The sequence below is a fragment of the Accipiter gentilis genome, chromosome 26 (assembly GCF_929443795.1).
Source record: "Accipiter gentilis chromosome 26, bAccGen1.1, whole genome shotgun sequence".
Lineage (NCBI taxonomy): Eukaryota > Metazoa > Chordata > Aves > Accipitriformes > Accipitridae > Astur > Astur gentilis.
Genome location: NC_064905.1, coordinates 2,319,460 through 2,601,377, shown reverse-complemented (window position 1 = coordinate 2,601,377; position 281,918 = coordinate 2,319,460). Strand labels below are relative to the sequence as shown.

Sequence of the window (281,918 nt, the reverse complement as noted above, 5' to 3'; positions counted from 1 at the left end):
TTTGTTAAAGGTTTAAAAACAGTAAGACTGTGATGAGGTTTTAGAGTTGCAATAAGGGCACTGCTCAGAAAACTCTACCAGATGGAATGATGTTTGATTTGGTCACAGACTCAGTGATTAAAACCCAAATGCCTAAAATGAAGGACATATAAGAGAAACAAGAGCTGAAATCTTGATTTCTTCCATATCGGGTCACCCTCTTCTATGGCAGAGGCTCACAGATAGGGGCAGACGGATGCCGGGAGGACAGCATCCATGCAGGCAGCACCCTGGCAGCTAGACCCTGGGACCCTTTGTCTTGAGGACCAAACTCTGCTGTGCTAAGGCTGCTTCTCAAGTCCAGTTTAACCCAAATAAACAGGAGCGGTACCAGAAGGGAGAAATCCTGAGCTGCCCCTGCTGTGCCTTCTCCACCTCCTCTTTCTCCTCCTACTGCCTTTGCTGATCCAATGTCTTGGCCAGCCACCTGGCCCATTGGCTCAAGATGTAGATCCACTTGAAAACTCTTTTATCCCAAACCAGATTTCAGCATAGCCAGACCTCTGAGATGGGTCCCAGCTGGACTGTGTGCAGGCAAGACCTGGGTGATGCAGCTGGTTGCTCCATCCCTTACCTGCTTCACTACCTGATCAGTGTTAAGAACAACAAAAATCTGGAGGAGACCTGGGTATTTTTAAGAGTTGAAAAAGTTCTGGATGTGACCCAAGCACGTCTGAGACCGCTCTGTGTCCAGTGGTTTTCTCCTGCATAAAACAACTTGCCTACAGACAACGCCAAACTCCCTCTTCCAGATTCAGCTGTGCCAGGAGTTAACGACCTCCCAGTCTGGGCCAAGGAACTGCTATGATCATGCCCCGATTTTCCTCTGGGAAGGTTTGCCTGGCTTGAAACCGCTGGCCTAAGCCAACCTGGCTGAAGAGACCTGGGAGGTGGCCACAGACCCATTTGGTGAGCAGCGGACCATCGCCTCTTGCCCAGGCACGGCTCAGCATCCAGCGTACGATCCGATACCAGCCCCAGGCACACGAGTACACATCAGATTGTGCCCCTACAGCACAGTGAGCTGTGACACCTCTGGGCATTTACCGGAAAGTCCTACCACCTAACTGAGGCCCCTAGGAACGACATGAGTGAAGGAAATAAAAAACAACCCCTCAGAAAAACACAGACATCAGAAAACGCTTGGTGTGAAGTACTTGAAATGCCCGCGGCAGTTTAAATGGAGCACGGAGTAAGCTGAGAAAATGTACGAACAAACAAATTAAGCAGATAGCACAAAGCAGACGAGTTGGCATGTAGATGTCTATTGAGAAAGCTTAAGCATAGCAAGGGGAAAAAAAAGCAAACCCAACATCCAGGCATAATACTCCTCGCATTTTGGAACTGAGCTCTCAGACAATACATCATCCAAACCACTCAAAATTACCATCTGTCAGAACGTTGTTTAAACAAAAAAAGGTCTAAAAGTTTCCAAAGCAGTGTTTTAACATTGTCATGTTAGAAAAGAGATTGTTTCTGTCCAAAGAAAGGCATTTGCAATTAATTGAGGAATATTATATAAAACCACCAGTTTCGTGGCCATTGCTACACACTCATGAGACAATTAATTTCTTGAGTCTTGATCATGTCACATTAGCTAAATCAGGAAAGAAGCGATTTAATAGCCCTGGTCATTTTGCAGGTTACCTGCAAATGTTCCCAAAGCCTCTACACGATTTTCTCTTTATGAAACGTATCATTAAGAGTCTACATGCTATTAAAGAACCTCAGGAAACAATTGCAATATTGCTTCAAACATTAAGATGCACCAGAATATGAAGAGTGGGTCTGTGTCTCTGATGTGAAAGAGCACATCTTGTGATCAATAAGTCCAACTCTGTTTCAAAATATAAGCTGGATCCTTTCCTGGTGTAAATCTGGGAACCTGCTGCTGTCCACGAGGCCGCATTACTTCACACATACTGAGGTCCAGCTGCATCGCATACAAGATTGCAAAAGAAATGCAGATTTGTAGACAATATATTAGACTAAGTGATAAATAGTTTATAATGGTGAGGAAGATGACTGTATTTTTAGGCATAGAAATATGCAGATATAACACTCCTGACTTTCATTCTCCACTCTGCACTTCTGACCTTGATGTTTGGGTCCATCCAATGCATTTCTAAAGTCTCTGCACATGTGAACATGCAACACACACACCCTAAAGCCCCAAAACCCGTAAACCAAAAAGGGCACCGATAAAACCCATTGAGCCCACACAGTACCACCTGTAGCACTACATGTTATGCCCTAGCATGAGGCCAGCTGGGCTCCTTTGGGCAACAGCCACCTTCCCATGAACCACAAACATCCTTCAGACCAGTCTCTTCTTGATTCTGCCTGCTGACCCCATTCCTAACCCCATGTCTAACTGACAGCCCTTTGATTATGCCTGTGGGTCAGAGGCACATGCCCATGGGGCTAAAAACCCCCTCCAAAGACCACGCTTGTATTTCTGAAATCAGCATCTCATTATCCTAAAGCAGCCTGGGAGCAAGGAGAAGGAGGAAGAAAGGTTCTCCCTGGGGTGCTCACAACCGCACCATCCTTGAGATCTCCCCCCTGAGAGGGCTGCCAAGGGGAGAGGAGGGGAGGCAGAATTATTCCCCTTGGACTTTGTAAAAACAAGGAGCCCAGGAAAATCAAGAAACAATCAGAGCTTCCACACCAAATTAGCTCTAGCTAAGCCTAACAAGCAGGATGAGGACGCACCGAGGAGAAGACCAGGGTAGGTGGTGTTGCAAGGAAAAGGCTAGGCAGCGGAGAAGGCAATTTGGTGTGTTGCAGGACGAGAGAAGCTTTCAGCTCCTGCTATTAGGAATAAATCAAGAGAGATGAAGAGAAGCACGGAGCCTGCCTGGTCTCCCGAGGTTTTCACCCTCCCACTCAAGGTGGCACAGAGCTCACCTGGACAGCGCAGCTCCCAGGACGAAGGCAGCATGCTCCTTCAGTGTGGCCTCGGTGCTGTTCAGCCCATCAATCACAAGCTGGAGTCCACCCATGGAGAGGAAGTCCTTAGCGTTGTCCACCTGGGAGAAAGCAGCTCCCCATCAGTACAAAACCCCCAGCCAGATTCCACTCAACAACTCTTCAAGAACACCTTGCTTCAGAAAGCACAGCATCTCCTCCCTCCCAGTCTAACCAGCACTGAATTTTAAAAGCAATTAAAAATTAAGAGGGAATGACTGTGGCTCAAATTTTGTACAATACTGCTTGCGAGCAGTGGATGTCCTGGTTGCAGAAGCACAGTCTACTGACAGATGGCTATTACTACATGCAGAAGGCATCACTGAAAACTCAAATACTTTGATTAGCTATCAAAACTATTCTTCACGCGTATTTCAGTAATTCAGGTGATGTTAAAAATTCGGTAAATCCAATGATGTCAAAAAACCCAGTTCTTTGCTCTCTCACCTAAGCAGGCCTTTACTGGAAACCCAGGGAATTGTATGTTCTGCAAATGCAATTAATTAATTGATGCTCTAATTGTAGCACCAGGAGTTAGGAACGTTTAAGAACCTGTCAGCAGCAGGTACATGGGCAGCATCACCTCTACTCGCAGCGAGGCGCATGGGGAGGTCTGGGTATTCTTCATGAGTACCATCAACAATTTCATGCAGACATGAAAAAAAAAAGCCAGTCCCTGCTTGGAAGGGTCAGACAGGACCTTCCCCTTGGGACAGCCTGAGCAGTGATTTTTCTAAAGCGGACAATATTGGATACTGCCGGTAGGGAAAAGTTTAAACGTTAGTAGGGATTCATCCATCTTTGACTTTAACCAGACTTGGGGCTAACCAGGCACAAATCACAGTGGGCATCTGTTCTTGGAGAGGAGATTAGAAAAGGGCTCCGAGTGGCTCGCAAGCAAAATTTAAAGAAACAGTGCAAAGTGCTTCAAGTACAAAATTCAGTCCAAAGTCAAATTAATGCACTTTGGTTTTCAAGGATTTTTTTTTTGCAGTTTAAAAGGGAATCTGATGAATGCTCAGAACTGCATGTGCAAAAAAATTCAGTTTTAGAATTTCAATATTTCTCCTCCCTGAAAGACAGGGAGACAACAGTATCTGTTGGCAGATGGAAATAGAACATAAAAACAAGTTATCAGCCAGGCAAACTGACTTCCCCAGCTTTAGCAAGCAGACCCCACCAATGGGGTGGGACAGGACAAACACCGCAAGGTGTGCAGGGTATGTCAGGCTCAGGCACCGTGCTCCAGCCTGAATGCTCTTTTAGTCGACAGTGACTTCATGCTCAGTGTTATTTTTATCTCAACTGTGCACCTCCACCAAAATTGGCCAATAAGTCAGATATTTTAGGTACCCATGAGAATGAAGAAGCTGCTTAGCTTTATGTCCTATGGGTATGTCTTTACCAAAGTAGGATCTGGGGAGCTACAGCTTGTCTCTTCTCCCCAACGGGACAATAGCCACCGCTTGCTGTCCCTCTGCAAAGCCGGTGACAGAAAGCTGATCTCTGCAGGTCTGCTGGGGCTGATTCAGGATTTGCAGCAGCTTTTGTATCCTTTCAGATCCTATTCTTTTCACTGTCCCCATAAACTGGACCTGCCAGACCTCTTACTTTTCTGCAGGACCATCTTTGTCTACAAAGAAATCTATGCAGCAACCCAATTTCAGCTACCAGTGGGTCCTTTTATTGCTCAGCCTCTGTAAAAACTCTGAGGCTGTTTTAACACTGGAATTGGACATTGACTCCTGCTCAAGAGGGAATGCATAGACAGGCAGGAGTTTGCATCCAGCGTCAGTCATGGTAAAACCAACCGTCGTTGTAACCTCATCAGCACCGGAGTCCTTCAGGCCAGCACTAGCGAGACACCTCAACCGCAGAATACAGATTGTGCTGTAAAGCTTATTGTGAACAAGTATTTATTTTTTTTAACTGGAGTCTGTTGTGAGAGCTGCTTCTCTCACTCAGTGTTTTAAAACCAACAAAACCCCCAAACTTAACAACTTGAAGGTATTAACCTCTCTGGGGAGTGGAGGATGCTGTGAGGCAGCAGCTCGCGCCTTGTTTCAGTCCACTGAAATCGGCACAGAAGAAAGCCAAAGATCAAAAGAGCTCTTGAGTAAAGTACACAGGCAAGGTGGGCGAGGAGAGGGATGGGAGAAGAGCAAATATGACAGCAGTTATTCAGGGAGCGGCTTTGAATCGAAGGAGAAAGAAAACAGGGAGGGAAGGCGAGAAGAGAAAATGTTAGAAAATGAGAGCAAGGAAAAGCAGCATGTCAACCGTACGCAACGGAGTGGAAATTAGCGGTGAGAAATGGTGTAGCATGTCAGAGGAGGGGAGAGGGAAAGATAAGGAGAGTAAATAATTGAGAGAAAGAGCCTGCAACGCATGAGAACGGGTCTTGGCTCCGCACACTGCTGTGCAAGCACCGTGAATTCTGTTTATAAATGAGTTATGCTCTGGCCTCTTCACATTTGCATTTGGTTTCTATGCATTACAGATAACCTAGCAAGCCAAACCTTCCTGCTCTTTCTCCAAGATGGGCTCCCAAACATGCCAAGTTGAATCCTGACTGATGAGAAGCAAACCAGAGCTGGCAACAAAAAGCTGAGCAAACACAGAGCCCTTGGGCTGACTCTTCAAGAGCAGGAGAGAGCATCTCTCCCCCGGCTCAGCACCGGCCATGGCTTCCCTTCCGCTCCCTCGCAGCAAGTTCAGAGGCACGTGCTGCTTCACATCCCAGTGCTCCAGGATGCTCATGACCACGCCACAGAGCAGAGAGAATCCTTTGCTTGCAAACCCTACAGGGCATGGCATTTTCCATTCGACAGAGCATTTGGTGCCCCGGAGGCAGCAGCAGCAGGACGCCTGGAAGCTGAACGATTATCAAAAGCCATGGCACATTACCATTCAGATGGATTCTGGGGAAAGAGGGAGTAGCAGAGCCGTCACTGGTCCCACACGTGGGTGCATGCTGCCCTGGGCCACCCACACCTGCAAGGATCCCTGTCCTCCAGTGGCACGGCTGTGGCTCACCACGGAGGACTCCTGACAAGTTCAGCCCTTCCAGGGTTATGCGGCACAAGCGTATTTGGCTGCTATTCAGTAATTACATTAAGCCAGTGCTGCTAAAGTCAGTACCAAGCAGAGATAATGCTCTGGACGCGTTCAACTGGCTGGAAGAAGAAAGAGGAGGAAAAGCCATGCTGGCTTAGAGACAAGTCATATTTCTTATCAGCTTCCTGCCTGATGAGAAGGTGCTGCCCAGCCATCTGCCCCGACAGCCCGGGCACAGAGCAACGTTGTGATCGATGCACAAAGGAGTCCTCTGTGCTCCCTGCCAGCCTCCCTGCCATTTCCCTCCTTCTGACCCCTTTGATGCTGGATGTGGTTCCCTTTGATGCTCCAGTCCCCGCACAGGGAGTGGGGATTGCTTCCCTGCTCCTCTCGCCTTTTTGAAATTGTTTGCCCTATCCCGTGATGCAAGCAGGTGGGATTTTATGCTGGAATAGTCCAGACTGTTATGCTGGAATCCAAAGCATCCCAGGGTGTTTGGGGGTTGCTTTTTAGCATGCTGGCCTGATACTCCGGCACCCGTAACCAGACAGAATTAGCCCTGAGTATAAATATGAAGCTCTTTGGGCACCCATTGTTCACACTTATTCTCTGAGTCAGACAAATGCCGTCAGTGAAACAAAAGCATTGAGAACAAACAGCAAGGAAGCCTCTGCATGCGTATGACAGAGATTTAGTGTGGAAATTCAAAACAAAGAGCCCTGGAAATAACACTTCTATTAGATGGTACATGGACTCCCTCTCTCAGCAGCACATTCCTTCAGCTACCTCCCTCCAAAACACCATGTTTGGTTTTAAGTGCCATTCCAGTGAAAGGTCTTGCACTGGTATGTCCCAAGAGTTGTCCCATTCACCCTCTGAAATGATAGTCACTGAGAGTGACACTGGAAACTCTCCCAGTCCACTCCAGACTCTCCCAGTCGCTGGGGAGGAAGAAGCCCAGTCCTTTCCCATGAGGCAGAACACAGCCTCGATGCCCAGACACCCACCGAAGCGGCTGCAGCATGGGAAGGCACTAAGCACAAAGGAGGAGAGCAGCATCCCTGCAGCCTGCAACCAACAGGAGGTAAAAATGTGCAAGCTGAAAGCAGAGCAAGAGAGATCAGAGGGAGTGGGGAAAAAAGTGTGAGCATAAACCTGAGGAAGTGAGATTTCAGGAAATATATTCAACCTCACACAGAGCTGATGAGCACGGCTCAGCTGATGCTCAGCAACTTGCCATTCACCTGAGCCTTCAGTCATTGTCACCACCAGCACAGCTGTGAGAGAGGCTCTACATGCCATTTCTTACTCACACCAAGACAAAATACAGGGGTTTGGGTGGCTGCTGTCCTCCCCAGTACAAAGACATTCTCTGCAAATTGATGTAAGGGCACCTACCTGCAACCACAGAGGCTCTCCATGGAAGGAACGAGAAAATAATTATTTTCTTAACAACCACCACTCTACTTACCAAAAAATGGCAGATAAAACCCCTTTTTGTAACATTAAGCATATAAAAGAAGAAAAAGAGAGGGCAAGAAAAAAAGCCTGAGAACAGACAACAAACCAGGCAATGCTAACCCCCAGGAAACTGCTTGCTACTGGCACAAGCAATGATTTATTCAAACTTGGATATAAAATAAGCCTGCAGTAGCCCTCTGCTGTCTGTTATTGTCCCAGGATTATGATAATTAAGCAATTTGTATTACCTGATACCGATAAGAAAAATAAAACCACGTTTATGACACCGTATCCCCTGGATTTTACACGGTAGTTACTAATGCATTTTTGTTACCTGGTGAACATAATATTCAAGATCATAAAGCGCCGCTACTTTTTCATCCAGCGTGGAGGCAGAGCTGTTGAATTTGCTGATTAATTTAACCATAATTTCATAGTCTGTTTCCATCTTCATGTTCAGCTTTTCAAACTCCTCCTTCAGCTGCTCTATGGGCCGAAACTTCTTCCTCACCTCTTCCTCATGGGCCTTGAAAGCAGAAGGAGGAGATCAGATACAAAGGCAGGTGATAAAGAGAGCCAAGAAAGACATAGAAAGAAACCCCAGCCCCAGATTTACAAGGGGAACCCTGGCTGTCTATGCAAACGGATTTACAACTGTGCATCAGAGATGCAGGGGCAGCATTGGAGGGTCCTTCTGAGAAGCCCAGGAACCCGTTATCTGTAAGATACCCACCTTGGGTACCACTAAGCACTCCCCAAGGAGCTGAGCTTGTACCTAGGGCTTTGTACACCATTTCTACATCCTATGTGCCTTCCAAAACACCATCAGGCCCAGAGGCAGGTAGCACTGCTATCCTCCGTTTGCCTGCAAGTGGAAGTTCTCAAGGCCTGACTGCAAAAAGACCCGAGCAACCTCTCCAAATCTCACAGCTGACCCTGCTTGGAGCTGGAGATGGGGCTGAAGACCTCGCGAGGTCCTGTCCAGCCTGAACTGCCCAGTGACTCCAGGCCAGTGACATCAAGGAGATCTCCTTGGACATGTAAGGAAGATGCTTTCATCATCCCAATCACTTAACATGTTTCAGGATGGCTTTATCTCTCGGGGAAATGTATGCACTCACTGTTGGGGACAGAAGCTGTCAGAAAGCAAAGCGGGAGGACCAGCTATAAGATTGGGGGTAGCTGAAGTGCTGTGCCACGGGGCTTGGCCAGGAGATGGCTCGTCCCACAGCACGGACGGTCTTCCTCATACAAACAGCACCCCAAGGGCTGCAATGAACCAAGAGCTGTGGAAAAGCATGTGGTGAGAAGAAAAAGGTTCTGCCAGAGATCTGAGAAAGCCCCAGATCCAGCAGGGACCCATTCTCCAGCATCAGCACTGGTGGCACTGGGACAGGCAGGGACAGAGCCTACTGCTGCAGGGGATGGCGGCTGTGCTGAAGATGGGCTGCCCCAAAAGCAGGAGAAAGCAAGAAAGCCCCTTTTGAAAGGGATTCTGTCATGAACACAAATACCAAAACACATTTTTATACAGGAGTGACCCCCAACTAGAGGGTTTAGACGTGCAGTGCTCCCCCCAGCAAGCACTGCCCCACTCCCCTGCGTGTGAACAGAAGCCGAGGTCTCGAGCTGTTGGAGGAAAAAAAAAAAAAAAAAAAAGATCGAAGTGAAAGCACTGTCAAGCTAACAGCAGTCGTAGTCGTACAACCAGTGCTAATGACTGCCTAACTACTATAGATACCATGCAGTAACGCAGAACGCCATCCTCATCGCAACCACACAGAACTGCTTTTGCAAGAGCGTAGATGGGAACACGCTTGGCGTAACTCAGTTTACTTTGACACAGTTACTTCGAGGATGTATTTGCTCCCTGCAGGAGTGATTTTAAATGGAGTACTTTAGGTCCATTAGATGTAGCTGGTTTTAGCCCAGTTGCTGGGACAATAGCTATTCTAACAGGGTTTTTTAAAATATGGTTTATTTTCACACAATAGAGTGCCACTAATTTTTGCATTTAAATGACACTCATTTCAAGAAGTCCTGCTATTAGTAATGCTGGCTGTTACACAAATAATCTTACAGAAAACAAAATAATGCCCTGGTGCCAGATAAGGGAAAAAAAAAAAGACTTTATGCGTCTCCAAGACTTTAGAGACTTGACTCCTACCTCAGTTTTCCTTTGACTGAGACAACGTCAAGGCAGCAGGAGGAGCTAGGGCCTAAGGAAATACTGATGAGTGGAAGAAGGAAAAAAAAGGCTGTGGTCCACCTGATGAGTCACATATCATCGCACCAGTGTCATGCCAGTGACTGGGGACCAGCTCCAAGCCTGGAGAGGGCTGAAAGCAGCACTTATATTCAATTTTACTTTGGTTGTGGACTATTTATAACTAAATGGGAAACTTACAGCTTATATAAGGAAATTTCAGCCTATGCTTCAGCACAGCCACTTGGTTTTTACTACCCAAGGCATGAGATTGGAAACTTAAACCACAAGATCACCTCTGGATCCAGCTGTGCCAGTGGCAGGGGATGTTATGTCCAGTGACTTGTCACCATCACTGAATCCAGAAAAGAAGTGCCTCGGCTACACAACACTTCTTGTACTTACACTTAGGAGGACAGTGAACAGCAAAATAACTTCCTTTACAAACACCATCATGCTGCAATCCAGTCCACTTTGGGTGTCTGGAGACATTTTTGTGAACCAAGCAGCAGTTGAACAAATAAATCAAAACAATGGATAAAAATAACAATGGAAAGGAAATCGGCCCGTGGGTGCACACAAGTGTTTGCAAGTTACTTTTTTGCATTACTACTTCAGGTCTAATCACATTGGTATCAGAAAACTTAGGGGAGCAGCATCACATCGGAGAGCTTACTGATCATACCTGCTTTGGGTTCAGGAAAGATCCCATAGCCTCACTTTAGCTTTAGTACACCAAGAATAGCAGTAAGAAATTCGGTGTCTGAATGGCTCATGAGGATGGTTATGTGGACATTGTGTGTCTGGTTTGCTAGTTGAGATCCCACTCACTTGAGTAAAGACCAGAAAGCAGCAGCATCTGATGGCTGATCTGTCATTAAACTGCTGATCCCAGCCCACTCCACCGCTGCAGCCCCTCTCCCCCGGCAGCCCACGGGATAATTATTACCAAGAAACACCCTGAACTGTGCAGATATACTTTAGTACTTATAAGCAGCTTGCAACACAAGGCCTCTAAGTTTGAAATGAATAAGACAGACCTGAACAAGAGTTCTCAATTTTTACAGCAAACCCAGGATCTGTACAAGAAGAGGTGAGTTTCCCAGGGAACTATATTACTAACAGGCTAGCAAAGGTATTTTAGGTCCATATTCACCAGAAGATTAGTCTGCACAGTATTTTCCCAAGCAATTACTTTAATGATCATATTTCTGAGACATGCAACGCAGGGTGTTCGCACCTGTATAGCGTGCATTGTTTTAGAAACAAGGAACTCCCCTTACCTTTCTTTCTGCCTTTTCATTCTCCTTCATTTTAGCCAACGCTTTTTTCAGCTCCTGGGCCGTGAATGAATTTGAGTCAACATCCACCTTGCCGAGCCTTGCAGAGGAAACAAAACAAAACATTTTATGAGCGAACAATTGTACCTGTAATGTTTTCATTGTGATATACTAGCAATGGATAACGTTAGGAGAAAAGGAGTTAAGAGTGCTGGATTTCCATGCATCTCACTTAAAACACGCAGAAAAACTCCACACTCAAGAAAAGATTAGTCCGAGTGCTACCTTTTGTATGTGGTTTGCAGACACTTTACCCTGACAAAAAAGGCTCTGTAATCTGCATGCCAACTCAAAATCTCAAATCCTAACACAACAGAAAGAGCTGCTTAATTTATGCTGCTTAATTTATGCCTCTGAATTTCACATATCAATATAGAAAAGCAGGAAATGTTTCAGAGGAAAACCAAAAAAGCACCATTGTGCCACTAGATCATTGGTAAGGACTTGCAAGCTTTAACAGGGAGATCTACAGCTGAAATGCTGATGATCATCACACACACAGTTAGGGCAAGGGTAAATCCAAGCAGAAATTACACAGAAATGCTTAAAACCTTGTTGTGTTGCTCTTTACATTGATCTCATTGGTTCAGGGAACTTGTCTGGGCCTTAAACACTCTTGCACAGAAAAAAAGAAAGCCAGCCTTTGAGACATCATGAAACTAAAGAGCTTCTCCGTGCTCTGAACAGGAGTAACTAGGGAAGCAGTGGTAAATCCCATGCACTTTAGGAAAGAAAGTTCCCCGTAGTAACTAAACCTGTCTTTGTTAGGAGGGTGCCAAGGGGAAAGTCAGCGCCAGTGAAACTTTTAAAACAAATTTAAAAATGTAGGCACAGGGAAGGCTGTGATCTAATGAGAACAACTGATGTGTAAATGAATGCTGCAATCCTACTGACTGCACCCAGCTGAAAACAATGTTATCTGGCTCAGGTCAACACAAAGCAAGCCCCTCACAACTGCTCTGATGGTTCAAGCTCAGAAAGTAGTTTCAGACCCATTGCTGCAGACATTACAAAGGAATAAATGTCATTCGAAGAAGCCACACTGCAAACTTAGTTTCAGCGTCGTGGCATGAGAAGCCATGAAGGTGTCTCTGAATATACACTCAGGGCACTTCTACTGGCACCCCGAAGGGATCACAAAGGACAGGGCTTAGTTCTCAGCACTGCTGAACTCTTAAACCAGCAATTAAGTCTCAGGAAGAGACAGCAATTGAGTGCATCAGGGAACCTGGCCCCTAATAAAAGACATGAAACCAGCAGCCCACCCACTCCTGATGCTTTGCATCACTGTACCTTTTTCTTCTTCTCTCTTCTCTCGTGTCACTCCTTCCATTTTCGCTATCTGGGAGCTTGGCTTCCCTGTCTCCCGTCTGCAGATTTAATCGTACGTGTGACCCTGCAGGAACAGCTTGACCTACAAACAAAGGTCAGATTATTTTAGGGCATGTGCATTACTTCACCTTTGCGCATGAAGGATGAGCTGAAGGCACACACTCCTACCCAAGAGAGCCTGGCCCCGCACAGTGAACAGGAGCGGGCTATCCACCGCCAACCACTCTCCCCTCCAGCAGTGCCCCTTTGACCCAAGTGCCCATTCAACCTCACACAGCTGCCATCCTGACCCACTGATCATGTCCCCGTGGAGCTGGGCTGGCTCCATGCCTCAGGGAAGGAGCGACCCCGAGCCCAGCAGACCACCGGCTCTCTCCTCCCTCCTGGGCCAGTTCTTAAGAGAGCACTAAAACTCTACATCAGGAGCGGATTTGGAGACTATTTGGAGAAAGGGGAATTGGTTGCTGATTGGGGTAGAGTATAAAATACAGCTGCCAAAGTGAAATCAAAGCATACTGCAGAGTACAGCCAGGTACGCGGAATATCAAGTGTACCGAGGCGAGGCTGTGTTGGTTTGGAAATATTGTATTAAAAGGAATACATGATCACTACTATCCACCAACAAAAACACAAGGAATACATTAAGCTTTGGTTTTAAATGCAGAAAAGAGGAGAAATTCAGACTGTTTTTTCTTGGTCACGATTCACCACGAACACGTCCCAACAGCCAGCCGTCACACTGGGATGGAGGGATGGCAATATTCGGGTGCTTCTTGATGTTGCTTCATCTTCTTTTAATGCAAGAAATCTGTCTGCTTAGGAGAGCGGGGTCACAGCTGAATGAATACAGAGGTCTTAGCTGCACACAGACGGACAAACAGACACACAGCTACTCATGCTCCTCTCTCTCTCTTTATCTGTTTCCTTTTACCTAAGAAGATACCTAGGATAAAATAACACAGCATGCAGGAGACAGGTAGCATCTTCTACAAAAGGGAAGCTTAGACAAGGATAATTAATTTGTACAATAAATACGTGTTCTCAAAGACAAAAATCCTCTAGTCTCAGGAACAACCGGATTGATCCCTCCCTGTTCAAGACCAAAGAGACATTTCACTGATCAAAGGACCTGGTACTTCCTACATAAGACTGGGATGTTTGTCACAATTCAGACAAAAACATTTCAAAGCCTAAAGCCATCCAGTAGGTATAAATGCATTTAGAAAAAACAAAAATCCATTTTGGAGGATTTTCTATTAGAACAGGGTGCATTTCTGATAGGTCTTCTTTCTCTCTACCATATCCTGTCCCTAAGAAGTTGCATTGGTTGGATAAGCAAGGGGACAGACACGATTATCTTCCCATCTTAAACTATGCAAGGACAGGCTAGAGGTACCTCCTCCACACTTGGCACACTTCCCACCAACGGACAAAAACCTCCTCCTGCTCCTTTACTTGTGATACGTGGGAGCTTTAATCTATACGTCTAGATAGAGGAGCATCTTCCCACTGGCACCGTGTGCCGAACATACAGATACGTGAGGATGTCTCCCTCCTCCACGGGCACGAACACCACTTAGGGGAGAAAGCGAGGGGCGAGCCGGGTCCTTCCCTTCCCAAAGCCAGCGGCTTTCCTCGCCGGGTCACAAGCACTGGGACAGCCCAGTTTACAACCACAGCACTCGCTGAAGCAACTCCCGAATTGTCAGACACAGGCAGAAAAAAATGTCCCCATTAGAAGAGTACAGTATATTCTGGCTGTTGTGATCCCGGTGCATCTGGCCACATCAGTTCACTCGGTTGCCAGGGGAGAGGAACGAGGCTGATGGGCTTTGCTTAAAAGAAACATCAAAAGGGAAAGCAACGGACCAGCCTCCAGAAGGGCTGAGCGACTCCTGTGTGACCGGTCCTCCCAGTTTCTATTTTCAGCAAGCAGTAAATAAAACGCGAACCCCGGCGTGCATGAGCTCACAAACCCAGCACAACTGAATTAAGGAGATTGCCATCAGAGAAGACACAAACCTTTCCTGCTTCTACTTCTTCACACTTTCCTAAACGAGATTTGACTGAGACCATCCAAACCCCAGAGCAGAAATCTCAGCCTTGATGTATTTAAGCAGTTTTTGTTGCTACGGGGATTTCTTCTCGCCACTGTACACAGCAGCACAGGTTCATGCCACAGAAGGACAAACATACTGCTTTATTAAATAAACCAAGAAAGATGTCTCCGTTTTCAGCAAAAAGACTGGCGTAGTCACTTTAAAATATTCCAGACGTTTGAGACAGGATGAGGTCTTCAGTCTTGTTTAGTTTGGGGTATTTTTAAGTATTATTCATAAAGTGTGTTTGAGGGTGGGTTGGCTTGAATAATGTGATTAAAATTGCTGATTTAAATGAGCAAGCTGGAAATCCTGAATTTTAATGATGTTTCAATATGTAGTTTCTAGACACTTCCCTTAAAAATAGTTGATTCTCTTTGATTCCTGTAATTTGATACTATTCAACAACTGGGAGCACGCACCGGAGCAATACATATGTAAGCAATTATGCAGCTTCACATGCTGTTAATACAGAATCATATTCTTAATAGCTTTTTTCCTAGAGCAATTATTTTTTTACTTATTGTTTGTATTAAGTTGAATTTGGGAAATGGAACTCAATTAAAAAATATAAAAACAAGTCTGTATTTAAGCAATTTTCTGACCTTTTTTCTCCCTGACACCTTAGAAAAATAAAAGACGTCTATCCAAACAGGTATGCATTGCATATATGTGTTACTGAATGAAGCCTAATGGCATCACTTTCCAGAGATCTCCAAATCCTACAGCTGCTAGATATCATCCTGTCCTACTCTCTCTCTCCTTATAAACAGAGAAAAGAGTTTCTATTCTAATTGATTTCCCACCTTCAAATCAACTACCCAGTGAGTAGAAATAGCTGCGAAAACCCCTCCGCAAATCTGCAGAAAAGGCTATAGCTGCTGGAGGAGGAAGCTGGCAAGCTCCTTCCCCCACAACTGGTTTGTATTCTTTACTACTTAAAAAAGATCCCATACTTGGAATTTTTTAAACCACAACTAAACTGATTTGAATATACGTTACTGCATCAACTTGGGTTGGATCTAAGAGAAAGCCACGGGGTTTAGGCATACCACCCAGTGTCCCCGATGGGGACGTGCCACCCGCCTGCCCCTCAATCACTCAGCTCTTCGCCTCGCAGCCAAAAAGATAGTGTCCAACAGCTAAAATACTTCCAGAGGATAAAAAAACCCTTGCTACTGCACGAATGACAAGGTATTTATTGGGAATAAATGCCAAAGCAAAGTGACAGCATTTGTTTTCCAAGCAGAAGACGCTGATCCTGTGGCAATGCACTGCTAGGACGGTGCTATTCCCGTTCTCAATTTAATCCCTTTATCTGCTGCAGAGACATCAGGACAGGCTTTGCTCTCCCACACGAGCTGGAGCACAACTGCTTTGACTTACACTGCTCTCCGGACAAACCGTCCCGATGCCTGGGTGCTGCTATGGGTCTGAGCATCCACAGCCTAAAAACACCTGGTCTTTTGGAGGTCCTTCTAGTGCATTAGCATTCATCTTACTCGGACATGTTCTGTCTGTCCTGAAAGTTGCTTAAAGTGATGCCAAGGAAGAATTTAATTTATAGCCCTATTCCTTTAATCTTGGTCAGCCAGATTTTTTCAGACATACTTTTATTTCTTCTTATAATATATTAGACGGAGTAACAGCACAGGAGTCGGCTTCAAGGCAGCAACTCACTCGCAGGGGTTCTGCTGACATTTATAAACTGATGCTATTTCTCTCTTGTGTTTTATGTTATCAGCTAAACCTGTCGACTTAAATTATTGCCTTGTAACCAAATCACAGTTATCTGTTATTCTGTTATGTGTACGTTTCTGAAGCTCTATACCTATATCAAGCTTTGCAGAGGTTGAAAACAAGATGATAAATAAATAAACAAATGGAAAACAGAACACGCTTCCACCACGCTCACAACTAAGGCAAGAATCAGGCACATTATATACAGGATAACTAAAAGCAGAGGGCTGCTGTGCTGAATATGCATCACGTAGTAATACCCAAGTAAGCCCGTCTCTCTTTTTCTAGACCAAGCAAATGATCAACTGTGTTTCCTCACTAAATGAGAAGGGTCTCATCCTGCCCGGCTCCTTTCCAGCACATTATTCCATTTAGTGCTGACCACAAGTGGTTTTGCTTTTCTGGATGGGGAGAGGGCTGAGCCCCAACTCACTACACAAAAACAGGCAGGCATTAAAAATAACCAGGTAAGTTTTATATCATACATAGACATGCAAACCTCATACCGAGATCACGCAATAACTCACTACGCTCCTGGCAGGGGCAGCCCCATCCCCTATACACCCCTTGGGCCCACGAGCTGCCACCCATCGACCTGCTCAGCAAGAGAAGCCCAAGAGGGACATGAGACTCTCCCCCTCCAGAAACACCTTCTGGCATCACTTTGTCCCCTGCAGCAGAGAAATGTCCCCCTGGGAAGGCTTCCGCAAGCAGAAAAAAGGGAGATCCAGCTCACAAAGACAGACCCCCTGCTTTCTTCCCAACTGAGTGTCCTTGGTTGCCATTGCAAAAAAAAAAAATAAAATAAAAAAAAAAAATCTATTAACAGTGTGAAAACAAACCACAGTTATGAGTCAGTAACTAGCTCTGCAAGTTCTCAGAATCACCTTGGTATCTGAGCAAGCGTCAGATAATATCTACCTTTCTTTTTGTTTCTCTCGGTGCAGGGAAGTGAGGGGAAAGGGACCTTCTAATACAGGCAACAAAAGAATCCATGAATCAATACGTGAATGTTCCCAGCAAAACAAACCAGCAGTGCTGCGATATTAAAAACAATAAAGCTGCACAAGATTGACAGAGCATCCGCAAAAAGTTATCTGATGGCACTGTACCTCCACAAAAAGTTATCTGATTGCACCGTACCTACTCCTTTAATAAAGTAATGATTAAAAAAAATACACAAGGAGACAAATCCCAGGAAACAGCAGAGCTCCCCTCTGCCGTATTGCTGGCATTGCTTGCTCATGCTGCCTGCTCCTGCTGCGGGCTCTGTCTGGGGAGAGGACGGGATTTCACATGAGCACGGTGCTCTGGCTGCATGAAGATGCTGCCTGTTTCTCACGCTGAATGCTGGGCTCAGAGGAAACAGAGGAACCAGCCCTAGTCTGACCGGGCTCGGTGCGTGCTCTGACTCCGGACTCTCCCGTTAGTGCTGTCGAGCAAGAAAGCAGCAAAGCTTGGCTTTTTTTTTTTTTTTTTTTCTTTCTTTTTCTATAAGGGTGAGTCATACCACTCCTTGGATTGCCTGTTATTTCAAAACAGAACATTTTTACATACAAAAGGAAGGGAAGATGTGTAGAAGACACAGGTCAAGAAGAGATGGATTACTGATGGGAAGAGGAAGCCCAGAGCCTGAATCTCATTTTGCTACTTCCTGCCCCTTTTTCACTCATCTACAGCCTTTTGTATTAGTTTGTTTTCTGGCACTCACTGCTCCTCCCAATTAAGTGCCACCGGAAAAGATCATTAATATGCTATATATCACCTCTTCCAGATAGCTGGCAGAGAGGTTTAACAGCATCAGGCCTGGAAGCTCCCCCCAGAAGCCGCCCCAGCATCCCCCGGCTTTTCCCACTGTACCTCGCCTGCAGTGCAGACAGTGAGGAAGCTCAGATATCTGCATCCACATTTCAAGTAGAAACTCCTACGACGCTGGATGAAATGCTTTACAAAGCCACTTCATGTGCATCTTTTGCTTCCATTAGTTCTGTACTTCTGCTGGGAAACCACAGCTGCCTGTTGAGCACAGCATTGTCCTGGTCACTGCCCAGCACTCCTGGATTTCTCAGGTCCACACCATCAGTGAGAGCAGGGGCTCTAATTACCTACTGTAATTAATTATTGAGAAAACTCTTTTATAATCACCACGTTTGCCATGCTCACGAACTGTTCCTTAGGCACGTGCTTGCAGCATCCGTAGGGGATGGGATGCTGGACGAACCCTGGCCGTGACCCACCATGGCCATTCCCATTGTGCCACTTCTCCCAGGGGTTGCCTGCCTCGAGGCTGAAGGCAGCCACGCTGCATCTGCCTGCAAATGAAAAGTCCTGCTGCTGTCAGGCTGGTTTTATCACCGTTATTTTGTCTTATCATTGCCCCTCGATATGGACAAAGATTCTGCTGCTGTGCAGAGGGCCGACAAGGATAAGGAGATGTCCTTCCCTTCCTGGGATTACGGAGGAAATCATGAGAGAGGAGTTTTGTCCTTACAGCACAAGCAAACAACTCAAACTGCTGTCTTCTTCTGCCTCCCAGAGCATGCAGACAAATACTAAGCAGGAAAGGCCTGATCCCCAAGTCACAGGTATTTAGCTCTCAGCAGCAACTTGTACCACTGTCTTCCAGAAATGCCTGAATATGATGAATTGTGGAGAGACTGAATGAACAGTTAAAAAAACCTCAACAAAATCAAGGATGTTTCACGTAAGACATTTTAGTTGGTTAGTTTATCTGACAAATCTTTTATCATAGAATCATAGAATGGTTTGGGTTGGAAGGGACCTTAAAGATCATCTAGTTCCAACCCCCCTGCCACAGGCAGGAACACCTTCCACTAGACCAGGTTGCTCAAAGCCCCGTCCAACCTGGCCTTGAACACTTCCAGGGATGGGGCATCCACAGCTCCTCTGGGCAACCTGTTCCAGTGCCTCACCACCCTCACAGTAAAGAATTTTTTCCTAATCTCTAATCTTAATTATATAGTACTCCAAGCTATGCTAACAAATACCTTGCAATTCAACCTGTCAAAATGGTGATGTCTAAATACACCATCTTTTCCAATACCGATTTTGATCCACGCTGCAGCAGAGCCAAGACATCTGAAACATTTTCAAGCTCACTGAGGGTGAATCCATTCCCACTACAATGCCCAGTGCTGCTGCTGGCAGCAGAGCCACCCCTGGGAAAAACCCAAACTGATACATCCCAACACAAAGTGCTACTGTCTCTGCTCTTGCCTGGGGTCCTTATGTGTCTCACAGAAGCAGCACTACTTTCCGCAGGACTTGAACCCTGCTCAAATAAGGTGCAAAGAAAGGGCTGTTCCCATTCCAGTTTCTTATTTAGCAAGAGAGAAGCTACTTACTGGTGCTTGCTGGGCTACTGTTTTCCCATGGCTAATGCCACATCACCATGTGGACTCAGGGTGCTAAGGGCTCCTCACAACCAAGATTACAGGGAAACACATGCCCACAGTAACCTTGGGAGAACTTATCTTCTTGCATCCTATGATTTTTAATGCCAACCGCTTGCTTGCTGCAGTAATAATCATGTCTTTAAGCACCATCCATCAGGCCTACAGCTCAAACATTTGTTTATCTGAAAAGGGTTTTAGAGCCACTCTTTTGTCCTAGTGCTGAGAGGTCTTCTCTGTAATTTGTTTCCCTCGGCAGATATAATGAAAACATTTTTAAAATGATGCCAGAATCAAATCCCTCCTGCGATTTGATCCGCAGCTAGCAGAGAACAAAGCATCGCAAGGAAGGGGCTTTCCAGTAATACTTGGTTAGACACGCAAAAGCATCAGTTAGATTTGGACACTCGGCTGGACAACTACTTACAACTGCCAATTTAAACCGATCCAGTGCTCTCCCACAGCACCGGTATTTATGTTCTCTCAATCGATCAGCAAGTGCCAGGGGCCACGAGCCCAGTCATTCAAACCGGCGGTACCCCGTGAGCACCGGGCTCTGGCTCCCAATGCCTCTTGCCAAATCCACCCGCTGCCTGCACTTGGCTTTGCCTCCAGCTCCGGCGGCGGGAGAGCAGAAGAGGAGGGAGAAGCAGGCGAACCTGGCGGTGACAGGCGAGGGATCCTGGTTGACGCTGTCAGAGCAGGTCCGTTCAACTCACGCCTACCATCGCCGGCAGCCAAAAAGATTATTCTGCATGTAGCCCGGCCTCATGCAGGGGCATATACAGAGCCGAGCTAGCTGCCTGCCTAAAAACCCATCAAACCTCCACCCTCTCGTGGCAAGGTAACCACTGAGGACGAGAGTGCTGGCTGTCACGTGCAGGGCAGAGCATGTACCTCCCGTGAGCTGTCTGCCGCTTTCCGGGATGCTCTGAGATAGTAAGCAATGGAAATGAAGACGGATGCTAGCCAGGTGCCTGGGGAGGAAGACTCTTACGGAACAAGCGATGGGGAGGCTTGGGAGAGGACATATGGTGCCTCTCTGATGGGAGTTGCTGCTGTGGCATCTGTTGATGCATCTTATGCTGCTGCCAATACAGCAAAGCTTCATACAGCAAAGAGCTCTAGCTCCTCGCAACAAGTGCTTCTGTCCTTCCACCTCCCTCTCTGCAAAGGCTTCTCTCTCATTTGCACTGCAACAGCAGAAAATACACCAGGAAAAAAATAATAACACGGAAGGAAGAGGAAGGGTTGCCCTTTTGTAAAATTGGCAAAACCCACATGTTTTCACTTCATAAGCAAATGCTTATCTCCAGCTTCGAGCCAGTCATTTCTTATGCATTACCACACACCCTTGGTTACAGCATGATGCATGTGCTTAGCGATTCAATACAAAGCACTTAATTTATTTTCTCTTCTGATATTGGGCTCGATTCTGTGAACTATAGCAGTTTAGAGTTTAATCCCACAAAGGTCTGGGCAGCAGAAGAAAGTGGAGATAGAAGCTGTCCAGCAACACTCTGATTATTACAGCTATCAAATGGCATGCTGGGCTGCACGGACACTGCAGTGACCTTTGTCTCACCATGTCGCCAACTCAACATCCAAGAGAAACATTATTTACAAAAGCCAGTTTTAATCCCTCTCCAACTCACTAAGTTATTTATCCCCAAGCCTACACTACTTCATAATGTCACTTGCAACCTATTCAATAATTGTCATCCCACAGGTGTATTTGTTATACTAGAAAGCCCATCTGGGATGCTGAAGGCTTATCTACGTTCAGAGAAGATCAATGCAGAATATAGGCAGAGAAGGACGAGGGGGATGACGAGGAAAATTGAGAACCTGACAAAAGGCGCTAAGGATGATATTTGTCCTGCCAAATTTTAGGCATCTAATACTTTTTTGAGCCAGGCACCACTGGCTTCTTTACTATGACAGAGATTAGCACCAACAGAACATCATCAACTACAGCTGTCTTCCACATCTGTCACTCGCAGAGAGTCTCTCTTCCTCTCTCCAGTGGTTGTTGAGATGGCCACCACAGATGAACATAAGGGCAGGGAAAACCATCCCCAAAGAACCTGGCAACACGGAGGCATGGAAAGGACACAACTGCTCTCTAGGGAGGGACAAACCATCAGGACCAAAACCAGTATGAGAACCAAGAGGTCGAAGCTGGCCATGGTTAATCCATGATAGGAAACAAGTTGCTGAAGCCTCAGATTGTGCAACAGGAGGAAAAAAGGGGCAAAAAGGGAAACTATTTTCAAGGGGAACGCTGGGAAGCCCAAGACGACGTCTTCATGGCCAGGTCTCAGCGATCCCTGTTCCTGTCCTCAGCTTCTCTGTTTATAACTCAATCAAGGCTGAAACTGAAAAGATAAGACACATACAACAGAGGAAAACCAAACTCCCTGCTCCCAGCTCCAGCTATCACTGGGAGCGTTTCAGGACACACTGTACTGCTGGCAAGCCATGCAGCTTATTGACTCAAATGCATCTCTACTCAATGCGTGTCAGCTGGCTCATCTCATGTTTTCACACCAGCGGCCGCAGTAACATCTCGGCACCAACATTCCCCTGAGCCTACAGCATCCCTCCAGAGCCAAGAGACCCCAGGTCCGCAGACAGCTGGACAACATTTTCCCTGGTCAACACTGAAAGGTGCCCGATCCAAACCACCTGGCTGTGAGACTAGCAGAATGTATTGGAGAAACCCATCTGCCAGCTATGCTGCCATGCTATAGCAAGAATAAATTTGAATAATAAAAACTGGAATAAGAAGATGCCTTGGAGAGAGCGTTGGTATAGTGCTTTCCAAAGCTTCAGTTTAAAGCCTTGTTTCTATAGCTAATGCAGTCGGTAAGGGACATTAGCCTAATTTTTGTCAAGAGAACTTGTCAATACTGCAGTATTTAAGATAGACACTAAGGACCTATTTTATCTCGCAGATAGATCACTAGGAAAGAAAGCAGTTGTGTCACACTTGGTTCACAGGAAAATAAATTGACATTCTCCCTGGGCCTAATCAGGGGATGCTGTTTTATAACACTGTGTGTGTGAGCAGCCTCACATTTTATCAGTGTGCATGCTGCAGCTGAAATCAGATCCAAATCCACCGTGGAGTTAGATCCAGGAACCCACACGGAGGTGCTTTAGACGGGCCATTGCTGGAGATGGGCAGCCAGAGACACAGAGCCTGTCATTTTGCTTCCACATATAGTAGGTAAAACATTTTGCCCAACATTGAAGGGTCAGGTCCTCCTACTGATGGAGCCTACCAGCTGAGCCACAACCAGTGGACTGTGATTTCAGGGCTAAGGGGAGAAAAATGGTGGTAGAAGTAGAGAATTGGCTTTGCCTCCTCAGGATTACAAGCAGGAGACTGAAATTGAACTTGCCTGGCCTGATTTTTAGAGATGATCCACAGGCGAGTCAGCAGAAAGCAAAGAAAAGAGAGGCTGTACCCTGCATCTTTAGAAAAAAAAATGTTTGCATGATCCTGATCCCATCATACCCTGCTTTAAGGAATTAAAACATTCCCAGGAGCCCAAATGCATTAATGCCAGCACAGCTTCATGGTTCCCATGTGCCAGCCTCAGAGTTGCATTTGCAACAAGTCCAAGATAACAATGCTGGTGCCGTGGCATAAAGGCTAGTCCGAGACTTGCAGCTTCCTCAGTAAAAAGTTGAAAATGCCCTTTTATTTGCAGTTTTCACTTGGAAGGACAGCAGTATAACCTTGTCCCAGCTTTGGAATAGAAATCAGCTTGTGGAGGAAGCCTGCAAGAGCACGACCCTGGGCTGCAGGCTTGAGGGCAGGAGGGTGGCTCTGCTCTGGATTCTGCACTCGCAGAACTAAATCATTACAACGGCCAGAAATGTCCCTCGGGAAGGAAATCCTCTCAAAGATAAATCAATAACTCAGTGTAATTTTAGCGTGCAGCCAGGAGAATTTACATTGCCAGGAAGTCTGAGAGCTCTGCCATGGAGACAGAGCCACAGCATCATCAAACGGCCCTGCAGCGATCCCCTGCACAAGAGCTCGCACTCTGGGTATTTACTGCAAAGCCAGAAGCGTGGGCTCTGCCATGTCAGGACCTCTATGGACCCAAAACAAAACAGCAGCTGCAGGGATGTGGTACGGCAAAATTCCCTCGCGACAAACCTACCTTTCCCCGGCTGCGTCCCAGCTGCCCTCCTCCGCAGCGGCGTGGCTGCTCTCTGCAGTCATGGCAGCACTGGCAAATACTCCTGGATCTTACAAAGTAAGAGGCATCCAAATACGAAGCGTGAGCTAAAATGAGCACAGGGGGAGTGCTACAGCCACAGCCTTCACTCCCTGGCCAGGGTTACAGGGGTTCCCACCAGCCAAACCATCCACAAAATAAGGCGAGACAGTGATATGCTGCAGCACACTGTGATTAATGAGACTGCAATTTACGCAATTATATTAATGCAAAGTACACTTGGACCAATAAGTTCAAGGAAACTAATGACACTTTACAGCACAGTTCAACACTGAGCAGTAACTCTAGCAAAAAGAAAAAAAAAGGCCCCTAATTATTCAGTAGTTGTTCTCCTCCCAGATTTTCAGGGTCAGCTTGGAGGAGGAAGGTGGCCTGAATTATATTTTCGTTTCCAGAACATCAACAGAATCACTAACTAAAGTTCCAGCGGCAAGGTCGAAGCCTGCCCATAGTTATGCCTGCCAACCCCCTCCCGACTGCCGGCTCCAGCAAACAGCGGCACCGCTGGACCCAAGGAGATCTCAGGCTGCCTGTCCCCTCTGTGAGCGTGTTTAAAACACCCGCACTCTGTGCTGCTCCTCCAGAGACATAGTGCCAGCGCCTCTGCCATCTTTTTGCTCTGGTCCCCAGCATGGATGGACAAACTACAACAATTCCTTAAAAGCTAAAAGCGAACACCCCAATCCACCTGGCAGCAATTTACTGTATATCCAGACCACCTATATATTGCGCATTGTTGCAACCAAAGCAGCCAATAGACGTGGAGCTTGTGCTGCCAACGCACAGAGGGCTTGGAAGCAGCCTGCCCGCAGGCAGGTCAAGCAACAAACACGTCCATACCTGCCTGGAGAGCCCTGGAGCAGGACTGCTCACCACCCTGCTTCACATGAGCTTGAGGCACATGCAAACCCTCCCTACACAGAAAAGTTCTGTGGCTGCTCTTTCTCCTTTGTGCTTTTAGGACTTGCCATGTGCATACACACGCACGGTCCTCTGTCCTCTTCAGTATGCACTTTCCCCCCACTACAGCCCGCCTGGAGTAATGGATGCATTTTGGAGCACCTGTGCTGGCCACAGTCATGTCAGCCCTCACACCCTCCTCTAGTCCCAACAAGCTCTCAAACAGATGTGCCCATGCTCCACCAATGCTGATGTGCTCTGAGAGCCTAGATCTGCAAATCCAACTTTACAGCAGCTATACATGTGGTCTGTGTTTCCATATTATTTCGAGACTTGGACTTTGCACCTCTGAAATGCCAAGATCTGCTAGCAGAGCTGATCCAAGGGGCAATTTCAAAGCTCGTGCCAGCACTGATCCAAAGAGCTGAAGATGCATTACGACCTCCCCAAACAAAACCAGGACAACCTGTTATTCTCCTACGATGCAGAACACGTTCTGCCCTGGTTTGGGCAGCTTCAGCTCAGTGAAGACAACACAAAAAAGGAGACCTCACAAGCACACCTCCGTGTCCGATATAAAAGCAAATTCAAAACCAAAATTAAATGAGTGGTCACAAGTTCAGTGTCTCAAGATTGCACTCACAGGCTACAAGCTAGCAAAGCTCTCCTGGTATCTTCCAGGCTCAGCAGCAGCAACCTGCAGAGGGAACATGCAAAAAGCCAACCCAGTGATGATTGGGAAGACACATATAAAGTAATCCATCACATGGCAATCTGTGTGCACCCAAACGTCCTGCAACACAATTTGAAATCAATAGCAAGACTTCGAAACCTTAAACCACGCAGTGAAATATAAAGAACACTTGTAATATTGATTTTAAAAGAGCCTCAGAGAAGACAGTTGCAAAGGAGCCTGAGAAAGCAAAGCAAAATGCCTGAATTGAAGCCTTTTTTTCCTCAAAAAGACATTAATAATGGATTTTCAATGCAAGAAGAAAAACTGAAACCCACACCAGATTCTCCTGGTAATAACAGCTTTCTGCAAAGCCCAACTATTAATGTAACAGGGACGTCCATCAATCAAGTGCGCAGAAAGTACTCTGAGAGCTAAAAAAGGAGCAAGCAAACATCTGCTTTTGGCAACTTAAATTTTGTCCTTAAGCACAAAGAACATAATAAACTATCAGAAGGTTGGACTTGAACTCATTTTCTTCCATCCTGGAGAGCTAAATGCTGAGGACGGGGGTAAAGGTACACAAACACGCTGCCGCTGTGATTTGTGCTTGACAAAAAATGGGAGAAACAGGCATAATTTCATTTGTAGACTGAGGAACTCTTGAAAAAAGCCAGTGCTGTTCTCAGCTCCAACAAGGCAGCCAGCTCCCAACAGCGAACAAGTAGCAACACCCGCAGCAAGGTGACAGTGAACTATTCTTTGAGCTCACGGCTTTAGCAACCACCTTTCTGTAGTGAAGGAAGTTCTCATGAACCCTTCTCCATCCTCAGCCTGTCCAAGACTGTCCACACGCTGGAGCGGTACCAGGGTGGGCTGACAAGACATGCAAACTTGCTCCAAGATGACAGTCGCATCCCTCCTTCCTGCGGCTCTTCTCTTCCCATTGCCGCACACTGCCTGCAGGAGGCTGCCGTGATCAAGGCAGGTCACCAGTGCCTGCGTTTCTCAGTGCTCTCATCAAGCAATGCTTCACATTTTGGCTCTGTCCATCCACCCAGAGAAGAACTGACTGGGGAGTCAGCAGCAAACCTGAGAAAATCTGGATTTACACCAAAACACCCAGCTGCCAAAGAAAGTAATTGGGGTGCCCCTATGCCTCCAGTATTTCCTCTTTTCTAAAACACAGTAGGTCAAAACAAGTGCTGGAGATAATGAACAGAATTTACCGATTCAACCAGAAGAAGCTGCAGGCATCACTGTAACCAAGTCTTAATAAATTCTGAAGAGTGACACTATAAAATGACATTACTGAAGTCTGTATTTATTGTCTCCCCCTGCTTTCTGTATCCAAGGTGCTGTGTTACACTTAGTAACAGTTTTTCTCCCCAGCTACCAGTGTTGCAAATCCTGCCTGACACCTGACAAGCTACCCATTGGGGTTAACCCGCACCAAATACACGCATCTCCACCCAATGTAAAGCTTTGGTGGTGTGAACAGGGATAAAAGGTACTGCCCAAGCAATGCACAGGAGGAGTACAGACCATCTCCTTGTCTCTCAGGTGTGCTGGTTCGACAGGGCTCACTGCGATGCAGCAGGAGGGTATTTTTGTCCCTGCTCCGCCAACAGAAGCAATGCAGACAAGAAGCAGCCGTTGTAGGAAGGCACCTTCATGCACAGCGATGTTTCAGAGCAGAAGCACGCCAAGAGCGCCGAAGCATCACTGCCGTGCAGTCCCCAGGAACGCTGCCGGGCTGCACCACAGTCTGTGCCGGCAGAGCAGCCCCATCAGCAAGCTCCTGCCCAGCATCACGGCAAGCCCTGTGCAAGGCATTGGGAGGTCCTCTCGTTCCTCGTGCCAGAACTGTGGGAAACCTCCCCATTCAGGGTTCCCAGCTCTGCTACCACTGCGACATGCACTTCAGTGACCCTGTATCTGGCTTTTAGACAGCAGATATAGTCTTTCTCCAGCGTGATCTTCATCAAGTGTCTTGCTTTACCTGTTTGTGTAGTATTCCTAAGCCTGCAAGATCACCTTTGCACTCAGGCTGTACATCAGCAGTGCCTTGGGTTGTGGATGGATACCTGACAAGTATAAAGATGCTATCGCCCCAGCCCTGTCTGCATCATCTGTACTGCAGAGGACACAAAAGAAATCATGTGAACCATCTATAGTCCTCTTCAGAAAAAAAAAAAAAGTCAACAAAAAAACCCACGCACAAATCAGTTCATCAAGTATAGCAGAGAGCAAACAGTAAAAATAGTCAGTGTAGGTGGTTTGATCTAACCTGAGGACGTTTGTTGGAGTGGATGAAGGAAAGCGCATACATTTCCTCCTCATAAAGCGGTCACATTAACACCTTTGACTGACACAGCTTGATTTGGAAGACCCTTGGCTCTTCCTCCTCTCCTGTTTGCCAGCAGACTGGGCTTTCCCCGCAGGCAGCAGGGTGAGGTACGAGCTCTCCTCTGTCTGCAGCCTCACTCTGCTCCTCCTTCAGGACATGTCCTTTCCACTTCAGGATGTAATCCAAAGGTTTTGAGAGCATCTGGAGAGAGCAAAGTGGGTAGAAAGATGATTAAAACAGGGGTCAACTGAAAAGCTCCCTGGCTTATCTTCCAGCAAAGGCTCTGGCCCCTGGGGTGCCTTCACTCCAGCCTCTGGCTCCTGGCTCCAGCTGGTCTCAGACATCACTTTCTGCTGCCTCTCTCCAGAGAACTCTTCAGCAACTCTTCCCACGGTTGCTCTGTTCAGATTTCAGCTGATGTTAGCGAGGGGGAACAGTCAGCATTACCACCAGGATTCGCAGTTCCCTCACCAAGACATCTTCTGTCTTTAAAAAGGCACTGCCATACAGAGTCACAGATCAGCTGAGGTTGCAAGACACCTCTGGAGATCATCCCATCCAACCCCTGCTCAAGCAGGGTCACCTCAAGCAGGATGCCCAGGACTGTGTCCACTTGGGTTTTGAACATCCCCTAGGATGGAGACTCCACAACCTCTCTGGTGGAGTTGACCTGCTCCAGTGTTCAATCGCCCTACAGTAAAACAGATTTTTCTATGTTTAAACAGGATTTCTTCTATTTCAGTTTTTGCTGTTGAGGCTGCTCTGAAGGGCAGCACACTCAACAGGTGCAGTAGCCACTCCTCCCAGCTTTATATCACGTAGTCTGTAAACACCTTCACAATACCTGTAAAAGCCTTCACAATTTGCTACCTCGTTACAGCTCTAGCTAATCGAGATACAGAGAGGTCTAACCATTTTTGCATATTATCAGCTGCAAAACAGTGAGATAACTGTAATTAGTAGCAACCTGGTTAGCAGGTTAAATGACAGTATAATTAATGAAGAACAGGTGGGCTTTGTTTCAAAAAGGAAAAGCAGCAGATTATATCAAAATGGAAATGCATCTTAAAATACACAGTCTCGGTGATAACTTAAAGGTGCTTTTAGAAACACCACCAGACAGAAACAGAAAGGTTTCACTTGGGCTGAACGACAAATCCTAAAAATAAAACCTGGTCTGAGGTTAAAATGTAAATTGTTGATTAGATCTATTTATTCACACCCTGCAGTGATGGGAGAGACATGCAGCTTAGTGTTTCTTCTTTTACTTTGCAGGATCATAGGCACATTCCTGTTACTGCCATTGCCGCTTGCAAGGTCTTTGCAACCCTGGGAGATCTCCAGCAGAAGAACAGAAGAAATACCAAGTGACAGACTGCATACATTAATTCAGTATTCAGATAACATCCTGTTGCAAGTGAATGACCCAAGCAAAACTTCCTGCGGTCTTAAGGAGCAGGCAGAAAATCAGGAAAGAGGAAAAAGAATCTCCGGACTGAAGAAAGATCCTTTGAATCAGAAATGTTATCCTTAATTAGAATTTCCAACACCACTACACTTACCCCTTCCAAAATGTAAACACATAATAAAAATTTAAACTTTAATATAGTGTTGTAAGACTTCTTGCAATAAATGGGAATTGGTTCTACAAAACATCAAGACAGACCCAAGGAGATTACATTTCATTCCCAAGCTTATGCTGGTAAAGCAGAGCTGGAAAAACAGAGATATATTTATTTTTTAACTCAGAAGCTTCCTTGAGATGCTAAGGAAGCTGTTTCAGTAAAGCAGAGACATTTGTTTCAGTGTGCATTCAAGTAAGAACAAATGCAAAACAAGCTTCTAGACCTCGAGAAACATCAAATAGCTTTTTTAATTTACCTCCCAAATTCATTGTAGATTCTAAAATGAACGGAGGGCACAGATCAGAGAAAATGTCTCACTAAATCAGGACAGCATGATGGATATTCAGAGTTTTCCTCAGAAGAGCAAGGTGCTTTTAAGACAGAATGGAGGAGGCAGAGCACATGGCTCTGAAAAGCGATTGTGGAAAAAGAAGATCTGTTGCTAGTGTGACCCTATACATAAACATATGGAAATTTTTTTTTTTTTAAAAAAGAAGCATGTGCAGCCCCATCTGAGTAAGAGCACTAATTTGCAGGCATGAACTGTGAAGGACCAGGACGAAATATTCCTCGCAAGAGCCATTTGACTGTGTGCTGACTGCCTGAAAAAAGTAATCTTTGCGCTCACCCACCTTGAATCAGTTTTGTAGAAATTTTAGTAAGCAGGGTCTTAGCCCATGGGGGAGACTGAAGGAAGGAACAGCCAGAGCAAGACCATGGGGGGAAATAATTTCTTCCTAATTATGAAAAAGATAATGCTGTGAAACTGTGTTTTAGTGATGTACATGATCTACACTGAACACCAAAGAAAAGGAGGGTTTAGCTCCCAGAGCCAGGTGTTTTTGTAACAACAGTCAAACACACACCAGGGACCAAACCCACAAGCTCCCAGAGCATATGGCCACATATGTGTCTTGGGAAAAGGGTTCAGAAATGGTCATTCTGGCCACAGGCTGTATGGTACTATAGTTCTGCGTGGGCTAAACGGCACTTCTGCTCCAAGAAACGTTGAGTCAAGGCAGGCAGTCTGGATGCAGAACCAGTGACATTAAAGGGATGGATGTGGAAGGAACTGGAAAGATGGTGCATCCTTTCAGCGATGGGGCAGACCACCTGCCTCCATCACGGCCAACCTCAGCCAGCAAATGAGATAAAACACAGGAGAGCAGTCTGAAAACACAATGTCTGCATTATATCAATAGGTCAAGGATTAATTTATGAGATTGCATAATAAAATTGCAAATTTAAGGAAAAAAAATTAAAATCAACTCTACAGGAAGGCCTGATCTCCAGAGCTGCCAACCTCTCCAAGATTGTGTGGTCAAAATATGTACGAGTGCAAACCCAGCTCCATGCTCCAGGAGCAGTGCTGCTCTGCTGTCATGCCACAGGCCAGGAAATAATTTCCAAACCAGAAAAAGAATTGCTCTTGGAGCCCTCTGTCACCAAAGAAGAGAGAAAGACGGCTTCAGGTAATCGGGAGGTGCTGAGCTCTGCTGGCACAAGGAGCCTTACCCTGCAGCTCAGAGCTCACAGCGTGCAGCAGCAGCTGGATGGCTCACCTGGTCTCCAGCATCTGTGATAGTGCTTTGGTGGGAATTCAACGCTTTCCTGGCCACAGGAGCACCCTCCAGGGTATCATGGGGGTGGAGGTCCAACCCGTGGCTAAGCAAGCACACATTGCAATGCCTGGAATGCTTGTCCCACAAAACAAGATCATGCATTTGAAGTGTGAGAGGGTTGCTCTGATTAGATTTGGTCAAACCTTCAGAACCATTTAAGTGACTCTGGAACACAAGCTACACTTTTTGAAAAACACTTTCCCATAATACCCAATAAAAACGTTGGAGCCAAGGTCCTGGTATGGGGCTTGCTTGCTCTGGAAGGAGGAGGGAAGATACTCAAATTGGAAATTCAAAATAACTAAGGCTGGATCCTCTCCCAAAACATCTTCCAGGAGGAAAAACATTTTTCTTCCAAAGCACTGTTACAAGCTTGAAATAAATGTGCAGACTCTTAGATAAAGACAGAGATAAAAATAGGCCTGTTATTAAATACCTCTTCTTTAATGAGGTTCATCCTTCTAAACAGTCACATGAAGGTTATTAAAGTTATTGCAGAAAATATAGCATGCTTGCAACATAAAAATCATAGCAAGATATTCCTCATCACCCAGCAAACATTTAAGCATCTCTCAGCAGCTCACATGCTCACAGCATCCCTGGCTTGGCAGAAAGAAGATAAAAGAGATGAATAAGAGATGTCTTCTCTGGGAAACAGTCTCTCTTCTTTCAAAGCACTTTTTCCCCTCCAAACAATGTAAATTTAACCATGTAAATGATTCCCACTGCTTATGTCTACTGCTACACAGCTGATACACTTATTCCCTTTGCTAATGCTACAATTATAGTAACACCAGTCTGAGCATCATTAAAGCTAAGTTCAAAAATATTTTGAAAAATGCAGCTTAACTTCCTCCTGTTGCACGAAAAAAACCCACTTGACTCTCAAACACCTCCATCACCTGGTTTATAACCACTTTAAATTAACCCATAACACACTGTGGAGCATGGAGTCATACATGCAGCTAGCAGGAGTCATGGTTTGTCTCGTGAAAATACATCATTACACCCTTGTTTCAGTTATGCCCAACATCCAAGCCCATGTCTATGTGTTAAAGAAGCTGCAAACTTTTATCTCAGCTGCTCAGAAGCGTAATTAATTTTTGGCAGTACGTGCATCACTGCAGAAGACTTTTATAACCAGCTTGTTTAATGAAACCAGTAACACCATGGCCAGTAAGGGAAAGTATTCACCCTGACACACTGAAAACCCATCTCGGCCCCACTCTGCTCCTAAACCTGAGCAATCTGGGTAGTAAATTTAGAGTTTTTTCTCATGAACACTGGTGCTGCCAGGATACCGACAGTTCTTGAAATGACAGAAGACAACAGAAGTTTTCTCTGCATTTGGGGGAAAAAAAAAATTGGCTTCCAGTTCATTTTACAAATACTGAACTCCATACCCTCATGGATGTGCTGGGAAAACAATGGCTGCAAAACCTCCCAGGTCACGAAGAAGCAGATAGAAAACACAGGGAGCAACCCTGAGTCAGACCAGTACCCGGCCACACTGAACACGTCCCACCGAGTGGCACCTTGCCGCCTATCCCACTGCTCCGAGAAGCGCTGCGCTGGGGCTGGGCACAGCCACCAACCCCTGCAGTTCTGCGTAATTTAAACCTCAAACTTAAGTGTAGTTACATGCAACAGTCCATTTCTGCCCAGTTCCCAGGAATGATTTAGTACCAGGAGCTATACAGTTCTGAGGTCTTACATCATCAAAATTTAAATATCTATATACTGCATATACAACATGCTACAAAATATATAATCAAAATTGCATTACTACACTCAAATTAGAGGTGCAGAGTGTTTTTTATAAAGTGGGAGGGTTTTTTTTTATTATTTTAATGTGCATGTTCAGTTACTGGCCTATAAATTTCTGTTATTTGCTACCGTTTCCCATTTCTTAGTGTGAACGACAAAGGCTCTGCAGGTCTGACCTCTCCTGGAAAAAGTCAGCTTTCTGCCCAAGGACCCAGCCCACTAACATTCATGATTTGTTTCATGAGTGTTTCAACTACACAGGTCTGAGGCTACAACACTCCCAGCATCACCTACACCAGCATCTCATCAGGATGCTGGCAGCAGCTCCTGGCAGCTCACCGTGCGGGGGACAGCCAGCCCACACCTGCCTCACAGCCAGGACGCCGGACTGCTCACTGTGCAGCGCTGCAAGCCGTTGTCTGCACATTGAAGAGACGGCTTGACAAGGACCAGGTGTGCATCCCCGGTGGGTGCCCTCCAACTCCCCAGCTCAGGGAACCTGCCAGTAAAGAAAATCCAAGTGGATAACGCAGAGCAGGGCTGGAGACAGGTAACTGCACTGCCCTCATCCGCGCAGCTGAGCCAGAGGGAAAGATGCTCGTACAGGCAATATCTCCATGTCCAAGAGTTGGCATCCTTCAAACGCACCCTACCCAAATAGCTGTTTGAGATGCCGCCTGTCTGCACGCTGTCCACGTGTCTCTTGAGCAGTCCCAATCCTGCCCTCTTACCAACAACAAGCAGGGACACTGTTATCCCTCTTACACAGATGAGGACTAAGGCACAGAGACTCTGCTTTACTTGACATGCCTGCCCTCCAGCGCCCCACACCAGAGCCAGAAGTGGCACATGCAGCTTCAGCCCTGGCACTTTTGCCAGAGAAGGCTTTCAGTGTAAGGAGGAATTAACCACAAGCCAGCGTTAGGGAGACGATGCATCCTGTGATGTGAAGGTGAGAAGTCAAGGAAACCCCACAAGGATGGGGAAGCTGAGAGAGGAGAGCATGAAGGCATGGGGTAATAAAAAGAAGGACAGGCACAAGATATATTTAAGATATCGAAAGCCTCGTATGCAAGAGGTCAGATGGAAAACAAGCAGAGGAAGAGCTACTACTGGCCATAATTCTACCTCCAAGCACTGAACATTTGCAATTGCTCTTGAGACTGCCTGGGCTTTCCTACCTGCTGTAATCACCCTGCAGCTCTCCCTGTTGCTGGCCAGAGAAAATTATAACAATTCCACAGTCGAGATTTTCCCCCTCTGCACATCAGTAACAAGTTATTTTATAAAAAGACCTGGAAAAGAAGCATTTCATCTAGTATAAATGAGGTTTTTAAATCCCATTTGCCTTCCCTCTTCATGCAAAGCTGTGCTGATCTTATGAGGCTCCTATTTCCTGGATTACACATGTCAAGCTTTGCAAAAACGAGCATACCCTGGTGGTTTAACGGCGTATTTCACAGCCCTCTCTCAACCATGCTGACATAAATATTTCAGAGACCTGCACGCAACTGTTTGAGTTAGGTCTAGGTCACCAAGAAGCCAATGGTTCAGACAGATTCATTAATTCAGCAAAACAATTAGCAGGAGCCAGTGTAGCTCAGGAGATCCCAGTGAACAGCAGGAGCAAGATACCCACCAACAAGGTCTAAGGAAATCCTCGCCAGTCACCACGTCACCCACACAGGCTGTGGACAGGCCCTGGCATGGGACTCTTGAGCCAAAGGGATCCCTCCTGCCACTACCTTCTCCTCCCCGCCTTAAAAACCTTTTCTTAGCTTATCACAGTGCTGGCTCATTCAGCCACTGATATCTCCTGAAAGACAAAGACTGGCAATGAAACTGAACTGAATTATTCCCCATTCCAAGTCCTGTTCTTTCCAAAACCACAGCAAGTCCTTCAAAGTAGCTTCTGAAATTACCTCCCCAGCGTGAACACTTTCTTTGAGAAGAAAAAACACGTGTTTTCATATGTGTAAAACCTTGTTTTTGCAGTAAATGAGACGGGGAAGACCTGAGACAAGTATGAACAGCAAAGACAGCTACTGACAGAGAAAGCAGCCTGAGGATCCTTGGAAGCTGCAGCCATGGATATTTAAATGCTAAGCAATGTATCATCAGCTCCCCGCTGAATGTAAGATGGTTTCATCTTTGCAGAAGCAGCAACAAGAGTACGCTCACATCAACTTTGCTCTGGCAGTTTGATCAACAGCAGCAGTCATGTCTTCTTATTTTTTAACTGCAATATAATTAGGCACTTAGGAAAATTACTCTGAACAGTACAAATGCTATAGAGTAACTGCAGGTATCAGCACAGAGCTCTGCAAGCAAGAAGTTTAACCACAGCTAAAGGTACAGGCCAGCCAAGCTCCTGTAACACATGCTCTGCCTCACTAGGTACTGAGACATGCTATCCAAACCTGAGAGGAGATCCAATGGTGCAACATTTCAATCGCCAATGCAAGATTTTGCTCCATTTCTCCAGTCTGCAGGGAACTGCTCTGGACCAAAGGAAACCTTTCTGTGCCCCACTGTTGCCTCCTCTCAAGTGGAAAGCATGCAGAGTAGACTGTAAATATTTTGGTATTTTGGGCAGATGAGGTTCTCGCTTGGGCCATCTGGATTTGGAAACTGGACACGTTAATTGCCATCTTCAAACTGTCAGCTGAGAAACCTGCCAGCAAGTTTCTGCCACATCAGGGAGTAGGTAAATGCTGCTGCCACAGAGGTGGACAGAGTCCATGTGCAGCGCAGCACAGGCTCCCCACAGTGCTGGTCACTGCTGAGGAGATAATTAACACCCTTTTTGTTTCCCAGATCCTTTTTCTTAATCTTCACAGCAATGTCTTCCCAGAGGAGCTACTTCTTACCCTAATGTTATGTGGAAAATCTGCTGGCCAGTGATACTACTAGCTGGTCAGAGCAATCGAACTTTCAATCATCATCGGGAATGCTAAACAAAACAGAGGAAAATAACAAAATAGTAACAAAAGTTACAACAAATAACAAAAGTAGGTAATTCCCAGGAAATGAAGCATTCATGTGCTCTAGGATGTTGTGTGGCAGATTTGAGGTCACCTGAAAACATAGAAGAAATGCTTTTATATAAAGAACCCCCAAGAAAACTGTCAAACTGGTGGAGAAGACCATCAGCACCATTCAATCTTTCCATTCATCTCTGCCATCCCAAAGACTAAGGATCAGCCTTCGGTTGCCATAACCATCTGGCGAGATCACCTTGAAAAGTGGTAGGGTGTTTCTGTGTGCTGACAGACTCACCTCCATGCACTTGACAGAGCAGCAACAAAAGCAAGTCACCACCTTTGCTACGTTTCTCTGAGACCTTCCAACTCACGAGAGTACTATCACCTGGTAAAATGCATTCAGAAAGGAAAAAGACATCAGAGGAAGCACAACTTCAGAAAAATTCTGTGTCTGTGGTGGAACAGTTACCTGACCACAATAAGTGATCTGACCACGGGTGTGAACATCCATTCTGAGGACATTGCAATCCTACTCATTAAAACCCACACAGCCTGCAAGTTCCTATGGATGCTAACCAAGAACAGAACAAAAAGCCCTAGAGATGTCTTCACCGTTTCCTCAGACGATACCAAAAGTAGTAAAATAATAGAGGAGCTGGACAGCTTTCCAAGACACACGTGTCCTTTCTGTCTAACCCAGCTGCGCCTGGTGCATTATTTAGTGCCAAGTGAGAAAGAAGCAATGCCTAACAGTGTTAAAGGACTTTGTGAAGTTTCACCAACCTTTCCACAGCCCATCAGCTTCCCAGCTAGCTGGCAGAAGAGACAACTGATCTCCTTGCTTCCAGATTACAGGCGGCAGAGCTCTTAGGGTAACTGTCTCTCTGTGTTTGCATCCAGCTACCTCCAGCAGCTTGAAGCGTGCTCAAAGTGCAAGAAAGCACTTGATCAAAATCCAGCTCACATTGTAGGCAGCAAGGGAACAACCGCACAAAGCAGTGTTACATATACAATAGCAATTGAATTTGGTGGAGGGATTTGACAGGTTACAGGTTGATGACACTGCTGCAGTCTCGACGGAAACATGGTTTGATGCAATTAGCAACAGAGAATAGAAAAACAGCAGAGCAAAACTGGAAATACATGTATAAAAGATGAGCAACTGCAGAACTGGACAGAAGCATAAAAATCCTGTGTTGAGCTCAGAACAGGAACAAGATGAAACAGGAGCACGACGGGGAGAAACGCAACTCTGAGCTCCCTTCCACTACTCAAAATTGAAGATCCAGACTTTAAATCAAAACATTTGCTTCCCCCAGAGAGACTGGCCCCTTTCCTGCAGGGATGCAACAGAAGTCAGCGTGGGGGCATCCTGGAGAGGCAGGCAGCAGAAAGTAAACTTCTGAGCACTGTGCTGCGGTTCACTTTGGCCTGTGCTGAGCACACACCAGCCAGGACTCTGCTTGGCTACGAGCGAGTGAAATCACATCAGAGAACATTGGAAGATGCAGAACCACCAGATTAGACACGCTGCCAATGTGTGTGCCTCTGCTAAAGGACTGAAAGGCACATCCCTCACGCAGCCGTGCTGGCTGCTTCCTTTGTCCTGTGGGTCAATTCCCTTCCCAGCACAGGCCTGTGCTAGCAAGGGGGAAACCCTCAAGCTCAGAGGACACAGGAATGGGCTCGTGGTGGTAGCAGGTTCCCCAGCCTTGCTTCGGGTAATACACATGCTAAAAGTGCGAGTCACAGTCTACACACAAGATTTCACTACAGAGAAACCCACAGGGGATGAAAACCCAGGCTGTCAGGGGGAGACCAAAGATGACTCCTCTTTCTGACATGTCTCTACCCAAATCTGCACGTACACCTGAAATGAGAATCCGTAGTGGCTAGACGATGAGGCAGGCCACCACTTAAGCCTTTTACAAGAGTAATTGAAATTCTTCTCCTCTGCGAATGCTAACAAGCTCCCTACTTCCACAAGCCCTTCACTGCACAGGCCCAGCCTGAAACTGCTACAGAAATAAAGCAGAACAAAACACCTGAGCAATAGAGAAGGTGCTTCTGAACAAAACTGGCAACGACGTTTATAGTGACTGCAAGTATATACATATTCTGCTTCGACAAGGGTGGTGGGGATGCGCCAATCTGAATACTGAACAGGGACAGCACACGCCTTCCATACATAATGGTACCAAAATGGAATACAAGTATATACTGGGGCTTTTGCTAGACATTCATGTTATACGAAGATTTACATTTGGAACAGTTGTTCTGCTATATCTGGCAGAAATTTCAAGACAAATGGATCCCATATTTATTCATTCAATGATAACTGAGCACAGGATAAAGCTCTTTTAAATTCAGAGCACTTTATAAAAATTAATTACTACTTAGTTCACCCTTCTGAGGTGGGAAGGTATTACACCTGCATATACATGAGGACACCAAAGCACAAGTGGATTAAATACCTTGTTCAAGACCTCAGAGGCAGGCTTACTGATCATCCTAATTGCTGAAATAAGTGTGCACACATGCATCTGTGTGTGTGTTTAAATGGGCTTATCCTCTCCAGAGCCATTCCCAGCGCATGGGGTTTTGCAGTGAAGCCAGCCTACTCAGTTGGTGTCTTCTCACCGTACGTGTCCCATACATGTCTAATAAAAGATACCAGCCCAAAAAAAGGGAAGCGGGTTTTTTTGTGGCATGTATGGATAGGGATAAGAGCTGGATTTCAAACACCCAAGGAACAGAAAACCCATTGTTAAAAAGCTGTGTAGTGTTACATTGATGGTTCTTAATCAGATTGCCACTGACCAGCATTTCACCAGCCCACACTGGAGCACAGCAGACCTGGGATACCGCATGCCAACAAACGTTATAAAATCTGTCCCTTGACAAGCGTACAAAGAGAGAAAGGGCTTCTGAGCTAGTGAGAGAGACACATCACCACCTACAATGTGAATGGCAGCCCACTCGACCTGCTCCGGTGAACTGAAAACACTTTAGCAACTGCTCCCATTGCCAGCCAGTTCTGTGATGGTCTCTTGTCCCTGTATTGGGTCATTGGGTCCATACCTCTTTGTCTGAACACCAGCAAAAGAATACATCGTCATGGGAACAAACAGGTATTTTGAGTTTCTGCAAGGCTTCTGTCAGTGCTGTCAGGTGGGGTTTCAGAGGGATGCTATAATTAGTCATCAGCATGTTACCTGGACGGATGGTTTGCCACTGATGTGTGGGGTAAAACACTTCCAGGTCTTCAGGATCAGCATCATCTTCTGTTATCGGCTCTTTCCCACTGTCATCTTTTATGTCGCTCTCTTCTATTTTTGTAAGGGCAAACTCCTTTCGGATAGAAAAGATTCAGCTCATTAGCAATTGCATCTGAGTAATTTAGTGCCGGCTGAGAATACAAAATTTTTTCCCTCGCCAGCAGATTTTTTTTTTTTTTGACATCCAAGATTCTTTCCACATGGTTAAATTTAGATTTAAAGTATATTAAAGGTTAAACATGCATAAGTAGCATGACATTTGTGCTGAACAAAGCAACACAGCTTATTTCCTATTCCAATGCAGGCTGCAGGTTTAAAACAAGCTTTCACAGAGCCTCACCTATATTACAGTCAGAACCAGAAGCCCTGACTATTACTAGGGTTGTGTAACATTGTAAGACCCCGTTTTCCCTTTTCTAAAAATATGTCAAACTTTTAACTTTTTCAGCTGAAATTTTCCACGCAAGTGGAACGCCTCAAGCGTTGGTTTTTTTTTTTTCTTAAATGCACTTATTTCAGGCTTGGAGAAGATTTCAGCTAAAATAGTTCAGCTATTTCCAAAATAGGACACGGGGAAAACACACCGAATTGCCCACACGATAAAAAAGCGAGCATCCTTTTCTCCACCCGTTCCCAGTGTCCTCCAAGTCTTTTAAAACAATGAGGCAGCAATTTAATCACCATCTACGTTGCAAGTGCAGCACGCAAATGGCAGAGGTGTGGTAGATCAGCTAGCACAAGTGGTACGACATTACGCAAAGGAAAAAACAAGGATGAAAAGCAGGACAAAAACCCCTTGCTGTGAGGGAAACTTCGCTGTTCAGTGGAAAGTCTCCCTAGGGAGCTGGTGGGAGTCATGTAAAACTGCAACAGATAAAATTATTGAGAGCGCATAGTAAGTAATGACCTCGTACTATCTTACACCCGGCTATTAACTGCTCCGGAAGCAGGTCTTTGCTACTCTGGTTTTCACAGGAACAGATAAGCTAGTCCAGGCTAATCATCCAGACAGCTCAGTTTCTGTTGCAGGGAGTATTATCAGCTTCTGATATCGCCAAGAACGCCACCACTGAATCATTTCAAATAACCAGCCTATAGGGAAAGATTGTTCCTCATTGTTGGCAATTAGAGTAAGAGTTACAGCTCACTTCACGAAGTGTGTTGATATTAATCCTTAGAATGTTTTCATAGGGAAAAAGAAGTCATCAATTAAGAGGTTAACAGGAAATTTTAAGCCATGTTCTGCCTTCACTTCTTCCACTTCTTGGAAAAAATGCATGCATATTTCCTGGCAGAATCTGGGTGCTTTCCATATAAATATCCGTTACCCAGCCTAGGAGAGTGTTTTCTGAGCAAGAGAAATGTCAGCCTGAGCAAAACACGTACAATTAGCAACGACAGTGGCAACACGTGAAGATAGTTGACAAACCTATAGAATGTTTTTATTTTATCTGTCAAAAGGGACTGAAATTTCGGAAATACACTGGAAAGCAGAGCTTAACTCCTGCTTTCGTGTAGTGCATCAGAGGCTTGAAATTGTTAAAATTATGACAAATGGTTAAAGCCCAGTAACAATCATAAACATAAAAAGCCAGGTTCTGCAGATGAAAATCAATGTTAACATTTTCTGAGCCAAGACTCAACAGGACTAAAATAAATGAGTCAGAGCAGTTATTACTTAGCTTATTTACGCTGCTATATTATTATCCAAGAGGGACTTAACGATACAGGCCATTGTAAATTTACCAACAGGCCTCGAAGTGTTGTATCTGTTGAAACACATAATGGAGACAGCTGATGTTTACTGGCTCTGCTTAAGAGAAGTGTCTAAATGTTCAGTAAGGGTAAAAGGATGTGACTTGGTTCACTTAAATGTTAATGCCACTGCTTGGCCCGCAGTTGCTTTGCAATACCCCATTTTCATTAGTATTTCTGGCAAAACCAGGCAACAACACACAAGCAATTCTTCATTTATGCAGAAATTAGGTAGAAACCTTTTCAGTTTGTTTTCATAATTAAGACAGTAGAAAGAACGAACAATGGAAATTTCCTTAAAGGCAAAAAGCCTCCTTGCTTTATCAGTCTGAAATCAACTGCAATAAGCTGAAAAGCCTCAGCAGGGAGGCTTTGAGACAATCTGCAGTCTGTTTGCAATAAAGGAGGGGCATGGCCACCATGGAGCCATTGTAGCGGGAGTGCAGGAAAAGGTGATGGGAGAGTTAACCACACATTGCATTAATCTTGTCTGAACCTTGGTGTCAGGCTGCCTGCCAATTCAGGCAGGTATCACTGGGTGGCTGTCCCAGTGCTTGTTCTTCAGCTGGGATGACTGTGCTCTATCTCCAGCCTCCTCCCCTCCCTCCCTGAAATAAAGACAAATTATCTCATCGTTACATGACTCCAGGTGGGCCCAAGGCACTGGTCTACAGTGCTTATATTGTCACCTGTCCCTTGTATTTGCTCTGGGTAATAGCACAGTCCCCAGACAGTTGCATCACACAACCAACAGAGCAGCAAGCTGCAATGCAAAGGCAGGAGCGAGTGCCCAGGGACGTGGCATCCAGTGATCCCCTACTCCAGTTTTGCTGGGGGACACCCTGTTTTAAGCCACAGCATTCATTAAACTAAAAAACCACCACTCTTTACCGCTCAAGCTTTCTCAAGGAAGCTTTCCAGATCTGCTAATTTAGGGGGGCCTAGCACCTGGGGCTTAGCAGCAGAATCCAATCCCAGGGGAGTTTTGCACACCCGTACAGTGCAAAGAGACAGACAGTGACCACTCACCTCAACTGCAGCTTCAGAACAACACTGCAAGTACCAAAATCCATGCACATGCAAGGACCTGAGAGGGTGCTCTTCCAAGCCTGACTCACTTGCGGTGACTCAACAGAGGCACAGCTAGGAACATAACTGAGGCCACCTCTTCCCATCCTTTTGCCACTAGACCGCATAATTAGCTTTGCCTCTTGCCACAGTGGGAACGTGTGACAACTCCAAATAGAAAAAGTGACATCTGGCGAACAAGAGAGCTGCCCAAATTGCACTGTGCCTGTTGCAAACCCTCTGGATTGAGCATATACTGGATTTCCTGGGGTGAGGCAAGCGGTCTCAAGAAAGAAGCCCTTCTGAAATGTTGTTATTGAAGGCCCACTGTCAAGGAGAGGTGATTCACCATCTGCTGCTACTTTCTACTTGGTCCTACAGAGGGATCAGGTAAGGCTGGCGCCCCACCAGAGACTCCGGTGGCTGGACAGCCCTTTGCGAGAGAAGCTTTCAGCCAGAGCAGCCAACACTTACAGGAGCTCTGTTGCTTAGGCTTGACTGGGAAAACACCACAGAAACCACCAAGACCAGCAGGTTGACTTTGGCAGCAGTGGAGAGGAGACTGGCCCAGTGAGACATTGCCATCAGCCTGAAATGCAAAGGAAAACAAAATGAACAATATTTTAGTCCACGTTTTCACAGGTTTCAGTGTTCTTTACAGGACATTTTGCAACGCAGCACGGGTTCAGGGGTGCAACACCACAGGAAACAGAACACCTTGAGGTGTTAGTGCATGGGTCTCATCGGGGGCAGCCAATAGCAAGAGGTACCGATTTTACTGCTAATGGAGTTTATGACAAGGAATGACAAAAGTAGCTTATATTGACCCCACAGGGGCTTATATGTCTCCTGGAAAATACAGAGAGACCAGCAAGTCTTGTTTAAAATCACTGTGTTAGTGCCATGGATGACAACTACAGGGAAAAATAAAAATCCGTGCAATCCTGCGAAGGCTTTTTATGCCTTTGCCTCATTTTAAGCACAGAAGTAGCTGCATTAATTCAAATTAAACAAAACTACCAGCCATCAAAGGATCAGGAGTTTATCTAAACCCATAGGTAGGTTTTTCTTGAGGAAAACAACATTTTGCAGAGGTCAGTAAGGTGTACTTGGTGGTTCCTACAGCACAAGGCTTTCCCTGCTGCTCAAAGTGCCAGCTCACCCAAACTGTGAACCCAGGAGCTGGCTCTGCCTGCGCTTGCAGTGGACCATGAAGCAGTCCCGTGGCATACAACTGCCCTGACTGACTACAGACCACGTATTGAACTTGGGGGGGAAAAAGAAGGGTCCTCCTCTTGTGGCTGCCAGTCACCCTGGTACAGAGCTCATGTCCTCACCGCTAGACGTGTAACCGTGCTCACGCACACGCGTGGCCCCACTGCCTCGCAACACGAGGCTTTAAATCCACCTACAGCGTTCGGCTCACTACTACTTCTCATACTGGGGTAGGGAACAGAGCAGCCTGCCAGCACACAGGCTGGAGAAGTATTTCCTTTGATTGGCTCTAAATTTACACGCTGCTAAATTAAACTAAATGAGGTCTTTTGAAAGAAGATGGGACTGATTAGTTCCGTTCAAACACTCCTTCATTACTCATCCCTCCATCAAGTCTGTTCCTACTCCTATCCAGGTTTTAAAGAATTTCCTCCCATACATGCAGTCCTAAATATCTTTCTGTCTCTGTCGTCCATCAGGATGGTACATCGAATGCAGACTTCCTTCCTTCCTTGAAGCAACCATCTCCTATTCCACAAAGCAGAAAATATGCTCACAGGCGCACCCACCACCAACTCCTGCCACCAAAGGACCTCTCCCCACAAAAAATTTCAGGGACATGGAGGGAGTGGAGTCCTCTCCTTCCCCTCCTTTACTGCTGTCTTGTCTCCCCACTCCATTACATTACTTCTTCCTCTTCCTGCTTGGTTTTTGCTTTAGCCAAAAAAAGAAAAGAAAAGGCAAAACACCACATCATGCTGGTCAGTGGTGGACAGCTAGGAAAAAGCAGCAGAGCAGGGAGCACAAATAGTAATACATCTGATGCACTTCTGCATCTTCCAGAAACTCCTGACCCAGGGTATTCCTGAACAGCAGCCTCTATCTTTGAACTCAAATCCAGATCAACCGGATTTTTGTTTTTCCCATTTATTGCTTTTGGAGCAGATCTGGACTTCTGACACCCACAGCAACTCAGCAATGAGTTCCACCATTTAATTCACACCATGCATGAAAGTACCACCTTGTGTTTCTGACCTGATGCTTGATATCCTCCTTCAATGTACTCCTCTTTTCTAAAGGGTCAAAGGACCACCTCAAGGTCCCACAAGCCCTTACTAAACTACAAACAGAGTAGAAGCAAAGCTCTCCATTTTCAGAAGACAGGCAAAGACAGCCTGTGACCAGAGCTTCCATCTCTGTCTTGGGTCACTGCCAAGTGCAACCAGGCTACAACTAACACCCACGTTCCTGAGCTGGAAAACCCAGAGCAGAGTTCATGGGCTCAAACTCCACCTGCTCCCAGAAAATCAGCGTATCCTTCTGGCCAGTGCCACAGTCAGGACCTCAATCTCAGACCGACCAAGACATACAGACCTCCCCTCAACTCACCTTGGAATAAACTGCTGCTTTTTACATCGGAAACAGTTTTTTGGTTTGTTGTTTGGGGTTTTTTTAGTTATAAAGCAAGCGGCAAAACTGGGATAATGAAAAATAGATGTATCCCTAAAACTTTACCTGCAAGCCTGGAAATAAAAAGAGAAAAGAAGAAAAAGAAATTCAACAAAGCAGTGGCTGAAAGAAAATGCACACTCCCGTAAAAATAGAGCTCACGTGTACCAAGAAGGCTGGTAGCAAATGACAGTACAGCCTCTTTAAAGCCTACAAACTCATGCCTGCCTGGAAGATGACATCTGCACAACAATTAGCAGTTTGCTTAGGTCCCAGGTAGGCAGGAGGAACTAACATGTGAAACATGGGGGTTTGAAGCTCCTGGAGAGAAGTCTGCACAGGCTGACATCTCATTACAAGACAGAAGCACGCAGAGGGCGTGAGAGGATTTCCAAACCAAATGTTATGTGGATACAATGCATTTTTAAAACTGACCCTTGCAGCTCACGAAGCAGAAAGGGTGGTAGCTGTGACCCCACCTGTATGGGGAGCATTTGCTCTTATTTAGGAACGTTATTTTGGATCCAGCAGCACCCATGTACAGCTGCAGCCAGTCAGCACCAGAACCACTACAGGAGGACCACAAACTCCCCTTGTGTGGAGCAGGGTGTTGGGTTGTTTTCCCAATAATCCTCTTATGTTAAAGAAAATCAGGTACTAGGGAATGAGCAAAGGGTCACACTCAAAGCCTCTGTTCCTGGGGCAGTCCTCCTGTCAGAGGAGGCAATGTTCTGGGCTTCACAGTGCAGGGAGGTTCTGCTCCGCAGCTCCAGGAAATCCTGTCTGCACCAGCAGCCACAGAAACAATAGCATTGCCATTACACTCTCTATTAGCAGGGACATTTTTACTGATTTTACTAGCTGCTCATCAATAAATGCTGCACAGCCCTGTGAATAAGTTTGCTGTAGTGATAGGTGACAGTTCAAAGCAAGTCAGTATGAGGAACATATTTCATTAATGCCTTCCACTGCTGGGAACACACCACTCTTTCATGTCCTAACTCAAAGCCCACGCTGCGTATACTATGCCACTCCAATAAATCCATCTGAAGCCTCATCTGAATTCTGATCTGCTGCTTGAGGAGAGCACATGGACATCCCAGAGAGCTCCCCAGCCCCCTTGCCAGGCTCTGTTTTTACAGCCAACTGGGAGCAATAACAATAAGCTAATCCTTGTTCTCATCTAGGGATTGAGGGAGCAGTATGGGAATTATAAGTCTTGCAAAATTGTCTGCAAATTTATTAGTTCAGGCCAGGTATCTGTCCAGCCACCCTTTGTTGAGATGGCTGGTAGTAACAAAAGCATCAACAGCACACTATGTGTCTACGAGCACAAATAATTCACAGACCTCCCCTCCCTGAGCACAGGTCAGCACTGGAGAACAATCAAACAGGGAAAGACATCAAGGAACGCAGCCCAAGCATCCTTCAGCTGAACAGGTGGCACGAAGACCTCCATGCACTCACAGCTTCTTAGGCTGAAGCCAAAGTTTGATGGGCAATAACAGTTAAGGAAACTATTTTAAAGACAGACGTGTAAACTAGGATGTCTGATTGAAGAGGTGCACTCAGGACGCATCCTGCAATCAGTGTCGAGATCCCTGTTCAAACACAATGTTATTTTAATGACGCTGGCATCTATGGCTGAGACCAGCATGACATGCTAAGTGATATACCATACAATGGAGAAAGAGAAGGAAATTTAGCTGACTGACCTGAAATTTTCTTCCTCTGAGCAATGGATCCCCAGGTCTGTAATGAGCACCTGTTTTTGCTGACTTGCTACTGAAGAGCAGAGCAGTGTCAGTCAGACACCTTGGAAATGTCCCATAGCCAGCAGTCCCTCCTTCTCCCATGACTGTGCAGCTACACCAACAGGAGAAAGAAGAGGTTTTAATCTGAAATTCATCCTGTGTGTAAGAGAGGAAACAGCTGGTGGACAAACAGAGGATTACTAGGAGGCCACAGGACACTCTGCCCTTCCCAGTCTGGTGGACAAACAGAGGATTACTAGGAGGCCACAGGACACTCTGCCCTTCCCAGTTTCATTACAGTTGGGTCTTCACAACCCTCTGCTTTCAAACAGATGAGCAAGACCAAACTGCAAATAAAATTATCCTCTCTTCTTCCCAGAGGCACAGGGATGCAAAGGCTCCTGTTAAGTACAAACCAAGCTAAGAGAAGCCAGCCTGGAAATACTCATGTTTTGGTGGACACAGGCCCAGATGACCACGTGTCTGCTTAGCAGGTCTCAATCCTGAAGACTTGCCTCAGCTCTCCCTGCCCTGACAGTATGTGGACATTACACTGTGGCTTCTGGCGTGAAGCACAGGATTTCTTGGATTTCCCCTGGAAATGGGAACCATAAGAAGACTTGCCCATATTAAAAACCCAATGGCTCTCATAAGAGAGAACACAGGTCCTGTCCTTCCAAACATGTTTACCTGGAAATGGTTACCTGCAGGACGTTTTAATGTGCAGGATCCAGCAGAAAGATGTGAGCTGATGGGCAAGATGCTGCAAGAACCACAATGAGCTACCAAACCTTGTACAATGTGAGCATTCCCTACTGCCTTCACTAAGAGCAGGACTTGTGAGACTCTGATACCACTTTTCCCCCTTAAAAGACATCTTCATCTTCTTTTCATGCTTTTTTTCCCCCAAGACAAGGCCCAGCAATTAATTGCACTTGCCCTAGGTGCAGTGCCCAGGTGAACTGCCATGGCACTGCACAGCTGGTACAGCTGGCAGCAGCTTTGCTCGACAGGCACCTGGGAGACCTCCTGCTTTATACATCTGTCTGAGCTCACTCCTGCCATGGACAGGTCCTGATCAGCAACATTTCCAAAAGGAGGCAGAAGAGAATTTTCCCCTTCATTAAAGCCAACGTTAAAACTACAAAGATCCTGGAAGAGATCTGAATGCACTTGACTGATCAAAGAACTGGATCTGAATAAAAATTAATAATAAAAACAGAATAAAATAATAATAACAAACCTATCTATCACCTTATGCAAAGCAGGAGAAGAGCCCTGAATGCCAAAACCAAACATAACAAGGAGCTTCCTTCAGGGACCCACGCAGTGTTCCTGATGGAGCCCCAATTTGTTTGTCCTCAATTCTCCCAGGACAAACCAGGCAGGAACAGACTTCTCTGGGTACGGACCCACCACATTCAGCTGGCACAGGCTCTGCACAGCTTCAAGGTGTGACATTGCATCTGCTTCTGCTGTGCTCAGGATGCTCTCATCAGCTCTGCTCCTCCTGGTGTCCTGCCATTGGGAAAGCATGCTCATGCCTCCAGCGAGTATCCCCAGCTCCACGGAGGAGCTCACTGCACCAAGAGCCCCCAATCCCTGCCGGAAGGTCCCACCTGGGCATGAAGCCCTACATGTACGGGTGAAAGACAGGACAGTAAGCACCACTTGTTTGCAAACACCCTCAACCCTACCAAGATTTCAGCAGAGAAGGCACAGCTGCAATACAGACCATCTCATTGATCCCGCTTATGAAATTGCTTAAAAATCGTTTATTCTTCTTGCTTGCTCCACATCATTTACTCCTACCATGACTCTTCTCTGGTGTGTTAAAAACACTCCTACACAAGGGAAAAGTTGTGGGAACACCTTCCCGTATTTGGCTGCCTACAGAGAACCCACGCAGCAGGAAGCCACGCTTTCAGGTTTACAGGAATAAATCATGGCTCGAGCTCTGCTGGTGAGGCACAGCCTGCCCCCAAGCAACAGGCCCTGCTCTGACCTGCAGCAGAAGCACCGCTCTGAATTGGGACCAGCACACAGGAAGAAATTTTGACATGAGATGGTAGGGATGGGGAGGGAGGAAGATAACCATGGCAGAAACGAGTGCTTACAGAGCCTGGCATCTACCATGCAATGATGCAACTTTTATAACCTCCACTAACAAATAATAAAAATAAATATTAATAACCCCTACAGGCTACCTGCTTAGCTAACACCAATCCCTCTAACAGCAGCTCAGCTACAATACCACCTAATGCTGGTCTTTCCTACAAGCACTGCCAGGTGCCGATGCAAGTGAGAGCAGAGCACGGATGTCTCCAGCGACAGGAGACAGCACAGCAGCACCCGGGCACGGTGAGGGCAGCTCTCAGCACCCGGCGGCTTCACCGGCCACAGCTCCGCACAGGGACAGAGGATTGGGTTGTTGCAGGTCATTTACAGACAAACCTGGCATCACTCCTTCTACCCGACCACAGCAACTCCAACTGTGTTCTTTATACAACCTCACACAGTTTAACATTAAGCATCACTTAGTCTATTAATTAAATTTACTTAATTAATTCCTTCAGAAACCAGTGTTCACAGAAAACACTGCTCTCCAGAGGGCCAGAGCACAGCTTTATACTTTGGTGGTTTGAAGTCTGAGCAAGGCTGCTGTCATCCTCTCCACCCACTCATTAGCGGCGATGGCAGAAGGGGCCACTCTCTGCCGTGGCTTAGCAAGATCCCCGATCCCAGGCGCCGCACCCAGTGTGTCTCCAACAGTCCTCAGACCCTCCACGCCAGAGACCCCTGGGTCCAGCATGGGGGGGATCTTCTGCTCCACTCAGGATGGAGCGTACAAAAGCAGAGCATGCCTCAGAGGTCAGAGGACCAAATTTATCATTTATTATTTATAAAAAATGCACCTATCTGAATTTCTGGCAGCTGCTCTCGCAGCGCTCTGCGACAGCCTGCACACGCACGCAACATCCTCACTCTGCAGAGCTTTGGGGCTAGCAAGCACGTTCAAGTCCGTACCAGAGCGTGGGCGATGATTTGCACCAGTTTAGGACTCGCCTGGAGATAAGAGATGCACAGGGACCTTCAGGACAAACATCTTTCTGAAAGCTGCCACACTGCCTGACCTCAACCACGTGAAACAGCTTTCTCCTTCCTCATCGCCTCCCCATCACCCCAAATGCCAGCTGAAAACACGGCTCCTGCCCTGCTCCTATTCCTTTCTCCTGCTCCTTGCTGCAATTTCCCATGTACAGCACATACAATTGAGTGATATTTCCCCCCCCACATGTATCTATCATTTCCATCAGCCCCTATTTGCAAGGTGATGCCTTGCCTCGGACTAACCTGGGAGTCTGCCAGTGTTCAGTATATTTTTTTTACTCCTTCTGCTTTCCCAAGCTTGGAGAATCTAACAGGAAAGAAAGCACACACCACACTAGCCAGGTCACTGGGCACCCTGATGTCCCACTGCAGTTGGGCCCACAAAGAGCCAAAGATTTAATTGGCATACTCCCAGCCTCTCTGGAAACAGCTTTTTGTATTTTCCAAGTTCCTGCTGTTCACTCATGGCTCTTGCATCAAATAACAACCTCCTTCCCCTGTCAGATGCCAGCTTCCCTATAAAGAGATTCAATTAAGAGGTTAAAAAAAACATGCAAAATTCAAGCTCAGTATTAGAGAAATCCAATGCTGATGTACGAGGCACACAACTCTCACAGCAGTACCCACACCACGCCGCCTGCCCCAGTACAAGCGTCTATCCCCTCTGTCTGTATCTCAGCCTGTCCCCACCAAGACCCTCGCTGCCGGCTCCAGCTCAGCCCAGAGGTTTCCCGTCAGGATCACCATCTCTCCCGAGCTAAGGACACCCGCTGCCACAGCCCTGCGGAGCAGCTGGTGCAGAGGTGCCCTGACAGCAGGCAAGCAAAGGGCGTCTCCAGCAGCCCTATCAATCTGCCAGAAACGGTGAGCTATGAAGTTTATGAAAAATGCATTTCCTCACCTCTACGGTGCACCGGGCGGCAGTGACAGCTCTTACTCAACGTGACGACCCACAGGTACAGGTCACAGCAGGGAGCAGGACAGCACACAGGCAGCAAACGTGTGGCTCGCCTGTCACGTGCTCTGGCTATGTGGCCAGGATTAATGTGGCGTGGCAGCCCATGGAAATAATTGCACAGGACGCCTGGCTGGATGCCCAGCTCAGAACGTCCCTTGCGAGCGAGTTGGGCTCCCCCACACTTCCAGTTTTATGGCAAGTTTGTAGTTAAAAAGGTGGAGGGCCACCAGGATCCACCTCATGGGCCAAACCCCCCCAGGAGCTGCCAGATCAGCCACTGGCACCAAAACCCAGAATAAAGCCCTAACAAGACAATTTTAAACCCTCCCCTGAAGGGGAATAAGGAGCAATCTGGGGATGAATATAACCTATGACCAAGCAGGTTCCCTCGGGATCGCTCCTGGCTTTGCCCTGAATCTCTGCATGAATATGGGCAAGTTGTTCCCCGTGCTGGGGCTCAGTTGTTCCACTCTTAACACAGATGCCACAGTTATAATCAAGGCAATCGCAGGGCTCCTTCCACTAATGTCTGCAGTGGTATCTTCACGTGCTTGGATGAAAGGCATTATCCAAGTTTGCTTATTTTTTTCACTGCATTAGTACTTTTAAAGCAGTCTCAGTGGTCTTATGCAATTAAATAAGCCCTGGGACAGTAACGAGCACAAAAAGAGATCTGAGAGACTACCAGTACCATCATCTAGAAACGACTCTCATGATTATTTCCATTCTTCTACCCAGGCATTTCCCACCAAGACTAAAAAGAGAGTCTTGCTCCCCAAGCATAAGAGCCTCCCCAGTCTGAAACCAAAGCAGAACAGCCAGCCAGCAGCAGGCAGCATTCGTTCAGCAGTTTTTTTCCTAAGGAAATTTAAAATAGCAAAGAGCTCCAAGGGCTGCAATTGCAGAAGTAAATGCACAGACATGGGAAGCTGAAAGAGAACATAATTCATTCCCTCTCCTGTTCTTCATCATCTGCCACCTCTACTTTGGGGAATGGTTTTTTGCCTTTTAGAGCTATTTTAGATGTTACTTGTAGCAACATATGGAAAAAACAGTTTGAAATGTCACAGTGCAGCCTCCCTTTAATTGAACAATCCTTCAGGGACCCCATAATTGCTCCGGCCAAGCACAGGTGCTGGATGCTGCATGTCTGCTTCCTCAGGCATGGATGCAGGCCCAAGTCCTCCAGCAGAGGAGGAGGTTTCACAGACACCTCTGGAGGCCCGACTGCCATTATTAGAGGGCCCAGATCATCCACAGGGACTGTGACCTTCCTGCTGTCATCCTGCCTTTTGCCTCATCAGCCTCCGCTAAGCAGAGCTTTGATTGCCCAAGTGACTCCCAGTTCAGAGATCTTCTTTCCTTTTGCTGCCTAGACATGAAGGATGCTAAGCTGGAGTTCCTTAGCATCTTGGTTTTGGAGGGGCAGACTTTGATGTTGCACAGAGTGCCCATCACTGCGATTCCTCTGGTCTCTTCAAACAGCAGCAGAGCCACGGCTTGTGATCTGTGCAAAACAGCGTTTTCCTTGGGGAAGAAAAGTCACACTGGCGCTCATCTCCACCTTGTCATGGCAAAACAGGCTGTATTGGTGCTTCAAAGAGTTCTTCAACCTTAAATCCTTACGACATGGTGACAAATCAGGGAACCTGCCTCTACATCTCACGAATCCCAGCAGAGATTATGAAAAAGCATTTCTGCGAATGCCTTAGCCACCACAGGACCCTGCATGTGCCGCCAGAGTTGCACCAGCCTCCACACTTGAGGGCTGCAAGGTCCGCACGGCTACTCTCTGCAGGGAAGGCTCGAGCAACCACTTTACTACCGACATTTGAACTGCGCCATGAAGTGTGCACAATGAAGGGTCACGGATAGACTCAAAGAAGTAGTAAACCTTCCAAGCAGTAGGGCTGCTCCTAGTCCACAGGTCCCTCCTGAGCTCCATGACCATGCTCATTGCTCTTCAGAACCAGGGGGTTCACTCAGGAGCAGTACCTTAGCTCCATCCCACTGCCCCTCAGCCACAGGAAAGGCAGGCTCCAGCAGCCCAAAACCTAGGCTGGGGAAGAAGGGGAACAGAGATGTGACCAGGAGTGGTTTTCCTCCACGATTTTCCCAAGGGACAATGACTGTGTTTGTAACCTCAGCACCTTCCAGTCCAGAATAACAAGACCCACTTTTTCTCATCTGGAGCTTGGACCAACAGCAGGAGACCCAGCCACTTAAAAGGAACATCTTTTTGTTAGAGAATACCCTACAAAGAGCCATTTTGTGGACTGGCATATCTCAGTAGCTGAGCAGCACCAGTCCACAAAGGGTCCTTTCTTTGGCAGTCCTGGCTGTCACTGCATCTGCTGCCTCTGCCACGCACTCACAGGCAGTTGGAAGCAGCAGCCAAAGGATACAGTGATTTTCGCTCTCCATTTCTTGGCCTTTGCTGTACTTGCAAAGCCAAGGAGGACTCTCAAAATCTCCCTGCCTGCTGTAAGCGCTAACAGCAGGCTGTTAGCCACTCATACTCTTTAAGCTCTGATGAAAAATGCATCTGCAGCACCTTTCTCTCTGCTGTGAGACAGCAGAACATACTGAGCAGCTTCCTCTACATGCTGGTGGTGCTACAGCCTCATGTTGCCACATCTGGTGGGGAGATGGCAAATCCATCACAGGACTGCCAGGCCACATTTGCACTGAGGGAGCTTCTCCCATGAAGACCAGAGACTTCAGCTGCTCCCTCCTGCAAGCAGATTTTATCCCATGATGGACAAACTATTCTGCAGAGCTTCTGCATCAGCTGCCATCTAAATAAAGGTGTGATGTGAATCAAGGCTGTTTCAATGACAGCCTCTACAGTGACTTCCAGTGACCACAGACGTCACACGTCGAGACAAGTTTTGGCACCGACCCTGATCCAGGGAGTGAGAAATCTCAGTGCACCCAGAACCAGGCAGGGACGGTTACTCACACGTAGAAGGGTTTGCAGCATCAGGGTCAGACCACATATTTTTCCTGAGGCAAGGACCCTGTCATTTATGCATTAAATGGCACATTTATTCTGCTAGTCATGAAGGAATAATAATTACAGTGGCCTCCAGTCTCCAGCTCTTTCAGTCTGTACTTAAAGAAAGAGCAAAAAAGGACCAAAGCAAACAGCACTTCCACAAAAAATCTCTGAACTGGCTTTTAGTTGCTGGACAAAAGAGCGGCAGCTGATGAACCACTTCGCTTATTGTCCCGTCTAATTTCTATTTCATAACAGCAGCCCGGCACTGCAGGCAAAGCACTTCAGGAGGCAAAGCACCGCTCGGGTGGTTGAGTAGATCTGACCTTCAGCCTCCTGCCTCATCGCAGTGCTCCAGGTGTGCCACGACTGCCCAGAACCGTGCTGCCTGCAGTGCTTTCTTCTTTAACTGTAGGGTAAGCAGCACTGAGCCAGCCCGGGCATCTGGCGGGCTCTATGTGGCTAAGTGCTTTTGAACAGCACTGGAGGAGCCAGCACACGCCGGTGGGTCTGTCCACGTGCACAGCTACGAGATGCTCTCTCACAAACACATTTCTAGTGCACATAACTCTCATTCTAATCATGGAGTCAGTCCTGTTTCAGTGGAGATTTACAGAGAGGGGGTTTTTCTCAGAAGCAATAATAGATGGACAGCAGGAAAGAGAAGAAATTAATGAACACCGTAATTATTCCCAAAGTTGCAAATAGGAGTGATTCCTCACCCTGAGACAACTCTGGAAAACAAGATTAAAATGCTTAGGGGACATATTCTCAAAACTGTAGGTAATAGAACAGATAAAATGTATTTACAGTATCTCACAGGGGACATGTACTTTTTATTCTGCTGAGGAATGTAATATTCCACTCCTCATTACATAGTTAAAAAGGTGCCCTAAAAAAAAAGCAACTTAACAAAGCATCTTTAACGGCAACTGGGTCCGGTTCCAGAAACACAAGCTCTCTTCTGTCCCGCACACCAAGGCACAACAAGAAACACAACAACCATCTGCAGGAACACCCAGCACATAAGCAACATTAATAATCTATGCAAACAGCACAATTTAACAACCGGCAAAAAGAAGGTTGGAATGGGAGGTGGGCTACAACAACGCTCCCTCCACTGACACTAAGACGAGGAGGAGGGCAGGCTTGCCTTCTCCAACTTCCCCCGTGCCCGCAAAGCTACGGCTGCCAGCTAACAGACTGTGCCTGAAGTACCCACCAGCAGAAACAATTTGTCATGTGTCAGATCAAATAAACTCTTATGAGACCACTGTACTCCCTGAAGCAGACGGCTGCCAAACTCCAAAGGAGAAATCCAAGAAACCTAGCTGGCCGGTGTCAGACCCAAGTGCTCACGAAGACCAGCACACTTTTCATTTTTAAAACACATCAGTACAACACAATCTGTTCCTGTGCAGCACTCCCATGCGAGGCAGCCATCAACAATATCCATTACTAAAAAAAATTCGGTGTTTAAATTATCACACTGGGATGAAGCTCCTCATAGTCCAGAAACTTCACGTTCCATATCCAGTGGCACAGCATCTTGCTCATCCTAGGGAGGCATTAAGAGGGCTAATGTTTGTCAAAGAGCCTTGGCGTGGTAAGGTGCTGCAATGGATTACCATCCGTCTGAGCAAGCGCTCCTCCTCTCCCAGCCAGCCTCGCGCTCTCTCACTAGAAGTTAATTCCCCCAAAACTGAATTACAGATTACTTTTTTTTCTTTTAAATAGTCCTAGAGCCTTTTATTTTTGTTCACTCCTAAGCACTATCATAGCTTCCCACGCCCTGGGCTTGCGTCATTCCAGACGTTGTGTCGAGGCCCCTTGCAGGTCCCCCATTTGCAGCACAGTCTTGCAAGAACCATTAAAGCACAGGCTCTGGACTCCCAGCACTGGCTCTGCTGCAGGGCGTATCATTCTCTCTCTGTTATCCTGCTGGACAGGAGAATGAGCCCCTAAACCTGTTCTGGGCACATCTGCAAGATTTAATGGTGCCAGCCAGTACTGTGGGGAACCAAAATCACTCACCTGCTCCTGCAAAGATGAAGCTTATGCACATACTGGTCTGCACAGAGGGCAGATCCCTCAGTGCAGGGCTCAGCCGCCTGCTCCAGATGTTCCAGATGCCAGCGTGTTTCATCTGGGGTCAGCCACCTGAGCCCCAGCATGGCCAGGAAAACCTTTCCTTCCATAGAAGATAAATAATGGCCCCAGAAAAGTTTATCTGCAAGAGGCCTGAGGTCCTTGGATAGGAAGCTTGACCAGCCCACAGAGGAGGTTAGCTTATCACAATGTAAGAGCGATCAGAAAAAAGGCAGGAGATCCACAGGAAGGACAAGAGAAGTAGGAGATGCTGCACTGAGTCATCAAAAAGCAACTGCCTGCCCCAAAACCCAGCAATGGAGCCTCGAGTGACACTACAGATCAACAAAAAGAAGTGAGAAAAGGAAAAAACTGGCAGCCTAAAGCAAGGAACAAGGGAAGAACAAGGTGGCAGGCACAGGACATTCCCCTTGGTATTGGTAGTACCAGCGCAAACCTCAGCTTCATGGTTTTTTTTCCAGAATTTATTTAAAGAGCATCTGATGCCTCATGACAAGTTATATTTAGACACTGGTTTATCTGTACCAGGACTCATCTCCAGCCACAGGGACTGGCATCAAGCATAGGACACCGTCTTGCCAGCCTTACTTGGACAGGATTGTTGTTTCCTACAAGCATCGCATCCAGCACAGAAAACACCATCAGCCGGTACGTGCACCAGGAGAGCTGTAAAGTACTTGTGGCACTGCTTTCCAGCAAGGAGAAAACATAGGCTGTTACTGTAACACAGAAAGTGTTAAACCAAGATCTCATGAAGGAGGAGGTTAGCAGACAGAAGTCTGTCATTTACAGCAATGCTTTTCAGGCACTTAACAGCTGCAGAGACGCCAGTCAAGCACCAGGTTCCCACAGCCTCTCCCAGGCTTTACATGCTCCAATTTCGACCCAACAGCTCTTTGGACAGTGACCCACCCAGGGTCAGTCAGCAGTGAGCAGAGCCAGCACCAGGCACAGACAGCCCTCGCCCGCAGCCACCCCGCTGCCCTGGCCCAGGACCCATTTGCAGGCAGGTTAAGTAGGCAAAGCTTTAGGCATCAATCCAGGACACGGCTTGAACTCAAATCTCTGAACAGAGGACGGGGGGTCTGCCTCTGAAGAATTTACCTTTTTTTCAGGTCTCTGACTTGGACGGATTTCAGAGAAAAATGAAAGGGCTATACCACGCTGCAGGAGTCCAGGGCACCTGCACTGATTTCCTCAGCAAATTCTGCTTATGTTTCTAAACAATGGAAAATTTCCCAAACACTAAGAGAGGACAAAACCCATGCTAGCCACCAGAAAACAGCCAGAATTCAACAATGCTCCAGCTAGCAATCTCATTCTGCTCCTCAAGCAATTCTCCGCACAAACCCAAACAAAGGAGCCCATTTACATCATCACCAATGAATTTCTTTACCAGTAGAAAACTTGTACAAGTGCCACGCTTGTGAGTGCCATTATGATTTCTAACAGCCTCCTGCTGACGTTGAACAGACTTTCCAAGCTTCTCTGCATACATTTTGTACTTGATTACCCCACACTTGCTGGAAGAAAAGGCACAAAATGCACTCAAGAGCCACTTGCTTATTCCTGATTTGGGTACAACAATGCCGGATGCAACAACATCATTTTTACCTCCCAGCAACCTCACTGCGCCAGGGCTGGTGTGCACCACATCCAGCGCTGGAGACAGGCATTTCCCACCAAAGGAATGAGCACCTCTGTCCTGGTTTCGCTGGGATAATTTTCTTTCAAGTAGCTGGTATAGTGTTGCTTTGGATTCCATATGAGAAGAATGTTGATAACACGCTGATGTTTTCAGTTGTTGCTAAGTAGTGTTTATACTAAGTCAAGGATTTTTCAGATTCTCAGGCCCAGCCAGCAAGAAGGCTGGAGGGGCACAAGAAGTTGGGAGGGGACACAGCCAGGGCAGCTGACCCAAACTGGCCAAAGGGGTATTCCATACCATGCGACGTCATGCCTAGAATATAAACTGGGGGCAGTTGGCGTGGGGAGGGGAATCACCGCTCAGGAACTAACTGGGCATCGGTCAGCGAGTGGTGAGCAATCACACTGTGTATCACTTGCTTTGTATATTCCAATTCTTTTATTATTGTCATTTTGTTATTATTATTATTAGTTTCCTCCTTTCTGTCCTATTACACTGTCTTTATCCCAACCCATGAATTTTACTTTTTTTCCTGATTCTCTTCCCCATCCCACTGGGTCGGGGGGAAGCAAGTGAATGGCTGCATGGTACCTAGTTGCTGGCTGGGGTTAAACTACAAAAAAAAATCATATCAGGGTTACAGAACCAAAGGGCTGGATGAGGACCCATCTCTACAAGCCATAACACATTAAGCAACAACGCCATATTCAAAACTAAGTCCAGAGCTTGCAGCAGAACTTAGATCACCCAAAGCTCCTGCTGGAAATTTTCCATAGTGTAACAGTTTATTTTGTGGGCATGAAGAGATCAAGAAAATTAAGTCAGAGTAAGAAGAAAAAAGTCCCCCTAAAGTGAGTAACAGCACTAAAGCAGCACTTGTGAACAGGCCAAGTACATTTTAAGGGCTACACATTTTCACTTCCACCGTCCTGGAAAAGAAAATGGAGTGACTTTGTTCTGTATGTATATTGTCCACCATTTGTTATTGTCTGTCTGTTGATGCTTACTTGAAAAACAAAATTTAATTAAACCCCACAGTACTGCATAGCCTGCCTTTGAAATATGCCCGCATTAGTGGATCATTACAGTAAATGAAATACAGCTTCATACCGTATTTTTCAAATAACGTCCCAAAACATTTACAAATTAAATAATACTCTTGCAGAGAGAAATTAAGAGACACAGTGTTTAGCAAGGGCAAAGAGATGTTTACAGATGAAGTCTGAAATGAGACATGGAACCAGTGAGGCAGAGACGTGCCAGAGGGCTCTTCTAGACCTTGTCGAGGCGGTTCTCTGTCTACCGGAAACTAGACAAAGAAAGAGTGTGCCAGTGCCAGGCAAGCAGAAAGGGCAGCGTCCCCAAACCCCCAAGGAGGTTTCAGCATGAGCTCATTCAGGGTCTGGGGTGTGCTGGCATGGTCTGCCAAGCCAGAGAGGTGACTGCACTCCTCTGCATGCAGGAGAGCTCAATGCACCTACACACCCTCTGTGTCCTTTGGAAACTCGGCCAGAGCCGTAGTGGTCATAGGGAAGTGAACCTTTGCAACTGACTCAGAGCAGTGAAAATCTGGACGCTCAACGGGCTGAAAAAAAGGGATACAGAAAGGTGCTCTGTGACAGGATGAGAAATACACTGCTAATATTTACAGGGAGGAGAAAAATAAAGGGAGCTTTGGTTTATCGGGCTAAGTAAAAGCACAAGCAGGTTAGTGAGTCAGCGTTGGTCATAGCAGCAATACCTGATGTTGAACAAAGCAAAGCAGCACGTTAAAAAGCAAGTGAGTATTACATGAACCTTACAGCTCGGGCTTGGGCTTGAAGAGATCCAAGATTTGTCTCTTAATAGCATCTGGGGCAATAATAAGTATTCTTTGACAAATTATGTACTCTGAGAAATCATTTTCCCTAAACAAGTGTAGTCCATTACTGCACCCTTCTTCACACGAGCCTGGATAAGGCTGTGCCCTGCAGCTTCTACAGCCCCATCTCCATGGTGATGCACCAAGGAGGTACTGACTCCAGCAAGAAGGCAAACCTCCCCAAAGAAAAGGCTGAAGATGGCAGAGCTCTCACCATTGTGAGCCCCAGGGAAAGGTGGGCTGTGTGCGCTGAGTGCGCGCAGCACTGGCAGGCAGGGCTTTTGTGAGAAGCAGAGCATGCCAGCCTATGAGCAGGCTGGAAATGAAGAAGAAAACCTTGCAAGGGCACCTCTGGATCCATTTTACAGGAAGACAGTAACTAAGATTCACAGCTGCTGCCCATGTCGGGGATCAGCAACCAGCAGCCGAATTCCCGTAGGTCCTGCTGAGCTCTCATCAGCATGCTGAATCTATTATTTAAAGGGAAAACGTTCAGCCTGGCACATAATCATTAAAAGCTGTCAACTTCCAGCCTATGCAGGGCTTCCTCTGCAGAAAGGATCCTTCCCTATGAATTAGGGACTCCTCACCAACTTCACGTCACAAAATTAAAACGAGCAGCTGTGGCAGGGGGTGATCCATTATGCATCGCCTTATCAGTCCTACAACAATAATGAGCACTGGGACCCCAAGACACTATATGGCAAGGTTAGGCAAAAACCGACAGAATATAGAAAATGTAGCCCAGGAGCCTTCCTAAAGGAAAAATACAGTGGTAGAGGAGCATTGGGAGTGACCTAACAGAGCTGGCACACAGAGCATCCTTCCTGAACTGGGGAAGGAGACTCTGACGAGGCCATGCGGGTCCCAAACTGTCAAAAGCAAAGCAAGCACAGCACTTGTGCACCAGCAAGGTGGTTGACTCCCATCTGCTGACATACCCGCCTCGCCTCCCACACCAAAGCCTCCATCGGGTTCAACAACTCGTGTCCGCTTGCCCGTACACCCCCACACCCGCTCTCCCATCAGCAGACAGAGTGAACACTGCACGGCAGCACTCAGGCAGATTCAGGCTGGCTTTGTGATTTCCAGGCTGTGGCAAAGCCTCCCTGACACTTAAAAGCACCACAACCGGCTTGCATAAAAGATGAAGATTGCTGAGCCTCCTGCAGCCTTCCTGAGGTGAGAGCAATCTGTGAACGCTGTAATCATCAGGCAGCAGGAGTGTGCCGAAACCGGGGTGGCTAGACTGCAGCGTGAGAATAAAAATGATGGGGGCTTCACATTCACAGGTATTTCAAGAAACATGCTCATCTACAGCTCTCCAGCACTCTTCTCCACCTCTGAACATACCAAGAATGAGGTTTGAACATTTAAAACAGACCAGACAGCTACTCCCAATCTGCTGGAGGAAATAAAGGGAATGGGATGTCCAACAGGGAGGAGGGGGCACAGGCCAGACACCTCTAAAAGTGCCTTGCTTCTGCAGTTCAAGGTTAAACATCTCCTTTGCACTAATTTCTAAGTCTGCCTCCCTCAAAAGCTGCGCCAGGTAATTAGAATCATTATAACTATTATTAGACCATAATATTATTATAGCATTTTTGCTACACTTGACATCTGTTGGCTGATAGACTTAACTGGTACATAAGAAATAATTGTGGATAGATTTCTTGCAAATGAGCACCAACACGGAAGACATTAAAGCGTTCTGCGTTGAAAAAGTTAATTTTATGGAAGCATGCTTGAAATAAAAATTCTAAAATTAACAGCTAAACCTTTAAAAACTCTCATTAAAGAAACTCCTTGGGTTTAAAGTAGGCAGCCATTGAAAAAAATACTGACTTTTCTTTAGATGCTTAAAGGCATATACCTGGCTCGGTATATCCTTCAGATCAACATATGCATCTTCTTCCCACCTATTTCAGTGACCCAGAGGTTTCTAAATCATCCTTCCACCTTCCCTTCCCTCTTTCTGCAGCAGGCTTTTGAATTATTTGGGCAAAGAGTCTCACTGCACAGAGAACAAGTATAATCAGGACTCTTACAACCTGCTCACTGAAAATCTTATAGAATTATCAGCAAACACACATCTAGAATAAAATACAGCTTCTTGCATCCCATGAAGCCCAAAGGGCTTTGCAAACTGGACTTAGGATGCAATTTATCCACCACCGAGATTCAGCCATAATCCAGAGTGGAACACAATATTTCTACCAGTATTTAACTACAGCATGCAGTCCCCTGGAGAGAAGTAAGGAAGAATCCAACAGAAACCACAGGAATGTTTTAGGGAGGCTGATTTTCTCCCCTGAAACTGAAATTTGGTCAGGGCACCCACCATCAGCTGTGGACCAATAAAGGAGAACACACAGGGCACGGCTTCTCCATCCCATTGACGATGTCCTTGAAGCAGAGCCTGAGCGAACAGCTGTGGCCAGGTACCTCAAGTTACCAGCCTTGAGAGGTAGAAGAGATGAAAACCACAGAGGAACCCTGTATTGTCCTCGAATTCAGTGGGGCCCAAATTTCACCCCACAGTTACACCGATGCAAAGAAAGATGGTATAGTGGGTAGAAGTGCACTTCAGAAAAGGACCAACCTCTTAAAATTCAAAAAGCTGAACACAGCAGCTCAGTACTTACAGAACTCAGGGTGGTTAGAGGTGGTTCTCTTTGGACAGTGACGTTATCTCCAGTTAAATGTATTTCAGTTAAAGTAACTCCTCGTCATTAAGCTGAGTTTGCGCTGAGAAGGTGACCGGCAGAACCCTGGTAGAACGAGGTATCCTGCAACCGCTCCCACAGCAACACACTATTCAGGGATAAAAATGAGTGTAATTAAATTTTCCAGAGCACATAATTATTTTTTTTCCCAGAGCAGAGCAATCACACAAGAAACTTCAAATTTCTTGAGGAGAAAAATGTATTTTTACTGCCTTAGTCACATACAGACAAGCCTAACTCTCACTGAGGACAGGCCTACAGAAAAACAAAGGGGAGCAGGACACTACAGATGCAAATTGCTCCCATACATACCCCTCTGCTACCAAAGCAGAGAAAGCTGGAGAGCTCTCGGTGGAAAGCAGAGCTGAGCGACCAGAGGACTGCCTCTGAGCAATCCCAGCAAGCACCAGCGAGAAGCCCCAGTTAAGTGAGAGTCATGAAAGCTCTTGAAAATTATCCAGGTCTTCAGAAATGGGGCACAAGTCCCCCTCTACAGAGATCTGCCCACCACACCTCTGATCAGCACAACAGCATTAAAGCTGGCTTTTCACTCTATCAATCCAACACTTTCAGGCAAACCAGGGGAACTTGGACTAGGCAAGTCACCTTAACGAGGCACAGTGCTCATTACTAAGAATAATAAAAAAAAAACAACAAAGCAACTCACACACACACACACTTTAGGGGTAGCCATCAACAATTCCCTGTCACAGAGGGAGAAAACCTCACGTATGGGCCCTCAGAGCTCAGTCCAGGTCTGCTTGTATTCATCTTTTTCATTAATGGCCTGAACAATGGAAGAGAAAGTACTTTTATAAAACCTGAAAGGATGCCCAGCAGTTAAGAGCTAGAAGCACTCCAGAGGTCATGATCAGAATTGATAAACTGAAGAAAAGTTCCAAAAACACCCAGGAATCAATAAAAAGAAAAGCAAGGAAAACAATGCAAAGAACTGCACTTGGAAACAGCAAAAGCAAAGATCAAGCACACCAATACAACATGGGGGAAATCCCTCTGGACAGAGATAACGCTGAGGAAAATCGGGGACCGGACTAAAGATAAGACATGCATCCATGTTGTGACACCACAGTGCCAGCCGCAAAGCTAAACATCATTCTGTGATTTAAGAGCATAAAAATCCTAATTTTGGGCTGGAAGCCCATGCTCAGTGCTGGGTATCGCACCTAAGAAAGTTGCAGACAAACCAGAGGGTCTGGGCAACAAGCAGAGCAGTCAGCAGTGTAAAACCCAGCCACATAGCAGCTGTTGAAGGGTTTCTCCATCCCTGCTCCCATCCAGGGTCCTTATCAGCTGTTTACAAGGACAACCATCCATTGTGGTCCCCATTCTATGAAGGCAAGAGACAAAGTGCCCTGCCTAATTTGCTGCAAGGGCAAGTTAGATGAGGTATCAGGCCCTCCAAGACTGTGATTTCATCAAGTCCCAGAGGGAACTTGCCCCCATCCAGATCTGCACTAACATCCACTGCTGTCCAGTCTGGAGCCAAGTATCTCTCGCCTGGCCTCAGGACAGGGGCACTGACAAGGAGGCTTTTCCAGCCTGGCATTTCATTTTAGCATCCTCCACCTGGCCAGTCCTACACCACTACAGCAGTGATATCTTACAGCTAAATTAACAGTCCTCTCTTCCCCAAAATACAATAGGGCTCCTCATCCTGCCAAAAGGGCACCCACACAGTAACGCAGAACAAGCATAGCTGTAACCGTTTCAATCCACGTCTTCATTACCTTTCATAAATGAAGCTCTTCAGCTCAATTTGCCACCATGCTACTTTGGTGGTGAAGACAGCCTTCCCACATGCCGCAGGGTGAGGGATGCTGACCTGGGCTGCCCATGGGGAAGGGCAAGGCTTCCCTCCTCCCCTCTTACCCCCAAACATCTCCACTGACCCATGCAATGGGCTGTAGACACCACCCAGCCGAGCAGGCAAGCCCTCCCTACCCCAGACAGAATAATTTGAGGCAGTAATTGCTGAAAGCAATTGAAATCATTGAAACAAGGTGCTTCAAATCGGGCGAGAGCAGCTGTGCCTGCGCAGCTGATGCCATACACACACAGCTGCACCAAACCCCGACCGCAGGCTCTGCAAGAAATACGGCAAGGGGGCAAGACCTACAAATCTTATGCAAAAGCAGGGCTTAACTTCCAGGAACATTTAAGATTTCCCAGTGACTCAAGAGGATTTGGGGGTTTGTTTTTTTCTTTGAGTCAGAGCTTTAGAAGCAAGCTGCCTCATGAACCGCAGCCAGAAGTGATTTGACAAAGTCTTTGTTAGCACACGCAGTCTTCTTTCACGGGGCTATTTCCCAGAAGATCCCCAGTGTTGTGTCATTTTTCACTTCAGATGCTAAGAATATCTGTGTGTTATTAAAAAATAGTAACTAGCTTTATAGGGAACTTATCAACAAAGGGCTCAACAAATCTTCATTAAAGCTGATTCACCTACTTCACGAGCGCAAGTTGAACATTATTTCTCAGAGGGAAAAGCTGAGTGGTAAGAGAGCTGAGGTGGGTTATAAAAGCCATAGAGGGAGTCAGTTGCAGAGAGAATTAGCACATAGAAAGGCTAACTATTATACCTAAATTTATCCCAATAATCCACTGCCTTGCAAATTCTCAGGGTATAGCTGACATGCTTTCAACCACACCTGCCCAGCTTGACCACATCTGTATTTAAGTAGTCTTCCATTTCCTTGCCAAGACCAGACAGAGAGATGGTTTGGGAGTGCTGGAGAGTTTTTCAGGTGTTTTATTGCTCAGGCTAAACAAATTCTCAACTGTAAGGAAGGAGAAAGTGGCAGTGGTAGCACCAGCTTGTGTTGCTTTAGGGCACGGCATTGTGGATTCAAGGGCTGTTCTGACAGCGCATTAGAAATTGCCATTTTCCAGCTTATTTCTTTAAAAGGAACATATTTGTATCCCTTCAAATCCAGTAAATATGTGGTCACAGATGGCAGACCCTGGGAACTTGCAGACACTGCTCTCACCTCTATTAGCTGCACTTCTACATTAAAGTTTCTGTGGCAAGATTGCAGATGCTTCCACTATAGAAATGCCTTGGAGGCTGCTAAAAAATACCAAGATGGTCCAGGCTGGTCATTTTCAGGCAGGGTTGGGGGAAAGAAAAGAGAGGAGAAAAAAAAAAAAAAAAAGTACTCCATCCCTTAACAATTCTACTCCGAGAGCGCAAATGAATTCAAAAGGATCGCACAGAGCAAAAACACTGCGGTAGCATGTTCAGTAAATGACAGGGTGTGTCATCGGCTTCTAACACCGTAGAGACTTATCTGCACTTAAAAGGTTTCCTACCACGGCTGTATGCTGGAGCAGCCTCCTCGCACAGACAGCTCTACCAACAGAAGTGCCTGTGCAGATTATACTCCTTTGGCAAGCAAATTAAACAGTATCAGTGAAGTCATACTTTCTGCCTCTAAGCCATATTTGTACTAGGTTAGTTCTATCAGCAAAACACTGCAAAATAAATAACTTGCCCCTCAGAAATTGCATCTACGGAACTTGTTAGTGTAAACCCAGGCCATCTTGAGAGGCGGGTAGTGTTGATTATTTGTCAAAGATTACTTCTAATGCGAGTGTTAGTCAACCACTAAAGTTAAACATTTTAAGGCAATATTCCAAATAGTGTTTATATACAAAATCCCATTTGCTCAGTTTTCACTGCCTGGCTTTGTGCAACATGTAATTTCACTAGCTCTCCAGCAAGAGCCATACGCAAGCTTGTACCAAAATAATTAAACAGTTTTAAAATTCAGGCCTCGTATTACCAAGTGCATACCCTGAAGCAAAATCCATTTTAATGGCCCAAAGCTACACCGGCAGTACCAGGACACTTTTATTCCACAACTGCCCAGGTGCAAAGGGGGCCTGAGGTCACCCAGCCCATCCTCGTGTTCAAAGCAGAGCCCAAACTGCTCCCGTTTCGCTGAATTTGTAATTAAGGCCCTTCGGCGTCAGGGATCCTTGCCAGCCCAGGCCTCCTGCCCTGCACTTCGCAGGCAGGTGCCCACCACAGGGCCCTGATTTTCGGTCACTTCTAGAACACGACAGCCCAGGCAGCTGCCCTCACTCCCCAGCCCTGCCCAAGGCCGGCCGAACCTCCCCGGGGTTTACGACAAACGCCGTTACTGCACCCCTGAGGCGGCCCTCCGGGCCCTGCGCCCTCACAGCCGGGGCGGCGGACGGGGGAGAGGGGGCGTCCCTCGGCGGGAAACCAGGGCGGCGGGCAACCCCCCGCCCCGGCAAGGCCTCGCCGCCGGCTCCCCTCGAACGAAGGCACCGGCAGGACACGCTCCGGCGCTGAAGGCGGCGGCGCAGGACCCGCAGGGCCCGTGTACGACCCGGTGCCCCGGCACCCAGCAGCGGCCCGGGCCGGGGGGGGGAGTGCCGGGCCGACGCCCTCCCGCCTCCACCACCGCTCCCCCCACCCGCCACCACTCACCGCTCCGCACCGCGCACGCTCCGCTCGGCCCCCGCCCCCGCCCAATCCGCGCTGGCCGATGCGGCGGCCCCGCCCCCCGGCCGTGGCCCCGCCCCCGCCCCCCGCGAGGCGGGGCCGCCGCCCTTGGCAGCGAGCGGGGCCGATCTGTGCCCCGGGCTGGGGCGGGCGGCCCCGGGAGCGGCCGGGGCGAAGCGGCAGCGGGGCGAACCGGGCCGCGGAGAGACGCCCTAGCCGTGGGCGAACGGCCTGTTCCGGACAGCGGACACCAGCCCCGCCGAGGCCGTGCCAGGCCCTGAAGAAATCCTGTCACCCTGAGGGAGGGGCTGGCTGGCTGACTGGCGGTCGCCTGAGGGAGGGGCTGACTGACTGACCGACTGACTGACTGGCGGTCGCCTTTCCGTATCGGTTTTAGGGAAAAAAAATAAACGGCTTTTGCCCAATAACGCCTGCTTTCTTTCGGAGTGGCCTTAATGCCGCAGCTGTCTTGCCTGCGGACTCCGAGGCACCGGGACCTTCGCTCATCCCTCGGGCTCGCCTGGCGCCCTGAGGATCGCCACTGCCCGCCAGTGCCCGCCATTGCCCAGTGGCCAGGCAGCCTGCTCCAGCCTCGGCCCGCCTGTGCCTGGGGCATCCCGAGCTCCCCCTGTCCCCCACACCAGGTGAGCGGTGGGGAAGGAGGGGGTGGTATGTGCAAGGTTCACGAGATGTTGTTGGCCTTCCACATCACAGCTTCCCTGCAGCTGGCTGCTTCAGCACCCCTACGTTTTTCACACGTTTGGATGGAGGTAGTGAAGTTTCAGGTAAATACAAGGGTGTTAGTTCACAGCCTTGGCACTTAATGTCCCCAGGACCGCGCTGAAGAAGAGGTGAGAAAGTCAGACTGGAAGTCACAGGGACTGCCAGGCTGCTGCAGGCATGGACCTGTGGGTCCGTCCCTTCTGCCTCGTTTGCTCACAGCACTGTGCTGATTAAAATTGGGTGCCAAAGTTTTTCCCACCCCTCTCCTGGCTGGTGACTGAGCGATGGCATTCAGAAATGACGGAAAAGCCACAGCCGCGAGCCACGCAACCCTCCTGCTCGGCAAGGGCTGGGGTGGGCTGCGGCTGAGGAGCAGCTGGTGCACGAGGATGCCCATGGGCTCCACCGTGCACCAGGCAGCAGCCAAAAACACCCTGCCAGCCCAAAAATTAAACCTGCAATGCTTAATTATCCAACAAAGGATGCTCAGCGACAGCAAGTGACAACCGACAGAATGGCACAGTGTAAGGGGACCAGCAGGAAGCTGCGTGCCCACTTTGTCCCCTGGGCCAGTGTCCCCACAGCTCTGCTCACACGTGCCGTGCTTTGCCATCAGCACCCACAAAGATCCTGGCAGCCAGAGATTGATTGTAAGCAAATCTCCGCTTTCATTCCCAGTAAATGAAATGTTTTCAGTCTTTCCAGGTTGGATGTAAACACCTCAAAATCAGAATCTGGAATCAAAACCCACAGAGCCCATCAGAGTGCTCAACAGATTTATTAAAGTTTATGATTTTTAATAGGGTTTGTGATTTTTCAGGCAGCTACATGATTTCTGGCAAGACGCAACTCCTGGCCTTTGGATGTGAGAAAGCACTGCCATACTCCAGCCTCTTCCTTCTTCTCCCTTTGGGGCTCTGGGCCCCCTCGGCTCTGGGAGCAGCATTGCCACCAGCTCAGGACTGGGCTCATCCATCCATCTCTGCCCAAACCCTGCCACGGTCTCTCCAGTGGGGCAGGCAAGCTGGATCCAGCTTTTCCCCTTGTTTCTGCCAGGTGGAACAGCACTAACAGGATGATCAGCCATCTCTCCAAAGCCACGGTGAGCCCCCTCCTTCAGGCACAGCAGGAGCGGCAGTAAAACCCAAGGCCAGCAGTCAGGCAGGGCTGGCCTCTCCTCTGCTTGCAGCCCAAGAGCCAAACATCGGCTGGGGCACAGGGAAGAGGAGTTTCTCCCCAGCCACAGCCTAATGGCAATGCCGCAGGGTGCCAGCCTGCCAGCCTCATGGCCCCGTGACAGCCCCAGGCAGTTTGGGAAGTCTTGCTGAGATGCTTGGTCCATCGTCACAGAGAGGAGCACCGCTGCATCCTCGGGCGATGCCAGCCTAATCCCGCCGTCTGAAACTGCTCACACATCAAAGAGATCAGAAAACACGCTCTGCATGTATTATCTTCTGCATTTTGAGTTCTTCTGTTTGATCTGATGGGGTGGAGGGTTTTTTCCAAAGGTATTGGAGAAGATGGGTGTGAGAGAGTAATTTGGGGCTGGGAGTAATTTTTCATCAATGTACTTAAAGACAATCACAGCACTAGGAGGGAGGCCTAATTGTGGAGTTGTGTAATTAGTTTTTATGTCACTGCAATTATTCTGTTGGCTACATATAAAGAACATGGCAAAATGCAGCACTTAATTTTAAATCAAGACTTGATTCTCTTTTAGTAGGTAATTGATGTTGATCACATCACTTAGCAGCGACTATAAAATGTGCTATTTAGATTGTAAAAGGATGGAGAAAAGGACTAAGCAGATAGGTAATTGATGGATTGCGGGCTGTATTGGTGGGAGGCAGCATTAATCCATCAGACTTCAGTTGTCTTTGTTTGCAGCCACTTCTGGGCATCGTTAGTGGCCCAGAGCATTAATGAGCACAGAGCAGCTGATCCCTGCAGCATCACACACCATAGTAAACGGCTGCTCTGCAGCATCAACAGATGAATTTGCACTTAATGCAATTGATTCCTTGTGTTTAGATACCTTCTTTTTGGGACAACCTTTGCTCAAAGCAGCTCAGCTTTAAGCAAGGGGTGGGATTCGGGGCTGCTCCCTCTGGGCAGAGCATCCTGCCCAGGCACGCGCCAGGTCCTGCCCGCTCCCCTCTCCCAGGCAGAGACCACCAGGCACTGCTGCCCAGCTTCCACAGCCTGCTTGCAAGCCCAGAGCCACTGGCATCCCCAAATACCTGCCACGGGCGCCTTGTTCTTCCCATATCAGTAGTGCTGGGCTGTTCAAAAGAGGAAATCAGAAAAGCTGTGGATGCAGAAATGGGTTATTCCCTGCCAAACGGCACTGATGTCAACAGCTTCACAAGTTTAACAGTGAACTAGGCTAATGGTCCGGAAATGTTGGGCCAGTCCTATGCCTAAGCAGCAGTGAAGCAGCAGGGAAAGCTTGGTTCCCCTTAGGCAGGATGATATAAAACTTGCCCTTGATCAGCACAAGTCCAGGTCAATAGCTTGACACCACAGTGTGATTCACTGTCACGATAAAATCAATAAAATTTCTCCTTGCCTTTGCTACTGGCCCTAATTACTTGATTTCAAGGATTGCTGCTTCCTGGGCAGGAGCTGGAGGTGAGATGGGCAGTCACTGCAGAGATGGTGCTGAGGGCCACAGGGCAACTTTTGGGCCATCAGAAATTCAGATTTTCTTCAGGAAAAGGCATGTGAATTTGTGCCTGGGACCACCACATGCTCAGCTGGAGCTACCTCCCCTCCCTGGGACCGTCCAGCTTCTCTAGCAGCTCAGCTGTGGCAATGCATTCTGAATTTGGTCAGAAATGGAATTACCTGGCTGGTGCCAAATACCCCCAGACTCTTAATCAGACATTCAGTTTAAGTCCAAAAGCAAAATCAGATAGCAATGTGCCATTGCTATGAAGCCACACAGTGCTGTCCCTCTCTAGGTTTTGGTGTTTTTTTCATGCTGAAGTACCTGCAAGTAGTTTTCGTTGGGGGAAGACCCAGAGGAAAGCCATGAGATGCTGTTCTAATGCAGCTGCAGGTGGCTGACAGGCACTGGGGACCTTCCTGTCCCCCACACTGGTGCTCTCATTCATCACCCTGCCTCGTTCACAGGGCTTCTGCATCAAGCTGCTGTCACCAAGAGGGTTTGATTGCCCTTTTCCCCCAGGAGGACGCCAGGACTGTGTAGCATGAAACGTGTCATTCTCCCAGGTAATAAGCAAACTCCACAGGCTGCAGGAGACTTATTAAGTTGAGCTTCCAGGTGGCAGGTGCAGGCTTTGCACTCCGTGCTTGCACCAAAATAGATGGATTTGTGGCCAGACAGTCACTGTGAAGAGAGTCCTACCAGTGCTGTCGTCGGAAACACTTTTCCCCTCCAGCCTTCCCTTCCCTTCAACCTTTTCTATCATGCTGTAGTTCCAAAAGATTAGATGAAATTCAGTCTCCAGTGGGTATAGTTGTTTAACAACCTGCAGCTCCAGTGCCATGTTTCATCACCTCCCAGCCTGCCCCAGCCGGCCTCACCACTGCTAGAGAGCTGGCAGCAGCCACTTTACACCCTGAGATGAAGAAACACATCTTTACAACCCAAGAAGTGAGTCATGACCCAGCCTGAGTTCAGAGCAGATGATTTTTGCAGTGCATATGCATCCAGAGAGGACAGAAGTGAACCCTGAGCTTGAGATGAGGTGGCATTGCAGCTGCAGGGTTACACCACTTGCTTTTAAAAAATGCTTTTTCTCACCCATTTTGTGTGCTGGGACACAGGGGCTTTTACGGGACCGGTTCTGCCACATCAGCATCAGCCTCTCTGAATTGCTGTAAGGATCAGATGGGTCCCACTTGCAGCTTCTCATCACCACCAGCCCAAATACTATTTCATTCACCATCAAAAAAATAAAAAACCAAAAAGACTTATCCAAGGGCTTTTGCAATCAATTCCTTGGAGGCATTGGAGCAGTAAATGGGATGCGATGAGCCATACCCGCTTGTGGGGAGACTGCCAGTGGGGCTAGGGTGCAAAGCATGAGGGTTTCTGGGTGAGCCGCTGCCAGCACAGCGGCAGCGGCACAGCTCGGGGCTGGGATCCTGGCAGGTGTCAGTCCGTGACAACTCTTCTCCCTCTGGAACGCATCCGCAGGATAGCTCGGCCCTCGCAGGAGCCTGGCAGCTTCAGCCAGGGGAGCGAGGGCAGGCTCTGCCTCATTTCAAGAGCCTGGCAATGCCAGATGACTCCAGCATTTCATTACAGGTTATTAACAACACTTTTCATCACATCCAAGTGGTTTGCCGCACACAGGCTTCCCACCGGGCTTCCCTCGCTCTCTTCCGTTTGATATCAGGTTTGGATTAAATTAGATAAGGCTGCAACAGTGATCAATTCAAAGCCACTTTCCTAGGAAGCCATGCACAAATGATTTAGAAGCAGAGAGGAGAATAAAGCCCGTGGCAAGAGCAGAGGGACCTGGCGGATACATAACTGGTGTGAAGGGAACATCAAGTTTTTAGTGCCACCAGCTCAGCTGTGACTGTGAGGGCAGCAGGGACTTTCCAGAAGCAGTCACCTCTAGTGACCAGAGCAGGAGCCTTTCCAGGTGTCCAAGCAGGGATTTAGGTAAGAATAAATTCACTGGCCTGGGGTGCCGGAGGGGGACTGTGCAGGCAGCAACGAGTCAGCTCCAGCCTCCACCTCCTCCCCAGGGACACACAGGCCCTAGGCACAGACATGTAGTCCTGGTTATCCCCAGCAGGGCAGCCCAGGCTGAGCCAGGCTCCCTTGGCCCGTGGGCAGACAGTCTGTCCCAGGGCTGAAGGTTTCAGATCCTTGGAAAGCTCCCAGGAAGCACCCATCCCTGCTGCTCCGGCTGCCTCCCCTGGGAGCCACATCCCACCCTGCCACCTCCTCTTCACCACGTTTGAAGCATCCCCACACCGCAGCACATGCGGGTTCGGGAGCAAGCACAGGGATGATTAGTAAAATACTTCCCATAAGGTGGAAACAAGGAGACCATAAATCTCAGTGGTGTCGCACACTTAAAGGAAAGGGGACTGTTGTGAGCCATTATTCCCTGCAAAAAATAGGCTTTAAATCATTATCCATCACCAATGCCCAGCAGTGGGTGCTCTGAAGTTGTCCAGCAAAGCCTTTTGCGCCATGCTGGAAAGGAGACGCAACGACTGTGATGCTCGTTACCTAGAGATATTTATTGCGCCTCAGCACCCACATTCTGCTGCTGCTCATGGCACCTACCAGCATCCAGGAAGAAAACAGACCTGTAAAACACCAACAAGACGAAATGTGCCTTTTTTTTTTTTTTTTAGGGTCTCAGGTTCATATCGGTGTAACAACCAGGCTGCAGTCTTTGGGAAAACAGCTGGGGTCACACAATGGCAAGGCATGGGGTGCTCCACAGCAGGGACCTGCTGCCCCATCCATCCTGGCAGCACAGCTGGGGAAATGAAGATGTTATCGAGCAGCAGCTCAGCATGGTAATTGAAAGCCTTTTTGCTGCTAGAAACCCTCAAGGCTGCCAGTCTCTCAGCTGAGCTGCCGCTTACCGACACTTTTTCATTTCCTCTTTTTCACCTAAACTTTCCGTCGGATTCCTCATCCATCTGAACTGCAGTGATAAATATGGAAATAAGGAGGCATTTAGAGCCCCTCTCCTGGGTTGGGTTCATATACAAATAAACTGTGCTTGCAGCACCCTCCTCTCCACAACCACTGGCCCGGTAGCAGCAGCGTCTGCCAGGGGCTCAGCAGGGTGAAGCTTTTGGGGAAAGCGAGTGGCAAAGAGAAGTGGGTACTGCCGGCCATATCTCCATGTCACCGTGGGGAGAAAACATCGGCAAAAGAGATGGGGCAATCAAAGCCCACAGGGATTTCTGTACAGAAGAGGGAAAAAGCAACAGCTGAAGAGCTAGAAGTGTGAAATATGAAGAAAGGCTTTAATTTTCACAAAATCTCTTAATCCATTAATCACAGGGAGAATTCTATACAGAAAACTCCCTCTCAATACCATCTCAAGATCATCCAAGATGGTAATAACTGCTTGGCAGGGGAGTAGGAGCAGCAAGGTGGAACAGGCTGAAGCCATGGTCTTGTCTCCAGGGACGCCAGCCCTTAACAGAAACAAGCCAACACAGGGATGAGCAGCGATGAAGAGGACTGGATCCGGCAGCAGGAGAGCCACGATGGGCACCAGGGATATTGGTTTCGGCCAAGGAGGATGCCCCAGTGACTGTTGGCTCTCTGGAGGTTGCCTGCAAAGGCTGGACAAACCTGCCTGGGTGCCTGAAACAGAGGTTTTAGGGGTTTTCAGAGCAGAGTTGTATCTGCCCTTCCCCTCCACCTCCATGCCCTTCCTTCTCTGTTCACACCACTGCAGCGCTCCTTCCCTTGCCCCAAAGAGTTGGGGTATGTGAGCATCATCCTGGACACAGAGGGAAGCACTGCCAGGACAGCAGCTGAGCCCCCAGCCCCAAACCGTGGGGTAAAAGGCCCTGGGCACTTTTGGGATACCATCTGAGAAAGCTTATAACCTGGGCTCCAGCCTGAAAAGCCATTGGGATTCTCTGCAGCACCTTTCTGCTGGTCACTGGGCCCTCCAGGGTGGTCACAAGCCTGGAAACCCTCCAGCTACTGGGTGGGTTTTGCTGCAGAGGCATCAAGGCAGCAGACACAGCAGCTTGGGTGGCAGCAATGGATTCAAAGCTGCCCAGAACAATCCATTGCCCTGGGAGTCCTGAGCTGCTGCCTATAACAAGCATCACCCTGCGCATGAGAAGCAAGGGTTCCCCTCTGCCTGATGGAGGGCCTGGTTTAAGCAGGATGTCCTTCCTGGCCTTTTTCTTGGCTGGACCATGGACTGATCCATCCCCTGATCCTCACCTAATGCTTTTCTCAGGCTTAACCCTTTCTGCTTTAATCCCACATGCAACACTAGCTTCACCTTCAGACATTGCATCAGACCAGCCAAGGTCTCCTTTCCCATGATGGTCCCCCAGACCTCAGACTTTCCTGTCATCTGGCAGGTGAACATAATATCTACAAACCCAGCTGCCTTCCTGAAGCTGTTACCTGCTTTCCTCATGGGAGAAAAATAGGAAAAATTAGTATGCAGCTTCTTCCTCTAGAAATCAATGCGATCTCAACTCACTGTGAAGTTCCCTGACTGTTAGAGATGCTGCACTAGTAAAAACTAACCCTCAGAGGAGAATGAGTGGGGAGAAAAGAAAGAAAAATAAATTCCAGTGACTAGACAAGGCTAAAATGTTGTGGAGGGCTAATCTCCTGCTAGTGCTGGAGCTTGTTTGGAAGTCCCAGAGCAGGGAGGGCTGCAGAGTGGATTCAGTCCAGCTGTTTATCACTCAGCTAAGAATCAGCTGTAATTGTTAATTCTAATTAAAGCTGTTCGGGGAAAAAAAATGTAATCAAGAGTTTCCTTTCAAAAAAAGACATTTCAGCTAAATTAAAAATTTCAGTTTTTAAAAAAGGGGGGTAAATGTTGAAAATTTTGAAACAACCCATTTCAGCATTTTCAAGATGAAAAGGAATATATTTTGTTGTGAAATGCATCATCAATTCAAATGTGTTTTATCTTACAGTCTGAAGAGCAAAAATAGTTTTTAAATCAAAGCAAAAATGGTATTTTTAGGCTTTTTTTAAAGAAAAAGCCTATCTGGGGGTTTCTGTCCTAATTAAGACTGATTTTTTCCCTTTTTTTTTTAAATGGAATAAGCTGTTTCTGCTTAGCTCTACTCTAAAATGCTGGGCTGGTGCTTTTCTTGGTGCGTCCACTCCTCTCTACCCACCACTCGACCCCAGGATACACGGGCCATGCTTACACCACCCCGCTCCCAGTGCCAGCACTCACTAAAATCCCCTGGGGCTCAAGTCAGGCTTTACAAGACCTCACAGATTTAAACCAGCACCAGCAAAATGGCAGAGTAACTGAGTTTTATTATCCTAGTACGATTTAGAATAATTAGAGATCAAGAACAGCCCACTTGCATGCTCAGGTTGGTGCCGAGCAAGCCCACCCCCAGCTCTCCTCCACGTACTTAATCCCATACCCAGCTGCTTGCCCCGCTGAGCTTCTTCCTTGCTGGAGAGGGAGCTGGTGGACCACTGAAAGAGGAAGATCTGCTTTGGTTAGTCTTGCTGCATGTGTAAATTCCTAAGAGGAAAAAAGTCTGGAGGAGCAGAGCAAGTTGTGATGCCGGTGCTCAGGGACACTTTACCACTTGTACACTTGCAACCAAGACAGACCCTGCAGCATGATGCCGTGGGATCTGTGAGAGATCCCAGACATGGCTTGCATCCCAGGGATTCCCCTCCACAGGATTAGGAGATCACATTTATTATGCTGAGAAAGTTGCTCAAGGTCTGTTAGATGAAAGGCACCGAGTAACAGAGAGTTTGCAGTCTGTCTTCTGGATGGGAGCACTGAAGGAGGGAGAGAAGCAAAAAAAAAAAAAAAAAAAAAATGGGGTTTGAATAGAAAATGGAAGGGGACACCAGGGAAGGAGACTCAGCCAGGGAGGAGCTCAGCAGGAGCACAGGAAGGAGGCAAGAGAAAGGGAGCAGAGCTCCAGGGCTCTGCTGGAGACAAAAGGGAAAAAGAAATTGCTCTGCAGCAGTTTCAGCTGAGAACAGAGGGGAACCACACAGGCTCCTCGTGCTGCCCAAGTACATTTTGAACAACAAAAAGACGCAGGCTCTGGCAGCAAGATGAAACCCAGGCAGGCCTGGAGGGAGGGCAGCTAGGGAGAGGGGCTGCAGGCAGGGAGGGGAGGCAGGGCTCTCCCAGCAGGCAGGGCATGCTCTTGCCCAGCCAGATGCAGAGTGGCACCGCAGTTGGTGCCAGTGCGTCCACCCCTCCAGCAGGCTGATTTTGATTTACATAACATTTTTTGATTGCTCTTTCCTCTGGGCCAAGGGAGATTGCTCTCTAGCTCCGCAGTGAAGGGAACAGCCTGACCAGCATTTCCCTGTGCTGCCCAGAGGGATGCATCCAGCTACAGCCTCAGAGAGGGCTCAGCAACAGATCTCACCCCACTGCCACCCGAGGGCAGCTGCGCCAGGGAGAGCTGTCACCCCAGGAGACAGCACAGCCACCAATCTATCAAGACAGAAAATACTAAGCCCTGGTGGGATGCTGCAGGGCCCTTGGCCAGGGAAGAGGTTGCAGTTAGATCATGGCTGCTTCTTGCAGGGAGCAACTGGTGGATGAAGCCTGGAGCACCCACTGACGTGCAGAACAGCAAGCCTCACATTAACCCAGCCCTGCGTCTTTGTCTCTGGATACAGCCACTGAATACCATAGCAGGACAGCTCCCTCCCACTGGGACCCAGGAAGATCCACAGAGGAGCGGGGTCAGTATAGAGATTAACAAGCTTTGTACTTATGCTCTTGTAACAGGATGATGGGCCTAGCAGGGAGCAAAAAGGTCCAGCTGCTCCCTAGGGGAAGCAGAGCCAAGATAACCCCAGCAGAGATATCATCCTCACCAGTGGGCACGAGGTCTGAGCTCAGCCAGGTGCTGGTTACAGGGTCCACCAGCAGTCCCAGGTACAGCTTGCAATGACCCAGGTCCAGAGCCCACCCAGGAGCAAGAGGAGATGAGCCAAGGACGAGGCTGGAAGCATAGCTACAACATGGGTCCAAAGTTCATCTAGAAAATAGAGCCAGAGATATAGCTACAACATGTGTCTGAGGGTCTGTCTAGGAGCAGGGCCAGAGACAGAGCTAGAGCCAGGAACTCCTGCAGCATCACTCATGAAAGGAGTAAAGCTCCAGGGCTGAGCTTAAATGGGGCTACCGTCCCATGGTTATAGCGGTGTCAGGTGAGGCTGGTCAGGGCCATTAAGGGCTGTTGGTCCTTTGGGGCTGATCCAAGCTGCATATAACCCTCGGCAAACAGAACCTACCCAGCAAGTAAGCATCGCTATGGTAGTCTGATCTGGGCAAAGCATTGCCTGCTGTGATGGCAGCAACAAGGGCTGAAGGGGAGCACAGTCCCATATAAGCCAACACCATTGCTGATGCCCTCTCCTGAGGTGATGGGGTAGCGTGTGGGGCTGGAGTTTCCTCACCAGTGGGGCCAAGCTGAGCTGTGGCCATTGGCTGTGGGTCATGCCACGGGTGGGCAGGCTGCATCCCCATGAGAGCAAAGGTAGCAGGGGAGACACAGAGGGGATAGTGCACCACACCAGGGCTTTATGCATCTAACTCAAAATAAGCTTTATTTTTTAAAATCATAGCTAAGAAGAGTGATTTTTCTCTTTTTGTTATTGTTTTAAAGCTGTAAATTATTAAAAGACTTATCATTGCTCTCCCAAATCACTCTTGGGCAAACAAAAGACAGTTCTAAATTTGACAGAGCTTTGCAGCAAAATGAGTTGGGTGTATTTCGCTCATGATTTGCCCTTGGCTCCCTTTAGCCATGTCTTAAACTACTTCACTGTTTGGTCTGATTAGCAGTGTCTCCTTGGGGGCAGAGGAGGCCCTGGAAGAGCCCGAGGGGTTGCAGGTCAAGATTAAAGTGCTCTGCATGCCATTAACTGTCAAAACTATAACTAGCTTAAATCAGTGCAATTAGATGGCTCACAGGTTACAGGAGTAACGGCTGCAGCTTTTCATTCTGCATGCCGTGTGCTTAAAGCACAGCCTTGACATTAAAGGGACGTGAATAAAAGCAAGTGTCGGGGGCTGAGACCTGGTGGAGGAGCTCAGCAGGCAGGGTTAAGTCCACAGCTTCCTCTGGGGTTGGACGCCCCCGGGTCTGGAAAAGATCTCCAAGCATTAGCAGAGCCGGCTCAGCTTTTAAGTCTGCAATGCCATCTTGTGATGACAGCTGGGAGTGGAAATTGCAGGGTCCCCTCTGCGGAGTCGGATGAAATGAGTGGCGCTCGTTCAGATGGATAGAAAGCGCAGAAGCACCCCAGTTTCACAAGCCAGGGGCTAAGAGAACATTTGTCTCAAATAGAAAAGTCCCTATTCTTGCTTTGAGAGAGTGAAAATGATACATTCACTTAATATTTCTCTTTGTAGACCATTTATCTGGCTACAAAAGCAGTTTCTTCCAGGCTGAAGAATCTGACTTGTGTCTCTCCTTGGGTGCTGAGGGCTAATTTTTCTTCTCAGCATGGAAGGACACAGTGCCACCTGTGTCATGAGCTGCAGTGGAAGGACCTCTGGTTCCAAGAGCCATATCCAAGCAATAAAGGTACTTTTCTTCCCAGATTGAAGATGGAGAGTTCAGCAAGATCAACTTTGCTGGAAACATCCACACTGACCTCAATGCTGAGATGTGCATGTAGGGGTATGGAGCACCAGTACAGGAAACGCGGGATCTGTGAAGCTGGAAAAAATGAAATCAAGTGCCAGCTAACGGGAACCAGAGCGCAGGCGAGCTGGCTCTCTGCTTACCCCTGATACTGCACTTCAGACACATGAGGTAGGAAGACTCAGCTCGGAAGCAGCTGTGAGCTGCCAACAACAAAAACCCCTGCCCTGAAACAAGCAGAAGAAAAGCTGTAGTCCTGCCAAGTCCCTCGCTGGGAGAGAGACACATCTACACCTTTCCCAGCCTCTGTTGGATGCCTTAACACCAGCTCGGTGCTCCATGTATCCATGCCCAGGCACAGCGGTGTAGCTATAACCTCTCTCACTTGGGATCCATTCAAAGGAAGATTTTCACCAGGGCTTTATGCTCCACTGAGACATTTCAAGGCCTTTTGGGAAAGGCTGGGATCCTTCCCCCATGGTCCTCCTGTAGCTTAGGCTCTCAGAGCTTGGGGATGCCACCGATGCTCAGCTGGAGCTGTCTCTTGCCTCAGGCAATCATCCACTCCACCTCTGTCTTCTTCAAATGCTTCTTGGTCTTTTCACAGCCCAAGGTGGGCAGCTATTCTTCCTGGATGTGGGGATGCTCATGCAGGCCATGACATGGTGGGTGCTCCTCCCTGACGCAGCCTGTCCCTGCCTCGTCCCAGGAAGCACTGGGCTTGTTCTGCACAGGACAGCCATGGCTGCGTGCAGGGAGAGAGGCTGGTGCTGAGCGGTGGAAAGCATTAGGTGCTTTCCCAGCTAGTGATGAACCTAGTGAAGGACAAGAGTTTCCTGGCTATGCTCCAGTGCAGAAGATCCAGCACTGATGAACAGCTGCTATGCTGGTGGGATAGGTAATAGCAAACACAGAGAGCACTTCATGATTTTGTTACTGGAGGTCTTACTGCCTGTGGCTGAGGGCACATGCCCACAGACAGGGATGGATGATGAGCTCTGCCGAGACCCAGAGCAGGCCGTCTAAGTGACAGCTCCAGTTTGGAAGCCGTATAACTCATTAGCGCAGCATGGGGCCCAAATTAATATGCCTTGCCTCCTATAATAAGACATTTTCAGCAGGACCAGGGAGATACTTCAAAAGCTTTCTGAATGCCAAATACCAGAACTCAGCGACTCTCGATGCCAGGACCAGCCTTTCACTTCACAGCATAGATTTCCCTGCATTCCCGCACAGCCTTCCCCTCCAGTAATTGGGTTTGGAGCATTGGTTTATCTCAAAAAAATGCTTGCATGTTATTTGTGAGCTTTGGGTAACAGGTGTCATACCAGGTGAAACACAACGGCTCTGCCATGGGTATCAAATGAAGACCTCTTTTGCCACAGCTTCCTGGTGAGCGTGCTCTCTAGATCTGCTGCATCTCTCCGAGGGGATGACAAAAGCCTTCTGAAACAGGCTGAGCCCAGCAATGTCATGCTTGGAGTCCGTGCTGCAGCAGCCTGGCCAGACACCAGTCTGCAGAGCTGAGCATAACCACACCGTGACTGGCAACCGCAACTGGCTGGGCAACAGGTCCTTCTGCCAGACCTCCCGCCTGCTTCCAGGCCTGCGGACGGGTCAGATACAGGCGATTGCCTGCAGCAATACCCCAGAAGTGTCCACAGCGCTGGCTTGACTATCCAAGAGCTGGTTTCATGGCGGTTTCGTCTGCTTAGCTGTGTTGGTCTTCCTCCTCTCCCAGGCCATAGCTTATGTCAGCAAACATCACATTGTTCTTTGATACCAAGATCCCTGCTCAGCCTGACGTTCGCCTTAGCTTGGTGGAAGCTAAATACATCCTCCTTTTCTCCTGCAAGTGCAGTGTTGGGGACTGAAGGGACCGAGACACTTTGCTTCAAGCCAGATTAGAGATACAAGTTACCACACAACAAAAGCACAGCCAGCCTTCAGAAGAGCTCCTCTAGTCTAGACACAGCCTCCCCTGAACTCCCTGCATCCTGACAGAGCCCTGCAGTTTGTCTTCAAAGCAACTCAACAGGCTCCAGAAGCCTGTTTAACCCCTGTCGATGCTCAGTTACAGAATAAAGGAGGGATCACATCCGAGAGGTTTTGCTCCCATAAATTAGCAGGATGGGTTAAATCAGGACATGAACCACCGTCTGCTGGCACGGTAGCATGTAGCAGTAGCATGGAGCTGTAATGCTTCAAAAACATGAGTGCTACAAGCCTGGGATGGGACAGACCAATGTCTGGAGCTCCTGTGACAGCAAGAGCGATGCTTTAGTGTTATCCTCAGCTCCGAAACTGCCCGTGCCCAGGGACTTTCTCCCTGCCCTGGGTCACCTGCTCTTGTCCAGCTCCGGTGCTGCAGGCTCGGTATTGTGATTCTTCCGTACCTACCGGACCTTGGCTTAGCAGCATCTGTGCCGCACGGACAGTCTCCGGAGTAAAAGAAAAAACAATACTGTGGGAGGGGGAAGAAAATTCAGTAAATCGCTGCAGGAAAAGTTCTGCAAACGTGCTGTGTCAGCCAGTCCCGGTTCCCTCGGCCGTTTACTGTCGCAGGTACCGTGGCTGTAACGTGCAAAGCAGCCTTGGGGCATTAGCTGGGCTCTGATTAAAAGCGCTTTTATAACCTCAATTGTCTGTCACAGCTGGGGACTGGAGATAGTAACACACTGTATTTGTTCCTACAGGCACTGCACGGTGAGGTACAAGCTAATCCTCGACACCAGCAGTTGTTCTGACCCCGCGCGAAGGAGAGGAAGGGAGACCCACGCCGTTTTCCCCGCCTTTTCTTTTTCAGGAGGTTACCGACTTCATCGTCAGCCGGCCCCTCCCGGGGCAGCCTGCCCGGCCCCGCCGGGCCCCGCCACCTCTCCCCGGGCCGCGCCTGGCCGGGCCCGCCCCGAGGGGAGCGGCCGGGGCGAGCGGGGCGGTGCCTGCGGAACCACCTCGGCGGCGCGGCGGGGCCCGATCTCTCTCGGCGACCGCAGCCATGACGGAGCGCAGCGGCGCGGGGCCAGGACGGCCGCCGTGAGGCGAAGCGAGGGTGCCGGGCCGCCTGCCCCGTCCCTACCGCCGCCATGAGGTGAGGTGAGGGCTCCGGGCCGCCTCCCCGCCGCCATGAGCTGGGGTGAGGGTTCCGGGCCGCCTCCCCGCCGCCATGAGCTGAGGTGAGGGCTCCGGGCCGCCTCCCCGCCGCCATGAGCTGAGGTGAGGGCTCCGGGCTGCCTCCCCGCCGCCATGAGCTGAGGTGGAGGCGCTGGGTTTCCCGCCGTGGGTCTTTCCGCCACCGGGGCTGGAGACCTGGGGTGCCTCACCCCTCCCTGGGCTCTGGAAACGGAAAACGCCGCCTGAAATATCCCCCCCACTTTTTTTTATTTTATTTTATTAAATTGTTATTAATGGCTGAAAGGTGGTGGTGCCCAGCGGCCGGTGCTGGCTGATAACCTCCGAGGCCCTGGGACTGGAGCGTAATTTGTTCAGGCTGTGCCGTTTAGAGGCAATTTCTCAGCCTATTATTCCGTTTGAATTTTTTTCCCCCCCTTCTGCAAGCCAAATCCTAGCTGTTAAGCTCTATTAATATAGATTTAATTAATCGAATATTTGAAGTGATGTTTCTCTTGTGCTCTCTTTAGGGCTTCCAGCTGATATGCAGCTTAAGCATGCGTGAAGGTATGGCTGTAAATCGGAGGTCTCGTGTGGCAAGAGAGCTGTCTGGAAGATACAGCCGTCAGGTAACGGGTCCTCACTGATGGCCTTCGTTTATGAAAACCCCCGAGTTTTACAGGAGGTGGAAGCAGCCAAGTGAGGTGTCTTCTGGAGGAGACTGCTGCTCCAGTAGTGTGACCTGCAGAGGGGAGATGTAAAGGAGTAACATGCACATGAGGCACAGGGAGAGCTCAGGAGCCTTTTGAGCTACGTGGGTGAGGTCTCTCCACGAGCCAGTGTGGGGAGATGTGCAAAATGACCGTTTGTTCTGCCATACTAAGTAAACTAAATGGCCTCTGCTGGCTTGTGAATGGGCTGTTGTGGCAGCTTCTGCTGCTCTGGGGTGGAAATAATAACCTGGTTATTACACAGTGCTTCCAGTTGCTGGAGGAAGTCCTGATGAGAGGAGGTGTTAGAAGCGAGGCCCGCATCGCCAGAGGGATGTGCTTTTGGGCCTCTACTTCCTTCTGTCCTTTAAAAACTCAATTTTGAGTTCTCTTTCATCCAGCTGGTAGTCAGCTACCCATTGCTGCTCAGTGCCTGCGATAGTGTTACAATGCTGGGAGAGAAATGTGCTGCCAAGTCGCTCCTGGCACCACAGGTGCTGTTCTAGCCCTAGATGGTGCCAGGTTTTGGCAGCGCTCTGCATGCTTAAGAGTGGACTAACTCCTTCTCTGTGGAGTTAATCCTAGACTGGATGCAGACAACGTGCAGTCAGAAAGTTTTTTAAAAAAAAATGTTCTAGACATTTTGTTTAATACTGCATCTTTTGTATAAAAATGAAGGTTGGCTAATTAACTGGTCAGTGTTAAGGGTTGAATTCGGGGCCTTTACAATTAGTCCTGTTAACTGTCTTTGTACGTTTTTTTAATTGCAGGCAAACGGTTTGCATGTTTCGCTGCAGGTGGGGGCTTGCTGGAGCAGCAGTGGTTGTGAGAAAAAAAGAAATAAGCTGTTGGTGCTGCTTTGAAGATGCTCATTTGAAAGAGATTGAGAAGATGGAAATGTAGAGTCCACAACTTAAATGGGACTACTGGAGAAGTACTTGTTTTCAGGATCTGGGTGTAGTAACTTGAAACATCAGAGGTGGTTGGGGCAAGGTATAACAAGAATTATGTATACAATTTGTTGTTAATCTCTCACTGCTTGTTTAAAATTATATTTTTTCTGTGAGCTCTATTTATTAAACTTATTTAAACTTGGTCATTCTGCTTTTTCATTATATCGTAAGGCTGTCAGGTACAGCAGGATTTGAAAGTCACCTTGAATTCTTGCCCATGGGAGACTCTGGAGAGGCAGGAATGAATGGGATGCTGGGTACCTGGTGCGCTCCTGCCATGCACACACGCTCCATGGCCTGTGCTGCAAGGACAGATTTTTAACAAGGCTTCCTTTCCTCTGGTACTCTGAAGGATAAAGGAAATAAGGTCTGGGATTCCTATTTCTGCTGCATACACAGCCAGTACAAGTTCACAAGATATCCCTCCTGTGCTTCAGTTCCTGAACTTCTCGTTCTCTCCCTTCCCTGGGCCTGGGGGGAGGTGAATCCCACAAAAGAAATGGGCGAGTTGGAAAAGGCTGCCAAATACGTAAAATACATTGAAACTGGTGGGAGAGGAAAGACCACCATCACAGATTCAGACAAAAATGCTGTTTAAATGCAAAAGGCACTGTAGTTGTCAGAGCAAAGGACTATATTGCTCTCACCAAGATGCCTGACCCATTTGGATTCAGTGCAGACTTCTGGAGGATACTGTGTTTGTGAAATAATAAAAACTTAGTATTTTTTTAGGCTAAAACTAATCTTTTCAGTGTTAAAAATGGTTCAAGGGCCTTCAGTCACATCACGTTACAATTATCCTGTCATAGGTGCTACTGAGACTGCTGTTGCACACCTTGCTGTCTGCAGGAGTGAACAGTGTCAATGTATTTATGTTGATAGTGGCTGGAGTTTATAACGGTTTGATAAAACACTAGTGCACATCAGGTTAGTTCCCAAGTTACTGATGGTTTATGTCAAATAGGTGCTTCTGTCATGCATGAATTACAGTGCTGAATTTTTTCAGGGCTCTCCTAAGTTTTAAATGTCCCTGACGCTGCTCACTACTCGCCTGTTAGCTCTTCTGTCATCCGAGTATTGCTGATCTTTGTGCGTTTTTTATACTCTACGTGGAAATATTTGTTGAAGTATTCAACACCACTGGAAAAAAGTTTTTTCTTAGTTGAAGTCTACGACGTACACGGATATAATTATACTGGTTCTATATGAACAAGTTCTACCTGCAAAACTAATAACCGGTTTCCTATGGATTTATGTTGTACCCAGCAATCTTCCTCTCTCCCAGTACTTGCCTGGCAGGGGAGTGATGGGTGCTCTACGGCTGGCTGCCTGCTGCCTTCGGGGTGGTCGTGGGTTTCTGCCTGCTGACTGCCAAGAAACACGCTCACTGCATCAGGGGTCTCTGCTGCTGTACCAGGTATTTCTGAAATTAGCAAAAAATGAGGAATACACTCTACTGTCAGCCTGTCGGTTTAACCCCAGCCAGCAACTAGGCACCATGCAGCTGCTCGCTCACATCCCCGCCACCAGTGAGGTGGGGGAGAGAATTGGGGGAAAAGAAGTAAAGTTGAGATAAGAACAGTTTAATAGGACAGAAAGGAAGAAAATAATAATGATGATAATAACAAAATGACAAAAAAGAATTGGAATATACAAAATAAGTGATGCACAATGTGACTGCTCACCACTCACTGACTGATGGCCAGTTAGTTCCCAAGCAGCGACCCCTTCCCCATGCCAACTGCCCCCAGTTTATATTCTAGACATGACATCGCATGGTATGGAATATCCCTTTGGCCAGTTTGGGTCAGCTGTCCTGGCTGTGTTCCCCCCTCCCAACTCCTTGTGCCCCTCCAGCCTTCTTGTTGGCTGGGCCTGAGAAGCTGAAAAATCCTTGACTTGGTACAAACACTACTTAGCAACAACTGAAAACATCAGTGTTATCAACATTCTTCTCATACTGAACCGAAACCACAGCACTAGACCAGCTACTAGAAAGAAAATTAACTCTATCCCAGCCAAAACCAGGACACAGCCCCAGAAAGCAAGTGCTATATGGACAATAAATACACAGACTGGCTTATTTCCTTGAAAAACTGTTGCTGCGATAAAGCTCTGCTACACTCGTCTCAGGGCTGAACCCAAGACTTGTAGGCCTGGTTGTGCTGTAGCAAAAAAGGCAGTAGAAAAGGATGGAGGAAATCTGTCCGCAGCGCTGATTATCCCATCAGAGCGCTTGGAAATGGCTGCAGAGCTCTGCCTTATGCAGCATGAGAGCTCTTCTGAGGCCCCACCACTCTCAGGCAGATGGAGGGTACCACTTTTTCCCCAAATCCACCAGGCTTTGTGCACATACTGGACAAGAAAAAACATAGGAATGTCATAAACATTCTCCAGTGATCAGCATGAGTACAGGGAACTGGAGCTCTCTGTCTTACCGCAGCAGCTGTGTTAGCAGGGTAGTGATGGTCAGCACTGTATGGCTCCTTCTGCAGCACAAATGCAGTCAATAAAGGTCAAAATGATTCACCTCGCTGCCAGTTTGGTGCCTTGACCAAAGGACAACAAAGGAAATTGAGAGACAACCCATGTGGTCCAAAAGGAACAAAATACTGGCTTTGAAATAAAGCCAGGGAAATGGAGCAAGACCCACTTTTGTACTCGGGAAATGCTAACGTGATTTATGATTCTGTTTATTAGCACCATACGTTTTGCAATCTATATATGACTTTTACTGGGCAAAAGTGGCTAGATTGCTTTACGTTTCATCGAGGCACTTTGCTCTGCTTTTACTTCTCTGCAGTACTGGAGCACAGAAGTATTGTTAGCTTAAATTGATGTGTTTGTTTTTGAGCAGTTAATTGTTTTTTATCCTGAGCTTGTTAGAGAGCTGAATTTCTTGTGGCTGTTCTCTGAGCACTTTCATATTATTTCAACACATGTTTTGTACCAATACCCTGGTTTTTTTCAAATACTTTCTGTGTTATTGTTTCATTGTGCTCTCCAGCCACATACAGAGAAGAAAAATTAGCCTGTGATGAATTCAAAAGGCAGGTTTTTCCTTTCCCCTGGAGACTGCATTCAGCTAGGCACCCTCACCTTCGTAAAGCTGCTGGAACACAGCAGCTTCCAAGAGGATGGAGAGACTGGGTCTTTAGCCACAAAATTAAAATGGAAAGAAAGATATTGACTGTGAAAGAATTTCAAATCATAAATAGCATTTGCCCGATTGCACGAGTACTACTTCGGTCATAAAATCAAGCAATTTAAGGAAAGCACAGGAAAAGTGAACTTTCCTCCTACCAGCGCAAGGTGGCAATATTGGCTTAGATGAAAGCCTTGCACATAAGCTGTAGGGTTTCTTTTACCAGAATCTTCTAATGAACCTAATAGGCATCAAGAGCCCATTGTCTTAAATATTTTAGAGATGGTAACATCTTCGTTCTGCTGAGGAGAGCAGTCTTTAGGCTTGAGCTGACAGAGCATGGCCGCACTGGCTGCCAGGAGCCCGGCCTAGGGAGCTGCAGGGACTATGAGTGTCTGCCCTATTACAAAGGTAACAACGCTCTGGGGGTTAGAAGAGCCAAGTGGCAGCGAGGAATCCTTATTTCGGGAAAATACATGCTGAAGCGCTTGGCTAGCCTTACCCGTTCCGCCCTTTCCAGTCACGGAAAGCGGGAGAGGCCGGCGCGGGCCCTGAGGGGAGCCCCGGCTCTGTCTTGAGGAGGGTTTCCCTCGGCCGGGGCTAGCCGGGGGGCACCCTGGGGTTCAGAGACCACAGACCCCGGGGCTGTCCCTCCGGTTGTCACCCCGCACCTCTCCTACGGTGGCGGGCGGACACGGCGGAGGGCGGCCGCGAACCCGCGGTCCCCCACGCCAGCCCTCCCGCTTCCCTCAGCCCCGGCCGCGGGGGGGTGGTGGGGTGGGGGTGGGTGGGGGCGGGGACAGGCGGGCGCCGCCGAGCCCCGCCCCCCGAGCACTTTCCCATCCGCCCCCGCGGGAGCGCGCGGACAATGAGCAGGGGGCGAGCGGCGGGCTGGCGCCGCGCTGCGCGGGGGGACTCTCGCGAGAGCAGGGTGAGCGGCTCCCACCTCTCGCGAGACCTGGGCCAGCGGGCCCTCCCTCTTCCCACCTCCCTTCCCCCGCCCCCCCCCCCCACCTCCTTCCCACCCCGCGGCCACATCCACACACGGAGGGCGGGGCGGGGCGGGGCGGGCGGCCGTCGCCAGCGAGCGGAGCGGAGCGGCGGGGAGGCGAGCCGCACGGCGCGGAGCGGGGCGGCTGCCGCCGGGCACGTGAGCGGGCGGGCAGCGGGCGGGCGGGCGGGCGGGAGTGCTCTCGCGAGCGCGGCGAGACGTGCGCGGGGCTCGCGCAGCCGCCGCCTCCCTTCCCCTCCCCTCCCTCCGTCCCTCCCTCCCCTCCCCCGCCGCTGGTACCACAGCGAACGGGAGGCGCCGCCGCGCTTTCCCTTCCCGCCGCCCCCGGCCCGCAGGTAGGAGCGGCGCTGCGGCCGCCCCCGGCCCGCCGCCATGTTAGGAACCGGCGCCGGCGGCCGCCGCTCCGCGCTGTGGGGAGCGTCCGTTAGGAACGGCCCCGCGGCGGGGGGGAGGGGGGGGTGGGGGGAGGGGAAGGCGTGTGGGGGAGCGGGGCTGGCGCGCGGCGGCGGCAGCAGCAGTGCGCATGCGGGAGCGGCGGGCCCTCCCCGGCCGGTGCCGCGGCCCCCGCCGGCTGCCCCACGGGCCGCCCGCCGCCGGCGCCCCCGCCCGCCGCCCGGCGGTACTGCGGCCGGGCCGGGCCTGGCCTCGCTGCGCCGCGCGGCCTCCGGCGGGCCCGAACAAAGCCCCGCGACTCCCCTCGCCGCGCCGCCTCCGGCCGCTCGCCGGGAAGGGCCGGCTCCGGCGGCGGTGCGCGGCCTGCCCGGCCTTGCGCTGCGGCGTTTGCTGAGGGCAGGGAAAGGGGCGGCTGCTCGGTGTTCCGGCACGTAAAATGTGTTCTCGGGGGTGACCCCAGCTCGAACCACGCTTCGCCCCCTGACTGAAACTTTACCGGAGCGCCCTGCTAGCGCTCCTGGTTCCAGCTGAGGCCTCAGAGTCGGCATCTTTCCTCCCCAGTCCCCAAGAACGTCCCCCTCGGAAGCTTAACAGCATGCCAGTAACGTGTGTGCCTTCTTAACGTCTCTGAAGGCCGCTAGTCTCAAAAACTGCCGGTTTGATGTTTATCTGGTATTAAGAATTAATGAGTTGAGCATTAAGAATACTGACAGTGGAAACATCCGTTTGACTCCTCTTTCTGCTCAGTTTCACTTTCATATAATTCGGGCTGTGGTTGCAAACCATGCTGCAGAGATTTTTTTTTTTTCCCCTCCTCTGATGGATTAATAACATTCTGTGTTTTTTATATGTATGTATTTTGTTTCTAGAGTCAAAGTAATGAGATGCAAAGTTCACCTATGCTGGAAAAAAGCAAAAGTTGAAAAGAACTTTCTGGGAACTTGAAGAACTGCTTTGTTCTGATAAATGAAGCATTTATGCTGTAGAAAGAAAGCTGAAAAATCCCTCTTTTAAATGTGTACTTTTTTTCCTTTCCACAAAGCATACCTTTGGGAAAAAAGTATCTGATACTGTTTTAAACAGTTGAATAGTCTTTATTCTTTTTAGCCAGCCTTAAATTCTTCAGGCTTTTTGACCTATCACTGGAGTAGGTGGTCCTGATTTCCTAGAGTAAGATAAGTAGGGAGCAGCTCTTGTTGAAAACATAAGTCTTTTAAAACAGTCTGTGTAGTTTTTGTGCCTCAGACGAGAGGAGAAGGGAGAGTTTTCTGATACTTCTTTATAAAGAATCTGTTGATCCAGTGGTTTGGTCTTCCTGCATTTTGAAACATGTTAATACATTGAAAATCTTAATATATTAAATCACGTGTTATTTTTTTCAAAATGTCGCAAAACATATTAACGTTTTTAATGTTTTTCTGTGAAATTGATGAACTTCTGTCCTGAATTTTATTCAAAAACACAGAAAAGGTTTCATTACTGAATTACGTGGAATAATTAAATTTGGGTGAGGATGCTGGCAGTTGAGCCTTGTACGCACCTTTGTTCAGTGGTAACCTAATATCCGTAATGTTACGTTGTGCACTAGGTAAGGAGATGAAATCTGAACAACAAGAATTTTGATCGCTTCCTAATGACTTTGGTGAGGCTTGCAATGTCACTAGCCTTTTTTGTGCGTTTGTTTTAGAGAAGCTATCTGAAGTTACTGTGTATTGAAAACTTCAGTTTCCAGTCTTTTGCACATATCTAGGTATTATGTACATCCCAGCACTAAATGATGGGAAGAATAACCAAGAGAAATTCCTAAATGCATTCTTAAAATGTGAATATCCATGTTCCTAAAAGTAAGAACTAAAAACCAATTAAGGAGGAGGGATGAAGAGTCAGTCTCTGAGGCTCCAAACTAAATAAAGGATCCATGGTATTATGGTCCATACTACTGAAATATGATTGCCACCTGGTTCATTCAGGACTGCACTTAAATAAAAATGCGTATTAGCTTGGTGGGAGATAAACAAGTAAATACTGTCTACTGCCCTTCTCTGTGATGTGCTGAGAGTTTTGGTGAAGATATTTTGTAATCTAATGCTTTACAGTGTTCTGGGTAGCTTAGCAAATCTGAGGGAGAAGCTCTTGTAAGCAAAGCTGCAAAGAAATTATTTCCATTCAGTTTATTTATGAGTGTATTTGTGTTGCCTCTCTACTGCTTACATTCTTCCTCAGTGCTCTAAGTCAACAAGTCTTGAAAACAAAAGCAAATACCTTGCAATATTTCTGAACTAATTTAGTCTGCAAGTGTTTAAGTACCATATTGTGTAGTTATAACTTAAAACAAGAGACATTTTATTTTGAGCACTAACACAGTCGAACAGTCCCTTGATTCTTCTTCTCTGCAGCCAGAATACATCTCAACAACCTCATGTAAGATTTCAGCTGGGAAAGAATGTGATTTTATCCCAGCTCTGGAAATGCCTGGAGGCAGACTTACATTATCTGATTAGTCAGAAGGCTTTTTAATCGCTTACCAGATCAGAATACAGAAGTGTTCTGGGGTTTTTTGTTGGTTTTTTTTGGTTTTTTTTAGATGTAAAATTGGCTCTCTGTTACAGTGATTAACTCTCTGATTTGGACTGTCTTTGAATAATTTTATGTATGACCTATTTAATTTTTAAAAATAATTATGGTATGTTCTGTGGGTTTTGTCAAAGTTTTGGTGCCGGTGAGGCTATTCATCTCCAAAACTGATGTGAATGAATAGTGATTGTCTCCTCGCTTTGCTGAGTGCGTGAACGTAGGGTCATTATTACCAGAGTTTCCAAGCTAAGGTCCTGCAGCATTCTGCAGTGACTGGTTTTGGCAGACCTCTTCTGTTGAACTGAGTCTTAATGGCTTCATGGAGCTTTTCGTAGGTGCTGGAACCTGAGCGTATCCATCTTATTGCAGAGTTGGGTCTCTGAAGGTAGCAACAAGGAGTGGACTTACAAGTAGTAGGAAGGAGTACGTGGAAGCCATAGAGGTAATCATGTGTTGATGGAGCAGTCAGTACACGTGATGGCAGTTACTCTATATGTTCCTGGCTGTTTCTATTTTCCCTTTCTAAAAATACACATTTTTTTGACTCCTCTTTCTGTACTGTTCTTTAGACCCTTTTTTTTTCACTAATGTTGTTTCTGTAAAGGAAAAAATGCACTTTTTTCCATGTACTTCTTACAAAAGGAAGGGTGCTTGAATTTATTGAATTACCCAATGAGCAGAAATAGGAAATCAGCATCTTTTACAGTGCTCTTTTCTACATTCAATTGTTGAAAATTGTGTAAGTTCTTTTAAGATTCTTAATTGCTAAACTAGTCATTTTAATCCCCCATTTATAAATTAAGTCTTTTTCATATGTAATACTTCTCTGTTCTGAAGCAATCCTCTGTTACAGTAACTTCAGATCCCGGATTATTATGTGCTCCTCTGATCGAGCAAGTCACCAAGATGAAGTTGAACATAATCCTAAGAAATGAAACTCTTCCAGTTGTTCTGCCTGAAACAGATTGTCTAATCTGTGCACAAAAAAAGCGCATGCATCCAGTGTGCCAGGTGCTGCTTAAATTTTTGAGGTCATGACCTTTGAAGATCAGTCGAACAAGATGAGTTGTTTCTTGCATGTGAAACAGCAATATTAAATAACCACTCTGAATACTGGTGCCTGAAATGGGTGATAATCTGCATTTTGTCTAAGGCTGCTAGACAATTCCTCCTGTGCCTTTGGAAAGACAGTGGCCTTTTCTGTATTGTCCCAAGTTAAAGTAATCCCGTAGATTCCAAATCCATTACACTCGGTCATTCAGTGGCTAGATAACATCTGCTTCTAATTTCCTTGCAAGTTCTTGTTTTTACTACCATTAGTTCTCAGAGCAACATGGGGAGCCGTCTGTCCAATTTGTCACTTGGACTTCCAGATCTCTTCCGTCGATAACCTTTTTTTGCCATGATGCGTTGGAGATAGTTTTATCAAGAAGTATATGAATTCTTCCATAGCAGAATAGATTGCTGCACTGAGTGTAACATGTAGGGAGAAGCAGAAAAATCTGTAGATTTTTATCCAAAGAGCAAGGATTATGGATGTGAAACTTCTTTGAGACTTTTTTCCCAAGGGTGTACAGTCTTCAAAAGTCTTGTGTTAAACTGAGGGTGTGTTTTTCAGCTTGCAGATTTCTTCATGTTTTTACCATAATTAAGTTTATTTGATTAAATTCAATGTGTTTTGAGTAATTTTTTTTTAAGTGAAAGTGAAACTGACTAGAAAGTGAAAACAGTTACTTTTCATTTTTGAGACTTTTCTATAAAGAGTGGAAGAGGAATGGGTAAAAGATGAGTTCTAAGAACAAGATTAATATTAAAGCTATAATATGTGTGCACAGGTTAAAAAGAAGAAAAATGAGTGGTAGAAGGAATAGGGAGTTAGGGAATTATTTTCAGGCTACTGGTGTTCTGTAAGGTTATGGTGTTCACCATTATCAATGTATCTCAAGAATTCACTGTATTAAACGGTTTTCAGGAACAAAATTAATATTTATGTGGAGCAAGAGTTCTGTAAGTTTTATTGAAGAGTTTTACATGAAAAGAAAAACCTTCTATAGTGTTTTTAAATCAGCCTCATTTTGGCCTTTATTTGGTAGCAGTGTATTCTTTAGGTTTCAAATTTCTTTTTTTTTGTTGTCTGCCTTTACAGCAAATTCTTTTGCAACTTGTAGAAATAAAATGGTTTTTTCATTGTCCGCATTTGTCTGGAAATCTAGTAACATTTTGACTTTCAACTTATTTCAAGATTGCTTTTATATTATATATTTTCAAATAGTAATATGGCCAAATTTCTGTCCACAGATCTTAAAAAAATGTGTATCTGAAAGCCTGTCTGTTCCCAGTATAGCTGAAATTACATGAAGAACAATTAGAATAACACTTTCAACTCGGCTAAATCATGTCTGGATCTTTAGACAGCTTTGTTCAGTCATACTCATCTTGTTACTGTGACTCAGTTGATGGCACACTCGCTTCAAAGCTGGCATTGGTCTGTGGGAACCTGTCTCTATCAGATACTGACATGAAATCTTTCAGAAGTGATCAGTGCAAGAAATGCTGTCTTAGAATCACATATTAAACCTGACCATGTGGAAGTTAAACATTCTTTGGTATGATTTTTAGAGCTCTTCCCCCACCCTGTTTTGTTGTTGTCTTCATCCAATCTTAAAGAATGGGGATGGTTAGGAGTAGAGTACAACAGCAATTGCAAGATGACAGTGATGTGATAAATAGTGATTTTTGAGGGTAACTCAAAACTTAGTTTTTCAAGTACTCCATTGGAACACCTGATTAGGTGTAGGGCAGTGTACTGGCTAGCAGACCAACTGCCAATGTTATATTCTGTCTTCTTCATACAGTTGTCTTACTGTACCACTTCATGCTTTTTTTGTAAGATTGTCCCTCATTGTTTCTTTGTCTTGTTTTTTTTCCCCTCCATCTTTCCTGTTTGTATTTTACCCTTTGCTTCTTTCTTCTATGGGTGTTTGCAGCAGCAGCAGCATGGTATGGTCATGTAAAACCACTGTGTGTATGTGGGGTCAAAGCATGGCATGTAATCAGGTTCTCTGCAGCCCAGGTTGGTGCCAGGCTGGGAATTGTTGGGTTTTGTTCTCTGCTAATCTCTCCAGAGCAGCGGACAATGAGCTGCCAATTGAAAATTGTGACAAGAGGATTAGTGAGCATCTGTTCAAAGAGAAAGGGTATTTTTGAAGAGTAGAGAACTTTCCTGATTTAGTGAAAACTTGTATCGTGCAGGTCTTTGCATTAACAGCAGGATGCACCGTGCCTTTCCTGACCACATGGTTGTCTGCTGAATCACTGTCAGGGTCAGGTTTGTAAAGCCCTCTGGAATACCTGATTTTATGAGGAACCTAGTAAGTTCAGTTTCAAACCATTCTGTAAGTGTGTGAATGAACTAGAAGGAAATTTATATGTAAAAATGGAGGGAATAAGGATTAACTTGTAAAATCGTCATAAAGTACTTTGAAGATTACTGAATGTGTGTAAGGTAAAACATGGTACCCAGGTAAATATTAGTGTTTCTCTCATGTTTGAACTTCAGAGAGTCTTGTTTTTTATGATACAGTTCTTAAATGCTTTCTATTCAGGTGTTCCTTAGTGTGGTCAGCTTGTCCTGGATATCTCACTTAGAATTTACCTCATCTGCTCTCCCTGTATTCTTGTTTCACTGTTTTCCTCTGAAGCTTTCTGCAATGCTTTTCTGTCTTCTGCCTCAGATACTTTTAAACTTATTTCCATCCCCGTGTTTCTCAATCTCTTACTCTCAACCAAATGTTACACAGTTAAGCTTACTTTAAGTGACTCCAATGTAGGTGGATCTTAAAAGCATAGCTGAAATATGAGTTCAGATGTACTGATAACAGAATATGTAGCAAACTATGTAAAGCAGTTACTTTTCAAAGATGGAGTTGTGTGGGTTTTGTGTACTTCATGTGTATCTCATAGAATCCATTATTTTTCTACATAAATGCATAGTTTTGTAACATGCTGCTACTGAGAAACAGAACCCAAGCGCTTTTCAGTTTAAAGTAGAAAAAACTATGCGCTGTTGAAACAGGGCCCTGGATTGAGTAGGCAGCTGGGATAGAGACATGCTCGTAACCTTGACCTTTTTTCTTCTGTTTCCAGTACAAGAGAAATTGCCTTCTGCAGAACTGGTCTCTTCAAGGAAAAATCCTTGCTTTCATTTTGTCTTTTCCATTCCTCCCCAAACGTACCTGTTCTCTTAGAAGCTGATTTCATTTGGAGCTATGCAAGTTGTGCCTGTTTCTTTTTCAAGTGATTGTGTTTTATGTGCATCTGAGTGGCAGTGCTGGAGAAGCAAAACTGCTCTGCAGAGATTTGAAAGGGCTTTACCACATCGAGGACCCAAGAATGGTGTATTCCTGGTGGAATGTTTTCATGTGTGTTGAATTGCTTTAAATTTTGTGTATCTGTCCTAAGGCTGAAAGACTATGGGGTGAAGTATTACAGTTTATTTCTGCTCTGCACTTAAAAAAAAAAAAAAAAAAAAAAAAACCAAACAAAAATCCCCTACAACCACCCAACAAAAAAACCCGCCCCACTTTATGAAATATATCCATTGCATCATAAAATATACTGTGGATATTGATACACTGTTTAGTTAAAACTTCAAGTACCTGCAACTGAACCAAATATTTAATACTAGGTTAGTATTTTAGTGGGACGTGGGGCAGATATCTCTCTCTTATGAGTATTGTTTCAGGATCTTTAACTACCACATGTGGTCATGGTATCAAAAAGTGTCGGGCCTGAACCAAGGAAGCAGTATGCTGGTAAGAGACACAGACACCGCTGTTCTGCAGGCCTGGCTGGGGGTGTAGTGCCATCTCCTGACTCACCTAGTGTCTCTTTCTGCAGGAGCAGGTTTTTCCTTGGGTCTCCCATCGCAGTACTAAGCCTGACCTTGTTTAGGTTGAGGTCTGCGAGTACAGGCTGATGTCACAGCTGCAATATAATAGAATAAAGAATCGCTTCCTAAGTGCTGTTATCAGTATAACTGCAATTTGAGCAAGAGGTCTTGTTTACTTCCTGCAAATTTTAAAACTTATTTTTCTTGTTCACATCTGTCTTCACATCAGTAATTTGAATTTTACTGCATAAAGATTGAATATTATGTTTGGTCTTATTTACTAGATCTTACCGCAGAAACTTTTTGCCCAAACTTCAGTTACTTTTAACTTCCTTTCGTCCTATTCTGTGGTGTTATAGGTTTCATTTTCAAATAAGTATTATATGCCCAAGTCATCTTGGATTCTATGGGCTTAAAGGTTTTTTTTGTGGTCTTCTCATAGACACAGTACAGTAACGTAGGCTATAAACAAAACCATTAACCAGAGATCAAGGCTTATATGCTAGTAAACTTTAGATGCTTTCAGACATCCCAAACTTCTGAAATTCACTTGTCTTCGGTATGAAAGTAGCTTTTTGTAGAAGAGGAGTAGTATGTATAGGAAACACTACTGTATTTTTATCTGAAATAATACATGTAGGTTCTGGGTACCTCTTGAATCTGTTAAGTTATGTAATAAAAGCCTTGTAAGATTGAGATCTTTAATGTTTTTTTAGATCAACATGATGCATAAGTTTAAAACTGCATCTGTTTAAAGGGATTTGTGACTAAAACTGCTTGTTTTTCTACAGAATTGTCTGGTGTTTCTCAGCTTGAAGAAGATCTGCAGTCATTATTGATCCTCTTTCTTGGCGTTACCATTTTTGAAGTGAAGTTTGCCTAGCTTTCTAGTGTGAGCTCTCTTTTCAGCCATCTTTAAAAAAAAAAAAAAAAAGAATTTTTTTATCCATAAAGTAGACAAGCTATAGTTCTACAATGTCCAAGTCATTCCAGCAGTCATCTCTGAGTAGGGATTCACAAGGTCATGGGCGTGACCTCTCTGCAGGAATAGGCCTTCTTGCTGCTGCTACCCAGTCTTTAAATATGCCAGCATCTCTTGGAAGGATGAACCAGGGTACTGCACGCCTTGCTAGCTTAATGAATCTTGGAATGAGTTCTTCATTGAACCAACAAGGATCTCATAGTGCACTGTCTTCTGGTAGTACCTCTTCCCATAATTTGCAGTCTATATTTAACATTGGAAGTAGAGGTCCGCTCCCTTTGTCTTCTCAGCACCGTGGAGATGCAGACCAGGCCACTAACATTTTGGCCAGCTTTGGTCTGTCTGCTAGAGACTTAGATGAACTGAGTCGCTATCCCGAGGACAAGATTACTCCTGAAAACTTGCCTCAGATTCTTCTACAACTTAAAAGGAGGAGAGCTGAAGAAGGTTATGGTAGAGATGGCAGATCATCCACACGGGAACCACCATACAGAGTACCTAGGGATGATTGGGAAGAAAAAAGGCATTTTAGAAGAGATAGCTTTGATGATCGTGGTCCTAGTCTCAACCCAGTGGTTGACTATGACCATGGAAGTCGTTCTCAAGAATCTGGTTATTATGACAGAATGGATTATGAAGATGACAGATTAAGAGATGGAGAAAGGTGTAGGGATGAATCTTTTTATGGTGAGACTTCGCATAACTATCATAAATTTGACAGTGAGTATGACAGAATGGGTCGTGGTCCTGGTCCTGAGAGATCTCTCTTTGAGAAAAAGAGAGGTGCTCCTCCAAATAGCAATATTGAAGACTTCCATGGATTCTTACCGAAGGGTTATCCCCATCTGTGCTCTATATGTGATATGCCAGTTCATTCTAATAAGGTGAGTTATGCACCAGATACTTCTATTTTCCTTTACGTTGTAGTACCTGTTCTGTTTTTACCTATTTCTTTAATTATTTCTATAGCCTTGTTGCTTTTGAAATGATCTGAAAGTTGGTTTGAGAGTGAAAAAGGCACTTGGTTTATTTACAAGGTAATTGTTAACAAACATTGTAAACCAGGGCTTTACATTAATGTATTTTGTTTGCCCAGATTGCTTAACTTCAAGTCAAACAGCTATCATCTGCTGGGATATCTTATTTATATTTTACATCTACATATTCTCTTAACCACAAACATCTGGCATTCAAGCAGTTTTTGGGTGGGTTTTTTATTTTTTGTTGGTTTGGGGTTTTTTTGCTGTGTATCTACTGTGTTATTCAGGAAGCTAGATTCAGCTCTCCTCCACATCTGTCTTGATTGCTGATTTATATGTAGTTAAGATGCATTCTTGCACAGTTCTGCTTTTTCCCTGTCCAAAGGGAAAGAGTTAATGTAGAGCCCTGGAACTTATTTGCAAAAGTAAAAACCACATTTTAGATTAGCTCATTCTTGCCTTTTTAATTTCACTTTAACACTCTATCTCATACTATGGCTGAAATTTGTCGTCATTTTTCTCCTTTTTCACAACTTTCTTAGACACTTCAGACTCACTTTTTATTGTCACATGTTGCATCTATCCCTGTAGACTCTCCGAGCAATCAGTCTGCTGTTGCAGTATCCTGCTCTGTGTTCCTAGTAGTGTTCTTTACTTGGCTCACCAGTAGAGTGGATCTTCGGGTATATTCAGTTATGCTGAGACATCCCTCTTAGTTTATTCATGAGTAGTTCAACTCTCTGCAAAGGTAGCAGGTTACTCAAAGTGGCCTGTTTATTCAGATGTTATTTTCAGAGCCTTCTCCCTTTCAGCTTTTCCAATTTTACTCATCTTGCTGATTTTCAGTATACTAGGCAATTTAATTGGCTAATTGGCTAATGCAGTGCCCCTCTTATCACAATTAGTGGCTAATTAGCTTGAAGGCCTTCAATTGAAAATACGATACATGCTGTTACTGTAAAATTGATACAATGTGGAATTGCTGTTACTAACCATTTCTTTACAGTTACCTCTCAAAAAGTGCTGCTTCTGTACATCTAATCTTTTTGAAACATGAGAATTATTCTGTCCCTGCAAGGAAATGACCAGTTTTAGAGCACACACTGTATGACTCCAGCTGATCTGACAGTTGATGAACTTGTGTTGCTTTAATTACTTTTTATATAAAAAAATAATCACAGTAATCCAGGTTTCTTGTCTCCTGTATTTGACATTGCTTTTCATAAAAGGTTTTAAGTGTTGACAGTTTAGATGCCATGCTCAGTTCTGTAAAAGGACTTCATTTGGTTAGATTGAAAACAAAAACTTCTGAGGCCCTTGAAGATGGCAACCAGTAATCCTGTAAGTAGGGTTCTTTTTAGCACTTCGTTTTAAAGCCTCGTGGTTCTTAGTTTGCTTTGGTATGAAGATCTGTTGAAAGGATATCCAACATGAAGTATCTTTCCAGGTATGAGAAATACCAAATTCTTTTGACAGCATAACTTAAGTGGCTGACTTCTTCTGTAATATGTAAAACTGTCTTGTTTTTTAGGAATATGCTTTGACTTAAACTGCTAGTACACCATAAAATATTTGAGATTGGATCATCAGTTTCTTATGACCCAAGTTTGGGTTTTGTTTCTAATTACAGAAATCATGTCACTGTAAGAATTTTTCTCTTTCTCTCCTTTTTTCCTCTGCTTTGCATACCTAACAGTTACAGAATTCTTATTTTGTGTCTCCCACAAAATTGAATCAAGTAGAACTTAACTTTTAAAGTAATCTGATCTGAACCAAAATTTATGGAAAGCAGAAAGGGAATGCTTTTCTTAGCTGGGACAATGTAAACTTATTACTGCAGTATCAAAATCTCATTTTCCCCCACCTCCAAATAAAAATACCATGAGATTTTTTAAAAGTGTGTGATGAAGCAATGTGTATTTTAAGCTAGAGCAAGGGGTTAAACACCCTTAGTGTAACTAAAGCTGGCAGGCTGGTCCTCTGTCTTTGTTTTTTAGTGACATTCTTAATTGCTTCTTTAATTTAACACGGATTTTTTAAGACCCAGTTTGTTTTCTGTCTACTTGTGAAGTAAATTGTGCCCCAGGGTTTTTAGGCATTTTGTCAATCCTGATCCCTTTATCAAGGAATGAGGTGTCAGATGTGGAAGGATTGTTTTCCCTGCCAAAGAAAAAGGCTGATGCAACATGAGCAGATGAATTTGGAGGTTAAACACTTGAAATGGTGATACATCTCAAAGGAAAAACATGGCCATGTCCCTAATAGAGAGCTATCTAAAATTAGGTCCTTAAGTTTGGCCTAATTTTCTGAAGAACAGCGTGTCCTCTTGCTTGCATCAATTGAGGCAAAAGGTAATCTGAGTTTTAAGAAACTCAGTTCATATTTTCTCTAGCTTAACTTTGGGTGTTAATATTAATCAGTGTCTGTAAATATTTACTGCCCTGAAATCTCAGAAGAGTGATGCTTCAGACTGGGTAGAGGCAGGGAGTAAAGGGAAGTCCAGATTAAGAATTGTATTTAATAAAGAGTTAATAATGTAGATGAGCCATTGTTGTTCTGAAAACTTTTTTGGGGGAGGGGGTTGAATCCTAATTTATATGTCAGATGTCCCTTTTTTGCCAATTTAAAAGCAATTTAAAATTTTGTCATATAATGAGAATTAGATCTCCCAAACTTTGGCTCTATTTTGCAGATAATGTCTACTTCAGTTTATAATACTTTAAAATTACATGTTAAGACAACTTTAAAGCATGTTATATCTAGCAGAATCAGCCACTGAGGCTTTACAGATTATGCACCCAAATTTAGGGGGTTTTTTAGTGTTTAAAAGACTGTTTTCTCTAGTATAGTACTAAAACTTGTTAGCAAGTTTTAAACTGAGGAAACTTTAAGTATTGAATGTTTCATAGGTAGGTTTGCTTGGGGGTTTTGGTGTTTTTTTCATCCTAATTGCCAACGTATTTATTAATTTATAGTTGTAGAGCCTACATCTTGTGCAGTTAACAAGAAAAAGTGGTGCTCTCATTTTACATCTTGATAAAATGAATGAAGGTTTCATCTTGCCCCATGTTATGTTCTGTGTATCATGGAGTAATATTGTAGTGTAGCTTAACAACAGTACTTTATGGGAGACTTTACATCCAGGTTTTTCTCCTTTGTGGAAAGTGCAAGGTAGGCATGTAGCATATGGAAACACTACAGTAAGCCTCAGGAGTGTCTCAGAAGGGTGACTATAGTGTGGCAGAAACTAAAAATCAGAGAAGATGAGGGATTAGGAAAAGATCATTTGTGGGTGCTGAGCAGAAATATGCATGTAAGCAGAGACATATAAAACAGTCAGCCGGTGCAGTATACCTGGTCACAGTTGAAAATGTAGCCAATAAGGGAAAACCTTCAGTTAAAATGCCTCCCCCCCCCCCCCCCCAATCTATAATTACTCTCCCCTTCATTTCTCTGTGAACATAAAGCTAACTTGCCCCATGTGTCTCTGCTGATCCCTTTGCTTACTAAACAGCAGCAGAGTGGAAATGAGACTGTGGCTCACAGCTGTGCAGCAGTGAAACTTCAGAAGTTCTTGTCACTTTAAAAATGCAAATATAGCACAAACTAGTGCTGTTAAAAATCTAAGCATATGGAGATCAGGCACTCTGTACTTTGATAAAGGAGGAGTCCCCATGACTTCTCACCTCTTGAATAACTCTCTTTGTAATCAAAATAGTCTGCAAAGTAGAAAGCCCTCATTCCTTTCTAGTGCTAATTCCTTTCTAGTGCTAAAGCCAGAACCAGAAGTAGTTTCACCTGGCTGATTTGGTTTAATTCCATTATTCCTCCTTTGTACCATCTTGATTTAGATCTCCTTTTTTCTTGATTATTCCCCTCAAATGGTCATTATTTTTATATTTCACCTGTATACTTGTAGTTTGTCCTAGCTATGCACTTTGATTTCTTTAGTCTTTCCTTTCTGAATTCCTTGAAATTTCTTGGCTGCTTTATGGTTCTAGAAACTTGAGTGTTTAGTTCACATTAATCTTTAAAAGTCTGAGGAATGAAGCAGAGAGAGTGGAGGAAATTCTAAAATTACTGAAGACAAAAAAAATATCTCGGCATCCAGTTCTAAAAGTTGAAATAGCAATGACATGCATGTGTGCTGTAGCAGTTATCCCCTGGTAAGCTTTGCACCTTTGAGGCAGGTTTAGGCCTATAGATTGCAAGACATTTTTCATCAGACACCTTTTCACGCAGGTTAGGAGTTAAGAGGTAGGTCCAATTTCAGTGTTTCTTTAAAGCACTACAGAAAGAGATTTTGGTATCTATGTGTCTTTGATACTTCAGCTTAGAAGAGAAGATATTGCGCTATACAACATTATTTGTTAAAAATGGCTTGCTCTACGTGGCTGTTAATTTTTAATTATTTACTTTGCTGCAGGAGTGGAACCATCATATCAATGGAGCGACTCACAGCCGACGTTGTCAGCTGCTGCTTGAAATGTATGAATTTGAAGTACAGTAAACATTCTTGTGGCATGAGTGCATGTACAACTAAATAATGGTCAATTACTTTGCACAAAGCAGGTTTAGAAAACATGCTGTGCCTTCTAGGGAATAAAAACAACTTAAAAGAGTATCTTCAGGACAAAAAAGGGTTCTTGATTCATAACTTTTGAGTCCTACTGATCTATATGTAACATTTTTAAAGAGTTGGATCTTAACAGCTGACAATCTACTGTAATTTTTTACTAGTCAGTTATACCAACTCCTAAATTCTTGTTGTAAAATGAACTTTGTGCAATTTGTATTATAAATTGGCGGACATGTTACATGTAGTGTAGGAAGTTTCTCATTAAGAATAGCACTTCTAGTCTGTCAATAGATGCTGCTCATGACTTGTCATGGTCCTGTAGTGGGCAGTGTTACCGTGTGTTTTACTTGTGTTAACATGTAAAGGTATAGCTGCTTGTATGAAAATTATTACATAGGTAGAGGAGATTGTATTTTTTCTTACTGTTTTCTTTTTTTGTTGTTTCTTTTAAGATATCCAGAATGGAATCCTGACAGTGACTCAGGACATGGAATGTAAGTAGTAATGATTTCTGAAGTATTTGTAATGTTTTTATTTGAAGCAGAGGACATTCTTAATATCTTATGTGAAACAAAACACCTCCTTTTCTTCAAATGGATACCTCCCTTTGTTTTCTACTAGCTGAAGAGCAGCAGTAAAAATAGCTACAGTTGACTTCTTAGATGCTCTGCAGAAATTAGGGTTTTATTGAGAATGAAAGCTTTGCATTTTTTTGGTTTAAAATTAAGGTGTGTTTTCCCCTCTTTCTAGGGGTGATCCCTTTATGTTGCAGCAATCCACAAACCCTGCACCAGGAATTCTGGGACCACCACCACCTCCGTTTCACCTTGGAGGACCTCCTGTTGGGCCAAGAGGTAACATCAACAGGCACCTACTTTTACAAGTTTTAAGTTCCTGATTTAGTTTTTTCTCTTCTTATTCTTGTTCTAAAACACTGGTAACAAATTAAAACAACAAAACAGAACAGTCACTTTTCTAAGCAGTGGAACTGAAATATTTTAGTCCCTCCCTAGCCAAAGACTGGTACTCAGGATACCACACTTTCACCTTTCTACCATCTGCTAACTACAAGTCACATTATTATGGCTGGTTTTTAACTGTGTTTGATTAATCCACACATTTTGGACTTGTATTTTTTCCTGTCTAGAATTTTTTTGTATCTGTCTTCTGATTAGCTACATGTTGGTGGGGTGTTTTTTGTGAAACTTGATAGAATTCAGTGTCCTAAGTGTTTTTCCCCCTTAATTTCAAATGAATTTGACAAATAGATTTGAATAGCAAGTGAGAAATGGGAAGATAGATGATGCAAGCCTCTTCACAGGAAGGCAGGCTAAGAATCAGGTTCTTGTCTGAAGTTGTTACTTTCTACCTTTTAAATAGTTCAAGTGACTAAAAGAGCAAAACTAATTCATTTACCTATATGTATACTGACAGAGTACAAGTATTTCAGACACTTTAAGGGAATTTTTAGATGATAGGTGCATTCATACTTAATTTCATTAAAATAATTCTGTTAATTTTTCAAAACATCTCAAACTTGACTTTGAGCCTAACTATCTAAAAGGCTTTTTTCAGGTGTTTCCTAGTAAAATGGGCATTATGATAGAATTTGTACTGGTTTAGAACCAAAACTAGGAGTCTTTTTCTGCACCTAAAAACCTCAGTAGTGGAAAGTGTATCTTTCTTGGAGATCTCACAACCTTTGTGTACGGAGGCATTTTGCTATGGCAAATCTTACTCTAAAACAGGAGATATTTTTCTCAATGGGCTTTACTTACTCTCTGCTATTTCTGCACATCAGTAAATGCAGCTCTTTTCTCTAATGTTAAACCAAACAGAATGACCAGGAAGGAGGACCTCAAGTTACAAGAGCTCTGAAATAAACAAATTAACAGCCTTTTCAAACTGTAATGAAATAATTAGTTTTTGAAACTTGATGTCATTCTGGTTTCTTAAGAACTTGTGAAGAGGTGTGTTAATACGTTACCAGTCTTGCAGGTTGAACTAAGCTTGCTCATTCTTTTAATTTCTTAAAGGAGCTGGAAATGGAAATATGCAAGGACCAAGACACATGCAAAAGGGCAGAGTGGTTAGTATTAAAAATTTGTTGGTTTTTTTTTGAAAAAAAACCACAATTTTATGTTATACTTTTTGTTTGCTTTCATAAGTGTTTGTTTTGTGGTTTTTTTAATTAATGGATTGTCTTTAAAAGTGAGATTTTAGGATTTATTTGTGTGGAAATACTGAAGCTTTGGAATATGATTGAGGTTTTGTTGTGCCAAGTACTCTACAAAATATTTGTTCCAAAACTGTACAGACCCTATTTAAACATTCTCTTCTGATGAAGCTGTGGGACATGATCATACAAGAAAGGCAACTTTGGCATGGCAGGCATCTTCCTCTGTGGAAATCCCTGGACGTTCTGTGCCTTTTCTATATGCCTCTTGCTTTGGTTACTGCTTGAAGATTTAAAAAAAAAATTTAAAAAGTACAAGTAGAGCTGAGCCTTGACAGACCTGCTGTTTAGGTCAGCTGATATACATTTTCCTTTCATGTTTATGCATGCTTTGTCTTCAACAGGAAACAAGCAGAGTTGTTCACATCATGGATTTCCAGAGGGGAAAGAACTTGAGATATCAGCTGCTTCAGCTTGTTGAACCATTTGGAATAATTACAAATCACCTGATTCTAAACAAAATCAATGAGGTAAGATTAGGCCTTTTAGTAATGCTGTGGGTGCTGTTTGGTGTCTTTAGTATGCTTACTGTCTGAGCTTAATTTTTTTTAAAAGGACTTACTCGGCTACCAAGCAAGATGGCACACGTCACCAAGGTCACATGTGAAAGGAAGAGTGACTGCTATGTTTCTTTGCAGAAATGCTGCAGTACTGCATTTTAACTTAAATATTGCTAAAAAAAATCCTTCCTGTTTGTTGTTCACAGCTTTCTCAAAAATACATTATGCTTGCAAATTCTGTTCTTGTTCTAATACTCTCTGAAAACTTACTTGGTCTTAGTTTGTATCATACAGTGTGTCGTATTTTGGAGTGCGGAAAAGCTGATACCATAGAAGAGAAAAAGCAGGAAGCAATTGAATGTTCTGAATCCAAATCTAGGTGAAATGTAAACAAACTAAATAGTTCTGTTTGTGCACCTAAATAAAGTATGTGAAATTCATGTGAAGTTCTGCAGGTCAGTTAATGTTGTAACCAAAAGGCAATTTTCATTTTTGATGCAGCTGTTTTTACAGGAAAGCAAGGAGGAGCTTGAGGTTTTAAACAAAAATACTAATTCTTGAAGGAGTAGTGCTTAATTTGTTTTTGTATGACTTCAGGCATTTATCGAAATGTCGACCACAGAAGATGCTCAAGCTGCAGTAGAATACTATTCAACAACACCTGCGCTAGTGTTTGGTAAACCAGTCAGAGTCCACTTGTCACAGAAATACAAAAGAATAAAGGTAAAACACTTCTGCTTTTTTAACACTGCCTGATTTTAATCTAGGGCAGTCAGTGTTATGAGGCCATTGCATTTAAATTATTCTTAGTTCATGTACTTCTCAGCTGTATCAACTTAATCAAGGGACAGTCATCCATGTATATTTTATGTAGTATCTAGTTTAAAAAATTTCATTCCCACTTAATTTCAGAAACCCGAGGGTAAACCTGACCAAAAAACTGAGCCGCCAAAACCAGAACTTGGTCGTGTGATTCACCTCAGCAATTTACCTCATTCGGGATACTCTGACAACGCAGTACTCAAACTGGCTGAACCGTATGGAAAAATTAAGAACTACATACTCATGAGAATGAAAAGCCAGGTAACTGACCATAGGAACATACATGTGTGAAAATTTGAAACTCAGGGGTTTTTAACTGTGAAGAAATGACATGTCTTTAATTGGTGCATGTGTCAACTTTCTGTTCTAGCATAGATATGGAAGTTATTAGAGGCCTATGTAGGCAGTGTTTTGCTATCTAGCATACTGCAAAATGTTACTGTAATGTGAGCTGCTTTAAAAAAAAGAAAGAATAGGCCTCAGCTGTGAAGAACATATATTTAGCATTGAGGCTTAATTTTTTGTTATGCAGATTTCTAGGAGTCTTGGTTAACATGTATTCCACTACTACACATTTCTTTCTTTTACCCTTTATTTTTCATTCTTTAAAACTAAACAAAAGCAGTCCTGCTGTGGCTCTCTAACTTAAAAAAGTTGGAAGATAGTGCATTGCATGTGTATAGTAAAAGGCTTTGGATATGCATGTACATGGTTCCTATAAATACACAGCGGTTTAAAGTATTTAGTTCTAAAGTTTTTTTCAACTTTCCTGTCAGTTTGTTGCTCCCTTGAGTTAAGTAGGAAATTCCAGCACTTTTTCAGAGAGATGAATGCCTGAATCCTGTAATGCCACACTTGTGGTGTGAAAAATTACTTGAATCTATGGTATGACCCCTAGGAAGTCCTCTCTGACCTTATTTCATGAGATAATAAAATCCCTTGCTGTCTAAGCTGGATGCAAAACCAGCTTTCTTCTGTCTGCCAATGATAACTCTAGCCCAGATGTGTTTTTAAAAGCTTGTTCAGCAAACTTGTGTGCCATAGGGTTGTTTCTTGGAGGAACACCTCACAAAGCAGGGCTTATAGACCAGCAGTTGCTGCCTTTCTGTTTCAGGCTTCTCTCAAAAAATAAAAATAAAATACTGGGGTAGTTTCTTAGCTACCCTGGAATTCCCAGATACTTTAGCACCAAATAAATGTGTTTCATTGTCCAGATGCTTTTTATTTGGAATCATATTTTACTTTATGGTGACCTTTTTTGCAGGTTATTTAAATGTCTGTTGTTTAATTTCAGAACTTTCTATGTGACAGATATTACTGAATTGAATATCTTGGATATATAGAGCACTCTGGTAAATTCCAAGATGTATGGCTAGTTTGAAGATAGCTGAATATAGCTGAATCTCATAATTTTGTTTCAGCATTTGGAAACGCTGTGTTTTAAGTTAAATAGCTTTGCCTGCAAAAGTGTTGTGTATTTCATAGTTGGTTTTAATGTGTGTTTTAACCTTTTCAGGCTTTCATTGAGATGGAGACCAGAGAAGATGCTTTAGCTATGGTTGAGCATTGTGCCAACAAAGCGCTTTGGTTCCAAGGCAGATGTGTGAAAGTGGATTTATCTGAAAAATATAAGAAACTGGTGTTAAGGGTAAGTAGTGGTTTTAGTTTTTTAATTGTAGTTGAAAGTGTAAAGTGAAGTAGAAGACAGTTATCACTTACTGAATATTCAGTGCCACATGTAAAATGGAAGGATTCACTTTAGTATTTTCTGGCTACTGAAGTGCTGTTACTTAGCATGTGTGATGTTATGAGGCCTAGAACAAAGAAATAGGATTTTCCTTCCAGATTAAACAAAAACAAAACAACTAGAATTCAGATTTTAGAGTAATTGGTGTAGATTTTAATTAAAATGTCTCCATTGAGAACATTCTGTAATGTGGGTTCTTTTTTCTCATGCTCCTCTAAAAATGATCAGTGAGTAAAATCAAACTGAGTGGCAGAACTGTACTCATACATTGTATGCTTATTTCTTGGCTTTTCACAACTGCTGGTTGGTTTGTCCATTTTCTTGTACGTGTATTCTTGTGTACAGAAAAAAGACAATGTTGTTAGGGACTCCGTTTTGAAGTATTTTTTGAAGTATTACAATAGAATGTATTTCCTGTGTTGGATGCTGTCCAAAACCTTTTTTCTTCAGCACCAGAAAGCTTTTTCATCCCTGTTGTGGACGCTTAACTCCAACTACCTAGATAGCTAGACTGTGTTACGATCTAATTTGTAAGAATAAGCTTTGTCAAAACTTACTTTGTAACTGCATATTTGGCTGATAGCTTTGAAGGTTTTTTTGACATAGCTCCAGCCTACTCTTGCAATTACAAGACTTTGTCTATCAGACTAGGACACTAGGTAGAAAGGCAGGAGAAATCCGAACTGTCAAGCTGTCTCATAAAAACATAAGCTTTCTATTGTGGAATATGAAGAAATCTTACTATTGCATGTGATCATGCACCAAAAATGAACACTTCCTGGCAAATTCAAGTACTTAACCAATGCATTGAATAGTTTTCCATGTTACTGCCGCACAAGTGGAATTCCCTGTTCAGTAACTCGTAAATACGTGAAGCATTGTGAGTCTGCTAAAGCAGTCTGTGTAGCCCACCACTAATGATAGGGAGAAGGGTATAGATTAAGACTGATTTGTGCCGTTGCCTGCACCACACTGTATCAGTTCATAAATAAAAGGAGAATTGCATATGATTTTTCTGGAACAGGATATCCCATTTGTTTTGTATTTAATAACTGATAATTACTGTGAATAAAGAATGGCATTTCTAGGTTGGTAATGTCCTGTCTAACTTAATAGCAGTTTATTAATTGGTTGGTGGGTGGGCATGGTAAGAGTACCTGTGGATTTACATAATTGGAAGCACTTGGCTAGATTCTGCTGTCTGGTCTGAATTAATGCTGCAACAGTTGTATAAATGATACTCTACTGTGACTTATAATTCTTTTAAATTTTATTTTAGATTCCAAACAAAGGAGTTGAACTGCTGAAAAAGGATAAAACTAGGTAATCTCCTATTGTTAAAGCATAATGTTCTTTTAAAAAAATATGAAAATACCTTATCCAGAGTATAGAAGTAGACAAAAGAAGTCAGGCAAGCGATGAGATCAAATTGTTGTTTGCTGTGCCCTGAGATTAACTGTTTCTAATATGCTACCTACCTTCTTCCTCTAATGATGGAGATTTCACAGCCTCTTCAGGCTCCTCAGGAAATCTTTTCCAGTCCTTAATTAGCCTTACTTTCCTGCAATTTAAACCCATGAACACTTGTCCTGTCTTGTAAGGACACTTTCTCCTTGCAGCAGCCTTTTACATATTTGAAGAATGGTATCCTTCAAGGTTCCTTAACCTTCCATTTTCTGGACTAAAACACAATCTTTTTCAGGCTTGTCTAGAAAAATACAACCTACCTTTTTCAGTCATTTCTGGGCTCTCTTCAGGTTTACAAGCAAGTATTCTTTGCTCTTTACAGAAAGAGAACATACTCTCCAGACAGCAAAGATTCTCCAAGTGATAAGAAGTCTAAAACAGATGCTACTCAGAAACCTGAAAGTGGCAATGTAGAAGAAAAAGTGAAAGAGGAGAAACAAGATGATGCTGCTGAGCCATCAGGCCCTAAAAGCAGTGAACAGGCAGACCAAGATGAGCCTAGTTTACTCCTTGAATCTGAAGATGAGCTTCTAGTGGATGAGGAGGAAGCAGCAGCACTGTTAGAAAGTGGCAGCTCAGCAGGAGATGATGCAGATGTTGCCAATTTAGCTGATGTGACTACTGAAGAAAAAAAGGACACAGCTGATGATGTGACCATAAAAACTGAGGGGAATGTTGTGGCCAATCCAGCAACAAAGAAGAAGCTTAAAAAGGTAATCATATAGCAAGGTACCTGAGTGTGGAAAACCCTGTGTAACTTAAATAGCACACCACAGTACACTCTAGTTCATATCTTTTTCTGTGGGCCTTTAAAGCACATGCATGGCACTCCTGTCTGAAGAGAAACAGGTGTTAAAAGCTTCTGTGAAGAAAATAGAAGATGCCATTGGATGCAACTTGCAAACGGAATCAGTTATAAATCGCTGTTTCTGTTTTGACGGAAACTTAACTTGTGGGCTTCTGCCCATGTTGCTTCCTGGGTTTTTTTTCTTGCCTTTCTCTTCAACCCTTTTTTGACTAATACTAAGCAGCCAGGAACTGTTTTCTTCTGAGCAGTTTCTTGTGACACTGGCTGTAGTTTGAGCACAGAGCAGAACAATGACATTCAAAAAATTATATATTTGGGACTTGAGGCTAATCTAGACTTGAACAAAATTGTACATACATCTACACTTTATGCTTGGCCAGAAAGGTAGGCGAGTCCATTTGTGGTTAGCCAAGGCCTGTTTCCAATTGGGGGGGGGGGGGGGGGGGTGGAATTTGTTTCAAGGTGTCTTAAGTCATAGGCTACTTGCTGTGAATTTCCTTTCTCTCACCAGATGACCCCATACTCTCATGGGTTTTTATGTCCTACCAGCTGATTTTTAATTATACTTGGTTATGTGGAGTAGCATGCAAAGTTTTAGTAACTTTATTGACTTGGAATGTTGTTTTGCAAAAAAGTAAGGCATGTTCCTTATTCTTAATGAATGAAGTGTGCATGGTTTTCAATTTTGGGGGATCCTTCTATCAGGAAGCTACTTACATGGTGTTGGGATTAATACTGCCAATACAAATGGCAGTGATTATTTCTTATTATGTGGGTATCTGTTATGATAAACTGCCTCAAAACCCAGACTTGCTTCCTTGAAGACCTACATTCTTAGAGCACAGCTGTAAAGCTGGTGTTGCTTCAGTACTACTCCCTATCAGCAGGAATGTTTCAAAGACATCAGAATTCAGACAGCTCTGCTGTCTTTTAATGAAGCTGGATTTTAAGAAACCTCCAGTTTTGGTGGTTTTTTGGCTGTTTTTTGTTTGGTTGTTTGGCATTTTTTTTAACGTGGAAGCTCCAAGCTTTCTACTGGTTGAAAAAGCTCTTAATTATTTTTTTAATGAACTTTCATACTATTGGTGGGCACAGAATTATTCTGGTAAGGTTTTGCCTTTTATGCCTTTTATGCAGGCATGAATTTGAGGATCTTGTGGGACTGTCTCGAATAGAAACAAAACTTGTGCATTCCAAAATTACTTCCACTTAAAATACTCATGTTGGAAGGACTTTCAAAGTAAGAGTATAGCAAAAAGATACTGAAATTCTCAAGTTGAAGATCACATGTTCATATGATAAAACAGTGGACCCTCATGATACAAAAAAAAAAATTATTCTGAAATTGAACACTTGATTCTGGGACAGTGGAGTACATTTAAAAAGGGCTTGTTACACTTATGCATGCTTGAGTAACATATTGAATGAGTGAGGTAGGTCTTGAAGGAAGAATTTAAGCACTTTTCCAGGGAATTTGGAGAAGATATTTCTCTTCTGAAACTTAAGACAGTTTGAGGGAAACATTTAAGAATAAGCTGACATGAGGAAAACATTTTTTCAACAGCGATACGTGGGTGGCTTTCCACGGAGCATGGAAGGCTTTGTCACTCTAGATGAGGTTGGTGATGAAGAAGACTCGGATCATCAAAAACTCCGCAAGTCAGGTTTGGCAGTAAAATCTGCTGGCAAAAATGACGATAGTTTGGCAGAAATCAAGGTAGACAAGATTGAGGAGCCAGAACAGGAAAATGAAACATTAGAAAATGGAACCAAAACCGAAGATAGTTCGAAGGCTGAAGCTGTTGAATCTTCTGATACCACAACAGCACAAGATACTGAGAAAAATGCCCATGAAAATACAGACACCCAGGATGAACAGGAAACAAAGAATGTCCAAGAGAAACCTCTTGTTCCAGATGAATTTAGGATTGGGCCATACCAGCCAAACATTCCTGTTGGTAAGGCTGTTTCCATTTCTTTTCAAATATGTCTCTGTGCATTGCAGTAGCATTTCTCATTTCGTTTGACTTTTATTTCTGGCAACGCATTGCCTCTGAGCCTTTCATTTTAGGGCTTCCCACTCTTCTCCCCTTCTTCACTCCTCTCCTAACCCTAGTTTTTTTTTTTTTCCCTTATTTTCATGCAGTTCTCCATAACACTTTCCTTAGGCAGAAGTTAAATTGGAAGAGGTATATTTTAGCAACACAAATTCCATTAATAGCACAAAGCACAATAGTGGTTAATAGTTCAGATCCATACTAAATACTCAAACTGATGACAAAACGTTGTTAGTTCTTTTGAAAGAACCAATAAAATGGACCCTTAATCTGAAAGGTTGCTTTTAAATTTAAAAAAAAAAAAAAAAAGCCTGCACATATTTAGTTATTACTAGGCCCCGGCTTGACTAAACTAAACCAAGGACTTTTAAAGATAAAGCAGCTTTTAATGTAAAGTGAATTATGGTTTTAAGATTCAGCTGAAATGACATATGACATTAAAAGAAATGATGTAGAGTAGATCTCTTAGTTTATTTTGTGGTGTTTACTTCTCTAGGTGTGAATTATGTGGTACCCAAAACAGGGTTTTATTGCAAATTGTGTTCCCTGTTCTACACAAATGAAGATGTTGCAAAAAAGACCCATTGCAGCAGCCTTCCTCATTATCAAAAGTTGAAGGTAAGGCAAAAACTTGTTCATTTTAAATGGCGTGATTCTTTCCTGGGGAATAGATCTGAATGAGACTGGACTGAGGAAAAAAGAAAGCATTCAGGCAGTGGAAATTGGCTTATTCTATAACTTTTAACTCAAGCTAGACCTCTCCAAAACTTTATCTTGTGAAAATAATATTCAGGATACACATTTTAGAGATGGCCTTCAGCATTTTTTTTTGTAAATTTGGATTAAAGAAGACATTCACACTGGAGTAAAGGCCAGGCTTAGTAGTGGTGCAGAGTAAATACAGATGACTCAAATCCCTTCCAGTTGTCCCTTTCAGAGTGTTTTTAACCAGTCAACAGAGCTTAAGCTGAAGTTTTTATATATTTAAAAAAAAATCCGTATTTGCAACTTCTGATTTTGTGAGCATGTTTTATACAGTTTCTAATTGGATTAGGTATCACATGATTGCATGGCATGAATGATAATGCTGCTGCTGTATCTTTGTGTACTGTGAGCTGCTTTTAAATGTCACCTCTGAGGAAGGGAAATCCTAAATGAAATTCTAATAGTAATGTAGTGTTCACATAAATTGATTTCATACCAGTTGATTATTGAGCTGAAAACAAACCCTTGGGGTTCCATAGAAAAGAAGGTGGCATTTCAGACTCAAAACGTTTGCTTTCTCCCTTGCAATAATAGGGAACCCTCAACAAATACAGGGCCCTGGAAGGCAGATGGCACAAATAAATGTCACAAAGCAAGCAACATCATTGAGGAGTAGATCAGAAAATTAATTACTATGCAGAATCTTGTAGTGAGAAAACCCACCTCATCCATCACCCATAGCTTTTTTTTTTTCTCCATTGAGGTACCTGATTATGGGACTTTAAAGACCTGATGTAAAAGGGGAAGTGGGGGAAATAATCCCAGTTTATTAACTTTATCATTTACTTAAATGAAACATGATTTGATTTTGCTTTTTCCATGGCACAAATGACTAGTGAGCTGCTGTTGAATGACTTTCTAAAACCACACCAATGTCACAATTGGGGAAGAAGAAGGGGGAATGTAGCTTTTGTTTGACAATGGCAAGGCACTTCTCTAGCTGGGAGTCTCGTTCACTTTGAGAGCAATAAGAGTAAATAAATAGGTGAATTGATATTGCTGCCAAATGTCATGGAAGTGGTAACAAATTCCTCAAATTTCCAAAATAACCCTTCTCTAGGAAGCGGAGATGTTTTATCCCTGGTTTTATAGATGGCAAATTCCAACCAGGTAAGAGGCATGATCACTGTCACAAGTCCATGACAAAATGGAAAGTAATTCTCTTGGCTCGCCAGCCTGTTAGGAAGGCATTAACAGCAGGGCCAGGTAAATGCTTGCAGATGCTGCCATTTGGTGTTTACTGGTGGCGAGCTGTATGTTCAGTGACATAATGATAATGTGGTGCTTCAGGAGAGCTCCACCTCAGTATATGGAGAAGTGCCAGTCTTGTTATTTATGACCTTTGCAGTTAATATTCACAGATTTTACAACTTGAAAATTGGATTTATGTTTCTATTATTGATGTTGTGAGAAACTCTTTAAATATATCCAAAATATGATTGCTTTCTTTCAACAGAAAATTCTGGATAAAATGGCAGAAGACCACAGACAAAAGAAAGAAGCTTAAAAGGAAGGAAGGATGTAAGGAAAACAGTGGCTTTGTTTTTAATGTTAATCTTTTTTAAAAGCAGTACAAGTAGTAGATGGAAATACTGTATTTTTTTTTGTTTTAGTGAAATACAGTAGGCATTATAGATCTGTTCATGTGTTAAATGTTGTAGCAAAAAAGCATATGCAGTTAAGTTAATGACAAAAATTTGTTCTTGATGTGAGAATGGCAACAAGTTTTTGTTTTGACAATTCAAGCTATTAAAGAAAAAATCCTGCACCCTTGTGGAAAGCTCATCTACAGGAAGAAAACTTCACTGAAGTGAAATTTACTACTTTTGAGGTTCAGAAATTGTCTTTCAATTCCATTCTCAATAAAAAATAAAAAGTAACACTGTATTTTTATTTTATCTAGAACATTCCATATTTCAGTCTGAGCCTAGCAGATATTTAATTTTGAGTGTAAGGCTGTCATTGCATTTCACTTTTGAGAAGGCTTTAAATGTAAGTTGCATTTTTAAATGTTGAATTGCAGTTTCTTTTAATGTCATTGCTGTTATATAGCAAATAGGAAAACTAGTGATTAGTCAGCTTTACAACTTTGTGATTTTTTTTCTAAGCTCTTGATAGACTTTCCTATTCAGCTATTCCGTGTATTTTTAGTGAAAAGTAAATGCCCATTCTCCTCTGACCAGTATTATTTCCATGAGCTCTTCCTGCTTTTACTTGAATCTTGTAGCTGTCATACATCTCTAGTATATTCAAAAGCAGCGTTTGAGTCCTGAAATGTAAAAAGGTATCTTTATATTCTTCACATGTAATTTTTTCATACCTGCATTTTAAAACAGTTTTTGTTAAAATCTGGTTTCGTCAAGAATCTTTAGAACTGTGCTCTTAATGTACCTGCACATGTGATATGTGAACAGGAATTTGCATGTGTAACCTGTGTTTATCTGTAGTTTTTGTTATTTACTGCTTATTTGTGAATTCAGGTTACTAAAGTGATTTACCAATAAACAAAGCTAGGCAACAGTAATTTGTTATAGATGTTTGGCATGTTAACCAATGTGTCTACTGAACTCTTTACTCCTGTGTTCATGATACCACACTGAAACTCTAGCTGTCTTTTTAAAATTTGCATGTTTTAACACCTGTGATTTAGCACCTTACTGCATAACTTCTTTCTCTTTCCTAAAACCTCTTTCGTTTCCAAACAAATTAAAATACCACTTGTTAAAACACTGGTAGGTATATTCTGCTGACAGTTTTATTTCTTGAGTTTTATGGTATTTTCATCAAGGCTGAAGTTCAAGGCCCATCACATTTGTGTGGGTAAAAATGACTAGGGACAACTCTTTCAACTTAAGCCTCTTGGCCAACAGGGAGGCTTCAGTGCTAAGAAGGGGTTTCAAATGTAGGAGGCTGAGTCTTGATGAATTTAATTTACTTAAGCAAATACATCTAGCAGACACAAGATGGTGTGTTTTGTGGAAGTGAAGTCTTGATACCTCGTCTTTCCAGTTGTAAGTTTCTGCTGTTGCATCCTCACAAAAAGGGGAGGTGTGCGATCCCTTTTGTGCAAGAATTAAGTGGAACTTCAACTATCTCCTACTGTGATAGTAGCAGTTTCTCTGGGGACTGTCTGTATAGAAAGTGGTGAAATGCTAATAAGCAGCTAAAGGCGCAGATTTTATTTAAATAGCCTATCTAAATGACAAAATTTTATCATGCAGCAACTCATTCTTGCAGTTACTGCTTTCTACATGGCACTCATTACTATGCAAAATTTTGTTTGAGTTTGCATGAAATCGATTAAGTGTAATGCAGTGATACAGTCTTAAAACTACTCTAACAGCTTTCCTAGGCCCCTGAAAGAAAGCACAAGTAGTAGTAGCCCTGCAGTCAGTTCTATTTTGATGAAGTCACAAGGATGTACTTGCACCCCTGCTTGCTTATGATGACATTTGTCATTCATCTGTCTCCAAGAGGCTGCTGAGTTCGTCAGCCAAGTGGAGGACCTGACTTCAAAGCAGTCATTTGACGTTTGGCAGTCATCCCCTGTCTCTCTAAAGATGGTAGATAAGAATTTAAAGGTCTCTACCTCCCCCAAGCATTTTAAGTTTCCTTACAACATGGCAGTCAAGATTAATATATTGAAATATTACAGCTCCATGTGTTTTATTTTTAAAGTAGCCTTTCCTTAGCCATTACCTGCATATTAAATAGCTGTGCAGTTCAGTGATCTTGCACCCAGTGTGCTTGGTCTGTTGCAAATGCTAACCTGTGTAACTGCCGGGAATTAAACTGTGGGAGGATGTTGCATCACTTTTAGTGTCTAAATGTAAAGAATTCCCAGGCATAAAGTAATTGTGGCATAGTCCAGCTTCAGAGTCAGAAAATCCCTTGCTCCCATTAACTCTTGTTTCTAGTATCAGCGGATGTTAGGTGTCTAATGCATGTACTTTCAAAACCTTGGTGAGCTGTATGTAAATCTTTGCACCTGTGCATGTGCAACATGATGCTTTATATACACTGGAAAGTAAGTCAAACCTAATTTGCTTCTGCAAAACATCTTCTGTTTACGTGCAAAGGACAGAGAGAGAATACATGCCTTGCAACAATTTCTGATGAAGGCATCAGAGTAACTTGATCTTGAGGACAGATGCCAGGAACACACTTTGGTGGCAACTGATATGTGGTGTTGCCATGGGCTGCTTAGTCTTTGGAAATAACTGTATCTGCAGTGTAAGGGGGTGAGGGGAAATCACACAAAGCATGAGACTTCAGTGAAATATTAAACAGGCTCTGCAATTTAGATGCCAGCTTTCATAAGTAAATTTCAGCTCAGAAGAGTAACCCTGGAGGCTGTTGCCTCTTTGCTGTGTGGGTAGTTCAGCAGAGGTGCAACAAGGGACTAGGCTTGCTGAACACTGGGGGGAAATAAGTAGGAAGAGAAGCCTCCATTATAGATAAAACCATGTGTTGTGCTGAATTTACTAAAATAAGAGGTGGAAATAAGAGCAGTAAGAGCATAGTAGTTTTGATTTTTTGATTTTTTTTTTTTAAAGGATGATCCTTACAGGGGTATTTTGAGGTTGTACTTTGCTAGAAGGTAAGCATTTAGCGAGCATATGACAGGCCCTAGAGAAAGCACTTAGGCCCTGGAAATGAGTCAGTAATGGTGACTAATAAAATCAGTATAAATATGTTGATTTAAGGGAGAATATGTCCCTGGAAAATCAGAAAACCAAGACTTTCTGTAGAGTTGGCTAACCCTTACTAAAATTTAGGAGGAAAGCAGTAAAGGGGCTGAGCAGAGAAATGTTAATGAAATTGTTACCCTCAGATAGCCCCTTTCCTGCTCACAAGCAGCCTACGCGAGTGTTTTGATAGCACAGGAGACTTTGCAGCCTAACAGGTGGTGTAATAGAAAGAGCTATGCTGAGCAAATTGGTCTGTATGTTGCTAGCTCACTAACTGTTCTTGAACATGAAAAAACCTGTTTGCATATGGTAACTCTTCAACCACTAATGGCTTTTGGGGTTATCCAAGGTTACTTATTTCTGTGCAACTTAGACCTCAGTAACGCACACTTTGGGGCTTTGCAGTTGCACATAAAAACATTTTTCTGCCATACGTCTCCCAACTTGCCGTTGGGGCAGATTTCCTGCTTTTTGTGGTGGTTAGCTTACAAGGTGGCTGTTAGTGGAGGTGGTTTTGTGATGCTGTGTTTTGACTCCAGATCAAGTCAGACTGTGTTCATCTGTGACTTGGATGGGACAATGGGGCTTTTAACTCTTGTTAGTGTCTAGTTCCTTTGGTTTTTAGGAGATTGTGAAGATGAGAGGACTGGAAAAAGCTTGTACCTAGGCAGAGTAGGTGAGAGGATGGGTAAATGCAGTGAAGAGCACAGCATGGCTCTGATCTTTGCTAAAACCTCTGTGCACTGGTTTTAGCAGGTGGTGTCTGAAGGAGAGAGTCAGTTCTGCCTTTTAAGAAGGGGGGGGGGGGGAGAGAATTAAAGGAGAATAAAAAAATTGCTTTTTCGACCCATTTTGTAAATAGGGTTGAAGTCCCTTCAGAAAGTATTAAATTTCTTTTTCCTCCGTGAAGCCCAGGGCTCAGTGGTTTCCCTAGGTCGGCCGCTGGCCCCTGAGGGAGGTTGGAAAAGCTTCGGGAGTCCTGGGGGCACGGCAGGACCAGGTTTCTCGTGTGGTAACACTCCCCACGGCCTTTTCCCTCCCCGCGCTGCCTGCGGCCGCGCACTAGTGCCGCTGCAAGCGGGGCAGGTTTGCCCTGGAAGCGGGGTGTGGGGAGGGCGGTGGCGTTTGGCGACTACCTCTTTGTTAGCACGACTGGCCCCTCGGCGCCTCCATCCCAGCCGGCGCCACAAGATGGCGGCTTGCCCTGCCCCGGCGGGACTGCGCTTCCCGGCCTGCCCCGCGCCGCCGCGCGAAATGGCAGCCGGGCGGAACTACAACTCCCGGCGTGCCGCACGGCGCGGCCCGGGGGGGCGGAAGGACTGCTCGTCCCGGCATGCAGCGCGCCGCCTCTCCGCCCGGGCTGCCGGCCGGCCGGCCGCGCCCGGCCGCCGCTGCTTCCGGGGGAGAAGGGGGCGGCGTCTGTGAGGTCACGCAGGTAGCGGAAGTGATTTCACGTCCGGCGGGCTGCGGCGCTGGGAGGGGAGCGGGGCGGCGGGCGCGGAGCGGAGCCGGCAGCGGAGCGGGGGACGAGGCGGCGGCGGCGGAGCAGCTGGGAGCCGGCCTGCGCACCCGCGGTCCTTCCCTCTGCGCGCAGGTGAGGGGGGGGCGCGCAGCCCCGGGCCGCCGCGGGGGGAGCCGCCCCCTCCCCTGAGGCGTCGGTCCGTCGGTCGGTCCGTCCGTCCGTCCCTCAGCGTGTCGTGTGCGTGTCGTCGTCGTCCCCGTCGTCGTTCCCCCCCCGCCCCCCGCGGCGGCGTGGCCTGCGCGGCGGGGCCGCCCCGTGGCGCCGTCTTTATTGTCTCCAGCTCCATCCGGGTCCTGGGGGGGGGTGGGGGGTGCGCTCCGGCGGCGCGGGGCCTGACGGGAGGGAACGGAACAGAACGGCACGGCACGGCACCCCCGCCGCGGGGGCGGCCCTTGCGGGCGAACAAAGCGGGCGGCTCCTCAGGCGCAGAGCGGCGGGGCTGGATCCACCCGCGGAGGCAGCTGGGGGCTGTCTGCGATTCCCGGGCGTTTCTCGCCACGGCGGGTACGCGGCCGCTCTGCCGGGAGGGGGGGAGCCCGCCTCGCCTCGCCTCGCCTCGCCTCGCCTCGGTAACCGAGGTGGTGTCGGGGGAGAGCGGCTGAAGCTTTACGGGTTCGCCCCGTTCCCGCTGAAGCCAAGCGGCTCCGCGGGCCTCGGCGGTCGCCGCTACCGAAAACGCCGGTAGCGAGAAGGGCGTTTCGGGGAGCGAACCCCCTGCCGCCCCGCAGACGTGACGGCCGGCTGGTTCTTCACGCCTCGGTGCTGGCCCGCTGCGCCGGTCGGCTGGTTCCAGGTCAGCTCCGGCGCGGTGCTTTGGAGTGTTGGTGTCGGACAGCGCTGGCATCCCTCACGGATTCGGTTGAGAAATCTATTTATTATACGGAGTATAATCGCTTGATAACTGCCGGTTGCTAATCTAATTAGATAACGAGGAACTTGGCCAGCGCTCCTGACTCACAAGAGTAATCGCTAGTTAATAAACAAATAACACCATCTTCTGCAGAAGTTCAAAGTACTCCCTGCTGCACTAAAACAGCTTTGCTTAAACTTCAGCTGCTACTGAAGTCCTGATGTGCTGCTCGCTGTTCTCTGCTGCTTTTGGGTGCTTGAGGCAAATACCTCATATTTATTCCTCTGGATTTTTTCAATCAAGGGTAAGGACCTGGGTTTTGCTATATGGAATTAGGCCCGTTGACCTTATCTTCTGAAGTAGGCGGTAGATAATCTTCTTTTGTGATTGGGGTTTAAATGCAAAATCTTCAATCGCAAAGCTTTGAATTTTAATGATGGTCAGTCTAGGGCTCTTCATTGCTATAAACGCAGCAAAATTCAGAGAAGCGGGTAAATTAATGGACCTTAATGATGTTATACAGTAACAAGTTCCACGCTTCATGCAGAAAACACTTTGAGTCAACTGAAAGTCCTGCTGTTACAGGTTTTTTAATTTCTGATATAATTCCCGAGATAAAAATCCTGTATTTTTTTCTGTCTTTTCTTATGCACTTAACACTGCTCTTCCTGCATCACCCCCACCTCCCACCAAAATCCTGGAATAATTTGGGGCTGGATTGCCAGTCATAGGACTATGGCAGAATTCTCTGTATTTTCTGTTCCTTAGCACTACTAATGTTCTATTTCCTGTTCTAGTGTAAGGAGATTCAGGATCCTCTGCTTTCCACCTACTCCCAGATGGAAAATGTATTCTTTTTATTCACGATGGTAGCGTAGCCTGTCACTGTGGCTTCTTTTCTGCAGCAGCCTTCTTAGATTGTGACTTTTTGCAAGACTAAAGTGGCATTTGTATCTCCTCCTCAGAATTGTCTGTAGCTCTTGACTAAAAAGCCTGTATCTAATACAAGTGAAATGAGACTAATCTTGTCCTTGCAAATAAGCACAGAAAGCCAACTGGTTTGTATCTTGAAATGGAAAGCTCCCTATACAGTGTATTTTAGTACAAGTTGCAGAAAATCAAATTACAAGGAGTGCTGTGAGTAAGGGACTGGCCTGGGGCTTCCTAACCGTTCATGCAGGGTAAGTGTTAGTTGATATGTTTTCCTGTGGGAAAACATGAGCGGACTTGGGGCTTCATCAGATAAACTTCAGATATTCAGGCTGAGCCTTGGATCTTTCTCGAAGATAATGATCCACATCGTCCTTGGGCAGTAATGGAAAAAGTTGTTTCAGTCCAAATGTGAAACACTGTACTTCCCTCCCTCCTAAAGCAAATGGCTTGTGTTCTATGGGAAACTTAAGAAATTTGAAAACTTGCCCATGATTCGACAAATTAACCTTTCAAGCTTTTACACAAACAAGTAGGGGTGTTTTAATTATTATTTTTAACTTTATGGACTTGTCTAGGTGCTGTGGTCTTTGTACAAGAGTTGCCTGGAATGTGGCCCGAGTACCTTACAGTAACCTTGCAGTTATTCACCTGTAGTGTAAATTGTTGGTGTGCAGAAAGCCTGGTAGAATATTAATGTCAAGATTCACTCCACAAAACCAACGTGAAAACGCTAAAAAAAGAAGAAATCAGGCTTTTTAGACTCTGAGGTCTTTTATTTCTTTTAGTCCATCCTGTTTGTTAGCTTGTGAACAGCTGAAGTTACTTAAAGCAATTTCAAGCTTGAGTTGGGGTGTTAAATGCAATGTCTTTTCCTGTTTCACGTTAAATGCTGCCAGTAATCCTTTGCAAGTTTGTTTTGAAAGAACATGAAAAAGAACCTGTTTTCTCTTGCTAGAATACCCGGGTTCTTGTCTCATTTGTTGTACTTCCTAAGGAGCTAAAGTGACTTCCGTACTTGGGTTTGCCTTTGATTTAAAAGCCTTGAATAGAGCAAACCAGGCAAGTTCCTTTTTCTTTGTGCTTTTCTTAATTGATCTTTTGGACGTGGCAGGTTTTTGACCTGGTATTATCAAGAATGCATTTTGAACCAAAACTTGCATTAATTCCACAGATAATAGGACCAACTGAAATAGAAAGAGAAATATGAGCTGCTACGTGATAAGCCCTTGTACTGTAATGCCAGTGGAGGCTATATTTTGATAGCCTCTTCTCCAAATAAGTCATTTTTTCGTTTGCAGACAATGAGCTAAAACATCGAGTTGTGAATAAAATAAAAATACTTACTGCTGCATCGTTTCATTGTGAATTTTTAGCACTGGAAAATCATTCAAGTTTGGGGGTTTTTGGGTTTTTGGGGGTTTTTTTTGAGCTCATTGCCTCACAGGCTTTGTATACTGTTGTCAAAATATTTAACACTGCCAGTATTGGTATCTAAAAATATTCAGCTTTTCCAGTATTAATACCTGTACTTAAGCATGGTATAAGAAAATCAGCAGCATTATCTCATTTACTTTACAACACAAATAAGATTTCCAGCAAGAGCCCAGGCTGTGAGCAGACTTGGGTCTCTGAACTCAAGAGTTACAAGCTTCACACAGGCCCGATGGAAAAGCTGCAATACCATTCTTAGGACAAGGATTCAGACCAAATATAGGTTTTGTCCTGCTTTTGGTGGTGGTTAGGTGGAACAAACACGTTTGCCAACTGTACCTTCATTCCTTGAGTTCAGCATGTTGTGATATCTCATATGGACACGCAGAAATGCTGAGTGCTCTTCAGGCGTGACTCAATCCATATTAATGAAGTAGGATGACAGGCAAGCACGTACTGTCTTCCAGTGCCTTATGGTGTTCTTTACCTGAAGCTTCGCCATCAGTGGGCTTTTGCTAATGAAGTAGCTGTAAGAACTGTTGTGCCAACTTGGCTCTGTGAGGAATCGGTGCGTAATGGTTTCTGCCTCACTTGCAAGGTTTCCCAGCGGTGAGATGGCTGTGAAAGTTGGTTCATGTGATCACATGGAACATCTTGTAACTGAATTCGGGTAGGCTAAAAGTCATGCCGAAGTTTCCCCTACTGTGGGTATCCTTGGAAATTTCCCTGAAGTGTTGCCCACCACCTCTGAAACAGTACGGATGCTGAGCAGTTCATTTCCAGGGGAGTTTGCTGAAACTCGGGTGGGAGTTTTAAAAGTATTTTGGAAAACAAATTTTCCCTTTTGTTTCTTGAACGTTGCCTTAAATACTTTCCTACTGGCAAGTACGCATGCTTTCTGGGTTTTTTTCCTGTCACTTTTTATTGGTCGTGGTGCTTGGCATTTGGTGAGGTTTAATTTGGGAAATTAATTTGTCACTCAAATCTGCATACAATGGAAATGGTGTTTCTGATAGTTTTTTACTTGCTGCAGTTAGCAGAGCTCCTCTGCTACAGTCACTAAGGCTACCTGGAACCTTCAAATACAGGTGCAGCCTTCCCTTGGGCTGGGCTTATGCAGAAGCAGGGTGATGAGCGAATCTGCACATCTTTAATTACCACATTTCTTAATTGCAGACTTCGAAACAAAGACGCAGCCATGAAAGATCCAAGTCGCAGCAGTACTAGCCCAAGCATCATCAGTGAAGATGTGATTATAAATGGTCATTCTCATGAAGATGACAATCCCTTTGCGGAGTACATGTGGATGGAGAACGAAGAGGAATTTAACAGGCAGGCAAGTAATTTCCCTTGATAAATGTCTTGTGATGTGCCTTACCATTTTCTAGCTGAAGGGGGAGGCACTGTGGCTTAGCAACTGGGGTACAAGCCTGAGAATCCTTTAGAAAAGGAGTTTTTAAGATAGGCTTGCTAAAATAATCCTGGGGAACATTTTCTCTGGCAGTAAATACTTCTTTTCTGTAATCTTGATGGAAAATATGGGAAGTGCAACATGTTCTAATGTATCCATTGATTCCTTACTTCTGCAGGAGGGAGAAACAAAAAATAGTTGACAGACTTTATGTGGCACTTTGGAAGGGACAAGTCTTGCTAGGCTGCTGAGTTGCGGAGGTTTTACATGTGCAAACATGCCCGCTGTTGTACTTCTGAACTGGATACGTCCAGGTGCATACCTGCCTCGTCAACAGGGCTGTTGTTCCTAAGGGAGTTGGTGGATGTAGCTGTTGGGTGACAGTCCTCTTTGTTGCTTAATACTTAAGTGTCTTACAGCTGGCCTTCGCAATTGGGTTGGAAGGAAGCCTTAACTTCATATTTCACCTTGCATCTGGACGCAGCTCTCTCCTTTGGAGGCTGGGAACAGCCTACCTCTTTCCACCGCCCCTTTCTTAATCAAAACTTGATCTTTGTACTCAGGTAGCTGCTTTCTCTGCACTCCAGCACAGTATGGCTGTGCTGAAGTCTGAGCTTCTGAAATAGGATACACCTGTTGCTTTCTCTTTAGGGTGCCAGCAGGGCACAAACGTAATCTGAAATTCAGGTTGCTCGCAAAATCTAAATTCTCTTGTGCAATATGCTAGGATGATCTCAGTGTTGTTTCCTGTTTGGTGGGTTTTTCCTCCTGGGGGCTGTACTGTAGTTAGCATACAGGACATGTAGTTCTTGGGGAAGCAGCTAAGAGTTCTGCTGTGAATAAAGTATTTTTTCAGGTACAGACTCCATTTTCAGAGAAGAGGAAAAGTGGGAGCACGAGGGGAGAATCGTCTTATTCAGGCAGGCAAACACAATGTGGCAGCCTGGTCGCCTGCCGCTGTAGGCACGTCTCTCTGGGAACCTGAACAAGTTAAACTTGGGCTGGAAAATACAAAGAGGCAATATTAATTTCAAGACATTTGGGGAATTAAATGTTATTTAGTACTTCTGGAGCTGCCATTGGAGGCACTTGTAGGTGTACAGCCATGTAACAAAAAACCTGGAGCTGGGCAACCCCTGCTGTAATACTAGCTTGTGGCTGTGTGCCCACGGCTGCATTTTACCTGCATGCAGGATGGAGACAGCGCCTCGCAAGAAGGATTGATTGGAGACCGCTGTCCTTGCTGGAGTGCTTTACTGGGGAAATCACCAAGTCGGTGGTTCATGCGGGGTTTGAATTGTCCGGACACAGGCTTAGAGCATATGGTGATGAGTCCCTGTTCCCCAAAGCTGTGCGTCTTGAGCACCAAGTGAGCTGGTGAGTGTGTTTGCCCCAAGCACAGGGGACCTGGATTTTATCGGAATCCCGAACTCTGGCATTAACCTTTTTGATTTGGTATTTGTGGTATGTAACCTAATTTCCACTTTAGGATCGAGTACGCGTTTGATTTCAGAGTGAAGGATAGATAGGAAAACTTGTTCGAGCTTCCATTGAGTGAACTTTTAAACATGTCCTGAATCATTTTTCCGCTCCGTTTTGTCTGGCGAGTCATTCACACCAGCTTCTGTTTCCCTGCTTTCCACTTTTAAGTACTGCGATGCAGGGTATGGAAAATTTGTCAGAATGAACTCCCTCCAAAAGCTTGTTTACTGAACAACCAAGCAAAACTTTCCTTTAATCTTTGCAATGCGTGTCAGTTCTGCATCAGTTGATGGGTCCTGTGTGTAGTACAGCAGGTCAGCATTTTTAGCAACTGCTAAGATCATGTGGAGTTCCTTAGGAGAACTGCACTGGGCGAACACATAATCTATAGCCAAGGAGGTGTTGTTTGTTCCTCATTCAGTGATGGACAGTGGTTATTTTTTTTCCCCAAGAATCTTGTAGGACACTTACCGAGGGAGTGTGCCCGGCTGCATGTGTTGTCCCTGGTTCCCTTCCTCACACTTGAAGTCAGTTCAGTCCACACTAGTTGGTACAACTGAAATTTTCACCTGAAACTAACATTTTCCTTCTCCTTGAGCTCATAACAAGCTGCAAACAGAACAGCTAGGGCTGGGGTGTTCTCCTCCCATTCCCTTTTAACTGCAGCCCAAGTTCCAAGCACTTCTCTACATTAAAAAAGTCAAAGCTGCTTGCCTTCCTGCAGCACAAGCATGGTGTTCTGCTAGAAGTCCTGTTGCATAGCTAGAAGGAAGGTCAGCTAGGTGCACAAACCTTGGAATGAAAACACAGGCTCTCAATAAGTTTGCTGATGAAGCGGTTTCTTCTCATTGTATAGATCGAAGAGGAGTTGTGGGAAGAAGAATTTATTGAGCGCTGTTTCCAGGAGATGCTGGAAGAAGAGGAGGAGCACGAATGGTTTATTCCAGCCCGTGATCTCCCACAAACAATGGATCAAATCCAGGACCAGTTCAATGACCTTGTTATCAGTGACAGCTCATCACTGGAGGATCTGGTGGTAAATTCAGTTTCTCATCATACTTCTAAAACTTGACATCTCTCTTTGTCCAAGGCTGATTTTTGTTGCTGATAGTGGCTAGAGAAAATCCTTTACATGTAGGCCAGAGACTCTTAACCATGTGTGGCTATGGTGGAGGGGGAAATGTGGGAGAGTTGGGCAAGGGATGTTTCCTTGAGTGATGTGACCTATTCAGTGATTTTCTTCATAACCGCATGGTGCCTTTCCTCACCTGTGATATAAATTCAAGTGGCTTTGGGTATGCATACCATGTTATGAAAGAAAGGCAGTGAGCAAAGCATGCTGACCGTGTGAAGTGCCATTTGGTGACAGGACTGCAAAAGTTTAATTCAGCATCTGTCAACACTTACATGTTGGGTAGGTGCGAGCCATATTCTAAGGTATGGTTTGGATCATGTGAACAATAGCAGATCTCTTTGTAGAAATCCTAAGAAAGAGGAAAGCAGCTAAACTATGATTATTTCCCTGTTTCTTGCTCTATGACTTCTGTTCAGAGCTTAACTAAAAGGAAAGGGCAGTGTGTACATATTTTGCCTAACAAGTTACGAAGTTACTGATACAGAGTACAAAAACCACACCATAGTGTCACACAATGGCTGTGATATTCAGGTGCAAACCCCTACTTTTCCAAGTTTAAGCAGCTGCAGGCAGCAGTTTTAGACTCAATTAAGAACACAAAAGCCTAATCCTCCATTTCCTTGTGATAAAGAGCTCATTCTGAAGGTGCTGGCTGCCCACCTATAGCAGGTGGACAAAGCAGGACATTGTAGAGCAGCAGCTTGCCAAGTGAGAGGACTGGGTAGTCACAGACATAGAATTGTAAAAAATCAATACAGCGCTCGTATATGTTAAATTCCCAGAAACAGCTTAAGTTCCTGCAACAAGTCTCCTCTTGCTTAAATAAGCAAGATCTAAAAGCCTCATGGCACGTTTTAACAGCTCAACTTCAGAAAAAGCTATTTCAGCATTAAGCAAAGTTGCTGTATTTGATGCGTGCCTGTGGTTTTCTTGTTTCTTATTCCCTGAGCCCTCATCTGACTGAAACATCCAGGTGGTGCTAAGGAAGGATGGGTAATTCAGGTACTAGCACAGAGGAGTGGGCTTTTCTAGCGATTATAGAGACTTTTGGTATATGCAAAAACCTGATTATATGCCTGACTGTTACTCTAAGTCCGTAAACTGTTCTTAATGCTGTCTGCCCAGAATTGTATTCAGCTTGAAAATGGAAGATGAAAATAATGATTCAACTAGACTTCTGTTTTTCCTTTCCTCAGGTCAAGAGCAATCTGAATCCAAACGCAAAGGAGTTTGTTCCTGGGGTGAAGTACTTAAATATTTGAGTAGACTGGGCCCTCTCTTGGTGGATGTAGCACAATTTCCACACTGTGAAGCCAGTATTAGAAGATTTAATTGTAAAAGCTCTCTCTTCTTGTCACTGTGTTACACTTATGCATTGCCAAAGTTTTGTTAGTCTTGCATGCTCAATAAAAGTGCTGAGACTGTTATTAAGTAAATCTGTCAAAAGTTTAATGGAAACATAATTGGGCCCTGGCTTTCTGCAAAGGAGGCAGTGAGGTAAGAAGCACCAGTCAAGTTGAGACAAAGTACCACGTTTATAAAACCTTCTGCAGACTCTGTCTTTTTAAAATAGGACTTGGAATTTGCTATGGATGGTCTGTTTTTAACTACAGATGTGTTAACTGGTGCTAGTTTGCACCTGATAATGCCTTAACTTAAAAATGAAAGCAAGGATATCTGATTGTTAGGCAAATTAGCTAACTTTCCTTTGAAATATCAGTATTGTTACTAATGTTAATTTTTCCCCTTAAAAAACTTCATGCTCCTTTTAAGCAGCATGAGATTTAACAGAAATTTTACAGACCTGTACAGAGTCGTAGATCTCACCTACTGAACTAACATCCAAGCGATTGGAAGGAAGAAATTCCCTGTACTTTGCAGTATGTTATCATGTTAGAAATGTTTCACTTCCTGATTATGTTAAAGGAGATGTGAGTTTCATCACAATTTCTTCCAAGAACCCAGATATGTGCATAGCACTGCCTATGTAACTTTTAGCATACAACTTTATTATAGCTGGATTTAACCAAGAAAACCCTAGCATTAGTGATTTGAGTGGTGCTTTTCCCTTGCTTTGTTTAATCATCACTACACAATAGTCTACAGCACAACAACTTTTTTTTTTTTTTCTTTTAATAAAGCTAGAACAGTTTTGGCTTCTTAAACTTCATATTCGGGTAGGTTAAGCTGCCATACGTGTTCAGTGTGAATAGTGTTTAAGTTGAAAATATTGTAAAAAAATTATATTTTTTCAAAAATATTTAAAAAAATAAATAATAGTAGAACTGATGTGGTGGCTGTCTCATGAATATGCATCTCACATGGAAACTCATTTGGCAGCATGCAGAGGAAAGGGATGACATTATGGATACAGTGCCTGTAAGGCTGTTTGTAACAAGATAGCCCAAAATACCCACCTGAGGTTGGACTTCAACTGCTCTTTTCTTTCTTTCCTCCCACTTTATGTGCTTGCTTGGGCATATTTTCCTTCGTTCTCACCACTGCTAATCCCAGTTCAGCTCTGCTGCTGCTGGCAGCACAGGCAGTCCTAGTTAACAGCTGATGGCACTATATAAAGCGTGCTGTCGGACACTTTGGCATGGTGGCTGTTGGAGCTGGGGTGCTCTCAGTCCTGTAAACCTGAGAGCTGCAGGAGGCTGTGGGTGAGTTGTGTGGCTGCAGCAACAGCCTCCAGCAGTCCTCAGAAACCAGTCTGATCCACTCTTGCTTCATAACTTTGCCCAGCTTTGCTGTTAATATCTTTTTTTTTTTTCTTTTGAGCTCCAATTAAACCAAATGGAAACACTTCAGAAATTATGCAGCACTGCAGGATGGGAAGAGTGAGATGAAGCCTTTACGCAGGTGTAACCCTGCAGCATAACCACATTGCTGCATCAGGCTTGCTCCAGATGGAAGAATCCCTCTTAGAGGAATTCAGTCAGACCAACTCATTTTGCTGTTGCTCTGCAAAATGTTAATTGTAATTATCCCGGGCTCCTTACTAAGCGTTACCTTCCCCTTTCCTAACCTGAGATCCGGCCTTCATAGAAGCAGCAAAACTATTCTGGCGTTTCCACTAACTTGGAGATAGTTTAGACTTGAGCACCTAAAGACAGAAGGTCAGGAAATAACATACTACTATGCCTTGGCTTATTTTTAGCTGGAGTGGGAGTTTCACCAGCAAACCCCTGCATGGCTGGCAGCAGTTGCTTGTTGGTGAGCTTTCTCCCAGAGTTTCAGCCCGGGTGCGATTAGCTCAGGGTGATTGGCAACTGAATGCTGCTGCTAGGAGCCAGCTTGCTGTGAAAGAGCCAGCCCTACTATGGTTTGGTTTCTTTGCTTTTATTTCCCTGCTGTATCCCAGTCAACCACAACACCGTGAGGCTTATTGAAGAGGTGAACTTCCCGATTGATGGTCTCTGCTAGGATGGAGCTGCTGTTCTCCATTACAGCCCCTGCGCTGCTGTGTTTGGGGTTTGCGACTAAAACAGATTTGATGGCACCCTAGTGTTTCGGCTGTTGCTGAATGGCACTTGCACAGCATCAGGGCTTGCTCTTGCTCTTGCTCTGGCCCTAGCAAGCAGGCCGAGGGTGGGCAAGAAGCTGGGAGGGGACACAGCTGACCAAAAGGGTATTGCACACCGTGTAACGTCATGTTCAGCGACAAAACTGGGACAGCAGCAGAAAAGCGAGGGCTCTTCCGCTGCTCAGAGCCTGGCTGAGCATTTGCATCACTTAGGGTTTTTTGGTGGTTATTTTTTTCCCCTCTTATTAAACTGTCCTTGTCTCAACCCATGGGTTTTCTCACTTCTGCTCTTTTGCTCAGGCTGGGGAGCAAGCGTGTGGCCGTGCCACCACGCCAGTGTGGCCAGACCGCGACAGGGTCACGCAATGCTGGCTTCAGCTTTTCGATTTTAGTGCTAAACCGAAGCCCAGAAATGGGCTTGACTCTGTCAGCCATTGCAGTGAGGCCGTCGGCTGCCCTCTGTGCCTGCTGCTGAAAACCAACCGGCTGCACGAGGCAGTGCTTCGCTGGAGCGGCCGGGATAAAGCCATCTGTCCGGTGCTCCCCGTATCAGGACGGGTTTGCCAAGGGCTTGTGCTCAACCACCCCTCCCGCTGCACTAGGGTTCGGGCAGAAGCCCACCTCACACGCAGTTGCTAGAGCTGGACAAAATCTGGCGTGTCTCCACGGTGGGCAGCCCAGGAGGGACCGTGGAAAGCAGCTGAAGCCTTCGCAACGCAGAAGGGACGAGGGGACGGTGCAGGATGCAGCAAAGACACTGGTAGAGCAAGTGGGCTTGCATTGTTTATTTTATTATTTTTAATGTATGATCTTAAAATGGGCATTCTAACGCTGGTCTGGATACTGTACCCACACAGAGCCCTCTTCAGCTGCTGGGCAGCCCTGCTGAAGCTGAGGGCGCAGCATGAAAATCTGTGGCCCCAGGTGGGAGTTTGTGGCTCCGGCCATCTCCAATGGTGGCTGAGCTTCAGCAAGTGCTGAATGAGTCTCAACCAGCTAAAGCTTGAGGTGAAGCAATGACATGGGGGTTGGTGGTCCTCAGGCCTGTACCCCAGGAGCTCAGGATGTCCCTGAAAGGCAACTTGGAGTTTCCCTAGCCCTGTGTTCAAGACGAGCACCACAAGCCTTGGCTTTGGACTTGGCGGGTGCTAACGAACACCGACAGCACCCGCGGGAGCTCGCCTCGGCTTCTCCGGCACCGGGGTGCGATCCCTCCCCTCGCTCAGACCTTCGTGCACACAGAGAGCCCGTCCGCCATACCCTGCACGTCTGTGGCCACCGCCGCGGCGTCGCTGCCCCGCGCCCGGCCCTTAAACCCCGTGAACACCGGGCAGATGGGCACACGCTTCAACCACCGGCTCCTCCTCACCACGCTCATCCCAAAGGGGAAGTCATAGCTCCTCAAGCTGGCTCTCGCCGTGCTGTCTGAGTGCGCGCCCGCCTTCCACTGCACCAGCCCTCGCTCCTCCTGCGTCCCTGTGGCAGCCGGCATCGTGTCAGTCGAGACCCCCGGTGCCTGCCCACCCGCAGCGGGGATGCCCAGCATCAGCCCCCACCTCACCCTGCGATCCCCTCTTGCAGCTCTAAACCAAAATGAATCTGCCTCCAACGCCATCCCCCCGCTTCCTCCCCCTGGCTCCGACTGCTTTAAATACCCGGGATGGTGTTGTCCAGGATGAAGGCGATGGTGCCCCCGACGAACATCTCTGTCGTTAGCAGCACCGTCAGTATCTGGTCCAGCTCGGGGACGCCTGCGAGAGCACAGGGACTGAGCCGGTGCGTGTGAGATAAGCTGGATTTTCCCAATTAATAGCTGCTTGCTAGGGGTGGGCAAGTGCCCGTGAGCTCTGCCCTCCTCTCTCCCTAAACACCCAAAATCGGGGCTTTTCATGGCTGGCAGGTACCTGTGTTAATGGCCTTGGGTTGGGAATCCAGGTAGTTTGGCAGTGTCAGCCCAAAAAACATGGCGAAGCCCAGCACGAAGAGATTGCGGGAGGAGTTCATGTCGACGAACTGCAGGTTGGAGAGGCCGACGGCCGTGATCATGCCTGCCAGCAGAGACGGCGGCTGCGTTGCAGGCAGGCAGAGATGCCCACGCTGCTGCTGCCGGCTGGGAGCCGCGCGTTTGGGTGGGCTGCCCGCGAAGGCAGCGAGGGGCGTTCAAATGCAGGTGTGGTTCAACCTGAAACCTCAAAGCCCATCCTACATCCCTTGAGCTCGCCAGCCCCCGAATCTCCAGGGAAATGGCCCAGGGCTGGCGATAACAGCACCCCGGGTTTGAGAGGCGGCTGCGGCGAGGTTACCGAATAAGGTGCAGAACATCCCGCCGAGGATGGGGTCGGGCAGAGAGGCGAACAGCGCCGTGAACTTTCCGATGGTCCCCAACACGAGCATGATCCCGGCCCCGTACTGTATCACCCTCCTGCTCCCCACCTGCATGAAAAGACCACCAGCGGGTGACGGCGCCTGTCGTTCCCCCCCCCCACCCCGGCTAAGCTGGGACCCCTGCCCGGCCCCGGTACCTTCGTGATGCCCAAGACGCCGATGTTGGGGCTGGAGGAGGTGGAGCCGTTGCCGGTTCCCAACAGCCCCGCAATGATGCAGGAGATGCCTTCGGTGAAAATGCCTCTGGGGACCAACGCAAACGGGCTGGTCTCCACCACCGCTCTCCCGCAGCATCCCTGCCCGGTCCCCAGGGATGCCACGGCGCGGGCAGGGTACAGGCGTGGGGCCGGCTGGCTCTACCTGTTAATGGCGTGCACGGGGGGAGCTGGGGCTCCCGCCAGCCGGGCGCAGGAGTAGTAGTCCCCGATGGACTCGATAATGCCTGCCAGCGTGGCGCTGAACATGCCCAGCACGGCCGCCGAGGTCACTGTGGGCAGACCCCACTGGCCTGCCCGGGGGGGTGGGCAGAGCAGGGTGTCAGGGTGGGGGCACCCAGCCCCTCATCAGTGCCACTTTGGGGCCCCCCACCCCCCCCGGACGCTTCCCAGCCCTGGTGATGCCGTGCCAGGTCCTCGCCTCCCCCAGGGCGAAGGGGTATTGGCAGGACCTGGGTGCCGTGGGGCCGCCTGGCACTCACAAGGGTAGGGGACCCGAAACCAGGGTGCCACGGACAGGATCTCCCCCCGGGCGTCCGTCCTGGCCTTGTAGCCGTACGCCTCGGGCTGGCTGGGGAAAACGCTGGTGCACGTCAGCACGTAGCAGAGCAACCACACCACCATGATGGCCAGGATGATCTGCGGGGCAGAGACCGGGGACACAACCAGCGTTGCTTGCAAATCCACGTGTGGAAAAAGGGGGGATTTCTGGGAGGCCCCAGGACCCGGCAGCTCCCGGCCGGTCCCTACCGGGAACATCTTGAAGATCTGGACGCGGAGCAGGACGAAGCCGCTGCCCCGCCGGTAGCCGGGCAGGCAGATGTTGACGTGTCGCAGGTACTGGGCAAACAAGACAATCAAGAAGATGGTCCTGGGGTAGGGAGGAGAGGAGAGAGATGAGGTCCTTCATGCCCCTGGCATCCTCCTGGCTCCACGGCGGACACCCCTACACCCTTGTCCCCCCCCGTCCCCGTGCCGTACAGCGCGGCGATGCCCCAGTGGGAGCCGGCTCGCTCGCCGGCTGCCTGGAAGACGGAGAGCCCGATGAGGGAGACGGTGGGGGTGACGGTCAGCGGCCCGATGTAGCTGAGCAGCGCCCCGGGGAGCCCCAGCAGCCCGATGGCCACCTCCACCAGGCTGGACACCACGATGGCCCCCTGGATCTGCAGGGCATGGAGGAGAGGGCAGGGGGAGGGGGAGGGTCAGTAGCCTGCTGAGGATTTTGGGGTCCCCCAGGGGTGGTGGTGGGGTGTACCTCTCGCATGCGGGGCTGCCAGACGTGTGAGGTGTTAAGCGGCAGAGTCCAGTTGCCGTAGATCTGCTCTGGGGATGGAGGGGAGGTGAGGTGGTCCCTGGGTGCGGGGGGGGGGAGCGGCTGGACACCCCACACACACACTTTGCACCCCTCCGCCCTCACCTTCAGGCGGGCATCGCCACTTCTCCAGGGCCAGGATGGACTTGGCGGGGACGAGGAAGGCCAGTGCGCTTGCCTGGAAGAGGGGCAGCCTGGGGGGGTGGAAAATGGGACGAGAGGGGACGCCTGCGCCCCGTGGCCTGGGGATGGGCAGCAGGGGGGTCCCCGCCAGGGCAGCGGCTCTACCTGATGCCCACGGTGGTCTGGATGAGGGTGGTGATACCGACGCAGGTGAAGATGGTGCCGATGAGGTAGCTGACGGTGAGCTGGTCCTTGCCCACGCACAGGCTCTCGGCCAGCAGGAAGGGGACGGCGATGGTGCCGCTGAAGCAGGTCAGGTAGTGCTGGGGGGGGGGGGGCGAGGGAGGGGGGACTCAGCGGGGCTGGGGTACCCCACACCACGGGGAGCAGGGGCTGAGGTTCTGCTGATGGGGGTTACCCCCTTCCAGGCCGTACCTGGAAACCGAGCAGGATGCAGAGGTACCAGGGGGGCACGTCCTCGATCCTGTAGAGCATGTCCACCTCTGGCCGGGGGGGCACGGTGCCCGCCCCGGGGTCCTGGCATGTGGTGGCACAGCTCAGCCCTGGCTCACCTTTGGGGCTGGGGACGGGGGGGGGGACGGGGGGGGAGGGCAGGGACACCCTGCACCATCCCCATGGATGGCATAGACTGCCCCAAGGGACCCCCCCCCCGTGCCCTCAGGGATGGGGAGGGGTCCCGGCCAGCCGGTCTCCATCCGATGGTGCATTACAGCAAGATTTGGGGTGGGCGCCATGCTGCCCAGGGGGGTGCCCCGGTACTCACCCTGCCTGCCGCAGGCATCTCCTTCCCAGGGGGACACGGGGGACCGGCAGGAGCGAGAACCGAGTTCCCATTCTGGCAGCGAGGGCAAGGCAGGAGCCAGGTCAGCGTTGTCCCGGGTGTCCCATGGGAACAGGGCTGCGCTTTGCCCCAGAGCCACAGCTTGGCACGCGTGGCTGGTCAGCCACACCCGGCGCCTGCTCTGACCCCCAAGAGGGGTCTGGGCTCCAAAACCCACCGGTCCCTACATGGTGGTTTGTCCCCAGGGGAGGGTGGAGGGCAGTCCCCACTGGCCCTGGGGTGCCCGGAGCACCCTGCGGCTGCCGGGAAGGATGGCACAGCCAGTCCCAGCTGCAGCATCCCAGCACGTCCCCTTGGTCCTGGGCTTTGCCACAGTCCCCAAGCTCACCCCCATCCTTTGCCAGCACCGGCTGGCCACCACAGCCCCGAGGTGGCCATCGTCGGGGTCCGGACCCCCAGTCACCCCCCTCCCTCCCCACTGCCCCAGGGTACGGCCAAGGAGGGGATGGGGACAGGGACGGAGGCCGCGTTCACCTGGGGCTGAGCCAGGTCTCCCGAGCGGGTCCCCATCCTCCGGCGATGCGGCCCCGGCGGCGATGTCGCTGCACGGGGCGTTTTATGGCTGTGGGAAGGACTTTAGTCACCACCCGGGCCGTGGCGCGGGGTGGCGGACTGGAAGGCGGCCATTGGCTGTCGGTTGTGAAACGGGGAGCGCTGCCGTGGGGACGGATCAGCTATTAACTGCTTTAATTAGGACTGGCACCGCCGGGCGGGCCAGGGCACTCCCGCCGTCAACACCGCATCGGTAAAACATTATTGCCGGTGGGTTACAGAGTAATTCCCGGCTCGCGGGGGGTCCGGTGGCACGGGGCACTGGCTGCCACCAGCATCCTCCCAGCACAGCCAGGCTGGGCGTCGAGGGACGGTCACGACGTCGGCGATGGGCGACGCCGGGAAGGCGCCCACCTCCCGGCGCGCTTTTGGCTCTCGCCGGGGACGAAGTCGGCTCCGAAGGTCGCCGGGGCATTAAGCATTAACTGCGCCAGGGCTACAGCTCATTCTGCAGCGCCTTGGGTGGGACCGGCCCCCCGGCTTTGCTGCCGGTGCAGGCTCCCTTCTCCCCATGGCAGAGCAGCTCCCGAAGGGCGGCCGGGCCCCGACGGTGCGCGCCGTAGATCTGCGCTTCTCCCTGCTCGCCCACGTAGCTGTGGCACATCTTGGACAGCCTGCAAGGAGCCGGCTGTGGGTCACACCATGTCCCCCCGCCACGGCGGCCAGGGGACAGTGCCCGGCACCCACCCCTCATTGCCAACTTACCTGCCTGGCCAGGGTCCCCCCATCACCATCACGCTCATGGGCTCCTGTCTCGGCAGCCCCGGCCCCGCCAGCCGCTTCTCCCCATCCAGCTCCTGCACCCCATAGCTGTGGGGAGAGGGAGGGGTTGGGGACACCCCCATCCCCGGGGATACCCCCATCCCTGGGGACATCCCCATCCCCGGGGACATCCATCCCCATCCCCAGGGATAGCCCCATCCCTGGGGACACCCCCATCCTCGGGGACACCCCGCTCACCTCTCCCAGCCCTGTGAGCAGCTCCTCTCCAGCACCTCCATGTAGTCAGACTCGCTCAGCGCCTTCCTGCCCACCTTCCCCTCTGCCCTGCGCAGCTGCTCCTCAATCTGGGGTGAAAAAGGGCAGAAACTGGCCAGTGAGGGCAGCAGCCCCGCCATGACCCCGCTCCCAAGCAGGGATGGGGTCCAGACCCCCTTCCTCATGGCCCTGGCAGACGAAGTACTTTTGCATTGGGGGTGGGAGGGGGGGGTGGGGGGGTGGTGGTGAGGCCATCAGTAGGTGCCAGGGGGCTCGCTGGCCCCAAAGGGCTTTTTTGGGGTGCCAGCGGAGGGCAGCAATCAGCGGTGTGCCCCGGGGGGAGCCGACAGCATCTCCCCAGGCTGGAGCATCCCTGTGAGGGCTCTCACCCCTGGTTTCAGGGTGCCGTCTCCCCAGTCCCCACCTGGAAGGCGATGGCGTAGCAGGCGTCGCAGCGCAGGGATTCGGGCATGTGGGGCGAGAGCCGCTCCTCGGGGCTGAGCCGCGGTGCAGAGATGGAGTGGGCTGGGGTGGCGGGGGGGCCCCCGCACATATCCTCAGCCCCCGTTCCTACCAGCAGGCTCAGGGCCAGCCACGCCGCCAGTGCCGGCCGCATCCTGCCACGATGCCGAAAGTGCTGGGGCGGAGGCACGGGGAGGCTATAAACCCCCCCGGGGCTGGCGAGCGGGCACCGATGCGCAGCCGACGCACCTGCATCCGGCTGACGCGGCCCCGTCCATCCCCGGGGTGTTGGGGCAGGGGGTGGAGAGGGTGTGCACGTGGGGTGTCCCCGACCGAGTGTCCCCTCTCCGGGAGGTTTTCGGTGATATTCAGTCCCGTAGTGCCCGACCCCTCCTCCTTGGCTCAAATCCTTCCTGGGATGGTGTGGACCTACCTGGGTTGGGGCTGGGGTGGGAGTTTGGGGGTCAGGGCTGGGGTTTGGGGTTCGAGGGCTGGGGTTCAGGGCTCCCTGATGACTGCGGAGCCCGCTCCTACTCCCAGGGACTGGGATGCATCTGGTTGACACTCCAGGACAGACGGACGGACTGTGGGGTCCAAGTGCCTCAGCCCCTCAGCTCCCCCAGAGGGGCTGCAGGAGCCCCTCGCACCCCTCCCCCCTTTACAGACTACACAAACGCAGGATGAATACGCAGGGTTTAGTGCTGTCTCAGCATTTTTATTACTATTTCAGGGAGTTCATGCTGCAGCTGTGGCTGTGGGCGGGGGGCTGGCGGTGGCCAGGCCATCATCCCCCTGTGCCCACCAGCCCGGGTTGCCCTCAGGATGGGACCCACACTACTGGGGAATGCAGGGGCCGTGCATCTGGTCCCTTTGCCGGCCGGGGCCCATAACTTCGCCCCCCCCCCCCCCCCCCCCCCCCCCCCCGCCCCGGGACTGCCAGGTGCTTGCATTGGAAAATATCCTTTTTCTCCCCATTCCCACGAGGAGCCGGTGAGGTCTAGCCTGTTACCTCTCGGCACTTCGCCGGCTCAGCCACGAGCAGGGGTCTCTCCTGTACCAGGGGTGATGCCGACTGTGGGGTTACAGCCCAGCTGCTTGGGAAGGGCCGTGCCACGTGGGTCCATCCCTGGCCAAGGACCATCACATCTGGAGCAGCGGTCCCTTCTCGGCCCCCGCAGGGCTGGCACGGGCAGGGGCCTGGCCAGGGCTGGGGCCAGGGCTGGCCCGCATCCCCGTGGGGATGTAGTACAGGCTCTCCAGGTATCCACAGTCAGGACCCCCGGCAGTGGGCGGCCCCTCACCCTTGGGAGCAGAGCTGAAGGTCCCAGAGAAGCTGGGGTTTTCGGCAGCTGGCAGGTCAGGGTGTGCCGGAGAGGGTGCGGAGGGTGCCAGGACCCCTGGGAAACCACCGTAGGGCAGGTAGGGTGGGCCATAGACCCCCGGGGCCATGACCAAGGGGTTGAAAGGAGCCTGGTAGAGCCCGGTGTGTGATGCCACTGGCGGGATGAGCACTTCCAGGTACTGCCCGGTCTCAGGGTCGTAGAGCGTTTTCAGCTGGGGCTGCCGCGGCGGCTCCATGTAGTAGCATTTCCCACTGTCGGGATCAACAAGCATCCTCCGGTGCACGGGCAGGTGGGGGGCGAAGGGCTTGGTGGGGCTTGGTGTGCTCTTGCTGCTCGGCGAGGCACCATCGCTCCTCCTTAGGAAATGGGGAGCATCCTCAAGGCGAGGCTGGGGCTGGGCTGGGGGCAGCGGCACCGGACGCTCTGCAGTGGCTGGGCCCTCGGGGGGCTGGGGCAGAGTGGGCTCGGGGCCAGGTTTGCTCCAGGGCGCTTCCCCACCAGGCAACGGACACGCACTGGTCCCCAGTGGAGCGCTGGCTGGGTTGGGGACCAAAGGGGATCCGAAGGATGAGCTGGCCAAGCTGGAGACTGATGGGTGCCCAAGGGAAGTGGGGACTTGGTTGGTGACCAAGGGGGACCGAAAGGATGAGCTGGCTGGGTTGGGGGCCACGGGGATCCCGAGTGATGAGTTGGCCAGATTAGGGACTGAGGGGGTCCCAAAGGATTCGCTGGATGGGTTGGGGAGCGAGGGGGTCCCAAAGGCTGTGCCACACAGGTTGGGGACCAAGGGGGTCCCAAAGGACGCACTGGTTGTGTAAGGGATCAAGGGGGCCCCGAAAGACTTGTTGGTGGGGTTGGAGACCAAGGGAGTCCCAAATGTTGTGCTGGCCAGGCTGGAGGCTAATGGGAAGCCAAAGGATGAGTTGGTCATGTTGGGGACTGTGGGGGTCCCAAAGGTTGTGCTAGCTGGGTTGGGGACCAAGGGGGTCCCAAAGTATGCACTGGCTGGGTTGGGGACTGCAGGGGTCCCAAAGGACATGCTGGCCAGATTGGGGACTGCAGGGGTCCCAAAGGACATGCTGGCCAGATTGGGGATTGCAGGGGTCCCAAAGGATGTGCTGGCCGGGTTGGGGACGGCAGGGGTCCCAAAGGACATGCTGGCCAGATTGGGGATTGCAGGGGTCCCAAAGGATGTGCTGGCTGGGTTGGGGACTGCAGGGGTCCCGAAGGACATGCTGGCCAGATTGGGGATTGCAGGGGTCCCAAAGGATGTGCTGGCTGGGTTGGGGACTGCAGGGGTCCCAAAGGACGCGCTGGCTGGGTTGGGGACCGCAGCGGTCCCAAAGGACGCGCTGGCTGGGTTGGGGACTGCAGGGGTCCCAAAGGATGTGCTGGCTGGGTTGGGGACCGCAGCGGTCCCAAAGGACGCGCTGGCTGGGTTGGGGACCGAAGGGGTCCCAAGGGATGCACCGGCCGGGTTGGGGGCTGAGGGCAGCTTTGGCATTGGAGAGGATTTGGGGGCTTTCACAGGAATCGCTAAGTAGTTGGAGTTCTCTGCCGGGGCAGCAGGAATGTATGGCTCGGTGGCTGCTGGCCACTTCGGTAAATGTTCCCAGGCCTCCCTCCTCTCCGGCAGCCGGCCAGAGGGACCTTCCCCGCCCTCCCCAGCTCGAAACGGGGCAGCAGGGCCGGTGCCACCGACGGAACTGCCGGTCCCTGCTGACACCGGCCGGCTGCCTGGCTGCTTCTGCCTCTGCTCGCTTGTGGGCGGCTCTGGCACGCTTCCCGCTGCCGGTTTCACAGGCTGTGGGTACGCGCTGCTGCCGGCCAGGGGTCTGGCTTGGGGGTCCCCGCTGTTGCCGCTGCCGTGCCGCTGCACCGTTGACTCAGGCCCCTCAGTAGCGTGGAGCTCTCCGGTGCCGCCACGGCCGTGTCCCTCCTTTCCCTCCGTGGGACTTGGCGGCGGTGGTGGGAGGAGAACGGTCTTCTCTGTCCGCAGCACCGTGCTGCTCTGAGACGGGGAGCCCTCCCTGGCCGCCGCTGGGGACCGCCGGCCCACCAGGACGTGGAGGTGGGTCTCCACGTGCGGGACCCCCTCAGCCACCGCTGCCCGCGGCGGCACCCTGAGCTCGCTCCGCTCCCGGCGTGGGGGGGATGCCGGCGGCCCCTCCGCGGTAGCCGACCCCCTCCGCGTGGCCTGGACCCTCGTGATGTGGACGGGGGAGCCCCGGGTGGGCGAGGGCCGGCTGCCGGGGAGCTTTGCGGGGCCCTCGGCACACGCCGCGGCTGGCTCTTGGCCGGCAGCCGCCAGCGCCTCCTCGTCCCCCGGCTCCGTCGCTGGCTCCCGCCGGCAGACCGAGGTGCAGTGGATGACAAGCGGGGTGGCCGGTGGCGGCTCCCCGCCACTCGCCGGTGCTGCGGTGCCACGGGGTGCGCCGACGGTCCCGAAGCCGAGGCTGTAGCTGCTCTTCACCAGTTTGCGCACGTCCCGGGGCTGCGGGATGCGCACCTTCCTCTTCTCTTCTGGCTCAGGGGGGGTGGCCGGCGTGGACCCCTGGGCTGGGGTGCCGGGGCTTGGTGGCTGGCGGGGTGCTGACAGCGGCTTCTCGTCCTGCCGACTCCGCGGCACCAGCCTCACCTCCTGCGCCCGGGAGGTGAAGAGGCGGCACGGCGGCATGGCGGGCAGCGCCCGGCTGTCGGCCTCGAAGGGGAGGGTTTGGGGGTGGCTGGGGTGGATGGCTCGCTGCTTCAAGCTGGGCCATGGCTTCAGCGCTCTCTCAAATCTGGGGGCAACGTCCAGCACCTTCCCCACCCCGGGGTGGGCTTCGAACAAGGCGCGTGCTCGCCGGTAGCTGGTCCTCTCTGACGTTGGCTCCTCGGTGGCACCGGGCAGCCGGTGGCCCTCCAGCACCTCCTGGTACTTCATCCTCTGGTTGAGTTCGTTGAAGGTTGTCTTCAGCTTGCAGACGCTCTCCCTCGTTGCCTCGCTCAGCACCACCCCCTTGGCGGGATGGGTGGTGGTGGTGGTGGCATCCCCCCTGGCCACCGCGGCCACCGCGGCCATCGGCATCCCCCCGCCTCGCAGCTCCTCGGCCGAGAAGCTGCAGTCCGAGCGGGAGAGCGAGCTGGACTTGCCCTCCAAGCCGTCCCCCGGCAGGTCGGTGCCAGCAGAGGACGGCCCCGAGGAAGTTGAGCTGCCCCGCAGCCCCTTCTGCTCTATCTTGATCCTCTGCTCGTACTGCATTTTCTTGGCGAGGACGTTTTTCACCAGGCAAGAGGCTGCTCTGGTCTTGCCGGCGTCAGCATCCAGGGAGGCCGTCTTCACGAACTGCTTGTAGTTGAGCCTGAAGTCCTCTCCGACAGCCCTGCCCTTGCTGAGGGGCTCCTTCCTGGCGGGGGACAGGGGTTGGGGGGCCGGGCCATCCCCCCGGGGGCCGAAACCCGTCTCCTTCCTCTCCTTCCTCTTCAGCAGGATCTGGCGCTTGGGGACGGTCCTCTTCTTGCAATGGCCCTTCCTGGCCTCGCCGCTCTCCAGCTCCACATCCACGCACTCAAACTGCTCCTTACTCAGCAAGCCCAGCAGCTCCCCGTCCACGCCGGCGGGGAAGGGCCAGCCCACCCCGCCGTGGACGGCTGCGGCCATACCCCGGGGCTCGCCGCCAGCCGCCGGCGGCCACCGCCGCGGCCGCCCGCCGTCCTCCGACAGCGAGTTGGAAAGGCTGGAGGAGGTGTGGGAGCTGCACATGTCGAGGCGAGCGCCGGGGAGACCCGAGAGGCTGCGGAAAGCTCTGGCCGTCAGCGCCCGCACCTCGCCGTCCGCCTCGTCCGAATCGCTGGGTGCCCCGCCGAGCATCCCCCCGGGCTGCCGGGGCAGAGCCGGCTCCCCGCCGGCGGCGGCGGTGGCAGCGACGGGCTGCCGGTCCCCGCCGAGGGGACCCATCCTGCCCCCCTGCCCCGGGCTATTCTTAGCCGCGAGGGACAGCTGAGCCCGCTGCGGGCGGGCGAGGGGGCCGGGCGGCGGGGGGACGCCGGGGGCCCCCGTCGGAGCCCAGCGCCCCGGGGCAGCCCCCTCGGCACGGCCACCCCGTCGCCCCGTGTCCCAGGTGGGCGTCCCCTCCTCGTCCAGAAACTCCAGGCAGTCCTTGAAGGTCTCCGTCCCCTCCGAGCACAGGGCGGAGTGGTAAGAGGAGACGGAAGAGCCGGACATGCTCTTGGCGAGGTCGTCGCGGGGGAGGCAGGGGAGGTGGCCCTCCTCCTCCGACGTGGACCGCCGGCCCTCGCCGCCGCTGCGGGGACCCTCGCCGTCGGCGCCGGGCAGCTCGGCGTGGGAGAGCAGGACGGGGTCCCTCTTCCCGCGGGGCATCGCGGCAGGGATGACCCTCAGGGTTGCCAGCTGGTGCCGGGGGACCCTTCTCGGTGCCGGGGACGCTCTGCCGGGGACGCTGGCTCGACCTTCTGGCTGCCTCGCCGTCACGGCGGCTGGACCCAGCGGCAGGATGGAGCAGCCCCTCGATCACATGGACGTCAGCGAGCGCCAGCCCAGGGGAGGCAATGCCAAGCACGTTGCAGGGATGCCACCACCGCCCCCGGCCTCAGGGGTCTGCCGGGGGGCTGCCAGCACTGTCCCCTGCCCCCTCGCCCGACGCCACCGCTCCCCAAACCCGCCGGCGAGGTGCCGGCCATCCCTGTGCCCCACAGAGGTACCGGGGCCGTGGGCCCCGGCGCAGCGGGCCGGGCTGCCCTGGAGCTGGGGAACCCACAGACCCCTCTAGGGACATCCCATCCCCGTGCGGAGAGCACGGCCGGACCCCAGGCTGCTGCTCCATCCCCGCAATGGCTCCTTTCCTGGTGACTCTGCCCGCCTCGCTGCACAGACGGCGTGTCCCCATCCTGGGGGCTTCCCCCAAAACCACCCTGCCCCAAGCAGCAGCTCCCCCAGAACTAATCGCAAGCAGTCAGGAGCAAACGCAAGGCTTGAAATCAAACCAGGTACCGAGCACCTCCAGGACTCACAAGGGCCAAACGATGGATGGCTACTATTTGCCTTTTTTCGGGGACCCAAAGCAAGCAGTCAGGGCGCTCGGCATGGCATGAGGGTCTCCGCAGCTTGCCGGCCCTAACCACCACCAGTGGAGCTCAGTCCCGGCTTTCGGGGGGGATTTTTGCAGTGAAGCAATGGCAGCAGGTGCTCCCCGGCAGTGCCAGCCCTGGAGCAACCTGATGCCCAAGTTGTCTGGGTTCATGCAGGGACTAAATTTAAACCTTGGCAAGGAAAAGGAGAGGAAAGCTTCCCTGATAGCTGGCCTGGCACTTAACCCTTTGCTGCTGAGCAGGGCTGTGCTTGCATGTCGCATTTGTGCCCACGGGGAGCGGAGGTGACCTGCTGTGGTTGGCACCGGCCAGCGCGGTGGCTTTGTGCAAGACAGTGTGTGCGGGGATTTCAAATCCCCAAATCCCTACAACCCGGCTTTGCAGGGAGCCAGTGGGATGCAGCTCCTGGGGAGGACCTCCTGGATGGCACGCTGCACCCCAAAACCTTGGGCTGCTGCTTGGGTGCTGCAACCACCCTACGGTCCCCATGTAAGGGGGGGTCCAGCTCTCAGCCTGGGGCTGGCCAGGAGCATCCCCGAGCCCCCCCCCCCCCCCGTGCCTGGCTGACAGCAGGGCAGCCCGGCGGACGCCTGCTGAGTCACTGCTGGCTCCAGCCCCAGCACAGCCCAGCCGGGAGCACGGCGGGGACCTGCCCGCAGCCCCTGCCCGCTGCTGGATTTGCGGTGCTGGGGGGGACGTACAGACCCACAACGGGAGAGGGGACGCAGCTCCCCCTGGGACTAAGCTGTCCCCAGCCAGTCCAGATCCCAGAGAGACAGTGTTTCGTTCCCTCTCCTCCACCAAGGGTTGTGCCCAGCGTCCCGGGGCCGCTGGTAGCTGGTGGGAAAGGGAGGTTGGTCCAGCCTGGGGTCACCGTTGTCCGGCTGAGCCTCCCCGGGGTGCCTTGTCGATGCCTTCGGTGCATCCAGGGTACCACTACTGGGGGAGAGGTGGAAGGTCAGAGAAGGTACAAGGGGAACAATGGGCTGCGGGCACTGGTGAAGCTCTGGGTAAGGTAAAATAATCAGCTCGGGGAGGACCACCGCAGCTCTCCCTGGGCACGAAGGGAAAAGTCTTTGCACCACTCCCTACAGGTCCTGCTGTCCTGGCAGCGGGTGCAAGGCAGGTTTAGGGCAACGACTCGTATAAGAGCTTTGAAGCGTTCCTCTCCCTCTTTTCCAGCACTAGCACTAGGCACAGTTCTTGCTGCTGCTGCACCTTTCACTGACACCCGGGTCCTGCCAAAACCGAAACAGTCAGAGCGTCAACAGCTGCAACAAGTGGTATGGCAATACCGGAGGCTGCGAGGGTGGCTGGAAAGTACCGCTGCACACCCAGCCGTTCATCTTCTTCCCTGGCACCTGCTCTCAGTGCTGCGGGAGACGGGATGGCCCCATACACTCCCTGCTCCATCGGGCCAGCTCTGTGGAAAAAGCGTGGCCGGGTTGCAGCAAGGACTGCCGGCTTGACTGGTTTCTTCCAACAACCCCGAGGCTGCCACGAACAACCTGTCTGGGTGTGCTGCTGAGGCACAGAGGGAACCGGCTGGGCAGTCCTGTCTCACCGCCCCGGCTGCAGCCTGAGGCTGCCAGCAACCTGCTGGGCAAGAGCCCTGCTCCAGCGCCAGCATCTCCTCCTCCTGGTCCTTGGGTTCACCCCCACCCCCCCCCGGCCTCGGTGCGGCTTGTGATTTCTAAACAAGAGAGAGGAGGGTGTAGTGGAGATCCCCGGGGTTCTCCTACCAACCAAAATACAACCACTTTAGGTTAAGAGGCTGTAAACTCGTCTTCCAGCACCCAGAGCAGTTGGGGTGTGTGTGGGAGCAGCCTGTTAGGCACAAGCACGTTACAGAACAACGGGCGGCCCCAGGCTGAGCCAGACTTGCTAATTAAACACCGATCTACTTTTATGTTTAAGCCAGCATGATACCGCCTGTAGACTCACCATCGCATTTGCTTATTAACTTGGTTTGTTGTGCCAGCTCTGTGCGTGCTCGCCTCTCAACGCTGGCAAGCTTGAACGAGAGGCAGCAAGGAGGAAGATGAAGGCTGCTGGTAGCTGCCAAAAGCAGGATGCGCCTCTCCCACGCCGGAGCTACTTTTCGCAACTCCAGAGGAGCAGGAAACACTGGCCCTGCTCGGCAGAGGCTTTCGAAGCTGCCTCTGGGGTTTGGAAGGGAACCGGGCATCCCAACCACGCCGGCAGCTCCGACAAATCTCACGCGCTTCAGTACCCGAGGCTGGGATGCACGGGCCCGGGGGCAGATACGAACAGCCCGGCTGGCCCCAGCCTGCAAACGGATCGGCCTCCGAGTCCGTGCAAGGACTCCACGCCGCCACCTTCCTCTCCGCGGCACCGACCGCGGCTCACGGCCACGCGTGGGGGGTGACGCCCGAGCAGGCGCCCTCGAAGCTCCGCTCTGCCGAGACTGCGGTTTCAAGCGCCAGCTCCCAGAGTGCGGGCCCAGGGTGGAGCAGGAGGGATCCCGCCGGCCCCACGGGCGTTATTTTGGGGCCGTGACCCGCAGGGGGCTCCCAGGGTCACACCTCCCCCCCCCCCCCCCCCTCCGGCTGACCGCCAGCGCCACGGGCGGACCCCGCTGCGCCCGCGGGCGTGGCCTGCGCAGGCCCCTCCCTCCCCGCACAGCAAGGGAAGGCGTGGCTGGCGGGACCCCTCCCACCTCGAGGCCCCGCCCCCAGAGCGGCAGGCCCTGTCAGTCGCACCCCCTCCTCAGATAGGGATGGGTGATAGCAACCCCCCCCTACCCGCTCCCCTCACCCCCCGATCCCGATCCCGGTCCCGGTCCCGGTCCCGATCCCCGCCGCTCGCTGCGGACCGCCAGCGCCTCGGCGAGGTGCCGCGGCTGGCGGTCCGCCCACGACCTCAGGGCCCGCCGCCATCTCCCGCTCCGCCGCGGCAAATGGCGGCCGCCGTCACCAGGCCTTCTCCGTCTCCTAGCAACGCGCGCGCCTGCCCCCCCCCCCGGCGTAAAGAGGCCGCGGCCGGGCCACCCCGCTCCCGCCCCGCAGCGAGCGCGCCCGTCGCGTCCCCTGCCCCGGAGCCGAACCGGGACCGCGGCTCCGCAAGCCGAGGAAGGGCTCGGCCTCCACCGAGGCCCCGGGGAATACCCGCGGCTCTCCCGGGCTCGCCGCCGCCTGGGGCGGGCTGTCGCCGCGGGGGCGGCGGTCAGTTCCTCGCCCATCCCCGCGGCCGCTGCCGCCATTTCGCGTGGAACAAACTCCCAGACAGCACCATTCTCTCTTGTTTCAAAGTCAGGCTTTTACCACGGTACAGACAGGCACAGAAATGTCAAGTCTTTCGTTAAAAAAAACCCAATATATATATATAAACACCCATTTGCAAGTCCCAGGTATTCCCCAAGAAACGAGAGCATCCCACGGCACTGCTCCCAAGGGAACGGGCCTGCTCAGGGAACACCTTTTTCTCCCTTTAGAGACCCAAGAAATTCTCAGAAGTCAATGGCAAGTAACCTTTGGTTAATGACAGCAATGCATTTCAACAGCCACGGGCACGAGATAATGATTTTCCTTTTGAGTAGGATGCCAGCGCTTTACAAAAGGAAGGTCTTGTGCTCGTCACTGAAGACATTGTGGAGCCAAATGCCCTTATTCACAGCGTACAACACTGGCATGCAAATAGTCGTCCGTAACACCCTTGACTCTGATTACAAACAAAGAACATCTTATTGCTTTTTGAAATATTTTTACCTTCCAGTCTGGCCTTCTGCTTCATCCCGGCCTCTTTTCCTAGTTGCAGAGAAGACTTAAAATCATTGTGCTTCTCACCAGAGACCTCCCACCTCCATAAAGCACTCTGAGATCTTTGGATGAAAGGTGCAATCCATTTTAAGTGCAAAATACGACGTATGAATTCAAGCTCCGTACAGGACATCACAGGTCCAGTAAAGTTGTCGTGTTTGGTCTCCCCACCTATATCACTTTATAGCCATGGGAGTCAAACAGGAATGACAGGGAAGATATCAAACCTGGAACAAAGTCCAGCCACTTTAATAGATTTCAAATATATTCTACAAACTATTTAATATATAAAAAGCAACATTAAAAGAATTTTTCGTTTTGTACGCACTCATATTATGTGCTCAAACCTGGGAAATACCAGAATTAAAGCTGCCTGTCCCACTGCCAGCCACATTACCAATCTAGAAAAATCAAAACATTTTTGCCCTTGCAGACTCTCGCACTCAAGATGGTTCACAACAACCCCCTCTAAATACCTTTTTCACTGGCACTCTTCCTGTCCCGAGTGGCTGACAAACTCTGCTCAACTTCCCCAAGCACTCCTACAAAGTTTCCCAACAGAGAACAAATGTTAATATGAAAATGCTGTTTTAAGGAGTCACTATGTTGTTCTTTTTAGTTTTGTTTTGTTTGTTTTTGTTTTTTTTTTTAAACACACCACCATTTCATAGCAGCAATACTGCTGTAGTTGCAATGGTCTGATCATATGTGTGGTGCGTACGTCTCATCTGCAGAAGCACCAGGTCTCAAAACCCAAGAGAAACACCCCTCCTCCAGCGCAGACCACCAGAAAAGCTTCTCTTACTGCAGCTCCCAGCTTCGCTTGCTGCCCAACCTCCCACGGCTGTAATGGACGGGACAGGGGCACCAAGGGGACACTTTCTGGTACCTACGGTCCCAGTTCCCCACTCTCAGTACCAGCCATCTTGTGCACCATGCCAACGGGACACCCTCAGCGCACGGGCAGAGCACTAGCACACGACTGCACTGTAACGTCCAGGCATGTGGAGACTTGAAGTCCAAGCTTTAGAGGTGACTTTAATTCTGGCATTTCTTGAACTTTTGAGCACTTTTGTTTCCTAGGTTTAAGCCAAGGCCATCTGTGGCATCCTGTGCTACTTGTAGCGAGTTTTAGGAACGGGGACAACAACAGAGACTTGTTCAGTTTTAATAGACACGCACTTCCACATCAGAGAGGCGAGTGCTGCCTCTGCTGTGGCTACGCCAAGTCCCCAAGTCAGGGAGGGAGGGCAGAAGCCTGCACCTCCAGTGCCTGTACCGCTCAGAGATGTCCTTCGTAAGAATAGTTCATTCCACGTGTGGTACGCACCCGCGGCACCCCACCAGAGAAACTGGCTCAGGAGATTAATGATGCTCAACTGGAGTAACACTGTTCTCTGCTGCTGACGAGTATAACCCATCCTCAACCTGCCTTTAAATGCCTGGTTTCGTAAAGGAGGATCAAGAAAAAACAGGACACTACTACATGGATCTTTTTCTTTGCAATACTAATCTCTACAGTGAAACATTCATAACTGCTCAACAGAGTAAAAATATGCTACATCAAAACTGTACCAGAAAAAGCAGGACCCCTGTAACAGCTGGAGAAGAGTTTGCAGATAAAAATCAGAATTAGACAGCCAGCTTAAAAATATGCCACTGAAAACATATGAGAAAATAAATACAGTTGTCCTTTCTCTACAGTTTGGCAGACATCAGAATTGGTGCAATTCACAGACTCCCATCTTCTTGTTCGATGTTGCTGTTGGCATCTGAGCATGCCCCCTCCGGTCAGACAAGCACAGGGTTACATCCCTTTGACAGCAGGGAGAGCTGGGAGCCTGCTCAAGTGCTCACCTGAAGCAGGTACTTGACTCTTCTGAATTAAGCATTGCATATTACACTCGAACAGGAAACATGCTGCCTTCCATCTAAGTTCTCATTACAAAACCACTGTAGAAGCAAGGACATCCGCCTGGTATCAGTACGAGAAGGCTAGCGCACTTAATACTGAGAACTATGCTGTTCGTATGATCGAATGACTTGCAGGTCCATATAAAATACAGAAAGCTAAGACATTTGTCTGCCCTCTTGGGAATTATATACTGTTTGGATGGCAGACAAACTACCGATGAAGACAGGTTCCAAACTAATAGCGTTTCCCAGGGAATTAATTTACAAAGCGCCACTGGTCCTTAGAACCAAATATTGTGTAGAGTATGTATTATAGCAAACACTAGCTCTGCAGCTTGTGTTGGCCCATCTCTGCACTATATGCAGAAGGACTCCAGTATTCAGACTCTTTACAACAGTCTCCTTCCCTTTTTATACAAAGGAAAATAAAAAACATAAGTTAAACCAGCAATAAATAAAACTACAGAACGTGTGTGCCCTGGTCAGCCCCCTTTGTGCATTCCAATCAGACTGGAGAGCTTCTCACAGTGCTCAAGTTTCAGTGACTCTGCTTTCTGTTTTAACCGCTCATCTCTGTATAGCTTGGCCAAATTTGACAAATCAGACTCTGAAAGATGAAAAAAATTTATATTAGGATGAAGCCGCGAGCCTACTTTAAATAACTCAGTGCTTTGTTATCCTTGTGGCATGTTTTTTTCTAATTCACCTTGTTTCAGTGAAACTGGGCATGTTAACAACTTTCTTTAAAGAGAGTGGCCATCAGGTTTAACCAGGCTAGCGACTTAAGAAAACAGTATTTTCATAATTGCTTGAAAACTCAAACAGTTATAATAACCCTCTCTACCAGTGCACTAGTAGGACAATAGCCAACACAAAAAAATAAGACTGATAATTACTGTCTACAAAGAAAACACAAACTATAAAAGTATGGCTTAGAAGTCACATAAGATTTAAAATTGTTAATGATCTAAAGAATAGGCAATTGCTTTAAAATATACATATAAAGTTAAACTGTGCATAAAAAGGGGCTAGTAGGATACCATTTGGTCTGCAACACAGCACCTGTCGTAGGTGATACCACTATTTACATTTGAATTAGATCTCATCTCCTCGTGCATTGGTCCTTACTGATGCAACAGCAGGCACAGGCAGGTGGAGAGGGGTTACTCTACACCTATCAGCAGTATTTGTGTGACAAGTCAGAAGGAAAGACAGCCTCATGACTACTTTTCCTATTGCTTCCTTGGGGCTGCATCAGCTGTCTGCAGCCTCATGTGCTGAGCAGGAGCTACAAGACATACACCCCTGCCCACATAACTGAAAAATGCAATTCTTTTGGCAGATCTATTCTGCAAGGGCCCAGAGCATGCATCCAAATATATACTTTAAGGTATAGATGATTGTTTTTTTGATGTTGCACTTCTCAGAATTCAAACTTTGTCTGGCAAGAGGTTTGCCCAGAAGGCATTATAAATTCTCTCTTGTTTTTTTGGTGGTTTTTTTTTGTTTGTTTGTTGTTTTGGGTTTTTTTTTGTATTGATTCCAGGAAGGTGAACAGCTAGCTGAGGGACCTGTCTGAAAGGCCTCTGTGCCCTTTCATTAACAATACAATCTCAAATGCACTTTGCATATTTCTTCCCCTTCTTCTCAAAAGCAACATAAAACTGAAATAATCCCATTGTTTAAATTGTTTCCCACCAGTAATTCAGAGAAGTTTCTTTTGCTGATTAGCTAAGGAATTCTACACTTATCCAACTGGGCAAAATTATTCACTGCAAATACTTGCACTTTTGACAGCATTCATTCCATCACGTTTGTTTCTTGTATTTTTTAATCTTTTACATAAGAGTTGTTCCTTTGAACTTCTTCTCTTTAAGGAAGTCCTAAAATACCAAATTCCAACTACATATCCTTATTCTCTCTGTTTTCAGTGGCCTTTTTGTAATTTTCTACAACTCAGAGCTCTTTGCAGTCTTACTTTACAATTGTGCCTTCACAGCTGAACAATTTCCTGTAAAATCCTGGGATGTGCTTTTTGTACTTAATTCTATCAAAGATTTCAGAAGACCAAAACCCACAGCATACAAGTGACTGGCTGAACAAGATATTGATCTATTAGTTACTTTTGAAGTTTTCCTTAAGGTAGCTGGACACCAGGTAACACTTTCAAGTCATAAAATGAAGGACTTTAAAAATCAAACTGTTCCTATCTAACTAATCTATGTCCATTTTGCTGGTGCTAAACAGAAACGTACCCTCAGTAAACAAAACAAACATACTATTAATAGACATTCAACGGACGAAAGAAAAGTTGACCACATGAAGTTAAACACTTAAACAAGAATTAATGGACAAAAGTTATGAAGCAACAGCTAAGAACTGTCTCAACATCTCCAGAGAACTTTTCCCCAGCACTCCATCTTGTATTCACAGTTTATTTTTACAAACTTGGCTGTACTAAAGTTAGCACAGACTTGGCTGTGCTCATTACCTGCTTGCTGGCCTAGATAGTAATCATTCTGAAAATGTTGTGGGTTTTTTTTTTGTTGTGGTGGTTTTTTTTTTTTTTAATTACAGTGGTCTCCTCAGGCTACTGCTAATTGTGGACATTGTAAATATATTTGCAGATGTGTGACTAATAAAGTCTGTAAGTGTAAAAAGCTCCAGAGAAGCATTGTTTTGCAGGCATTAATTGGCATTCAATGCTAGATTTCAATGCTAGATCATCTCCCCCTATCTACCAGTCTCTCTTAGACTTGCAAACCCTGTTGCCCATTTTGGGGCATGGCATTCCTTAGCTCAAGGTCTATGTGAAAGAGGCAGTATGGTCACTTTCAGTTGCACAAGGTCAATTCCAAGGATTTTTCTCTACAAAATAAATTCTTCCCCTATAGCAAGCCTACGCATGAAGCCTACATTTACGGTTAACTGCCACATTATACCTAGAGGCTGCTACTGCCAGCCACAGATGCTCAGAGATCACAAGTCAAGCACACCAAAAACTAAAGGATTGTTTGGGATTTTTATGGTCTTATATTATGGGTTCTTTTCTAACTTCAGAGCCCACATCTATATATTTCTCTTTAAAAGCAAGATTGGTAACTTTTTTGTAAAAATAAACCAAAACAGTCTCTGGATGAAAACAAAACAACCCTTCCCATCAAAAACCTGTAAATAATCTGGAGTCAGCAACACTATTGTTACCTCTAGCACAGGATTAAACATGTCTTGTTTAGACAAAGTGTGTGCTTCCATAATGATGCAATTGGCAAAGAAACTGTAAACAAGTGCAAAGTCAATTTTTTGCAGTGTGCTAAGGACTGTTTTGCATGGAGCAATTTAGAAAGCCCTACTGGTGTGTGAAAGCAGCTTGCCTACTACTATTAAACATTTACAGAGAAACAACTTCTTCCAGTTTCCTTTATGCACAGCAGTAGTTTGTGTTTACTCATTTGAAGGTGATGAGTTCTTTAGCTAAAAAAAAAAAAATCAGTCACAACATCCTAACTTCAGCTAGTCCTTGTAATTTGATTTCTGTTATTTCGTACAGTTCCAAAAGAAGCAGGGATTTGCTCTGTTTTCAATGAACTAGATTAGTAGTAATTAACAGATAATAACAATATGGGGTTAAAAGACATGCCTTTGTAAGTGCCACTGATCGACTTAGGACTGATGTGAGAATAATGATTTTGAATGCTCACATTTTTGTGTCCTCCCTTTCTGCATTCAATTCTTGTTTTTAAAAGACAATCTTGACTATGGTGAAAAACATGATCTCAAACTCATCTAAAGATAGAAAATGCAAATAAGTGCACAAAACACGCAAAGAAGCACGCTCTTTGAAAACTGATACCAGTAACAGAGTCCACTGCAACATTACCAAAAGCACCTGAACAGGCTATGGGATCTCCTTCTGATGAAGTTTTGAAGAAAAAAAGTTAGATAATCTTCTCGTTGAGCCAGTTGAAGCAAAAATTATTCTGCTCCAGCAAAGGAAAACCTGGAATAGGTGATGTCTCAAGATCTTTTCTAGCCCTAACAATCTGTCAGAGCTAGATAAATGTGGTAGATTACATGTTTGAAACATCATCACTAACAGTTATTCAAGCATAAAAACTGAGTGGAAAAAAACGTCTCAAATGGTGAAATCTATTTTCCACTTGTCTCTTAGAATCACCTAAAATGAATTTTGACAGACCTTCAAGAATAGCAAATTCAGTGTTAAGAGCAGATGTAACAAATATCAGTGCAAGGTTTGAGATAAGCATTGGAAAATGAGGCTAAAAATGGCAGCGCTTTGTGAAGCACAGCCATCATACAACTTCTGATGGGTTGTAGGCACACACTTGTAACAAAAATAACTTACTTTGCTGTTTCTCCTTCCAGCAGCTGGTCTGAATATAGTCTATGTAATCTTTTTCAACGGTTTTCTCTAGCTCTTTAAGGTCTGCTCCTTGATAATTCCTTTCAAAGTTTTTATCAACATAGTAAGGCACCTGCAAGTTCTCTGTTTCTCTACTAATAACGTGGCCTATGGACCTGTGAAAACATCATGGAGAAAACAGAATCTTTTAGCAGTTCAAGTATAAAGAAACCAAGAAATGTTTCTCCATATTAGCATTTCCAGAGGACAGTATTTACAACTTCTTTAGTTACTTTCTGCAGGACTATGGCTCCCTCAACCATCCAATAAGGAAATTACAAGTCTCAGGCAAACAGGATTCACACACCACCACACCCCCCCCCAAAAAAAAACCACGGAAAATATCTAATATTTGGAGATATCTACAAAGAACCAACTCTGAGCTGACACTGTTCCTTCTGAATACTGTGTTTGTTCTCAAGACCTCAGTCAAGAGACTTCCAAAACGTAAGAGCAAGTTTTATCTGTGAACAGAAGCTCCATACACTTTCTTCTGTTTGCTGGTAATTTCTGGCAAGCTAGGTCCAGAAATCCATGGGAATTGATAACAAATGTAGAGATTATAGGAAAGGCATATGGCCCTCGTATTGCTTAGGGCTCAATGCAATTGGATCTTGATTTTCCCAATTTCTGGATCCTTTAGTAGAAATAAAAATTAGCAGGGGAGATTCTAGTTACATTTTCTTTTAGGGTTTTATAATAATCAGTAAGAGAAGTGGGGCATGGAATATCCCAAAGAATATCCTGTAGGTAGAATTAGCCACTCTGATACAGCCACTGGGTTAAACTACACTTATACTGAATTTCCTTATTTGAGCAAAGATACCCAGGTATTTTTTTCAAATCACTGCCCAGAGAAAGAAGCAGACAGCCAAAACACAAAGGTTACAGTCTACACAATGGAATCCAGTTTGCCCCTTCTACTTTCTGGACTACCCCTGCTCTGTTGCTATGTCTGAGGTGTATGCTTTCTTCATATAAACAATTTCTTTTAGTTTCTAGGCTGTTAGGGTTTTTTTTTTTTAAGGATATGATTTAGAGAAACAGCATAACTGTGTACCTGACTATCTCAAATCAACAGGAGAAGGGGAGGTAGTGAAGAAAAGCAGGAGATTAGCTGCGCTGGGGGCAGTGTGGGAAGTTGCACATGGGACTGGCAGATAGCAAAAACACTCTCTGAAAAAAACACCCAACGACCCAAACACCAACCACCCTCCTGTTCTTATGCTAGGTCTACACACTGACATCTTGTGGTAAAAAGCAATAAAGGGTTTTGGGCTATTACAACAGTGGAGAGGATATGGGCCTAAACCTAAGTAGTTTTACTCCTAGAAGCGAGCAAGGGGAGTGAGTGTTTGGAGCACTCTGCTACTGCTGTGTGCTGCAGGTTCTCAAAAACCTGCTGACTCCCACTCCTATCTCAGTAAGAGCCAGTGAAGGTGACTGAACTGAGCTCTTCCCGCTAGAGAGCTTCCTTCCTCCCAACACGGGATGCTGCGAGGAGCCAGTGGGTTTTCCTCTGCCCCACAAACTCAGGTTACAGCAGGTCTGGTGGCTTTCCTTCTGCTTCCAGAGCTGACCAGTTCAGTTTGCCCTCTGCAACCTCAGGGTCCTGCTTCTTTACAGATGTTAAACCAAGGCATTTCAAGGCTTTTATGATTTGTGGAGCTTGACAATTCTTCCAGTGGAATTCAGGCTCCAGAGAGGTTTTGGATTTATACTGCAAACTGCAGGCTTCATTTTTTAATTGCTTTACATGGGAACCTCAGTGGTGGTCCACAGATCCCTGGGGGCTGGGCAGACCAGAGGCTGATCAGCACTGTAGCTGGGCTACACCCACATTCCTGGTAGTGTATCACTGTGCAGAAACATTTCACACCAGTTGAGAAAGCTTTTTGGCTCAAGGCCTCTATTTGTTCAGTACACAGTACAATAAAGCACACCATAGTTAATTTCATAGCGATAACACTTAGGAGAACTCATCAATAGAGACTGTTGGTATTTCCTTATTTACAAATTGATAACACTTTCTAGAAAGAGCAGAACGGAATGCTAACATGCATTTTGCTACCAAGTCCAACTTCCATCTCCCTCCTTATTGCAAACACCGAAGACCAGAAAAATGTGGGTTTAAATGACTTACGATTTGTAGAACAGGCTGTAGGGCGGGTTTGTGGCCATCAGCTGAGTTATAACTGACACTATTATTATTATGAAAACTGGCATCAACTGAATAAATGCAGAATATGAATTCTGAAAAGAACAACAATAATTAGTAGTCAAGAAAAGATACATATGGAAAAGGATGCATCTGTTCACAGAAACCAGGCTATCTATCATAGATCAATAATGTATTAAATGGAAACTGAAAAGAAAAAGAAAAAAAGGAAGTGCCTTCAAATTTTGAGAGGGATGACATTTTAATTTCAAAATAACCTTTACTAATAATGTCGGAAAACTCTTTAAAGCTATTTTCTTTCAATTATATTTTCATGACATTTCTTTCATCTATAGCTTCCTGCACAAGGCAATGGATGCCCACCTGTCAGTGACCAGGTGACAACCCAAACCAAAAGAACACATTGCAATTCCCATTTGTGCCTATGGCTTTCCGTGCATCTTCTGAAGTTTGCTACACACATTCTAAAAATCTCTGTTCAAACACCGGATAAAATGGCTGAAAAGTAAAGGGTTAAGAGACCACATGTAGTGTGACTTGGGACAGGATGCAAGCACTTGTTTTTTTTGTTTGAATTAATTTAGTAGAACAAAAGAGTGGGGCAAAAAATATTAAAAGACCAAAGAGTTCTGATAGTCATAGAGAAAACACAGATCTTTACTTCTGCTCTTCATCTGATTTTTAAACCGCCTTTCTAAAACGCCTTTTCTTATCAGGAGCGAAATATAATATGCAGCTATTTAGACTTTGCCCTCTGCTCTGGGACAGCAGCAAGAATACCTGATGCAGTAGCAGGTGGGATTCATTTGCCCTAGCTTAGCTGTCTATAGGCTGTATCTGGTTTTTTTCAGAGCCCAGCTATAAGAGACTCGCAGGAAAAAATTCATCTTCCTTGGAGAACCTTGTTAGGTTAACAGACTGCCTACGGAGGAAGATTTTCCCAAGGCAGGTGGCACATGTATATGTGCGCTAGCAACAAATGACACCTTGTGTCTCATCTGGAGGTTTCAGTTGGTAGAAACGTATCCCAGACCCATCCTGCCCTGGGTGGAAGAAGCCTGTGCAGCACCTGAGCAGAAGTTGCGTGCTTATTTCCTGAAGGGTTAAATATACCATGAGGATAAGCCAGTACTTCTGTATGCATTATCAGTCCACATTTGGACTAATTCTTGTTGGCTTACCAAACCATTTGAGCTTGCAAAAAGCAAGCACCAGCAAAACACTAGTTTTGTGGCCATCAGCTGAGTTATAACTGACACTATTATTATTATGAAAACTGGCATCAACTGAATAAATGCAGAATATGAATTCTGAAAAGAACAACAATAATTAGTAGTCAAGAAAAGATACATATGGAAAAGGATGATGAAACTCCAGGGCCTCTAATCCTGTTAATACAATGTATTTTTAAAGTAGTGATTAATAAAAGACAATCTAGTTACTTTTGCAAACATCCATTTTGGCTGCAGCACTTGAGGATAAACACTGAGCATGTAAGCATGGGAAGGTTTGTCCTGGCTTCAGAAATGTAAGTGCACCCCCTCACCCTGGTGAAATATTTAAGCCCAAGAGATCCCTCCTCCTGGCTACCTGTGGCCTGTTTTCTTCCTCCTCTTGCTCCTGGGTCCACGCTCTTTCATTTCGGTGCCTCCGTGGATAATAGTGCGCATCTCTGGCTACATTGGAGAACATATGGATATTTCCTGTTAAAAGAAACCAAGAGAGAGTCATAATTTTCATCCAGTTGCTGATACTCGCCTGTATTTCGCAGAGTTTCTAGTTAATTATCCAAGCATATACTAGACGGCCTGAATTACAGTTGGGAGACCTCAGATTAAAAAGCACAAACACACCTCAGATTTAAAAGTCAAAATAATATGTCATTCTGAGAAGTGTACCAGAGTAAAGTTTGCCCCAAGACCATCTTAATTTAAATCAACCTGCAGAAACATGCTATAATTTTTATTGTTGTATCTCATCTTTTAATATTGTTTTTGTCACATTCACTTGCAAGGCCATACCTTGTGTTGCATCCCCAGGCTCTAAGCAGGAAAATTGATTTGCTTCACCAGACTCACGCCATGAATTATGGCTTCCCGTAATTACTGAATATGGTCTTCTACACTCATTTCTACTTCCTCTTCCTTCAAGCTATTAATAGTTTCACTTAATGATTTTATAATAAGGAAAGAGATTTAAAAAATGAGTTAAAAAAAAGAATACAAATCAGGATTTCCTTTCTTGCACACTGAATGTAGTTGATTTATTTTTTAAAAATTCTAAAATGAGGAAAGAATTGCATATGCTGTTTCGATTTGAAGCTTCAGCTCTGATTTTATCACCATATGCATATCTAATAATAGCTGTACTTTCCTCTTTTGAAATTCAGAATGTCTTTGTATTAGAGAATTGAAATTTATGGCTTTATCATGACAACAGAAATGCAAATGTATTTTTAAGCCCTGGGAAATATGTCACATTATTTTACACTCTTATACTGCCCTTTCTCTGAATTTCCCACAGAATTCTGCAAAAAACCTGGGCAGAAGTGACCTTTGCTATTGTGTCAAAACATCTGTTTCAGTGCTTGTTCAAAGATTTTTCCAAGGGTCTAGGCACACTTGCAGTCAGAGCTCCAACAGAGCACCAAACGAGACTGGCTTGAAGAACAGAAGTTTCTTTCTTGAAAAAGAAAGCTCGTTTCTATCATTCAACACTGCTCAGACAATATTTAATCAACCTGTGAAAAAACAGAAGCAAGTGCAGGAAGAGAAGAATGTCTTTTGCAGGGTGCCTAGAAAAAAGTTTTCCCAAATCCTAAGTTTCTCAAAGAATTTCTGCCCAGCAGTTTCTTTCCTTCCATGTGCATTTATTTTTTATGAGAAGGAAGTTCAACTTGTAGCCTTTACCCATTGTAACTGCAACAATATGCTACGTGGACTGTTTCCTTTCAGACTTATGACACTTAACATTTTAACTTTCAAGATTTTTTCACTGAATATCCATAGAGGAAAAATGCATGGTATAAACAAAGTCATAAACCTCCCCACAAAATCTATACAAATGAGTTTACCCTAACACCAACATTTCTTATTCAGATTTCCAGAAAGCCTGGTGACAGCAAGGTCAAACTTCAGCTCATGCATGCAAGTCCCACTACAACAGTTTAAAAAAATGTTTTCTTTATATCAACTATCTGCAGACCCTCTTACTAGTAACTCTCTTGCTAAGTAGAAACTGTGTGGACTTTGCCTATTTGGAAAACTACTGAACTGACGATTTTCCATAATTTAAAACTCACTTTTAGATTAGGAAAATGTACATAAATTTAGACCCAAACTTTTTTTTTTTGTAAGGAACCTATCATTTACTACCAACACCTATTACTATGGAATTATCTTTTAATTTTCTTATTCTTTGCCACTTTGACAGAAGTTCCCATTTACTTCTTCATGCCACTTGACCTGTTAAACCTGCCATGCCCAGTACTCAAATTCCTCCTACAGCTCCTCAATTGTCCTCCGCTCCAAGCATCCCTGTTGCCCGCAGCTAGAAAGCAGTCACATTCCATGAGGGCAATGTTTCACTGGTGGCTGAGGCAAAAGGCACACACAGGTGCAACTTCTTGCAAAGTCAGAAATGGAAAACTTGCAAACTCAGTGTGGGGTTTGAGCCAAACTCATGCCACACTGAGTTTGGCTCACTTTGCACCTCTACTGATCAAATTTTGAAGTCCCCTGAGCTGCAAGATGCTACCACACAGACTAAGGTTATGGGGAGCTTTTAAGTAATTACCTGTATCTGTGGCTTTAGGGTGTAGTAATTGGCATGTACGTTGCTCTATACCACGCCCTGGAGGTGAAAAAGTTTACAAAAGAGCTAAAGCAATTCGCTAGATACTACCAGGAAGACCCTTTAGCTCACTAAACCTTTCAGATTTACTTTTAATCCAAATCTGTATTCCACTGACCTTGCAGTATCTTTCTATTTTTACTACAAATATAAAAGCCAAGGCTGGACTGAGATGTGCATGGAACTGCTACAGGTACAGATCTACTGTTCTGTTACTGGATACTCTATATCCAGTAACAACCACACTTTCCTGGCAGGCATCACTTTCTAAGCTAAGAGGTTTCAATTTCTTTACAGTATGCAAGCTGCTGCAAGCCAAATGAACTCCTATGTTTTCCTTGTTATAGGGGCACTAAGACCACAACGCTAGCAGCTGCTGCCGTGCTGTACTGGAACACAGTAAGGTGTCTCAAGTACTACACTGTGTACTGGAACACAGTAAGGTGTCTCAAGTTCTACACTGTGTACTGGAACACAGTAAGGTGTCTCAAGTACTACACCGTCAGCAAAGATACCTCTGATCCCTTCCCGTTCACACCTTGTTTTACCTCCCATACCACTGATGGCTTCAGACAATGGAGGGAATAAAAGCAACAACAAAAAGAAGGGTCTTCAGCTACAGCTGATATTAAAATGTTGCCTACCCAAGAATCAAACAGCCTAACCACTTCCCAGACTAAAATGTTCTTTCTCCTACCTAGTACTGTCAGAAATTTTCAAGAGAGGCAAAGTTAGGAACTTGCCCTGGCAGCAACAGCCATTACCCCGCTGGCAGCTCTCTTTTCTAGGAGCATTCCTGCACAGCATGGCTGGGCTTTGACAACATTTTTTTGAGAATGGAGTTGCTAAAATCTGAAGTCTAAAACATGCATTAAGGGAGCTTTTCCAGGCATAAAAAGCTAGGGAAGGAGAAAAGAGCAAATCCAAAAAAGTTTTTGCTCTTTTCAGATGTATTATCAACTCCCTGAGCAGTATCAAGAGAAGCTGAACTTCCTTTATGGTCTAGTATCAGTTCACCACATTTCAAAAACACTGCAGACAGATACTGACCTGTAGGAAAGTGCCCACCAAAAAACACATTGAATATTTCTTCTGGTGTAATGTCTGCTTCAAATTCTGTGTAGTAATTATAATGCCTGGCCTGACCAGTGCTGACATGCTCTTGGTCACTTCCAAGTTCATCGTATCGTAATCGTTTTTCAGGGTTGCTCAGAACTGCAAAAGCATTGCCTATTGCTGGAGAGTGAATTAAAAGAAGTGTTACACAGGCATATCACGCAGTATTTCCAGATCTCAGACTTTTATAGGCAGAGTAGCAAAAAAGCCCAACCAGGCATAGAAAATTTGTGCTTGACCAAAGATTGAGTTACTTTTAAAAGAACTGCTTTTGTAAAAAAAGTGTTACAACACTGGCATCACCTGTGATGGAACCTATTTCCTGCTATCACTGATACCAGGAGAAAGATAAAAGTGTTAAAGTAGATGGAGAAAGTTAAAATATTTGTAAAACTGAGGTGAGAGAGCCTACTTCAGTCAAGAGATTGAGTGAGAATGTAACATTTTATCAGATCAAACTAAGCGCTGATATAGAAGTGCACCTCCGTATACCATACACAGTTAATACAAAGTTAATACCTGCAGAGACTAATTAAAATGCAGAACCATATTCCAAGTTTTTCTGTCGGCAGAGATGCTTGTGAAGCTGTACAGCATATCTATTTCACACTTTACGCCAAACCACCCAGAAGTATTTGTTTGGTTCATCTTCTTCCTTGATCTTTGATAGAACACAGCTGTAAACAAGTTCATAAAGAAATACAACCCTAACACAAAAAAATAAAGCCCTTCAAAAACTCCCTATTCTAATAGACTATGAATGAGTATCTCACTTTCCTCACGCTGCCTTACAGTGCTGTTGCAGACAGCAGCAACACAGCTCAGAAAAGGCAAAAGATGTAAGAGCTTAGAGGCTAACGTTGTTTAGATTGTACTGAAAAGTCCAGATACAGAATATCGGACTCAAATTTCATATGCTTGCACATACATATATATATAAAAATTTATTTACAACACAGAGCAGTTATTGATTACACAACACCACGCTCCCCTGCATGGCCAATATTATTTCCTAGCATTGCTCTGAACCTTTAGCAGTATCTAGGAATGAGATTTGGGATACGTTTCACTTTGCTTCTAACGGAAATCTGTATTCTGAAGATTAAAAGGCAAGCCTTGCTGACCAGCTGCGGGATTTTGTGGAGATGCACCTATCTGTCTATAAAACCGACAGGCTACACGGGCCTGTATGATGCTTTATATAAGGCGCAGGACTGTAAGTCTGAGGCAGTCTGTCCTCGTTTTCATCTTGCTGTACGACTTTCGAGACCGGGCCAGCCCCCACCTCACCTTTAAAAGCTTCCGTCGCTCCGGGAGCGCGGTTCTTGTCCGGGTGAAATTTCAGGGCCAGTTTGCGGTAGGCTTTCTTCAGGTCCTCCTCGCTGGCGTCCCTCTCCACCCCCAGAATTTCGTAGTAGTTTCGACACCGCTTTATCCTGGAAGCGCACGCAAGGTTACCTTCACCGGCCTGTCCCCCCAGACACCGCCGCAGCCCGCCCCGCCGGACCCACCGCCCCCCGCCGCGGCCCTCGCTGCTCCCTCCGCAGCTCCTCTCCCCCGACCCCTGTCCCGGTCCGGCGTAGCCCCCGCACCGCGCTCACCGCCGCACGCCGTCCAGCTGCTCCGCCGTGTAGGTCATGGCGGCCGCGGCGGGCCCCGGGGCAGCCCGCCCTCCGCGCCCCTCACAACCCGCCGCCCCGGCCCGCCCGCGCCGCCATGTTGTGCGCGGAAGCGGCTGCCGCGCGGGGGCCTCTGGGTACGGGAGTCCGCAGCCCGCCCCGCCCCTCCCTGGCGGCGAGCGGACTACAATACCCAGCGGGCACCGCGCGGGAGCGGGGCTTAAAGGGGCCGGGGGTTGTCAAGCGACTGCGGGGGGTGTCTGTGGCGTCGTAGCGAGGCTCGGTGGCGTCATAGACAGCGCCGTGAGGGGAGCAGGTGGCGGCCGGTGCGGGCCGAGGCTCAGCCGCTCGCCTCCCTGTCACGGCACATCCCAGGCCGGAGCGGGGTGAGGTCAGCGGGACGACGGCTTCGGGGGTGACCTCGCTAGGTCGGTGCGGAAGGGTCCTTCCTGGTAGCGTTGAGGAATAACTCTGAGATTTCGAGTGGTCCGCCTGTTTTGTGCAAGATGGGGTTTGTATCTGTCAAATTAACGAGCAAGGCGGTCATCGGAGAGGCGCGCAGTCGGCATTCGTAGAGCGAGGACACCCTGGAACAGTTAGGCCTCGGTGTTTTGAGGGTGCTTCGTGTGCGCTGCCAACTTGGCAAGAATGCTCGAGGTCCGTCAGGGAGAAAAGAAACGCTCTTGAGATAACAAGGATAATCGGACCTGAGAAACGTGGGATGTGACTGCTAAAAGGAAGCATCCCACTCTAGAAGGTGCTGAAGGCCAGATGATTGCTGAAGAAGCGTGAACTGGGGGAGAGGTAAATGTGGCAGGGGGAGATGGTGACCTCCAACTCAATTCCAGGCTGGAAGAACTTGCCCCCCCTCCCCCCACCTGCAAGGAGCATGCATGCTAGTCTACATAGCAAGTGAGGCTAATTTAAATGTAACTGGCCAATAGTAGATGAGATGGTGACTACTAATCAATAAATGTAAACTTAGGTGGGTTTTTACTAATTATGTAACAGAATAAATACATCGTTTTTCTTCGGTGTGGTGTGCTAGCTTAGTGGAATTAACCACCTAGCACAAAGATTGTGGAAATATGAAATGAATAATGTCTTTCCTGAGTGTGTGATTATTGGCTCATTGCACGTGGGGAAACAAATCCGCTTTTTGGACAACAGTACTGCTGCATTGGCAGAGCTATGGGAGATGGTCTTGAATTGTTGTGTTGAGACTGGAAGGGGCCTGGAGAATCACCTGCCCCACACCTGACCAACCTTTGGTTAGAACCCCCTCAATGGCTTATCCTGCAACTCCTTCCACCTTGTCCTGGTTTCAGCTAGGGTGGAGTTCACTGTCTTCCTAGTAGCTGGTACAGTGCTATGTTTTGAGTTCAGTATGCGAGGAATGTTGATAACACAGTGATGTTTTCAGTTGTTGCTAAGTAGTGTTTAGTCTAAAGTCAAGGATTTTTCAGCTTCTTGTGCCCAGCCAGCGAGAAAGCTGGAAGGGCACAAGAAGTTGGCACAGGACACAGCCAGGACAGCTGACCCAAACTGGCCAACGGTGTATTCCATACCATGGGACGTCACATCTAGTATAGGAACTGGGAAGTGGGGGGGGGAATTGCTGCTTGGGGACTAGCTGGGTGTTGGTCAGCAGGTGGTGAGCAATTGCACTGTGCATCATTTCTACATTCCAATCCTTTCATTATTGCTGTTGTCATTTTATTAGTGTTATCATTATAATTATTAGTTTCTTCTTTTCTGTTCTATTAAACCATTCTTGTCTCAACCCGTGGGTTTTGCTTCTTTTTTTTCCTGATTTTCTCCCCCATCCCACTGGGTGGGGGGGGGAGTGTGAGTGAGCGGCTGCACGGTGCTTAGTTGCTGGCTAGGGTTAAACCATGACACAGCTGCATTCATGCATTGCTAATGCTGCTGCTTGTTTCCCCTCAGCTCACATACCAATTAAAGCTGGGCTAATGAGCTGTGGGTGTGGAGTCTTGGTGTGAGGGAGTTAGTATCTTCCACCAGTGTGCTTTGTAGGAACACAGCAGCTTGGAGAAGACCTCTCCTTTCACATGAGCAGCAGCTACTGGAAGCTGGGGGTCACATCACTTCTGTTTATTTTTTTATTCAGTCTTTCTTTTGAACAAGGTTGAAGTTGGAACTTTGCTTTTGGATGTGGATCAGTTTTAAAGTGGAGCAGGCTCTGGTGATTTGTCAAGGTCTTCAAGAGCCTATGCGAAGAAGGAGCTCAAAGGAAGGAAAATTAAGCATGGGGCTATCTTTCAGAGGTTGGTGTGGAGGGGAGATTAGTTAAAGCTTGACTGTGACTGAAGTGTTTCATATTACAGGTGCTTACCAGCTGCCTTTGCATTGTCCTACTGGGACTAAAAACATACCTGTGAGGCTTCGCGCAGCAAGTTGCAGGTCTCTAGGATCTGGAGCTGTCTGGATCCCCGTAGCTGGGAATCACCTAGGATTTTGTGGTTATGCAAACTCACCAGTCTGGTGGAGGGTGGATGAGCAGAGTGATGTAACTTTACGTTTCAGGAATTTTACCAGAAAAGTTTTATTTATTAAAAAATACCTTATTAAACTACCTGGTTAAAGATAGAAGGTGTGTTGGATCCTAACAGGAGTTGTGAAAACATTGCATTTGTTTTTGTTTTGCTGAACACTTCATTGGCAGCTGCGAAGCACAGCTACCTCCAGCACTGCATGTTCCAGTAAACATCGCTTATCCATCCTATAAAGTTAAATCAGGCTAAATTATTATGTTTCATCGAACTGTGCAGGCAGATGTGTGCAGCAATACCTATTTTGAGTGCTTGGCTAGATCTTTTTTTTCCTTAACGTCACAGTTTACCTTCAGGCTTGATGGATGTTGATGCTCATGTTAGGAGAAGGTAGTATCTCGGCATACTGCTGCCGGGAAGATGAGGTACTCTGGAGGTCTGTGTTGACTGTGGAGCTGGTGAAGCTTGCAAGCAGGAGTCACAATGAAGATGGGCAGAGGCAAAGGTAGTTGCAGAGTTAGTGCTTTAGTATGTTATGCTGCTGAGTAAGGCAGCTGAGACCTTCAGAAATACCCAACAGCGCATCGTTTCTCTTACAGTCATGTGGAGGCTGGGTATTGACATCTCTATCATCCTCGGTCGCTTGGCTTACACCCATAAGTATTTTGCTGTAGGCAGTAAGTGACTGGCAGCTGGGTCTGAGCCAGCCTGGGTTGTGAACCAGCTGGCTCCAAATATGAGCTGTTGCACTGTGGAGCCTAACGGAGGACTGTTCTCGTTATCGTGGTGACTTGGGGGTGCACTGGTGGTTCTTGGTGCTGCGGTAAGGTGGGTGCTCTGACTGATCTGTGGAAGGGGATGCTGCTTTTCTGGTCTATCAGAAAGCTCTGGGAAAGTGGCGGTGCACAAGACGGAAGTTCTCCCAGCAAACTCGGGCTACCAAACTTCAGGAGCTGAAGTAGCTCAGCATTTTGTTTGTGGCTGCTCCTTCTTACACTCAGATAAAACCCTGTCTATGCAGAGACCTTGTTATTTACACTCTAGGTGAGTCTTTGAGCATGTTGGACCTGTGGGAAGATAGCGATCTGCCTGCCTGAAGTGCCATTATTAATAATAAAATATTTAAGATGGCAGTTTGCATTTCAGCAGCACCTTTAATTCATGGTTCTCCAAATGCTTTACAGACAGTGATTAACATAACCTCACAACAACCCTGTGAGGTAGGTGGATCTGATCATCCCCACCACAGTGGGGACAATGAGGGAACCAAGGATAAGGGGTGAGGAGCAGTCGTGCTGGGACTTGACCTAGCGCTTGGCCGTTTAAGTCCCCTTAGGCCTTCAGCTTCAGATCATGGTTTTGTAATGCACGGGTTTGACTCAGTGTGGGGCTATACTGATTAATGAGCCTGTGACTGGCTGGAACAGACTATAAAGGCCATTAATCTAAGGCAGCAGTTTATTAGCGAAGTAGATGGTGCCTTGGTGCTTCTTGCTGCTGGAATAATCTGAATATTTGAAGGCATATAAAAAATAGAGCTAGATATCAACCATTGAGCATGGCAGGCTGTAACTGACGAAAGCCCTTAGACCCCAAGTGGCGAAGCTATGTGGGATGCTACTGTAAATGTATTGATCAGAAAGGACATAATAATTTATACATAAAGTCCACCCTTGCTCTTTCCCCAAAGGAGAAAAAAAAAACAAAAAACCTAGAAAGTCACTGCTGGTTGTCATGTGTCAGCTTCAAGTTCTGGGCCCTTGACTTCATAGCACCTGCAAAAGGAACAAAACGTGGTGCATCAGCAGCCTGATTGGGCTGGCAAAATGAGTTAAGCAATGCGTTCTCTCAAACTCAGTCCCAGCTTTAAAACAACTGAAAATGATGTGAATTACTCGTGTTGAATGGATCTGAGAGCGCTGAGAGGAATGTGCTTCAACATCACCTGTGCAGCAGGAGTGGGTAAGCTTGGACTAGAGGGCGAGACCTTGATTTCTCAAGGCTAGCTTATTTACTTCTTCATTTAATGACAAACCACTCCAGCTTTGATGGCTGGCCTAGGTGATAGCACATATATACATGAGGTATACTTGACACCTTGGGTTCAGACAGCTTGGTTAAACCTGAGATAGGCACCCAGACTTTTTGCCAGGCTCACTGGAACCAGTTTGGACCTTTAGGAGTTTGATGGCAGCTGGTTTTTATTATCTTTCTGAAGGAATAAGAAAGTGAAGAAATACCTCAAAGGTATGCTCTTATCTAACAAGAGAAATAATCTCCAGCTAACTCTTTAAAAAGCAAGGCTTAAAAAGGAAACCTTTTCTGACAGCGGGTAACTCATGCTGTTGTTCATGTTGATGTTCTTCATGGAGATCAGAGTGATGCTGTTGTCCTTCTGGCTTGTGCCTGCTGAGCAGCTGTCAGGAAGAGAAGGCAGTATTAACTACTCTGGAAAATGGGAGAGGGAGGTTTCTTTTTACACAACTGGAGGCAAACAGCCAAGGCTGAGGCTGGCTAGTACGTAAGACCAGGGTTGACTTGTGCTGCCCTTTGAGCTGCTGTCCTGATTCAGGCCCATCCTTAGTGCTAAATTCCCCATCACCTGTCTGAACACAGGTTCGGAGGTCTCTGGTGAAACACGCAGTGTGTTTAGACAAATTCAGATGCGGTGCTGGTTTGCGCGATAGAAAGCGCCATTGTCACCTGTGTCACTACTTGTAGGCAGAATCAAGGAGCAGTTTGGATCTGGTTCTCAGTGATGGAATTACCTTCTAGCCCTGCAGCCATTACCAGAACTGGAACAAAAGGAAACGTTACTGTGTCCCTCTGTCCTATGCCTTTAAGTTTATTTGTCATTCAAAGGGAGCCCTGGATATTTTTACATCTGATGCTGCTGCTCACGTATTGTCAGGGTCTCTCTTAAGAGTGAGAGTTACAAGTGTTAGGAAGGTGGAACTCCCCTTTCTCCCTACCCTGAGGGCTGGGATATGCATTTAGTGCCAGTGGAGACTGGATGACTTTGAGGATTAGGGTGCCTTCAGGGGGCACAGCCCTCTGCTCTGATATGTCCTGCCTCAGTGGCTGCAGATCACTTAGATCATGATCATTAAGGGTATTTGGGAACCATTGATGCTGGTGCAAATTTGACACCTAAATACTTAGGGACATTGCTCCCTGTGTACCTTGCCTGTTTCCAAAGCAGGGTTTATTACTTCAGTAGGAAACTATCAGATGAGAAAAGTAGGAGCAACGTGTTTTGTTCCCTTCCAGCTCTTGTTTCCTGCAGCTTTCCCACATGCAGCATCTCTTCTTGGGTAGCAGTGATGGACTGTGGGGTTCGGATGGACCATCCTCTGCTTGGTACTTCTCTTCCAAAGGTCTCTGGATTGGGCCCCCCTTATCCTGCTCTTGCTGGATAATGGTAATAGGTTTCTTGGAAGATATTTCTGGGGACCTGGTCTCATCTCACTGAGGCTTCTCTGAGATTCAGAAGCCCAAGTTTAGACCTCAAGTCTGGATCTAGGCAAAGACAGACAAGCAAACTGCTTTTGGAAGGTGATGAGTCTTCACAGATATCGGTGCAGCTTTGAAATGAGTCCCCTAAATATTGAACTGCTACTTTGGACTCCATCAGGAAGAGGATGAGGTTCTATCAGTGCTCATTTTGGTTTTTTTACTTGTCTCAAAGACGTCTTGAAATGCTTCCACCTGAAATAACCAAAGCAGCCTCTTTTCCTTGCTAAAATTAGTTATGAAATAAAATTGGCATTTTCAATAGGATGTGAATAGTGTGAGCAGCCTTACCTCTCTGATACCATGGAGGTCCCTGGTTTCTGTTTGTCTGGAGGGAGAAAGGCAGTTGGTGATGTACAGGTGAAAAAACATCACAGCCAAGCAATAAAATAAGTCAACTATATTCAGAAATATGTTGTACAGGGTTATAAATTATATCCAAATGAGATTAGAGACACCACGGGCGATACTTGAGAGCTGATTAGAGAAAATTCTTCAACTAACGTGACATACAGGCAGGACTGAATGCTTTGCTGCCTGTTTAGTCACTAGCATCTTTTGGTTTTTTGGCAGTTACCTGCCTTGCTGTAGAGCAGCCTTGCCCTCTAGTGGGCACTGCTTAGTGGGAAATGGGGTTCTTGGGGGAAAAGGAGTGTCAAACTCCATGACTTCTGGAAGAGCTGCCCACCTTTGGAAATCTGCACATTTAACTGCAGCAAACTTGAGACTGTTTCCCTGTGTAGATGGGGGCTCTAAAGAGGTGGTCATGCTACATTCCTAACTGCTGAGTCTGCATTCTAGTTTGGCTTCAAAACCTCCCCACTGTATAAGCTCTTTAAAAGTGTCTTTTAGGAATTGCCAGATCCATGTAGAAACTGATGACTTTTTGATTAGGGAAAGACAGATCACCCCAGGCAAATACCTTCTGAGTCCTTTGAGTGGTTACACTTGAATCTCAGGCTGACCGCGCTGACCAGAATGATCACAACCACTATCAGGATAACTATGAAGCTGATGACACCTGGGGATGGAGGAAAGAACTGTCTGCAATTGATATAACAGTGTGCCTGTCCTCCTTGGCTTCTGGGGTAGTGGAGAGACTGTCATCAAAACTTGGCTAGGAAATCTGTATTTTCATTAAAATGAGCATGGCACGTGATGGGCAGAGAAGTAAGTAGTCACTAGAGCAAATGGCTTTATACTGTTGTGTTTTAGCCTTAAAGGGCTTCTGACGAATACTTAATTGGTAAGGCAGTGCCAGGAGGGCAGAAGTCAGCTGATTACACTGGGGGTTGATTGAAGTCAGTATGTCCTTACTACAGTTGGTAAATCTTACCCTAAAAGTGCATAAAGTCAGAAAAATGTGTAATGTAATAGGGAGAGACAAGCTAAAGTCTGTGAACAATGTTATCTGTCTCATAAGCCAGTGGCCAAGTGCAGATTTGATTCTGACATCAGGCCTCAATAAATAAAACTATTCTTTGCACGGGAATCTTGTCCTGTTAAGATTGCTTCAGGACTTCTTGTGGCTTCCCTTGGAGGATGTAAACAAATGATACTTACGAAATTAACACTTGACTTTTAAAAATGCTTCTGAAATAGCACTTTTTCCTATAGTGTGATAAGAATGAGCAAACCGGGTTTTTTCACTCGTCTTCATGGAGGAGGGGGGACAGTATAGCTCAAGGCAGAATGGGTCTCTAAATCTACCCTGTGCCTATTTTCAAATCTATCGCCAGGTTAAGGTATGGCATCTCTTGCTCCATCCTTCCACAGTCTGAAGGATGCAGAGGACTGAGCTGCTTCCTGCCAGTCAGGGTGCAAGTGTACAGGGGAGAGCAGTAAGGCAGGGTGGGAAGGCAGTCCTAACAGGTTTGCAGGGGAAAAAAAAAAGTCTAAGCTTCCAGGCGGGTAGCTTATTCTAGACATTATCAGGGAAACAAAAGCATAGCATGGGATCATTTGTGCCCAGGTCTTGCCCTGATATGGAGCTGGGGCAAACACTGGTGCTGGGAGCAAGAGCCCAGGCTCAGGTGTAGCCATGATGGACTTTCAAATTGTCTGTCCCTCGTATACTGGACATGGCTGGGAATATCTATTAGGTGCTTTATTGCCTGCTGGTGATGAGTCTTTTTCTCAAGGGTTTTTCCTTGCACTCTGAAAACTCCAGGATCAGGCATGCTGAAGAAGAAAACTGTGGAGCCATCTCCAGGGAAGCATCTTTGAAGCTGGGTGTCCAAAACAGTGTGGCCTGGCAAAACAGATCCCCTTCCTCTCCCCAGGTTGCACAAGACCTTACCAAAAGCTGCCACTGTCAGTGGTGATTTATCATCTGTCGGAGTGGGCACAGGCAAGTAGTCAGAGGGCTTCGGTGTTGGAGTGACTGGCTTTGAGGTGCCTACAAGACGGGGAAAAGGTAGCTTTATATAAAAGTCTTTCTTCCAAAGTTGGGAAGAGGATTCCTAGTAATGCTAGAGGACCTAACGTGCACTTGCACTTTATTGAAGAGAATAACATTGGATCCTGGCCACCCCCATCAATGTTAACAGCAAAGTGACCAAGACCTATGTGGGAATCAGATTGCCTTGGCGTGGCCCATTTTATCGACAGTCTGAGAAGACCCATAGGGTTTTCTGCTGGGGCCCTAGTGACAAAACAGCGTGGCAGGTGAAGGACTGATCTGGCAGTGTGTTTGAGGGTGAGGCTTATCCTGTCTCCCTCATTTTACAAGCTTTTGCCGTAGTGACACCTTTCCTGCTGTGACTCACAACCACTGTTCCCAGGCTCAACAAGTTGCCCCGAAATGCTACTTCTGTGGCGCTTTACAGGTTTTTCAAGGGCTAGATGGGATGGCTAGCATCCCTCAGGTACTCATTGTCCATTCATCATGCTGCCTTGAAGACAGCAGCAGTATGATGGCCTTGCTGTTGGCTGTGAAAAGGGCTGTAAAGCATCTCGCGATAACCATCTCTCTGCATGAGAAAGGAGAAAGCACCTTGAGTTGCTGATGCTGTGGTATTCTTGCTTCTCTTGGGCTCCTGACCTGTATAGAGAAAGACAGAATGTGAGTTTTGTCTTTTAGTGTCATCTAATAACCAAAAGAATTAATAGGCATGCTGGAGAGGAGAATGGGTTCACAATAATTCTGGTGATATCTGGGGAAACATGGAATTCTTACTTGGGCTAAAACCTTCCCACCAAACATACTTTGTACTATTTTCCATGTCCAAATAGAAACTCGGGGAACAAAAATTCAAATACCCTTGTATAAACTGTTCAGGCTCTGCAGTCCCAGATGCAGTTTTTGGGCAGATACAGCAGCTGAATACTGGAAGAGTGAAATGGGAAGGCTATAGATTTGCTATTGCTCGTAAATGTTGAGACTTCAAAAAAAAAATCTGCTTAGCGGGAGAAATTCTGCAGAATATGGGTGTGGATTGACTGTTTGGCTTGTCCTTGGAGTTGGAATTAGTGGGTATGCTGTCCTGGGTTATCTAGAAGTAATTAAGCTAGTTTGAGTTGGGCTAACTTGCACACCATATGTAGTCTAGCTGTGGGAGCGTAGAGGTTCGTTTGAGCAAGGACTCCAGTTCTCAGTGGGATGAACTGGCTTATATGAAGCTGTTTGGTTTGTGACAGCTACTTCCAATGCCCGTGCAAGCAAATTTAAAGCTAGCCTGTGGGTTTCACTTGTACAGAGAAAAAACCCCTTTGCTGCCTCCTGGACGTGTGTTGAACGTCCAGATTATCTGCACTGACCTTAATGAAGAGCTGCAGGCCCTGTTGGGAGACTAAAAGTGATACTTTAGAGCTTCAGAAAATCATCTGTAGGTCAAGTAAGATCTTCGTTCCTCTCCCTTCCCACCCCCACCTTCCCAATAGCAGCGTGGGCCAAAAGTATGTGCTGCCTGGAGAAGTGTGAAACAGCTCCTGGCACTCTGCAGTGGACCGCAGGGCATGCAGCTGAAACTGGGGTTTCTGTCTTGCAGAAAACATCCCTGTTTTGGAATGTAATTTTGCCAAAAGTCAGAAGAAAAAGGGGAAACAGTCTGAAATAACAAATCTAACTGGTTCAGAAATGGGTAACCACACCTGAGAAGCAGGACTACTGCTGTGCAATTTTTTCTACCAGTCATCAAACCCTTTGTTTCATTCTGAAATTGTTCTAGCCACAGGCGGTGGGCAGAAGCTGTGGTTTGCTGAGCCTGGCATGGATACCCCATCCCTGGGAAATGTTGGGTCTCCCACAACAGGAGACTTTCCTTTTGGAAGCATCAGCAACATTTCTATAGTGAAAGATGTATGGAGCTTTTCAGATATAAAGCAGGGTTATAATTAATAGCAATCTGCTCTGATGCAAAAGGCTCTTGGCTTAGCTTGGCACAGGCATGCTGGCTGGACATCTGTGCAGGCAGAGCTGAGCACGGGTTTTTAACCTTGCTTGCATTAGAGAAGATCTGAGAGGTACTTGGAGAGGCAGAGCAGTTTCTGTCTTGACTGTTACAGATTTTTGAGGCTGAATCTTTAGTGGGGAATCAGCTCAGTTCTCATATTTCAGTCTTCCAACTCTCTTGGATTCTGCCCTTATTCTGATAAAACTCTTACTGAATTCTCCAATTTTTGCTTACAGGCTGAGCTAAGCAAACTGTCAAAAGCTAAAAAAAAAATTTTTAAAGGATGTTAGAAGGGCTCCCTTTTCCTAAACATAGATCAGTCTTTCAACTGTTCAAGTTCATCCCAGACAGAGGATATTAAGTGCATTTGGTCCTGTGTTTTATCACTGCTTGTAAGGTTACCAGACATGATTTTGGGTGTTACTGATACCTCAACCCCAAGATGAAGACTAGTTAACCCCAGCCAGCAGCTAAGCACTATGCAGCTGCTTGCTCACTTCTCTCCCACCCAGTGGGGTGGGGGAGAGAATCAGAAAAAAAGTAAAACTCATGAGTTGAGATAAGAACAGTTTAATAGGGCAGAAAGGAAGAAAATAATAATAATGATGATGATAATAATAAAATGACAATAATAATAATAATAAAAGAATGGAATATACAAACCAAGTGATGCACAATGCAATTGCTCACCACTCACTGACCGATGCCCAGTTAGTTCCCGAGCAGCGATCCCCTCCCAGGCCCACTCCCCCCAGTTTATATACTGGACATGATGCCACAGGGTATGGAATATCCCTTCGGCCAGTTCGGGTCAGCTGCCCTGGCTGTGTCCCCTCCCAACTTCTTGTGCCCTCCAGCCTTCTTGCTGGCTGAGCATGAGAAGCTGAAAAATCCTTGACTTAGTATAAACATGACTTAGCAACAACTGAAAACATCAGTGTGTTATCAACATTCTTCTCATACTGAATCCAAAACATAACACTATACCAGCTACTAGAAAGAAAATTAACTCTATCCCAGCTGAAACCAGGACACCAGTGGTTAGATAACCTGCACCATGTGAACCAAGTAAGCTAATTGCCATGAAATTATCTAAACTAATTGTTACTCTATAAAAGGATAAAGTACCTTGAGGTGGTGAAGCTGCTGTGCTTCTGCTTCCACTGGACTTTTCATCTGGATAAAGAAAACATGGGAAAGGAGAATTAACTCTTGATGCTGCTACTAATTGTGCTATGGAGAGCTGTGGGGTTTCCATGGGGTAAAAAACTTTGTTTGCATTAGACTTCCCCTCCAAACAAACATCAGGATGTCCAACTAGCAAGCTGTGTGGTTAATTAGAGAGTGTACAGGAGAGGTGAGCTTGGGAGAGGTCTGCTGGGGAGGCCACGGCGCCTATAGCTCCTCCACAAACCATTACGTGGTAAAAGCATGAACTGACTTTTCTGATACGGGCTTGCTGTGCAGATGCCACATCTAGGTCATGGTTGTGTCCAGCCCTGTGCTTTTGGTGAGCTGGAATGAGCTGCTCTTTTAGCAAAGACTCAAAGAGATTCAGAAGTTGCTGCTACTGAGTAAGTAGCAGGGCATGGACTAGCCCAGTCTTTCTGATGCCCCCCGGTTTTGCTTGGATAAGGAGGGATGCATGAACAGGTCCTGCCTGAGCAAAAATTTGAGTTTTCCATACTTACCTTGCACAGTCAACGCTAGCGGTGTTGTAGTGATGGAAAAGGATTTGGCTGTAGTGGTTTGACCCACAGAGGAGAGATTCAAGTGGGTTGTTGGTGTTGATTTTACTGAAGGCTCTGTAGAGGAAGCATAGCGTTACTTCAAAGAGCTCTGCTCACCCCATGCACTGCTCAAAAACAGCTTGGAGGAGGGCATGGCTATTGGAAAGAGTCCTCAGACTCCTTGGGACTTATGGATAATCTGCTAGGGAAAGCACAGGCATAAGTAGACAAAGAAATAGCCTTCATCCTGCTCAGAGTCAGGGAGCTCTTGTGCTTCGGCATTAGCTTTTGCTTTTTTTAGTGTACGGAGGTGATGAGCTGGCAGAGCTCAGGAGACACATGGAGAAAGTCTGCTTTTTGCCACCACTTTTTTCCTGCTTTGAAAATGAAGGTATTTTTATCACTGGACACTTTAACTGCCTAGAGCTGCCTGGCACCCACGTGTGTGTTTGCTCATTATGTGAAATGCTGACTTTTATTTCACTGAGAGTCTCTAAGCACAAATAATTCAGTTCTTGCAGTGGTCTGGAGGCTCTGTCATCTTCCTCAACCTGCTATGCAAAGCTGCATAGCAAGAACATGATCCAGAGCAAGATGTGGGGCAGAAAGCTTTCAACAAGCCCTCTGCAAGGAATTGTAGATCACCAGCTTGGAATTTGCAGGCAAGTTCCTTGTCTAGACTTCAGCTGGCTTCCCAATAAAAATGAGAAAAGAGTGAAAATGGTAAGGTCAGGGGTTTTTTTCCCCTTTTGCCCAAATGCTTCACCAAAATATTCAAATTTAGGACTAAGTTTCTTTTTTCTGCAAGGCATGGAAGCAGAATCTGAGATCTTTTTGAGATGTTTTCCCTTTATATTTTTGGGGTCCCTTTGGAGGGGTAGCTATGCTTAGAAAGATTTCCCTCCCTCAAGTATAGCAGGAAGAGATCTGTCTCCAGAGATCCAAGTGGACTAACAGATGTGGATCTGGAGTTGGAGAGGTCTCTTCCTGTGTATTTGGTTTTGTGTATTTTCAGACTGAAACATGTAACTTTCTGCTAACACCTCCCTATGCCCAATTAGTAGGAGGGCTTCTGCACCATCATGTACATGTGGTAGTGTCCTGTAGCTGGTTTCAGCAGAGGGGGAGAACAGAAAAAGGAGAATAAGTTAAGGGAGCTCCTCAGCAGTTCATATTACTTTTAAATACGCTTCTGTCCTTATGAGTGATTGCTGTTTCCATGAAGATAGATAACAAAGCAAAACCCCCAACGTGAATAACTGAATTAGAGCTAAGGCAGCGTTCAGTCCCTGTGTCGACACAAACATTGTACAGTTTAGGACAAGCCTCTTTGTCTTTCCCCTTTTCCTCTTGGAGAAATGGGGAACATGTTGACCTGTTGTATGGGAGGCACTGAGGGTGTGCAAAGCACTGGAAGTTTTTAGTTAAAAAAAAGAAAATGCGGTCGGGCTTGTCAAGAGAGCAGTATTGAACAGCAAATGTAATGCAGGGAAGCTCTTACAACAATGATTTCATTGCTGTTCTTCTGTCACAACACCAGGAGCCAAGGCCAGACCTGGTGTGCGAGGCACGGTGCTTGCCCGTACCGCTCACACCCGACGGTCCTTGCACGGAAGAGCTGCCAAGCAAAGCGGGTGATGCCGGGTAGGAGGATGCGGCAAAGCAGACACTGCCCAGGCTGGCTGCTGGGCTCCGGGCAGTCGTGTCCTTTGTGCAAAGCCCAGGGTTTTCCCTGGGTTTTGACCTGCTGACCCTGCTTCTCCCTATTCAGTTTAGTGGTTTTTCCCTGTTCTTGCTCACCCCGATGGCTTGATCCCTCTGGGGTGAGCTGGGTGGATCAGAAGCCCTTACACCACACAATTTCCTTTTTCCCAACACTGTTCTCATCTAACCTATCACCGCATAGCCCAGTTTGTCACTGGGTGGCCCAGCTAGACTGAAGTCAGACCAGTTACAAGCCAGGATGTCCCTGAGCTGCACTTTTAGGTCTCCAGACGAGCATTACCTGAGGTATGGTCCTTTACTTCAGGGCTGTGTGTTGTTGATTGGGATTGACCTGCAACACAAGCAGAGAGACATGGAGGTGACGTCTCCTACACATGCTCCTTGTTGGTGGCATCCCCACAGGAGGGGCTGAAGGATGGGCCAGAAAGGGGCCACTGTAGCCAATGAGAGCTGAAAGGGTGATGGGGGCAAGAGATGCTCAGGAGAGGGTTTGTCACCGGTGTGGGTATAGGGACCTGTGGGCAAAGGGACCTTGGCTCTGAGGATCCATGGAGGAGAGCACGTTAACTGGTAGGAAGCAGCTGGGGGAAACGGGGAGCAAAGATGAGGCAGGATTCCTCTGCTTTCACTAGGCTTCCCAGAACACCACATTGCTCTCTTCCAGACAAAAAAGGGAACCAAGCAAGGTCATCTTCTGGGACACAGTGGCCTCTGGAGATCTGGGGCTGAATGGTGATAGATGGGGCAGGCAGAGGCGGGCAACGCAGGGTCCTGGGAGAAGGTGCTTCAGGGGATGCGAATTTTGAATCTGGTTCCCATTTGTGGGCTCTCCATTTGCTTCCCCACATGGGCATGTGCATCCACAACCAAATAGACATACAAAGCAGATCACAACCAAGGAGGTACCTGTTACAGCAGGGACAGAAGAGTCTGTGGAGGTTGTAGTACCTGAAATGAAAGAATAAGAGTATTAGTGGTGCTAATCTGTGACTGTCACTAATGCATTGCTGTTCTTGCTGGTTTTGTGGTTTGGGTTTTCCTCACCTTCTGTGGGAATGACTTTGAAATACATGATTTCCCCAAAAGCATTAGCAAAGAAGTAGTAGCAAACACTGAGTGCAAAACTATCAGGTTCTGAGTAAATTAGTACTGGAGTTTATTCAGCCAGGATAAATGCCCTCCTCTCGAGATGGAGCCGAACCCTTCACGGGGCCGTCTTCCTCTCTGACAGGGAATATGCAAGGCCATACGAACCAGTGGGGTCGTTCCCTCCCCGTGACCTGTTTGCCTCCAGCTCAGTCTTGCTGGAGAAAGACTATTTGACCTGTATTCCGGAGCTGTTTAAAGAGTTAAGACACACGCTTGATAAGGTTTGTAAAGGCTTCCAGAAGCCGATGGGACTGTTTTTCCTTCCTGTCTCCTACCTCTGATCCTTCTATCCTATGTATTTGTATCCTGGGAAGCTGGCTGAAGCCTTGTGGCCATGTAAGTCTGGACCCAGCGAGGGGGCTGCAGCTTGGGGACCGACTCAGAGCTGCCTTCCCTGGTAGCGGTGGGTAGTCCTGTAGGTCCATGCAAGCCTTTGCTCTCCCAGGATTGCAGGTGTTGCACTGAGGCCCTAGTTTCTCAACTGAAAAGTGTTTCTGTTTGGTTTTTGTTTTGTTTTGTTTTATGACAAAGCATCCCTGCACCAATCCCCCATGCTGCCTACTCTCAGGATCCCTGGTATTTTTCTTTAAGCCCCAGCTCCTGGAGTCCTATGGTTAGATGAGATGCCAATTTAAACTGCCATTTAAAGCAGAAAAAAGAAATGTCCAGTTCCCATATTTGGGGACAAGAACTCAAAAATGTAAATGCACTTTAAACAGTCAAATCAAACCCAACTGGTTTAACTTTGAAAAGGTGACTTTGAGTCTGTTGTTTTGGAAATGCACATCCAAATTGGTATCTTTAAATGGTTATCGATGGTAATCCTGGTGCTGCCTGTAGTTAAGATTAATGAAAGGCACTATGTTACAGCTACAGAAACCAGCTGAATCTGATCCCACCAGTGATCCATCTCACCGGAGTCCCACGAGGGCTAAAGGTTTCGGACAAAAAGGGACAGTAAAGGTTGAATCCTTCCAGCTCGCTGTCCCCTTGTAATGCTGCGTAACTCCATTGCAGCAGTGGTCTGTGGTGAGGTGCAGCGCATTTGCAGGATGCTGTGCCTCGTGGGGTGGCAGGAGGGGAGGTCCAGCAATGCAGCACTAGCCAGAGCAGAGCAGTGCTTGTGTGCCCATTTAGAGCCAGAATCCGTCCTTGCTGTATGCGAGATTCATCTCATGTGCCACTTTACATCTCTCATGAACCAGCCTGCAAGAGAGCTCATCTCCAGGCTCTCTTTCTCACCAAAGAGAGGACCGGGCACTTCTAAAACCCTATTGCTCTGACCTGTTTCAGATGTCTGCCTTACTTTACCTATTTCATATTTCTACCTTACTCTAGCTGTGGCTAGAGGAGCCACAGCCTGCAACATCCCATTTCTTACCAGGAGCTGTAGAGGTGGTGTAGGCGATGAACTTTGTGGTAGGTACCTATGCTGTCGGTGTCTGAAAGACGTCAGATAAATGCCCTGATAGCGGTGCGTATCTGGAATGAGACCTTTAGCATCCAGTGTATGTGATCAGGGCTTGGCTCAGAGCTTACCCCTTGGGACTGTCTGGGTGTAACGAGCTCCTGATTGATCTCATTTTTCTCACGTAACTGCGTTGGAGTCATAATTGTTTTTTTGTCTGAGGCTTTATGACAATGATCCCGGCCAAACAGGAACCAAAACTGTTAACCACAGTGAATACATAATAAAACATGGTCTCTTTCCAGATAGGATTTGGCTGTGAAAATCAAATCTGACTTTTCAGATCTTTTCCATGATTTCCTCTTCTGCCTTACTGGGCAGCAGGCTGGCAAAACTGTCTTGTTTAGTCCATGAAAGAGTAGACATGATCAGATCTTTAATTACATAGAGAGGAAGGGACTAATTGGTTTTCTAAATCCACTGGGAACAGGACCAGAAAACAAGGACTTTTAACTGCAGCAAGGAAAAGGGAGGCTGGGCAATAGGAAGCTGCCTTAACATAAGGAAAGTGAGTTGCTAGGATTGATTGTGTAAGGAGAATTATGGGATATCCTTGTCTGCAGGCTTTGAAGAGCGGGTTAAATGAGCATCAGTCAGTAAAATAGACAGGATTATGGACAGATGTAACATCACTTACTAAATCAACTAATATAATGAAAAAAAAAGATCTTTTGGGCACATGGTTGCCCTTCTTAAAGAGGTAGAGATTCTTCTTTTGAGGAAGGGGGGTGCACCCCTTTGCACCCTTGTTGCCTGGGATGCTGTGGGGCACTGCCCGCTCCCCGGGGGCCCAGCTGACTCCGTGGAGAATGTGTGGTGACTCGGGCTGTTTCCATTGATCCTAAGAGTTTGCCAAGTTTTCTCTTTGTCTGGGCTTCCTCTGCTTAAACAGCTGTACAATACAATTTTGGGACGTTGGTTTGCAAAAGCCTTAAGATACTCTATACATTCAGCACAAAAAATAGTGTGCTGAGATCATCATGGGGGCCAATATCCTCTAGCAGCTGCCAAGCTCAAACAGCTTCTCTTTTTCCAAAATCACCTTGCAGAAGCCATTGTCTTATTTTCCTGTGGGGAGAGGTAGCTGCTTGTAACACATGTTCTTGAAATTATCACAGGTGCTTTTTAGTGTACATGGCACATGAAAGCATCGAGAGTTGCTGAAGAAAGAGCTGTTGTCTACACTTTGTCTAAGGAAAAGGGGGGTGAAGGTGCTGAGCTGGCAGTTTATTCCAGTGGTTTTGGTGCAGCTGAGGAGAAGTCTGAGAGCTTGAACAGAGCCTCTAGGGACAGGAGGAAACTGAGAGCAAGGGAGATGCCATCGCCCTGTACTGCCATCCCTGCTGGGACCATCCCATGGGCTAGCTCCAGTATCCCCAGCGCTAGGGCAAGAGGAAGAGGATCGTACTCCACGCTTTCTTCCACCCCAGCTCAGCCCTTCGCTGAAGGTCACACCAGAGCACTGGCTCATAAGGAGTTCTCCATCTGCAAAACTAAACCCTGGGGTTATTGTAAATAAGATGAATAAGCAGGTTTTTTCCCAGTGCTCAGTCCCTGGAGTTCACCTGTCTAAGCAGATGCTCGCCCTGGTCTGCTGCGTGCGAGCTTTGCTGCGGATAAGTGACTGGTCTTGCTGTGAAAAGGCCAAGAGATGGAGATCCTCTTTTGGCACTTGGAATAAATGGCCATGGCTTCTCTAAACACAACTGCATGTTTTTTCAAAGCAGGGCAGATCTGGCTCTGACTTCTGGTCACTGCTGCTTGTTATGCCTTCCCGGCCAACTCAAATAATCAAAAGTCCTGTAATATTAGGTGTTTTCTTTTGGTGAAGGTGCTTAGCATCCTAGTTGAATTACACCGGAGGGGGACGGACGTGTGCGAAGCAGGAAGAAACCCAGGTCACGTCGTGGGGCTGGGCAGCACGATGGGTACAAACAAAAAAGTGCCACGCGTCGCGGCTCCCCGCAGACATCCCCGGGGGAGTCTCATGCGAACGGTGCTGGACGCCGTTTCCTCCTGGTGCCACTGCCAGCACGGCCCTGTTCCCCTCCGTGAAGGGCCCTGGCTATATAAACAGCTAACAATAATAGTCAGGATGCGGCCAGCGCAGCTGTAATTGCCATAAACTTCAAAGCCATTCAAATGACTCGCCATTGAGCGTAAGCACTGCCAAGATATTTGTTGCGTGTTTGGGTGCAAGTGATTTACAGCCGGATTGTGCAGTTCTAGGTGGAGACAGGGAGCTCGCTGAGGGATTTATGATGGGAGATAACGGCTTTCTTCTCTTGCTGTAATGGAAAACTCCCGATTACCCACCAGAGCCGTCGGGCTGCAGAGGAGCACGTCGGAGCTGCAGGTGCATTTCAGCTCTGACTCAGTGCTAGCTGCTTTTCGGTTAACTTTTCCAGAGGATGAGCAGGGGGATTTTGGATTTCTGTTCTTTGCAGTAGTTCTTTTGTGAGGTTAGATGTGAGTGTTAGACTAAGAGCAGAGGGGTCTTTCCATGGAGCCTTCTCTCACGGCAGCCGAGATGTTCCCAGAGCCAGCAACTCACCCTGCTCACTCCTTGGCACAAAAAGAGAATGATGCAAAACAAAAAAAGGTGAATTTTAGGTATTTCTGCTTTGGTATTGTTTTTGGCAATAATTTAAAGAGTGGTTTCTCCAGCTGCTGACCAAAGAGAGGCACTGACATTTAAAAACCCCAAACTTTCCATCAGAGCCTCTGTCTAGCAGCACTGCTGTAGCAGAGACCTGCGCCAGTTGTCGGAAACACTTCAGCAGGGTTTAGATGAGGCTCCAGAAGGGCTCGTGCTGTCCGGTCTGTATTTGTAGAGGGATGGAGTCACAGGGGAGGATCTCTGGCACCAGTATGAAGGCCCAGGGACTGGGACTGGTCCTGTCCACCAGAACTGGTAATGGAGAGGGACCGTCTGTCCCTGATGACATGTAACCCTGGACTCGCTGGACCCTTCTCCTTCCCTGGCAGTTTTGGGGGGAGATGTGGTGATGTCCTACCTGTCCCCAGGTAGCGTGTTACATGGCAGGGAGCTGCAGAGCCCACTTGGCATTGTGCAGCCTTGTACCAACCTCAGCATCACCCTCTGCTTGCAGGTTGCATAAACAAATACTTTCAGAAAAGAGACCTAGCAATGTAAAATTAGACTTCTCAATTCCTATATTGGCATTTCTGTCAAATGACCCATGACAAAAATATACTGACTGCTTAACACAAATGCAGCTGTTTCCTGGGTGAAACGCAGCAGCTGCTGAAGCAGCAGAGAGCAACAACACCCAATTCTTAGGACTTTCACGTGGAAAAAAATCCTGTATTAGGAAACCTGGAAAGCAGAGAGCTCTGCAAAAGTCTAGGTCCTATTTTATTAAGCACCTGAAAAAGGTGCCTCTGCCTTGAGTGTCTCACAGCAGAACAGGTAAGGTGGAAATTGTGGCAGAGAGAGAGGAAAAGAGTCGTTATGCAGGCTGGATAACTGACAGCCTAAATCACGTCCCAGAGCCACAGAGGTATTTAAGCATCTAATTCCCAAATGACATGGGGACATTTGGCAGCTCACTGCCAAGTGGTTCTGCATTGTAATGACTTGGCCAAAGTGTTATGGGAAGTTTAGAGAGCCAGGAATTAAACCCGGATCTCATCAGCAATTAAAATTAATCTTAGCCTTCCTCTGCCCCTCCTCAAGGGCTGCACCCAGGCCTGGGCATCCTCTCTGAGCATCGTGCTTTGTGGTCCTCTCTGGTGAGCTGTTCTGGAAACACATCTTAGGGGAAGTCAATTAAAAAACACTTGAATAGAGAAAACAAGCCGGGAGACAAACAATGTGGGGAAACCGCATGCATGGAGTGGGCTCTGCCACATCACTGTGTGTGCTGAGGTCTGGTTTTTCCACAAAAAGCAGTTGCTCCTAGAAGAGCAAAGTGGCTTGGCTTTTCTCCTGGCTGCACCACCACTGCTCCGTGGTGTTTGGGGAGTAAACACCTGCTCCATCACGCTGCTGTGCCATCACCCTCCCAGCTGCTTACTGTTTCCAGTTTCCTCTGCGACCTGCTTGTTTTGGAGCTCTGGTTTTGCTCCTCGTCTTTGTGGTGCTGGTGATGTGGGTCCTGCCCTTCTCCTGGCTACGCTGCTCCTAGGGTTTGATGCTGGTCCTGGGGCTTTGGAGGAGGAAACCACCCCATGCCCAGTTCAAATGGAAGATGGGGACCACCTATCCAGGCTTGATGGGAGCCGGAGCTCAGCGTGTGCTTTTTGCCTACCTACAGTTTTTTAAAAGTAATACTATTCATCAGCAGATCTCAGAGCACTTTACAGAGGAGAGGGGTGGTGTCAGCTTTGCTTTGTTTTCTGTAGATGGGGAAACTGAGGTGCAGAGGAAGCATCGCGAGTTGCAGGCTAGTTCAGCAGTGCTGCTTTCACACCTTGATGAGGCCACCAGCTGAGGTCCTGCCAATGTACTGGCCACCTCGCGGGTGGTCCTCATCAGTTTGTATGATTTTTGCTCCAAATGATGTGTGCTCCAGCTGCTGCAGGAGGTCAGCTGCTGTATTTGCTTGTACACTACACCTCCGGACAGGCGTCCGCAGAGCCCTGTGACAGCGCGCGCGTTACCATCCCCTGTAGCAGCGGAGCCAACGTGGTGGATCAGTGGTAGGTGCCTACCAGGCCTGTCTTGGTTCCCCCAAGTTCATGGAGGCTCTTTGCGACTGCTTCCAAGTTCATTCACAAATTTGTTATTCTTTCCAGTAATTCCAAGATTCCCCAGGTTTATTTGGGCGTTGCTAGTAGCAGCCAGGCCGTGCGGTGTTCGTGAACCACCATGCAGGAACGTGATCTGCTGGGATCGGTTCAGCTCCCACCCGGTGACCCAGGAGACAAGGTGTGTAAGGGGCTGGTGGCAAAGGGATTTCTCATAATTCCTGTTCTTTCCACTTTCTTTTCTTACGTCTCTTGGCTTGAAGCCCCAGGGGAGTGGTGGAAGGATGTCCCTGCCTGCATCCAGTCATTTCGGCGCATCGGTGCTGGGGACGCATCCTGCAGCTGCTGCCTGAAGTGCTGAGTCTTGCAGAAGCGGCCGCTAAGGAGCAGGTAAAGCACCTTGGCCTGACAAGCTTCATCTGAGTCTAGATTTTAGGTGACTGACCCTGGTAATATCCCCTCAGTTTTATTCCCAGGCTTCAAAGCACTTCATGGAAGAAGTAATTTAATTATCCCTGTTCCATATCTGGGGAAAACAAGGCATGGGAATGTTATGTGGCTGTGATAAGTGGCAGACACAAAGCCCAGTCAGTGGTCTTGTGTCTCCATCCGGTGCATCATCAGCCATGATAAGTTTCTCCCTCATTTCTAATCACACTAATTTCAGTGTGATTCCAAGATTTTTAGCAACTCCAGAGACACTTCTAGCTAACGTACGAGAGGAGCTGATTGAATCATATGTCTGGAGCTGCTTGCCCAGGGCTGTGCTGCCCTTGGGAGCATGCAGAGTCTGCAGTTGTGCCTGATGATGGTGGGAGAGGTAGGGGTGACCAACCTTGCATCCCCTCTCTCTTGCCCAGAACCAGTGGTGGCTGTCCCCAGTGCCAAAAGGGTTTGCCTGGCTTGCTCTGGATGGACATGCTTTGCACCTCCATGGACCCACACTGGTGCCACAAACAGCTCCACCTGAGCTCTCTCTGCCTCTTCTTTATGTAGGGTGGCAAGCCCAAGCCACTAGCTTTGCTGCTGTACTACGATGTCCCTGTCCCATCCCTGTCCCCCAGACCAGCAAAACCTTTATCTCAAGGAACAGGGTCCCAAGCCAGTGGTTTCTCACCACCAAGGGGTAAGAAGATTCTCCCTAACCTGTGAAATGCAATTGCTAGTAAGGCAGTGCCATTTAACCGCATCCCTGGTTATTTCATCGGGTTTGTAGCAAGTTTCACCAGCTACCAGCATTGGAGCAAAGTCTCCCTGAAACTTATATCTCCAAACACCACCGCAGCCAGAGGTACTAGAGGGGACTTCACTCCTTTCTGCTGTGCTGGGGTGATTCAGCTGAAAGGTAAAAACAGCCCACCCAGCCCGTAAGTCAACAAAAAAGACCAAATGGGAGGTTCCTCCTTGTTGTGGTGGTTGGGTCATGCTGAGTGGGCTTCTCTGGGAAGTGGAGTAATGAGACCTTCTAGCCAAGGCTTGGCAGTGGTGGCTTTTGCTGGTGCCATGCAAGACACATACCTCCCTTTTCCAGCTTTGGGCTTAAGCCCATGTCTTGGCTTTCCCAGCAGGAGCGTTCCCGGTGTTGGGTTACCACCACCATCCCCTCCGAGGACACCTGTTGTTGACTCACCTATTGTAGATAGGGCATAATTCCTGGAAACTGTCTCGGGCCACTTTGGTCGGATTTGCAGAGTCATCTGCAGGGTTTCGTGTTACGAGAAGGGAGCAGTTTGTTTTGTGAACAAACATTTCTCCTAACCACCTCCTGCTTTCTCTTCCTTGTTCACTAGGTCAGGGTTGCACTGGCCTTTCCTTTGGCCAAGGAATCAGCTTTAGGATACACTGGATGCCCTGGTTTAAGGATGCAAGTACTGTGTCTGGAAGGTGTTCTGGTAGCTGAATGTCTGTCCTCTACCTGCACCCCATGTTTTTTATTATATTGAAAATATATATTGACATACATATATGTTTTTGATCTACCATGCTTCTCGTGGCATTATCCGTCTGCTGCCTGAGGCGCAGATAAGGAGAGCAGTGGATGGAGCAACCGACAGTGGGAAAATCCTGCTGGGCTCTCATCAGTTTCAAGGAGGAATTTTTCAGTGGAAATCTTTTGTCTGGAAAATGCCTGCCCATTGTAATGGAAATGGTTCATAGGAAGAGGTTTGTTTGGACAAATTTTCTGTTAAGTGTTTCTTGGGAGAGGAAAAACAGGTTGGAAATGTTCCAAACCCTCCCACTTCAGCAATTGCAAAATAACAGTATTTGAACCTCCCGTTAGAAATAACCATGAGAGCTTAGAAGTTTAAATTAAGAAATAATAAAGTAATTAATAAATTAATGAACTTGCACAAAGTAAAAAAAAAAAAAAAAAAAAAAAAGGCGCCTGTGTGGAAACAGGCAGGTATTACTTTCCAGCCAAAGCAAATTCTGTCTCCTGCAAGGTTACTTCCATCTCCTTAGGTGCAGGGAGGCATCTGAGCTCTTCCATCTTGTTCAAGAGCCTCTAATTCCCTTCTCCAGATGCCTGTGTGTTGGGGAACAAGCGGCATCATGGACCCCACCTCTGCCCCTTTCGCTAAGCCTGCTGCTTTGCTTTGCACAAAAGCTTTCCCCCCAAGTACTACACCACCTTAGCGACTTTGCTATAAAATTAAAAAGAAAATTAAAGCTGTTTCAGAACTGTTGTATCGATGCAAAAAAGTGAGACAGCATACATGACAGTGGGGAAGGCCGGTTATTTGGATTGAAGCCAGAGAGGTGCAACTGCTGCATCCACTGATGCACAGCGAGCATCAGCAATGCCGTTCTTGTTGCCTGTAGGCACCGGCCCTGCTGGGGTCCGGCGCTACCTGCGAGACGCGCACCCAGTGAGAACGGTCCCTGCCCCGTGATTTTAAGCAGACAGCAGAGGACAGAGATGATGCGCTCAGGACCGAAGGACGGAGGGTGGGCATCCCTTCCAGCTGATGCTGCAGCGGCTGGGTCCAGCCGGGAGGTGAATCTCCGGGGCAGCGCAGCCGGCCGTCCCGCACCGGGCAGGGGCTGGATCTTGGCATCACGCGGCGGAGCCGGAGAAGGTGCCTGACAACCTCTGTGGCATTCCTGTCCTGTGCAAGCCACACCAAGTAGTTTTAAGAGAAAAAGAGCATTCTGGGCAGGCATGAAGGAGCATCACAGTATGGCCAAGGGGCCTCAAAGCCCTTTGTCTGATACCAGGCACAATTCACCCCTTTGCTGAAGCCAGCAGTATTGCCCTCTAATGAAGAGAGAAGTTTTCCAATCCATGTGCTCTTACTGCTAAGAATTACACAGCTACTAACTGAATTGGTTTCTATACTCTCAGCCTTTTAAAAATCCCATTATTACCAGCACAGCAGCTGTAACCCATAGGCAACTTCTGTGGTTTAATGATAAAAACTTTGGATTGCAGACACATTATTTTTAGGTGGCTGTCTAATAGAAGCAGCGAGGATGGTGCAGTCTATATTCCTTCAAATGCTTTTCAGCTCGTAGCTACTACAGCTGTCAGCAACACAAGAGATGTCTCATGATGCAGGAAGAAACAACCTGTCACCCTTCAGAGCAAGAAACCGATTCCTTCATCGCACACCGCGACTCGTGGGAAAGAGAAGTTAAAGCAGAATTGTCACAAAAGAACAGAATTATTACAGTAAGGACGAGGCATGTTCTGCATGAGTCTTGTACGTGGTCTTTGTATTTATATCGATGAGAGGAAAAATTAAAATCAGGCAAGGAAAAAATACCTTTGAGGAAAATAATGTCCTGTACATTGAAATGTTCTACCTTTACACTTACTTGACAAAAGTCACTTACTACAAAACACCTCGGCATCACAAACCTCAGCAAAAACACTCCTTTTGTTAACCAGGAAACAGGTTCTTTTATTCTAGCGCTGTCAAATAAACCCTGTAAACCTGGTACGGCCACATTTTTCCCAGCAACCTGACTTCTGCCACCCCTGAATTCAAACGCTGAGCTTTCCAATGGCAGGTACTACACGTACAAACGTCTGGCCACTTCCCTTTGGTGCCCCCACCGTGAAGCCGGGCTCCCCAGATCCCCCCGCCCAGCACCGCTTCACCCTCCCTGGGGCGCAAGCAGAGCATCTCACCTCGGAACAGCACGCAGCCGAACAGCCAGAGGAGCGGATGGACGGACGGAGCCAGCATCTTCTTGGTGGCTTGTGGCTCTGCAGCCTCGCTGAGGCTCTATCCATCCCGGGAGGGACGAGAGGGTGAGGAGCGATTTGCCTGCCTGGGCTGACTCTCGCAGAGCTTCCTGTTAAAGAATAGAAGGAAACGGGCTGAATCCACAGGGGAACTGTGTTTTTTAGCCCATTATGGTCGGAGAGGATGTGAGACATCGCTTACCAATGGCAAAGGAAACCTCGCCATCAGTTTGTTGGGGGATTCGGCTCTCATAGTGGGGGATAGTGGCGTCACGGCGGGCCTGCCCTGCTTTGGGCCTCAGCAGCTGCTTTATGGTGCTTGGGTTTTTTTGGGAGATGCTTTGTTTGTGGTGAGGATGTGCACCCCAGGTCCAATCCACTCCGCATCAGCCGTCAGGGCTGTGGGCCACGTTGGTCCTTCCTGGGCTAATTGCTGCTGGAGGAGCCAGTCCTCCCGTCCCACCTGAGAGGGGATTTCTTAACATCTCCAGGAGGGATTTGGAAATATTTGCTCCTCATGGGGCCAGGGTAACTCAGCAGCTGGTGCTGCCCATGACCCGTACCTCCCTGTGCAGCTCCAGCAAGTCTGGGCACCAGGATGTGCTGGTTTTGGGATGCTGGCTTTGGGATGCTGTTTTTCAGGTAGCAGCAGCATCCTTCCCCACAGGGCACGCAGCACACGGCAGGCTTTGACTTACCCTAACCCCAGTTCCTTGACAAGGGGAGGAACTGGGAAATTGGGCTGGTTCTGCCCCCCATCCAGCCCAAGGGATTTGGGGCATTTGGTTTCTTGGCCCCAACCTTGTGATGCACTTGTCTATGCACATGCTGTCTGTCTGTCCCGTCCTGGCATAGTTTGAATTTCAGAGGTAACAAGTTGCCCTGTGTTGGATGTGAATGGGTGTTTGGGGGGAGAAGAAGGGTCTTAGTGTCCCCACGTGGGAAAGGCTCCTATGTCTACCCATCTTGGAGGGTCCGTGTCAGTGTTCAGGATGCAAATCCACAGGATCGTGTCCTCTGGCTCGAGGTGCTGGTCCAGTCCCCTCCTTCAGCCCCCTGGAAAGCTGCAGAGCCTCAGCTGGGGGCAACAGAGCTGCTCCTTCACTGCATGGAGCGCATCAAGGGGGTGTCTTCTGCTGCTGGCAATGTCCTTGCTTTCCATGCCTGGGAGACGATGGCAGGAATGGAGGGAGAGATCTCCCATGCTCTGCTCAGCTTGTTGTGTTTCAGTGGGTCTATTTCAAACACCTACAGCAGACCATCAGGCCAAAAGCAGCCAGCATCCCACAGCAGCCTTTGCTTTTACAAAACCTCTGTTAGCAGCGTCCCCCACCATTTTTCTCTCTTTTGCACAGATGTGGTGCTCAGAGATTATGCTGTAGATTAAGGTTTTACTGAATCCTGAGATGAGTGCAAATTCCCAGAAGCTCTAATGTGCAGCCAAATCTGCGGCTGCTCAGCTGGATGGGGAAAGAGACATTTCCCATCCTGTCCTTCCCATGTGCAGGAAAGACGGAACCCAAATATTCAGCCCAGCTTGTCTGCCGAGAGCTTTCAGGTAAGTGCAGTGTTGTTTTGGGATGGGAAGATGGGGAGACATGTTTCGTAATGACTTTGCAGACATAAAGCTCTGGAGGATCCATCTTTTCTGTTCTGAGATGTGCTCGGGGTCCCCCCGGGTGGCAGAGGGTCTGACTGCACGGCATCCCGGGACCAGGGGTATGGTACCCATCTGCGTGCGAGGGTAGATGCTGCCGGACTTGAGGGCATCTCTGCAGCCTTGCTGGTGTGGTCAGCGTGCCAGGGGAGAGATGAGCGAGCACCGACCTGGCGCTGGCTCCTGCCTGTGACCCCGAGTGTGTCCCAGGGTCTGGAGTTCCCCGTGGACTCACACTGCTGCCGGTTGTAGCAGTGCTGACGGATGGTCCTCCTGCAGCAGTGGGACCCCTGGCAGGAAAAAAATCAACCCTGGGGCTGCATCATGGCTCAGGGCGAGGGTCCTTCCACCCTGGAGCATTGCGTGGATATGCTTTGCTGGGCTGTGCAAAGAACTCACGTGCAGAAGGGTGATTTTTTCACACCGATTCCTGAACCGCATGAAATTTTAATGCCGAGCTGGTGGAAGGAGGGAGGTTTCCTGCAGTTAGGCGGCTGGGGGTTGCGTGTGTGCAGCCGAAGGGGCGGTAGGTGCTTTCTCCCCGAACAAAAGGGCGCTTGTCTTGCAACGGGCAAGAGGAGGGATTTTTTTCCCAGCGAGGGTGTGTGACAGCGAGGGAGGGGACGGCGGCGCTGATGTGGCACCGGGTTAGGTGAGGGAGCACCTCTGCTGCTTTCGGGATGAGCAGGCGCTTCCTCCTCTGCCCCGGAGAACCCCGGGCGGGTGTGGGGCCGAGGTGTGACGTGGCAGCTGCTGAGGTTAAGTCTGGCTGCACCTACACCCAGGAACCATCCCGGAGGTTTTTCTGCTGGTCCTGCCTTCGGCTTCCCAGCCTCGCCGCTGGAGACGATGATTCGCACGCAGCAGGGACGCCCAGGTACCCCCGCGGGGCTGGGGAGGGCTCTCCCTCCCTCCTCTTCCCCCCACTTGCCCCCTGCTCCCACCCGTGCTGGGTCCCATGGGGTTTGGTGGCTGTCACGAGGGATGCCCCTTGGCATGTTTTGGTGGGGTTTGGTTTTGGCTTAACGCTGCAGGGCTGGGGATGAAGAGGGGATGGTGGAGGGGTCCCCTCCTGGGGCTCCCCGTTCCCAGCACTGGCCGCAGCTGGGGCGCTAGGTGCAGCAGGGAGGGAAGAAAGTGTCCAGGACAAGGGGATGCAGGGCATTGCCTCCCTGCCTGAACGTGTCCAGGGCACCATCCCCACAACCCCAGCTGTAACCACCAAAATTTATCCTGTCCCACGAGCGCAGGGGAGGGAGCATGTACGGGACGGTCCCATTCCCCAGCAGCTGGAAGTGCAGGCAGGAGCTGCTGACCCGAGGGCAGGAGATGATAAGGACGTTGGACGGCCTCTGCTCGGTGGTCACCCCTTTCCACCCTGTGTCTCTCTGTCCCAGCTCAGCCTGCTCAGCCATGAACACCTCCGTGCCCGGCAGCCAGCTGAGACAGCCCGAGCCCCAGGACGCAGCTGCCTTCACTCCTATCTCCGTTGTCAGGAGCGTGACAAAGAAATCCGATGCCCTGCCCATGATCTCCGTCATCGTCGTCATCTTTGTCCTCTTGGCCGTCTTCATCATCATTGTGGTGCACTACGGCCCTCACCTCCGCACCGTCCAGATCACCCTTTACCATGAGCCCATGCCGCAGGACCTGGACAATGGAGTGTACCTCACGGACTGGAAGAAGCTGGGCTCCCAGAAGCTGCCTGCCCAGCCCTGCCAGCAGGAGCCGGGTGGCACGGACGCAGCCGGCATGAGCTGCCAGTGCTCCTGCAAACATCACCTTCCCTGCGGGAGCGCCGAGCCCAACGTCATCGAGATCACGTACCTGTGACAAGGCTGTGGGCCACCTGGGCAAGGACTCAAGGGACCATGTCCCACTGGAAAAATAGCGACTGGGACGTTAGCTTAGCCGAAGACTCACCGGTTCCAGCTTGTGGAGGTTTTAGCTCCCTGGGATTGTGTCTCTCCCCAGGTAGGCTCAGACAGAAGGCTGGCTCACTGCAGTGACCCATCATCAAGCCCCAAAAGTCCAGCCCAGGGACACCACTGTCCCCAGGCAAGAGCTGGGTCCCCAGCCCAGACTCTGGGGTTGGGTAAGCCTACGTGGGACAGCGTTAGCATCTCTTCTGTTTTTTTCTGTCCCACACTCTCTGGGAGCGTCCAGGAGAGCCGTCTTGGTCCTTGCCCCAGCTGAGGAGCTCTGGGCGTATGCTCGGCCCCTTGGCAGGAGCTGGAATTTACATCATCTGGGATAGCTTTCCAGATTAAAGGTGTTTCCACAGTGTCCTCACTATGGCATTTATATGGCACAGAAAAGCCTCCAGCCCCTCTTTTCCTCCATCGGAGGGCTGAAACACTGTCCTCCCTCTGCCAGCCCTGGCAGTGGGCTCAGCCCAGTGGCAAACAGCCAGAGGAAAGGAGGCAGCACCCGAACCCATGTTGGTGCTTGAGTGGTGGAGCCAGCAGCAGAGGACAACGTGTCGGGTCACCCAGTGGAGGTGGGTGGGATAAGAGAGGTGACAATGGATAACGGCACATCAGCCACCCATTGCAGTTGGCTGAACACCTCCAAGTGTTGGCACTGGTGGAGAAATGCATGTATCTCTGGGCAGAGCCTGCAGCATCTCCATGCACAATGGCAGGGATGGGGAGACCTGAGGTCATCTTCATTGTGGTCATCTTCATTGTCCCCATCACTGTCTGCTGTCCCTGTGTCAAGGGAAGCTCTACCTGGGGACTTGGGTGATTTCAGCATTGGAAGCAGCAGGGCATGTCCCAGCTGAGGAGGGAGCGGTGTTGGTGTCAGCACAGCCAACCCTGTTGGGATGGATGTTGATGTGGCTCGGTCACCCTGGGCAGAAGCTCTTTGAGGCGGTACAGAGGGAGCAGATGGAGGGGTGAAACATCATCCTGAGCCCTGTAAGGCTCTTGGTGATAGCAGACCATGGTGACCTCCTCCACCCTGGGAGTCCTGCTGCTGCTGGAGTGCTGGGCATCTCTTTGGAGAAGAAATTGGTGGCAAGTGCTTCTCCTCACTTGGTGGAAGGTGGACACCAAAGCCTGTCTTAAGTGCATGGGCTTAGAGGACAATCCCTGGGGGAGGAGCGCAGCCTCTGGGATCACCCTCACGGATTTATTCTGCTGAATAGTCTTTGGATTCAAAATATGGTTCCTGCCTCTCCTCTCCCCATCCCAGAACAAAAAAGCCAGATCCATGTCCATCCTAAGCTGCATCCCCAGCACAGATCCCTCTGTGCACTGTTGGACAAGAAATGGGGTCTTTTACCTGTTCCTCTGGGTGCTGGAGTTACTTCTGGCATGGCAGATGCTCCAGCATCCTTCCTCTCACTTATTTCCAGCTTCTTTTCTCTCTTACTGTAAAGCTAAGTAGTGGTTGGACATGCTGGAAAATTTTTGTCTTTACAATAAACATAATTTATATTACTTTTGAGGGGGGGTTGTTTTCTGTTTTGATTTTTTCCCCTTTTGTTTCCAGAGGTGATAGTGCATTATCAGCTTTCCCGACCTGTGTTAGAGGAGATAAGGTCTGTCCTTTCAACTGAAAATCACTGAGAGACCTACCACCCTTTGCATGTTGACACAGGGCTTATTTTTTAATTTATACATCCCTAATTAGCAGCACCACCTGAAGAGTTAACCACCCCCCAGGGACATCTCTTTAAATGGTGGCCATAGGTTGTGATAAGCCAGGTCGTTGCCCGTGCCGAGGGTGAGGGCTCAGTCTAAGAGCTTAAGAACACCCCTTACAACCATCACAAGATCCGCATTGTGGTACCCAGACCGGCTACACTGTGTCTCGGGGACATCGGCGGTGTGCCAAGACAGTGCCACCGGTCCAGGGTGAATTGGCAGAGTCGCCACCCGGCTTTCGTGGTTGTGTCGTTTCAGATCAGGGAGCAGCTTGGTTCAAGACAAAGTCTTTAATCGAAGAAACGGGAGCTTTCACTGCAGCTCCCACTGAAGGACAACCGCAGCAGGGAAACATTGTGTTTGCAAAGAAAAGATTAAAAACGTCTAAATATTAATAAAGAGAAAGATAAAATGGGTAATTATTACTATAACTCATTGATTTGCAGCCGCTAGGGACTTGTAAAGGTCTGATTTATGTTACAGCGTGCTGTGGCCTAGATCTATCATTTATACAGCGGAGCAGCTGGGGAAACCCCACCATTGCAAAATGCTTTGCCATTGTTCAGGTATTTCAGGTTGTCAAACTAAAAGCAAATAAAACTGGCAGTGAACGGTGGTGCTGATGGGGCTCCAATTTCCCCCATATTTGTCCTGTGCTCTGATCCCTCCAGCCCAGTCCAGGAGGTGTCAGCAGCCCCCTTCTTCTATGTGACCTTTTCTGAAAAGGTCTAGTATTGAAGTTCTGGCAATCAGGATTTTTTTCCGTGTATTTAATTTTCAAACAGATATTTAGATATAGCCTTTTGAAATGCAGGGGAAAAAAATAATGACTAAGACTCATAATAGCAAACTGGATCATATAAGCAAGCGACAAGCTTTTGCCAGCTTTCTCCTCCAGAAGGACACCAAGCATTATATCTCAACTTTGCTTCTCATTGCTTTCTCCTACACAATAAAATGTCATTTTTACAGATTCTCCTCTTTTATATTTGGCCAGCTCTACTGCTATCCACTTACAGGATCGCTCTTTGTAGTGCAAGACTTTATAAAATACATTAGGGTTCTCAAGTGACAGAGGCTGTACACGCAAATTATCATAACATTATTACTCTCTATTCAAACGCTGAGCTTGTTCCAATTTATTTCTCTTATAACTTTCTTCCCCTCCTTAACAATAATCTTTTCATGAATGCAGAGCAACAATAACCCTCATTATCATAACCTCTACACAGGGGAGCTCCTGGAGCACAGCAAGCAGGATCTGGCAGAGACTTTGCAGTCAGTTGCTTTTCTCGAAGCCAGATTGCTGCCTTAGAAAGCTTTTAAAAGCTGCAGCTACTGCTGTACCACCCACTGACTCTGACCTGATTAGGGATTGCCTGCACCGCCTTTTATTTCCCTCCTAATTAGGGTGTTCACCTGCTGCAGGGGCCAGCACCTATATAACCCCTGCACAGGTACATAGCTCCCAGGAGCGTTTAGCAGAGTTTTTTTTCCCCACAGCTGGGATTGCAGGAGGCTCTGCTCCTTGATGCTGCAGGGTTGCCTAAAATCGTGCAAAATTGAGGGAGGCATCCAGAGCGCCCGCAGAGGATGGAGAGGAGCTGCGGCATCAGCCGGCGCCTCCCTGCGAGGCTGGCGGCCAGCTGAGCCCCCCCCGGGACCCCTGCCTTGGGGTGAGGGTGGTCAGAGACCCTCTCGGTGGAGGTTGGCTGCTCGCTGAGAGCTTGGTGCCCCTCTGCACCTCGCTGCCCGTCGCCCCCGGGTGCCGGGGGGAGCCGGGGGACCGCGGCAGAGCCCAGCGCGGAGCAGCAGTGGGCTCTTGCGGCGGAGGCAGCCAACTGCACGCTGGGCGGGCAGCAAGCTGGGGGGGGGGGGGGGGCGCATTTCTCCTGCTGCTCCCCAGCATCTGGGAGAGCGTAGCTGGGGTTAGCTTGTGTCTGGCGGGATGGGCCTGCTGTTAGGCTCCCCAGCGCAAGGAAGGTGTTGCTGGAGGAGGTTGCGAGGTGATCCAGAGAAGCCTTCACTGGGATGAAGGGTGAAGTCCTGAGCGAGCAGCCCAGAAGGGACCTGACTGGGGCGGGAGGCTGGACCAGGCGGTACGTGGAGGTCGCTTTCAGCCAGCGTCACCTTCTGATTTTGCGGAGAAGATGAGCACGAGGAGCGCCAGGGCCTCCCGAGAGAAAGTCCATCCGTCTCTTGCGGGTTTGTGTACTTGCTGTTTGGTGTGAGAGGGTGAAGCTTTTCCTTCCTCCTGAGAAAGGTCCCCCAGGAGTCTCCCCGGTCCCTGCAGGCAGCTGAGGATGTGGCAGGTCCTGGGCCACCTGGTGCATCTGCACCCATCTGGGTGCAGAGATGCACAGAGATGGATTAAGGTGACATTTTTTTTTTCTGCTGAAAAGGGAGTGACACTTCCAGAGAAGCAGAGCCTGTCTTTGAAGGGCTGAAAACTGGGACAGTTGAGGAAAAATAAACCACGATCCCTGGTGTAAGGGTACCAGCTGGTGGGAAGCAGCCATGCTTTTACTTGCTCCATTCAGATTTGCAGCCATCCTCCTGCTGAGGATGGTGCTCTGAGATACAGAGCCGAGCCTGGAAGAGAGCGTCCCACCTCAGGCTGTATTCTGTTGTCTATGGCCTCTGTGTTCTGACCCTCAGATACCATTTTTCACCCCATGGAACAGCTGTGGAACAGAGATGAGACCGAGTCCTGCTTCTCTGAATGGTCCACAGGATATGGTAAGCCCTGAGCACCCTAATGAGGCCAGATCTTGGTACATCTTTAGTCACGCTCATTTTGAACTCTTCTCCTTTTGATGTAATTTTTCATTATTAGATCTGAAAAAAATTTCTCTTCCCTTCTCATTTTTATGTTGCTCTATGCAGCCTGCTGGTGATGTGCAGCACAGCTTGTGGTTCCCAGCTAACACCAAGCCAACCCCAAATGACAAAAACCCTGAAGACCACCAGCTGTGCAGTGGAGCTCGAAATAAGGTGGTTGGGCTGCTCTCTGCCATGTGATGGATGGCGAGTGTGTGGTGCCTCAAGTACAGCTCTGCACTCCTGGAAGGTTGGGGTGTCCCCTGTGTCCACGTCTTGCTCTGGAGCCTGGAGAACAGCTGAGCTTCAGAGGAGCCAGATATTCACACCAGTAAATAGCATTTACATCTGCTTTGGGCACTAACAGCATCATGCAGAAGCTGAAGAATACTACTGCAATAATTGGATATAACTGATGCTCTTTCTGAGCTTTAAATGAAATGTTTTAGGTGCAGCCAACCTCCTAGGGGGGAAATTTTATGTTCATAGACACATTGTCTACCGAGGTCTTGAAGCACCTGCATGTTGGAAACCTGCCCGTGTGCGAACAGGAAACAGGAGGAGACGTGTTTTGTTTTTAGCACCAGATCTTATTTTATTGTCTGTGCTTCTGGCAAGTCTCAGCTCAACCCCGTTTTCCTTTTCTTTGTTAGCATTACTTTGTCCATCTTCCACCGAGATGTGTCCGGTGTGGTCTGCAGCTCAGCAATGCTTTTGCAGTGTCCTGCGGCCATCTTCCCTGCAAACCGCTAATGCCCTGATGGCTTGGGGTCACAGGTCTAGTCTGTAGGGATTTATTCCTGAAGTCTTGTAATAATTAATGCATTAGCGCCTCTGGCTCCTTTTCTCCTGGGCAGTCCGGATCTGTCACCAGTGCTGGTATTTGTACAGCCAGACTGGGGACAGCACAGCTGGGGAGTGGTGCGGGGGACAGTGCTCAGGACTGTCACATCAGCCTTTCCCTGTGGTGACTGAGCAAACTGGTGCTCAAAATCCCATCTGCCTCCCTGCCTTTGCAGAGGAAAAGGAGCAGTTTTGGGCTGCAGCAGCCTAAAGGGGCATCCTCCCTCTGGCTGGTGGGGCAGGGGCTGCACCAAGTGGGGTCCAGCACATGTGGGTGCTGGTGTCGGGGGGAATGAACCTCCTGTTGCATCAGTGGTGGGTTAAACATGGGGCACTTGGTGAGGTTGGCTCGTTCTGCAGATGGCTTGGGAGGCAGTAGGGAGAAGGATATGTCTTACAGGGCTCTTTGGGGAACTTCCACAGTTCTCAGGCATATTTATTTCCTTTCCTTGGTGATATTTCAGTGTGGTTCTTCTGTTCCTCTCCATCCCTGAAAAGGAAAGGCATTAAAAAAAGTGAGATGGAAGGATGAGACTTCCCCCCAGAAGGAAGTAGCCTTCGAATCCCCTCACCCAAAAGCGGAGCACGGGCTGGGAGGCGTTCGCTTCTCCATCCGCAGCTCTGCGGGCAGCCGGCGAGTGGGAGAGCATCCCTCCTGGAGAGCCCGCAGGCTGGCTTTGCTCAGCTGAGGAGGAAGCGAAAGCACAAAGCAGGGAAATGACTTGGCAAAGGTCACTTGGAGCTGGGGCCAAGCCCAGGAATAGCACCGGGTCTTCAGCCACCCCCTGCCACGGCCAAGCACCGGCCCTTCCTCCTGGTGTGCTGAGTGGTGGCACTAACCTCCCCGGTGTGAAACGGCTGGTCGGCACTGGTGGGGGCTTGCTTTTGCTGTTCATTGTGGCATTAAAATATACTGTAATAGAAGACAAGCAATGAGAGCCAGGAAATGGGAGGGCAGGCAGGCCATGGGGAGCCTCAACTGGGAAAATCAGAGCTGTAAGGGGAGCAGGGAGGGAAGGGAATAGGATGGAGGTATGGGGCTGGAAAGGCAGGAGGAGAGAGGCAATGCAGGCGTGGGACACCAATGGCAGCTGCTGGAGGCTGCCTTATAGACGTGAGGGCCAAGATAAAGATGATGTGGCTGGTGAGACTCAAATCGCACCAGAAGGATGCTCTGCTCTCTGTAATGGCCAAGAAAATGTCTTCCCTGACCTTGAGGCCCAAAGCACAGGCCAGCTTGGGGTAACTGGGCTCCGCAGGCAGCCAGCTGCCTGCTCCCCTGCCTGCTTAGGAGGAACATACGAAACAACTTCAGGCTGTGTAACCTCTGTGTGTATGTGTGTGTGCACAGCTGGCCAGTGAGGAGGTGGTATGGGTGTGCAGCATCGTGGGGGCTGCTCGAGGGTGGGGGTTCTGGGTAAGATGCTGAAATAAGGCAAAAAGGGGTTTGGTGGTGCAAAGTCAGCGCTGGGTGAGGAGTGATGCTGGGGAAATCAAAGCAGAGCCAAGCTGGGGATAGAGCATATGCCAAGATGGGGGGAGCTGGCCAGGACAGACGGACGTAGGGTACAGGGAGAGGCCTGACAGGATACAGCTCGCATCTGCCAGAGCCTCCTGTCTTCCCTTGTGCCCACCTGCCTGTGTTTGACATGGCAACTCTCCCAGTGATTCGTTAGCACATTGTGGTGTGTCCAGATGAAAATGAAGCAGTGACATAATCAAAAGCTGTATGTTGGAAAAGGTGACGTGGGCACATTGCCCTCAAAAGCAAAAGGCGGAGCAAGGAGCAGGGATTACGTGCTGGATTTAGACAAAATGAAAATAAATCAAAGTCAGAAACCTAATGGCACAGGGAACGAGTCTGCTCTTGCATTAACCCAAAGGAGTCCATCATCACTGGTCATTGCAGACATCTTCCTGAAGCACGCGTGAGGCTTTGCAGGCGGGTTAGGGACTGTCTGCGGGATTTGTGCCTTCTGTAAAATGTGTTTTGCAGGTGACAGCAAGCAGGGGTGATGGTCTCTGCAGGCTGGGAACTGAGGGCACTTCCACACCCCTCTCCCAGCTGGGAAGCGTGCTGCCCCATGAGCCCCCACCCTGCCCAGGCATTGTACCAGCCCGGTCCTCCCTTTTCCTGTAGGTGGGGTTTCCATAGGAAACACGGCTGGTCCACCTCCCGGCCCAGCCGGCCGGACGCTACTCCCCGGCCGAAGCTGCGGCGGTGGCGGTCGCCTCTGCTCCGGGCTGAGCGTTTCAGCCTGGGGAGCAGCGGGGTCTCCTGGCTGTCCCCTGGCGATGGCGAGGCAGGAGACAACCGCTGGACTCGCTCGCCATTTCTCCTCCTTTCCAACTGGTGGCCGGTGCCTATGGGACTTGGAGATGGGACAGGATGCTGAGGGCTGGCGATCACCGTAAGGACCGTTTGGGTATGCGGCTGCAGGCGTGCCAGGGCAGCGGGGCGGTCGGCATAGCCAGCAGCATGCTGCTGCTGAGCTGTTCCGCTCTCCATCTCCCAGCCTTGTGGTGGTACCTTTTCCTCTCCACCGATGCCCAGGAGGTGGCCACGTTCACGGTGCAGTACCAGGTGTTTGAAGAAGTGCCGCTGGGAACAGTGATAGGGACGCTGGCCGAGCACTTTGAGGGGGGCGAGAGTGGCGAAACGGCGGATACCTTCCAGCTGATGGAGACCCCCAGGAGGTTCCTGCTGCATGTGGGGAGCGTGGATGGGGTGCTCAGCACAGCCGGGCGGGTGGACAGGGAGCAGCTGTGCCGGCACAGTGATCCCTGCTGGGTCTCGTTCGAAGTGCTGGCTGCCCGAAACCTGGCTCTGATTCACGTGGAGGTTCAAGTGCTGGACGTCAACGACAATGCGCCACGGTTCCCCAGGCCCGAGCTGGAGCTGGAGATGTCGGAGAGCGCATCCCTGCGGACGCGGATCCCGCTGGACCGAGCTCTGGATGCCGATGCTGGCCCCAACGCCCACTGCTCCTACACTCTGTCTCCCAGTGAGCACTTTGCTCTGGAGGTCGTCTCTAGCTCTGATGGGACGAGGCACGCAGAGCTCGTTGTGGTTAAAGAAGTGGACCGGGAGCTGCACTCCTCCTTTGACCTCGTGCTGACGGCTGCAGATCATGGGGAGCCCCCTAAATCAGGTACTGCTTTAATTAAAGTCATTGTCCTCGACTCTAATGATAACAGCCCCATCTTCGCAGAGAGCTCTTTGACGGTTGAGGTTCGGGAGGATGCTCTGCCTGGGACCCTCCTTGTGACGGTCACAGCTACCGACCCTGACCAGGGTCCCAACGGGGAGATCGAGTACAGCCTGAGCAAGCACGCGTCCCCAGAGGTGCTGAGCGCTTTTGCCATCGATGCCCGCACGGGCAGCCTCATCCTGAAGCACCCGCTGGACTACGAGGAAACCCACGCCTATGAGCTGGATGTGCAAGCCCGGGACCTGGGTGTCAACCCCATCCCAGCACACTGCAAGATCCTGGTCAAAGTCCTGGATGTCAACGACAACGCTCCCGACGTCCACGTCACCTGGGCTGCGCGGGCACCCGTGCTCTCTGAAGCCCTCCCCAAAGACAGCTTTGTGGCTCTGGTGACGGCCAGTGACCCCGATTCGGGAAGCAACGGGCAAGTGCATTGCTCCCTCACTCAAGGGTACGAGCACTTCAGGCTGAAGAGGACCAACAGCCACAGCTACGTGCTGATGACCAACGCCACGCTGGACAGGGAGCTGCGTGCCGAGTACAACCTGACGTTGGTGGTGCAGGACCAGGGTGAGCTCTCCTTGGCCGTGCTGAAGCACCTCACTATCCGCATCAGCGACGTCAACGACAACGCGCCCTCCTTCGAGAAGGCCACCTACGAGGTCGCTGTTGCCGAGAACAGCGAAACACCTGCCTTCTTGCTCGCCGTCCGTGCCACCGACCCCGACCTGGGTTTCAACGGGAAAATCACCTATAGTATCCTGGATTCCTCTGCTTTGGGTCTGGTCTCCGTCGACCCCACCACTGGGGATGTTTTTGCCCTCCAAGCTTTTGATTATGAGCAGGTGAGGAGCCTGGAGTTCCTGGTGACCGCGGAGGACGGTGGTCACCCCAAGCTGGCATCCAACGTTTCCATCAGGCTGGCTGTGCTCGACCGGAACGACAACGCGCCCATCGTCACCATGCCAGCACTGGTGGGAGGTGCCGCCACGCTCTCTGTCCTGGTCAATGCGGAGACAGGGTGCTTCTGGGTGTCCCCCGGGAACGGGAGCACCCAAGGGACTGCAGCAGTGACCAACGCAACACTTGTGTCATGTGCCGGCGCTCCCTTCCTCTTCACCATCGCAGCCAGGGATGTGGACTCCGGCGTCAACGGGGCTCTCCGGTATGATCTGGTGGGTGGGGATGATGCTGGGCTCTTCATCCTGGACCCTTTCTTGGGGCAGGTCTTCCTCAACGCCAGCAATGCCAGCAGCCTCGCTGGCAGTGAGCGGGAGCTGGTGGTCCGGGTGAGCGATGAGGGGGACATCCCCCTGCACACCCTGGCCCGGGTCCGCTTAGTTTTCCGGCATCACGGGGCATTCTCCAAAATCTCAGCCCAAGATCCCAGGTGGCTGAGCCCGTCAGTGGTGGTCATTATCTGCCTGGCCGCTCTCCTGGGTGGGTGCCTTCTCTTTTTGGCTTTAACCCTGTCTTTGCGTAAGAAGGAGAAGAAGGACAGCATGGCCTACAACTGCAGGGAGGCAGAGGATGCCCGCAGGCAGCAGCAGCTCAAGAAGCCGCACAGACAGATCCAAAAGACGGACATCCACCTTGTCCCACTGCTCCGGGGCCGGCCGCGGGAGGCTGAGGCCCCTCGTCCCTTCCAGGAGGATCTGCCTGGCACAGCCGCCCCTGTGCTGGGGGGGTCCCCACAGGCTCCCCTCCACCTCACCCCCACTCTCTACAGGACCCTGAGAAATCAGTCGACCCCAAAAGACTCAGATGAGCAGCAGGGGACCTTCAACCTGCCCATCCTGCAGCGCCGGCCCTGCCAGCCCCACAGACCAAAAAATTCAGCGAAAGAGGCTGCGAGCCCCTCGGACGCACCATCACACTGCAAGAGCTTGGTGAAGCCACCGCAGGGGCCTGTGGGAGACCCTCCACTGCCACCCAACCAGCCTGTGCGTGCTGGGGGACCTGAGCAGCCCCAACCCCACCAGCACATCCTCAGGAGCCTGGTCCGGCTGTCGCTGGTGGCGCTGGCGGAGCAGAGCCCCACCGGGGAGTTTGCGATGGAGTCCCCCCCAGTGCAGGTAGGAGCTGCCCCACATGTTGCTGGAGGTGTGGACAACCCCCTCCCCAAATCCTTCCTTGCTCAGATATTGCACACCCTGGCGTGGTGGGAACGTGCAACCTCTGAGGCTCTTCGGTTGGTCTCTTCTCCCAGCTCTGGGCAAGAAGTGCCCCAGCAGTAGAGGCTGGGTGGGTTGAATGGCCACCCCACCACGGGCAGGGTCTCCCCACACCCACCACTGGGAGCTGGGGCGGAGGATGGTCATCACAGGGAGAAGGGGACAACCCCGCACTTGCTTGCCCAGAGGAGCACGTGGGCAGGGGACAGCAGGCAGAGATGGCGCGGGGGCCAGGTGTGCTGCCCGGCCGCTTGTTTTTCCCCCTGCGCGGGGATGCTGAGCCATCTGCAGGAGGAGGAAACGCTATAAAAAGGCCGGGGAGGATGGTTCGGAGGGGACGTCCTGGCAGGAAGCAGCTTGAGCGCCGATCGCTGAGGCTCAACAGGCTTTTCCTGCCTTACAGCAAATCTCCCAGCTGCTCTCCCTGCTGCACCAGGGACAGTTCCAGCCCAAAACAAACCACAGGGGAAACAAGTACACGGCCAAGAACGGCAGCAGGTAAGGCTGGCTCTCAGCTCTCCCCTTCCTCACCGCCCGTTCCCCTGCGTCTCTGCTGCTTCTGCTTCAGCCCCACTGGCCCCAGGAGACACGAGGGCAGCAGACACACAAGGCAAAACCTCATCCCTGGTTTTGCTGACCGGAGATGGGGAGGTAGGTCCTCCCTTCAGGAGATGGCTGTGCTCCTCTGGCCCTGGCTCCCCATTGGTATCCAGTGCCCTCCTAGAGCTGCTCTTTGCCTCCCTCCTGGGGCACCTTTAGCAGCTCCTTCCACGCTCATCTGAGCTCCTCCATGGCCACGAACCATCTGCTCGTCCTTGCCAGGGGAACAGCGATGTGTTCAATTGCAGTGGAAAGGTGCGCTCGTGAGTGCAGAGGGTCCCAGCTTCGTAGGCGGCAGCACAAGGATGAGTTTTCTCATGGCTCTGGGTCCTTTCTTAGAGATGCGGTTGCCTGTTGACATGAGTTCAGAGCATCTGTCCCCAGGCCAGGAGGCTAGTGAGGGAGACACTGCAAGCAGGAATGAGGACTGAGATATCCCAGCTGTGCACTGCAGATGTTCCCAGAGATGAATTTTATGGTGTTCCCGTTAAGCTATGCTGTTGACATCTCTGAGTGAATGCTCCTGAGGATGCCAGGGCCTCATCACTGCCTCAGCATGTCCCCCCTGTCCCCACCTGCCCAGGCCATGGGCAGACACAGCTTTTTCCACCTTTCTCATCATCACCTCAATCTGCTGAGGATGGAGAGGGAGGGAGAGCTGCTCTGGGGCTGCTGGGGCAGGGCTGGGCTGTGATGCTCCTCATCCAGTCCTGCAGGTGGGCAGCTCCTCTGAATACACAGGGAAGAGCCACCAACTCCCTGTTTGCTCAGGATGTCCCTGCAGAAGGATAAAACCCCTCTCAGGCAAGAAATGTGGAGCAGCCCCACGTGTAGCCCAGCACCCAGCCAGGGCCCAGTTTTCAGAGGGTCCATGGCACTCCTGATCCCAGTGCTTTTGTCCATGTGTTTGTTTTGGTTTATCTTTTTGTTTGTTTTTTAAAAAACACATGACCCCAAAACTCATTAATTGGTGGGGACTGAAATGATTATGCCTTTGGTACTGTGAACGATGCACTGAGAGGATGCCCACAGCCCACCTCTGGGTAGTTTTATGGGGGGTAAAGACAGCCACCTTCAAAGTAATTGGCGGGGCAGGGTTGTGCTCAGGGTTGAAGTGTGACTTGAGTGTTTTGGCTCCCTCGCAGGGCTGCGGGGCTGGATGCCGACTGCCTGAGCACGAAGGACAGTGGGCACGGGGAGAGCGAGGCAGAGGACCGTGATTCGGAGAGCGGGTTTGAGCTCTCCGTGCAGCAGCTGGTGGGAGAGGAGCTGGAGACCCTCCTGGAGCCGCAGGCAGGTGAGGTGGCCTTGCTATTGCAAGCATGCTGGGGCTGGTGGGGGGCTCCAGCAGTGGGATCTCCTCAAATAACACACTAACTACATTCAGAAGATAAAACTGGCTGGCCTGCAGCAAGCCAGGGGATGTCTCATCTCCTAGAGTGGCTCTGACGGTTGCAGATGCTTAGGACAGCATGTATGGTCCATCCTATGTTTTTGGTACCAGGCAATTTACAGCAAAGGGACTTGCTGAGCTTCATGTTGGATTTTTTCATGTGTTTAATCACACTTGGTAGATATTTCCTCCTATGGATGTTATCGGCTGTTGTTTAGCTGATTTGTGAGGTTGACCTCTGTTGTTGCGTAGGGGTGAAGCCCTATACACCGTGGGAGCTGCTTCTAATGCTGACCTGAGCCCCTTCATTTCATGGTCTCCTCGTCCATGCAGAATCAGAAAGGTGAAGAGCTGTCCTTGCCAAGCCCCTCAAGATGTTATATACCCTTTGAGCCCCATAAGTGTCCTATATCCTACCAGACTGAACTAGTCCTGTCTAATCTCCTGTGACCAACCTGTTACTAATTTTAGCATATATTTATTGAGATGTGGTGACCAGAATTATGTGCAGTGTTAAGGATACATCTATACTGGTGGTATAAGGAGGTCTTCTGGCTTGTTCTTCATTCCTGCCCAAGCTCCATGCTGAGCTCTGTTACCAAACTGTTCGTGGTGACTCTAAATCCCTCCTCTGTGTGATGGGAGTGTCATCAATACATGATGTGTTGTTCCCCATGACAATTATCCAACAGTTGGTGACACAGAAATCCACCAGCTCCTTTTTGCTCCAGGGCCCAATATTATTAGGACCTTCAGCAACCCTCTGCTTTTATGTTGTTGGGTGTTTTAGTGGAGTCAATACCAACACCATCCACTTCTCCATGTCATTTATCACAATGTTGAACGGTGACTGTGGGACTCCACTAATGACCTCCCTTTATGGGGAAGATTATTTATTCCCACCCTCACTTCCCAACTTTTAACACATATTAGTCCCTAACAGAACCTGGCTGTTAATTCAGGGACAGCTCAAGTCCCCTCTGAGCCTGGCTGGTGCTCTTCTGCAAGCTCAGGTGTCCTCTGTCAACAAGGACTCTTCATCCACCTCTTCCAAAGATGCCAACAAATTTGCAAAATGCAATTCCCCACCTTGCAAATGGCACATTGGTTCTTGTCTGAATAAGCAGGTACTTGGCTATCTGCTGAGTCTTCCATATAATGATTTCTATGAATCTGCCTGCACTAGATTCACCTTCATGTGCTTAAAAACTCATGTCACAAATTCTACCTTCCCTTCTTCTACCGTATTCATTTGAAGCAGTAGTTAATGAACAGCAGCTAATAAACCAAGCAATTTCATATCTGAGTTCCTCCAGCACTCCGGGGTGAATACCATCTGGGCCTGACATTTTCTACATGTTCCTTTTATTGATTTGTTCTAAAAATCTCTTCTACTGGCATTTCAATTTGAAAGAGTTGGGCTGACTCATGTCCTGTAGCAGAAATTTCATTGTGGAGCCTCTGCACTCCTCCACAGCAAGAGGGACTCACTGAGGTTTGCTGCTGTGGTCATTTTAATTCCAGATTTGGGCATTTTCTGTGCTCTTGCTTAGAGGGAGAACCGTGCTGCTTCTCTCCACTTGCCTTCCTGCCCTTTTTATTCTAGTAAGGAACAAACGAAGGAAAGGCTGAGTGAAACGAGAGCTACAAGATTCCTCAGATTTAAAGGTTCTGCAGCCAAGAGCATGGAGCAAACAGGCTGCCCAGGTCCATCCTGTGGCTGTAGTGCCATGCACCAACCCCAGTAAAAGGACTGGTGGACCTGCTCAGGTCTGCCCAGATCCAGTCCTGCCCAGACAGGTAGCATCCTAGAAGATTTGTGCTACGGCAAGGCATATCCCTCAAGTGCCTTCTCCCACGCTTGTTGGATGTGATAGGAAAAAAAATGCCTTTTGCCAAACTACTGGAATTTCCCAGTGAAGACCAGTAGTGCATGCTGAGGCTATGCCAGCGTGGCTTCCTGCCCGAGCAGTAGTGCTGGACATGACAAAAGAGGCTGCCCTATTTCAGTGGTGAAAAACAACCTTAACCATGAGCCCAGACCTTCCCAAAAAGGCAACGGAACGCAGACGACGGAGCTGCTGGACTCCTTCCTCTTCTCCCAAACACAGAGAAGTGGACTTGCATCCTGAGAGAGGGAGGAAGGAAGCCTTGCTTGTGCTCAGGAGTATCATAACAGCTGGCTGAGGCTGTCTGGGCCTTTGTGCTATTCGCAGTGGGGGGGAAACTACAAGAGTAATCTGTCCCAGCCAGCTATCTGGTTGTTTATGCTGTAAGCACCGAGCTGTGGGCTGAACACTCAGCACTGTCTATTAACACCCATTCCCCACCAGCAAAACGGAGTGCTTGCAGCAGCAGATGAGAGATGTAACTTTATTGATTATAAAAACAACCCCTGCTCCCGAAACACCGTTAAAATAAGGCAGTAAAGAGTTATCGGTTGAATTAAACATACCTAATTATAAGGTTTCATGGTCACAGGACCATCAGCCCACTGAGTCTTGGTGCTCCCTGTAGCGAGCAAACTACTGTTGTGCCATGCTCCACCGCTGAAGCATCAAAATATTCAGGGAATGCAGTGGTTTCTTGCAGACTGAGGAAGAGAGAACTGTGGATGCTTTAGAGCAAAAACCTGGGACTTCAGCACGCTTGGGAGATCTCTTAAGTAACAGTCACTGCGAGTGAAAGAAAATATTGAGACTGCAGAAAGAAATCCTGAAGTTAAGCAACACAAAAGAATTTTGAGGCTTCCGCTGAAACAAAATCTAAGTGATGTATCTGCCCTTCACTCCTTACCGGGTTTGAATCCCAGCCCTCACCCCCATCCCACCCCAGGACACAGTTGTTTTTCAGAGAAAAAGGACTAATTACATAGTTGGCTGAGGAAGGAGACTTGTCTGAGTGACTGACTAGCCACTGACTGAGGGCCATGTGTCCCAGGCTGTGGCATGGTATTGATTATCTTCTGGAAGCAGCATAAGTGCATTAGAATGGGGACCCTCCTTTCAGAGGTCACTTTGTAAGTCAGAGCCACATAATTATTATAATGACATCAGCTCTTGCCCTTTGATTGGGACAGTTGTGTTTTGTTACCAGACACCAGTTATTTGTTTTGCTGCTCCCTGACTCAAAGTGTTTCACAAACCCGGTGGTCACTTTGAACCTCCAGTGCTTCTAGGTTACACTTTGGAAATGAAGCAATGAGGGGCTGGAAGGCAGCGTCTGTGCACCACATCAGGGAGTCTTGTTTACCAACTGCAAAGCTCTACCTTAAAAAAACAAGAACCGCCGTTTCCTGCCTCTGATGAGGAAGCTATTCTAGGCTCACCCTGCGATGGGGTCCTTCCTTTAATTTCCAGTATATGTTTATTCACGGACAGTTATAATCACTTCTTCTTTTGCCAACACTATTTTAAGCATAAAGATTTCCTTTGTCAGTGCTTATCTCATCAAAATAACGACAGGTTGCAGTCAGATCCCCGGTAAGCATTTGCCTCCTTTGGCTAAGCAACCCCTATCTCTTGAGGTCTCCATCATCACTCCTGTTTTCATCTCAATAGTTTTCTCTGCACTTCTGTCACTTCAGATCCTCTTTCCTACAGCTGGATAATCAGATTTGTATGTAACACTCCTAATCAGGTCTCGCCAGACCTAGTAACAATCCCACAGATATGTCTTCATGCCAACAGGGAATACCTTGACCAACTCATTGTATGATTTCATTTACCCATTTTAGGACACAATCACATTACTGGAACACTAATGAGCCTGCAGCCAACACCCACACCAGGCTCCCACTGCTCCTCATCTGTTTCCAGTTGATGAACAACTACTTTATAGCTCAATTTTTTGTTACTACCCTTCAACCATCCAGCTGTGCATTTTATAATCCAGCATTTCATTCTACTTCTGTTATTATTGTTTCCACAATAACCCATTTCTTTTTGGTCTCAATATGCCTGCTTAGCAGCAAATTCCCACCCTAGAGTGACCCTTAAGGGAAGTCCTCTAGAGACCTTTCTGTCCAATACTTGCCCCTTGAAAGCTTTCCATTGTCATTTCCCCTTCAGCCAGTCCTAAACCCTCACTTTTCTTTGGCTTTGCAAACAATTTAGTGAAGTGCCACTTGAGGCTGCAACAAATGAGAAAGCAAAGTGATCCTAATGGTTATCATATTAAAAAAAAAAAAAAGCCAGTAGTTTTAAACTGGTTCTAGGTTGTTTTTTTTTTAAGCTGCTAGTTTGAATGATGCTGCTGGTAGCTTATCTCTAGACCCGTTTACAATCAGTCGTCTCACAGCTGATTTCAGGAAGTCTAATTTCTCAGTATTTTTTTTTTTCTTCTTTCTTTTCCCTCCTCTCCTGTGGTCTCCTCTACTCCATGTCTCACCAACAGTTCTTGTTTTCACTCCCTCCAGAGCTGGCCCTCAAGAGGCTGACGGCTGCTGACCCAGCGTGGGTGGCTCGGCTCTCCTTGCCGCTCACTAGTAGTTACAAGGACAACGTCTTCTCCCCTGACTCTCCACATTCACCTCAGGATGAGGACGCTGCAAGGCAGGAGCAACCAAGGACCTTTGAGACCTTTGGCAAAGGTGCTGGGGCTGACTCGAATGCCGCTGGGACAAGACTGGCCAGCACTTTCCTTTCAGAAATGAGCACCCTCTTTGAAATGATTTTGTCCCAGAAAGTCCAAGTCCACAATGAAACAGGCTCAGGGCTTCTGCGGCAGCTGTCGGCACGTGGGAAGAGCCTTGGACTGGAAGACGGTGCTCCTGTTCTGTAGGCAGCTTGGTGGCTGTGATAAGGAGATAAGAGTCAGACAGAGCTGCTTTCTGCATGCGGGGGGCACATGTGTGCTTTAACAGGGTCATTGTATCATCCATGTCTAGACTGATCACTACGGGCATATTTCTTCCTTTGCTTAACCCCATCAAATTTCTCCACAACTGATTTCACCTTGTTTAGTTCCCTTCTACCTCCCTGTTCTTGCCTTCCTAGCCTTCCTCCTCTTCCACCCTCATCTTTCACTTTACCACCACACTCAAGTCACAAAACAGCAGGAGGGCCCTTTCCTCCCAGGGCAGGCCGATTGATGGGGTGGGGTGGTTAGATTAATCGCAAGCACAACACAGTCAGCTACATCACTGTGATCATAGACTGTGCACCACGGACGACAAAATACCGCAGTCGTGGACTTTGCAACGTGCTGCAGAGTTGGGGTCCAGGATCTCGGTTCTTATTTAAATAAAATTGTTTTTTTCTAACACTACCATCTCTGGAACAAGGTGCAGTATAGCTGACATAGCGATGTATCTGCAGAAAACCTGAAATGGCAATTCAGAAAGGGGACATCTGCCTGTTGTCTCCCACTGATTCTTTCAGCTTTTGTGGTTCTACCACTCTGAACTTGGCATTTTATAAACCACCCCAAAATCAACACTGGCATCTCTCCTATGGCTGCACTAGGTGCCTGCAATTTCTTTCTCCATGCTTTCTTTTAAGGCCGTTGTATTTTGGAGCGTTGTCCTTGCCTAGAAGCAGACAACAGATGGCTGGAGTCTGCCAACAGTAACCTGGGAAAAGGGAAGCGTTAAAATACCGTTTTGAAATATTCAGCTTCAACCATATTATGGGTTTTCACTTTGATCTGTATGTATGCAAGCTATAAGACAGTTTTAGCATAATAGCATGTGTAGGAAAACCAAGATACAGATATTAGTAACAAAGGAAGAAGCACACAGGTGTTGTTAACCATGGGGATTTGCACTCACAGAGAATGGAAAGATAACAGTGGCATAAGCATCTGGAGGGCAGCTGTAGGCTTACGCAGCCGTGCATGAATGGCAGGTAAGCGCTTCTGGATCACGCACAGACAGGAGTCTCTTCTGTACCATAGTTTGTGCCTTCCAACTATGATACAAAACACCAGAACAAATTTAGGGCATGCTGGCCAAGTGGCTGTACAGGCGAGAAGGGAGTCAAGCTATGAGAATGAGGGTAAGCCATCATCTCTGCTGCTAGCAATGCTGAATGACTACGAAAGTGAGGCTGAGAAGAGACTGCCAGCCTCCCCCCTGTCACAGTGCAGGGCCAGCAGTGCTTTATACACACTGCTTGTTTTCCTTCACCACCTTTACACTACAAATGCTGCACTGACTTCTCCACAGATACCGTAGTTTACAACACAGGTTTCTCCAAAGCTAATTTGCTCATGGTGGGGCTGTTGCATCAGGTGTCTTTGGGTGATACTTTTGGCTTTCATTTAATGTTAAGTTGAAAAAGAACAGACAGCACGACCCAGCAGGCATGATCCTGGAGCATCTCAAGAGTGTCCTACCTGTGTTCCTTTTCCATGCACGTAGAGGTGACAGTGCCCTGCTTTTAGTGTGTACACACACAAGCCACAGCAGCAGACAATCATACAGATAATTTAAAGCAGAGTAAATGAGAAAGCTATCCCTTTCTGTTGCTCTTGGGACCAAATGACAAAAGCAACAGAGTTAAGATTTCCCCAGGCAGACTTTTTTAATATCCAAAATATCCACTGTTGTATTTAGAGTCTCCAAAGGGCTTTACAAATGACCCCATCTCTGACAATAAACTACACTGATGGGTTTGCCCTAGCCTGCTTATACTGCCACGCTGCTAATAGAAGTATCTTGCTGTTTTGTTTCACAAACAAAACAGGCTCTTGCACCAAAACAATGACAATGAGCCAAATTCTAACTGAGATGCAGCTGTGCAAACCACGAGGGAGGCGTATCTGTGACTGCAAGGAGATGCAGCCCTACAGGATTCCTCTGCATCTTGGGAACACGCACAGAGGACAAACACACGGCACAACCTCACATCTTCCTCTGGAAAGTTACTTTGATGTGCCTGTCAAAGGACAGTCTTTACACAAAAACACATTACAATAAGCAGATGAAAAAGGCGACAAATGCCTCTCTCTTCGTTCAATTTCCTGATTCTGCAAACTGCTTTCAACCCCCCCAACCCTTATCCCCGTCCTGTCCTGACCAATGCGTAAGCATGCTGTGGATTATTACAGAATAGGAAATCCACCCGAGGAATTTCCTGCTAATTGTATCCTGTTTGATAAAGGAAATGGTCTAAGAAAGTTTGGTCTGAGCAGAAAGAGAGACCAGACTAGAAGAACAATCAATCAGATGTGTTGAGCTCTGGCTGTGCCCCTCCCTTGCTGAATGGAGACCACAGCAAGTTCAGGATGGGGCCATTGCCTTTGTTTTTCAGAGCCTGATCTACACAAAGCACCAGAGCACTGTGGCTACAGGAAGCTGGACAGTTTGTACAGATGCCCTTGAACCAGTTTAAACTGGTGTGGACAAAAATCTTTTTCCGGATTCAGCTGCCCCAGTGGAAGAAATTATCATACCAGCTGCTTGCTGCTGTCTGCCTGACAGTGGTTACTGCCCACTGGGAGCGTCCCTTATCCTCTCCAGTGAAAATGAACTGGCATGCTTAGCAGATGTGTACAATATAAATTTTGAAGCAAACCTTGCTCATTGTGACTCAAAGGGGGTGCACCCATGGGAGCAGCTTGCTGCCAGAGCTGAAGGAATAATCACTGGGGACCAAAGGACACTGGCAATGGTGCAGGATGGCTGAGGACAGCTGTTACTTTCATCAGTTCAGGTGGATCCATAAGCCATATCCCACAAAAACCTGTGGCCTATTAATCAGAATTCACTCTCTTGCTTGCACAGGTTTGAAAGCGGATTAAACTGCCACAATGGCAATGTAGAGACAAGCCCAGATTGTGCTGGTAGCAGAATCACTGTGGGAACAGCTAGCCTTGAAGTGAGATCAAATTGCCTCAGAGGGTGCAGGACAGGCCCATCACAGAGTTAGCTGCCAACATCGCCATACGGTGGCTTGTAAACTTCACGGGGGGACCATGTGCAAGATGTGCAGGGCTACTGGAATTATAGCCCCAAATCCTATCACTGTGGCATGGTGGAAATCTATACGTAGCTCTATACGGAAATGTAGGAGCATAAGAAAGGTCCTTGTATTGGAAGGTAGAGGGCCAGATGACATGGTGGCATAGGAGATATGACAAGGTTTATTCTCAAAACCCCAGTATTTAAAAATGGCTCCTGTTCCAGTAACAGAAAGCTTTTTCTTTCCACTCACTGCTACCCTGCTTCCAGCTCCACACGGACTAAGAAGGGCTGCCTTCCCTTCTGCCTGCTTGTTTCACTTACCGACTGCTCTAGTAACAGCAGTGGTGGGGCTCCAAGCACTGCAGTTCTAGTGTCGCTGCCCTGCTTCCAAGGGCATGGCTCCATCCTGCACTGCCGAGCATCATCATGTGGAGTCCGTCTGCGCTCCAAGAGTGGGGCAGGGTGAGGGCAGATTGTCTTGCCTGGGTGGCATGGAGGCCTGCAGGCACATGCTCAATAGCCCAGAAACAGGGGCTAGAGGAAGAGGCTCTTATTCCAGAAGAGAACGGATGCCTTGTTCGCACATCTGAAAGTATATTAAAACAAGATATTAATGATGCATCATACTATAGGAACGGCGTGTCCGCTTCAGCTTGACTGGAACTAGCTGGTAAGGAAAGGAAAGAACTGAGAAAGAAAAGTGTTCCCTTAGTAAAAAGGACAACTTCTTGCCATGGCTCTGTGCTACCTTTCCTCTGGCAATACTAGCCCCGCTTTTATGGGGTCATTACCCCATGCAGTCCCACACATCCTATTCCCCCGCTGCCCACGGTACCTTCCACCTCCTCTTCTAGCACTCGCAGTCTCTCCTGAGCGTTCCTGTTCCCCGCAGCAGCTGACTGCCGGTAGTGTCTCATCGCTTCTGCCAGGTTCTGCTGCACTCCAAGGCCCTTCTCATAGCAAACGCCCACGTGATACCTGCTTTGGGCATCCTAGCCACAGGAGGAAGCACAGCAATCAGCCCCGCATGACGGAGAAGTGACGACAGCACATGAAAGGAGAACAGAGAGTCTTCAACACCTTCTTTAAAGTTTACTGCTCTATCTTGGGTCCCTCAGACCATATCTTCAAGAATTTAGTCCCTTCTCTGAGCACACAGTGAAGCAGAATTTCTTACCAGCTATCTCTGACTCTGCTCCTTTGTATCCTTTTCCAATTAAATTCACTGATTTCCCTTCAACATCCAGGTCTGCGTCACGGGAACAAAGGAACTGCTGTCTCCACAGAGCATCCCGATTGTCTCAGGGGTCAGAGCTAAGAGGACTTGGGCAGCCTTGACTGCACCCATATCCTGATCACACCCAAACTCTGAGCATGCCCTGTGGACTCCCCTACTACAGTTCCTGCAGAAGTCTTGTAAAAACATAACAAATGCCACAGAGGTACTTGCTGCCAAGGGTTGGAAGATTCCCCTTGGCAGCCACCAGGCCTTCAACACAACAGTGCACCACTATCTTGCTCAGCCCCACCTAATTATATTCCAGCAGAAATCTCAAGCAGCAGAAAAGAAATCAAGCAAATAAGTGCTAGAGAAAAAGCACCTAACTACTTAGACATACGTAATGGCTGAGAATGAACTAGAAAGCAGAGGATGTCACTGCAGATGGGTCAGTGAAGCCAAATCCAAACCCGTGACATGTTTACATGTTGGCTGTGCACTTTATCTTTGAGATCCAATAGGAGGAAAAGGGTCTCTCAGATAGCAAGAAAGCAAGACGACAGTCCTGAAGACATTGAAAAGACCACATGGGCTAGTGGTCATGCAGACCTTTTCCAGAAAAAAAGCCAGCAACATAACTTGAAGAGTATGACTGCCAGAAACAAGATCTAAACAAGGCTTCACAAGAAAAGAAAATAAGAAAAAAAAAAGAAAAGAAAAAAGGAAGTAAGTAGCAGGTTTTAATAAAGCCATGAGAGAAGAACATATTGCAAGTGTTGCTGTCTGGGATGTAGCTGGTAGAGGAAAGCTAAGAACTCAATGAGTGGGTGCTTTGCAAAATGTTGCGGGTCTCAGTTTATGACAGCAATAAACTTCTTTAGAGATGAGATAAGCATGTTGAAGGATTGGCACTTCAGATGTGACAAGAAACAGGGTTAAGTAAGTATGAACTATTCTACTAGCCGTCTCTTATATGACGAACACTGCAAAGACAAGACCACAAGGAGGAGAGATCCTCAAATTAGCATGGCATAAGTGACTGCGATATACTTTGAAATCTGAAGGTCAGACTCAGCTCTCCAACAACACTCTTTAATATGTTTTTTATATTCTATGGTTGCACGCATAAAATAAGGGAGGATAAAAAGTGGTAACCAAAGTAAAACGCAGTTCTCTGGAGCATCGTTGTATTTGGAAGAACACTTGTCAGAGTTCCCCCCTTGGCTCTAGCACAGAGCAACAACCTGAGAAACACTGAACCATGATTTTTTGTGCCTGTTTTCCCTTTCCTGGAGTTGTAGCTAAATGGTGCCATCCTTGCTTCACCCGTATCCAGTATTCTTTCAACCAGCTAAACATAAATCATAATCTAGGGTCATCGGAAAAGAGCCCTTCTCCCAGCAGAATGCATGGGTTTACATCCCAGGGAGCCTATGCACAAGCCTGCCACCAAAGATGAGACTATGGTATGTTGGCAGCCAGCATCCATCAGGAAGCAGAGATGGGGAAAGATGATTGGGTTCTGAGAACTGTTATGGCTGTGACCAAAACATGCAAAACACTGATCTACCAGGGGGCACCCCTGGGACCTGTAGTTACCTGCTAGATTTTCTGTTGTTAAGGGCTTACTAGGCATTCAGTAAATGACAATCATCTATTTAATGAGATAATTTGTTGTTATATTGTGCAGCATATGCATCCAACATCAGGCTGGAAGAAAGGAGTTGATGATACAGCTTATGAGAGATCTTTAGCAGATTTGGAATGAAATACTGTATCAACTATCATGAACATGATGTCTGAGCTGCTGGGGCTAGTCAGGTCTAGTCTCACCAGTGATCTGACAGTGTCTGTATTCTTAAAAGTGGGTGAAGACTGAAGTGGTAAAGTTTGCAAGTGATGTAGTGTCATTCAGAGTGATCAAATTTACTGTAAAGAACACATTAGAGAAGATCTTGCAGGACTAAGAGTGGGCAACAATCACAGAGGAAACTGTGTTGAAAAATGCAAAGTAGTCCTTATAGAAATAAATTTGTGAGTCACTGTGATAGTTACCTAAACCACCAAGTCACTGCTCAGTGGCAGGCAAAAGGGCAAACAATATTAGGAATTATTGGAAGGAAATACAGAACAAAGCAGAGGACCTCATTATGTCAGATCCCTGGCATACCTCCATCTTGAGTCCAGTTTTAGTCTGAGCATCTTAAAATGGTCAAAGAAGAATTAGAAAAATAGAGAGAAGACTGACAAGCAAAATCGAACAGCTTGACTACATGGAGAGACAAACCAAACTAGCGCTCTGCAGCCTGCAAAAGAAATGACTTAGAGAGGACATACTAAAGGGCAACAGAATCAGAAATATTAGCCAGAAGAAGAGGGAATAGCTATTCATTATTTTCCATTACACAAAAGCTGCAGGAACTGAAGTTAAAATGAACAAGTTCTTCAGAAAAAACTAGCTATTACAATGCAGTGCAAGCTGAAAACGAGGGAACAATGTCAGAGTGCTATAAAATAACAGAACTGTGGGATGCAGAAACCTGGCTGCAAGACATGGGATGACATACTTCTACTTCTCTAAGTGCTGGTAAAGGTTCAGGAGCACTACTGTGTCGAGATTGTGGCACTGCCCTTCAGAAAAAAAGTAAGCCTGGGTCACTTGGAGAAAGTTCAACAGTAAGCAAGAAAATTGTTGGGGATCTGGACAACGTGATGTGTGAGGATGAACTCAAACAGTGGGGGAAGGCTGAATGGGGATTCAAGTATTTAAGTACATTAAAGGTCCCTGAAAGAAACAGCAATAGTCTTTTCATCCTCTCTATAGAAGGCAAGAAATAATGGGCCAATTTTGAAGAACAGATTCAAGATAGACACAAAAAAGCTCTCAAAATGATACAGTAGTGAAAGAGTTTGATTGAAGAGGGTATAGATGGTCCATAACAGGAAACCTGTAAAATTATGCTAGATGAATATAAGCCCTGGTGCTGTAAGAACTACTCAAACCCAATAAGGCTGTTTCTACATTCATGTTTTGTAGGGTCTGTGCCCCAGGACCCAATTCATCTCCAAGATGCACCAAGGCTCCACTCTGCCGTTTCAGACTGTGTGGTAAAGTCCCGACACTTGCTCCCATTTCCAGGAAGCCCTGAAATCTGCCACCTGTAACCTGCAACGATCCCAAACTGAGAACAATCATAGCTTGCAAGGGGCTTACTTACGCCGTTCTTTGCTGCCAGCAGCAGGTACTTCAGACCTCTCTTTTCCTTAGGTTGTAGCCCCCTCACGTAGAGCACTCCAAGATAAGCCTGTGCCTGCAACAAAACCACACCATACCAATCAGCCAGGATTTCCCCCCTTAATTACTCCAGTTCTTCTCCTGATTTTGCAAGTTGCTCTAATGCTGGGGTTACTGCGGCAAGACAAGTGTGCTAAGTACCCTGCTTGCTGCAGTGCCTGTTGAGAGAAGTGGGGGTTGTCCTAGGAAAAATCAGCCTGACATGGTAAACATGATAAATCACATTTGATCTATACAACTCCACTATAGGTGCAGTTAACATCACCATACTAACACCTTAAGACTCAGAATATCATTTCAAATTGCACTGTGGAAGTCAGAGCCAGAGAACGGCTCCTACTCGTGAGCTGTCCATAAGATACAGCAGATGCAGTTCCTGGAACAGCATGCTCCCTGAGATACAGTTACTGCCAGAGCGACTGGCATTCGCAACACAAGATGGCACATGCCTAAATGCATCTCCTAAAGAGTGGGAAAGAGGGCAAGGTACACAGATCCATGTGGATGAATCATCTTGAAAAGTCACAGATACAATATGAGGATCTGTTCTTACTTCAAGCATCTCATGGAACTTCCTCCACCAAAGCCACTTGTACTCTTGGAATTCAGAGGAGATGATACATGGAGCTACATTTTCAACTGTAGGTCAGTCTTCCTAAGCCAATGGTCTAATCTAGGTGTCTAATCTAAGAGCCACATTAAAAAGCCCAACAGCAAACCAGACAACCAACACTGCTGAACAGTGGGTACCTAGCTGCCTCCCATGTGCAGGCAGGGCTGTCTCCCACATAATATCAAGAGTATAAATATGTAGGAAGAATTTTGCTTCCATCCCAAAGGTGCTGCTTTCTGGGATGTTTTGTGGTTCAAATCCTCTAAACAGGGTTCTCTACTGGCTCTCTCCTATGAATTCCCATGCTGTTGACACTAACCTCTGTAACCCCGGCCATTGCTGCTTGCTCCAGGAAAGTCACTGCCTTCTCATGCCTGTCCCATCCATTTTCAGGTCTATGGTGTAAGAGGTATCTAGCATAGCGGTACTGTGCCATGGGGTGACAGCTGCTGGCTGCGTGGTAGTAATAAAAAGCTGCCTGGAAAAAGAGAAACACACTTGTGTGATTCAGGTAATGCATGCCCTCAAACATGACATGACTCCCCTCTGGCCAGAACAAGCTTAACCTCTCTGTCTAGATCTATCATATGCTACACATGCTTACCCCAGCAGCTCTCCCATACCTCCTTGCTGAAGAACAGGAGATTGTTTAAGTGAGACAGTGGACTGCGACTATAAAAGAACCCTCTAACCACCCTGCCTTCTCTAGTCAAAACTCCCGGTGTTGAAGGGGGCGGCACTGGGCCAACAATACCAAAGCTTACTCTGTGCCAACAGGGATCTGCACAATTACGAGAAACAAGCCGCCTTTGCAAATCTTCCCAGCTACAGAAGATGCTGACTACAGCCAGCGTGCACTAGGTGGCAGGCTGTAGTTAAGGTATCCAAACCAAACGGCTCAAGATGTAAAGAAGCTCTCGGATGTGCAGTGGTGTTTTAAATACAGTAACATGACAGGTTTCTCCTTGGACTCTCCTGGGTGCTAGTGACACAGCCTGTGTACCTATGAGAAGACCTCAGAAGCTATCAGAAAGGGGATTTCAGGAGCACATCTGAAGGGATCCATGACACTGAAGCCAGCACTGCAAATCTGCAGTTTATATTATTTCCAGCATTTTCTAATGGGACTTCAGAGACTGTCACACCCATGCAAAAGGAGAAAAGCGCCTCTACACGCAACAAAGACCACTCTCCTGGTCTGTGCTGCATATATACAACCCTACAAGCTGTGGATACCTTTTCCAAGTCTTTTTCCGTGCCTCTGCCATGCTCGTAACACAGACCCACATTGAACTGAGCTTTGCTGTAGCCTCGATCTGCTGCCAGTTTGAAGCAGGTATAGGCTATCCTGTAATGGCCCGCTCTCATACTTTCAATCCCTGAGAAGAACACAACATAAAAACAGGGGAAAAGAAAAGGGACAGAATGCAGCCTCAAATGCAGCAACCTCCCCCACAGCTACTGGGCCTTCTTTGGCCCATGCCAAGTGCTCCAGTCCACTTTCAGCTGGCTTATCAACTCCCACTCCACAGGACCAAAGTTTCCATTGGAAAAATGGCAACACTGCATTTTAGGAATTTTTCTAAGTCTCATTGCAAAGAAGGATCATGGGCTAACACAACGTATGGTTCGCACAGAATCGGCTTGCTTTTTTAGTGCTGCAACTAGTGGTGTATATAGGGCAAGGACTTTCTTCTTAGATCATTGCATCTTCCTTCAGCTCTTCTTAGAGTTGCAATTCTGCAATTGCTTTTTCAGCTTGCCAGGAAGACTGAGATCTCAGACAATGAAAAAGTATACAAGGATATGACAGCTTCTGTTGCAAAAAAGACAGAGATGGCTTAATTTCCAACTATAGATGTCAGGACAACAGTACAGGCTTCAACCAAGCCTGGATTTAAATATGCTGATATAAATCAGGTGGCAGGATGGGACAAAGGGCAATAAATCTCTCAAAGCACAGCTGAAATTGCTGAAAGGAGGCTTCAGCTTGGGTATATGTCATCTCTGCCTTCACACAAGACCTGCAACAATTTGGAGGTCCTCCAAAAAGAGAAACGTGTGGTTTAAGGACAAAACAAATCCAAGTCCACATTACCGAGGATATTCAATGCGATGGAAATGTCAATCCGGAAAATCTGCTGCAATTGGAAAGCAGCTTCCTCTAAATGCTCTCGCTGAGCTGGGTCACCCTGAAGAGTTAAAGAAAGCTATTAAGACAGCAAAAACATGCAAACCCTACAGGAGATTCTTTCCTGAAAACCGAGCAGTGAGAAACAGCCATACTGTACTATAGTTATCAAGAGGGTGATGTAATCTGGTGTCATGTGCCTGCAAAAAAGTCTCCCTATCCTACACAGCCATTTAGTTAGAGAAGCTGTATGGACATTGCTCGCCTGGCCAGGGAGCTTGGTGTAGCCTCTCGGACACCATCAGACCTTTCAGAATTTAGCAAATACCTGAATATCACTCATAACTCCCCCCTTCAAAAGTTATGTTAGCCCTCGTTTACCCTCCCACATATGTCACCAGCACAAACAGTCTCTGCCGAACATGCGCTGACATATTTGTATACGCTTTACACAATTCAAGCTGAGCCCACACTGACAGCTTACCGAACGCTGCACACTCCTAATAACATCCTGCGCAGCAGAGACAACGTCTTTTCTTTCTCAGTAATGAACAGTATTTTTTACTTTACAACAGCTCTGGGAGGTGGTAGGAGGATTAGCCTGGCCTGCAGCTTTAGCTTCCCAGCTTGCGTACAAATTTAGTGCCATCGAGTGGCAGCAGTGCACACTGCACACGATGCCTCCGCACTCGGGGAAGTCACACAGCAAAAATGCCCCTTGCCACCCAACAGTTTTACCGCTCAGCCAGCACTCAGAGCTGCTCACAAGAGGACAAGTCATGGACCAACTCCCCTCCTCTCCCGAGACCTGCCCCACGACCTATGAAGGAGCTACAGACTCTTCCTACAGCCCTGCAGAAGTGGCACCTCCCAGGACTGGGGGCTTGACGCTCAAGCCCTCAGCAGAACAAGCAAATGCCTTTCTGGTGGGGGAGCAGAGGGCACTGCCATGTCAAAGCGAGGAACCCACTCTGTTAAATACTGAATTTACCTCCACTGTTCACAGTGTCCTTGAGCAATTGCTCAGCTGACTGATTTTTAAAATAGGGAATTGTCTGCACCTAAGACTGTGAATCGCAAGGAAGTAGCAGGCTTAATCACAAGAACCGTAATATAATTTACAGCCTTGTGACTCTCAAGCTGATGCATCCTCTTCAAGCCCAGTGTCTTCCTCTATAACAGAAAAGACCCATTCCTGATTTGCAGCTTTAGGAGCAGTGACACCACCTTCTCCAGTCATGGGTTGTCTGGTAAAAACCAAAATAGCAACAGCACGTAATCACCTAGTGAAAGATTGCATCAAAATGCAAATACACAAGAACAGACTGGTGCTATTGGATAAGGGGCTTTTTTTGTTTCATTTGTTTTGTTTTGTTTGGGTTTTTTCCCATTTTCTTTCAGTGCTTCTCTGCTAGCACGCCTGTTTCACAGACACCTTAAAGGACGGGGATGCCAGTTTGTAGTTCCTGGACTTTGCTCTGGCTAAAGCAGAGGGCAACATACCACATCTCTCCTTCTCCTGGCCTCCAGCTGTGCAGGGCAGAAAACAGTCTTGTGTGTGAGTGGATTGCTCAGGCAAGGGAAAGGACCTCAAGTACATACGGAGGGTGCGAAAAATGAAAGTGTACCTTTGCACTGCGGAGAACAGGCCCCAAGTTGGAGCTCTCAGGGATCTGGAACTCCCCTATATTAAAAAAAAAAGAACAAAAAAAGCAGAGTTAAGCAATGCTGTATCTTCACCTTTTCCTCCTCTTCCTATCCTCTCTACCCCACAGCTCTTTCCTAGAGGACTGATCACCCACCCAGTCAGGGATATTAAGAACAGAAGGAACACCGAGTAATCTAACCTTTGTATCAAAAGCAACCAAGTGCCACATGAATACAGTCCTGTAATCTGCAGCTGGCTAACGCACCTCCTCCAGAAAGGTCGCCAGTCTTGATTTGAAGGTAGAGTATCTCCCACTTCTCCTGAGAGTTTGTTCCAGCAACTTGTAATCGCTGCTTTAAACCTCTGTGCTTCATTTTAAATTAAAATACAACTGGTTTCTGCTCTGAGGCACTGGCTCTTCTAGGCTTTTTTCTTTTTACTAAAAAGCCCATTCTCCTTTCGAAAGTCCTGATACAACTAATCAACCCCTCTTGATTCTTGTCTGTGATTCTAAACAGACTGCGCTGTTCATGTCTTTCAGCTGAAGTACTTTTCTGCCCGAGTTGATTAACTTTATGACTTTTTGCCACTATTCCTGAATTTTCAACATTGTTATTGAAGTGCAGACCCCCTCACCAGTGTCACAGGAAGGGTAAAATTGCCTCCTTATTTGAATTTGTAACTGCCTAGTTTGCATGTATCAGAACTGTGCTCCTATTCCCATTGCCCAGGGCATCACACCGAGATTTCGTGCTAGGTGCTTGCTAACTCCTAGCTCCTCTTCCACATAATTTATGTCCAGGGTACAGCTCTGCTTCTGCAAGGAGATCATGAGACATGTTATTCTGGCTGCATCAGATGCAGGCTTAGGTTATCACCCCAACATGCCCCACTTGCTCATCACTGCCCTCTTAGATATGCTAGCACTACCATGTGTTCAGCCACTAACCGACCAGTTTCAATCAGAATTATCTAATGAAAACATCTACAGCAAAAGCTAAGCCACCTTGCTCCTGACAGAATTGTGCTGGAAGCAATTACACAGGCATTTATGCCAGCTACTCTACGAGGACAGTGACCTCCAGCAAAGAGGACGAACAGGCGAGGGCTGACCGAGGCCAATTATTTTTAACCTGAATCACCATAAGCAGCTGGATCCCACTGGGCACCTAACACCAGGTGCTGAAACCTGGATCACTTCAAGCCAGTGCTGCTAACACAAGAAGTAGCTGTGCCCTCCCCTATCTCCCTGGTGCCCTCCCCATATCTCCCTGTCCCCCTCTCAAGCTGTGTGGCTGTACAGCAGGAAGCTAGTAAGAGTAAAAAAACCCAGTCCTTTCAGTGGCCCGATTCCTTGATTCCTGGCACTGTATGGCTACACAAGCACTTGTGCTGGCGCAGCGGCAGAAATGAGTGTGCAACAGGCAGGATTGCTTCTTGCAGTGCCTGCGCTGCCTTACAATGCGCATGAAGCTGTGGCCTATGTTCCAGCTGCAGCCTCGTTATTCCCAGATAAACAATTCCCCTCTGGCTGTATTAAAATGTATTTTATCTGAACAAGCCCCACGCACTCAACAAGGAAGATCGCCATGGCAAACATGATTTCTATTCATCATTCCACCAAAAGTAATATAATCTGAGAATTTATTAGTTATGTTTTACATTTATTTTCAGATCAGGCATAAAATTATGTGATCTTTCTCACTGTAAGACTCTATCTCTTGTTCATCATCTCCCTCATGATGTAATTTTTTTTTTGTCATACATACAACAGCAAATCCCATGAAGAAAAACATTGTCTGCATTAAAAATTCTCCCAACTACTTGTTTAAACATCAGTACATTCATGCTTTCAAGAAACTTTACATTTCACATAGACATCTACTCCTAAATCAGAGATTTGTTGTTTACTGAGAAAACATGCTGTTTACAGCAACAAACCAACCATTACCCCATGAAAAATAAAAAGAAACCAATCCTGAATTCTATCAGCCTGCAGAACTGCCTCATGCCCCTCTACCACTGGAAACCCCTCCTCACACAAATCCCAGTAATCTCACCAGATAAGAGTTACCACTGCTGGGAAGCACACCACTCCTGGGGAGTCATTTGGAAGAGAACACAGGGACCAACTGATCCTGACACCTAGTCCCATCTCCTGAAAAACTAGACTATTGAATTCTCTTGGAACTTACCTTTGAGGCCAGGCAAGCCTCAAATCAAATCTCTCCATGGAGATCATGATTTTTTACGACTTGCCTGTTTCAGAGCAGCTGTCTCAATACCAGGCACACAATCTAAACATATCGCTTAGGTTCAGCAGTAAACAGAGAAATAAAAGCACCCCCCAGCAGCAAAGAATCCCATTCCACTTAGCAGAATGAGACAACCAGCTTAGATTAACCTTCAACCTGACATTACTTAATACAAGTCCCGCCCAACTGTTTGTTTCTTATTTCCCAAAGAATGGTCAAACTTCAGCAGAACTTCATAGGAACTAGGCTTTGAACAAATTCATTGCTATATTGCACACACAGAACCACGTTAAATTATTCTTAAGGTTGTATGTTCAAAGCACACAAAAAAAGCTGGGAATACCACAGCTAGAATTTTCTGTGCACTTTATTTCTACTTCTTCAAACACGTGCTGTGATGTAACGTGACTATGCATCCTTTTTTCCATGCAATCTTGAAGCTTTTAGTGTACTGGATGCCCAATGCTCACATATTCAGCAGCTAATAACTATTTGGTGTGTCCCCACGGTTCATCCTGTACTAATCAAACGTTGCTCAAAGCTATCTCCAAATGAGGAATTAATAATCTTCTCATAGACAGTCTAGATTGCTCATCCCAAAACATCCAAACACTTCACAAGAATGAATTCACAACAAGAGCTGGACAAAATCCAGGATTTCTGCCTCATGGAAAATTTTAGTGTTTCCAATTGGTTTCATTGTGCTTTGAAATGAAAACACACTTTTGAAATGTCTGTAATCTCAGAATTGAAATAACGAATTTTACAGTTCTGCCAGGGGTAAAATACAACTCCCCAGGGCAGCATTCAGCTGCTATAACACTGAGACTGGCTGTAATCACCCGCTCGTTCACTATGTGCCTTTAACTTTCGGCAAAAAAGCTTCGAGTGAGGCATGAATTGCATGAAAAAAATAGGATGCGATCATGCAGCTAAGGACTTGCTCATAGTAATATCCAGAATGTTATTTAAAGCAACTTTTAAATTAATTTCCTAAAGTTTTCTTTTTAAACACACTAAAGGTAATAGATTCCATCATATTGTGTTATGTTACAACTGGAATGGCTTATCTGCAAAGCTGGGATGTTTGGATTGATCACAAAGATCTTTGCCACTTGAGGTAACAAAGTAGCTGACAACAATAGCAGATTGTCATTGTACATGTAGACCAGCAAGTCTGGAAATTAACTGAAACACTGAAAGAAAGGGTGAGGACATGGAATTCTCTCTAGAAGGTCCTTTGCCATTGCTGGCAACAGCAAAATGGAGAAGCAAAGGTACATTCTGCTCCACTCCCAAGTTCTGGAGGTCTGTTCTCTAATGGCAAGACTTTGCTACCAGATTCCCCTGCACCATCTGCCAGGCGTCTGTCCTTCTCTTCCTTCTGCTCTCCCCAGCTTCTTGCTGCATTCTCGTTTAGCCAGCCTCATTCTCTTTCAGTAGCTACATACCAGAAAAAAAACATAATCCTAAACCTGAAGCAGCTTTTCCTGTAGAAAGCAAAACATACTCTGAGAGAAAGGTATTACCAAGGCATGACCAAGCTTCACTTTAAAACCTTCCATGGAAAGATTCACAGGACTTCTCACATTACAAAACTAGGCATTTTTTTTCAGACTCTTCAGTAAACATTACTGAATCTCTTCTCCCTGACTTTTCTCAATAAATTCCCACAAAATGGAGGCACGGCATAACGTGAGAATGTAACCTGAGGACTTATGCATTGAGCAAAATCAAATTATTTCTGACATACATTATCTCTTGACAACTGACAGTTGTAGATGCTTGGGCAGAAAGGGTAAGGAACAAGGATTATAAAGTAACACTTTTCCTGGCAGAACTTTCCAGCAATCAGCTGTTCCGTGATCTTCTGAGCAGGAGGTTTTGGCTGGACCAATTAAGTCTAATTTGAATGTGTAATTTTACCTAATCACTTCTTGGAACCCATTTATACTTCTGGCCTGTAGCAATGAGTTCCACAATCTACCTGTGCACTAGCCAAACATGTACTGTCTTTTGCTTTTTTTTCAAACTTGCTACCTGACCATTTCTGTGCTGCCTATTAATGTGTATTATGAAAAATATTGCCCCTATTCACCTTCCCTCAACACTTGTAGTTTCACAGAGCACTAGCACACCCTCTGCCACTTCTTTTTTTAAGCTGAAGCATCAGTCTCTATTTGTATGTAATTGTCTCCTTGTCATCCTTCTCTATGCCATTTTTGTTATTGTTTTTAAGACAGAGTGTCTTTTCCCTAAGTGTTCAAGATGTGGCTGCATCATAGACTTACACAAAATTACGATACTCTCTCATCCTCAGTTCCTTCCTTTACAATAATTAACATTTAATTGGCCTCACTGCTGCTGAGCACTGACTTAACCTTATCAAAAACATACCCATGGTGACTTTAAGTGTTCCCTCTGCAATATAATTATTAATTTGACACTCCTCATTCTGTATGTGTATTTACAGTTACATTCCCCTGTGTCTACCAATTTAACCTACCTTGGGATTACCCTGGTTTTAGTTTTTGTGCAATCTTTTGCTGTGACTTTTAGATTTGACTGTCCTGAATAATTTTGTATCATTTGCTTCTTCTGTCACCTTACTTGTCACCTCTTTTTTCCAAATCACTGCTGGCTGTGCAGAACAGAACAGGTTTCAACAAAGGACTTAAGGGAATCCACCAGTAATGGCTCTCCATCGTGAAAACTATTTCTTGTACTTCAAGGAGTTACTAGCCCAAGACTAGCCCCTCCATCTTCCCTCACATCAGCTTTATTTCTCCAGATAGCTTTGTTTTAGGTCCTGGCTGAAAGATTTTCAGAAAGCTAAAAGCTGGATAATCTTGCTCCACATGCCTGTTGACTTCTCCAAAGAACTCTTAATAGATTTACAGCTCTCTTAAGTTTCTGCAATGGAGCAAGTTGGCCCGAAAAATGGCTTCCTAAATCCTTTCAAGATGATTCTTTGATGTAGCACACTCATCCAGGTATCTAACATCTCTATTCTATAACACAGTTTCTATCAACTTAGAATTACCTTTGTTTGCAGTTTTGCGGCTCAAACAACTCCCCCTTTCTAAAAGCCAACGTCCATTTTGTCAATGTTCATTCTTCTGGTCATACAGCAGATTTAAGCACTGGATTACATATCGTCATTAGAGGCTCAGTGACTTCATAGCTTCTGCAGAACATCCGAACAAAGAGCACGTGGCCTTAGTGACTTGTCACAGCTGAATTTATCAGTTTGCCTAAAAGCTCTTCCTATTGACTCTCTGTAGGAAACTGTTTGTCAGACACAGGCACACGTTCACTCCTGAATGTTCAGCTGTGCCAACTGAAGGCATCACTGTCTCCACTTATTCCCTACCACTTCTCCCAGAGGTCCATGTCCAGTAATCTGCCAGTGAGGCAGTGTGTCTGAGTGCTTCTTAATATGCTTCAGGCAAAAGCAGATGGGTTAAACAGTCTAATTGGCAGTTTAGGTAAATTAACCTGGCTGTTTTCCTGGAGCTAATTAGGAGACATGGAAACAAAATGCTCCATTTGCCAACTGATGGGAATGGTAACCTCTGGCAGGAAATGGGTTTGATAAGCAGTGATGGGCAGTAGCTTAAATCAGCACTGAAGAAAGCCAAAAATCTGGAAGAAAGCAAAGAATGGGGAACCCCTCTGACCTTTTCTGCAACACCTTACATTATCTAGCCAACATCTGTGGGCTGGCTTTTTTAGTTCTCCTCCGACACCACAATCACATGTCCCCTTTCTACTTGCTCCAGCCGGCTTCCTGCTTCTAAGAATTTTCCTGGAGCTGTTACTAGTGCTTATACATCTAGTGAGTAGCCCTATTGTAGGCCTCATCTGATCTTCCTTGACATGACTTTAAACTTAATATGTAGGACACATTTTCCTGGGTAAGACTTCAATTTTTTTGGAGTATATTCTACTATTTTTATAAAACTCATTTGACTAAGAATGTCTTTGACATTTCCTTCCACTGTCTTACGTACAGCATAAGCGCTCAGAAATACATCCTCATCTTCCAGGAAGAAAATAATTCCGTTAGTTTCCCACCATGTACACAAGTCTCCCAGATCAATGGTGCAGTATTATCCTGAATCCTTCTGGCTGCAAACATCTGTCCACAATAAAAGAACAGAAACTGGATGCTGTAAACAGGTCGCTAAGGCAGACCAGCATTGGTAAAACCCATGTCACCTGCAGTTACAGCACAGGCTCCCCCCTGCCTCCAGGAGATTTTTTTCCCTCTGTCTCTGGACTCCTGATTCATCTCTCTGAAATTCTTGTCTTTCTACTCTAACCCATGTGCTCAAGTGTCAATAAACGGATATACCCTTTTTGGCTCCAAGCTTTGCCTTGGGGAAACTCAGACTCAGAAGTCTTTCTGCCACAAGTATCCTGCCCCACAGCACATTGCACATACCTACTGCTGTCCAGGGCTGGCTCTCTCCTTCCCCTGAGGGGATGCCTGAGGATGAATTCTCTGGTACCACCTCCGGACTTGCCTTCTGCAGGAAATGGGACCCCAGCTGCACACCAGGGCAGCTGGTTGAGGCTTCAGTCACCACTGAAATATAGAGCACAAAAGCAATGTCTGCTTTAGGAGACAACACTGGACTGTATATTTACCTAGCACCCTTCTCTGCTCTGACCACAAAGCCAAGCAGGAGGAAAGTTCATGGAGCAGGGTCCAGAAGGGAAAACAAAGGTAAGGGCATGCGGGATGCAAAGTGGGATTGCATCAACTCGTTAAGAAACAGCGAGATTCCCCTGACAGATATCAGCTCTCACTCTCCCCAGAGAGCTTGAGAGCTGGTTGTCAGCTTCTTGCAACAGCTCTCTTCCAGTCTTAGTTAACATATCACAAGGCGGCAATCCCGCCTGACAGCCGGGCCCTCCCACAGCCCTTTCTCACAAGCCAGAGCTGCTAACCTGTCTGCTGAGAGGGCAACGAAGAAAGCCACAGAGACCTGTGCTCTCTCCTGGCGTCCGGCAGCGATCTCAGCCACGAGATCTGTCTGACCACCTGCAGAAGCAGCGCACCGAGCGCTCCCTGAAGGAAAGCAGACACAAATCAAGGAAAACAGCCCCGCTGCTCCCTCCTTCTGTCCGGCAGCTTGTCCGCAGCTCTCTTTCGAGGATCCCTCCCACCACGGCTCCCCTCCCCGGGGGCTCCCATCCCCTTTCCCACCCCCAAAGCCTCCTGGAGACATCCCTCCCGGCCACGGACACCCGGCCCTGCCCGCTGCTCCTCACCCAGGTGACTGCCTCCAGCACGGAGTAACGGGGCACCAGGCCGGGCAGGGGCTGCTGCCTTCCTTCTCGCTCCCGGCCACCGCGGGGCCGTCCATCCTGACAAGCGGGCGCTCTGAAAGCAACCAGAAAACACCCACGCCGTGAAGCCAGAAGTCAGCCCTCAGACCCCCCCCCTCCGCCCCCAGCAGCGCCCTGAGGGCAAGGGGACCCCCCCCCCCACCACCCCCGCCCCGCTCTCGCTGCGGGCCCCGGGGCCAGGCAGCCCGCACTCACCGCTCGGGGCTGGGGCCGCGGCCGTCGGGCGGCTCGGCGGCGCAGGCGGGGCGGGCGGGGGGCGGCCAGCAGCGGCCCAGGCCGCGGCCCAGCAGCAGCCGCCACATCCCGCCCGCCGGGCGACCGAGCGAGAGAGGGCGCGTCGCCGAGCGACGCCGGCCTGCACCATAGAGAGGACCGAGCGGTCCTGAGGCGGAGCGGCTGGGCACGCCGGGCCTCCCGCGGGGCAGGCGGGCGGCGGCCCCCGCACCGGGCTGCGGGGAGAGCGGAGCCGCCGCGGGCTAAAGCTCCGAGGAGGGGGGCTCAGGCGGCCCGAGCCCACCCGCCGGGCGGGGATAGACTGCACCGCCGTACCATAGAGAGGAGCTAGAGCGGCGCCCGGCGGAGCGCGGGAACGGCGCGGGCCGCCCGGGAAGGGCCGTGCTGTGGGACGGGGCTGAGGGAGGCCCGGGCCGCCTGGAGGGGCCTGCCTGGGCCCCGGGGGTCCCCGTGTGGGTCGGGGTGCCTTGTAGGCCCAGTGGGTGCTGGGGGGCGTTCCTTGCAGGCCCGGGGCGGGGGGAGGTCGCTTGTAGGTCTGGGTGTTCTGGGATCGCCTGTGGCTCGGGGGGTGTGTGTGTAAAAAATCCCCTTTGGAAAGCTCAAGTAGGTGGGGGCAGCCGGTTGTGCGGCAAATCTGGGGTGTCTGTGAAGTCCCTGAGCCCGGAGAAACACCCTGGGTGCGAGGACTTGGAAGTAGGGACCAAATTAGTAGCGGGGAGTGCTGCAGTATACCCAAACCTGAGACTGCCTAAGAAACCGTGCCTTTTCCAGACCCAGAATGGCCTGCAACGGCAGCGCAGGTGGATGTTAGGGCACCCTGCAATTGAGATAAGACAAGAAGAAATTGCATACTGCAAAATACTTTTCTTGTAGCAAGAAGGTAATTTCAGGTGTGAACAGAAACTCAGTCGCTTGATCTTCCTGTAACCAGTGATGTGATTAATTATATCTGGGAAATGGGTATAAATGCAAAACATTTGTGGATGGAAATGTGTAAAAAATGCATTAAGATGTGGTTTCGGTTTGGGTTGTGTATGAACCTACATCCACCTCTTGTCTGCAGTCAGCCTGATTTTGTGATTGATCGAGCTCGCAGAGGCCTTCCTTGGCCAGTGTGTTTCAACCGTGTTGCAACAGGAGATGGCAGAGTTCCCAACCGAGAGCATGGCCTGCCAGTGTGAGAAAAAGATATGCTTTATATTCTCCTTACCCTAGTGGTTTCCTTCAGAAGTATGAATATTGCTGCCCCTGCACTCGTTTCAGCTGAACAGCGTACTTTCTTGTTTATTTCTTCATTCCATAGGCACAGAAATTCTTGGTTGTTCTGGCAGTTTGTCTCTCTTTCCAGAATATGGTGTTCTCTTTGCTGGTAATTCCTGTTATGAACTGGTAGTTCTTGTTCATTATTATCCGTGTTTTATGCTTGGCTGGCTGCAAGTTTAGCTCCAAGCGTGGCTTTCCAGGAGATAAGTAATCACTCTCTTTCATCAGCCTAAACGCTTGCTTTAAAATACTGAATTTCTTTTGGTTTTCCATAGCTTTTATTTTTTTGTAGTGTCTTATGGGACACAAATCCTTTATCCTTTTCACCCCAGATTTGGCTAAATACCTTAATTACAAAGTCATTTAGTTGTCTGTTTTAGTAAATGTGTCTGTAATTGTCTCATCTTAGTAGACTGGTATTTGCTAAGCTACTACAGTTTGTTTGGGGATGAAAATTACATGGAAAATACAAATATCGGTATCTCCACTCCATAATCTTGCCTTAATTTTCTCGCTTATCAAGTTGATATCAGTAATTAATGCTCCAAAAACTTAAACTGCATTTGTTGGTATTGGTTCATCCAAGACCTTCTTGGCTAATCACTGTATTTTTAATGCTGTTAGTCCTAGTTTCCTTTCAAGTCCCGAGTCATTCAGTGTGTGATACTCTCTTTCCTGCAACTGGCAAGTCAATAGCAGAGCTAATCTGTTTTGATTCATATTGTGAGGATGCCACAGGAATTGAACAATGTCAGTTGTGCAGTTGCTGTGCATTTGCGTCTTTTACTCTGGAGAAGGAAAATAGCCGAATGAAGATGAGATGAGAGGGGGATTCTGAGAGATGAGGAAGGGGACTGTCCAGAGCAAGACGAAGTTGAGATAGCAAAGATCAGAGATGTAGGCTGTCGTGGAGTAACGTGGCTAAAGGAGTAAATGTCATGGAGAGAAATGAGTCCAGCTATGCAGGCAGGAGGACAGTGCATTCTGTGTGAGAGCTGCTTCTTGTGTCTTCCCAGCTCAGCTAGTTTGAGTCCGTGCAGCTTGCAGTCAGAGAGTAGAAAGGACATTGAGAAGGAAGAGGCAATAAGCCATGAGGAATTGCTGCAGGTGCAGAGTGTCTTGCTACAGCATTTCTGACCGTTGGTGGTGGTCCATGCACCCAGGAGTGCTGAGGGAGGTGGCTGATGTCATTGCAGGGCCACTTTGAAAGGTCGCAGTAATCAGGAGAGGATTCTGATAACTGAAAAAGGGCAAACATCATATGCATTCAAGAAGGGTAAGAAGAAGGAATGGGCAACTCTAAAACACTCTGTTTAGCCTGGGTCTCTGGGAGATGATGGCACACCTTCTCCTGGAAACTTTGTTTTAAGCATGTGAAGGACAAGAAGGTGACTGGGAACAGCCAGCATGGATTTGACAAGGGCAATCATGCCTAACCAACGTGATTGCCTTCTGTGATGAGACTGGCTCAGAGAACAAGGGGAGAGCAGTGGGTGCTGTTTATCTTGACTTTAGCAAGGGCCTTTGACATGGTCTCCCATATTATCATCTTGCCAAATTGGCGAGGTATGGATTGGATAAATAGACTGTAAGTTGGATGGAAAATTGCCTGGATTGTTGGGCTCAGATGATGGTGATCAGTGGGCTAGCACACAGAGTGTAAGAGAAGAGGCTGAGAAAACTGTTTGTTATCACACAATAATTTTAGGAAAATAAATACTTTGCTCCTTAGGGAAATAAATACTGTGCTCCTTAAGAAATAGATTTATTTTGGTGGGAAGAAGAAACCAGACTGGCTGTAGAAAGCAAGTTAAAAACAAACATTGAAGTTCTAGGAGATTATATGCATTCTGAGGTCTTTTAAAACCTTGTAATTGAAAGCACTCTCTTATTCATTGGTTTAAACACTTGTTAATGCCAGTCCCTCCTTAAAGTCCAGGCAACATATCTCTAAGTTCTTGACTATTTCTTTGAGACATATTTGCCACTGGAACTTTATTCCCTGGGTGCTGGAGCTGTTCCCTCTTGTCTCATACTGGTCTTCTGGTAACTTAGGTTTTCATCTGTGTTTTTCTGCATCTTGAGCAAAGTAACTTAGTGGAACATGTAAGCTTTGATACACAACAGGTTTTTTTTTTTCTAAAGCCAGAAATTTACGGCTGAAAAAATCCCACCATACGACTTTCACCAAGTATACTCGAAACATTGTAATTACAGATGATCTAGTTTCACAGCTCACAGACAAAGAAAATGTGTTTGTTTTACTTTATTAGATTTCTTGTAATATGTTCATACGAAACCAAATGTGCATATACACACTCTGTCAATACCGCCAGCTGCAATTTATTAAGTTTTATAAATTTTTTCCACTAGGTCACTGTATTGTTAACCAGACATTGAATGCAGGATCAATGCTGAAGATGGGAAGGCTAAATTTCAAAGTAAACAGTCTCATCTTTCTCTTAATAAGTTTATAAGGGGCATTTTTGAGGAAGTCTTAATTAATCTTAGGCCTAAAACCTCTCTTAATGTGGTTGTATTTTTCTAACAAGAAAATAAGAAAGGGAAGGTGTTTGGGCTTAAGGTGTAGCTTGTGCTGCCGTTTCAGTCTTCCCTGACTGCTGCAAAGCCCCTCAGTCAGTCATTGTAATCCAGAGCTGGAACTGGGAGCGCGTTCTGGGGATATATCTTGTTGCTTTGTGATGAACTCTGAGGCCCTGGGAGAATCTCTTGGTGTTGACAGCCCCTGACAGTAAATGTCACATGAATTCGGAGGGAGCTCAGAGCCTTCTGGTGACTGCTATGAGAAGAGACATGGTGACAGAAAACCTGATTGATGAGCCATGCCACAAGTAGAGGGAGCGCTGTGTGGTGATTGCTTATAATTGAATGGTCCACGGAAGTTATTTCTGGGTTTCCTATGAATGGTGATATACACTCCAGAAGTGTTTTCACAGGGTAGGCCTGCAGATTTTAACCCTGGTACTCAGCAACTCCCTGTTAACGCAGCGTTAACAGACTTTAAAACTTAACGGGCTGTTTTAGCTTCATGCCTAGCATAATAATGAAACAAATGACAACCAGAGATGGTCAGTCATGCAATTACCTTTAGAAATGTTCCTTTGTCAGCTTTTGCCTCCTCTTTTTAGTGCTTTCTCCTTCTGTCTCAGCTCTGTGATCTGACAACGCTGAGATGTTGATTATCAAGGTTCTTCCCGATTCTGACAAAGCGCTTCTCTGACATGGGCTTGTCGCAGCCATGTTAAGCACAGCGGTGATGCTCCTGGCATTAAATGGGAATGTGAGACGTTATAGCCCACTCACCCAGCAAACCATCTGCTCACACTGACCAATTAAATTGGCTTCTCTCTCATTAAAACCCTTGTGCAGACTCTGGTATGTCACAGATCTTTAAAATCTCCATTATGAATTCCACTTTCTTCTGGGTATTTTTAGCTTATACTTGAAGAAATGATTATTGTCTCTTGCACTTAAACATATCAATTTCAGCTCCACAGACATCTCCTCTGGGCCATAGTCAAAGACCTGAGCTGACTTGAACTGCTGGATCTGTAGGGAGGATTTCAACACAGCTCTAAGCGCTTGGACATTGGAGCCATGCAAGGAGGAAGAGCGAGAGAAATTCAAGCCCTCCTCTCTTCCCTTTGGTAAGTCAGGAGCACATCCCTTGCAGATTTACTTGGTTGTGCCAATTTAGTGTGATTTCTTCTGGGGGCCAGGAACCACTCAAGGAAGGCTGACAGGTTTTATCAACAGAATGGAAACTGAAGTGATAAGGTGAGAGTTATTGACCTGATAACTAACAAACAGAAAACTTCAGTGTCCCTCAAGCTAAATATTGCACTCAGCAGGTAAGTAAAAGATGGCAACAGCTGTGGTCTTGTCACTGAGTGAGAGTGTGTTTTAGTGTAGAGGAGCAGGAGGTGAACTGTGAAAACAAACACATTCAGTTTGCTACAGACTATTTCCCTCTATTACTTTTAATGAGAGCTAAACTCCAAAATGCACAATGGGACAATAATATTTTAGCTAGAAGGAACTCTTCGTACAGCTCCTAAATTCTAGACACCCGGTTGCAATTAAAATGATTGCTTGCATATTATTAATAGCTTGCCAGTAGTTTAAGGCTGTTATCAGGTGTGGGACCAATTGGTACTAGCCACTGCACGACTGAATGAAAAGTAGTGCTGTCCTTGAAGGAGCTGAGTTAACAACCTGAACCCACAATGCTCAAAGGAGTTTGAAAAATGAGAGAAATGTAAAAAGGTGAGAGGAGCTGTGTTAAAATACATCACTATAGAGGCTGGCAAGCAACATGGCTGGATAGCCATAGTCAGGTGTTAGTAAATGCTGCCTAAGTGTTTTTTTATTTATTTTAATTCAGAAATTGTAGCTTGGGGAGGGCAGATGGGAAAGGAAGTGGAGACCCCTAATGAATTGTGATTTAGAAATAATGGAAACAAAAAGTACTGCAAGTACAGCAGTCTTTTGTTCCTCCCTTTTCCCCTTATATTTTTTCCCAAAAACATGCTAGGATTGTGTATGAAACCTAGCTGTTGCAAATCTTACACATCCCTTGAAATTTTTGTCTGACAGAATATGAAGGCTTCAGCAGCTGAACAAAAAGGCACGCGACAGAGCTCTTGTACAATGTCTGTCTCCCCTTTCTGGCACCCGGCCTGCTCAGTACAATTGGTAAATACAAATGGCAAGTGATCACTTCCTATTTAACTTCTGCATGCTAACTTTGTTTTTCACATGGAAGCAGTTTTGTACCTACTATGTTTGTCATTCTGCCATGTATCTTTTCTGTTTCCTGTTACAGTTTCTTTCTTTTTTTTTTTTTTTTTTTTTTTTTGGAGGCAAGGGTACCAGAACTGCACTTGGTTTTCCAGAAGCCGTTGCACCATGAATTCATACAGTGGCAAAGTCATACTTTTCTCTCCTAAGAACTCTGAACCTTTGATTTGCTTTTTTTGATTGCTGTTGAGCAATGAGGTGATGTATTCATAGAACTAGCTATTATAACATCAAGATGCATTTCCTAAATTGTGCAAACTAGTTCAGAGCCTATCACTCTGTAAAGTTAGCATTGCTTTTCATGGATAGGCAGATTATAGTTGTCAAGGCTGAAATTTATCTTCTACTTTATTATGAGGCTGCTCAGTGTCATGAGATCTTCAAGTTTTTGTAGTAAATACTATCATAATGAATTTAGTTTTTATCAGAATCCTTCACTATTCCACCTGCTTTCCAGATCACTTCTGAACGCATTGAACACAATGGACCTTAATCCCCATGGGACTCCACTGATGATCATCTTCCACTGTGAAAACTCATCCTTTAGTCTTGCCTTCTTTTTCCAATGTGAAACTATTATTTAACTTTGTGAGGTCCTTACCTGTAGTCACTGGCTGTTTATTTAAAAGCCTTTGATGAGACCTTCAGTGTCTGTGGTTTCTGGAAGCTTGGGGTGAGTTGGAAATACAGGGAAAATTTCTCTGTTATTTACATGCTTTTAATTCGTTCAAAGAATTCCAGCAGATTTAGGAGGCTCGGATTCCTTTTACAAAAGTCATGTTTACTTTTCCTTAATGTGTTACTTTTATTCATGTATTCACTAATTCTGTTCTTTACTAGAGCTTTAGCTGATATGACCAATATGGACATTAGACTTAGTGATCTGTGGTTTCTTGAATTGCCACTGGATTTATTTTTAAAAACTGATTTCTTATTAGTTACCTTCCAGTCCTTTGATAATCGCAGCAATTTTCAGCAAAAGGTTACATACTAAGGGTATTAGCTCAGATGATTCATATTTAACATTCTGTAAAAACCTTGTATGAATATCATCTGTGCCCAGTGATATGTTGTTATTCATTTTGTGTGGTTTGTCATCTACTCTTAACAACCTTAAATTAAGACAAGCCTTCTGTGAATGCCTTATAAACAAGATACTGGTTTCAGAGTTTCTCTGAGATTCTCCAGGTGAACAGAGATTTTTAAAAGAAGAGTTTGAGATTTTTTGCAATGGCATTATCTTTTCTGAGTGCTTCTTTCATACCTGTATAGCTCACTGGCTCTTGCAAGCTTCTTGCTCTTGATGTGTTCAAGAAGGATTTATTACATTTTTTTTATTATTTCTTTAGCAAACTGCTTCTAAACTCTTTCTTCAGTCTATGTTATTGTGCTTTTACATTTAGTCTGCCAGAATTTATGTTCTTTTTAGTTTTCCTTTTTCAGAGACAACTTCAGCTTTTTGCAGGATACCTTTTAACTTCCAACAGCCTCCCTGATCCTGCTGTTTTATGATGCTAGCTTTTTGTTTTTCTCTCAAGTCTTTTTTGACAGGTTATATGCATTTGCTTTGAGCCTCCAATATAGAATCCTGAAATAGTCTACCTGCCATCTGAAAACATTTTGCCTTTCTGGCTGCCACTCTGAATGTTTTTTTTTAACAAATTTCCTCATTTTTTAATTCCCTTCCTCTGGAATCAAGCACAACCACTGCATTTGCCAACATTTCTTCATTTCAGAGTATGCAGTCATGAATCAGGTAAAAGGATTAAGGGTTTTGGCCTAGCCCAGTCTCTAGGAAGCCTGGAAATATCAGCCATTAACATTTCACTAATGTTAATTTCACTGATTTCATTAACTGAGAAACAGGGAAGGAAGTGGCTTGCCAGGGCCGGAGGTGGTGGGAATTCTGGCCCTGGAACATCAGCTTCTCTCTTCAACCTACAGTGGACAAAATGACAGGCAATTTGAAAATTTGGGCTGATTTGACGCCACATCACTGAAGCCTGATACTAACTAGCTTGAGTGGTTTGGGGCAGACCCCATCTATGCTGTGCTGGTGGGAACCAGAGTGAGACAGCAGAGTCACGATGACAATGTCCAGTTCTCAAATTAGCGGACACAGGAATGATTCAGTATACCAAGAAGTCTGGAAGCGCAGTGTATAAATGCAAGTAGTTCTTCACTGTGATAACGCTAGAGAATTGAGAGCTTAGACTACTTCATGACTTCAGTTTGCATGTAGCAAAATCTTGGATAAGGTCTGACCAAAAAAGGACTAAGACTGCAGTTGGTAGAGCCTGGTTTGGTAGCTGATTCTTTCTGGATCTCTCCAATTACAGACCGCTCCTTGCAGTAAGTGGTAGCTGCTTACAAACAGCTCCAAAGCTGCTCTGAAACTGGTGGGGATAAGCACTCTTTGCCAAGCAGGTGCTGCACTTCAGCATGTGACTAAAGCTTGCTTACCAGTGAAAAACGTTTACTCTGAGGTTGAAAGGCACCACCACTCAGCTACTGCAAAATACATTTAAAGCCAGGGTGAACCAAACAACGCCAGTTACAGTGCAACTGCTGACTAGCATTGACTGCTTAGCAACAGTGAGAGTGATATGGATACAGATGAATTGACTGTTTTCTGAGCAAGCTGGGTAGGAACAGAAGTAATTAGCTGCTAGCTGATGAAAAGGCATGCTTAATTATTAGTATAATTATAGATATAATAGACCAGGAATTATTCAGTAAAAGTAAGAAAGCCAATATGTTACAAAGAAGGTAATCGGAATGGAAGAGGAGCTGGCAGCAGTGTAAATTCTTGAGAACAAATGTAAAGAATCAAGATGATAAATCTGGAATCTTTTGGCTTTCCACTCTCTGGCGTATCAACTCAATTTAACAATAGTGTAAAGGTATACAGAGCTAACAAGGTCTGTGGCTTGTATTATTTCTGGTTTTATATAATGTTGATTTAACTGATTGTATGCCAGTGAAATTGAGCTGTATTTTCATAAATCTTAGAACCTGCACAACTTCACAAGGATCTTTGTTTTCCTTCCAGCAATACTACAGCACAACCATTTAATTCAATGGATCCTGTGGGAAGCTCAGCTATAGCTGATTCTGATCAATATTGGTAATTGATTAGAATTATTTGATAAGGCAGCACTGCTTTCCTTTGGCACCCTGAGAAGTAATTGTGACTAAGAAGCAGTCATATTAGTCAGATGCCCTGCCTGGCCACTGCATCTTAAACTGTTTTCCATGCCCACTGGGGAGATGGCTGAAGATAACAGGCTGAACTGCACTAACGGAGACATTAGGAATACATTGTTAATAGAGGATGTGTAATCACTGAAATGGGTGATCTGGGGAAGATTTTAAGTGCATCTCTCCCAATGTCAGAATGGACATAGGTAGTGCTGGTCCTGCTTTTGTGCCAGGGATTGGACTGGGTGCTAATGGCAGCAGCAGTGATCTGGTGTCTTCTATAAGAATCTGGAACTGAGAGGCCCAAGATGTTTACAATTTTTTCTAAAATTGTAGTAGTTTCTAAAATTGTGGCAGTGGAATGGGAGACTGTCACCAGCAGCTCTAATTTAGATTCTTTGAGTCTGAGACTAGTGGTGCCAAATGATTACAAACCCTTTTGCCCATTGCGCTGGTTAGAAAGGAAAATCAAGATATGAAGATTTTATTGAATTACTATTTGAGGACTAATTATTAAAATGTCTTTTGATTAATGAGTTGCAAGTCAAGCTGGTTTGGCAAATAGCATTTTGATAAGGTATTTGTAAGACAGATAGTCTTAAGATGGTAAGATGAATGTAAAACACTGTAACCTTAATGATGATGTTAATGCAGAAATGATGTAAATGTGCATGAGCAATTACTGTATAAAGTCACTGGGGTACATCAGGACAAATTGAGTACAGACAAACTCTAATCAGCATCGGTGAGCACAGAATCATTGAAAACCAAAGCTGGAAGAAATCTCAGCTGATCACTTAGTTCAGCTCCTTCTTTCACGATAGAATCAGATCTGCTTATGACGTTCTTGGCATATGCAGAACTGTTGTTTCTCTTCCATTTTGTAGCAGACTTTTGTCTGCTACAGGACCGTTACTGGACCGATCCTGACTCTGTCACGACTGTTATTGCATCTCTCCATGGCCGCCTCTCTTTTGAGCACCTCCTGTTCTCAGCCTCTTGATTCAGGTCATGTTTTCCAGACCTCTAACCATTATTGTTATTCTTGCTGCTTAGCCTGTCAACCTTTCTTGAGGAGCAATACTTGAGACTGGATATGCCTCTGCACTGAGGCGTTACTGAGTACAGCTAAAGGACCTGCAAGATGTCTTGTAGGTAATTCTTCTGTTAATATATCTGCGTAGTGTCTTCTCTTTGCACAGGACAATAACCCTTGTTCAGCTTGTGATCTATCAGAACCTTCAGATTTATTTTTTTTTTCCAGAGCGCTTTCTGCCCAGCTGATGTCTATCCTGCATTTGTGCACTTTACTCCTGCCTAAGTTAAAATGCCACACTTTTTACAATTGAGATGACTGCTATACTTATAGACAACTTGTCCAAGTTGTCAAAAGTTTTTAATACTGCTATCCCCCATGTATTTGTAGCCGCTCTTTGCAGATTTAATCTTGGCAGATTTAATAAACACACAGTCCATTCCCTCATCCAGGCTATCAATAAAATATTGAATGGAACTTATGAACAGCTGAGTAACCATTCAATTTGTCCTTTACATTTCACAGTGAACCATTGGAAACTACTCTCAGAGCGCAGATTCCAACCAGATTTTTGTCATGAGTTCAGCCAGGGAATTCTTGCACTCATGAATGTCGTGTGAGACAATGTCAGGAGCCTCAGTGACATTGAGGTATGTTGTATTGGCTGTTTCTCCCTTATCCACAAAGTCTCATCCATCGGAGAGTGAAATTAGATTGAGTCAGCTTGTTTTGTTCATGAGGAATTCATGTTGACAAGCACTCATCTCCTTATTAGTTTCTATGTGCTTAGAAATCATTCAGATTATTCCAGTGTTTTTCTTTCCCTGGGTGTTAAATTGGTATCTTAGTTGTTCTATTTGACTTGTAGATGACTGCTAGTTGTTCCAGTTGTTTGAAGGTGTAAGAACTTTGTGGACAGTTGTGAAGGCAACAGATACAAACCTCTCACCAGGAGAAACCCTGTGCCAAATGTGAAATTCCTGTGATAAAGCACAGAGACACAAAAGGCTCTCGAGAGTGCTGGAAGGAATGTTTTAACAAAAAGAAATTATTTTCTTTCTGAAACCAGGACACAGTCTGAGAAATTATGATGCAAATCAGCTTAATTTAAAAAAGATATTTCAGGCTAGCTTGAGAGAATTCTGAACAGTTTGAACCACAAGTCTAGCAAGTCTTGTAAAAATATGGTCATGGTCATGTAAAAGAAGAAGTTGGGAAACCTTAATTTTGGGATGCACTGACTTCTTTGCCTATAATAGATTGGTAGTGAACATCTAAGAAAATAGAAATAGAGATTAGACTAAATTTCATAACCTTTTAACCCAGAAAGCCTGGATCCCCTCAGCAAAGTGTTTTCTGAACTCTAATATATGCTCACTGTTGACATGGGCTTATTCACAGAACAGCATGACCTTTGCACAGCTCAACAAGAAGTACGTGTGTGATAAGTTTTAGTATCTCCTGTTCAGTGCGCCCACGTGACTGTAAGTTTGATCTTACCAAAACAAGGTATTATACTTTGTCTTGTAGCACTTCTGCTGGAGTGTTTGATACTGTGTGTATAGGAATTGTATGTGTATTTATATGAACACTCCAGTATATAAGTCAAGGAAGAAAGAACATGCATTGCATTAGTATGAACAATTTGCTGTTTTTCAGAAACTTTGATTTTGCCTGAATTCAGTATTCTAAAGGGCAAAAAAATACCACCCAACAAACTCTTTACCTACGCTGTGTGTTAACAAGCCTTTGGGTCAGTACAGTTTCTGCTGTGCATTTTGTTATGTAGAATTATTATCATGGTCATGCCTTGAACTGTTTGGAAGATGAAACTGCTGGCAGAGGAGGGAAATCAAAAGTGTCATCAAACTCCAAAAATAGAAGCAGATATATTCCATGTTGGCTGCAGGAATTTTGAAGTGTGAGCAGGGGCCCTGTTATGACTCTTTCTTCTTTCGTCCCTTTTTTCACCATCTTCTGCAATATAGGACCTCTTCTACTTCCTGGCCCTTTAAGCTTAAGGAGCTGTAGAAATACTCTAGAAGTCATTAGTGTGCAGAAAAATGTTCTTGCTTCCTGGTACCCTTTGGTTTTGCATGTTACCCTCCACAGGCAGGTACTCACCACAAGGTCAGAAATGTTCTTGGTGACGAAGTGGAGACACATGTGAATGTACTGAGGACAGGGGTGCAAGGCAATGCAGTACAGATTTTATATCACAGAGGTGAGTCATTTCTTAATAGTGAGGACTTTTGAGTGTTAACTCTAGGTGACTTCCACTACAAGGCAGCTGTTAACATATTACTATGAATTGGTTTGAAAAAAAAATATTAAAATTGCATAAGTAGATAAATTTTAAAGAGACAGAAATAATAATGACATTAAAATTGGCTGAAAGAACTGAGCTACAGTAACAATGGAACATTTTAAAAATAAATGGGTAGCTAGGAAAGGGTGTGGGGAGACATGCTGCTTGGAGATCACAGAGGCACCTAAGCTTGACAGTTTCTATGACTGCATGAAACAGAGAAACACAGCCAAGCCCCCGCTCTCTCCCAGCATATTATACTGCACAGCAATCAGGTTTAGTAACACATTGCTGAGAAAAAGACTCCCACTATTTAGTATTCATTATAGATGGCGTTTTTCAGATTGCAGCGCAGCAGTGTAAACAAGCCACACTGGAGGAACAGTGGAGAACAGCGTTTCTCCAAGCTCTGATTTATTTCTTGTTGATATTCACTAGCTACAGAAACCTATGGTAGCACCAATTTTAGGAAGGGGAAGTAACTCTCAAACCACCACCATTTTCCAGCGTTCTAGCAGGAAGCCAACACAACAGGAGGCAAAACACAATTCCTGCAGTAGGACAGGCGTTTGGCTCCCTTGTGAGGCTGAAACATCTGGTAGATTTGTTTCTGTGAGTCGTTGTGGATCTGCAGGCCTGCCTGGATTCTGCCAGCTGCCTGCTTTATATTCCATTTACATTGCATTTTGTAAACCTTGTCTGCATGAGGAGGGAGCCTGTCCCCACAGACAGGGTGCTGCTGTACTGGGACACTTACATCTGTGAGCAAAAAGCTGCCTGGACAGACCAGTATCCTAAGTACCCTGAAGCTGACCAACCATTGTCAGTCACATCCAAGTGTAGGATGACACCAGCCAGTGACATAGCACCAGAGCTGTCCTGCCTGTATGCTTGCCCTTGCAGAGAAAGGTGCATGGCCCATGCTGCATCCTAATGGGACCTGTCTTCTGTTTTCTTTGTTTGAGATCATTTCTTCCAGGTGAGCTGGATGCCAGCCACCTGGAAAAGCAACACGGCTTTTCCGTCATCCATAAATCATTAATTCCTGTAAGCCACAAGGGTGCTGAGCACTGCAGCAGAGGTGGGAGCCGTGGTGTGGGGAAATGCACATGGGCTTTCACCCCAAGCTCCCTGTGGCCTCCCCAGAGCACGCCTAGCAGAGGTCCAGCATGCTGAAAAAAGGCCACATCTGACAGCTCTGCTCCATATGTACTGCCTGTGTGAGTGTAGAGAACCTGTAATAACAGAAGATGTTTCCACCTCCCCTCTCTTGAATGAGTGAGTTCACATCATTCTGCTGACACAGGTGCATTCCTGCTTTTGAACATGAATCCTCCTCTGGGAGTTGCTTCTCCACATTCCCTACCTTTCTTTTACCTGTCCCTGATGCAGCCTTCTCGCAAGCCCTTTTGAAAGCTTGGTGCTAGAGGTTCCTCTGCCCACCTCAGCCAGCATCCAGATCCCTGCTCCCTGCAGTGCTGCGGTAGAGTCCTCCCCATCCTTCCCCTTCCAGCTGGAGGTGTTATATGTCCTCTTTCATCCAAAGCCTCCCTTTGAAAACACCTTGGTGGATACCGATCTTTTTTTTCTGAGGGATTTGTGACAGTGTATCTTAGGAGTATTTAATTTTCCCCAACAACTACCTCACAATATGTCCTGGTTTTGGCTGGGATAGAGTTAATTTTTTTCCTAGTAGCTGGTATAGTGCTATGTTTTGGATTTAGTATGAGAAGAATGTTGATAACACACTGATGTTTTCAGTTGTTGCTAAGTCGTGTTTATACTAGGTCAAGGATTTTTCAGCTTTTCATGGCCAGCCAGCAAGAAGGCTGGAGGGGCACAAGAAGTTGGGAGGGGACACAGCCAGAACAGCTGACCCAAAGTGGCCAAAGCAATATTCCATACCATGAGACATCATGTCCAGAATATAAACTGGGGGGGAGTTGGCCTGGTGGGGGGCAGATCGCTGCTTGGGAACTAACTGGGCATCGGTCGGTGAGTGATGAGCAATTGCATTGTGCATCACTTGTTTTGTATATTGTAATTAATTTATTATTGTAATTTTATCCTTGTTATTATTATCATAATTATTATTTTCTTCCTTTCTGTCCTATTAAACTGTCTTTATCTCAACCCACGTGTTTGACTTCTTTTCTGATTCTCTACCCCATCCCACTGGGTGGGGAGGTGTGAGCAAGCGGCTGCTTGGTGCTTAGTTGCCAGCTGGTGTTAAACCACGACACTGTAATACCTAACTTAAAAATGGGACCTATTCAAAAGTATGGGACCTTCTTAAAAGGAAATTAAAAGCAGCTCCTATAAGGATACAGAGGATGAGAAACTAGATAAAAACACCCTATCCTATTGCTCAGAGCAATATATCACTAAGTGAAATAGTTCTACAAGGGACCAAAAAGGCAATATTCTAACAGCAGAGTGGAAGAGAGTATTCAAAATCATGGATTTCTGAGCAAATAAAGAAACTGAAAAAAAAAAAAAAAAGAAAAAAAGCATTAACTGTAAAGCTAAATCTGTAGGGCAGGCATGGGAAAATTTTAAGGTGCAAACTCACTAAAGGAATAATATGCTAGTAAAATATTTTCAAAATTGCCAGAATCAGGTACTTTTCCAGAGTTTTGGTCAACAGATGACCAGTCTCTGAAAGGATTACTGTAAGAGAGAAAAAATGCTGTCGAAAAGTAAACTGAAGCTTTGTGTTGGTGCTCACTATGGTTGAGGGAGGTTATTGTCCCACGAGAGCCAAACTTATGGGGACAAATGTAAGGAACTGTCTCAAATTAAATGACAATAAAATGCATTTTAGGACTAATTGATAAGATGAAGAGTCAGAAATTGCCAAGACCATATGGTAACCACTCAAGAGCTCTGGAGGAAAACAAATATGCAATTATGGAGCTACTTATAGTGTGTAACCCGTCACTTAAATCAGTCTCCCTGCAGGAGGGATGGAAGATGGTAAATGTGACAGCAATCCCTGAGAAGGTCCCCAGGAGTGAAGAATTGCAGACCGTCACACTGAAGTCTGTACTGAGCAAGTGAGTAGAAATTATAAGATAAAAATGATTAAATGGATAAAACCCAACATATTAGGGAAATTTTTTCTAGTGATAAACCACATTTCACACATTTGTTAGAGCTTTTGAAAGGGTCCTGAAGATGCAACTAGGATGACCCACTCATAACAACATAAGAAATGCTCCAGTGGATCAGACCAGTGGTCCATCTGCCTGCACTGTCCACCTAGAGTTGCTGTGACCATGATTTTATAAGTTGCACTCGTATCCCCTTGCCACCTTCTCTCTGAACTGAGAAGTCCCTTTAGTGTCTCTTCCAAAGAACCAACTAGAAATAAGTTTAATCTGGTTGATGGTTCTTTACAAAACTTGTAATTGAGCTGTAAAATCCCTTGCCATAAGGATATTATGGATGCTCAAAGTTTACTTGTGCTCCAGGGGTAACAGGAAAAGTTAATGAAGAGAGTTTAAAGTGTAACCTGTTAAATAGTAAACCCAAAGATTGTGACTCAAAAAGTCCCAAGACACGTATTGTTGGAAAATAGAATAATATTCCAAGAAAGCACTGCTGCATGCCTGGTATGTTCTTAAACTGCTTCCCTGGGCGTCTGCATTGAAAACCAGATGCTGCAGTAGAGCAACCTTCAATCTGACCCAGTGCAGCCTTTCTTGTGCTTTGTTATGTTCTGTCAAAAGAAAATGAAACATAGATATGAACGTAAACACTTCTGATGGTAACCGTGAACACTGAACAGTGAATGCTGAACTCATCTCCCCACTATATAAACAAACAATAAATTTTTATTTGAATGCTAATGAAGATCTCACCATGATGCTGCTAGGTCTCATCTAGCAATATAAAGAGAAAAGCTACATGGTGGAAATAAATAAAGGATCTTTATAAAGGGATGAAAATGTATTGCAAATATTGATGTCATTAACCACTCGCAGGTCAAAAATGTACTTGAAGCTACTGATGTAATTTGAAGTAGGTAAACAAGTATTAAGAAAGTTTTCATAGAAACGTAGAATGGTTTGTGTTGGAAGGGACCTTAAAGACCATAGAATCCTTTAGGTTGGAAAAGACCTTTAAGATCAGAGTCCAACCGTTAACCTAGCACTGCCAAGTCCACCACTAAACCTTGTCCCTAAGTGCCATATCTACACATCTTTTAAAAACCTCGAGGGATGGCGACTCAACCACTTCCTTGGGCAGCCTGTTCCAATGCTTGACAACTCTTTTGGTAAAGAAATTTTTCCTAATATCCAATCTAAAATTTCTCCTGGTGCGACTTGAGGCCATTTCCTCTTGTCCTATTGCTTGTTACTTGGGAGAAGAGACACATACCTACCTCACTACAAACTCCTTTCAGGTAGTTGTAGAGAGTGATAAGGTCTCCCCTCAGCTTCCTATTCTCCAGGCTAAACAACCCCAGTTTCCTCAGCTGCTCGTCATAAGACTTGTTCTCTAGACCCTTCACCAGCTTGGTTGCCCTTCTTTGAATATGCTGCAGCACCTTAATATGTTTCTTGTAGTGAGGGGCTCTAAACTGAACACAGTATTTGAGGTGTGGCCTCACCAGTGCCAAGTACAGATCATCTAGTTCCAACCCCCCTGCCATGGGCAGGGACACCTTCCACTAGATCAGGTTGCTCAAAGCTCCGTCCAACCTGGCCTTGAACGCTTCCAGGGATGGGGCATCCATTGCATCTCCAGGCAACCTGTTCCAGTGCCTCACCACCCTCACAGTAAAGAACTTCCTCCTTACATCTAACCTAAATCTACCCTCTTTCAGTTTAAAGCCATTACCCCTTGTCCTATCACTACATGCCCTTGTAAAAAGTCCCTCTCTGGCTTTCCTCTAGGCCCCCTTTAGGTACCGGAAGGCTGCTATAAGGTCTCCCCAGAGCCTTCTCTTCTCCAGGCTGAACAACCCCGACTCTCTCAGCCTGTCTTCATAGGAGAGGTGCTCTAGCCCCCTGATCATCTTCGGGGCCCTCCTCTGGACTTGCTCCAATAGGTCCATGTCCTTATTATGCTGGAGCCCACAGAGCTGAACGCAGTACTGCAGGTGGGGTCTCATGAGAGTGGAGTAGCGGGACAGAATCACCTCCCTCAACCTGCTGATTATGCTTCTTTTGATGCAGCCCAGGATACAGTTGGCTTTCTGGGCTGCAAATGCACATTGCTGGGTCATGTTGAGCTTCTTGTCAACCAACACCCCCAAGTCCTTCTCCTCACGGCTGCTTTCAATCCCTTGTCTGCCCAGCCTGTATTTGTGCTTGGGATTGCCCAAACCCATGTGCAGGACCTTGCACTTGGCCTTGTTGAACTTCTTACAATTAGTGCATCTGTTACGATCTGAAAAGGAGATATTTGTATTTCTTGTATCCCTTTAACTCCAAATGATCCAGGGTTTGTAGTCAAAACCCAGATCTTTCTACAGCCATCTGACCTATTCTAGATCTCTTTTGGTTTTTGGATCAGAGCTGAAGCAATCTTCTTTTACAAATTTGTGCTGCAGTCTACTAAAAGAGCTGTTCCTTGCCAGGAGAATATTACATACAGTTCTGAGAAAAATGAACAGAGTCAGCTTGTTTGAGAGCTAACTGATGCTTACTCACAACACTGATAAGCCTGACATTTACTGAGAAGTGGCACAATTCTCAGTCCAATGAAAAATCCCAAGAGGATGTTTTTTTCAGTGATGCTTCACATTCTATTGACTCAGGATAAGCTGGAGTCTTCTAAAGTATTTTACTCAAAAAAAAATAATAATGTGGAGCCCAACTCCTCCGCTTCAATTACATACAAATGTACTAGCCTTCCTTGGCACATTTGTTAATGATAGTGGTATGTTTAATGATGCTCTACAAGTTCTCAGTGCCTTATGTGTCATATTTCATTCCTGTAGTGTATTAAAAGCACTTATGCAAGAGTTCTTGGTGCCTTGATTGCAATTACAAAAATTATACTTGGAATAATGCCACTTAGCACCTCCACATAAAAGCCAAAGCTTGTGCTGAATTACCTGTTTGTGATATTAGGCAGTGTTCTGGCTGTTAGTGTAGTCTTGCACGTTGGTCTGTGCTTTCGCTTTCTGTAGCATCCACAATATCTAGCCATGCAGGATTCTTCTGGAATAGGCCCTGCCTGAAAAAGACTGTCAGAACGCTTTCCAACGTTCAATTAGATTATGTCAAGCAGTTCTCTTTTGATCATTATTATAAAGATATGTTCAAATAATTCAGAAATATTAGTGATGCAAAATTTTCATTACAGACACTGTGATAATTAGCTTCTACCATATCATACTCCTTATCTAGGAATTCCATTATTCTGCTTTTAATCATAATTTTGACCAACTTTCAATGTACAAAGCTGTTTCTCCGGCTCATCTTACATCCTTCTAAAGAAGACAAGAAACCCAAATAGTGGCTAAGAATTTTCTGACAAAATTGTTTTTCAGGAAAAAAAATATTCTTATTCATCAAAACTTGAACTTTTCACAGGAACTTATGTTCCAGATGTCAAGAGTTGCAAAATCCATCACTTCAGGTGGTAGTTTGTTCCCAAATTTAATCATCACTGCTGTTAAAAAATGTGTGTTTCATTTCTAGTTTGAATCACTTTCATTTTTCAGCCCTTAGTCTTTCTTCTGTCTCTGCTAGATTAAAAAGTGTTGGTTGATATTTTCCCCTTGTGAAAGCATTTATCGAATTGCCCCACAATTGAGCTGTTTAAGTTTCCCAGTTACATGTTCTTCTCTCCTCATATACTTTTTATGGCTCTTTTCTGCCCCCAATCTAATCTTTCAACAGCTTTAAATGTGAACATCAGAATTAGATATACTAGTGGTTTCAATGATGCTGTACCCAGAGGTTGAACGGATTCCTTATTTCTAATCACTTCTCCCATTTTATCACGCTTTTACCTTGAGCGTTTGTGGTGAGCTCCTTGCCCATTAAGACCTCCTAAGTCATAACCATTGCACTCCAAGACAGAGTTTTCTGTTCTTTAAGAGCAGCCCATATTCTCTGTTGGTTCACTGACTGCCTTTTCTTGAACTTACTCCTCTTCTACCTTGCATAATATTAAGTAGAGAGCAGGCTCTCTTCTTGGATGTTCAGGATCTAATAGTTCTGAAAAGCAGTCACACTGTGTTTCTATAAATTGGTTCCCTAACCTTTTTTCATTATAGTGATTTATTTATGCATAATAGAGGTCCCCATATTTAGTATTTCACCTCTCAACATTAAGCACTCAGTCTTCTTTCTCTGGTGACTGATGGGATAACTCTACTCATATATTTACATTCTTACTGCCAGTTTCAGTTTATAGTCTTTTCCAGTAAGAATTTTAGTCTGACTAGATTCCTTAAAACATTTTCTTTGATATAAAAAAAAACCTTTCACTTGTTTGACTAATACTCTCTTGTCTGTAGTTTACAGCAACATACTATGGTGTACTATTGTTTTTGTCACTGGGATTTACTGTTTTCTGCTGTGTCATGATCTGATTTTATTACCTGTGTTTTACTTCATCTAGCTTTTTTTTTTTTTAATACAAAGTTTTTATAGACATGCATTTGTAGTTCTTAATTTGGGGGACACCTTTGTTTAGCTTTGGTCCAATGTCATTTTGATATAATAAAATTTCACCTATGAACTGTTCCTATCCCTGTACTAAGCTTTTTCTCTGGCTAGATACACAGAGTATTTTTGTTTTACCAACCCTTAGCAATCTGTTTGCCTTAGCTCATGACAGATTTCCCCCAGCTCCCACTTAATTAACCACATCATATATGTTTTCCTTGTGAAAAGTCTGATTTCAGTTTTGACTTTTGATGGAGACCATCACCTCCGGATAGCATCTTCTTCCCCTTTGCCTAATTGGAGTTGTGTGTATAACTGGAAGGGTTTCAGAGAAACTGTCAACAGTACCCTGGGGCTAATCTTCTAGCCAGCAGTCTGACTTTGCCTTTCAGGATCCTTCACTTGCATTTTCCTTTAAAATTTGTGACATGCAGTTGGACCTCATGCTCCTCCCCAGCACTTTCTAGCATCCACCTAGGTGTCTCATAAAAGACCGCTTCATATTCTGCCTATAAGTCAGCAAACTTCTGTCATCATATGTGCGGCTGCCGGTATGCTCCTGGTATTTAAATTCCCATCAGCACAGTAGACCAAAATTCTCGACAGAATATGTATTTTCAGATACAGCCTTCTTGGAGTTGTCAGCTTGCTTTTCCTCAGCTGGAAGGCAGCTTCCTGCTATGTTAATACTAGGCTGTGATATGCTATGCTATTCTATGCTATGCTAAACTATCCATTGTCAGAGGAGGCTGAGACTCCTCGAAGGTGAGAGGAGAGCAAGCAAGTCTGAGCTTGGCTTAGTCCCTTATGTCCTTTTACACTGTTTCTGTGCCTTATATTTTTCCTGTCTTTGTTTCTCCAGATTAGAAACTCTGGCCTCAAACTGCTCTGGGTATGTGTGGAGAGCCATGTGGGCAATGAAGATAGTAGCTGAAGCAATTACTGAAGCATTAGTGACTTCCCTGGAAGCTCTTGGAAGGCAGGTAAGATTGCTGAGCAGTATAGAAAGGCAAACACAGTTTACTTTTTTGAAAAAGAGAAATCAGGGAATTAGACACCACTTTCCCCAGAAATAAGTCTGAAAAAATATTACATGATCAATATAAAGCAAGTAAAGAGATAAAAAGGAAAAAAAACAAACATAGATTTACCAAGAATAAATCATGCGATCTTACTGTAATTTCCTTCTTTGAGAAAATAATGTCTAGTAGATGAAGAGGAGGCAGCAGATGGGACATATTTTGCTTTAGGAAAGCTTTTGAAACTGTTCCACTTGATTCTCTCAGAAGCAGACTAAAGAAATATGGTCTATATCAGTGTGCCCAGTATTTCTGGCTGGGTGAGACACTTACCTTGTTTCTGTATAAGGGAGAGACCATATGTTGCAGCCCTTCCTCTAATGCATAACTGTATTGTGCAAGTGTAGAAAAGCCAGTGCTTCCTGGGGCAATGAGATTTATTGCATATGTGCAGACAGATTCACATACTGCCATGAACAGAGGCACTAAGTGGGCTCCCGACAAAGATGGCCTGCAGTATACTCAAAATAGTCCATCAAGCAGGCAGCCCTCCTCCCTGTGGACTCAAGTTTGGTTCCAGAAAGGGGTGAGGGAGACCGCAGCCAAATTCATTGTCCTAGCAGGTGCTGTGCAGTTCATAGCTTGAGGTTCGTCATTTAGAAGGTACGTGATATTACTGTAATGTGGGTGGCAATGGTGCACTGTCAGACTGGGAGGTTATTTTGACTGGAGTCCTGCTGGCGTGTGTCCTGGGCCCAGTTCTATTGAGTTTTTTAATTAATGACCTATAAGATTTAACAAAGAACTCACTCATGAAATTTGTGGATAAACCAAGATGCACTTTGAAGGTCAGGATCAGACTTCTAATGATTTTGAGAAACTGGAGAAAGTGATCCAGAAATGAATAGTACGAAATAAAAAGAAACATGTGCCATGTGCCACATTTATGAAAGAGGAAAGAAATACCAAAATATAAAAAAATTGCCTGAAGCATGCCAGGAAAAGATATGGGAATTAGAGAAAATACAAACTTAAACATGAGTGAGCAATCATGAAAGTCTCATACCGGGAGGTGTTGATGAGATGTATTAAAACATGAGAGGAAGTCTCATTTTCTGCAGTGCTGTTGAGGCCTTTGCTGGACTTTTGTGTCCACACTTAGTGCTAGAGGGATCTGGTGGTGTGAATGATGTGGGTACCAACAACAGAGGAATGAGTAGGAAAGGAATTTTGAAAGTGGAATCACAGTGTTATAAATTGCCACAGTACCAGACAAGCAGATTCTTAGTCGTTGGTGAGGTAGTTTTTACAGGAGAGATAAGCTATATAAATCAATGTGAAACTAGATTGCAAACTAGGTTTTAACATTCAAAAGCAATGGGGTATTTTTATAGTTGACAGTTGTGGAAACTCACCAGATAAGCAACAGCACATGGTTCAAGATCGCAACTCCTCTTCAAGAGAAATAAGAAAATTCTTGTAATTTAGAAAAATGGAAGGAACTGAAATCAATAACTTTGAGGAAGGAAATAGCAAAGAATGGTCTCAGCAATTAAAGTCCCAGCTAAGCAGGCCCCATGAAAAATGGGCAACTAGATCAATACAAAATGTAGAAATATATCTATACAAATGCTGCAACTCTGAAGCCTAAAAGAAGTGAACCAGATTGTCTGATTTTAAAGGAAGTTATTGACATAATAAATGTCTCAGAAACTTGGCAGAAGGGTAGGAAACTGTAATAATAGGGAACAAATTATAGAGGAAGGCTGGAAAGGGGTGCATTAGTGGTGAAGCAGTGGAGAGTATGAGGAATTGTCCCTAAATGAAGTTTCAGCAGAGGACATTTCAGAACAAATCAATAAAATGAACAGTAAGAAAGCACGAAGATAAGATGATACTCAATCAAGAGTTCTGAAAGACCTCAAACACTAGATTAAGAGAAAGCTAAATGTAGCATGAAAAGTGTCATTTAAGTTGACCACACTGCAAGAAGGATGGAAAGTGGCAAATGTGTCTTCAGCCTTGAGAAAAAGGACTCCAGGACAAATGTGGAAAACCACAGATCAGTAAATCTCACTTCCAAACTGAATAAGTGGGTAAAAACTACAATAATAAAGAAGAGAACCAGTAGACAATTTCATAAATGTGATTTATTTAGAAAAAGTCATTACAGTTCTTGCAGAAGGAGACCATGTCTCATAAATCTATTTGAACTCTTTGAAGATGTCAACAAGCTTGTAGGTAAGGCTGATCTAGTTGATAAAGTGTGTATGGACTTCCAAACAAATGTCAATAAGTCTTTCTGCAAAGACTCTTCAAGTAGTTAAGCTGAGATAATAAGATGTCCTCTTGTAAGTAAATAAGATGGAGACAAAATGGGACAAAAAGTGGGAGAAAAGATCAGTTTTCCCAGTGAAAGGAGCTCTACAGCTTAGTCATGCAACTGTTTGATTTAGGACCTGTGCTTTTCGATATCCTTATAAATGATTTGGAAAGGGGGGTGAATATTGCAGGTGATATCCACAAGGTTTGTGGATGACACAGAATTAGCTGAGATAGTCAAATCTGTCCTTGAGAAGCGAGGCAGATGGTTCTCATGGAAGTGAGTGACTGTGTCAGAAACAGCATGTGGAAGTCAATGCTAATCAGTGCAAAGTAGTTTGTCTGGGAATATACATATTCAATTATATATTGTACGTATTCAATTACGGATTGAACATTACATTGTTAACACTCAGAAATAGAGTTGCTGTAGGATAGCTCTATGGAAACATTGATGAGGTGACCACAGCAACAAAAAATTCAAACTGAATGAGAGAAATTTTTAGAAAAGGAAAAAGGGAAAAGAAAAACACAATTATGTGATTATGTCACTGTATAAATGTTTGGCAAACTCACATATAGATTAATATGTGCGGTTCTGTTCCTCCTTTCTTCATAAAGAATAGAATAGAACTAAAAAGGATGGGTGGGAGTTATTTAGCTCAGAGATTTAGACACCTAAATTTAGATTTCTACCTGTAGATGTCAATCTATGAGGTAGATGTATAAACTCCAACAGTAAATCAAAGCTTTTTAACCTGAATTCCACCCACAAAAAATGGATGGCAGAATGGTTTTCATATCAGGACAGAGAGAATAGTCAGGCATGGGACAGAGATCTTGAGATCTCCTAGCTAGCTAGGAAACAATGAAGAGGGGATGGCTATTATTTTTAACAGCAGGAGAAGTTAAGGATACCCCATGAAATTATGAGGCATCAGGTCTAAACCAAGAAGTCATACATTCTCATATTACTTATTATTCAATTGTAGAAGTTAATGCCAGATACTGTTGTGTAGTTCGGAAGTATAAATGAAGAATTTCTGGAAGGCTGATGGTGTGCTGGTTTTGGCTAGGGTACAGTTAATTTTCTTCATAGTAACTGGTATGGGGCTGTGTTTTGGATTTGTGCTGAAAGCAGTGTTGATAACACAGGGATGTTTTCGTTACTGCTGAGCAGTGCTTGCACAGAGTCAAGGCCTTTTCTGCTCCTCACCCCACCCCACCAGTGAGCAGGCTGGGGGGGCACAATTGGGAGGGGACACAGCTGGGACAGCTGACCCCCACTGGCCTAAGGGATATTACAGACCATATGACGTCATGCTCAGCATGTAAAGCTGGGGGGAGAAGAAGGAAAGGGGGTATGTTTGGAGTTACAGCGTTTGTCTTCCCAAGCAACCGTTACACGTGCTGGAGCCCTGCTTTCCTGGAGATGGCTGCCAATGGGAAGTAGTGAATCAATTCCTTGTTTTGCTTTGCTTGTGCGTGCAGCTTTTGCTTTACCTATTAAACTGTCTTTTATCTCAACCCATGAGCTTTCCCACTTTCACTCTTCTGATTCTCTCCCTCATCCCACCAGGGGGGGAGTGAGCGAGCGGCTGTGTGGGGCTTAGTTGCCGGCTGAGGTTAAACCATGACAGATGGAAAGTCAGTGTCCTGCCAAACAGAATTAAGAAGGCTCATTCAACTGTCAAAAGCCAGGTAGAGGTACATGGGAAGGACTCCGAGGCAGGTAAGTAGGACAATAAAGGCAATTTCTAAGCCAGAACAGAGACCATGAGTGAGAAACTGGTGTGCGCCCCACCAATAGCTCTTCTTGTGGTCAGTGGGACATCATGAAGAGAGAACCACAACTGAGATCTCAGAGTGGTATACTCAGAAAGTGTGGTATACTCTAACATAGACTTTGGGGGAAGGAGAGGGAAAAGGAGAGAGGGAAATCCTGTGCAGAAATTTTAGAAAAAGAGAGAGACTGATGATAGCTGTAAAACAACAGCCATTAGCATACATAATGTCCCGAACATGGAAACAAGAAGCAGTGTTTATAGCTCATGGTCTTCAGCACCTCAGAGTTGATGGAATGAAGAAAATCCTAGAAGCCGCTAGCAGTACAGTGTTCCCAGGGCTTGTGTCCATTTACACCACTGCCTGGGGTTTTGAAATGTAACTACTAGAATTCACTTGCTAAATCTAGTCTTCACTAGAGCAACGCTCTAGTGGTTTTTGAAGGCTTAGATTGCTAACAGCCACATTCAGTCCAGCTTATCTCGCTCTGTCCAAACTCTCTGGGTTTCACTGACCAGTGGTATTTCAGTCATTACTGAAGTTGCAGATGGGTTCCTGAATGCAATCAATAATGACCCAAACATGGTCAGTTTGGATGGATTGTCTCAAAGGAATAGCTAACAAGATATGCAGGGCTGTGGAGAGTAAGGCTGGAGAATATCTCCAGTTCTCCAACGTGGGGCAGAATTGAATGATGAATGTGGCTACTGCTGTAGATAAGTTTAGTTTAGTATAAAGCTGTGTATAGTGGTCCCAAACTTTCCTCTTTCAATCCTGCTTTCATTTTCCATTTTGTTTGGATGTATTTTCATAATTCGTTTTGTGCTTTAGAAAAATACTTGTTTCTGGTTTGAGTTACCCCGCTGGCTGTCCCCAGGGTGTTTCCATCTGGCTCTTAAATGGTTGCAGGTACTTTCTGTGTCCTTAGGCAGCCATGAATGTGGCTCCACAGACCTCGAAAGGACTTGGAGTATTCTGGAAAGCAGTATTGCTCATCAGCAGAGTGCAAACTCAGAGAATGATGATTTAATTAGATTGGTAGCACTACTTAAAAGCAAAATTGGAATCTAATGCAACTGTCTTTAAAATACACTTCAGTGTTACATAAGAAGCCCATAATAAAAATAGAAGTGGAAATCTTTAAATGAGGGTAAATTTGATGGCAACTTTTATATCTTTCATTGTAAAGCATGCTGAGCTGCAGCATGGTAAAATCCATTAGTACTTTGGCGATCCTTTTTTAAAAAAAAAAAAAAGTTGAGAACTATTCATTAGCTCAAAATGAAACTTAGTGTAAGAATGTGCAAGTTCTGGTGGGAGCTGCTGTTGCTGACTGAGGAAGTACCATCCTCTCCCAGAACAACCAAGGGCCTGAGCCTGGTAGAAAAACACTGTAGCCTCCCACTCCTACATGAAATTCCTGCTTTATTAAGCACCTCAACCAAAGACCATGATCACAAGTGCATTTTTTCCAGTGCCAGTATGAGACTTCAGCAGTTTGCATCCCTTTCTGTCCCCAGTCCCTTTTGATCATGATGTGGCTGCCCGGGAGCCTGGGACAGAGAATGGGGCTGCCTAAAAAATACTTTTCCCAAAACAGGGCTATTCTTACCTGGGATCCACCTTGATCCACTTTTGTGTGTAGCCCCATCATAGTTGTATTGTCACAACCATGGGGCTGTCACAGGAGCTTCTTATGCTGGCACAGCCTCTGAAAGGAAAAGATTTGTAATTACACACAAAAAAGAGAGTGCTCTGAGTAATCTCAGAGCTTTGGTATGCATATGTATGTTCTTCAGTCTCTGGATAGGGATGATCTGCTTTACATGAGTACTTGTCACCGTAGCAGGACTTTGAGCTTACTGCCTGATGTTCGTTTGAATTCTGTGACCACAGGACTGTTCCTAGCATTTCTTGCCTTTTCTGACCTAGAAAATATTTACTTATTTTTTATAAATCAGAACTACTATCCCTGGAAAAATTTAATAAGGTATTCTGGTGCCTGTCAGAGAGTTGCCAATGGAAATCAGGGTCAAAACGGTAGCCTGGTTCTGGACTTAATAAGATCAGCTGCTTTTTTTGGGGAGAAGTTATTTTAAAGAGTTGGACACTGGGGAATTTTCTGCATTGAGTTAAGAAGAAAACAGCTTTAAAATTTGTTTCTCTGTTTCCCAGCAAATGAGTTTTCTACATGGTTTTGAATTGTTCAGCCAAATGTCTCTGTTTTTTCATGATATGTTTCACAACATATTTGTTACGTCCAGACATAGGATGTTAAATTAATCAAAACCGAAAAATTTATGGAGCAAGCCATTTCACGTCCATCTCTGTCATGAGACTGGCTGCTCTGATAGGGATTAGAGGTTGTTACACTAATGACTTAGACTTTTGTCTCATTGCCAGAGCAATTTCCCAATTTAGAACCTTTTCTTCTGATTAATATTTGTATTCCTCCCACAATTCCTCTTCTTATAGGAACTCGTACTGGGAATTATTCCAGACCTACATAATGTCTCTGAAATCTTTTTATCCCTCTGTTTGCTGATCAGTGGAAAGGATTTTAATGCCAGGTTAGGTAATCGAGATAAATCCTAACTTCATCTAACTTTATCCCTCGACCATGTCTTGGATATTCTAGAAACATTTTTTGTGATCCATAAATAAATTCACATAGGATTTTGATTAATCTTCTTTTTGCTCTTCTTTTTTTCAGTGAAGCCTCATTACATTAAATGGGAGATCAAACAGAGTGTATTACAACTTCCACTATGCACTAGCTTGTTTAGTGCAACACTTTTGAGGGGGTTGAAACCCTCAGTAGGTTCCAAAGACAAAGTTCTGTGCACAGCTGGCCATGTATAACGTATTTTGGTACTATCCTGAAGCAGTAATGGCTTCTAGTACCTGATAATGCTTTCTAGCCCCATCCAGTTGTTTGAATTAGCTTACATAGTGGTGCAAAGTATACACTGATTTAATTCACTTCACTTCTAACTGCAACTTGTTACAAAGAAGAGGGAGTCAAGATTGTTTAAAGTAGGTCTCTTGCCAGCACTTGAAGCCAGTGAGAGCGTGGATGCCTGTGTGGTTTTGGAGAGGTAGGGATCCTGACTCAGAGAGCCCCATCACAGCGCTGCACTCCTGAGTGCTACTCCCTGATCTTCTGTGTGCCCATTTGGGACATTTCATGGCCACAAGCCAGCCACTTCTCATGCACAGTCACTGGGAGAAGTACACACCTAAGGAAAAGCTTCACCAAAAAATACATCCTGGTTAGAAAACTATCTGACCTTGCAATAACAGGGAGCAGGGCTTGAGCCCCTATCTCTTTATCATTTTTCATTTGTCTCTCTTAAAGCCAGCAGAAGGTTTCAAGCTAACCCAGAAGTCAAAGTTTTCTTACCAAGAAGAAAACTTTGATCTGAGTGACTGCTGAGTGACAACTCTGTACCTCAGAGCCATCAGGTTAAATGAGCCTGGGAAAGATGGTGGCTCCAGCTTGTTAGGAGAACTGGACTCCATGTTACCCTTGACCGTCCTAATGATAGATAGGATGGAAAAAACCCCTCCTTTGCTTTGACCCAGAGTTGCTCTTTCCTCTGATGGTTCATTGATTCCCTTTGCTTCCCTTCTTATTTAATAGATTTTTATAAGTTGGGCATTTACAAATCTGCTGCTATTAACATTCAACGTTAGTGGACCCGAGAGCTTCTCTGCCAGCTATGTTGGAGCTTCTGAGCCTGCTGATTTAAAAATGTTCATTGCTGATAGATTCTAACATCTCTCTCAGTTACTAATAGACTGGAAAGTATTTCATCATCTTCAAGCAATGAAAGCAAATCATCCTTCTTTCCAAATACCGAATACAAGTCTGAACACTTCTGCATTTTCTGCATAATCCTTCACAATTCTCCTGTCTGCACTGAGCAGTGACCCCGTACTGTTGCTAGGATTTCTTTTGCAAACACAACTTTCTTGTGCTAAGCTCTGTCAGCCATGGATTTTATTCTGAGGTTTCTTTGTTTCGTGCTTCTGTTCATGTAGGTCAGGAGTTTTCCTGACTATTGATTCACAACTAGTTATATGCAGTACTAGTGTTTGACATTTCTGTCTTTGTTTTTCTTTGCTGATATCACTACCAAACTTTAACTACATGAGTCAATTGTTTTAAGATTTTGTGTTGAGTGTCTGACTCAGTCTGATATTTTTCACACTTTTTAAAGTGTCAGGTAAAATGGCAAAAGGAGTGGGAAAAAGATACCATTTTTCCAATGTTTTAAATACATACATATATCTTTGTTATATATGTTTGATATTGAATATATATATAAAAATAAAAACCTCAACAGCAATGCCATATTGTCCACTTCTGACAAGCTAGAGTCTTAATATTTGAATTAAGGGCTTGAAATTGAGGAAAGGAATAACCCCGGTGAAAGATGTGCATTTTTTCTTTTCCTTTGAAATCTGACATGTCCCGAGTCTCTCACCATGTCAGTCTATGTATGTTCAGCTGAGACTCGCCAGTGTTCAGCTATGTATTCCACAGAGACGTTGTCCAACAACAAGCACCACTCCTGGCTTCAGGCCTGAGCAAGATTTTACCTGCAGCACACAGCAGAGGAGCCGGTACGTGGCGGCAGACCTCACAAGCAAGGAAGGTAGGAGGACTTAGAAGGTAAGCAGATGGAAGGTAGGAAGAGAAGCAAAAATAGCTGGACAGGCACAGGTAGGGCCAGGGAAAGTCTACAGGATAGAGGTGGAAAGATCATTCAAGCGTGTTGCCTGTTAAGAACATGGAATGGAGCCCAGCACCACGCAGTGCCTCCTTTGCAGGTCTGGCAGCAAATATGTGAAACCACCAGCACAGCATGTGCATTCAGACTCAGTTTACTTAAGGTCTTTATAAAGGATGACAATATCATACTGTTACTGGTAACCTCATTTTTTGTAGATACCAGGCCACAGAAGGGGATGAGGATACCAGAATGCTGTCTTATTCAGCAGCAGTATCTGGGTAAGAGCTCTGTCCAGGCAGGGCTACCTGTGCTCCCTCCATCTGGAGGGGCATCTTGATACAATGTCAGTGGGGCTGGAGGTAAGGCAAGCAGTAAAACAGGGTTTACACATTATGGCATGATCACTGAAGTTCAGGTGGCAAATCAGCCCTCTCTTTAAAAAGCTATTCATGCTCCCCAGACTCTCGTGTACCTTGTGCTTCATCACCATATGTCAGAGATCCTCATTCCTTTATCAAAGCTGTTATCTCTTGTTCACTGCAGCCTCTTCACACCACGATGCTGTCCCTGGATGGATGTATTGGCTTTGTGTGGCAAGGTTTTGGTAGTGGGGGGGGGGGGGCAGGTTTCAGGGGTAGCTTCTGTGAGAAGCTGCCAGAAGCTTCCCCTGTGTCCAACAGAGCCAATACCAACAGCTTTAAGACGGACCTGCTGCTGGCCAAGGCCGAGCCAATCAGCGATAGTGGTAACACCTCTGTGATAACATGTTTAAGAAGGGAAAAAAGTTGCTGGGACAGACAGAAATGGCAGCTGGAGTGAGGAGTGAGAACATGTAAGAGAAACAACCCTGCAAACACCAAGGTCAGTGAAGAAGGAGGGGGAGGAGATGCTCCAGGCGCCAGAGCAGAGATTCCCCTGCAGCCTGTGGTGAAGACCCTGGTGAGGCAGGCTGTCCCTCTGCAGCCCATGGAGGTCCACGGTGGAGCAGATCTCCACCTGCAGCCTGGGGAGGACCCCGCGCCGGAGCAGGGGGATGCCCAAAGGAAGCTGTGACCCCGTGGGAAGCCCATGCTGGAGCAGGCTCCTGGCAGGACCTGTGGATCTGTGGAGAGAGGAGCCCGCGCTGGAGCAGGTTTTCTGGCAGGACTTGTGACCCTGTGGGGGACCCACGCTGGAGCAGTGTGTGCTCCTGAAGGACTGCAGCCCGGGGAAGGGACCCATGCTGGAGCAGTTCGTGAAGAACTGCAGCCCGTGGGAAGGACCCACGTTGGAGGAGTTCGTGGAGGACTGTCTCCCGTGGGAGGGACCTCATGCTGGAGCAGGGGAGGAGTGTGAGGAGTCCTGCCCCTGAGGAGAATGAAGCAACAGAAATAACGTGTGATGAACTGACTGTAAACCCCATTCCCCATCCCCCAGCACCATTGTGGGGGGGTTGGTAGAGAATCCAGGAGTGAAGTTGTGCTTGGGAAGAAGGGAGGGATAGAGGGAAGGTGTTCTGAGATTTGGGTTTATTTCTCATTACCCTAGTCTGGTTGATTGGTAATAAATTGAGTTAATTTTCCCCAAGTTGAGTCTGTTTTGCCCATGATGGTAATTGGTGAGTGATCTCTCCTGTCCTTATCTCAACCCACAAGCCCTTTGTTATATTTTTTTCTCTCCCCTGTCCAGCTGAGGAGGGGGGAGTGATAGAACGGCTTTGGTGGGCACCTGGCATCCAGCCAGGGTCAACCCACCACAATGGAGTATATGGGCAGGTAAACATGCATGCAGCTACTCCTACATGGACTAACAAATCCCCGCTGTAGTGCTGTATCCTCTCCCTCTGTTCACTTGTGTTTGCTTTGGACTGTAAATTTCTATGACCACAGGCTATTAACTGACAATCCAGAAAATTATCCAGGAAAAGAATATATATTTATCCTATGCTGTAAGGTTTTTCCATAGCACCCACTACAGGTCACAGTATGTAAGCAGAGAGAGTCCATGGCCCTTTGATTTGTCAGAGTAGGATGGTTTTTGTGTTCTTTGTAGCTTAAAGCCCAGTAGCTTTCTTTTCTCATAACTACAGTTACAGCACTTTCGATCTGAAGGGCTTTTCCTTAGTGAACGTTTCTCTTGTACTTGCGCCACTCTATCTCTTCATTTTCATTATTAGCAGATGGATCATGAATCCCAGTTCTTTCCTTCCATCCTTCCTGCCAAGACATCTCTGGTGCCTAGGCATATTTTGTGGATAGTTAATCTTGCACTACTTTTCTTCCGGTGATTTTGATGAATTTTATCCATGTACATAAAATTATTTTGTGAGTGACACTTTCCATTAAAAAAATTATGTTGAAAGTTAGGTTTACTAACCTGATTCCAGTGAAACACTTCATGCTTCCTTTTTTCAAATTTGAACTTCATTATTATTTTTCTGTAATCTGCTTTTAATTGTAAGTACCCAGCATTCTGCTAGTTCACGCGGCACCAAATGACACAAAGTTGCTCTGGAGTGCTCCAGCGAGCGTCTTCTGGGGAATATTGAAATTCCATGGAAACAACATGAGAACCATTATCTGAAACAGCATCTTCAGGCAAACCATATGGGGTGAAATATTCTGCACTGCTTCGATAATCCAAGCACAGATATGTTCACTGGTAACTCTGCAGTAAACATCAGTCATTTGCTTTGTCTGTGCAGTATTAATGAGCCATTTCAATAGACAGCAGGTTCCAACTATATTTGCTGCATATTCATGTTGCTTCCTTCAAGTTGTTTCAAAACTCTTTCCACTAGATTAACTGGAAAGTCTCAGTTATTCTATCAAGTGCTGGGGTACCAAAGATATGGACTATCCTGTCTTTTCCAGTCTTGGCTGAAGAGTGGGGCTAGTAGTTGGAGGAGAGATGGTGTACTAGGCATGCTGCCTTTGCCGAGCCTTCCTCCAGCGGGGAGGCTTTGCTGCTGCTTCCAGCACTGTTTGCTGAGGCTACTTCTTTCTGTGCATGTAAAACCTCCTTATTGCTTTCTGGTTCATCTGTCATACAGGGGTTGTGGTTGTTAGCAAGCAATGGAGCCTTAAGATGCTTTTTGCAGATGGACACACATTATTATGGTGGAGGAGTGAAAATATGCAGAGCCCAGAATAGGGAGCACAAAGGGAAGAGCTATATGTTTTGACTAGGCTGATTTGTGCTGTGCCTGTAAACATCTTTCGGTGATGCTGTTGTGATATGGTCAGGGGAGCTGAAACACTCCAGACATTGGTCTAGGTACCTACAGAGCCTCCCCATGCACGAATATGGCATTTTCCGTGGGACGTAAACATTCAAAAAAATTCCTACACAAAAGTTTTGAAAACCATAATGCACACAGAAGCCTCTGGGGGGGCACTGAAAGCCGAACAGAGGGCTCTGGTTAGTACTCAAAGCCACATGGAAGGCTTCAGGGGGCACCAGAAGTCACCTGAAATTTAAGAAATACTTTAAATTACTCCCTGTTCTCTTTGTGAGCATTCAGAAACACAGTCCTTTAATCTTAGTGCCTCGTTCTGATAGCTACATGGAGCTTAACCTGGACAGCAGCTTAGAAAAAAATTATAAATAGATTAGTATGGTTACTTACAGGTCTTTCAAAGGAAAGACACTCACACCACAAATCTTGAACTAACCACTTCCCAAGCAAGGGAACTCACATATTTAAACAGAACCACAAGGGTAATTAAAAGAGACTGGAGGTTGCCAGCACCGAACTAGATTGGCTGAGGTGCTGGTTGATGGGAGGGAGGGCGAAAGAGGGTTTTTTTAATTTCAGCCCTTTTTTTTGTGCTACATCCATTTTACCAAAAAAGTAGAAAGTGAACACATGATTTATCCAGCAGGATGGAGCCAGTGGTGCTGTGGTTGAGGGGAGGTGAAGGACGGCAGCCGAGGGCTGGAGGCAGCAGCCACATCCTCAAGCTGAGTTTGTTGCTGTGATTGTGCCAGGGCTGCTGGGGGAAGAGCTGGTGGAAGAGATACAGGTGAAGGGTGTTTTTCCTTCTTTTTTGGGAACAATCTTCTGAAGGGAAAGCACAGACTAATGGGTAGCACAGATGTCTGTAAGTCTGTCCTGCACCCTTTCAAGTCCTTATATTTCTTTTTATATGTGTTAGAAGCAAGTTTTATTGTATTGACTTTTCCTCGTCTGTAAAAAATGAACCAATAATGTTACACTGTCTCACCTCTGAGGCCTTGCTGGCTGGCTTCTTTTCGCACATCAGTCGATGCCCTGCCCTGAGTTCCCACTGCCCCTCCGGAGCAGGTACAACATCAGCTGGCCGTGCTGGTCCTTTTCTTTCTGTCTCTAGAAACTGCAGTAATTTTAAGCATCTCCCCGTGGAGCTGGAGCAGCTTCTCTATTGCCAGGGGCAGATGTCCCTCTGCCTTGGCACAGGCTCTTCCTCGGGGCTGCGGGGATGGAGGGCAGCCGCAAGGGCTTTTGCATCCTGTGCTGTGGTGTGAGGCACGCTCTCCCTAGCTGAGGCTCTTTGTCCCCCGCACATTTTTCTCCAGAGGTTGTCTCCAGGTGCTGTGGAGGTGCCTGGTCTCCGCAGCACGCTTCAACCACGCTGGTCCAGAGTGTGTGTGTGGTTTCATTCCCTTGTGTGTGATCACTTGGTCCTCTGTTAGGGTCTGTGGGCATTCTTGGATTGCAGGGATATGTGGCAGAGAGGAGGGTGGGTGAGACCGGGAGCGCTTGCACCATGAGCGTCAGCCTCTTCTCCAAAAAGGGCCATTGGTCTGGTTCCCGAGGTGGGAATGGAGCCACCGTGGGCAGCAGTGCACTGGAGTGGGTGAGCTCCTGGTTGCTGGGGCTGAGCTCTGCAGCACCCAGGGCCTGTCCCCTGCGCTGGTGTGTGGACACCCCGCAGAGGGTGGCTGGAAGGGGGGGTGCCTGTGGGCATGGGGGTCCTGATAGCTGGTGGGGATTCCTGTGCGAGGGCTGAGATGTGCTGCTGCTGTTGGCCCCTGCATGAAAATCCCCCCGAGAGCGGCTTCTGGAGGAAGAGGGGAAAAAGTGTGTGCCTGTTCCTGTCCTGGTGTGGGGATGATTTGGGGTCCCTGGACATATCATATCCCCCGTGGGCAGGGTGCGTGGTGGGCATGCAGCTCAGCAGAGGGCACAAGAGATGTGCCATCAGATGGGACATGATGCATGCTATTCCCTGTCAGGCAGGGTGTTTTGGGAAGCTGCTGGGATTTTGGGCTCTTCCTCAGCAGCGAGACAGTTCCCAAACAGCATTTGTTAGATTGGCATTTGCAGGGCAGGAGACTGACCTGGGACCTGGCGTGTTGAAGAGACCTGTGTTGGTCTGATTGTACCCTCATTTACTCACAAGGAGCTTTTCTTTTAGCAGAGACGGTGCCGTTTTGCTGCAATGAAGCATCAGTAGTCCCTGTTGAGGAGCACAGCCTTGACGATGTGGAGAGCAAGGGAGGATGTGGGCACAGGAGGAGATGTTGGATAAGTGCCCTGAAGTAGTGAGTGACCAAAGCTAAACCCCAAGAAGGCTTTGGGGGCCTGTGTACCCCACTCCTGGTGGGTCGTTTGTGCCCAGAAGGTCCAGGCAGGGGGACCTGGAGGGGATCCTTGCAGCTAGCCAGAGGCACAGTGATCCCAGGTGCTTCTGCAAGGCCCCCCATGACTGAGCTGGTGGGGGGCTGTTTTCAGGGCTTTGCAGTGAAAGCACAGAGTGCTGCGCTGCAGAGGCAGGAGCTGGACCATGCTCTCCCCATGGGAAAGGCTCATGGATATAGGTCAAACAAGCAGGAGGACACTTAAATCTGAGCTGAAGAGTTTGTTTCCCAGCCACTGTTTGAGAGGAACACCCAGAAGGCCTGGTGCCTCCCTCGCAGGGGTGCGAGGGCTGCAGGAGGGCTGCCCTCCAGGGGGTCAGCTGCTGAGCGTAGGCTGTTTGGAACGGGTGGTAGCTGGCTTCTGGACTGGGATTGTCTTCGTGGTACTGGAGTTGCCTGTGGGCATGTCTCATAGGGCTGGCTGCGACTAAAGGTAGCAGCTGGCTCAGTCTACCCTTGTCAGATGCTCTTCGTTGTAGATAAAAGCTTTTTCTGATCATTCTAGTTCCCATGGCTGGCAAGGATTTTATAAATGGCAGAGGCTGTCACTGTGGGTCAACCCTTTGGGAAGACTTTCTCGTCTGTCTACCCCAGGCACGGGTTGGCAAACCATCTTCCTTACCTAAATGTGCTGGTGAGAACAAGCATCTCTGTGCTTGAACTATAACCCACTCAAAGTGGCAGTTGTGTTCCTGCGGCTGCCCTGTGCTTTTGGATGAGCTTTGGGAGAGATTTTGCCTTGCCCAGTTGTGGCTGAAGCTCTATCTCCTGCTGTGTGTGGAGAAGTGAAGCCCTAGGCTTGGATGGGGGCTGCTGAAGCAAGGGGGCAAAAATCCAGTGTGCACACCTGCACGCCTGCCCCTGCCTGTGTGAAAACAGGGGTTTGAGTCCTATTGTTTGCAGAGGAAAAACATCTGGAATTCCTGCCATTTTTCCTGTTTTCCCTGGTGCTCATTGCTAAGAGTAACTGCTATTTCACCTCTTGCCCACCCTCCACCAGCAGCTTGGGGCCACCATTTTAGACTTCAGCTTATGCTGCAAAGAGTAAGTGACCTTGTTTTCCAGAGACCCTGTTTGAAGGAGCAGGAACTGGATTTTGCCTTCATTTGCCCCTTAAAGAGCTGCCACAGGAGGAAAGGGCCTGTGTTTGCCAGTTCCCTGCAGCCCTGGCTGGGCAGCCGTGCCATGGGAAGTGCTGAGCAGGAATCAAGCGTGCTGGCATCACGCTGGGTTAGTTTTCCTCTTGGAAATAAAAAGCGGAGCAAGCCACAACTGAGTCAAGGTGACTTTCAGTTTATTCAATGCATTGTTTACTTAAAGCCTGGTAACAGATCTGTGGAGCAGACCTTGCCCTCCTCCTCATTCTCAGCTTGTCCCACAGCTCCTTGTGCTGGTTTTGGCTGGGATAGAGTTGATTTTCTTCATAGTAGCTGGTAGGGGGCTATGTTGTGATTTGTGCTGAAAGCAGTGTTGATAACACAGGGATGTTTTCGTTACTGCTGAGCAGCGCTTGCACAGAGTCAAGGCCTTTTCTGCTTCTCACCCCACCCTACCAGTGAGCAGGCTGGGGGGGCACAAGAAGTTGGGAGGGGACACAGCTGGGACAGCTGACCCTGACTGACCCAAGGGCTATTCCATGCCATATGACGTCATGCTCAGCATATAAAGCTGGGAGAAGAAGAAGGAAGGGGGTATGTTCGGAGTGATGGCGTTTGTCTTCCCAAGTAACCGCTACACATGACAAAGCCCGGCTTTCCTGGAGATGGCTGAACACCTGCCTGCCCATGGGACATGGTGAATGAATTCCTTGTTTTGCTTTGCTGGTGTGCATGGCTTTTGCTTTACCTATTAAACTGTCTTTATCTCAACCCACAAGTTTCCGCGCTTTTACTCCTCTGATTCTCTCCCCAATCCCACTGAGGGGGAGTGAGGGAGCAGCTGTGTGGGGCTTAGTTGCCGGCCGAGGTTAAACCACAGCACCCCTGCATCAGAAGGGGCTTGTTGCTGTATTGGTGGAGCTGAAAGGGGGCAGCCGACAGCCGTGGATGTCTTGCTCTGGCAGCCCCTATTTCCTTGCAGGGGTAAGTGCCAGAAGAGACTGTTTCTCTGCCTTCACAGATGCTCCCTTCAGCCCAGCTTGCTCTTCACTTCATTTCAGCAAGGGCCCAGCAAACACAGCTTCAGCTGCTGAAGGTCCTTGTTCTAACGTGCTTCATAAATGTTGCCATTAGATGGAGGGTAGAAAGTGTTTATTCAGGGGGAGGGTAGCAGGGCACCTGGAAAGACAAGGGCACCCCAACTTATTTGGAAGTTGACCGGTGATCACTGCAGGGACTGAGCTGCATGAGGGCAGAAAACCCGAGTGGCTTTTTTGTGCCCACACTATTCACAGGCTGGGGAGCAAAGTCTGGCAGCATCAGCCGCTCCAGTCAGGCCTTGCCCACCTCTGCACTTAACTCTCACCTTGTTACTCTTTGAGAGAAGTCTCTAAAAAAGACTTCCTTTATAAGGAAGCCTTTAAGAGAAGTCTCTCAAAAGATTTCTTTACAGCGTAAAGAGATGAGGCGTAAGTGCAGAGGTGGGATGGGGGCAGGCCCCACCAGAGAAGTTGCCAGAATGGGGCAAGGGCCATGAGAATGGCCAAGGCAGGGGGTGACAGTGGCTGCAAGACCTCACTCTGCAGCCCATAGGAGTTGTGTGAGGATAAAAATTGCTGCTCAAGGGGTTCTGCCTCCACACAAGCCAGTCTCTGTAGTGATTGCTGTTCTTAAGAGCCCTGGGTGCTTGAGCAGAGTGTACGAACAGACCAAACCTATTTCCCAAAAGGGAATCCCTGTGCAGTTTTGGGGGTTGTTTGCAGTTGGTACAGAAACTGGCTAATTGCAGCATGACTCATGGGCAGGACATTGCCCTGCTTGGGGAGCGGGCACCAGGGCAGAACCCACCAAGGCTGTGTCCCTCTGGGGTAGTGCTACCACCTAATGCAGCTGAGGTCAAATGATGTCTCTTTGTCCTACACAATACTTCTGTTCAGGCTGAATCACCACTGTTTAATTCACTTCTCAACTTGCTGTTGAGAAGAGCTCAAATATAGAACTGCAGGAACTTACTGGTGTCCCCTACCACCTAAACCTCCCAAAGAGGCAGCTGCTGCTTTACCTACCTCCTCAGGGACAGGCAGCTAGTGCCTGCTGGGAATGCAAGCCAGGCAGGACCACAGAAACTTCTTCCCCAGGTAGGGGCACTGGAGAGGGGGCTGCTTATCCTGTCTCTGGGGAAGAGGTGGAGCTGTGTGCAAGTCCAGGCTGTCTGGATGAATTTCTGCTATTGCTTGCCCAGCGCAGGATGTGCTACAAAGAAAACAGCTTCATTGTCCCTGACCTGCCTCTCCTCCTTGGGCACCCAGCCCTTGCTCCAGAATGCTCTCAGGAGTGTGTCTCCTCTGCCCTTTGCCCAGGCTTTGCTGGGAAAATGACATCTGAGGGGCACCAGCTTCCTCCCAGCCACTCTTCCCTGCTAATAACTGCAGGGAAAACAAAACAATACAAATAACCTGGCTTTGGCTGCTAAAAACCCAGTAAAGCAGAGAAGTGAAAAGCTGTGATGGAGATTTGGGAGAGCCTTCCCCTCCACCTTTGCTCTTGCACACAAACAAGGGCTGCCTTGGGCGCCGATCCTGCGGAGCAGCCCCAGAAAGCAGCACAAGGGAGTTTTGTTTGTTCTTTGCCTACCACTTTCTCTGACCTCCAGTGCTGGGCACTGCAGTGAAAGCAGGATCTGTACCAGGCAGGATGTAGCCTCCAGGGGGTTGTGGCAGAGAGAGCCACTTCCATGGAAGAAGCCTGGAGCCACTGGCAACACAGCACTGATATCTGAGATAATTTTTAACATGACTTTAAACTGTGGGATTTGCTTTGCCAACACCACCTTCCCTCGCTGCAGAGCAAAACCCTTCACACCAGAGCAGCCTCATGCACCGTCCCTGGGGTGAGTCCTGGTTCTCCTCCCCTGGAGCAGGTCCAGCTCTCATTCTCTCCTTCTGCTTCAGACCAACTCACTGGCTAATGGCTTAAAAAGATGCGTCCCTGCATCCCATCCCCATGCAGATGGCTGTGAGTCCGTGGGACCTGCCCTTGCCTCACTGCTGCGTGATGGGACTGATAGTCCTGAGGGCTCACAGAGCACATGGAAGGCTCCTGAGGGCACCAAAGCACACAGATTTCCAGGGGTGGGGGCCACCAAAAAGCAGGCTGAAAGCTCTGGGGCATGCCGAAAGGCACACCAAGGCCCTTGAGGGCACTGCAAAAGAAACAGAGGGGCTCCAGGGGTACCCAAAACTACCCCGAGGGGCACTATTGGAGCAGAAGAACAAACAGAGCAGCGCTGGTTTCCCTATTGCCTCTCCAGCTAGCTAGGGAACCGCAAAAGCAAACCAAGAGGTTGAGGGTACCAGAGGGGAGACAGAGGCATTCAGAGCACTGAGGAGCAGACAGAGTGGTCTGAGGGGCCCTGGTGGCACCAAAAACCATATGCAGGGATGAGGGCTGGGACGGGATGGACACACCACAAAAGAACAGAAGCCTCTAGGGACACTGGAAGGGCACCAAAACCAAATTAATTGCATATGTAAGAGACCTGGTTCTTTTTTTTCAGCAGGAGTCCTATATCTGTCCTTTTGCCTCCATGCGCTGGCATCCAGGTTTCAGATGAATTTCATGGTGCGTAAGCATCCCCGGAGAATTTCCTTCTTGTTCGCGCTACGGAAGAGAAACGCTCCTGTTTCCACTCAGATCTTACAATGGCTTGTCAGTGACAAAACATTCCCAAATCCTCTCATTTATCAAATGGCCAATCCTGTTAACAGCTTAAGAAACATAATTGCCTGCAATCTCTTCTGCTATTCATTTTATGCCTACACTTCCCTCTCTCTGGCAGCTTACCAGCAGGCAAGTCAAGAGCTGAAGCACGGCTGCAGCTACGAAGTGCTTCAGCAATGCAATTTCCTCTAATCACCTGCACCATGATTGCAGGAATTTTGCCTCCCTCTTTGTAGCAGCAAGAAGCAGGTGAGTGAGGAAGGCACACAGCCAAAAGCATCGGCTAAAATGCCACCAGTTATGTGTAGGTTTCCAAGCATGGCTACATTTTAAGTGCTGTTCAGTCCGTATGGTGGGAACATCATCGATTAGGATCTGCTTTTAGGGCACAAGAAATCACAGCCAGATTTACTTGCCTGGGAGATACATGTGCATAGGGGGGCTCAGAGAAGCAGCAAGAGAGGCTGGTGCAGGCTTGGGTGCTTGGAAATGGCTATGAAAGCTTCATCAGCAAGAAAGCAGGGCCTGAAACATCAGCGAGCTGGTGAAATAACAGGGAAATTGGGATCAGCTGGAGACAATGTGAGCTCCTGATTACTGCATTGCTAAAAGAGGCTGATTTTATCTTATTTCACAGAGCATCTACAACTTGTGAGAGACTTTACAATGGCTCATTTGGATCAAAGCTCTGGGAGGATTTAGAAGAGCGATGTTTGCAGGCTGGAAATCTGCTGGCTTCCTCAATGTTGATTTTGTACGGTCAGCTTGATCTGAAGAGAAACCCCTAAGACCACCTTAGCTTCCCCTAGAGCCTGGGGACTAGGAAGTTCCTAGGTCTGTCCTACACATGCTGGCTCCTGCCTTTTGTGCCTTAAAATCTTGTACTAACCTGACATTATCATTGTGCGTTTAACTGGCCAAAACATGCTTCTATCTACACTCTCCATTTAGGTCTGCCTTCAGTTTGGAAGGATTTTTCTTATGTCTACTCTACTCCTCTTTTCAACCATATTGGCTATTTTGGATCCTTAGTGTTTTGGATAATTGATATAGGTTTCTTCTGATGCTTTCATATGTTATTTTTAAGCACTTTTTTATGCTGCTTGCCAACATTTTATCCTTGCAGTTCTTTGAATTTTGTATTAAAAAAAGTATGAACAAGCTGTATATAAATCAGAAGGTCTTTTTTTTAAAGTCAGACCTCATCTTAAGGGATTTGGGGCTTTTTGATCCTGCTGAGATACTGAATTCTAGTATATTTTGGTCACTATTATAGGATAACCCTTCGTAATAGCGATTTGAACCTCAAATGCCGAATTTGGCCAGAACTGCCTAAAGATCTGCTTTTCCCGTTGACAATTGTTTAATTCACTTCTCAAAATTCAGTCACTTACAGTGACTGAATGTTAGCATGGCTCAAATGCCACCCAGACCCAAGCACCAAAGAGCTTGGGTGGCTCTGGGCTACCTGCCTGGAGCCATGCACTGCTTGGGAACAGCAAGGATTTGGAGAAGAGACTATCCAAGTCTTGAGGAGGGACTGAAGCAAGCTGTTTATGTAACATATACATAGCAAAATTAAGAACTGCAAATGAATAAACTGTACCTAAAGAAAGTAAAAACTGCCCCAATAAAAAAAAAAAGTAGGACAGCTGTGCTTTTATACAAGAACTTGCTATTTCTTTTATGACATTTATTTCAAATCATGCAAACCCTTCAGAGCAGCTCTAATGCCCAGTGGAGTTCTCCAACCTAAATGTCTTATCGTCAGAGTAAGAAACAAAGATAATGTCATTTGAATGCTGGATGCAACAACGTAGGCTGCTCTCAAGGCTGATTCTCCCTGCTCCAAATGGGAATGATGGCTCCAAACACTCACCAGAACAGACTGAAAAGCAGACGTCTCATTTGTGAGGAAATGGCCAATATCTCAGCTTTTTTCCCCCCATTTGTTTCTTTCTGGAAAGAAAAAGACAAAACAGTTGCATAAAGACGCTGCTATTTCAAAGCAAATTTTAAAACATTTCTGATTTGCAAATGGCATTTCAGCATTTTCATGAGAATAAAATGCTACTATGATGCTGTGTTTAAATATTTCATTCCAGCTCCCTGAACAAACTTAAAATCTTATTATAAGTCGTTTTGACATAAAAGCGCGTTTCTCTGTGGTGCCCGTAGCTTAGACATCTCCAGCTTCAAGCGCAGCTGCAGGAGCCCTCCCTGCTCGTGGCTGATCAAAGGCAAACCACGCTGCCACCCACGAGCCGCCGCTTGTCCCCGGCACCCAGCCCAGGAGAAAAAACGGATCCTGAACCTCCCGAGTTCTTCTTCCTTAGGGGCGATGCTGTCTATGAAAAATACACGTTGCTGTCGTAACCCTACTGTGAAAAGGTTGAACGAGTTTAGCAAACAAAAATACTTTGCCTTGGTTCAAATCGTGCTGAAACAAAACATCAGCCAGCGCTGGCTGCTCAATTAAACAGTTTGTCGTGCAGCCTTTGGAGAGGAAAATGCTGAAAAAAGGATTTCGGGGAACATACGTATTGTGTGGAGAAAACATTTCATGAGAAATTTTCCAAACCTCCTGGCAATTCCCATGCACTGCTATTCCCTGGCATGCAACACGTACGTTGCCCTCAAATTTGGAGGACGGCTTATGGCTGTGTGCAACTGTGCTGTGACAACTACCAGGATGTACATGGGGCCGCAAGGGGGGATACATTTTAGTTAATTCCACGTGTAGTCCTGATGTGGGAGCAAGGAGCCATTGTTCCCCTCCTAGAAGCTTGAGCACATCTTTTTGGGGAGATGCTGGCTCTCCTCTTCCTCATTGTGGGCATTTAACCCCCAAATACCCACTGCCACCCTGCTGATAGGAGAGTGCTGCTTTACCTGGCAGCGCTGGCACGCTGCTGTGGGAACTGATCCATCGTGTCCCACTGCTGCAACTGAAATGGCGATGCTGGCCATGCTCCAGGACTCCCAGCTTCTCATGTGTATTCCCTTGTTCCTTGTGGTTACGTGCCGTGCTGGTTTTGCTGGGGCCGAGATCCACAATGCCACCGTGGTGGCAGCTCTCCCAGGGTCTCTGAGGACCTGTTTGGGGACTCCGAGCATCCTGACTCCATCACCCAGCTGTGGAACCCCACACCTCTGCTTGATAAGATGCTTGGAAATTTCTTCTGGTGTCTCTGCCCTTGATAACACCCTGGTCCATGGGGTGGGTGTAGGGCTCAGCCTGCAGAAGCTGAAGTCATGGCCATGGGTGTCCCAGAGCAGGACACATTATAGGACACATTATAGGAAAGGACAGGGTTACTTTCTGTCCCACCGTACAGCTCCACGAAGCCACTAAACAAAAACAGCCTTACAGAGGCTGTATAAGCACTAGCACTTTGCATCTCCGTCGGTCTCGATGAGTAGCTTTGACGGCTCTTGATGTGTGTGAGTGAGGCCCCATCCAGCATGCAGGGAGGGTACAAGCAAGTGGAAATCAGGGCTTATGTTTGCCACTGATAAATGTATTAGTCTTTATAGCGGAATTTAAACTACAACCCTTTTTCAGGCACCTCAGCACTCTGTTATTTTGCAGGCCTTGTAAGGGAATGTGATTTTGCCTTTTAACTGGAGTGTATCTTATGCTAAGCAGCGAGATTAAGCGTAGGGATCCAAAAGAAGTTGCTGAATGGCAGAATTGCCATTATAAATAACATTAATAATTTATCCGATCCAGGGGGGGTTTGGGTAAATGAAATACCTGCCTCTGTATAAAGCTCACTGAATAGAAACACATCTCCGCTTTTACGAGGCTTGGATTAAAGAAGGAAAATGCTAAGGGGCTTATCTTCGCTTCAATTTGCAGCCCTTCCGGCTAATGGCAAACTCATTTAAGAAGCTCCTGTGTTTGTGCCAACTCTGCCTTTATTCTCGGTGCTGGAGCTTGGCTGCATTTCTTGCCACAGTGCTGGAGAGAGTGGAGAGGAAGCAGTTTGTTTTCTTGACCTCAGATTACCAGACAAAAGCTAGCAAGAATAATTTTCCTTGGAGTCCTCCCTATTACGGGTTGCTTAAAGCGTCTGCGTGGTTGCTGCAGAGAAGCTGGCGGTCTGGGGACCCCACGTGTGAAAGAGGACAGGGCTGGTGGCTGAATGGGGATGAGTCGAAAGAGCATCTGTCATCTTTCTTCTGGGATGCCTGCATCCTTCTGCACGGACAATCGTGAAATGGCAAAATTCATCCTCCACAAAGCTCACGAGCTGTCACTTCTCAGCTCTTCTTTTATGCTGGTAAAAATCAATTGCTTCAAAGTTCACTGAAGGTGAAGGCAACATTTACTTTCCATTCAGAGTTAAGCGGGCCATCTTCGAGAGCAAACGCTCTCAAAAGGGAGAATAGCAAAAATCAGCAGAAAAATTCTCTGAATAATTTGGACTAGGAAAGGAAAAAGCAATTTGCTCCCAGTTATTCCACAGACAAAAGTATGAATAAAAAAATCATGAGCTATTTACCCTGTCTGGACTGTTTGCATGAGTTTTATGCTCTTCCAGTTTTGCTTCACCAAGCCCCAAAGACCTTATCACTGGATCCTCAAGGCACTTAAAGAAAGCATGCTTTTTTTTTTTTTTTTTTTTTTTTTTTTTTTTGCATGCTGGATCAGCGGGGACCAAAAGCAGAGGAAACAAAAGGGGTCCTAAATTTGAACCATTCTGATGCTTTTGTGTGCATTGGCCTGGATCAGAGACCCAGACTCTGGCCGGCCAACTCTACCGGCACAGAAATTTTATCCAAAATAGTATTACAAGCTCGGGTGCTTTGCATTCAGATAACTAGGCTGTGGCAAAGGCATGGTGGGTATTTACAATCTGCTTTAGAAAAACCTGATACATGTCGTTAGCTATTCTGTTGTAAAGGCAGTTTATGTTACCCACATCTGCTGCTTTAGGTGGCCCAGCCAGACGGCTGGCACTGCTCAAAATGCCAAAGACTGTGCTGCTGCAATGAGGAGAGGAAAAAGAAAGGAGGATGAAGACCTCATAAGCTTTATCAAAACCCACCAAAAAGTCAGGAGATTTGGGGATTACAGCGTGTAATTACATTACCTTAAGAAAAAAGTTTACTGAAAATTTCCTGTTTTGTGTTGCCAGCGCTTTTCAGCCATTAGTAACACATAACTTCTCATTGTCTTTTCCCGAGGCACAGATGGGCTAATTTTCAGCTACCTGATAATTACACATTATTTGAAACTGTATCAAAAGCTTCTGTTCCTGCATTCCTCCAGCAGCCGTTCTTACAGCTCACAAAGTCCCTTGATTGAGGCTTGCAGGGTTCACCATCCATCAGTCCATCTGTCCATCCGGAGGGCCAGGAGTGGAGCAGCAAAGCCTCCACACTCACATGCAGGCTTTGCAAGCTGCTTGTACAGATTTGCACCATTTCCAAACTGGGTGGAGTGACTGAAGCTCCACCTAAAGCATCTTCTCGGCTCGATGCCAGTATCTGAGGTTAATATGGAATAATGCTGCATCAAAATGTTTCTACTTAAACATGCATGGGGATGCTGATGTTATGGGAAAATTAAGGATAAACCAACATGAGATGCTAGAAATCAGCATAACAAAGGTTTCGTCTCAATTGTCCTTCGGCAAGGAGCTGTCCTTGGGCAAAGCTGTGGGCTGCCAAATTGGAGAAAGGCATCCCATCGGCTGTACGGAGAGGAAGGTTGACAGCCCCTCCTCTAGAGCCATAGTGGAGGCTGGAGAAACCTCCTTCTCCCTTGATCCATCCTCTTCGTCAGCGGTTACTCTGCCAGTTGAGCTCTGATTGTTTTTAGAGGGTGTTTTCTCAGCTCGTTTGAGGCTGTCCAGTGGGAAAATGCAAAAGGCCTCCCTCGTGTTTTCTGCTTCCCCATCGTCAAGTATGCCTGTTGCCTTATCAAAGAAGGAAATTAAACTGGGTTGACATGACTGGTTCTTGACAAACCCATGTTCTTTGATTTTATTCATCATTTTACATCTTACAAGTTGCTCATTGAAGAGTTTCTTCCAGCCTCTTTCAGGGAATTCAGATTAAGATGATTATTCAATTTTTTAAACTTTTTTAAAAAAATATCCTCTTTAAAGAGAGGTGCTTCCCTCATCTCCAGGGACCTCTAGGCCTTCATAAATTTTGAAGATAACCACCAAAGGTTCAATGTTCTTGGGTGCATTTCATTGGATCCTCTCATTTTGAGTACATTTGACATACCCAAATGGCTTTAAACTTCTTTCCACATGCCGGCCTTCTCCACAGTTCCCTTCAAAGCCTGTTTCATTAAGTTTCATTCACAATTAACCTTTTTATAAAGACTGAAGCAAGGGAGACAGGGCGAATTTCTGCTTTGAACGCTCAGTCCGTTCTCCTTCCCCAGACACGTACATCCCTACACATCTTGCTGTTCTCATTTTACATCTAATTTATTTGCAGACCCTTGCTGGTTGCCTCTGAAACCTTGTGCATGCAGACTTAGCTGCTTTCATGCTGTGAACCTGTATTATTCCTCTATTCTCCCCCCAGGCACGTGCCCATTTCGACTTTCCATACGATTTCTTTCCAGCTTCCAGACCCTGCTGCCGCTGTAATGCCATCTAATTATGCTTCTTATCTGCTTTCACAGGGGAGCAGTTTGCTGTTGTGCACCATCTTTGGTCTCTTCTGGGAACTGCCAGTTCTCATACGTTTCCTTACTGCATATTTCCATCCAAGAGAGCTTCTCCACCGCTTCCCTGATCTCTGTCAGATGCTCATTATTTTGTTATTTCTATTCTTCCATCTTACTGTGCTGGTGGGAAGAGACAGGTTATACATAGCTTCTCCTATTCCCAAATCTCTTGGGATGTTAAGGACTAGCCTGATAAGGCTGCAAAACTGAAGGGAGGGATCACTGAAAGCTCCTAAAATCCTTCTGGCAGTGGTCCCAGGTGGGACTGATTGGGCATCACTGGGGAGAGGTTGTTGCTTGGGGAAAAAGATACAGAATCGGCCAGTTGGTCCATGTTGGTTGGTATGTGGGGAGCAGGGCTCTGCGGCAGGAACCCCCCAGACCCTGGCATCTCCTGGAGTCATTTCTGATGTTCTCCATGCACACGGGGATGGGATGAAAAAGCAGCTCTGCTCGTGCCTTGACTCTTCAGGTGACGTTCATGTCCTTGGCTTAGGAGGACCAGAGTGTTACCCACCTCCAAAGCCCCAGTTCTGGGCGCATTTGGCCGGACCCTCCAAGCAGCGGCACTGCTCGCACGCCTGACGTTCACCGTGCTGGCCTGAATATCTTCTCCTTTCTCCCGTGGCCACTTGGAGTCAAGTGCCACTGGAAAGGCGGCTCCTGCAAGGAGAAATTTCAGGCACCCTCGGGGGCGTTCTGCGCTCAGATCCTAGACGTTTCTGAGTGTAATTTTATTTTGGGTTTTACAAATGCTCTTCCGCTCGCTTGCTTGCCTCGAGTAATGAAGCAGCGAGATAAAAGACAGGGCCACAGAAGGTTGTTAAAAAATTACTTGCAAATTAATGTGAGGACAAGGTGTATGAGTTAATATCGTATCAAGACCCTTGAAATCGGCATACATGCGTGCACCCTCCGAGCACTGACATTCGCAGGCAGAACTACACTGGTAAACCGAGCCCAAGGGGCTTGATTAACAGGAAATTTTCAGAATGCCAATTAGAGCAAAGTTTACCGAACAAATTGTTTGCACTTGTACCCTAGAACCATCATGAATTTTAATTCAGCATGGATTTATGTGGCTGAAACAATAATTAAAGATACATGAATGCCTCACGTTCAGGAGAATCCCCCACAGCTACGCTCTGGTTTTGGATGGGGAAGGGGGTGAAGACCCTGTTTGGGCAGGGTCTGCTCTCGCTTGGGAAGACATGGGGTGCAGGAGGCTTTTCCCCACGGAGATATAAACAGTTTCCTGAGTACTGAGCTCACCGATTTGTGCAGTGTTTAGTCTTTGATTTCTTTTTTCTCTCTCTTTTTTTTTTTTCTTCTTCTTCATTTATGTAATATGACAAAGAATGATCCATGGGGTGTTTTCTCAATAAATGCTGGCTTGTCTTTTCCTGCATTCCACTTCTGGTGGCTGTGAGATATTAAATCAGCTCCTTGGATCCCCCAAGACAGGAGCCTTGCCCTGTGCTCTCCCTGCAGCCTGCAAGGGGACATGGGGATCCCCTCTCCTCTCTCCTTATACCTGCTCCTGCTCAGCCAGTCCCAGGTTTGGACATACCACCATAACGCAAGGAACAGCTTTGCTGGAGGAGCAAGCAGTGCTACCAGGCAGCATCAGCAAAAAGTCACAATCGAGCAGCACGATGTATATGTATGCCTTCATTTGAATTCTTCTCTCCCTCTCCTTGCGCTGGTAAATAAGTTACACATATTTTTAGAAGAAGTTATTTTCTGTCACTGCACTTTTAAATGTCAAGCTCCTGGAGAGGAGTCTTCAAGATAGTTTAAGGTCAGTCAGGCTTCAAGGAAGAAATATGCAGGTAGGGAAGAAAAGCAGCAGTTGGGCTGCGGTCCAGCCTAAACCCGGGCTGTGGTCTAAATGAATGGCAAGCATGAGCCTCCCGCATGGAGGTGGCACCCAGGGGCATTGCTCTCCCTGTACTTCAGCAATTGCCCTCAGTTGGAATAACTAAATACTTTGACAAAAAAACCACCATTGGCTGAAATTATCTGGCCCTTTAGTTCAGGAGTACTGATGAATAATGCATACATAAAAAGGTTGGTTTACAAATGATTAATTAACCTTAAGAAAGGTTATACTCATCGGCAGCATCCGTTGTCCTAAACACCTTAATCATGTCTGCACAGCACAGTGTATTTGAAACACAACTATTTGAGAAAAGTATTGAGGAATCATGGAGCAAGCGCTGGACACCTGCACCACTCACCCCAGACAAACACCAGGCACAGGGGACTGCAACCAGGTTTCCAGGCTTTGCTGTTCCACATGTGGTGTAAGACAGGCTTGAGCATCGCTTACTGGAGCCCAGCGCCTGCCCATGTGCATGCTAGGGTATGGCTGGGAAGGTGCAGAAATTGCACCTTTGCTATGGTAAACAGTTCAGGCATTTATTTTCCTGCTCTGATGTAAAAGCGCGGCTCTCCTGCCAGAGAGAGCTGCTCCCTGTGCCTCCTGCTGTGACTAATGGCTGCTGCACTCAGTGGGGATATTGCCTGGGCAAACAGGCCTTTAGTCCAAGGGCTTTTTGCATTTGTTATCAACGATTTGTTATGTGCGTCTATTAATAAAGTGCTCTAAAAAGCATTTCCACTGTCTGGAGTAATTTCTGGCTGATACCTGGATGCCTCCAGCGAGCAGCATCTCTGCTAGAGCTTGCTCATCTTCAGCAGGGACCTGAACAGCTGGTGCTTCTGGGGACCTGGGGTGGTCCCCGCTCTGGGGAGACCTTAACCCCTCTGTCCCCTGATTCAGGCTTAAAGAGAGCCTTCAACTCCAGGCAGGGTCACTTATGATGATCATTTTTTAGTTTTAAAATAAGTGGGTTTGTATTATTTTGGCAGAGGCATGTTTGGCTGAAGGCTGGCCCCCGTTAGCACCTCTTGCAGGACAAGCGTCAGTGCAAAGAAACCTTGTCTACATCAGAAGAAGGTTGCTGTTCCTCCAGCTCCTTATTCCTCCTACCGACTCCTTCACCTCCAAAACCAAGCAGGACACAGAGCTCTCCGGGATCTTCCCATATGAAGAACAATTTGCCCCTCTCCTGTGATAAAGTTCCTACCTTGGATGCATCTAAGTTGATTTCTTACCTTTTTTAATCCATAAAGTGGCAAAAGCAGCACACATTCACACCTGAGTACCCCATGTCCCGAAATGCATGAGGTTTCTGAAGTGTTTCAGCTCAACTTCAGTGTTTCTGCGAGCACAAGGATCACTCTCAGCAGAGAAAGAGAGAATCTGGGGGGAAAACCCCCAAAATACGCATCCTAAGCAGTTGGGTTTTGCTTTGTCCAGCAGGGCCAAACCCCAGAAGGCCAGAGGGGTGTCTGAAGTACAACTCTGGTGCGGTGTGAAGCCCTAAACTCAATTCAGTGACCCATACAAGCATCTACTGGCCTGGATGCCTTTAGGAGACTGGATGCTGAGAGCCCCCTTGCTCATGGGTTCAACCAGAAATGATGGGGAAGCCCATGCAAAGCTTGATGCCACCACCAAGTTTTTCCCACCGGTCTGCTCATCTTCCATATCTTCTGGCTGCCACAGCCACGCAAAATCACTCCAGACCTGCTGGAAATGGGAGCAGTAGGGTGATGGACACCATACCAGCAATGCCAGAGGTACAGCACCTACCATGTCTGCTCTGCCTGGTGCTTCTGCAGCTGGGGCATCTTCTGGGGCTACAGCTTTAATACCCATATTTATGCATTTTTATGGTTTTTTTTTTTAGAAGCATGAAAATGATTTACAGCATTTCATATTACATTTTTTTAATCCTTTAAAATTAAAACAAATCGTTTCCCCGCTTTGCCCAATTTTAAGGCATCTCTTTTGTTCAGCTCCTGCAGAAAAATATGGATGGAAGAAACTCCTAAAATCCCCAACCACTGGAAAAAAAATTGGTATTTTTCCAAGATAAGTACTATAACAGAGCGAACATACATGTTTAATTTGAAAATGTTGATTCCAAATGGATTTTTCTTTAAAAAAACTTCCCCCAAGCAAGTCAATATTTGTAATCAAATTGGAATTTCCTCTGGGAATTATTTATTTTCATGAGGTCTAATTTTTGCAAGGGAAAATTCTACACAGGAAGGTTTTAAGTCACTTTAAACCAGCTTTAGGAATCTGGGTGATGGGAGAGGGCTGGGAAATGCCATTCAGGCTGCAGCCCCCTTGCCTTTGATGAGGGTGATCTGATGAAAGAGTTTAAACTGACTCGTCTCTCTTTGAAGAGGGTAAAGAGTGAGGAGAAAGGAAGGGGAGAAACTGGAAAGGAGGAGGCATTCAAGACCAATTTCCAGCCCCCCTCCCCATTTCTTGAAAACACAGCAGCATGGCACAGGATTCTCCTCTGGCAGCATTACTTATCAAAGTCAGACATCCGAGCTGGCTATTTTTGGCTTCCTACACAGCCAGAGGGGACACATAGCACTTTGGGGTGGTGTGTAGTTCACCTACCCTTATCTGACATCTACTGCAGGATGAGATGAGTTGTGCCATTGATTTCATCTGCCTTGAACAGAGGAGGAGAGGATGGTGACAGGTCCATGTCCACCATAGCCCGATGAATCCTGTCTGTGCTGCCTGACCTGCTCTTGATTTGCTGGTGGAGCAGGAGCGTGCCTGGGGGTACTGCTTGGGTAATGCAGTACAGCCCCTGAGGAGGAACAGGCACCTTATACTGCTGTTAGTGCAGTAAAAGGACTCCAAGCCAGCTCTCCAGTCCTCAAGAGAAGAGGATACATGGGTCTTCCAGCAGCTTTAGGGAAGCCCTTCAGAGAAAATTGTCATGGCTCAACCTGAAGATGATTTTCTTAGAGAATTTGTGTCCATTTTAGAGCAACAGTTGGGGTTAATGATGTGCATAATTTACATTAATATGCCTTTTATTTTTGTATTATGATAAATCACCTACCTTCGTGTTTCTTTTTATTATGATGTGCTGGGAACACAATATAGTGGTAGGAAAACAACAATATAGTGCTGCACTGTCAGTCTCAAACACAGAACCAGCACACCCATGCTACAAACATTCACAGATGCACAGCACCGTGTCAGATTATTAGCTCCAAGGCAACTGCCAACATGCAGTTTTATTGGAAATGAAAACAAGGTAATTCAAGATTTATTTTCTCTCTAAGAAAGTGCCAGGAGGCAGGAGCCAGCCCCCAGCATCTCTCATAAAACACCCGACGCATGGTAACTTGCTGCTCCTCAGCCTGCGCCTGGGGACTGGGGATTTTTGAGCGACCTCTTCAAAAGGAGAAGAATTTTCCTCCTTGTCCACATACTGTACCCTAAAGGGAGCAATGGAGATTGACTGACTCTGGTTTCACTGTACCCAGAGGGAGATAAGCACACCCCGGCACTGTCATGGCTCCAGGCCCAGCTCCTGGGGTGTCTTGGGTGGCGCCTAATCACACATCCTCAAAGCTTCAGAAACATACCCTGATTATTTTCCAACTCAAAGTACTCATTACCTTCAGAATACTGCTGTCTTAGCCCTTTTCTAATGGATTAGGGTGAACTGATCACTAAACAAAACTCCTTATTAACAGTTATCTGCCATACCCCACTTTTGTTGCCTTGCCCAAATACAGTCCATGGCTGGGCACTGATACAGGTACACACTGTGGCCAAAGAAGGGCCCCACCGAAAATGTTTAGGAACTGGGAGGAAAATTACCAGAATAATTGAAGTGATTAATTTTGAGTTGTTGAAGACCATTTTAAAAGATGCCCTAAATGTGTTCAAAAAAGCCATGCTGATTAAAAAAGCAACAAAAAAAATGCACCTTGATTAGATGAAAGGTGAAAGAAGCAATAAAAACAAATAAAACAACCTATATAATAAATGGGATAAGAGCAAGCTGACAGCAACAATCATCGGTCAGAAAGCAAAAGATGCAAAGAGCGTCTGACAATAATCTGTGTCGTGAAAGGAGCCTTAATGGAGACGGAGAGGCAGTTTCCCAGTCCAGGTGTTTGGGTTTGCAGTTACGTTGGCAGTCCTGTGAAAAGGGAGCATGGCAGGGCTGCTCCAGAGAGGTCTGTCTGTAATTTTAAATAGAGGCTTGCTGTCATGTTTTGGACAATACTGAACTGTTTATGAAATATGACTGCCCCCCCAGATACTTTTTTTTTTTTTAATCTGAAAACCAAAGTTTGGAAACCTAACTTTTCAGATGAAGATGAAGAAAAGCTTCTGTTCTTAGCTTCTGATCAATATATTTCAGCTCTGCTATCACTCTTAAGGACACAGAAGGAAGGTCTTGTAGGGTTTTCATGTCTTTCAGAGAACTGAAATCACTGCCAGGACCCAAAACCTGTTGTGTTCAGCATGCTCAAGTTGGACTTACTGCCCGTGGACAGTTGTTTTGGAACAAGTCTGGCATTTCCTGTGGCAGGAGACACATGCCATGCACGTGCAAAACCATAGTGCGTGCTGGAAGGCATCCACACACCAATGCTGAAAACTCCTAACCCCGATCCCTCCTCCAGGTGCCTGGGAGCTTTGGCCACTGTAGGGGCACAGATCAGCCAGGTACCATGGAAGGCAGTGGCAGGACAGATTGCTGCTGCGAGCTGAGAGGTCTGTGCACAAAATGTTTTTTCCTGCTCAGTTCAAATAATTTTGCTCCATCTGAGGCTTGGGCCCAGGTTCTTCAGCCTGGAAGCCAGAGATGCTGGAAAAGGCTTGATGTCAGACCTCAGAGGTGTGGGCTCAGGATTTTCTGTTTGCCAGCCTTGGGACAGAGTGGTGGTAAAGATCAGCCCCCATACACCCAAGCACCCGGGAAGCATTCGGCTGCTGCTGGCATTGGCACCGAAACCAAGACGACATTTACTTCCAGGAGCAGATGCAAACACAGGGAACTGCCAATTGGCCAAAATCAAATAAAACATGACCTCTGCTGAACTGGAGCCTTAATACTTTCAAACAACCCTGCACTCAATATTGGCAATGTAATAGTTTACCTTTGAGACATGAGGGCTGAAGGAGAAATGAAACGTGAACCTCCCAGAG

At 47.0% G+C, this 281,918-nt stretch overlaps 11 protein-coding genes, 1 long non-coding RNA gene and 1 other non-coding gene across 26 annotated transcripts in view; 6 read left to right on the top strand and 7 right to left on the bottom strand.

The window, feature by feature from the left end:
- Window positions 1-66,276, bottom strand: part of SIL1 (SIL1 nucleotide exchange factor) — a 100,078-nt gene extending 33,802 nt beyond the window's left edge. Inside the window, exons 1-9 of one of the 2 annotated variants that reach the window (XM_049829458.1) lie at window positions 66,242-66,276; window positions 61,684-61,852; window positions 46,315-46,465; window positions 42,410-42,524; window positions 39,050-39,185; window positions 12,367-12,487; window positions 11,017-11,113; window positions 7,862-8,053; window positions 2,950-3,071 (exon numbers count right to left, since the gene is read on the bottom strand). In XM_049829458.1, the coding sequence (XP_049685415.1) occupies window positions 2,950-3,071; window positions 7,862-8,053; window positions 11,017-11,113; window positions 12,367-12,487; window positions 39,050-39,185; window positions 42,410-42,520 (779 nt within the window). In that variant the 5' untranslated portion in view covers window positions 42,521-42,524; window positions 46,315-46,465; window positions 61,684-61,852; window positions 66,242-66,276. The remainder of the gene's footprint in view (window positions 1-2,949; window positions 3,072-7,861; window positions 8,054-11,016; window positions 11,114-12,366; window positions 12,488-39,049; window positions 39,186-42,409; window positions 42,525-46,314; window positions 46,466-61,683; window positions 61,853-66,241) is intronic. The other variant, XM_049829457.1, reaches the window with a different exon arrangement.
- MATR3 (matrin 3) overlaps window positions 1-114,551 on the top strand; it is a 1,017,354-nt gene extending 902,803 nt beyond the window's left edge. Inside the window, exons 1-15 of one of the 8 annotated variants that reach the window (XM_049829437.1) lie at window positions 87,131-87,145; window positions 95,876-96,950; window positions 101,473-101,534; window positions 102,078-102,119; window positions 102,376-102,479; window positions 103,662-103,714; window positions 104,206-104,331; window positions 104,959-105,084; window positions 105,274-105,444; window positions 106,700-106,831; window positions 108,210-108,253; window positions 108,720-109,110; window positions 110,770-111,163; window positions 111,759-111,880; window positions 113,484-114,551. In XM_049829437.1, coding sequence (XP_049685394.1) covers window positions 96,060-96,950; window positions 101,473-101,534; window positions 102,078-102,119; window positions 102,376-102,479; window positions 103,662-103,714; window positions 104,206-104,331; window positions 104,959-105,084; window positions 105,274-105,444; window positions 106,700-106,831; window positions 108,210-108,253; window positions 108,720-109,110; window positions 110,770-111,163; window positions 111,759-111,880; window positions 113,484-113,534 — 2,709 coding nt within the window. In that variant the 5' untranslated portion in view covers window positions 87,131-87,145; window positions 95,876-96,059 and the 3' untranslated portion in view covers window positions 113,535-114,551. Of the gene's footprint in view, window positions 1-87,070; window positions 87,146-87,207; window positions 87,365-87,385; window positions 87,562-88,275; window positions 89,262-89,292; window positions 96,951-99,338; window positions 99,398-101,472; window positions 101,535-102,077; window positions 102,120-102,375; window positions 102,480-103,661; window positions 103,715-104,205; window positions 104,332-104,958; window positions 105,085-105,273; window positions 105,445-106,699; window positions 106,832-108,209; window positions 108,254-108,719; window positions 109,111-110,769; window positions 111,164-111,758; window positions 111,881-113,483 lie in introns of those variants that run through there. The other 7 variants (XM_049829442.1, XM_049829438.1, XM_049829440.1 and 4 more) reach the window with 7 other exon arrangements.
- Window positions 82,513-82,717, top strand: LOC126051185 (small nucleolar RNA SNORA74). The gene has a single exon (XR_007509739.1). It is a non-coding gene; the product is annotated as a small nucleolar RNA SNORA74 (small nucleolar RNA).
- Window positions 114,552-118,172: 3,621 nt separating the features above from the next.
- On the top strand, window positions 118,173-127,771 carry PAIP2 (poly(A) binding protein interacting protein 2). The gene is made up of 4 exons (XM_049829603.1): window positions 118,173-118,312; window positions 122,631-122,790; window positions 125,204-125,383; window positions 126,679-127,771. Exons 2-4 carry the CDS (start codon window positions 122,653-122,655, stop codon window positions 126,742-126,744), a joined length of 384 nt encoding a protein of 127 aa, XP_049685560.1. The 5' UTR covers window positions 118,173-118,312; window positions 122,631-122,652; the 3' UTR covers window positions 126,745-127,771.
- A 2,019-nt stretch (window positions 127,772-129,790) lies between these two features.
- On the bottom strand, window positions 129,791-134,415 carry SLC23A1 (solute carrier family 23 member 1). Its single transcript, XM_049829367.1, has 15 exons — window positions 134,380-134,415; window positions 133,828-133,899; window positions 133,479-133,580; window positions 133,209-133,366; window positions 133,026-133,114; window positions 132,864-132,931; window positions 132,590-132,771; window positions 132,359-132,479; window positions 132,091-132,247; window positions 131,754-131,901; window positions 131,531-131,636; window positions 131,312-131,441; window positions 130,913-131,056; window positions 130,664-130,759; window positions 129,791-130,484 (listed from the first exon to the last, which is right to left on the bottom strand). The coding sequence occupies exons 1-15, from the start codon at window positions 134,413-134,415 to the stop codon at window positions 130,231-130,233; spliced, it is 1,863 nt and encodes a 620-aa protein (XP_049685324.1). The 3' UTR covers window positions 129,791-130,230.
- Window positions 134,416-134,731: 316 nt separating this feature from the next.
- MZB1 (marginal zone B and B1 cell specific protein) lies at window positions 134,732-136,051 on the bottom strand. Its single transcript, XM_049829518.1, has 4 exons — window positions 135,860-136,051; window positions 135,418-135,524; window positions 135,163-135,267; window positions 134,732-135,071 (listed from the first exon to the last, which is right to left on the bottom strand). The coding sequence occupies exons 1-4, from the start codon at window positions 136,049-136,051 to the stop codon at window positions 134,894-134,896; spliced, it is 582 nt and encodes a 193-aa protein (XP_049685475.1). The 3' UTR covers window positions 134,732-134,893.
- An 849-nt stretch (window positions 136,052-136,900) lies between these two features.
- On the bottom strand, window positions 136,901-144,856 carry PROB1 (proline rich basic protein 1). The gene is made up of 2 exons (XM_049829811.1): window positions 140,884-144,856; window positions 136,901-140,829 (listed from the first exon to the last, which is right to left on the bottom strand). Exons 1-2 carry the CDS (start codon window positions 141,601-141,603, stop codon window positions 137,038-137,040), a joined length of 4,512 nt encoding a protein of 1,503 aa, XP_049685768.1. The 5' UTR covers window positions 141,604-144,856; the 3' UTR covers window positions 136,901-137,037.
- A 2,419-nt stretch (window positions 144,857-147,275) lies between these two features.
- Window positions 147,276-161,335, bottom strand: DNAJC18 (DnaJ heat shock protein family (Hsp40) member C18). 3 transcript variants are annotated; one of them, XM_049829340.1, is made up of 8 exons: window positions 161,196-161,335; window positions 160,885-161,030; window positions 159,529-159,714; window positions 156,217-156,329; window positions 154,591-154,700; window positions 152,391-152,563; window positions 151,726-151,810; window positions 148,496-148,631 (listed from the first exon to the last, which is right to left on the bottom strand). In XM_049829340.1, the coding sequence occupies exons 1-7, from the start codon at window positions 161,231-161,233 to the stop codon at window positions 151,764-151,766; spliced, it is 813 nt and encodes a 270-aa protein (XP_049685297.1). In that variant the 5' UTR covers window positions 161,234-161,335; the 3' UTR covers window positions 148,496-148,631; window positions 151,726-151,763. The 3 variants fall into 3 exon arrangements, with proteins under 3 accessions (XP_049685296.1, XP_049685297.1, XP_049685298.1); XM_049829341.1 differs by lacking the exon at window positions 148,496-148,631 and adding an exon at window positions 148,638-151,498; XM_049829339.1 differs by lacking the exon at window positions 151,726-151,810 and having other exon boundaries at window positions 147,276-148,631.
- A 3,549-nt stretch (window positions 161,336-164,884) lies between these two features.
- Window positions 164,885-186,668, bottom strand: ECSCR (endothelial cell surface expressed chemotaxis and apoptosis regulator). The gene is given in 12 exon segments (XM_049829699.1): window positions 164,885-165,501; window positions 166,044-166,143; window positions 167,531-167,567; window positions 168,162-168,260; window positions 169,539-169,637; window positions 170,235-170,282; window positions 172,762-172,809; window positions 173,325-173,438; window positions 175,369-175,419; window positions 175,995-176,036; window positions 186,554-186,623; window positions 186,626-186,668. Coding segments are annotated over 12 exon segments (750 nt in total). The 5' UTR covers window positions 186,659-186,668; the 3' UTR covers window positions 164,885-165,492.
- Window positions 186,669-188,175: 1,507 nt separating this feature from the next.
- On the top strand, window positions 188,176-191,622 carry SMIM33 (small integral membrane protein 33). The gene is made up of 2 exons (XM_049829701.1): window positions 188,176-189,144; window positions 189,665-191,622. The coding sequence occupies exons 1-2, from the start codon at window positions 188,948-188,950 to the stop codon at window positions 190,098-190,100; spliced, it is 633 nt and encodes a 210-aa protein (XP_049685658.1). The 5' UTR covers window positions 188,176-188,947; the 3' UTR covers window positions 190,101-191,622.
- Window positions 191,623-197,766: 6,144 nt separating this feature from the next.
- PCDH12 (protocadherin 12) lies at window positions 197,767-207,744 on the top strand. Its single transcript, XM_049829572.1, has 4 exons — window positions 197,767-200,870; window positions 201,373-201,467; window positions 202,715-202,866; window positions 207,380-207,744. The coding sequence occupies exons 1-4, from the start codon at window positions 197,973-197,975 to the stop codon at window positions 207,742-207,744; spliced, it is 3,510 nt and encodes a 1,169-aa protein (XP_049685529.1). The 5' UTR covers window positions 197,767-197,972.
- On the bottom strand, window positions 205,322-227,691 carry DELE1 (DAP3 binding cell death enhancer 1). 3 transcript variants are annotated; one of them, XR_007509694.1, is made up of 13 exons: window positions 227,583-227,691; window positions 227,310-227,421; window positions 226,986-227,106; window positions 226,477-226,620; window positions 219,755-219,810; window positions 218,094-218,187; window positions 217,232-217,374; window positions 216,315-216,473; window positions 215,306-215,398; window positions 211,704-211,860; window positions 211,190-211,454; window positions 207,352-207,756; window positions 205,322-205,637 (listed from the first exon to the last, which is right to left on the bottom strand). XR_007509694.1 is itself a non-coding variant. In XM_049829574.1 (12 exons), the coding sequence occupies exons 1-11, from the start codon at window positions 227,687-227,689 to the stop codon at window positions 211,198-211,200; spliced, it is 1,443 nt and encodes a 480-aa protein (XP_049685531.1). In that variant the 5' UTR covers window positions 227,690-227,691; the 3' UTR covers window positions 205,322-207,756; window positions 211,190-211,197. The 3 variants fall into 3 exon arrangements, 2 of the variants coding, with proteins under 2 accessions (XP_049685531.1, XP_049685532.1); XM_049829574.1 differs by having other exon boundaries at window positions 205,322-207,756; XM_049829575.1 differs by lacking the exons at window positions 217,232-217,374; window positions 218,094-218,187 and having other exon boundaries at window positions 205,322-207,756.
- Window positions 227,692-228,861: 1,170 nt separating this feature from the next.
- LOC126051016 (uncharacterized) lies at window positions 228,862-248,870 on the top strand. 2 transcript variants are annotated; one of them, XR_007509699.1, is made up of 6 exons: window positions 228,862-231,325; window positions 232,395-232,552; window positions 238,468-238,592; window positions 238,811-240,166; window positions 243,212-243,306; window positions 248,744-248,870. It is a non-coding gene; the product is annotated as an uncharacterized LOC126051016 (long non-coding RNA). The 2 variants fall into 2 exon arrangements; XR_007509700.1 differs by lacking the exon at window positions 228,862-231,325 and having other exon boundaries at window positions 231,370-232,552.
- Window positions 248,871-281,918: the final 33,048 nt, after the last annotated feature.

Excerpts from the sequence above, each read along its gene's own strand:
- DELE1 (XM_049829574.1), bottom strand. The coding sequence starts at position 227,689 with ATGTGGCGGCTGCTGCTGGGCCGCGGCCTGGGCCGCTGCTGGCCGCCC. Across the intron at positions 227,422-227,582 it reads CGCGGCCCCAGCCCCGAGCG|AGCGCCCGCTTGTCAGGATG; the intron begins GTGAGTGCGGGC and ends GGTTGCTTTCAG. Across the intron at positions 216,474-217,231 it reads CGGAAAAAGACTTGGAAAAG|GCAGCTTTTTATTACTACCA; the intron begins GTATCCACAGCT and ends CTCTTTTTCCAG.
- SLC23A1 (XM_049829367.1), bottom strand. The coding sequence starts at position 134,415 with ATGGGGACCCGCTCGGGAGACCTGGCTCAGCCCCAG. Across the intron at positions 132,932-133,025 it reads GTGGCGATGCCCGCCTGAAG|AGCAGATCTACGGCAACTGG; the intron begins GTGAGGGCGGAG and ends CTCCATCCCCAG. Across the intron at positions 131,442-131,530 it reads GCGTCTTGGGCATCACGAAG|GTGGGGAGCAGGAGGGTGAT; the intron begins GTACCGGGGCCG and ends CTTTTCATGCAG.
- PAIP2 (XM_049829603.1), top strand. The coding sequence starts at position 122,653 with ATGAAAGATCCAAGTCGCAGCAGTACTAGCCCAAGCATCATCAGTGAA. Across the intron at positions 122,791-125,203 it reads AAGAGGAATTTAACAGGCAG|ATCGAAGAGGAGTTGTGGGA; the intron begins GCAAGTAATTTC and ends CTCATTGTATAG. Across the intron at positions 125,384-126,678 it reads CATCACTGGAGGATCTGGTG|GTCAAGAGCAATCTGAATCC; the intron begins GTAAATTCAGTT and ends TCCTTTCCTCAG.
- DNAJC18 (XM_049829339.1), bottom strand. The coding sequence starts at position 161,233 with ATGACCTACACGGCGGAGCAGCTGGACGGCGTGCGGCG. Across the intron at positions 159,715-160,884 it reads AGCGACGGAAGCTTTTAAAG|CAATAGGCAATGCTTTTGCA; the intron begins GTGAGGTGGGGG and ends TTCACTCTCCAG. Across the intron at positions 154,701-156,216 it reads AGGAAGAAAACAGGCCACAG|AATTCATATTCTGCATTTAT; the intron begins GTAGCCAGGAGG and ends TGTTCTTTTCAG.
- MZB1 (XM_049829518.1), bottom strand. The coding sequence starts at position 136,051 with ATGCGGCCGGCACTGGCGGCGTGGCTGGCCCTGAGCCTGCTGGTAGGA. Across the intron at positions 135,525-135,859 it reads GCTACGCCATCGCCTTCCAG|ATTGAGGAGCAGCTGCGCAG; the intron begins GTGGGGACTGGG and ends TTTTCACCCCAG. Across the intron at positions 135,072-135,162 it reads GGGGGACCCTGGCCAGGCAG|GCTGTCCAAGATGTGCCACA; the intron begins GTAAGTTGGCAA and ends GGCTCCTTGCAG.
- SMIM33 (XM_049829701.1), top strand. The coding sequence starts at position 188,948 with ATGAGCAGGCGCTTCCTCCTCTGCCCCGGAGAACCCCGGGCGGGTGTG. Across the intron at positions 189,145-189,664 it reads CACGCAGCAGGGACGCCCAG|CTCAGCCTGCTCAGCCATGA; the intron begins GTACCCCCGCGG and ends TCTCTGTCCCAG.
- PCDH12 (XM_049829572.1), top strand. The coding sequence starts at position 197,973 with ATGCTGAGGGCTGGCGATCACCGTAAGGACCGTTTGGGTATGCGGCTG. Across the intron at positions 200,871-201,372 it reads TGGAGTCCCCCCCAGTGCAG|CAAATCTCCCAGCTGCTCTC; the intron begins GTAGGAGCTGCC and ends CCTGCCTTACAG. Across the intron at positions 201,468-202,714 it reads ACGGCCAAGAACGGCAGCAG|GGCTGCGGGGCTGGATGCCG; the intron begins GTAAGGCTGGCT and ends GCTCCCTCGCAG.
- PROB1 (XM_049829811.1), bottom strand. The coding sequence starts at position 141,603 with ATGCCCCGCGGGAAGAGGGACCCCGTCCTGCTCTCCCACGCCGAGCTG. Across the intron at positions 140,830-140,883 it reads CTGGCGGCGAGCCCCGGGGT|GGGGAGCTGCTGGGCTTGCT; the intron begins ATGGCCGCAGCC and ends GCCGGCGTGGAC.